Here is a 253,505-nt window from a genome sequence, read left to right on the forward strand (position 1 = left end):
AACAATCCATATGGTTCGTATTTCATATTCGAAAGTGAAAAAAGAGATACATTTCCTAAATGCCTGTGCTTGGGAAAAATGTCTTTTTGCCTTAGCCAACCTTTCTAGAGCATTGGTGTGAAATTCTGTACAACCTCAAAGAGAAATGGGTATATGGTTCCCTTTATTTTTTCCCCACAACACAACCACTTATAAACACACCCAATTCCATGCAGTCTAGAGGAGAAGCTGTTTTCCATTAAATATTGAACCTTTCCAGACACTGTTACAGGAAGGGAAATTGCTAAAGAATTTAAACTACCTCTGCTTATATTTTGCTTGACTCCATCCAAAGATGGAATTATGGTGGTGTTAAAATCACGGTAACTGAATAGTTGCTTAATCCCAAGAACTGTGTTCAATCTGTCACAACAACCTTGTGGGTAGGTAGGTCATTCCCTTTGTACAAATGAGGAAATTGAGGTACAGAGAACTTAAGTGACTTGCCCCAGAATGCTCAAACACTCCCTCACTAAGAGGTAAAAGCAGAATCAAATCCAGGTTTGTTTCTATCAAAACTATACCCTGAACCATCTGGTCTACTAGATGGGCTACCTCCTGGGCTAACTCCTGGTAAGAATTGTATTTTGGGCCTTGGTCAGAATAGCAGACATCTCTGGTGGTTGGTGGGAGAAGTGGAGAATGCTTCAGCAATATTAGTCATTTGTTAGAGGACAGGATTCAGAAATTATTCATTTTGAGCCTATTCAGATTCCTGGGCCCTACCCTAAAACTTCAGAATGAGGATCTTTGGGGATGAGATCCACGAACCTGCATTTAATGTAAGCTCCACAGGTTGTTCTTGTGACTACCGATGAGAACCACCGCACCTAATTTCTGGGTAGCATTTAATGTCTACTGCAGGGATCTCTAGGGCCCAGTCTATTAGGTAGGGTTCAGACAAAGGCACTTCTGCTCACCATTACTGAATATTTTAATTTTTGTTATGTTTTTCTCTTTAAGCTGCTAAACCGAATATTTGACTTCCAATATGTGTGTATGTATATCCTGTTGGAGGGAAAATTTATTTAAGGAGAATTGTAAAGCCAACATTGGCCTCTTCCCCCAAATATACTCTTCCTCTGTCTCTGCTTCTCTTAAATGATAACCGTTCTCTCTTGTGGGCAATCCAAGGCCAAGCTGATAAGAGCATCCTGTTTGGAATCAAACTGTCTAAGTTTGTATTAGTTTTTTATTGCTCCCATAACAGAATACCACACATTCAGCAGCTTAAACAACACAAATTTATTATCTTATAGTTCTATAGATCAGGAGTCCAATATGGGTCTCAATGGGCTAAAATTAAAGTGTCACCAGGGCTGTGTTCCTCTCTGGAGTTCCTAGGGGAAAATCCTTTCCATGGCTCATTCAGTTTCTTGAGGTGGTGGGCCTGACAGCCCCGTTTTCTTTTTTTTTAAATAAAGTTTTTTTGTGTTTTTTAAAAAAAATTTATTTATTTTGTTTTTGGCTGTGTTGGGTCTTTGTTGCTGTGTGCAGGCTTTTGTCTTGTTGCGGCGAGTGGGAGCTACTCTTCGTTGTGGTGCATGGGCTTCTCACTGCGGTGGCTTCTCTTGTTGCGGAGCACGGGCTCTAGGCGCGCGGGCTTCAGCAGTTGTGGCTCACGGGCTCTAGAGCGCATGCTCAGTAGTTGTGGCGCACAGGCTTAGTTACTCTGCAGCATGTGGGATCTTCCCTGACCAGGGCTCGAACCCGTGTCCCCTGCATTGGGAGGTGGATTCTTAACCACTGTGCCACCAGGGAAGCACCCCCATTTTCTACTGAATGTAAACTGAAGGCCATTCCCAGCTTCTAGAAGCCACCTGCATTCCTTGGCTGTGATCTCTTTCCTCCATCTTCAAAGCCAGCAACCGCCCCTTGCGCTCTCCTCCTCTTTCTATTTCATCTCTCCTACCCAGCAAGGGAAAGTTCTCTGCACTTAAGGACTCAGGTGATTAGATTGGGCCTATCTAGGTAATCCAAGATAATCAGCCCTTTCCCAAGGCCCGTTCATACCCGTAGTCACATCTGCTGAGTCCCTTTTGCCATGTAAGGTAACAAGTTCACAGGTTCTGGGGATTAGGGCATGGGCCTCTTCTGGGGGAGGGGGAATTATCCTGCCTGTCACAGACACATTGTCTGCCTTGGTTGACAAATAAGACAGCAGTGGTTATCACTGCCAGTGGAGCTTCAGGAGTTCATGCTGATGTGTATGAGAAAATGTGACTGAACTGGCTCGTTTTCTCAATTGAAATCATCTCAAGGCCAGATTCGTAAACAAGTAGTTTGGGAAAGGATGTTTCAGGACTTTAGTCCAGTCAAGCAGAGCTGCAGCATCACTTCTCTCTGTGTGTCACAAAGGAGGTAATGCACAGAGTGCCTGCTTCTCTGGTGATTTAGATTCAGAAAAAAATGATGATGTGAAATAGGCACTGTCATTCAGCCAGGATATTGGCTTTCAGTTAGTCATCATGCCACATGTTCTCATGCTTCCACAGGTTTGTTGAAACCCTTCCAATTGCCTGGTCTGCCCTTCTAACCTTCTGCCCATTTATCTGTAATAGTACATATTGATGACAAATTTTGATACCTACTCATTCTAGGAAACACTTTCCAAGGTGCTAAAAAGTATGGCATCTACTCATTTTTCCCAGTCGCTGAATTCAAATGATAAAAAGAATCCATGTTATCTCCCAGTCTTTCAGAGGCTCTTTTTGAGTTCTTCTCTGTTATGTCTTCCCCCATAAGTCTGTACAGCACTGAAAAATTCCCTGTTACATCTTGGGCGTAGTTGGTACTCAAAACTACTAATTGAAGTGATTCAAAGTGCAAAACTTAAATGATTGTGATTATGTTATCTATACACCCCAATTCTGCAAGATACATGTACTTAATGTTTCCTTACAACGTTGTTAAGAAAAAGAACATTGCTAGGAATGTCCTGTGTAAGTGGGGAAAACTGGTGTTGTTAGAGATGAAGTTTCCAATTCTCTTTTACTGAATATATCAATTCATATTCTCTCAGATTACCTAGCAGTATATTGGGGGCAAAGGGACTTTTTTGGGGTCTGTTTTTGAATATTCAATTGATATATACATGCAGAAATATATACATATGGTAAGTGCATAACTTGATGAATTTTCACAAAATGATACTCCCACGAAATCAGCATCTCTATCAAGAAACCAGAATTATTACCAGCACCCCAGAAACCTTCTTGCTTCCTTCCAGTGGTTACTACTCTCAAGGGTAATCACTAACCTGATGTTTTAGAAGTTTGAGAAATGGACTATTTTTAAGATACAGAAAAAATTCTTATAATTATTGTGAGAATACTTCTTTTGAACAAATTCCTAAACAAGGGTATGTGGGTTTACAGAGATTTGAAAAATCTTTCCTGCCCTGAAGGTGCATTTAAACACGGAACAGTAAATTCTTTTCTAAATATTCTTGCTTTATCAAATAGTTTGAATTACAAAAGCAACTTTGAGTCAGATTATTTCTCAATATTTATTGAGTATTTGTAAGGGTTCAAACAATCCTCTTGCCTCGAATACTCACAAGTTGTTAAAACTGCACCAGGTACTTGGCAGTAATGTGACACCACATCAGTTTCTACATAGTTTTTATTGAGAACAAATTAGTATATTTTCTCTCGAATTTTGGTTGAGGTTCATAGTAGGTACTCAAGAAGAAAACTATTGTCAGCAAAGGTGGCAGCCACCATACCACATATTTTTAACTGTCTACCACAACACTTCCTAGCTGAGTGGAAGTGAAATTGCTTGTAGCAAAATAAAGGGGAAAAATGTTAAGAGAAGCTGGATTCAGGGCTGTCTTTCCCTCATTCCCTATTCATTTTCTGTGTTCAAGGATGTTGAAACATAATTTCTAAATGTAAAACACTGGAAACCACTTTACCTACCAACGTGAGTGCTTAAATGAATCATAGTATAGTCATAACGTGGACCATTATGAAAAACAAAAGGCATGTTTCCAAAGAAAATGCTTAATGATATGAGAAATTTCTTAGTAGAGTTAACTAAAACTATATATTGAAAACTACCAACTTTGTAAAAAAAAAAAAAAGAAAAAGTGTATTCATGCACATGTGTGTAGAAGAAAGACTGGAAATTCATAACCTATTGGCCCGAGTTGTTTTTGAATAGTGTGCTTGAGTGCAACTTAGATTTTTTATTTTCCAAATATTTATATTTTCATTTTATATATTTATGTATTTTCATTATATATATTTATATATATAATATATATATATATATATATAACTTTTCAAAAATCAGAAAATAACCACACAGTATCCATTTTTTTAAAAAAAGGATGCATTGGGCAGATAATTGACTTTTCCTGGGCAGTGAAGTCTTTGGGGGAAATCAACAGTGGCAGATACATTGGTTAGTCAGGAGGTTAGCAGAACTCCACACCACAGCAGCACGGTCACAAACACCCATCAATGAATGGTCATCCTTGAAATAATGGAATTTTCAATGCAAGAAACATTAATGTTCACTTCATCCACTTTTCTATGTAAGAAGCCCCAAAACAACATCATCTGCCCAAAATGTACTTTGAGCCTGTATTTGGCAGGCCCAGTGAAGAGAACCTCTTCACTGTTCCAGAGGTAGCCTAGGTTGGCTCTGGACCACTTGGACAGAATATTTTTCCTTATGTTGATGTGGAATTTGTCGCTGGGTATTTCTGCTTAATGGACCTAATTCTACCATCCTGTGGCCATATAGAGCAAGAGAAAGCCTTCTTCAACACAGGTGCCTTTTAACCATTTAAATACATGTATGTGTACTTTTAACAATCATTGAGGTGTAAGTTAGGTATAATAGGCTGTACCCATTTAAAGTGGACACTGATGTGTTTTGACAGAGTATACACCCATAAAATCATCGCCACGATCAAGGTGCAGAACATTTTCATCACGCCTTAAAATCTCCTCGTGTTCCTTTGCAGTGCATCTCTCCTTCGGCCCCTATTCCAGGCAACCATTGATCTACCTTCTGTTACCATTGATTAGTTTGCATTTTCTAGAATTTCATATAAATGGAACTACGCAGTAGGTACTTTCTTTTTAAAACTGGCTTGTAACATGACAAACTCTTAACTTTTTCTTTCACTTTATGAAGCATTTTTGTAAAAGCCGTTCTTTACTTTTATGGAGCCATCTAAAAGGTGTTTCAGACTTCCTCTTCAGATAACTCACCATTCAGTGAAAATGTATTATAGAGTTAATAAGTGAAACTTCCCTCGCTTAAAAGGTAGAATTGGACTATAACCCTTGAGGGCACTTTCCAGCTTTAACACTGTTTAATTCTATGTAATGTTTCTAGTTACTAATCAAAGCTAATTTTGTGCATTGGATTGAAATTAGTCCAGGGACTATTTTTTTAAAAACTCAGTAGGGTGTAGGGTTTTTGTTGTTGTTTTTTAAAGTTTAACACAGCTTCCTAATCATTTTAGGAATCTCAATGTATACGTAATTGCTTAATGATTTTTCACATGGTGAAAAAGAAATTGCCATTTCAAAATTAAAGTGGCAAAGGAATATTTATAAAATTCCTATAAGACCTCATAGGGCAGGCAGTCCCATGTCCTAGGAAGAAGACCCGTTTGAGTGGAACTAAAGGGTAAATATCCTGTTTTATATATATTTATATATATGGTGAATATCCTGGTGTATTTTAAGCACTACAGTCATAATCAAACAGATAAGGTGATGACATCCACATTTTTGCCTTTTTTTTTTTTCTAGTTCCAAACCACACCCATTGCAGATTGGCCTTTCTACTTCAGACCAAGCTCTTTTTTTTTTTTTTTTTTTTTTTTTTTTTTGCGGTACGCGGGCCTCTCACCGCTGCGGCCTCTCCCATTGCGGAGCACAGGCTCCGGACGCGCAGGCCCAGCAGCCATGGCCCACGGGCCCAGCCGCTCCGCGGCATGTGGGATCCCCCCGGAGCGGGGCACGAACCCGTGTCCCCTGCACCGGCAGGCGGACCCTCAACCACTGCGCCACCATGGAAGCCCCAGACCAAGCTCTTTTGAGATTAAAATCTGTAGTAGTAGGCAGAACGCTAAGTGTGGAGTTAGTTGCTTGTTCTCTTTGGTCAGATGCTGACTTTGGCAGAAGATTATTTGAAAATAGACACAGTTTAAAAAAACTGAACTTTGAATCTTCTGAATTGTTCTCTTGGACCTCCAAATCTCAGGTGATAACAGCAACAGAAACAGGCATGCAGAATTTTCCCTTATGTTAATAGCAATAATACAGCCTCAGATTCTAGAGCTGCCTTTTTATATGATTGTTAAATTGAGATAAACCCCCTCATGTTTTTGGGTTTTTTGTTTGTTTGTTTGTTTTAGTGCATTCTTGCTTTGGGGGTCTAGGTAGCTTTGCATAATCAATGCAAATAGTGACCATGGTGTGAGGGTCACATAATTTCTTATTCTCTTAATTTTTCTGTCTTAAAAATTATTTATTTCTTCTTTTTTTTTGCGGTACGCGGGCCTTTCACTGTTGTGGCCTCTCCCGTTGTGGAGCACAGGCTCCGGACGTGCAGGCTCAGGGGCCATGGCTCACGGGCCCAGCCACTCCGTGGCATGTGGGATCTTCCCGGACCGGGGCACGAACCCGTGTCCCCTGTATCGTCAGGAGGACTCTCAACCGCCGCGCCACCAGGGAAGCCCAAAAATTATTTCTTAAACAATACTTATTAGGTAAGAAAGAACTCTTTTGGTTTATTCAGGGTTGGATAAAAGAAATTAAATTCATAATTTTTGTTTCAGCCTTAATTTTCCCTTTAGAAAGATATATACAATTTTAGGAAAACGCTAAAGTGACTGAATATACTTTTGGTGTCATCTATAATGTATATGTATTATTGCTTCGAAGATTCTTTCAATCTGATGAAACAGCACTTCCTGTCCATAGTTTAGTCATGGAGAAGCAAAACTCCTCTTTTTTCTAAAAAGATTCCACAGATACATAAAACAAATGTTAATAGAGGTTATTGTCCGTGCTAAGGCTATGGCACGATTATATCCAGCCATCTGGAGTCTGAAGAAAGCATCTTAATTGAAATACATCCTTTATCATTATTTTTGCTCATCTGTATTTTTAAGTCTTGGAGATAGCACTCCTACTTCAAAGCTTTTTTCACTGTTTCATTGAATTTGGGAAGAGGCTGAAGGCTTTCAGAAAGAGCTTCTTATAAACTGTTCAAATCAGCAGGTTCCCTTTCACAGTGAGCCTTTGTAATGGTTTCTGAAGTTGGCTGAAGAACCACGTGTCTTCACCCTACACAGTCCTGGCATCTGTAGCTGCCTTACTTTAGCTCTTTTCTCAGTAAAGCAGAAAATGAACAGTTCCCAGCCCATGTAAAGCTGAGAAGCTCTTGAATGATACATGTCGAGGAAACCTGGATACTGATACCGCTGGCAATTTGCATAGGTCTTACTGCCAAAGAATGTAAGACTCTTGAGTTTTCTTGAGAGAGGCCAGCTTTTAAAAAGTTAAGTATGTTTCCTTTGTGCAATGACCTGAGCTCTCAAACCTAAGTAGAAAGTTAAGACTTATCTGCTCAACTTTGTGAAGCAGTCAACCGTTTAAATTTATTCGTGGGCATAATAGAATAGAGTTACCTTGGCTCTTCTTAGAGAAACAAACACATCGTGACCAGTTAACTCTGGAAAGTGAGTGCCATGGACAAATTCCACATAATTCTTAAAATAACAAAAAACCCCACCAACCCTTTATGGCTTTCTTAGGAGCCAGACCCTTTATGGCTTTCTTAGGAGCCAGAATTCCCGTTCCTGTATTATGCCCGGAGTCCAACAAAGGCTGTGCTCTTCTGCCAGTCCTTTCATAATGAACCAGCCAAATGCTCAATTGTGTTCTTACAGAGGAGGGGGATAACATTCCTTTATGATCCCCAGTTTAGATCAGCTTACCACCCAAAGCATGATATTTGATTACCCTTATTATGTTACTTTGCTTAGCTACAAATGTTGCTAATGGCGTGGCCTTATCTAGCCGTTTAAAAGTCCACGTTCATGCTGACTTACGGTCAATGTTGTAAAAGGCCCTATTGCTAAGGACCCCCGTAATAAGAGCCTGTGGAAAGGGAGCAGCACTTGGGGTTAGGTACGCACTGCAGGCGCATACATCTTGAACTCCTGGATATGTTCTACTGAGTACCTGATGCCTGTTTTTTCTTCTAAGTGCTGATTTTAATCTCTAACGCTCCGTGTGCCTGGGCCTGAATTGCTTTGAGAATTATAAAAGTTTACTGGCCTTTTCTGAGTACATCCTTCTTTAGCGTTGAGGTTTTTAGGGTTCCTTCTTTCTCTTTCCTTCCAAAAGTTTCCGACCCAGTTCTCAGTCTCGCAGGATAGGAGAGAGGCTGTCATTAACGAGTAGTAGAAAATTATCCCTTTACCTACTCCAGCAGAGGTGGGAAGTTGAGCTCTTTCTCCTTGGAGTAGTGGCCTTTAGGCTTTTTGTATTTCTTTTTTCTTTAAATTTTTATTTTATTTTGGACTATAGTTGATTTACGATGTTACGTTAGTTTCAGGTGAACATAGGCTTTTTTCATTGTTCTACTCCCACCAGTAAAAAAGCTTTGTGTGTTTTGTATAACAACACTTTCAAGGTATATATTTTTAATTTATTATTCTATTCAAGTGCTACTTAATGTATATGTTATATACACTAGAGCCTATATAAAAATAAATTTGAAAGAATAAGGTGATTTTTAAAAAATGTATTGTTAATTAGAAGGATTTTATGATACCCTTAACTAATATCTCATGATACAAGAGGCAGTGTGGTTTATTGAAAGGAACGTGGGCCTGGAACTCAGGCACACTGAAAATAGTACCAGCTTTGACACTGAGCAGCGGATGACCTAGGCCATGTAGATTCACCTCTCTATTTCCTTGTATGTAAAATGGGAATAAAATAATATGAGGAAACAGATAATACTATTATAGTGTGTGTGTGTGTATGTATGTATATATAATCATTGTAATAATATTATTTTCAGTTCTGCTTAACTCACTGGATTGATGTGAGAATCGAATATCATAATATATGTGAAAGCGCTTTATAAGTTAGAAAAGCACTTAGGTGTTAAGACTTAGTGCTCTTGCATATGACACATGTTCCTTATATCGTGGTGGTCTTCCTTAGTCTTTGGTTTTAGGCCACTGAAGAATCAGTTTTGTACTTATTTATTCTTATTTATTCTCACAAAGTTTAGATCATTATTAGCTAAGAATAAAATCTCTAGGGAATTTGCCTGGGACACATACTAATTGAATAAACACACTTACAGGAAAAACCCATCACATTAAAACACACAAACAAAAAACATGGGATCAGCCAATTAAATTAAGATACTGAAATTAATTTAATTAAAATTTTCTAAGATTGCAAAAGTTGGGTAGGGTCAGACTAACTTTGTAAGCAGAAGGATTAAATTCCCTTGGGGCAGGTCCAGGGTACCTTCCTGGACCCAGCCTTATAAGGAGTAGTGGAAACATGGACCTTGACACCGCTGTTTGAATTATATGACTCTAGTGCTCACCAGCTGAGTGGTATTGAGCAAGTTACTTAACCTTAGAGAGCTTGAGTTTCTTTGTCAACAAAAATAGACGTAACCATTACTTTTGGGGGTTGTTTTAAGGATTAGAGATAATTTATATCAAGTGCTTGGCAGTAGATTCTCTTCATGTGTGCATAGTATCAACTGTAAAAAAAAGAAAAAAAATTGCCTTATTCCATGTTTGTGCATTCCTGTGTCCAGGCAGGTCTGTTGTTATAAACTCCATCATTTAGCCTTTCATTCCAGATGCTTTTTATTTAAGCTTAAGAACAAATCCTGCCACTCTTAAGCTTTTCCTCTGTATTCCCAAATTGAAATGTTAACTTAGGGGAGTTGCTACGTAATCTGATAGAAAAACAGCCTTTCTGCTATATTTTCTTAAGACCAAATGAAGAGGATGGTTAAGTAAAGTGCTCTATGGAAAGAAGGCCCAACCATACATATGGTTGTAGGATGTTCCCTAATATTATTCTGTTTAAAATTTCTTTCATAGTTTTAATTATAAAATAATGAAATGTGCAGAAGAATAGTGAGAATAATATACACTCATTTTCTCTACTCTGATTTAAGACATGTCACCAATTTGCCATTTATTTTAGGCATTAGCTCTTTATTTTCTGTAAGAAATAAAACATTAATGATATGATTGAAGGCCCTCTCCCATTTTAATCCCTTTCCTCGCCTGAAATTGCCATGTGTTAATTATTCTTTCCACCCATCTTACTATATTTTTCCATTAACACTGTCCATTAAAAGTACTATTTTAAATACTTAAAAAATTTTACAAATATCTACTATATACCTTTCTCATTTAACATATAGGCCCAAGATCTTTTCATATTAATACAGATATCTACTTCATTTTAACTGTTATGGAGTATTTCACTAAATGAATGTTCTATAATTATCTAGCCTTCTGATGATGGACATTCACGTTGTTTCCAATTATTTCTGATACTATAAACAGTGCTGTGCTTTTTTTTTTATTAATTAATTTTATTAATTATTCATGTTAATACCTTATCTGTATTTGCATTTATATATATATATATATATATTTTTTTTTTTTTTTTTTTTTTTTTTTGCGGTACATGGGCCTCTCACTGTTGTGGCCTCTCCCATTGCGGAGCAGAGGCTCCGGATGTGCAGGCTCAGCGGCCATGGCTCACGGGTCCAGCCGCTCCGTGTCCCCTGCATCGGCAGGCGGACTCTCAACCACTGCGCCACCAGGGAAGCCCCAGTGCTGTGCTTTTACCTGTACTTTGGTTTATTTGTACAAGAGTTCCTCTGGGATGAATTACTAGAAGTGAAATTCTGGGTCATAGAGTATGCATACCTTCACCTCTTTCCGATATACCACTTTGGAGAACAGTGTAGCAGCAATAGCTTCTGATCTCTTATATCCTCTCTAGCACGTGGTGTTTCCATCAGTTTCATTTTTGGCAACCGGATGGGTTTAGGATGTTAGGTCATTGTTTTCATTTGCCTTTCTCATTTTAAATAGCTATTAAAATAATGTTTCAGATCTATGGCATAACTCCATTAAAAAATCATACATGTATCTAGGTACATATATATAAATGAATACTTGTAAATTAAAATAGTCCAGAAGGATACCTCCCAAGTACTGCAGTTGCTTTAGATTTTTCTACTGAACATGAAATATTTTCTAATTTATAAACATAAACTGTACAGTTTAAACTTTTGCTTCTGGCCGAGATGGAGTACCAGAGACTGAATTTACCCTCCTGACTGAAACAACGAAAAAAAAAGAAAAAATCAAAAGACAAAATATATGAAAAAAAATTTTTTTAAATACTGGAAATCAGGCAGAAAAGGAGAGTGATCTTGGAGAGATGGGAAATAAAGAGGATGAGCCCTACAATTGCCACATTTACAGTCTCGAGAGAGTTTTCGGGCTGCAAGTCAAGGAGGGGATAAGTATTGAAGGTCTTCAGAGCTGAGAAGGTGGGGAGCAAAGGCAGCTGGAGTTCACAGTACAAACTACTGGAGAAAAAAGAACTACACAGAACGGACTCCACAGATCTGCAGAGCGTCCCCCTCAAGTAGTCACCAGGTTCTGACGAGTGGTGTGAGGAAAGTACGTGGAGGCCTGGGAAAGGACCACCTGAAAGGATTAATCAGAAAAATAGTAGGCACTCAAACCAAGCCAGGAATAGTACCTGTTCCCATCAGCCAGACTGAAAAACAAGTAGTAATTTACAGGGTATTGGGTAGAATACTCAGAAGCATCTTACCTCAATATCAATAGTGAGGAATAATTAGCCCTTAGAGCATGGTTTCTCCACCTCAGCACTACAGAAATTTTGGACTGAATAACTCTTTGTTACAAGGGAATCTCCTGTGCATTGTAGGGTATTTAGCAGCCTTTCTGGCCTCAATACTCTAGATGCCTGTAACACCTTTTCACTCATGAAATGTCTCTAGACATTGCCAGGTGTCCTTTGAGGAGAATAATCATCTCCTGGTGAGAACCACACAGCCCAAGACTAAACTCTGCTCTGTCCTGCCTAACAGAGCTTAAATATAAGACCCCAAAGGATCAAACTCTTTCCAAGGAATTTTACTGCATCTGAAAACAAAGATCAAGAGTAGTTATAGGGCTTTTTTTTTTTGCAGAAATAGAAAAAAAAATCAAAAATTCAAATGGGATCTCAATGGATACTAAGTAGCCAAAACAATCTTGAAAAAGAAGGACAACGTGGGAAGCCTCACGCTTCCTTATTTCCAGACTTACTACAAAACAACAATAAGCAAGATGGTATTATACTGGGATATAGACCAATGGAACAGAATAGAGAGCCCAGAAATTCACCCTTGTGTATATGGCCAAGTGATTTTTTTTTTTTGCTGTACACAGGCCTCTCACTGTCGTGGCCTCTCTCGTTGTGGAGCACAGGCTCCAGACGCGCAGGCTCAGCGGCCATGGCTCACGGGCCCAGCTGCTCCGCGGCATGTGGGATCTTCCCAGACTGGGGCACGAACCCGTGTCCCCTGCATCGGCAGGCGGACTCTCAACCACTGCGCCACCAGGGAAGCCCTGGAATTCTTTTATCAACGTTTTTGAGACTTTTAATTCTGTTGTTGTTAAGTTGTCCTAGAGAAAATTTGTTTCAGTTTGCACCCCACCAGTGCGATCTCTCAGTTTGCACCCCATACAGTGGGTCTTTATGTTTCCTGGAACCATTGCTCCAACTGATTCTTATACTTTTAAAAATATGGCTGCTAATTTTCTGGGCAAAACAATGAAATTTCATTGTTTCAGCTTAATTTTTATTTGGCTTAATGGAGATTTAAAAAAGATATTTTCAGTAGGTCAGTGATTTTTCAGTTAAAAAAAAATTCTTAAACAGTCATATGGAGCTTATGTTACTACTAACTTGTCCTCTTTTGTTACTTGCTATTCCCCTACTGTCTTCTAAGGAAGTTGGATCCTTAGGTGGAAGTTGTGTTAGGTTATGGGTGAAAGGATGCAAATTGTAGAAGCCGAGGAAAGAGTTGAATTGCTCAGTGTAAGAAAAGTGATTGGGATGGTTGAGGACAGGAGGCTGAAGCCCAGAGAGGGGACAGTTCAGGAGTCCCCTCTATCCCAGAAGGAGAGAAAGGAGGCTCTCCCAGAGAGGAGTTTTGGGGAACGATGAGGTACTTAAAGGAAAACTTGCAGAGTTTTGCCCAATGGTGTACAATGTAAATTTTCTTCTCTACCTCTCTGTAAAGTCTTAAGTAAAATATTTCTTATTAAATTCATTGTTAGATTGGCTTCACTTGAGGGGAATATGTTGAAGCTGATGGGCATAGGGTAAGAGCCAAAGACTGGATGGGGAGAGTCAGGGAGAGCAGAAATGAACCTCCTGAGGTAGCCCTAACAAGACACCAGGTTGCTGGACTAAGGCAGTGACAAGTAAAGACGGAGAGGAGGGGAATATTCCAGAATTTGGTGGTAGGATTTGGTGGTAAGTTATGGGTTTTAGTAATAGAGTAATAGAGTCAAGATGACTTTGAGGCTTACAGCTGGGGAGACTGCAGATATAGGAGATGTTCCAAGTGACTGGGACTGACCTTGGGAGGAAAGGTCACTGTTTCTGGCTTGTCACTGGGACAGCGCTTTTGAATGTATGATATAAACCTGGAAGAGGAAGCCTCTCTCTTGCTCACTGATGACAAAAGAGATCTTCTCATTGTTTTATTCTCATATATTCTCTGAGGTCCTGGTATAACTCAGAGAATGGAGAGGGATCTATATAACATTGGTGTTGGTCTTCTCAAGTGATACTGGGTAGGCCTTAAAGCTAATGTTGATTTAATTTAGGAAAAGAAGGAGTATAATCTGAGGGTTGTAGAAAATATTACACCATTACAACTTATTAATTTTATTCAAATTCTTATATCCTTATTTGCTTTTGACTAATTAAACTATCAGTACTTAACATCTTCTACAGTAGTAGTGCTCTTGTTAATTCCTTTATGTCTAAACTTGTACAACTCAAGGCATATAAACATTAATGCCTATGTATCTTAATTTTGACTGTATTTTTCTTTAGTGGTTTTTCCTTTGAGTTCTCTTTTGAGTTCCCTCTCATCCAGCATTGTCGATGACTTGTTCTGGAATTCTGAGCACATCATTTTACCCCTCAGTCTAGGTGCCAGCTCTCTTGTCTCTGGAGAGAGGAGTGTGGCCTGGATTTTAAAAATGTTATAAATCATTAAAATTGATTGTGTCTCGATTCCTTTATTGGGGTACCTATGTCTAAGAATGAGGTAATCAATGTGGATCTGCTTTGGACAGTATAAAATGGTTGGCAAATATATAGTGCTGCTATTAATTTCTGTAATGCCAAGATTCTGGTGAGAGAAAATTTCCAGAGCTGGTAGTGGGTACTGCTTTCTTCCATTCTCTGATAGCAGAGGTACCTCATAGTTCTTGGGCAAATATCTAGTTGTACTATGAGGGTGTCCATCTCTTGGGAGTAGGAAAAAAACTCTAACCTGTTATGTTTGGCTGGTAGAACCCTTCATTGGTAGCAGGCAGGCTGTTAAAAGAATGATAAAACTGTGGATTTGTTATCTAGTGGTACTTTTTAAGAAAACTGTGTTAATAATTTGATAGTTGTTAGTTCTTTGTTATATGGCATCCTTTGCAATTGTTTGAAAATATTTTTCAGTACTAATGATTTTTATCCATAATTTATAGAAACTTAGGATTTTAGGAAAGATTTCTATGGATCCTTGAAAACACCCACATATAATGATAATTTCTTCTTTTGCTTGTTTTGTTAATAAAGAAATGTCAGATTTGGATTCTGCAGGTTGTAATATAAAGTACCTCAGAGATTCAACTCCTGAAAATACTGGTTTAATTTTTCCGCATAAAACATGAAGGCTTTAAGTGTGTTCAAAGCATAACCAGTGTGTGCTTTGGAGGTTAAAGTTCAAACACTGACATGGAAACACCCTGGTAGGACTCCACTGCTCACTTGGACACAGGTTGGACCAGAATCTCTGTGTCTCTGTGAATCATTTACGTAGACATTCTTGGCTAGAATCGGGGAGAAATTTATATTACCTCCTATAAACTAGGAGGTAATGCCCGGTTTATTCCAGAGCACTTAGAAATGACTCATGGCTTCCTGTTCCCTGACAGCACTTTGGTGTTGGTATTGAGGCATTCATTCTGAATGAGATATTTGGTAATATAGGCAATAACAATCTAGGCAATTATCTCCCTGGTGTATACTTTCCTGTAACCAAATAATACGTAGAAAAAAGGAGCAAAAAGTGCTTTCCCAGAGACAAAAAAAATGTGATGTGAAATAATTCATATCACTTTCCCAAAGCTCATTCAAACTCTTCCGTCCATTGCCTGAGTTTCTATAAGACACATCACACTGTGTCCACACTACATCCTAACAGTTTATACTGACAAGAAGGGTTCTAGGGCAGCTTCTAACAGGAAGGGGCCACAGGGTATATAACTTGAGATATAGGGATGAAAGGGGATGGATGGACACCACCACTGAGAAGGCAATGTATAATTAAGGACTTGGACTTGGCGGACTCCCTGAGTTTGGATCCCAGCTCTGCCACTTATTGTGAAGCTTTTGGCCTCAATTGCTTTAACTGTAAAATGGGAATTGTATTATTACCAACCTGATAGTATTGCTACAAGGATTACATGAGACAATATGTGTACTGCTCAGAACAGTGCTTGGCCGGTACTGAGCGCTCAAGTCTTCCTTGCCTTGTTCAGACTGCCATTGTGTATGAGTGCTGTGTATTGTGGTTTTGGGGTGGGGAACTTGGGAGAGATTTTATGAGTCAGGTTTATATGACCTTCAGGTGTTTTGGGTTGGGTGAGATGAGTTCATTTGGAGAGACTATTAGGATGGAATGCTTGCATTTGTTTTGGAGTCAGATTTAAACTTTTATCTTTGCTTCATGCAAACACAGAGGCGTGCAGAAGGCAAATGAGATTCTCTACAGCTGTAGACCTTGTCTTCCTGGTATCGTCTGAGCACAGGGATGGGCATGTGTCCTGAGCTCTGCCAATAAGACTCCCCATCCTGGGAATGATACTGTCATCCACAGATGGTGGTGGTTGAAGCAACTGGAACTAGCGCCCAAAGTGGAACATTATAGTTTCCACTGTGGGTTTCCTTAGAGCTTCCTGGCACCCATCCTTCCAGAGCCTGCGTGTTTAGCCCTCTCTTGATTCTTTGAGCCAACCCCCAGTGCCCTTCCAGTGCGGGTCCTTTTTGGGCAAATTTTGCCAGAATCAGTTTTATTGCTAACAATCAAAATACCTTAATTGGCACAAATACCAATTAGATAGATTAAATGTTTCTATTGTCAGTAGGTAAGGGGACACAGATGAGGCCAAGAGTCCTAGAAGTCATAGAAACGTCCTCTTTAGAAAGTATGGCTTGGAGGATAATGTCATTTGTTTTCTGAGGTACAAAAGAAGTGAATTTTGGCTTACTTGAATGGAAAGAGGAAGTCTTCAGGCTGGCCAGCATTGGTCTGTTCCGAATACAAGGTGTGGCATGCAGCCATCTTTGGAGACGGTGGGGGTTATTTTTCATATGTCAGAGATGGAAATTACCAATAGGCAAAAGAGCTAACAGAAAAGTTAAAGGCTTTCAAAGGAGTGACACGTTTTGAATAGGATCACTCACCATCATTGTCACCAAGAAGTTAAAAGTGGATTTTTAAAATAAGTATTTATATTGTATTGCATCATTTTATCACCCTGAAAATGTTTAAGTTTCTTGAGGGCAATGGTGTATCTTACATTTCTTCTGTAATTAAAAATTACATGGTGATAAGATGCTGTAATACAACATAGATACTTAGTTAAGAACTCCATTTTGTCAGACCCAGTGCTCTGTGGGGAGACCTGTAAGACTTTTCTCCCTTAACTGGGATTTGCATCTCTCTCTCTATGCTTGCTCATTTTTCAAGGTCTCAAAGGGTGCCTCTTCTGTAAAGTCTTCCTTGAATCTTCTAGTCAGAAGATTCTTCTTTTCCTGCTTATTTCATTCCAGCTTGTACTGTGGTTCTGGAGGTGACATTCAGTTGTTTTTGAGGGCTGGCCCCCTGGTAGGGGCTGTGTGTGGGGCCATTCTGAAAAGGGAATCCTGAGGCAACTCCAGGCTCTGTGGGTTAGAACTGCTATTGGAGTGACGTCGGCAGTGGGTGAAGGAGTCCCATGTGTTTGCCATTGCTGTCATCTGTGGTTTACTGACTCCCTTCCTAGGTTGTAAATTCTCTGAGAGCCAGGTCCCAGTGTTAGTCACCATTTGATTGCCTCCAGATATTGGTACAATACCTGGTACCTCAGATCTTCACAATAAACTTGTGCTAAAATGGAATGAGGGCAATAAAGGAAGTCATGGTGGAGTTTGAGCTGTGCTTAGCGACAGTAAGTGTCAGGAAGGAAAGTGATGGGACCATCAGAAAGAGGCCTCTATGGAAAGAGAAGGCCCTTCTCAGGGTAGAGTGGGAAACAAGACTTATTCACAGAGAAAGAGTAGAGTCTAGAGGCGTAGGGTTAGCCAAAATCATTGAGGCTGTACTCTGATGAAGGGAATTGTTTGAAATATAGTTTAAAGAACAAAAAAGGACAAGAGAATATTTAGTTTTGGGAGACATCAATTTTTGGAATGTTTTCTTCCTCTAGAATTTAAAAATAGAGGGTAATTAGGCGGCTTGTATAATTTTAGACAGCAATATAGTGACATCTCAGGAAATGATTGTAAACTGGAGGTCCAAAACAACAATAAAAGCAGGAAATAGACTTGATAAAGAAGCTAATAGAGGGAAAACAACTAGAATAATAGAAGATACTCCATTAATTCAAAGGAAATCAAGAAAGGACAGAAAAAGAAAGATAAAACAGGTGGGAAAAATAGAAAACAAATTGTAAGGTGGTAACCTGATGTCCAAACACATCAGTAATTACATTAAGTTTACATTGAGTAAATATTCCTATTTAGAGATAAAAATTGTTTGAGTGGATATTTGATGATATTAAATTGACAGTATACTGCTTATATAACAGATACGCCTTATACGCAAGGATTCAGTAAAATTGAAAATAGAAAGCACTAATCAAAAGAAAGTTGTACTAACGTCCAAGTAGGTTTTAAGGCAAGAAGCAGTCCTAAAGATAAACATTTTATAATAAAAAAGGGTCAGTCTACCAGAGGTTATAACAATTCCACATTTATATGCACCTAATACATACACACGGAGCAAGGGCAAAATAATGACCAAACAAAAAGGAGAAAGACACAAATTTGCAAGCGCATTGGGAGATTTTTAATGATGAGAAAATTCTCAGTAATTGGTAGAACAAGGAGACCAAAAAATCGGGAAGGATTTAGAAGATTTAAACAGCAGGATTAAATCTTATCTGTGTACAGAAAAAAGATAGAAAGAAAGAAGGAAACGTGTCATTTCTAATGTTCCTACCCAAAGTTTATTTCAGGCCAATTTCCTTGTGAAGCCATACTACTGATAATGTATAAAAATGCTATTATAAGAATAGATGGAGAGTTTTAATTTTCAGCCTCATTCATTCCTAAATTCCTGTCTGCCGTGCATCTTTCTTGTTCCCTTTGTACATTGGAAGCACATTACTGTTCCACACAGCAAATTATAGTATGAGTCCTGCTGAGGTCTGGGTTAAGTATCCCTTTGGAAATTGAACTAACTTACAGGGACTTGATGCCTGGGGTTACCTGTTTTGGGTGGGCCATGGGATAAACCTGCAAACATCTTGTGTCTTTTTTTTTTTTTTTTTTTTTTTACTCTCAGGGACTGGGTAAATTACTTGTTTTTTTTCCCTCTACCTGCAGTGAATTAGTAATGTCCTGATTTTAATGATTTGTTGATTTTGAATGTTCATTATTACAGCTAGATTGCCCTGCCCTGCCTCATACGAGAAATACCTGTTATTTCTCATACTATATTACTACTCAGTTTGTCATCTTTAGCTAGAGATGACTTAAGAGAGAAGTGGGGAGAACCTTTGTAGATGAAGGGAAGGAAAAAAAGGTACAAAGAAGCCATAGACAAGGAAGCCTTTAGGCTATGAATATAATCTGTAACACTGTTGATTGCTATGGGAGCAACCATAAACTGACTGTTCGGTAGTTCACTGATACACTGAATTTCTGAGATTCGGTGTGGTGGTGGTAAAGAACAAATTATGAAAAAAAATGCTTCTTACTAGATGTAAATCTATTCAGAAAATATAATTATGGTTAATTTTCTTTCCCAATTCGGGATCTCCAAATACTCTCTATCCTTTGAGGAATTGACACCCCCCCTTTTTCCATTTTCTTTTTGTACATTATGTCTGTTATTGCTCTTTTGTTATCGGTTTGGACTCATTGTTGCAAGTAATAGAAACCCAGTTTACGTGGCTTTAAAAAATATTGTTTCAAGTAACTAAAGAAGCACAAAGGCGTTAGCACGGTGAGATTCAAGACTCAGCCCTGCCAGGTGTGGGGTTTTCTCTTCACTCCCTGTCACTGTTTTCTGCTGAGTGTTGGTTTGGGCTTCTTTCTCAGCCCTGGGTTCTTTCCTCGTGGAGGCAAGATGGCTGCAGCTACTCTAGCCTCTACATCCTCATGAATATGGGTCCAGGGGAGTGTGTGGGACTCTCATTACAGAAAGCTCCACAAAAGCCTTCTGTTTTCTTGGCTCCAACTGGGTGATAGGGCCATCCCTAAACCAAATCACTATGGCCAGAGGGTGTGATGTGCTGATTGGCTTGGACCTGGAGCTCCACTCAAATGGCATGGATAGGTTATACGGAATGAGTAGGACCCCAAATCTAAAATTGATGCTGTTACCAGAAGTATAGAAATAGTTGCTGGAGAAGAAAACAAATTATGTTGAGAAAATTATACTTGAAGTGTTGATGATATTGTAACATTATACGATAGGAACTTGGGTAACACTTGTGTGTTGAATTTTCTTAGCCAGAGAAGTTCAAAGTCGGGGTGGGGTTGGGGGAGAGTAGATGGGATGTAAATAATAAACGAGAAGAAAAAGATCCTGGGACGGTGGGCAGATCCAGTTACCTGAGCTAGGAATCTGATTGATGGGCTCTTGACCTGTTGGACCCTCTTCTTTCAGAGGAGCTGACACTTGGAAATGTCCCTCATTGAGATCATATGGTAAGTGGTGCATAACCGAGGTTGGGTTTTGACACATTAAGGGACTAAATATTTTCCTCTGGCCCTTGGAATGAGCTAGTTTTCTTGAGTGTTTCTAGAGAAACACAGCATTTCCTCCAAGACCCTTTGGGAGGCCAAGTGAAGTAACAAAATTAGGGAGGTACAGAACCAAAATTAATAGACTGGAGTTCTAGTTTGACACCCCTGGTGTTTATAATAATTCAAATTGTTTGCCAGATTTAAAAATCAGATTGCACATAAAAATATGGATTTCTGCTTCCATTTAAACATCAAGAGATCAGGCGACTTTGGCCTGATTCCTCTTGGCAACAGTCCATTGGAGCTCAGACATGGCTTCCTCTTTTAGAGCCCTGATTGGCATGGTGGAAACATCAGGAAAAGGGGAGTTGGCTATAGGGAGAGAAGGAGAGAGGAGAGAAGGCTAGGGAGTCGGATATAGGGACCTCCTCCCTCATCTAGGACTTTAGGGACCAGGAAGAATTTTCATGGCCTTCAGAGCAGAAGTGTTGCTGAGCTTGGGGACCATGGGGTATCATGGGTCAGTAGGTCCTGAGAAGAACTGACTCCCACTTCATAGATTGTAATTTCCTCAGTTTACAAGTTAGTTATATTCATTTAATGTTGAACTTAGAGCATGAGGCTTCAGGGGGGTACTGGGGACTAAGGCCTCCCCTTTGTTTCACACTTTCAAATGGTTCCAATCACGGTCTCCTATGGATATTCTTGACTTAAGCCTGGATCAATAAACTCTACTTTGTATCTTTTAGGTATACATTTAATGTAGTTTCCTATTTCTCAACTAAAAAAATATTATTAACCTTGGCTTCGCTAACAAAGGGGCAGAGGTTTCCCTGCCCGTTGGACAGGCTGCAGTGGAGGGGCTGTGTCTACACCATTGAGGCATGGTGGATCCATTAGTGTACCCGTCCGGGTGGAGCTAAGGGCACAGGGTGGGAGGTGAGCTTTGCACATTGTCCCTCTCTGCCTAGGCCATGCCTTTATCACTTCTGCACTTGTACCGACTTTAAGTATTTGGGTTTCAAAGCTGAGTTGGCACCTGTTTGGTGTTAGTCAGGGATAATGGGGAGAACTCTGGAGTAAGGGCCTTGTGAGAAGAGGCCAATTTTTTTTTTACACGCTGATTTAACCATTCAGTGAGCAACTCTAACTCTTCACACCTATTCATTCAACTGCACAAGTCAAATGACATTTGAACCTCTGGGCTTGAGTGACCAAATCCCATACACAAAGTAGTGAAGGTCAGAGTTGTCGTGCCAGCAGCTTCCGGTGTCTGTCCTTGGGAAACTTATTTTTTCCAAGTCCTTCTGTATAATCTACTTTTTTTTTTTTTTTGGTCTGAGTCCATTTTTGGACTCCAAATATTTGTTGACTCACCACATGCTTTTACATAGGTATTCTGGTTTGGGTCTTGCCTGCCTCTGGCTTGCACTTTGCTTTAATGAAGAAAGAGAGTTACATGAATTTTTCACATGCTAAATGCTTTTCAAAAAACTTCTGTTTCTGTTTTCTTCAAAAGTCTTTGGTCCCTGTCTCTTTCTCCCATTCTTATTTTCTCTTCAGTGCATATGTTTGCATGTGCATGTGTGTAGATACACGTGCATGTGCACACAGACACAAACCCACACACGCACACCCCTTTTAGCTTTCTCATATTGCCATTCCATATACTACAGTTGCCTTGGCTACAGTTAGAAATTTCCAACCCAGGATTATATATGATATACGTTGAATAACCCCTACAATAAGTGATATATAGTATACAAAGAGGTCCCTTTAAATCCAGATTAAAACAGCAAATGAATTAGGGGATGATTCTAATTTGTTTATGGAAGAGAAGTCATCATAAGATTACTTTATATCATTTATCAAAAAAAATCAGTTTTAGTTAAACTTCTCAGTCATTTATAGTTGAACCTGGTCAGCATTACATTGAATGTTGATTTAGAAGAAACATTCTTATTCATCTTTAAATCTCCATGCTTAGTCTAGTCAAATAGTACGTTATTTGTTGAGTACTTGAATGAATGAATTTAAACTCCCTTACTAGGGGCTTCGTATTGGGGCTTTGAAGTAAATGGATGTAGAAAGATCTGGGTGGAAACTCTAGCAGCCACTCAATGCTCAGAAGGCAACCCAAGTCAGAGCCCAAGTGTACAAATACACAGGACTATGATGAATTTAACTGCAGCTGGTCATGGAGGTGACCATCGCGGTGGCCCATGCAGTGAGGCAGTGGGGACAAGATGTAGGCGAGTTCTCTCTCTTCTTCTCTACTTTGCCGACGGATTTCTTTATTTCTCTATCTGGTGTTTGCAAGAGTAACACTTAAAAGGTTCCCCTAGGGAAGAATCGGGGCTATATTATTTATTCCTTTGTGAAAGGATTAGGAAAAAGTTGACAAAAATTATTTTGCAAGATTTAGGGCAAAGATTATTTTGAAAGATTTTCAACCCATGTGGGTTCAAAAACTACAGCGCCATCTTTGTGCCCCTAATACACAGCACAGTGAACAGGTGTTCATAAGTTGTTGTTGAATAAATAATGAGGTGAGTGAATGAAGAAGACTGATTATCGAGGTGTGGAAGCCCTCTCTCAGTCTTTTCACTCATCTGTTGGTTGCGCATTTCCCACCGACCATTGTTTTGTTTGGCCCTTTTTTGACCTAGTACTATGTATCTAGTACTTTGCTCTATGAAGGGAAATACCCCTGATAACGAATTTAACTAAACTTTCCCCGCGTACATAATACAGTAAGGCCATGGGGAGCATAAAAAGAAGAAAATATGTATCTTTTACCTGCAAAGAGCAAGCAATGAAGTTAGGAAGGTGAATAAGAATAAAATAGCAAAATGTGATGATTACAAGACAACACATAATCAAGAATACATTAGCGTATGTGAATAATACATAAGAGCCAAGGTAAAGACAGAGGCGATTGTGTCTAACTCAGGTGAGAGGGGTTAAGGAGATGTGGGCATTAGTGAGTGGACTGTTGGACTGAGCATAGGTGGCAGAGAGCATGTTAACTTGGTAGTGTGGGGAGTAATGAGATGGTTAAGACTTGGAAAAACTGAAGCGGACAAAAGCCGCAACATTAAGATAACAGTATGTTGTTGCTTTTTGTTTTGTTTGTTTTTGCAGGAGATTACCAGGCCTCGCTTTGAGAGGTCACAAATGAGTCCATTCGGAGCCAACATCCCAGGTGTTAAACCTGTCTTAACTCTTCATAATGGTGCCTAATTATGTTTCTAGGATTGTGCAGGCACTTAGGAAATTATTTTGCTTATTTGAGAATAACGTGAACTCTTTTTCACATTACCTTTTAAAAAATAGTTTGGGGCTTGGAAAATCCTGGCTGTTGGCGATCAGATTGATCACTTTTTAGGAAACCTAGCATGGCTGCCCCTTGTAGAATGAATGAGAAAGCTGAGCTCAGTTCTGTCAGAGCAGAAAGATGCTCAGGGAAAATGTGAATTACACTGTACCCATGAATAACTTGCTTTGTCCAAAGGGCACTCCAGGCTGGTGTGTGGAACAGGAGACTAATATTTAACAAAGTCAATGGTATCCCAATTCATACTTATATTAGAGAGTCAGTGGACATTCCAGTTAACTAAAGAAAATCTGATTTGAAGAAATTAACAGGTTGATATGGAATATGATGTTTGCTTTTTGCAAAATGAATGACACAGCTCTCTACTGTGAAATGTAATAGAAAAAGGAGATTGATGGAAATATTATAGATAGATAAAAATATTTTCCAGGTTTCCTTTAAATTACAAAGAAAACTCTTCAATTGATTTGTATTTCTTAGCTGTTTAGTTTTTCACATAGTGATTTATTCCAGTGACCCTGTGATCTTTCTATCTTCCTTCCCTCCTTCCTTCCTTCCTCCCTCCCTCCCTCCCTCCCTTTCTTTCTTTCTTTTTAAAAAAATTTTCACCTGTGATCTTTCAACTTGTAGTGGAGAGCTGAATATAGGATGTGAAAGGAAAAGAGGAGGGCTGTGGTGGGAGCTAAGTTTGTGGAGAAGGGAAGGAGGAGACAGGACTCCAGTAGAACTGCTACTCACCAGAGGTACTGAAATGCTCTGGAACCTCTGATCCTGGTCACTTCTCTAGAGAGACACCATCAAGGCTTTTGCCATAAAAAGTCAGGTAGGGAAAGGCATTAGGGACTTCCGGGTAAGATGGCGGAAGAGTAAGACGCGGAGATCACCTTCCTCCCCACGGATACACCAGAAATACAGCTACACGTGGAACAACTCCTACAGAACACCTACTGAACGCTGGCAGAAGACCCCAGACCTCCCCAAAGGCAAGAAACTCCCCACATACCTGGGTAGGGCAAAGCGGAGAGATACCCGCACAGAGGATCGGTGCCGAGCGGCACTCACCAGCCCGAGAGGCTTGTCTGCTCGCCCGCCGGGGTGGGCGGCACTGGAAGCTGAGGCTCGGGCTTCGGTCAGAGCGCAGGGAGAGGACTGGGGCTGGCGGCGAGAACTCAGCCTGAAGGGGGCTAATGCGCCACAGCTAGCCGGGAGGGAGTCCGGGAAAACTCTGGAGCTGCCGAAGAGGCAAGAGACTTTTTCTTTCCTCTTGGTTTCCTGGTGCGCGAGGAGAGGGGATTAAGAGCGCTGCTTAAAGGGGCTCCACAGACGGGCGCGAGTCGCGGCTGAAAGCGCGGAGCCCAGAGACGGGCGTGGGACACTGGGGCTGCTGCTGCCGCCGCCAAGAGGCCTGTGTGCGAGCGCAGGTCACTGTCCACACCGCCCTTCCGGGAGCCTGTGCAGCCCGCCACTGCCGGGGTCCCGGGATCCAGGGGCGGCTTCCCTGGGAGAACGCACGGCGCGCCTCGGGCTGGTGCAACGTCACGCCGGCCTCTGCAGCTTCAGGCTCTCCCCGCACTCCGTGCCCCTCCCTCCCGCCCGGCCTGAGTGAGCCAGAGTCCCTGAAGAGGCTGCTCCTTTAACCCTGTCCTGTCTGAGCGAAGAACAGACGCCCTCCGGCGACCTACACGCAGAGGCGGGGCCAAATCCAAAGCTGAGACCCAGGAGCTGTGAGAACAAAGAAGAGAAAGGGAAACCTCTCCCAGCAGCCTCAGAAGCAGCGGATTAAAGCTCCACAATCAACTTGATGTACCCTGCACCTGTGGAATACATGAATAGACAACAAATCATCCCAAATTGAGGAGCCAGGAGTCAGTGCTGTGCCTCTGAGGTGGGAGAGCCAACTTCAGGACACTGGTCCACAAGAGACCTCCCAGCTCCACATAATATCAAACGGCGAAAATCTTCCAGAGATCTCCATCTCAACACCAGCACCCAGCTTCACTCAACGACCAGCAAGCTACAGTGCTGGACACCCTATGCCAAACAACTAGCAAGACAAGAACACAACACCACCCATTAGCAGAGAGGCTGCCTAAAATCATAAAAAGTCCACAGACACCCCAAAACACACCACCAGACGTGGACCTGCCCACCAGAAAGACAAGATCCAGCCTCATCCACCAGAACACAGGCACTAGTCCCCTCCACCAGGAAGCCTACACAACCCACTAAACCAACCTTAGCCACTGGGGACAGACACCAAAAACAATGGGAACTACGAACCTGCAGCCTGCAAAAAGGAGACCCCAAACACAGTAACATAAGCAAAATGAGAAGACAGAAAAACACACAGCAGGAGAAGGAGCAAGATAAAAACGCACCAGACCTAACAAATGAAGAGGTAATAGGCAGTCTACCTGAAAACGAATTCAGAATAATGATGGTAAAGATGATCCAAGATTCTATTTCCCAGATCCAAAATCTTGGAAATAGAATAGACAAAATGCAAGAAACAGTTAACAAGGACCTAGAAGAACTAAAGATGAATCAAGCATCGATTAAAAACACAATAAATGAAATGAAAAATACTCTACACGGGATCAATAGCAGAATAACTGAGGCAGAAGAACGGATAAGTGAGGTGGAAGATAAAATAGTGGAAATAACTGCTGCAGAGCAAAATAAAGAAAAAAGAATGAAAAGAACAGAGGACAGTCTCAGAGACCTCTGGGACAACATTAAACGCACCAACATTCGAATTATAGGGGTTCCAGAAGAAGAAGAGAAAAAGAAAGGGACTGAGAAAATATTTGAAGAGATTATAGTTGAAAACTTCCCTAATATGGGAAAGGAAATAGTTAATCAAGTCCAGGAGGCACAGAGAGTCCCATACAGAATAAATCCAAGGAGAAATACGCCAAGACACATATTAATCAAACTGTCAAAAATTAAACACAAAGAAATCATATTAAAAGCAGCAAGGCAAAAACAACAAATAACACACAAGGGAATCCCCATCAGGATAACAGCTGATCTCTCAGCAGAAACTCTACAAGCCAGAAGGGAGTGGCAGGACATAATTAAAGTGATGAAGGAGAAAAACCTGCAACCAACATTACCCAGCAAGGATCTCATTCAGATTTGATGGAGAAATTAAAACGTTTACAGACAAGCAAAAGCTGAGAGAGTTCAGCACCACCAAACCAGCTTTACAACAAATGCTAAAGGAACTTCTCTAGGCAAGAAACACAACAGAAGGAAAAGACCTACAATAACGAACCCAAAACAATTAAGAAAATGGGAATAGGAGCATACATATCGATAATTACCTTAAATGTAAATGGACTAAATGCTCCCACCAAAAGACACAGAGTGGCTGAATGGATACAAAAACAAGACCCATATATATGCTGTCTACAAGAGACCCACTTCAGACCTAGAGACACATACAGACTGAAAGTAAGGGGTTGGAAAAAGATATTCCATGCAAATGGAAACCAAAAGAAAGCTGGAGTAGCAATTCTCATATCAGACAAAATAGACTTTAAAATAAAGACTACTAGAAGAGACAAAGAAGGACACTACATAATGATCAAGGGATCGATCCAAGAAGAAGATATAACAATTGTAAATATTTATGCACCCAACATAGGAGCACCTCAATACATAAGGCAAATACTAACAGCCATAAAAGGAGAAATCGACAGTAACACAATCATAGTAGGGGACTTTAACACCCCACTTTCACCAATGGACAGATCATCCAAAATGAAAATAAATAAGGAAACACAAGCTTTAAATGATACATTAAACAAGATGGACTTAATTGATATTTATAGGACATTCCATCCAAAAACAACAAAATACACATTTTTCTAAAAAAAAAAAAACAGGTAGGAAAGAAATATCACATTTCTTTACGTTCTTTTTTTTAAATTAGTTTATTTATTGGCTGTGTTGGGTCTTCATTGCTGCACGCGGGCTTTCTCTAGTTGCGGTGAGCGGAGGCTACTCTTCGTTGCGGTGTGTGGGCTTCTCATTGCAGTGCCTTCTCTTGTCATACAGCACGGGCTCTAGGTGCACGGGCTTCAGCAGTTGTGGCACGCGGGCTCAATAACTGTGGCTCACAGGCTCTAGAGGGCAGGCTCCGTAGTTGTGGTTCACGGGCTTACTTGCTCCGTGGCATGTGGGATTTTCCCGGACCAGGGCTTGAACCCATGTCCCCTGCATTGGCAGGCAGATTCTTAACCACTGCGCCACCAGGGAAGCCCAACAAATTTGATTTTGAATCTTTTATTTTGTCTACCTTCCTTGGGCAGGTTACCTAATCTTTGTAGGCCTCTAATTTACTTTTGAAGGGAGGATGCTTGTTCCATCAGAGGAACAGATAAATGGTGAGCTCATGTGTGTGAGGAAGGTGGCATAGTTCCAGCCCCACTGAAAGTCCTCTCGAAATATTTGCCATTATTGTTTTTAAGACTAGAGAAAGGGGAAGAAGGGAAGAAGGGAATTTTGGAGAATGGGCTGGGGGAAGGCTGCCTGCCCTCGGCCAGTGGTTCCCTGGAGAACTCAGAATCTCAGGTGACCCGGTCTAGGACCACAGTGGGAGGAGGGAAAGCAGAATAGCCGGGAAGCCAAAAGGTACCAGGAAAGACAGCTTTGATCCCTCGAAGTTGGGACCTTTGGGATTGGTAGAAAGGCATCAAAGTCTTGTTGGTCTCAGGGTTGTTTCTAATGCCTTTTTCTTTGAAACTGTCCTAAGAGCTTTAGATCCTGCCAATCATAAAGGGCTACTTAGACTAATTTTGGTAAAGCTTTTAAAGGTTCAAGGAAGTTAGAAATTTGAGAGAGGAGAAAAGATGCGATCCAATTTCATCTAAATTAAGAAGTTCATTTTTAGAATATACTTTCTTCACTTTCCAAATTTATGTTTGGTTGTGTCAGGTACACTTGAGGATTAGGAGAGGGGGAAAAAGGGGGATTTAGTTGGTGAAAGAAGGTTTTACTTAAAATTATATGGGCTAAAAAAAAACAGCAGAGGAGGAAAGCAGAGTTGAAATTATTGAGGATGTATAGGGCACATGTCAAAATCCATGGGAAGATGTATCTGTCTAGAGAATTCAGCATAATCTGCCCTGTTGGTGGGTCTCTGGTCAGTGATCCTGGCCACCTCTGGGCTGCATTTTTCAGGACTGACTTTGGAAAACTATGCTCTGAGCTGTATCAGGCATCCAGGTATGTGTGTTTCAGTGTTATGTGTTTGGGTACCTGTTAGTGATGTGTTCTTCATTTCTAACACTACAAAGTGAATTCTAGTAACTGTGTATTCTACAGTGTTTCAGGACCAACAAGTTATGTGGTAAATAAAAATGAGTTGATCTAGCTAGAATTTTTTTCCCCAAAACTTTACAAAGAATTTTACAGAAGCTGATTGCTTTTAAAATGCAAATTCTTATTTCACAGGTATGTAATATATGGTTCATATATTGTGTAAGTTATTGTGTGATTATTGTACAAAGACATATTGACATGTTTTTATGATTTGATGTCAGATTATATGGGGGAGGCTGCAGATCATACTGGCCTAGAAGCAGGAGTGAGACAGTCAGGTTCTGCCATAACTCAGGAGACAATGAGAGTTATTCACTTTGGGACCTTGAGAAAGTTACTCAATCCTATGAAGCATCCCTTTCTCAATTATAAAATGAGGACAGTACCTACCTCATGGAGTGGTGAGGAGTAAGTGAGAATGGACACAAAGCATTTAGGACAGTGCATTAATCATCTAAGTCTGAGAGTAGTAAGAAAAATAAATATGGGGATACTAGTTGTAGGGTCATTGAGCTTTTCTTCTAACATTTTAACATACTACTTTGAAAATTTAATTCTCGTCCATAAAGTTTTTATTTTTATTTATTTATTTATTTATTTTTTTGGCGATACGCGGGCTTCTCACTGTTGTGGCCTCTCCCGTTGCGGAGCACAGGCTCCGGACGCGCAGGCTCAGCGGCCATGGCTCACGGGCCCAGCCGCTCCGCGGCATATGGGATCTTCCTGGACCGGGGCACGAACCCGTGTCTCCTGCATCGGCAGGCGGACTCTCAACCACTGCGCCACCAGGGAGGCCCCCATAAAGTTTTTAAACGTCAGTTCTTTTTATTGTAGCAGAAACATTTTTCCGTGGAAAAATTTCATAGTAAGCAATTTATCTGGGGATCATGTAACAGTCTTTTACGTATCAAATATTTTCTCAGCCAACAGTGTATATTGCTCCCAATAAGTTTATTGTGCTATGTAAAAATGCTTGTTGGGACTTCCCTGGTGATCCAGTGGTTAGGACTCCATGCTCTCAATGCAGGGGGTGCAGGTTCAATCCCTGATGAGGGAACTAAGATCCTGCATGCAGCGCGGAGCAGCCAAAAAAAACATGCTTGTTAAGGCAGACTATATACTGTACTTAGTTTCTGAAGAATCCTAATATTATCATAATTTTGCAAAACCTTAGAAAAATATTGATATTGTATGTTTATGCAGAGTCTACACTTATAAAAGAGGCAATATATTTTCCATTAACCATTCTACTGCTAAATTGTCATGCCTTTGTGGAAGGCTATAAATTACTTTGCTATTTTAATCATAGTATTTTGCTTTGTAAGGAAATATAGGTGCTCTTACTTAAAATTGTAACATGTAGATATAGGTATGTATATATTAATCTTATTATCTGTCAGTGTACAATAGTGTATACTTTCAGACCACTAGTATTTATTTTATTTTTTTCCAGTGTTTTACCACAATTACTTCTATTGTTTTTCAGTTATTTTTGATTTGGGTAGGCTTATAGTCTAAAAAAATAAGTTAAAAATATACATAATGAAAAGTAAGCCCCTTTATCATTGTGCCTCCAATCCCCCATTTTCCCTCGAGAGGCAATCACTGTTACCTTTCTTTGTATCCTTCTGGAAATGCTTTTATAAATACACAACTGATACAGCTCCCCTTCCCCCAGCCATACTTATTCTTCTGCATCTTGCTTTCTTCTTTTAAGAATATATCTTAAAGACTGTTCTGTATTTTTCTCATTTAAATACTAAAGGAAGGGCTTCCCTGGTGGCGCAGTGGTTGAGAGTCTGCCTGCCGATGCAGGGGACACGGGTTCGTGCCCCGGTCCGCGAAGATCCCACATGCCGCGGAGCGGCTGGGCCCGTGAGCCGTGGCCGCTGAGCCTGCGCGTCCGGAGCCTGTGCTCCGCAACGGGAGAGGCCACAGCAGTGAGAGGCCCGCGTATCGCAAAAAACAAAACAAAACAAAAAACAAACAAAAAACAAAACTAAAGACTTGTATAATGCTATAAACTTCTTTATCCTTATGAAATAATATCATTTGGGTAAATTGCTTTTTCACTACGTTTATGTGCTGGCTTTGTCTGATTGTGGGAGAATAAAAATATTTTATGTAATTAACAAGTGACATACATTTGAATAGGCTTGAGCGAAGAATAGAACTCCAGGTATATTTATCATTTCAAATGCAAGGTCAACACAAGGACTGTTAATTTGCAGCCTTTCTGTGGAGTGCGAATGCTAAAATTGGAGCACTATTTTTAAAACTTGAGGCAAGGGATAGAAACCATTTTGAATATGGGAAAGGATATGCAGGATATCCAAAACCACAGAGAGTCAAAGCCAGCCATGACAGAATTAGCATTTTGCAGACTGGGGGTTATCCTTAAAAATCCTAAAAGGATTGTGTCATCTCTTTCAACACAAAATGAGTATGCCTGTAAATAGTATTAAATACAGTAAAACAGTGTAACAGTGAGAATTCAATAAAATTGTGGACATGTATTTAATGCTGACACGTAAGAAATTGCATCCAGGAAGTAAGAATTCCATTTACCGCCTTTTTCCTACTCACTTGAGCTCTTCAGTTTTTTAAAAACAGTGTAGAATTAAATAGTGGGCAGTGGTGTGTGTGTGTGTGTGTGTGTGTGTGTGTGTGTTTAAAACCAAAAGATTTAATTACAGATTTAGTTAGAACCAGGCCCCAGAACAACTGTAAGAGATAGAAATCTGTCATTTTGCAACTTACTGAATGGGAGAAAATATTTGCAAATGATATGACCGATAAGGGGTTAATATCCAACATATATAAACAGTTCATACAACTGACCATCAAAAAAAAAAAAGAACCAACCTAATTAAAAAATGAGCAGAAGAACTGAATAGACATTTTTCCAAAAAGGAATTGCAGATGGTCAACAGGCACATGAAAAGATGCTCAACATCACTAATCATCAGGGAAAGGCATATCAAAACCACACTGAGATATCACCTCACACCTGTCAGAATGGCTATCAGCAAAAAGACAACAAATAAACAAATGTTGGTGAGGATGTGGAGAAAAGGGAACCCTCATACACTGTTGGTGGGAATGTAAATTAGTGCAGCCACTGTGGAAAACAATATGGAGGTTTCTGAAAAAACTAAAAATAGAACTACCATAGGACCCAGAAATTCCACTCCTGGGTATATAACTGAAAAAGCCCCCACTAATTTGAAAAGATACATGCACCCTATTGTTCCTAGCAGCATTATTTACAGTAGCCAAGATATGAAAGCAACCTAAGTGTCCATCAACAGATGAATGGATAAAGAAGATACACACACACACACACACACACACAATAGAATACTACTCAGTCTTAAAAAAAGAATGGAATTTTGCTATTTGCAGCAACATGGATGGACTTGGAGGGCATTATGCTAAGTAAAATAAGTCAGACAGAGAAGGATAAATGCTGTATGAGATCACATATATGTCGAATCTAAAAAATACAGTAAACTAGTGAATACAACAAAAAAGCAGACTCCCAGATACAGAGAACAAACCAGTGGTTACCAGTGGGGAGAGGGAAGGGGGAGAGGGAAAGACAGGGGTAGGGGATTAAGAGGTACAAACTATTAGGTATAAAATAAGCTACAAGGATATATTGTACAACACGGGGAATATAGCCAATATTTTATAATAACCATAAATGGAGTATAACCTCTAAAAATTGTGAATCACTGTATTGTACACCTGTAACTTATATAATATTGTACAACAACTATGCTTCAATAAAAAAATCTGTCATTTTGAAAGAACAACAAAAGTCCTAAACAAGTTGGTATACAGATCATGAATGACAAATGCACTGTACTCTTAGAGGGCTTCACATAACTAAATATAATTTTTAAGTGATCGGTGAAAATTTTAATAAATATATTATTTCAAAAATTACGTGCTGGGACTTCCCTGGTGGCTCAGTGGTTAAGAATCCACCTGCCAATGCAGGGGACATGGGTTCAATTCCTGGTCTGGGACGATCCCACATGCCGCGGAGCAACTAAGCCCGCAAGCCACAACTACTGAGCCCGCATGCCACAACTACTGAAGCCCATGCGCCTAGAGCCCATGCTCTGCAACAAGAGAAGCCACCACAATGAGAAGCCTGTGCACCACAATGAAGAGTAGCCCCTGCTCGCCGCAACTAGAGAAAGCCCTCGAGCAGCAACGAAGACCCAATGCACCCAGAAATAATAATAAAAATAATAATAATAATAAAATTATGTGCTTACCCCCCAAATTAGGAATGTTGAGGGATGATGTTGAACCTCATATAAATATGTGTGTAAAAAAAGAGAGTTTCCTACTTAGCTGCAGTTCTTATTATCTTATAAAACGCTCATTTTCACTTACTTTCTGAAATACGTATAACTTTAATGTAATTAGGTGTGTTTAAGAGGAATACATGATTTGTATTCATCTATAACTTTACATTGCATAGTCAAACCATGAATCATTTTAAAAATGAGTTGTCCTGCTCTATATTAGAAGCGTTAAAAATGTAAGTAATTCTTGGGAATTCCCTGGTGGTCCAGTGGCTAGGACTCGGCACTTTCACTTTCTTGGCCCGAGTTCAATCCCTGGTCAGGGAGCTAAGATCCCTGCAAGCTGTGCGGCACAGCCAAGAGAAAAAAAAAAAAAGTAATTCCATCTTGAAATATTTATCTACAGCAGTAGACATGGATCTGTACAGAGCTTTATCTGTAATGATGTTCATTGTAGCATTTGTTTATAATGCAAAATTGGAAGCAATGCAAATACCTTGAAACAAGGGATTTACCAAATAAGTTATGACATAGTACTATGTGGCCATTAAATATTATGTTGATACATACAATGTATTAGTACAAAAATTTATAATATACTCAGATTTTCACCCTGCAGTAAAGGTACAGGTGCATTTGAAAAGCAAACCAGAAAGATGTAAATAACAAAACGTACTAGTTGATATTTCTGGATAGTAGGATTGTGGCTAATTTAAAATTTCTGATTTGGGCCTTTGCTACCAATTATTTTCTATAATGAATATCACATGCTTGCTTTTCTTACAACACAGTTTTACATCATTTTTGTTTGTTTGTTTGTTTGTTTTAGTTTGTCTCACCTGCTCAGAGTAAGAAGGGCCCTGCAGATCTGGGAAAGACCTAGCACAGGGAAAGGGAAAGGAGGTGGCAGTGGTTGAATGCTGTAAAGTTAAACATTAGAGCCACAAGCTCCATCCAAGATGATCCAGCTCTAACTTACTTTATTCTTTTTGTGGACATTATTCATGTCCTAAAATTTTACTTTCCAACCACACCCTTTATATTTTTAAATGCTATGCTTTCCTCAACTTGAAATGCTTCTTTTACTGAAACAGTGGGTCAAATGTAAATGAAAATTATACAAACCATTGAGAAATGCCTATGCCCTGGATAAGCACAGGGTGTGGAAAACCGGCGTTTCTTCCCTTTACTGAATCTCAGTTAGTGTCTTACCCACCTATGCTGGGAAAGAGTATTATCAGGGGATCTATTCCTAGTTGTTTCTTGTCAGCCAGACCTCTCATGTGATTTCTTCTAGATATTTTACTGCCTGTGTCCTCTGTTATTGCTTAGGTAAACGTTTCCAGAGGGCTAACGTTCTTTTTCTAACATTGCTTTTCCTAGATATAAAGACCTGAAGGTAGTCTTTCCTACTCAGAGATGGAGAACAGCACCACCACCATTTCTCGGGAGGAACTGGAAGAACTACAAGAAGCATTTAATAAAATAGGTATGCTTGCGAAAAACTAAATACGCAGTTACTATTCTTCTCGATACCAGCCTTCCAGGAATGGAACAATACCTTCTATTGCTTCCACCACCACCCCTTAACCCCCAGGTTTATTCCTTTTTTTTTTTTTTCCCATCTGGGCTTCACTGGATTCTTTCTTTCTTTCTGAAAGATAGACTAAGACTGGCTTGAATTTCTAGGAGAATCGGACTTTGAATTCTTTGATCATGTCTTTGCAGAGAATACGCCAGGTTAATGAATGACAGTGTAACTGAATATGCGTAACATGACCTTCTCATTACAGAGAAAATATAGAAACACTTCCTTGTCTGTAAACTGAACTCTGGCCTCCATGTGTTTGTCACGAGCAATAACATGTTTTGCCTTCATGCAGAATATTTTAAAATCTTGATATAGTTTTTATTTTATTTTTTTTAAATCTTTTAAAAAATTTATTTATTTAATTTTTTTCTTTCTGGCTGCATTGGGTCTTTGTTGCTACGTGCAGGCTTTCTCTAGTTGTGGCGAGCGGGGGCTACTCTTCGTGGCAGTGTGCAGGCTTCTCATTGCAGTGGCTTCTCTTGTTGCAGAGCACAGGCTCTAGGCATGCGGGCTTCAGTAGTTGTAGCATGCGGGCTCAGTAGTTGTGGCTCGCGGGCTCTAGAGCGCAGGCTCAGCAGTTGTGGCTCACGGGCTTAGCTGCTCTGCGGCATGTGGGGTCTTCCCAGACCGGGGCTCGAACCCGTGTCCCCTGCATTGTCAGGCAGATCCTTAACCACTGTGCCACCAGGGAAGCCCTTGATACAATTTTTAAAGGCCATATGTCTTATTTTCCTTCTCCCTCATGCATAATTTAAAAATCTTAGTGTTGCTTTTAAAGGCCACACCTCTTATATTTCTTCTTTCACTTTTAAAGCCATTCAGTGTTTTGTCTTTACGACATCATTTTGACAGCTTTGTCTTTTTCTTCCAAAAACTTCCCCCATCCTCTGTCGGATCACTGTTCTTCTGCATTTTGCTCTTAGGAAACCCATGAGAGTATGAATACCATCTTTTGCTCTAGTCTGTACATGCGTGCAAGTGAAAGGTGAACCTAGGGAAAGGTGAGTGTAGTGAATAGACATTGAGATGGTAACACCCTCAACCTTGCCCCTGCCTCAGTGGGCTCCTTTGCTGGTGCATTAGAGCACTCTGGAAAGCAGAGTCAGAGGGTAGACCAGGGAGGGTGGAATGATCACAGTTGGTCTTGTGCCGAGATTTCTCACAAACCTAGTGAATAATGACTAAAATTAATGTAGGTGAAACGCAGTGCAGACGTTTCAGAGATCAAGATAAAGAAAGAAGGATTGAAGTTTTAAAAAATAAAGCTCTCTCTGAAAAAAAAAATGAGTAAAGTTCTCAGGAAGTTCGTGACTTACAAACTATTGCTATGAAATAAAGTGAATTCTACAAATCTCTGGGCCTTTCCACTTCTCCCTGCACAGCTGTTTCCAGAGTAACTCAGACCTTCAGAATACAGTCCGCACGGTGGCCGCCTTAGGCTCGTTATTTTGCAGGCAGTAGAGCATTGCATGATTTCTAAAAAGTTATTGTTAAAAATACGTTTTATGGAGTATTGTATGTAGTGCACAGAGTCTTTCCAAGACAAAAATTGGGCAATTATTGAAATGTTCTGCTCATTTCGAGCATTGAAACAGAGGAAGTAATAAAAATGTATCTCCTGGTTTGGTATTTTTCATTATTTTATAGGTACAGTTTGGCAGCTTGAATAAAAGTGCTACCTCAGTCGTAGTAAAACGAATGAATTAGTTCTATTTTCTTTCACACACCAACTTTAATCTTTATAACTCATGGACATATAATCTTGCGATATTTATTTAATGATATTTTGAATAAATAATTCATTGGTGGAACAGTTCTGACAGCAAGATAATTTGCTCTGTGTGAGAGAAGTGCTAACACTAGCAGAATTTATACTTCCTTACTTTATGTATAAGATAAATTTTTACTCATGAACTCAGGAATCCTCTGCTAATTTGTACCAAACAACTTTTCTCAGAGGCAGAGGGACATGCCCATCCAACCTTGCTAGATGGGATATTTTGGGGTCTCTAGGGAGAAGTGAGAAGTTAAAATATTTGTCTTTTTTTTTCCAATTGTGGTAAAATATGCATAACATAAAATTGACCATTTTAACCATTTTCAAGTGTACAGTTCGTTGGCATTAAGTAGATTCACATTGTTATGCAACTTTCACCACCATCTATTTCTAGAACTTTTTCATCTACCCAAAATGAAACTATACTCATTAAAGACTATTAAAGACTAACTCCTCAACAATCCACCTCCCCCGCATGCCTGCCCCCTGGGGCTACCACCATTCTACTTTGGTCTCTGTGAATTTGGCTCTTCTAGGTAGCTCATATAAGTGGAATCATATAATATTTGTTTTTCTGTGACTGGCTTATTTCACTTAGCATAATGTCTTCAGGGTTCATCTGTGTTGTAACATGTGTCAGAATTTCCTTTTTAAGACGGAATAACATTCCACTGTATGTCTCTACTACATTTTGTTTATCCATTCATCTGTTGATGGGCTTCTGAGTTGTTTCTACCCTTTTGGCTATTGTGAGTAATGTTACTATGAACATGGGTGTACAAATATCTGTTCAAGTCTCTCTCCTCAGTTATTTTTGGTATATACTCAGAAGTGAAGTTGCTGGATAATTTAATTCTGTTTAACTTTTTTGAGGAACTACCAGTTTCCAACAGTGGCTGCACCGTTTTAACTCCTACCAGCAATGCTCAAGGGTTCCAATTTCTTCAAATCCATGCCAATGATTATTACTTTCTGTTTTTGTTTTTTTGTTTGTTTTTACAATAGCTATCCTCATGAGTATAAAATATCTCATTGTGGTTTTGATTTGCACTTCCCTGATGATTAGTGATGTTGAATATCTTTTCATGTGCTTACTGGCTATTTGTATGTCTTCTTTGGAGAAATGTCTATTCAAGTCTTTTGCCCATTTTTAAATCAGGTTGTTTGTTGTTTTGTTGTTGAGTTGTAGGAAAGTCTTGTCTCTTTTTAAACTGTGATTTTATGGCTATTTATCCTAAGGCTTGATATCCTCATCTTTAAAATTAGAACAATATTATTAACTACCTCAAAGTTGTTGTAAGGATTTCATTAGATAAGTCAAGTTCTTAACAAATCACTTGGCACAGAATATGTGCTCATTAAGTGGTATCTATTATTTCTTGTCATGTCACACCCAAACCACAGAGGTTGTAGGGATGGAGCTGAGATTTAAGCACACAGATCTGTCCATCTTCAGAGCCCTAACTCTTCATGATAGTTTAGCATGACGGTTAGCATGTAAGTAACGTTTTCTTGATCTTGTTTATTTTTAAATACTCCCCACCACACTGCTGTTAGGCAGTAAGTCTGCCTAGTCTATTTGTCTATTTCAGAATTATAGGAGACAATTCTGAACTGGTGATGTACTAAATAATGAGATTTTACTCTAAATTCAAAGAAAGCAATTATTGCAATTTCAAGCAATTTAGCTTCCTTTTGAGATTATAGCACTATTTTGGTTCTTGGTAGATTCTAGTTTAGAAATTTTTCATCATTCTGAACAGTATTAATTCTAAAACTTGTGTATGAGAGTTTAAAAGAAAAGTTGCTGTCTTGTAATTCATTCAGTTTTAGTGTTGATAGCTCTTATACTGAGAGGAAAAAGAAATATAGGAGACAAAGCAACTACTGCCAGATGAGTAAAGAGAGCCTATACAAGGTGGATCCAGGCAACTAACCAAACAATCCAAAGCCCTGTTGCCAACTCTGGCCAGAAGTGTTTTGTGTTGCCTTTGTTCTGTGTCAAGAATTGATATCCAGTCTCTAGGGAAAACCCAGGGAAGGGTATCTCAGTGATGATGTGAAAACACCTGGAAACCTATTTCCAAAAATCCAAATGTAGGTGTGAAATTATTTCCTGAACACTTAATCTCAAAATGACATCACACATCATTCAGCCTACATAATGGTATCATAAATACCTAATGAAGAAGCAGTGAATTATTGACAAGTGAAACAGAACTGTCACCAAATGAAATGTAGGCCAGAAGTGCCTTATGTGTATTTTACATGATGCACATATTTTATATGGAATGTGGGACCAGCATTTCCATTTCGTAAATTACATAAAGAAGTCAAAGTCTGGGTGGGTGTTCCCCTATGACCGATGCTGCTATATTTCTTCTAGATATCTGAGACCTCCCCATGCTTAATTCTTTGAAACTTAGTCATGTGCTAAACCTGAGTTTTTTGTCTGTCAGCACAATGTCCTTATACACTTAAAATACATATGGTAGCCCTAAATCTATGGGGGTAAAGTTCATTAAATATGATTTTTTTTTGGTAAAGTATATAGTATACCTTGTACAATTCAGGTGTAGGAGAAAAGATTACTACCACTTGTGAAACAAACCTGAAATGTTCTGCCTGCCTGTAAGTCTCCCAAACAGCCTTCTTCTTTTTTTTTTCTTTTAATATTTATTTATTTATTTATTTGGCTACATTGGGTCTAAGTTGCAGCACGCAGGCTCTTCATTGCGGCATGCGGGCTTCTCTCTAGCTGTGGTGCGTGGGCTCCAGGGTGCGTGGGCTCAGTGGTTGCAGCACACAGGCTTAGTTGTCCCGCGGCATGTGGGATCTTAGTTCCCCAAGCAGGGATCGAACCCGCGTCCGCTGCACTGGAAGGCGGATTCTTAACCACTGGACCACCAGGGAAGTCCCCAAACAGCCTTCTGAGTGCACATCTCCAACAAGGTGCAAGTGATATTTGATAGCTCATAATCTATCTTTTTAGATATTGACAACAGTGGGTATGTCAGTGACTATGAACTCCAGGACCTGTTTAAGGAAGCAAGCCTTCCTCTGCCTGGCTACAAGGTTCGCGAAATCGTGGAGAAAATTCTAGCAGTTGCCGACAACAACAAAGATGGCAAAATCAGCTTCGAAGAGTTTGTGTCAGTAAGTAATCTAAATCCTCTCCTGGCTACTGATTGTTTTGCTTCAAGCAGAATTTCAGTAATGTCATTGCTCTCTTTGGTTAAATCTGGCTTCAGAGACCAGATAATGCACTGCTTTAAAGTGATGATGATGATGATAACAATAACAACAGTAATTTCCACAGATAATTCATAAAACAAAGGAAAATATTATTCTCAAATTGTTGGAATTGAAGTCAGGTTAAGATAATAAACTTTCATGCCCTACTAAAACTACAGTTGAATTTAAATGCTTATTGACTATCTCTGTTTGCAGAATATTTTCGTATCTTAGTACTTGGTCTTGAGAAGTGGAATATTTTTTTGTAACTGAAATAGCTAAGGTATGGAAGATATACCTCCTAGAAACTGGTTGTTTCCTTGTGATTGGTTATATCTTCAGTTTTGGTAAAGCCACCAGGTGAATTTTGATGCCAGCTATGGTTTCATTATTAAACCACCTTGAGACTCAGGGAACTGAAGAAGATGCAAAATAATATATATGACTCCACCAGTAAAAGAAAAATAGAACTGAATATTGTGTATCAGGTATTTCAAACCTCTCAGGCTGAGAGAGATGACTGAGTTGCCATTGCCAGCTGGCCGTTGAGGAAGAGCTGTCACTACCTTCCATCAACACCACCATGACTGTATTTTTCATATGAAAATTAATGAACTAATTTATTCACTAATATAATTGAATAAATATTTATGAAATAGAAATTGTCTGCTTTTGCATTCTTTATTCATCTGGCAAATATTTGAGCTCCTTTCTTGCCAGGAACTCAGGCACTGTGAATAATGTGATGAACAAAAAGAGATGTAGCTCCAGCTTTCATGGAGTTTACAGGTGGAGGGGAAGACGGACTCACACAGATGGATAAAAGATAACTGTGATAAATGCTGTGACAGAGCAGGACAGGTCCCTTGAAAGTTTGTAGTAGGAGGAAGTGAACTTGGTGGGGAGGTTAGGGACCTCAGAGATTCAGGGAAATGGAAGACTGTCCCTGAAGCTGTGAAGACTGGGTTGCGATCTGAAGGAACAGATAAAAGGGGTGGGTGGGGGAAATGAGTACTGTGCAAGGCAGGCAGAAGTAACAGCATGTGTAGAGCCTCTGTGCCTTTAGGGGTGGTGAATGCTCTCAAGCACTTGAAAAAAACATCAGTGTGGCTGGAGCTGAGATGCTAAGTGTTAGGCATGCAGCTAGAGAAGTGAGTCAGGTCATCAGGGTCTTGTAGGGTTTTTGTTTTTATTCTAAGAACAGTAGGAAGCCAGTGGAATAGAGTATGAATTGACATGATCAGATTTGCATTTTTTAAAACTCAGTTTGTCTGCTGCATGGAGAACTGATTGAATTCAGTTTATCCAGGCTCTAGGGTAGCCAGTGACAGAGGGACTGACAGAGGGCGTTTCTCTCTACGCCTGTGTAATTTCCAACAAAAGCTGACTTCTTGCCTTTAACATGTATACGTTTGAGCTGTTCAGATGGGATAATATCTTTGTTAAGGCATTTTAAAATCTTCATCATGTAGTTAGTTATTCTTTAGTTTTTAGTACAAAAGACCATGGCAAGTCTAGGCGAACAATTTCAGTGTGTACACTTTGAGTTTAATTATAGGTTGGGGTGCAAACATTTGTCCATTTTGTGTTGTTATAAAATGACATGAGAGTTATCTGTCTACACAAGCAATAAGTGCAAGAACAACTGATTAGTATTTATTTTGATGTCATTCCGAATAAATAACTATCCTTTACGCTGCACGGATTTTAATGGTTATTTAATCAAGAGTCAATTTTACTTCTCTCCCATTCCAGCTAATGCAAGAGTTAAAAAGCAAAGACATCAGCAAAACATTCAGGAAAATAATTAACAAGAGAGAAGGGATTACTGCCATTGGAGGAACTTCATCCATTTCCAGTGAGGGCACACAGCATTCTTATTCAGGTAACCAACCACCTGCTCCAAATTTAACCTTTCAGTCATTGGTTCATTCAACAAGTCTTGTATTTCATCAAATCTAAGATGCCATTTATTGTAATTTGCACCATTGTTTTATGTATCCTTGAGGGAAAATGAGACTAAATTATCAAGTGCCATCAGATTTGAAATGTATCATAATTTCAGAGGTGTCAGAATGAAAAATCTTAGAATTTATGATAAGTAATAATAAATGAGTTTTTACTATGTGTCAGGAACAGTGGGTAACAGAGAGTAGAAACAGCAAAGTAGAAGTTATTTATATTTCAGCACTGAATGTGTTTAATCATGACCTTGGGATGGATTTTTCGTCCTGGCCGGTGAGATGAGTTTACTTTAGACCTATTTTAGGGATGGTGGAGAGGTTTATTGCAAGGACTTTCCATTTTGGGGAACTGAGATTCCTGATTCATCTTTTATCAAGCAACCAAATGACTGGTAGAGCACAGCACCTGATTTGCTTGATCTGATAGGATCACTGGATTGTTGCCCAGTGGGAAATCCAGAGTCGCATTAACTCCTAAGAGGAGATGGCTTGCCCCATGCTAAGCTTGCTTCTCAGGATCAAGATGCCTAAAAACCTTTGGCCAAGTTCCTTTTGTTCATGTTAACATAATTAGAACTATGCTTTTAAAATTTTTGATAAAAAACTCACTTTAACTTTTCCCCCTCTTTCTTCCTTTGAGATCTGAATTTGTTAATTATCCTCTTGGTTCTCTTCCTTTCTAAATGGATTTTCCTCTAACAATATACTCACACTTCTCCTACCCATTGTATATATTTTCCTAACTTTTTTCCCACCAGGGAAGTGTAGTGGGGAAGGCAGTGGTCTATAACTGCTACCTCCATTTTTTTTTTTTTTGCGGTACGTGGGCCTCTCACTGTTGTGGCCTCTCCTGTTGCGGAGCACAGGCTCCGGACGCGCAGGCTCAGCGGCCATGGCTCACGGGCCCAGCCGCTCCACGGCATGTGGGATCCTCCCAGACCGGGGCACGAACCCGTGTCCCCTGCATTGGCAGGCGGACTCTCAACCACTGCACCACCAGGGAAGCCCCTACCTCCATTTTTTGAAAGGTACTTACTCCTTAACTCTATTTCTGCCTGTCCATTCTAATGACATGGCTTCTCCATTAAAAAAAAAAAACAAAAAACCTTTTTATTAAGGTATCATATGCATTTAACAAAGTACTGTGATCTTACATGTACAGCTCAATGAGTTTTCACATGTATATACATCATGTAGCTGTATTCATGCAACTGCCAACCAGATCAAAACACATTTCTATCACCTGAGTGTCTCCCTCTTGCCTCTAACAGTAACTGTCCACTTTCTGATGTCTATCACCATAGATTTTTTTTAACTTGTTTATTGAGGTACAAGATGCACAGAGTAAAGTGCATACAGTGCCCTATTCTTAAGTATATGGGAGGATTTTTTTAACCTATGAATATACCCATGTAACCATTATTTAGAACCAGATACAGAACATTTAATGGCTTTTAAAAAAAGAACAGCTTGGGCTTCCCTGGTGGCACCGTGGTTGGGAGTTCGCCTGCCGATGCGGGGGACATGGGTTTGTGTCCTGGTCTGGGAGGATCCCACATGCCGCAGAGCGGCTGGGCCCGTGAGCCATGGCCACTGAGCCTGCGCGTCCGGAGCCTGTGCTCCGCAATGGGAGAGGCCACAGCAGTGAGAGGCCCGCGTACTGCAAAAAAAAAAAAAAAAAAGAACAGCTTTATTGAGATATAATTGAGATACCATAAATTCATCCTTTGAAAGTATAGTTCCGTAGTTTTTAATATATTCAGAGTTATACAGTCATTAGCACCCAGTAATTTTAGAACACTTTCATTACTCCATACAGAAACCCCATGCTCATTAGCAGCCACTCCCCATTTCCCCCTCCCCCCAGGCTCTGGCAACCATTAATCTACTTTTTATTTGTATAGATTTGCCTATTCTGGAAATTTCATGTAAATGAAATTATACAGTAGTGGCCTTTCACTTGACGGGCTTCTTCCCTGGCATAATATTTTCAAGGATCATTCATGTTGTGGCATGTATCGTACTTCGTTCTTTTTTATTGCTGAATAATTTCTGTTCTATGGCTAATATCACGTTTTGTTTATCCTTTCATCAGCTGATAGATATTTGGGTTGTTTCCACTTTTTGGTTATTATGAATAATTCTGTATGAACACTAGTGTACACATTTTTTGTGTGAACATATGCTTTGAATTCTCTTAGGTATATACCTAGGAGTGGTCTTTTGGTAACTCTGTGTTTAACATTTTAAAGAACTGCCAAACTGTTTTCCAAAGTGGCCACACATTTACATTCCCACGAGCAAGGTATGAAAGTTCCAATTCCTCCACATTCTCGTCGACACTTGTTATTGTCTATTTTGTTTACTACAGCCATCCAGTAGTGGGGAAGTGGTATCTCATTCCTGGTTCCTATACCTGGAACACACTTCCTTTCCCTGACCATCTATACCTATTAAATATCTATCTTTCAAATAGTACCTTCTCCATAAAGCCTTTTCTTGATCAACCTAATGAGAAATGATTCTTTCCTTAAATTCCCTGAAACATTACTTATATCACTCTTGTGGTATGTTCATTTCCCTTTAGTTGCATTTCTTCGTATATCTGTTTTATCTTATCACTACCCTAAAAATTCCTTGATGGGAGGTACAGTATCTTAGTGATCTTTAAATCCCTAGATTCTAAGTCCCTAAGCAGGTATGTATAGTGAGGTAAGAAGATAAGAAGGCAGATAATGATACCTACAGAAGTAAATGTTTGTGTCTTTATTGATTGTGTGTGTGTGTTGGATTGAATTTGGGGGTATCTGCCAAATATGCCCTTAGGAAAATTACCTAGTTCTAGGAATTGGGGCAATAAAGAGAAAGGCCAGCTACCCTGTGATGGAAACGGGAATTATTTTCCTTTAAGTTTTATATTGTTAAATCATTTTTATATTTACAGAATAATAATAAGGCAGTAGACCATTTTTCCTTTAAGTTCCTTCCTATTTTCCCCACCGCATAGCCCAACAATTTTTTCTGCCTAAAGATCACTGTTTTTATGCTGGAAGCCATGGATTGAGAAGTTGAGTATGAAGATGGCTGAGAGTAGGACTGGTATCTAGATGTGTCCGTTTTCTTTCTTTTTTTTTTTTTTTTTACTTTTTTATTATTTTTATTACTTTTAAAATAAATTTATTTATTTATTTTTGGCTGCGTTGGGTCTTCATTTCTTATAATAGAAATTCTACAGAAGTGGAGCTATTTTATTCATTCAAATAACTCTTGATTAAAACTAGTATTTCTGTTGTAAGTTCCAAATCACAACTCTATGCAAGTTTTTTTGGGGGGCAGGTGGAATTTATTGCTGTGGTTATTTGTTTCTTGTATTTTTCCCCCCTGGCATATATGTGTATGTGTGTGTAATCTGACCGCTGGTGTTTGGTTCCTGATCCGCTAGCTCTCAGAAGCAATATATATTTGGAAAGATTTTAGAATCAAACTGAATATTTATTGTGCTAACTTAAGCTATATGACTTACTCTTCCCTGATATATCAGATGAAAAAAGTGGAATGAATTCCCCTTTTTCTTTAAACCTACGCCCTCTTAAACCCTTTATTGTTTCAGTAGGGTTTTAAAAATTGGCATTTATTATTTTTGAACAGAAATTTAAAATTATATTTTTGCACTGCAATTAGTTTTATGAAATGAGGTATGCCAATTAAGATTTTCTGTTTTCAGAGGAAGAAAAAGTGGCTTTTGTTAACTGGATAAACAAAGCCCTGGAGAATGACCCTGACTGTAATCATCTTATACCTATGAATCCCAATGATGGCAGTCTTTTCAAATCACTTGCCGATGGCATCCTTCTCTGGTGAGTTGAGCATTGAGTTAAGGGAGCTATGTTCTTACTGTCCACTGAAGAACATTCAGTGAAAACTACAATTCAGTGAATCCATTGTCTTTTGAAATTAGTTAACAAGTAGCTACTTTAGTCTTGAAATTTTTATATTATATATATATTATATAGAAAATCAAGTACTATATATTTTCCATTTTCTTTCAAATGCAATCTCTTATTTGGTATCTTTTTCATCTGTTTCCTTAACGATGCCAGGGAACTTTTGAGTTACTCCTCTGATGCATTTAATAATGTTCACAGGGTTTCTTTCTTTTTTTTTTTGGCCGTGCCACGCAGCTTGCAGGATCTTAGTTCCCCGACCAGGGATTGAACCTGGTCCTGCTGGCAGTGAAAGCGTGGAGTCCTAACCACTGGGCTGCCAGGGAATTCCCCATTGTTTCTTTCTTCACTTCTCAGTGTGGGACTGTTGATCATTGACTGGGACAGGAACATGAGGAAATATAATAGAACTATATATCTCATTTTTGCTTAAATCAGATTAACATTTTAATTCAATCTTGTCATATCCATGGCTCTTCGCAATCTATTTCTGCTCACTAGATTGTAAACTCTCTAAGGGCATGTCTTTGTCCTTGTTGTGTGTACTAAAGTCCCAGCATACTTCTTTGAACAAAGCAGATATCTTTTATTTTTTAAGTTTATAAAAAAAAGAAGACTTTCAAAGAAGAAAATAGCCACAAATATTCTTAGCATCCATAAATAGCTATTATTGATATTCTGGCACACTTCCTCAGTCTTTTTTCTGTGTTTTTTAGTTAAAAATAAAAAACTATCCGTGAGTACAGGATATTAGTTTTTAGGACATTACTTATACAATATACCTTGAATTCTACCTACAAGTCTGATCTGTTCCTCTGACCTTCAGAGGAAATTCCTATTATGAATTGAATGGGTATTTTCTTACCTTTATTTTAAAATACAAAATGTATTCTAAAATACAGAGATAATGTTTATATTAGTTTCTTTTAAAATGTTTGAATTACAGAAATTTCAGACCAAGTCTCTGGCTCTTCATCTTTCTGCAGCAACAGTAATTTTAATGCTGTTGATACCACTTTATGAAATTTGCCTTCTTGAGGATTTTTTTGTTCAACATTTCAGGCTGATGAATGTTGATGATCATTAAAGGAAATAAAGGCAAGATTCACGTAAAGAAAATGCAAGAGTGTTTGAAAACATTTAGAAGGAAATGCTAAGATTACAATTGCAGTGAATGATGAATGTGTTTTAGGTTAGGGAATATTTCTTAGATTTTTAAAATTAAGTCCCTGACATGAATTATAGTATAATATTTCAAAGAAATGGATGGTTACTTTTCAAAATTTAACTTTATTGTCTACTTGCAAAAGTAAACTGAAAACATTTCTGGGAGTCTTAAACTAAATTATTCTCATTTTCTCTTTAGTAAAATGATCAACTTATCTGAACCAGATACAATTGATGAAAGAGCCATTAATAAGAAGAAGCTCACCCCTTTCACTATTTCTGTAAGTATTTGTCCTTTGCTAGTAATCATGTTACTGTAAGGATCATGGATCCCTTATTAATGGATCTTTAGGCCCAGGCAAATCCTTTGATTTAACATAATTTTGGTTTCCTATTAAAAACTAGGTTTTTACTAAGTAAAAATTCAGCTGCATTTTTTAATGAAGAAATTAAGATTCAAAGTACATTGGATGAAACTTAAAGTAGTATTCAGATTATATTACTCAACTATTGTAGTTACTGTGTTATTTTTATTAATGAATATTCTCTTGATGCCAGTGTTTTTGTTGGTTGATTGAGATAAGAATACTCCATAGTTTTACCACATGTTTTACCATTTCACAAAATTTTTGCTATTCTTTCTGTACTAGATTGTTCTGTAGTCACCACACTTTTTCCCTCAAAATCTCTAGATCAATCGGGGAATATCAGTATCTACTAAGTACATACTAGGTACCAATCACTGTTCTGAACACACCACATGAATTATCCCTTTGACTTCTCCCAGCAGCCTTAAAGTAAGGTGGATGCTATGATTTTACAGATGAGGAAACCGAGACACTGAGAGGTTGCACAGAGGTTGCCGATGCAGGATGTGGTCCCAGTAGTCTAGCTCCAGAGCCCATCCTTTTAATCACCAAGCTATACTGCCACTCTCACGTGGTGGTAGTAATAAGCAACTAAGTTAATGTGCTAGTCACAGCTGTAGCTATTAAAAGTGAGCTACTGCTAGGCTGTTTCCTTTATTTCTATTGGCAGGTATAATTCTTGATTTTGCTAAGGTTGTTAAGGCTCTTCTATAAGGAAGCTATGACCTTGGAGTAGTGGTACGTGGTTAGTCTCAGACTATCCAAGGGGTCCTCCCATTACCCGTTATTCTTGAGTAGTACAGAATTGGCTGTTGACTAACATGGCTTTCTTGACCCCCATTTTCCAATAATGTTACGTATTCCTAGCAGAAACTACCATTCTTGAAGAAGCCCCTTTCTGACTGCAATTGCCAGAAGTTTATTCTCCTTCATATCTTGTGTCAGGATGTTTCCTCTAATATCTATCATTGTTGAAAATATACATCTTATTTTTAGAATGCATGTGTCACACAATTTTTTATGGCCCTGAATCTGAAGTGCAACATTTCTTACTATTGTATAAATTAATTGTACCATTTTACTTTTAATACTTATATGCAGTGCATTGGAGAAAATGAAGAAAAATGTTCTGTAGCTATTTTTGCAATACTATAGGATGGGTCTGAGGGGTTAAGTCTTTTATACTTCTATTTTTAGAGATAGCATTCTTCCAATATGAGTAGGGGTAATAGTCGAGGTCTCTAAGATGCTTGAAAAAGTGTACTAATGTAGAATGAGAAAAGATAGCCCTCTGGGAAGGGGCAAAGTGTTACTGTGGTTATTAAATCTGTTTTGTTTATTCAGTAATTTTAGAGCTCTGGGAATAGATCTGCTAGACAGCTACCCGTTTCCCATGAAACTTTATCTCGAAGAAGCCTAATTCATTTGTAAAAGATTGTGATAATATAGTTTTTCACCTCATGATGATAGGTTGGTAAAGTATCATGATGTATGAAAGAAGAGAAGTATAAAAGGATGAAAATGACATACAATAACTATGAAAACAAAGGAAAGAGATCAAGTAGCTAAGAGCAGGACTCATTTATGATCTTGGATACTTTGTCATCTCTCTTTCTACCCAATGTGTTACTGAGCTGCATTCTTTTGATTGCCATTATTGAAAGAAAAATAATTATATGAGTAAAAGTCAAACAGATGGCAATGATTTAGGGACCTAAAAGTCAGGAAACTAACACAAGAGTAGGTATAGGAGATTGAATCTGTTCCTTATAAATGTAAAAAATCCATTGCAATTGATATACTCACATATATACAAGGTGTGTATGTATATACTTTACACTTACATATGTTTACAAATGTACACATATATGACCTTAATTTCTTTTTTTTTATAAATTTATTTATTTTTATTTATTTATCTTTGGCTGTGTTGGGTCTTCGTTTCTGTGCGAGGGATTTCTCTAGTTGCAGTGAGCGGGGGCCACTCTTCATCGCAGTGTGCGGGCCTCTCACTGTCGTGGCCTCTCTTGTTGCAGAGCACAGGCTCCAGACACGCAGGCTCAGCAGTTGTGGCCCACGGGCCCAGCTGCCCCGTGGCATGTGGGATCTTCCCAGACCAGGTCTCGAACCCGTGTCCCCCTCATTGGCAGGCAGATTCTCAACCACTGCGCCACCAGGGAAGCCCTGACCTTAATTTCAATTATACTTTAAGTAGGGAAAACATAAATCTCATTTGGACATTACAGATGCAGTGAAAGTGATGGTATGTAAAATAAGGATGAAATCTGAATAACAAAGAATGCCTTTGTCCTTACCCGATAAGTGTTTAGCACAGCCCTCTAAAAAAAAATCATTAACAAAAGTGGACTCATCTGGAATTGAAGCTTTATTGGAAATGAAAATTTGCAAAGTGGTATGAATTAAAAGAAAGAAAACTTGCAATCCCTATTTGAGACTGTTAGTAAAGAGTTGGATAGTTAATCAAAATAGAAGGGACATGAGAAACCATCTAACACAGCAGTGTAAATTTTTCTGCCTGGTAAAGTGGGCTCTATCTTAGACACAGACAATTCACTGATGCACAAAAAAGATGGGAGAGAATGGATGGCTTATCCAAGATAAACTGCCATGTTTGCTTGATTGTTTTGTTAATATCTCTGTAAGGTAAGATATCCTATTTTACAGATTAGGACACTGAAACACAAGGAGGAACAACACCTCTCTTATGTCTCCGTTGTTGAAGGTTCCCCATTGTTCTCGCCTATCCCCACCAAAACAGGTCTTCAGGAAGGAAGGTTGAGCGCTCAGGGCAGTTGTCCATGTTAGGACTTGGAGAGCAACCTCTGTATGGGGTTCTCCTGTTACTTCCTGTTCTTTAGAATCGGCTCTAGACAATAGTGGTCATCCCATTCCCTCATTTCCAGTAGGGCAATAATGTATTTACCAATTAGAAACTACCATTTATTTGAGGAAGCACATTTTAGCTCCTTATTTTCAATCCATTTTTAGCCAATTACTCATAAGTCATTTACTATACTTGTAAAGCCAACATTTTTGAATAAAATTAACATAAAAGCTGGTTCTCCATATATCACCAACATAACCTGTTAAGACAAAGCTGAGTTTTACTGCTTACAGCAGTAAGAGAAAACACCACCTGCAAACCTGTGGCAGTGTCTTCAAGCTGAGGTTAGAATTGATGATTTGGAATTGTGGTTTAAGGTGGGTCTTTCACTGTGCAAGAGGGGAAGAGAGGAGACTAATGACTGGGTAAGGATGATGATGCAACTGATGCAACAGTCAGAACTGGTGGAAATTGCAAGGGGAGGATTTCAAGGTGAGGGTGTCAAAGAATCTTTTAGAGTATTAACTGTCCACTGATGCTTTCCACTGAGGAGCTGATAGGTCTTGCAAGTAGTGGCTGCAATGAACAATCAAATATTTTGCCTTCTTCTCCTGGAAGAATAAAGTCATGCCAGTGAAGACAGAGGAATAAGTGCAAAGTCACATTAAGGTGTGGTTTCCTTGTCACTGTCCAGGCTGAGAAAAGCAGTGGAAGGTTTTGGTTCTCACTAGTTATTACAGTCAATTTGGTGAAATTACATAGTTCTTTTGACCACAGTCCCATGCTGTCAATGTAATGGGTCATTGCAAGATTAACACTATTACTGGAATAATTTTCAGTCCAATTCTTTCCCCAGCTAATGCATTCTGGGGAATCACAACCAGAGCAAGCATTCTTTATGCTCTTGGAAATGAAAAGAGAAAAATATTACTGGTCTAGCGTAAATTGGCAGAGGCTGTCTCTTGAAAGTTATATTGATTTGATTTAAGGTAATTAAACATCTGAAGGTATGAAAAATCTTCTGAATATCTAGAAAATACTTGAAATTTACTGAAAATATTTTCACATTTATCATGTTTATTTAGGTTGTAAATATATTGAAGGATTCTCTGGTTCTGCCTTCTTTTGGGAGAACTGCATTTAAATGAATATTGCTTAATACCACTAATAATTTAATTCCAAATGCTTACTTCAGTTACCCTTGACTAAACCCTAAGAGATACAGCCACTTACTTGGAGCTCAGCAAGATAAATTGCTTCAGCATACTGTAAGAGGAAGCCATTAAAATAATCACTCTGCTTTGTAAACCTTTGTGTAACTTCTGGCTAGTAAACATAAAAATTTAAACAAACTGTGGGAGCAGGGGCCCCACCCAAACGTGGACTGTAGAAATAAAAGAGGAAAAGACAATCTCTACCTTTTCCCCAAAGCAAATCAAACACAATTAACAACAAATCCCCTAGCTCTTAAAGTTACCTCCTCTTATCTTTGGTGACTTAAAAGTCTGACTGTATTGATTATTTATCACCATTAAATGGCCACAAAAATAAGGCCTAGTAGCAAACAGGCCACCGTGCCTTTCCAAAAGGTGAAGAGGTGATCAGAAAAATGTCATCGGTACATAGTATGCATTTGTTGTTTAGGGAAGAAATTTGAGGAGGGAATAAAAAAAAAAAGTTAAAACCAAGGTAACTGTAAATTTTTCTAATTCAGTGTCTTTTCCAATTTGCTGCCTTGTGTTGCCCCAAACTGTTTTTTTGTTGTTTGGTGGTTCTTTTTCTGTACATTTGTGTTTCTGATCACTGGTATAGCATTGATAGATGACAACTAAAGCAAAAATTAATTAATATTATTAAATAAATATTGCCCTCAATTAAGCTTTTAGATTAAAATTAATGGCATGTTTGGATAAAAACCTTTGAGTTACCCTTTTTTTAGGTTTATTTGAAAATAATTTCAAATGTAGAGAAAGTTGCAAAACTAAAAACTATACAAAAACACTCATACATCCTTTACCTGGGTTCACCTGTTGTTAGTGGTTTATTCCACTTTAATATTTGTGCTCTCTCCCTCGTGTGTGCGTGTGTACACAACATTTTTTCCTGGACCACTTGAGGATAAGTTACCTACCTTATCACTCTTTACCAGTGAATTCCTTAGCATATATTTACTCAGAACAAGGATTTTCTCTTATATTACTACAGTATAGTTATCAAGTTTATAAATTTGTATATTGAGAGGCACAAGATATCTGTATGTCTCTTATAGTTGTTGTTAGTTTTTATCATCAGGTTAAGATGTTACCCAGTTTCTCCACTGTATAATTACTGTTTCCTTTTCTCTTTCTCCCTTGCAACTAATAAGCAGTCCATGAGGAAACACTTGAAGGCTATGCAGATATCCTGCTCCATAACAGAATTTTCCCCTAGATTTTAGATTCCCTAGATTGATGATTCTTTCCTAACCTGGTCTTTACCATGATGGTTGCAAAATTACGGGTTTTTTTTCAACTCCAGCACTTCCTCCACATTTACCAGTCTTTTATTATTTGGCATTCTTCTGTAACCCAGAGACCTCTCTTCTCTCTCTCTGTCATTGATAGGACTCAGGAATTCCTACTTTTTCCAGTGGCTTAATTCATTACTGTGCTTGATTATTTTGGTGCTTAACTTGTCCCAGATTTGGCCATAGAGAGCACCTTCAAGATGGCTCTGAGCCATTTTTCCTTTTTTTTCCATTGTTGTAAAATACACATAACATAAAATTGACCACTTTAACCATTTTTAAGTGTACAGTTCTGTGGCATTAAATACATTCACATTGCTATGGATTCATCAATACCATTCTTCTCCAAAACTCTTCTCATCCTCCCAAACTGAAACTCTATACCCATTAAATAATAGTTCCCTGGGGCTTCCCTGGCAGCGCAGTGGTTAAGAATCCTCCTGCCAATGCAGGGGACACGGGTTCGAGCCCTGGCCCGGGAAGATCCCACATGCTGCAGAGCAACTAAGCCCGTGCGCCACAACTACTGAGCCTGCGCTCTGGAGCCTGTGGGCCACAACTACTGAAGCCCGCGAGCCACAACTACTGAGTCCATGTACCACAACTACTGAAGCCCATGCGCCTAGAGCCCGTGCTCCACAAGAGAGGCCACCGCAATGAGAAGCCCATGCACCGCAAAGAAGAGTAGCCCCCGCTCACCTCAACTAAAGAAAGCCCACGTGCAGTAATGAATACCCAATGCAGCCAAAAATAAATAAATAAATAAATAAATAAATTAAAAAAAAAACAGCTCCCCATTGTCCACTCCCCCACCCCCTGGCTATCACCATTCCACTTTCTGTCTCTATGAATTTGGCTACTCTGGGTACCTCATATAAATGGGATCATACAATAGTTCTTTTTTATGACCAGCTTATTTCACTTAGCATAATGTCTTCAGGATTCATCCATGTTGCAGCCTGTGCAGAATTCCCTTTCTTTCTAAAGCTGAATAATATGCTATTATATGCCTATACCATATTTTACTTATCTGTTTATCTGTGGCTGGACACTTGGATTGTTTCCACCTTTTGGCTTTTGTGAATAATGCTGCTACACACATGGGTATACAAATATCTCTTTGAGTCCTAGCTTGCTTTTTTTTTTTGAGTAAATATCCAGAAGTGGATTTGCTAAACTATATGGTACTTCTGTGTTTAATTTTTTGAAGAATAACCATACTGTTTTCCACAGAAACTGCACCATTTTACATTCCCACTAGCAATGCACAGGGTTCCAATTTATCTACATCCTCTCCAACACTTGTTATTTTATTTATTTATTTTTTTTAATAATAGACATCCTGATGGGTGTGAAGTGGTACCTCATTGTGGTTTGGTTGACGTTTCCCTAATGATTAGTCGTGTTGATCTGCTTTTCACGTGCTTACTGTCCATCTGATATCTTCTTTGGAGAAATGTCTGTTCATGTCGTCTGCCCATATTTTATCAGGTTGTTTTATTGTTGTTGAGTTGTAGGAGTTCTTTATCTCATCATAATTAGAGCTCATACTCTAATTGGGGGTGATATAAGAATAAACATATAACTACATAACATGGCGGAGAATGATACAGAGTAAAATAGAGAATAATGAGTGCCAGCAAAGGCTGTGGTGATGCTTGCTATTTTGTGTAGGACAATTGGAGAAAGCCATTAGGTGCATTTGAGCAGTATAAAGGAATTGTGGATATTTGAGGAAAGTGTGTTCCAGGCAGAGGGAATAGCAAGTTCAAAGGCCCTATAGAGCTGGAACAGAGTGAGTGAGAGGAGATAGTGTTAATGATGGGGAACATTTGTAGGGTTTTAAAGCTAGGGAATGCCATCGGGTCCATATTTTAATAAGGTTACCAACAGCAGGGTACTATGGAAGGTGGGTTTTAGAGAGTAAGTCTGAGCATGGGTGTTAGGAAGGAATTAAGAAACTTGAAGAAAGGCACTGACAGTTTCCAGAGGTATTTAGAAGGTGGAATTGACAGAAATTGGTCACAGGATGTTAGAGGCAAGAAGAACAAGGATTCTGCTCAGGTTTCTGACTTAGGAAGAAAGAAGCAAGAATGAAGGTTGGTCCTGTCAACCAAGACAGGAAATAAAGGAAAAGCCAGTTTTGACAGAGGATTAGAGGAAGACTAGGGAAGCATGGCCAGAAAATTGCTTCAGTTGTGGACATGTTGAGTTTGAGGTACTTGTGAAACATCCAGGTAGACACAACTAAATATGTATACAGGTGTAGAGCTTAGAGTGGGTGCTGGGACGAAGTGTGGCCTGGAGATACGGCTTTGAAAGTCATTGGCATATAAAGGTGATATAAGTACTACTTATGTTAAAAAAAATAGAAAGTTTCACCATCCATTGTGTCTTATTTACCTTCACAACTTGTTGATAAGAGTTTAGATAGTACTTTCTCATGTGTATTTTTCTTTGTGGCGATTCAGGAAAATTTAAACCTAGCCCTGAATTCTGCTTCAGCCATTGGTTGTACAGTGGTCAACATTGGTGCACAGGATCTCAAAGAAGGAAAACCTCACTTGGTCTTGGGACTTCTCTGGCAGATCATCAAAGTTGGTCTTTTTGCTGATATTGAGATTTCCAGGAATGAAGGTAAGGTCATCAAAAATATTTACTTTTCATTGATATATACTTACTATGGGAAGAATTTATATTTCATTGTTTTCCTGTCAGCCCTGATTGCATTGCTAAATGAAGGTGAGGATCTAGAAGAGTTGATGAAGCTTTCTCCAGAGGAATTACTGCTGCGTTGGGTGAACTACCATCTGACCAATGCAGGATGGCGTACCATCAGCAACTTCAGCCAGGACATTAAGGTTCATAATTTAATGTTCAAATTTGTGACATACAAAAAGGATGTAGAATGCATGTCAAGAACAAAAGGGGTTCAGGCTTAATCTGTATGTGTGTGTGTGTTATGGCTGTGATTTTTTAAACAAAGACAAAAAAGAACTTCAATCACAGACTTAAATTTGAATTGAAATTTAATTCACAAGCACACAGTGTAGAAAATGAAATTTTTGCATTTCTCTGTGTGAGGTGGATCCCCCACTTATAATCACAAAATCTTTTACTAAAAAAAAAACTGGTTTATTGGCTTTTAAAAAGAAAGACAACTGGTTGTGAGAGGAAAGAGATGCTAGCATTAGCAGATTAAAGTATCATTTCCCTTTTTGTATGCCACGGATAGACTAGATTATAATGAGAATGTCCGTCTCTTAATTTGGACTGAGAATTACATCTGTTACTAGACTAGAGGCCCTTGTGGGCTTGACCCATTTAATACTTACTTCCACTTTCTCAATAACCAGCTAAGAGGAAACCAAAGTATCAGAGGGCATAGGGAATCAGTAGACAAAAGGAGGTCTTCAGGTGTATCTCTGACCCAAAGTAGCTTGAAACACTTCCCTCCCCACTGGAAGAGACTTGTCAAGGAAACTTGACCCTAATCTTAACTGATGCTGATCCTTAGGAATGTAAACAAATGAAAGAGGTGAGGAAGGGCATTCCAGGTTTAGGAAACAGTGTTGCTAGAAGCTCTCAAGTGTGAAACAGCATAGTGCATTCAGGATCCTGTAAGTAATAAGTAAAGGTTACTAAGTTATTATTCCATTCTTTGAGATGAGGACAATTGCTTCAATTTGAGTACTTTCCCCCCTAAATCCAGTGATGATTTTATTCATTTGAAAAATTCTATTTTGTTTCTTTCCTTAAAGGATTCAAGAGCCTATTTTCATCTGCTTAATCAGATTGCACCTAAAGGTGACCGGGATGATGGACCTGCCATTGCCATTGACCTTTCAGGATTTAATGTGAGTATAGTTTTTAATTAAAATTTAAAAAAATTTTGATAAAATATGCATAGCATAAAAATTACCATTTTAACCATTTTACGTGTACAGCTCAGTGGCGTTACATTTGCAGTACGTGCAACCATCACCAGTATCCCTCTCCAAAATTTTTTCCTCATCACATAGTGAAGTCTGTATCCATTAAACAATAATTCCCTATTCCCTCTCTCCCAAGCTCCTGGTAACCACTATGCTACTTTGCATCTCTACGAATTTGATAAGCGAGTACAGTCATATTTAGAGTACAGTTCGCTTCAGGCAGCATTCCCTGGTGGCGTCCTCAGCCCTTCATTAAACCTTGGCTCTTTGCTTTTCAGAAGTTATTTTTCATGCCCTAGGCTCTAAATTTCCATGCTAAGCCATCTGGCTATCACGAGTGAGGAAGGGGAATTGCAGAATTCTGACCTTGAGTATGTGTGGAATCAACCCTACACTCACATTTCCCTGGTGCAACATCACTGAACACACCAGGGTGCTTTTGCGGCTGTGCACAAGGAAAGGGAGCAACAAGCTGTTATTAGATTTCTAAGCAATTGATTATCAGTTCTTCCAACTTATATTTGACAATACACAAAATAAAAAATGGCAATTCCTAGTATTTAAGGTGTAGGAAGAACTGATACAAATCCTGACCCATCTAACACATTTTATATGAAGCCCATTCTTTCAGCATAAGTTGTAAATACTAGGGATGGTTCTATTGAAACCTTAAAGTATGGTCAGATTATAGTTTGTATGAAAATCTATTAAGTACTTAGAGTGTAATATCCAGAATATTTAGTTTTAAAGGCAACTTGAGTCATCACTAATTAATTATATTTTACATTATTATAAAATCTTAAAAATCAGTATTGCAAAATTTACAAATTAGCTTGAGTACAAAAATTAGGAAGTTAAAAAAACTTACAGAAAGTTTCAAACCTATTCAAAAGTGAACAGACTTAATATACTGAACTACCATGTGTTCATCCCCCAAGTTCAACAACTATCAACTCATGGTCAGTCTTGTTTCTTCATTTATCACCTACCTATTTGCTTCCTCTTCCATATTATTTTGAAGCAAATCCTAGACATGGTATCATTTCATCAATATGTACTTCTAAAAGATAAAGACCCTTTAAAAATATAACCATAATACCTTACATAACTAAAAAATTAACAATAATCTGTAATATCAAAATAACTAGTCAATGTTGACATTTCCTGTTGCCTCATAAATGTCAGGTTTTCTTTTTATAATTTATCTGAATTAAGATCTAAGTAAGGTCCACGTATTGTGATTTGTTCACGTCTACCTGAGGAGCTTTTTATTGCTGTTTAATAGCATTGAACCTATTGCTTTCTCTGATTTCAATTACATTTTATTTACAACTCTGGTGCACAGAATTAGATAAGTCATAATCCTTGGTCATGATATACTCTCATCATGGGTCCAGGCATGTCCCTCTTTTTATTTATTTTTGTTTGGTAGTTGTTTGTTTGTATTGAAATTGTAACAAGCTCATACCAACCCTCAATCCAACAAGAAAGCTAAGACTTTGACGTCAGTTTACATTTAGCTGTGTAGTTCTTCCCTGTGCCATCTCTCTGCCTCCCCTTAATGTGATAATCACCATCTTGAATCTTATGTTCATCATTTTTTGCCTTTCTTTTGCTATAGTTTTCTTTCAACCAAATGTATTTCTTACAAAATTAAATTTATTTTGCTTAAAAAATTTTTTTTACTGGGGTATTGTTGATTTACAATGTTGTGTTAGTTTCAGGTGTACCGCAAAGTGAATCAGTTATACATATACATATATTCACTCTTTTTTTTTTTTTTTTTTTTTTTGCGGTACGCGGGCCTCTCACTGTTGTGGCCTCTCCCATTGTGGAGCACAGTCTCCGGATGCGCGGGCTCAGCGGCCATGGCTCCCGGGCCCAGCCGCTCCGTGGCATGTGGGATCTTCCTGGACCAGGGCACGAACCCGTGTCCCCTGCATCAGTAGGCGGACTCTCAACCACTGCGCCACCAGGGAAGCCCTATCCACTCTTTTTTAAGATTCTTTTCCCATATAGGCCATTAGAGAGTATTGAGTAGAGTTCCCTGTGCTACACAGTAAGTTCTTATTACTTATCTATTTTATATATAATAGTGTGTATATGTCAATCCCAATCTCCCAATTTATCCCTCCCCTACTTATCCCCTGCTAACCATAAGTTTGTTTTCTACAAAATTTATTTTACTTTTTAACTTCATATAAAGTTTATCATGTACTTAAATTTCTATACTTATTTTGAACATACTATATTAATGAGTCACTCGTATTGTTATATGTCATTGTGTGAATACAACACAGTTTCACAGTTTTCATCTGCTCTCCTCTTGGTAAGCATTTGGTTTGTTTCCAGGGTTTTACAGTTGTGAAAAGTGCTGTTCCTACTGATTTTAATATTTTTTATATGTATCCCAGCTTGTTTTTTTTTTTTTTTTTTTTTTTTTTTTGTGCGGTACGCGGGCCTCTCATTGTTGCGGCCTCTCCCTCCGCGGAGCACAGGCTCCGGACGCGCAGGCCCAGCGGCCATGGCCCACGGGCCCAGCGCTCCGCGGCATGTGGGATCCTCCCAGACCAGGGCACGAACCCGCATCCCCTTCATCGACAGGCGGACTCTCAACCACTGCGCCACCAGGGAAGCCCCCCCAGCTTGTTTTTCATTGAGAAAAGAGTCTACTGGAAATACCAGAGTAGAAAGGGTGAGATAGCTAAGCCTCTTAGCCAGAAAGCATTCTAGTATATGGCCTTAAGCAAGTTACCTATAATTCAGCCAGTAGAAGCTTACTGATACAATGTTTGAGAGTTTTGTTGAGTACTTCAGCAATGAGGGTGAAATATTCCTCTGATCCCAGCAAGAAAACTCAGAGACTTGTTCTTACCGATTTAAAAGAAATGGGAAAGTTAATTTGGAATTCCTGCACATTCTGACCCTATTTTGAACCATTATTTGATATATTTCCAGAAAAGTAGTTGCTTATAAATATGTATATGAATTTAAAATTATGCCAGTAAAAAGCTTAATCTTGAACATTTTTGTTTTATTTCATTGTTTAGGAGGAAAATGACTTGAAGCGTGCTGAATTCATGCTTCAGGAAGCAGATAAACTGGGCTGCAGACAGTTTGTTACTCCTGCAGATGTGGTTTCAGGCAATCCGAAACTTAATTTAGCTTTTGTAGCTAATCTGTTTAATACATACCCAAGCCTACACAAGCCTGATAATGACATCGATATGAATTTATTGGAAGGTATGCTCTTTCTGTCTTAATTGATTCACTGTGTGTATCTTTTTGTGGTATTTTCCTACTTCACTGTCAGAGGTAGGGGATTGTGGTGGGAGGTGAAGTTTACTGTGTGTAGGCGTGTGTATTCATTAAAAAGTTCAACTTGAAGTCGTTTTTCATTTTGGTTAAAAGAGAATGCTGAGGTAGATTTTACAGGTCTGTCGTTTCTCCATAAGAGTTTAGTGAAAACCATCATACATTTAAAACGTTCTCTTAAATGACCACATAACATAATTACACCACCAATATGGACAATGAATTATAGCTATTGGAAAAAATAATTATTTGTAGCTTTTTTCTCCTTTGAAAGCTACAGTTTGACTCCAGTATTGTTCTCTTTTTAATGTGTTTAGTGTACATGAAAAAATTTACAATATTCATTATTTGTCTTGTGTGTGGGCTATTGTTATCTGTCTCATAATTTATAATACTTTCCTGTTTTGCTTCATGAAATGCAGATTTGACCCCTCCTAATGTAGGTACTGTATTTAGTACTTTTCTATACTCTATAAATATATTCATTCTGAATGTTCTTTTTATTAGTACCATTTATTCTTTCTGTCTGGGTTGATATTTATTTTTTGCATTGTTCATGTTGTGGTTTTTTTTCTGTCTTAATATGCCTAAAGAATGAATGATGACAAGCAATAAACACAAATGAAACCTAATTAGAATAGCAGAGCAAGACTTGATTATGTAAATTCTCCACCTAATTTGCCTTCTATAATGATGGAATAGTGTAGTTGTTAACACATTAGAAATCAATTTTGACAACTGGATTTCATGATTTGATGTAAAGCCTTTATCCCTCTGCTGTGAATAAACAAACTTATCTTCTTTTTTTAAGTTAAAAGTTTATTCTTTTTTTTTAACATCTTTATTGGAGTATAATTGCTTTACAATGGTGTGTTAGTTTCTGCTTTATAACAAAGTGAATCAGTTATACATATACATATGTTCCCATATCTCCTCCCTCTTGCGTCTCCCTCCCTCCCACCCTCCCTATCCCACCCCTCTATGTGGTCACAAAGCACAGAGCTGATCTCCCTGCGCTATGCGGCTCTTTTATCTCAAGTAATCTTTGGCAGGATCTGTTTAGATTCTATAACATAGATCATTTTGTATTACTTAGCTACATTACATTTACTAAATGTCATTGAAGCTTACAATATATGAATCATCATAATGACAAAAACATTCTCAGGGTCTAGTTCTTTCTCCTTATCTGTTTCAGCCTCTCTCCTTTTCTTCTGCCATCCTCACACTCACTCACATGCATGCTAAAACCCACATTAGTACCAGAACTAAGAGTAAAAACAGTGGCAGCAGTGGTGGCAGTTGTCAGAGGTTAGGGCCACTCCTAAAATAGTCTTCATGGTCGCCCTGGTTTGGAGAAGCTGGTCCTCAGGTGGGGATTCTTCCTGGTGGGGAGAACTTGATACTGCAGTGTTCATTTTCTCACATCACCCGCCTTCTTCCCTTCTTCCCCAGTGAGCCAGAGTGAGAAATCAGCTTCATCGTTTTTTTCTCTTTGACTGCCACAACCAGAGTTCCAAGGTCCTGGTCACTTTATGATTACAGCTTTTTGATTAATGAAAGAAGTTTCAGATTTAACAAATATCTTCTTTGAGGAATATGATTAATTCACTCTTTCAGAAGTTGACTAAAATAAAGATTGTGTTCTCCACATAGATATGTAACTGAGAGGTAAGATAGGTTAAAAAATGTTGATTTTTCAGCAGAGAAATTTAGGGTGAGGGATTAGAACTTTTAAAAAATTAAAAAGGGAAACTGCTGTGTTTTTGTCGGTCTGGGAAATTTCAAAATTCCTCTGTGTCTTACAGTAGAAGGCATTGTTTAGAGTGGCATATTAAAAATGATCTGCTTTTTATAGTCACTGAATTCTTGCTAGATACCTTTTCCAACTTGCTCGCTCTCCTATTTGTCACGTTTGAATTCTTTTGCTAGTGTTCAGCATGCTTTTGGAATTTTTCAGTGTGAATAGGATTGCTAAATATTTCCATTAGTATTTACTTTATTTATGTAAAAAGATACTGTGGGAAATATTTATCAGTCATCTTTATTTAGAACATATGTATGTCCTGATACATCTGCCAAAAATGAATTTGACTTTGACTGTCATTGGAATTTTTTCCTCTGTACATTTGTTTTTGTAGAGCCTTATGAAATTTGAAACTTGACCTTATCACATCCCATATTCATATATTAGTATGTCCTCATTGGCAAAGAATTTTATCTGTATGGAATTAAAGAAAATTAAAAGCCCAGTTTAATATTAAATCTTTATATTAAATTGAGCCAAATATGTGGGCTACATATAGAGAGACAATCTCAGAATTCATTTGTGGTGATAGAAAATACAGAGACCATGGAATTAGACTTTGTCCAAATCACGGCACCACCATTTAATAACTGAGTGACCTTTGTAAGCCTTGGTTTTCTCATATATAAAACAGGACTAATAATACTTATTTTGAAGAATTCCAGAGCAAGTTAAAATGACCTTTCATGAATGAATGAGTTTAGCATACAGTATGTGCTCAATAATGTTCAGGTCGGGAAGAGGAAAACACTTAATACATCACTTAGCACATGTAGTGAGTGTTCAATATGTGTTCCTTTTCTTTCCTCTTAGTAGCCTACTTTTAATATATTTGTTATTTTCTCTGAAACTTTTATCAGTTGCAGTGTCAGTTTGGCCCTGAACGTGAAAAGAATGTTTTATAGTTCTTTCTCTCTTTTATGTCAGCAATTAAGATTTTACTTCTAAGATGGCTTCAGTTGTCTGAAATCCAGACATTTCCAGTCCGGAATACATATGTTTTTGTAATGCTTTACCATGGTTCTTGTGCAAATGCATAGTGCTTCTGGCTTTTAGCATTTATTTACCAAGACAATTTGAAATGGTATTAGATAAACAAATGCTCACTTATAAAATCTGTTTTACTTTCCAGGTATCAAAAATTAAAATAATGATATAATTAGTTTAGAACAATAGGAAGAAATAGGAAACACTGAAGTTTGTAATAGTTTCAGAACTCAGTCAAAATACAACTTTAATGTCTTTTATCATCAGGTTCAGCAGAAATTGCATATTACTTTAAGTAAAAATTAAATTATTGTAATACACTATCGATGTTTGTAATCTTAAAACATAATTTGGATTTTCCTAGATGGAAATAATGTAAAAATTCTCTAATTAGTAGAAAAAAAGTTTATATACATAGCAAAATAATAGAATGTAATAGAGAAACAACTAAAAGGTGAACCCAAGTCACATGCATCAAGCTGTTGATCATAGTATGGTTATATTTATGTCACTTCCAGGAAAGTTCAGATAGTTAATTTGAACCTATTTAATAACTCCTAAAACAAGGCAAGCGTGGGTTCTAGGAGTATTTAGTTTAACTTGGTTCTTTTTAAAAAAGTTCTCATATCAGTTATATATTATAAAATGGCAGTGGCAGATACAACAGACTGATCAGTTACCTTTTACAGACCAGAGGGAACAAAATTTAAGCAAGAAATTATATGCCTATGTAATTGAATAGAGCAAGAATTAAAGCAGATTCTGGGAAATCCTTTAGGTAATGGTATTGAAAACTACATGAAAATATAGGGGGCAGATTACCTGAACAGTCAGCACAAAAAAACAGAATCTTTTAGATTTTACAAGGTTTGGATTTCTGTTCTGGGTGTGCAGGTGTACACTGTGTGTGGCACTCAGTCTGAAGATGATTGCAGGGATGACTGCATAGGACTGGGCCCCTGGAGCTCAGGTGGTTAAATGTGCCAAATTGTCCTGGGGATCCCACATGAGCCAAAGTCCAGATGGTGACCTGGACTTGCCCATGGCTTAGAAGTGGTGAGAATTGTAAATGTTTCAAATTTTCAAGCGTCTGGTGATGAGGTGTAGACAAGGCCGTTCCATTGTCTCCTAACTTGGCTGAAAAACAAACAATAATATTTATAGATGGTCACTTAGGACAATCTGCAATCCAGGGGATGACCAGAAAGCAGACGTGGCAAAAAGAGCCCCCATCTCTCTCTGCCCACTTTGTGGCACACCAGAGCCACATTTCCCTTATGGATGGGGTAAGCACTGCTGTGAAGGGACTGCTCAGGGAGCGTAGGTAATCACAGGTTCAATAATAGTGCCTGCAGGAGTTTCTTCTTGAGGTGATCTTTGAGGTCTAGTGACTTACCATGATGAAATGTGTCTTTGTCTTCGCACTCTGAATGGGGGCTGTGTCCCTTATGTATTTTCAGTAGGGACAATCTAAAATAACTCAGGAAGCCTGTAAAATAGTTATAGCCCCTCGTTGCTTGTTTTTATATTACCTCTCCCCTTCATTGCTGTTTGGTGTGATTAAAATGCAGGTTTGTGTGCTCAGACACTTTTCCTGTGTAAAACCATAATCTGTATAAATTTAGAGATACTGCATTGGGGAAGGTACAGCTTTTCTATTTTTGTTTAATGTGCTAATGCTACCCTAAAAGGCTGCTTTATTAATTTTTAGCCAATCCCTTTTGCATGTAATCATTAACTACAGATAGGACCACATAAGTTTATCTGTTACTTTTCTGAACAGAGAAACCCGTGGCTCAGTAATTCACAGACATCAAGTAAGGGATTCTAGATGGAGACATTTAGAAAGCAAACGGAGGCTTTCTAGACAGGGAAAACAAGGACTTTGGCAGTAAGAGATTTTTTCCCCCTAAAAAGATTGTAGTATCGTAGGAACCATGGCAAAGTATGTATGGCCAGTTTGTACCTGTCAGAATGCTTTAAAATATAGTTCTTGATTTCTTTTGTCCTGAATTATCAGTGTGAACTTGTGTCTACTCTAGGAGAAAGCAAGGAAGAGAGGACATTTCGGAACTGGATGAATTCCTTGGGAGTCAACCCATACATTAATCATTTGTACAGGTAAATATTTTATGTGATTCAGCTTTATGGCCATGGTCCAACTTTTCTAGTTTCAAATTGTAGGTATGTTTACATGAGAACATTTTCTAAAAATCTCAAGAATTTTAGCCAACATTTAGAGTTTCAGAATGCTGGGGATTGGCAATACACTAGATTTTAAAAGAAAAGTATTATTTGAAAAGATACGATTATGATAATATTAGTTATAATTTGTGATGATATAAATAACCAATTTAGTAAAGATAATCAGTTCATCTTTTTTATAATTACTAATCAGGAAAATAATAAATTATTTCAACTTTAACAGATTAGAAGAACAGTAATATTTTATAAATTGCTCTTACCATTTTATCAGTATTTTTCATTATAATTCACATTCTTTCTATTTATTTTTGCCCAAAACTTCAACTGTCCCGTAATTTGTTCAGCATATTTTTTCTAATTTGTAGAAATAATTTGGTTTCCCTCAGTACTTGTTTATTTTGTTCTTTCTTGTTTAAAAATGATGACACGTTATTAACATTGGTTGGACTAAGAAAATATTTTATTGAATCATTTCCTTTGCTCTCTGGTAGTGCTAACAATGTGTCTTTCTAGGTGTAGATGAGAGGAAACCTTCCTTCTCTCTTTATAATAAGATCTACCAGCATGCCTTAAAAATGCAAAAGAACTCAACTTCAGCTACCTGTATATTTTTTAGTAAAAAGGTCTAATTAACTAAACCTATTAATAATTTACACACCAAGGAAACTCATTATTATTTAAAATATGAACTGAAGATTAATGCCACAAAAGACCACGTTCACTGGCTAACTGAGATTTATGGTGCAGTTATTTCTTGGTGTATATTCAAAATAGTCTTTAAAACTGGTATTGCCTGATTCTGGTGACTAGCGTTGATGTGACAGACTTAATTTAGTAAAGTCTTTAATAGAAGTGTGTAAATCCTAGCTAGATGACAAGAGATATACATACTTGGACTGAAACTTCTGTTATAGTAGCAGGGCAGTAAAGGACTCAAATGCTGAAGGTAAAGAGATCTTTAGATCTTTATGGACTCATTTGAAAGAATTGAGAGAAACTAATAATAGGACTACCATAATATCATTATTATTTAAGAATTGAGTATATACATATGTGTATATGAATTTTTGAAAACTCTGGAGGGATGAATACCAAACTGTATGCAACCTAGAGAGGAGGGTAGGGTAGTGAGGAGACTTTTATTTTCAAACTTAGTAACTTAAATATGTTTGTTTGTTTTTTTTACAATGAGCACGTATTTTCTTTTTAAATTAAGAAATAAATTTAAAACTAGGGCATTAGGCTTTGTTGAAACTTCATGGTAACTTCATAAATGTCAGGAACACTAGATTTCTCTGTGGTTGACAGTGGAGAAGAATTGACCAAATTTTTTTAGCTAAAGATTATTTTTAGTTATTTAGATCCTGAACTGCTAGCACAGGACTTCTGGGTGTATGTAATTTTTGGAGGCGGAAAGGGAATTCAGAAAATTCTCAAAAATAAAATAACCTTAAAAAGAACCATCAGGATATAGAAAAACAATAACCAGAGGTCTAGTTGGTGCCAGAAATGTATGTCCATGAATTTGTGTCTGGCTCATATTTCTAAACCCACCTCTAAGTGATTTTAGCTCCCCATCTACTTATACCAAACCCAGACCAAAGCAAAATAAAAATTTAGATTGATTTTACCTGAAAATTCTCTCCTCTCAACAGGTTATTAAATATATTTTAAGAACTACTAGTCCTAGAATTTTTCTATGACAAGTTGGTTCTGGAACACATCTTAAATTCTCTGGAAATCATTTTAACTCTCTGGGCATCAGTTTCCCTATTTGCAAGACATGAGTAATAAACCATACTACATAGAAATAAGAATGAATTCCTTTAGGGTAAAAAAGAAAAAATTCATGAAATAGATGAGATTTCAGAACCTATACAACTACTTCAGTGATTTATTTTTCATACAAAGTTCTCCATGTGCTGATAGATAACTTAGCTCTTGATTACCTCCATCAAAGGAGGACTTTCTCCCTCCTTCACTCAGCACAGGGCCCAGCCCCCTTCACAGCCATATGGTGTGTGCTCAGAGATGAAAAGTAACTTTAATATGAACCTTAGCAAAACATAAATCAATGAACAAGCTGTTGAGGGAGAAAAGTCAGGTAATTCATCACAGAGCTAGCAATTAAAAAAATCAATCACTGTTGCATTATGTCCTTAGCATACAGAATTGAAAACAGACTCAATTGACATACTCTGTGCACCTCGGAAGAATGTGTTTTTCTGAATACAAAGTAGTAGTATTTTTACTTCAATAACTCCTACTTGCTCATAAATTCCTTCCTCTTAATGCTCGCTATTTAACATGAACAGCTTCCTACTGAGTAACTATTGTGATTTTTATATAATTATTTTTTTTAAGTTTTAAAAACCATACTACATAAGTAATAGATGAACTCATTCTCACTGCACAAGCTTCAGGAAGTATGTACGTTAAGTAGAACCAAATAAAATTAGATAATCCCTTTTTACTCCTCCCATATTCCTTTTTTTCCTGACTAGAGGTAATTGCTATTAACAGTCCATATCACACAGAGGTATTTAAATGCTACTAATTTTGAAAATATTTTTAATAGATAATAAACTGTACGCAGTGTTCTGCCTCTTGCTTTTTTAAACGTAATATGTTGTGTAAAGCTTTTCATGTTAGTACATAGAGATCTACCGTATTGTGTCTTGTGGTGGCCCAGGAGTCCATGGTATGGATAATTTATTCAACAGCCCCTACTGCCAGGCCTTTAGATTGTTTGCAAATTAATAAATATTCTGGGAGTGAATATCCTTGTACATATATCTTTGTAAACATTTATGAAAAAAATTTGGACAGATTCCTAGATTAGAATTTTTGGGTTGAATGATCTGTTCTGCCTGCCTTATTTGAGTATTAAATGACCCTGTTGCATTTTTATAGATATAAGCCCATCTCCAGTGCGCTTAATAGAATCAGGTAGTACCAACATTTCCTTCTCCTTCATTTTCTTTTTCTCCTGTCTTAGTGACCTTGCAGATGCTTTAGTCATCTTTCAGCTCTACGAAATGATCCGCGTGCCAGTCGATTGGAGCCATGTCAACAAACCTCCGTATCCCGCTCTTGGAGGGAACATGAAGAAGGTGAATGAAATAATGACCATGGATATTTTATTATTGTTCAGATAGAAAACAGAGGATTTAGAGTTTTATAAAGCTTAGTAAAGTGTGGTCTGTCCCCACAGATTCAACCCAAAATGTGTTAAGCTTAATAGCCTTTTTACAAGTGAGCTTTAATGTTTGGAAAGATGAAGGCAGTCCCCCCCAGTCAGATACTTTATATAACTGTTTTTATCTTTAGCAAGTTGTAATACTTAATGTTCTTTGAGATGTATCATAAATGAACTCCTATTTTATAATCACCAGAACTTGCAGATCTTTACTGGTTATTCGTTAATATTTTTCAACAAGTATTTATTGATTAACTATGACCTGTACAGTGCAATGCCAGGATATAAAATAGTAAAAGGCATGGAGTTGGTCCTTAGGAAACCCTGAAGAAATTAGATATGTGTGCAAATAACTATATTACAGCACAGTGTATGCAAAAGTGAATATTATCAGTTTTAAGGAAGTAAAAGCCACAGGCTGCACTTATCAGAGGCTTCATGCAGGAGGTAGTTTTGAGTTATACTCTGAGAAATGGATAGAATTTTGGCAGAAGGAGACTGGAGAGGGGGCTGACGATTAGGAAGAATAGTTTGGCTATAGCAGAGGTTTCTGATAGGTAAGAAGTGAGTGTGAATGCCAAAAATTTGAATTGAAGCCAGATGTTGAGAGCCTTGAATGTCAGATTAAAGAGTTTGGGTTTTAAACTGCAAGCACTGGGAAGCCGTTAAACGTTTTTGAGCAGGACAATGACTTGATTACACTTGGTGGGAGAATAGTTGGCAGATGAATGGTAAAGGAAGTGCTTGTCTCCAATATTCTCCTTCCTCATATAGGGGATCTGTGGTGTCCTTGGTGTACCTTCTTGTTCTGTTGAATTGCCTGTTTAATATTCAACTTTTCCTTTCTACCTTCTATATCAGGTTCATTTGCTTTATAAAGTAAAAGTATGTAGGACTTTAAATTTTTTATACTTTCATTTAACTTTTTTTTAAGAAGTAGATGATTTATTTATTTTAAAATATCTTTATTGGAGTATAATTGATTTACAATGTTGTGTTAGTTTCTGCTGTACAACAAAGTGAATCAGCTATATGTATACATATATTCCCATATCCCCTCCTGCTTGAGCCTCTCTCCCACTCTCCCTATCCCACCCCTCTAGGTCATCACAAAGCACCGAGCTGATCTCCCTGTGCTATGCAGCTGCTTCCCACTAGCTATCTGTTTTACATTTGTTAGTGTATATATGCCCATGCTACTCTCTCACTTCATCCCAGCTTACCCTTCCCCCACTGTGTCCTCGAGTCCTTTCTCTCCATTTGCATCTTCATTCCTGCCCTGCCACTAAGTTCATCAGTACTGACTGGAGAGGGTGTGGAGAAAAGGGAACCCTTCTGCACTGTTGGTGGGAGTGTAAGTTGATACAGGCACTATGGAGAACAGTATGGAGGTTCCTTAAAAAACTACGAATAGAACTACCATATGACCCAGCAATCCCACTACTGGGCATATACCCTGAGAAAACCATAATTCAAAAGGAGTCATGTACCAAAATGTTCATTGCAGCCCTATTTACAATAGCCCAGAGATGGAAACAACCTAAGTGTCCATCATCGGATGAATGGATAAAGAAGATGTGGCACATATATACAATGGAATATTACTCAGCCATAAAAAGAAACGAAATTGAGCTATTTGTAATGAGGTGGATGGACCTAGAGTCTGTCATAGAGTGAAGTAAGTCAGAAAGAGAAAGACAAATACCATATGCTAACACATATGTATGGAATTTAAGGGAAAAAAATGTCATGAAGAACCTAGGGGTAAGACAGGAATAAAGACACAGACCTACTAGAGAACGGACTTGAGGATACGGGGAGGGGGAAGGGTAAGCTGTGACAAAGTGAGAGAGTGGCATGGACATATATACACTACCAAACGTAAAACAGATAGCTAGTGGGAAGCAGCCGTATAGCACAGGGAGATCAGCTTGGTGCTTTGTGACCACCTAGAGGGGTGGGATAGGGAGGGTGGGAGGGAGGGAGATGGAAGAAGGAAGAGATATGGGAACATATGTATATGTATAACTGATTCACTCTGTTATAAAGCAGAAACTAACACACCATTGTAAAGCAATTATACTCCAATAAAGATTTTTTTAAAAAATCCTGTTTTCTTGGAAGAATGACAAAAAAGAAAGGCATCATAATATTAAAAGTAATTAAATGGGTAGTATTATTACAAGAGATTTATATATATATTCATATTTTTCAGTATTTCTAGTGGTTGGACTGTCTACATTTTATATTTTATTTGATATGCCTATAATTCTCAGGGGAGTAGAATTCAGGAAATTTCATTAGCTAATTTCACATAGGTTTGGTTTTTTTTTAACGTCTTTATTGGAGTATAACTGCTTTACAATGGTGTGTTAGTTTCTGCTCTATAACAAAGTTAATCAGCTATACATATACCTATATCCCCATATCTCCTCCCTCTTGCGTCTCCCTCCCACCCTCCCTATCCCACCCCTCTAGGTGGTCACAAAGCACCGAGCTGATCTCCCTGTGCATGACTCTTTTTGAATTATGGTTTTCTCAGGGTATATGCCCAGTAGTGGGATTGCTGGATCATATGGTATTTCTATTTTTAGGTTTTTCTTTTTTTTGGGGGGGGTGCTGTGTTGGGTCTTCGTTTCTGTGAGAGGGCTTTCTCTAGTTGCGACAAGCAGGGACCCCTCATCACCGTGGTGCACGGGCCTCTCACTATTGCGGCCTCTCTTGTTGCGGAGCACAGGCTCCAGACGCGCAGGCTCAGTAGTTGTGGCTCACGGGCCTAGTTGCTCCGCGGCATGTGGGATCCTCCCAGACCAGGGCTCGAACCCTTGTCCCCTGCATTAGCAGGCAGATTCTCAACCACTGCGCCACCAGCGAAGCCCGCATTTTTAGTTTTTTAAGGAACCTCCATACTGTTCTCCATAGTGGCTGTATCAATTTACATGTAACAGGAAAACAAAACTGAACCACTCATTCATTATATCTGGAATTTTTTGTTAATTATAAGATGTCTCAGTCATATGTAGAATGCTTCCTTTCAGCAAATACTGGCTATTTATAGAATGAAACACAAGGCCTGAAATAATTTCAAGATATTTTAAAATTAAAGAAGCAGTACTTTCATGAAATGGTATCCAGGGAATTATTTTATGGACTTCGGGCATTCATCAGCGGATGTCACTTGCTTCATTTGTAAAGTTCATAAAGCTGCACCACTTGAATAGTCTTTCTTCATTATGTCTTTAGCATTTCTTTTCTCTTGGAACTTTGTATCCCATTATGTAATTTTTCTCATTTTCCAAATGATCTAAGCCTCACTTTTGAAGTGCTTGGTAATCATTTCTTCCATTAATTCTATGAGACTATATTCTGCAATTTTTTCGTGCTTTGTATTCATTCTTACCTTTCACAGGGTCTTAAACTTTTAGTCCGATAACTCTAGGAATTTCCAAGGCTCAGTTCTTGGCCGAATGCTCTTAACTTTCTGTATTTACATCCTCAGGGAGCAGATCCCTTTTTAGAGTGTTAAGGACTACCATAAATATGGTTACCTCTAGGAACCTAATTTCTTACTCTTTCTCTAGTTTGGTACCTCTCCAGATCTTAGAAGTATTTTGCCAAACTTGAAATCAAATGTTGCCGAAAAGTAGAACATATCTTTTCCCTTAACACTAGCATCCACTTCCAGTTTCTCTTTCATTGCTGGTCACATCATCTTAGCCCTCTAGACTATTAACCCTGAGCTCCTTTCTCACCATCATTCCCCTCAGGAACTTTGGTCACACTAACCATAAAACAGATGGCCCTTCATTGAAACACATTTTACATGAATGGTTATTACAGTTTGCTAGAAAATTGTCCTGTTAAGATGAGTGGCAGTGGAAAATATGCTGGTTTTTATCTCTCCTGTTCACACTATTACATAATCAGGGCTCTGCTATTTTCCATAAATTAGGAATTCATTTTTTTAAATTATGTGCATATTCCTATTTGGAAGACTAAATCTATAATATTAAATGACTAGTAGGAAAGAGAATTTTGGAATATTATCTCCATGCATGTAAAAAAATGAATACATATCAAAGATTTGATTTAACTTATTAGGGGAACCAGGCAGATATTACAGCAAGTTCAGAGTATCTTCTTGCATTTTTATTTGTAACAGGCTGACCTCTGGGAATTTGGATTCTCTTTTTGCAAGTACAGTATCCATTAATTTGTACAGATTCTGTTATTGTGGGGTCCTTTTCTCACCTTTCCTGGAAATATTTTCTTCTTCTTAGAAAGAAGTGTATCTTTGTATCTCAGGTTTAGTTGTTTTTTAATGAGGCCTTAACTAACTTGGGAAAGAAAATCAGGAGAAACCAGTTATACTGTTTTTCTTAACTAAATGTTTACTTTATTCTAAAAAAATATTTAATCACCTTTTATTACTGGTGATATTATGAGATCTTACAATTTCACTGGGGGAAAGGTAAATATATATATATGTGTGTATATATATGTACATACACACATTTATATATATATGTTCTGAGGTAAGCATAGTACTAGATGACGGGAGATGATAAATTTCTGTAGAGCCCAGGATAGACAAAAAATTTTAATTGTACTTATACCACTGGAAAGAAGTACTTAGGTAGATAATTTACTTGGTGTTCATTTTTCAGATTCTTACTGTAGACAGGGCACCGTGCTGAGTCCTGGGCTAGGGGTGGGGAGACTATGATACAGATTTGTACACTTTATAGTTTTTGCCCTTTAAAAGGAGCTTATGTATGGTTGGCAAAAGAAAGTTCATAAAATGCTAAATATAAGTAGAAGATGGTACATAAGCATTATAAAATAACCATGATTGGCAGTTCATCAAGGGATGCAGATGATACAGTTAAGCTTAATCCTTTGATAAGAAAATTGGCTAAAAGCTTAATTTTAAAGGATGAGTGAGATCTAGATATAGAATATTGGAGATGAAGTTAGATTCTTAATGAAACAATTTCTCTATTCCTTAATTTTAAATGTAGACAAAACAACATTGATTACCTCTATTGATGGAATGCAGAAAACTGGGTTTTTAGTCTCAGATTTACCACTAATCAGCTGTGTAATCTTGGACAGTCAAGACTTTGAGTAAGAGAGGATCTTTAAACTTTTCATCCAGTTGTTTCTCTATCTAGGTTAACCCCTCAGTGCTTTGATATGTTCAGCTATAAAATGGGAATAGTTATTTCCTTAATTTCACTGGTTATTAGGAAATGAAATTGTCATATAAATTTTCAGTGTCATCATACTTATTTTTCAGATGACTGAACTAGGCTGGCATATTTAAGAAATATATTAAAAAATTTGTTTTATACCAAAACTTTTACTCTTATTTACAGATCGAAAACTGTAACTATGCAGTGGAACTTGGGAAGAATAAGGCCAAATTCTCCTTGGTTGGCATTGCTGGGCAGGACTTAAATGAAGGGAATTCCACACTTACTCTGGCATTGGTGTGGCAGCTGATGAGAAGGTAAAGGCTGATTTGTTTGTGACATCACTGTCAGTCTCCTTCAACAAGTCACTGAACTAAAACTTTAGCTATTTTTGAAGAATAGCAAACACAGAAGAAACATACAATGTGAAATATATTAATTTTTAAATGATTTATTGTTGATAATAAGTTTTTTACAAATTATATTTTGTTTTAAAAGTGGGTCAGGGGCTTCCCTGGTGGCGCAGTGGTTGAGAGTCCGCCTGCCGATGCAGGGGACACGGGTTCGTGCCCTGGTCCGGGAAGATCCCACATGCCATGGAGCGGCTAGGCCTGTGAACCATGGCCGCTGAGCCTGCGCGTCCGGAGCCTGTGGTCCGCAATGGGAGAGGCCACAACAGTGAGAGGCCCGCGTAACGCCAAAAAAAAAAAAAAAAAAAGTGGGTCAGTCTCTAGAAACACAATTACTTTTATTAATGCCTCTGAAACACTGCTTTGTAAGGAGTTGTTTTAATTTTTAAAAGTACCATATAGTAGTTTTTGTTTCTGATTACTAAGCTCTGTACTAGAGCTTACCAGACTAAAATGAGAAATATTTATTAGAACTGAAATATTTCTTAAATATTCATCTAAATATTGATATAAATGATGTGAGAGCAAATTTTACCCCTTTCAGTCTTAAATATGCATCTCTTCTGTTACAGGTACACGTTGAATGTGTTATCGGATCTTGGAGAGGGTGAAAAAGTAAATGATGCGATTATCATTGAATGGGTCAATCAGACTCTTAGAAGTGCAAACAAAAATACTTTTATTTCCAGCTTCAAGGTAATCAAAAGCTATTTAAAAAATTGGGGGGGGGGGTAAGAAACTAAGTTTAAGAAGGAATTTTTATTGGGAATTACATTGGTTTAGGTTTAGAATTACATCAATGTTGTATCTCAGAAACACACAATTGATGAGCTTAGGCATACTAATTATTTGGCATGTGTAAATCAGAAATATTCAGTTTGAATTCATATATTTTTGACTGGTTATCCTATTGAGTATAAATGCAGGTTAATATTATCGGACTTCAGTAATCTAATCTTAAAAAAGAAATTGAGCCAAAAATCCAATTGTCAAATGAAAAAAGAAAGATAAAAAGACATTGCTTATATAGGACCTATAATGTTTTGTGCTCCCTAGCAGCAGTCTCAGAATTGTACTGACATCATTTCCAAGGCATAACAGAGCCAGCCAAACCGATTCAAGTGGGAATTGAGAAAACTGGTAGGAAAAAAAAATCTTGTCATCTGGCTTCATAATGACACTTAACACTCACTTCTGAGCATTTGTGGATGATTCATAAAGCACTCAAAATGTAGCCTGCACATACATACTGACTAATTCTCATGCATTTCCATTGTGTTTTGCTTTTGCATGCAAGCTGATATTAGCTACAAATAAGCATGTCTGCTTGTACACATTCGTTCAGTGAACCTTGTGTTTGTGATTTTATTATGATATGTGAAAAATTACCCATCAATTTGCATTTTTTTTTAGTGAAATAAGAGTGCAAATAGATGAAACCCTGAGCTCTCGCAAGAGTTATCTAACCATCTTTATTTTCTTCTTTACCTTTGCTATATATGTTTGACAACATGGTAGAGCAGAAGAAATGTCAGAAATTGATAAATTCAATTTTCTGTTCTTTACCAAAAACTGAGCCCCAAAGTGGACAGCTGGATGTTGGCAGAGATGTTGCCTGAGTCCTAGTTCAACTGTGTTTCTTTCTTTTCCATCTTGGAAGGAACTAATGACATTGAGTTTTTGTTGTTGCTTATTTTTAAAAAAACAAAGAATTTTTAGCCTATGATTTGTCTTTATATATTTTAGATATAAAACACAACTTAAAATGTAAAACGGGAAAGGGGGCATATAAAACTCTCTAATTGACAGTTACTCTTTAAAATTGTTATACTGAAATTATATACATTTGTACATTAATTTGTGAAAAATAACAAGCATGTATATCATTAAATACAATGAGAAAATATTTAGTAGCACATTAATAAATATTTATTGAGCTCTAACTATTAAGTAACATTGTTGGTAAAGAAAAAGATGTAAGAAATTATTTTGGCTCTCAGAGTGTTTGCCATTTACTTCAAAGACAAAATTTGTATAACCGAGAAGGTAACAGTCCTACAGGGTAAATGTTAAAATCCAAAGAAATAATACAACAAATATTATGGAAAAATCTAACTGATCATTTCCAACTGAATGGTTAGTGGAGTCAGTTGGACTTTATTTGAGCATCAGAGATGGAGGCAGGATTTGAATTGGTGGAGAACAAGAGGGTAATAATAAGCTAGAAGGGGGTCCACCTTGAATAAAGGCAAGTCTGAGAAGGTTAGGAGAAATAGTCTGGCTAGACAGGATTGTTCCTAAGGGATATAGTGCAAGATGTAGGCTGGGCCAAGACTGTGGAGGAATCTGGCCTTAAAAAGGATACTGGTAATTTTCTGCATACAGGTCTTTTGTCTCCTTAGGTAGGTTTATTCCTAGATACTTTATTCTTTTTATTGCAGTGGTAAATGGGAGTGTTTTCTTGATTTCACTTTCAGATTTTTCATCATTAGCATACAGGAATGCCAGAGATTTCTGTGCATTAATTTTGTATCCTGCTACTTTACCAAATTCATTGATTAGCTCTAGTAGTTTTCTGGTAGCATCTTTAGGATTCTCTATGTATAGTATCATGTCATCTGCAAACAGTGACAGCTTTACTTCTTCTTTTCTGATTTGGATTCCTTTTATTTCCTTTTCTTCTCTGATTACCGTGGCTAAAACTTCCAAAACTATGTTGAATAAGAGTGGTGAGAGTGGGCAGCCTTGTCTTGTTCCTGATCTTAGTGGAAATGGTTTCAGTTTTTCACCATTGAGGACGATGTTGGCTGTGGGTTTGTCATCTATGGCCTTTATTATGTTGAGGAAAGTTCCTTCTATGCCTACTTTCTGCAGGGTTATTATCATAAATGGGTGTTGAATTTTGTCGAAAGCTTTCTCTGCATCTATTGAGATGATCATACGATTTTTCTCCTTCAATTTGTTAATATGGTGTATGACGTTGATTGATTTGCGTATACTGAAGAATCCTTGCATTCCTAGAATAAACCCCACTTGATCATGGTGTATGATCCTTTTAATGTGCTGTTGGAGTCTGTTTGCTAGTATTTTGTTAAGGATTTTTGCACCTATGTTCATCAGTGATATTGGCCTGTAGTTTCTTTCTTTGTGACATCCTTGTCTGGTTTTGGTGTCAAGGTGATGGTGGCCTCCTAGAATGAGTTTGGGAGTGTTCCTCCCTCTGCTAGAACTAGAACAAAAAATTTCAAAATTTGTTTGGAAAAACAGAAGACCCCGAATAGCCAAAGCAATCTTGAGAACGAAAAACAGAGCTGGCGGAATCAGGCTCCCTGACTTCAGACTATACTACAAAGCTACAGTAATCAAGACAGTATGGTACTGGCACAAAAACAGAAAGATGGATCAATGGAATAGGATAGAAAGCCCAGAGATAAGCCCACACACATATGGTCACCTTATCTTTGATAAAGGAGGCAGGAATGTACAGTGGAGAAAGGACAGCCTCTTCAATAAGTGCTGCTGGGAAAACTGGACAGGTACATGTAAAAGTATGAGATTAGATCACTCCCTAACACCATACACAAAAATAAGCTCAAAATGGATTAAAGACCTAAATGTAAGGCCAGAAACTATCAAACTCTTAGACGAAAACATAGGCAGAACACTCTATGACATAAATCACAGCAAGATCCTTTTTGACCTACGTCCTAGAGAAATGGAAATAAAAACAAAAATAAACAAATGGGACCTAATGAAACTTCAAAGCTTTTGCACAGCAAAGGAAACCATAAACAAGATGAAAAGACAACCCTCAGAATGGGAGAAAATATTTGCAAATGAAGCAACTGACAAGGGATTAATCTCCAAAATTTATAAACAGCTCATGCAGCTCAATAGCAAAAAAACAAACAACCCAATCCAAAAATGGGCAGAAGACCTAAATAGACATTTCTCCAAAGAAGATATACAGACTGCCAACAAACACATGAAAGAATGCTCAACATCATTAATCATTAGAGAAATGCAAATCAAAACTACATTGAGATATCATCTCACACCAGTCAGAATGGCCATCATCAAAAAATCTAGAAACAGTAAATGCTGGAGAGGGTGTGGAGAAAAGGGAACACTCTTGCACTGCTGGTGGGAATGTGAATTGATACAGCCACTATGGAGAACAGTATGGAGGTTCCTTAAAAAACTACAAATAGAACTACCATATGACCCAGCAATCCCACTACTGGGCATATACCCTGAGAAAACCATAATTCAAAAAGAGACATGTACCAAAATGTTCATTGCAGCTTTATTTACAATAGCCCAGAGATGGAAACAACCTAAGTGTCCATCATCGGATGAATGGATAAAGAAGATGTGGCACATATATACAATGGAATATTACTCAGCCATAAAAAGAAACGAAATTGAGCTATTTGTAATGAGGTGGATGGACCTAGAGTCTGTCATAGAGTGAAGTAAGTCAGAAAGAGAAAGACAAATACCATATGCTAACACATATGTATGGAATTTAAGGGAAAAAAATGTCATGAAGAACCTAGGGGTAAGACAGGAATAAAGACACAGACCTACTTGAGAATGGACTTGAGGATATGGGGAGGGGGAAGGGTAAGCTGTGACAAAGCAAGAGAGAGGCATGGACATATATACACTACCAAACGTAAGGTAGATAGCTAGTGGGAAGCAGCCGCATAGCACAGGGAGATCAGCTTGGTGCTTTGTGACCGCCTGGAGGGGTGGGATAGGGAGGGTGGGAGGGAGGGAGAGGCAAGAGGGAAGGGATATGGGAACAGATGTATAACTGATTCACTTTGTTATAAAGCAGAAACTAATAAAAAAAAAGGATACTGGTAAGGGGAGTAACGTAAGCATAGGAATACTGTTCTAAAGGTAGGGGGCAGGGCCGGTTGGAGCGAGAGTGGTGTAAGTGCGAGGAAAGCGCTGAGGCAGAACTCAAGGTGTGAGGTGATAAGGGTCCTGGGGGGGCGGTGCAGATGAGCACTGGGAACTTTAAGAATGGATAATCATTTGCAAAAGAACAGGTAGGGTTTGGCTTCTTGACTGAGGGAAGCGCAGGAAAGAGGAGTTAAAACTGGATGTTTGGGGCCTGGGTAACTGGAAAACTGATAACAAAAATGGGGATGTCTGGGGTGCAGCTGCTTTCTAAAAAGGCAATGAATTCAGTTTTAAGCTTATTGAATTTGAGGTAATTTTCAGGAAATGAAGAGTTGGATGAAAAGAGATATTAAAACTAGGATTGCAAGCTTGGTGATCAGTTGAATAGAAGAGAGAGTTGAAAAATGGGAGTACACAACCCATTTAAGGGAGAGAGCTCACAGAGAAAAGCAGACTTGAGACTATGGTTTTACTAGAACTGAGGTGGTAGAAACATATTGCACAAGTGCCTGGCATGTATATATACTTGATAATAAAACCTTTAAACAGAATATAAGTAAGAAATATAGCAGTGCATGCTAAAAAATAGTTGGGCTGGGGAGGTTTTTTCCAACTCAGTGTGTTATATTTGGAAGCTATGATAAGTGGTACTAGTAAGAACCTATTAATCATAATCAAGGCAGTGTTGTACCCAGAAATTTTAGAAAAGACAAATTTACCCGTTTTAGTTGCAAAGTAATTTTTCCTCACCAAGAAGATGAGGAGGTGGTATATCAGCTAATAACAATAATCATAATTACCATTTATTGAGTCCTATGTGTCATTATGCTAAGCATTTTACACATTGTTGTTTCTTTTAATTCAACTCTATAAGCAAAAAAGGTGAGCATCAGAAAAGTTAAATAACTTGTCCACTGTCATCAACTATTAAGCAGAAAGCTGGATTTCATATCCAGATCTAACTGCAGGTTGAGAGCCAAGCTATGGAGTTGTATGGCCCCGGGTTTGACACAGGCTTAGCCACTTCTTAGCTATGTGACATACTGCTAATTCATTCCATAAATATTCAAAGCTTACTCCGTGTCAGGTACTTTGCTAGGTGCTGTGACTACAAAATGCCCTCAAAGAGCTCACTGTTTAGGAAAGGAGGCAAATAAGAAACCAGGAATCACAGTATGGGCTGTTAGCAGTGCTATAGAAATCAGCTAAGGAGAATAGGGAGCATGTGAGGCGGGCATGTTTTCCAGAAATCTTAGCAGTTTATACTAACAGCTGGGTTACATCTCTTGATGAATAAAACTGATTTTACCTCTGGCTCACATTTAGTTATCTATGTAACCATGGGCAAATTATTAATTTCTCTATGCCTGATTTTCCCCATATTTAAAATGGAGGTATTAATAGTATCTATCTTCTGGGTCTGTTGTCAAGCTAAATAAGTTAACACATGTAAATAGCTCAGTCATACCTGGCACATATTAAGGGGTCAATAAATGGAGCTTACTACACTACATTACTGGTACTGCCAATATATAAAGGGCATCGTGGAGAGGTTCCTGCTGTGATTTTTTTAGGGAGTTTTGGCAGCCACAACATTGTTTTTCCACTTTTATTTTCAAAAGTGACAGGAGGAACAATAGAATGGAATGTCATACTAGTAATGTATATCAAATTAAGAGAAGAGATGGTACAACACACTAACTTGAAAATCAAGGGCTTCCCTGGGGCTCAGTGGTTAAGAATCCACCTGCCAATGCAGGAGACATAGGTTCAAGCCCTGGCCCAGGAAGATCCCACATGCAGTGGAGCAGCTAAGCCCGTGCGCCACAACTACTGAGCCCACGTGCCACAACTACTGAAACCTGTGCGCCTAGAGCCCGTGCTTCGCAACGAGAAGCCACAGCGATAAGCCTGCCCACCACAATGAAGAGTAGCCCCCGCTCACCGCAGCTAGAGAAAAGCCCACGTGCATCAACGAAGAAGCAGTGCAGCCAAAAATAAATAAAATAAATAAATAAATAAATAAATTTAAAAAAAAAAGAAAATCAAGCCAAACTCTAGACTAGTTATCTTTAATATTCTAGAAATTCTTTTTGCTTAAGTAATTTCTATATGATTAAGGAAAGTGAAAGAAAAATTATGAAAATGTATTTATATACTAAACCAAGGGTTTTACAATAACCCCTGCCCTTTTTGCAGTAAAATGTCTTTCACTGATAATATGCAAATCAGGGGAGCTGGAAGATAGGCCTGTTTTTTTGGAAACAGGAAGATAAGGGATCCAATATCATCTTTAGAAACTTAAATTTTTCATTCAACTCAGTAAAAGTTTTTCTCAAGGTGAATCAAAGGAAATAGGTGGAAAAATCCTTGTTTCCTAAATCTAAGTTAAGAAATATTTAAAATGCCACAAAAGGGTATAAACTTTCAGCTATAAGATGAATAAGGTCTGAGAATCTAATATATAACATGGTGGCTATAGTTAACACTCTTTTGTATAACTGAGATTTGCTAAGAGTAGAACTTAAATGTTTTCACACACACACACACACATACCACACAAAATACATAAGTGAGGGTGATGGATGTATTAATTAATTAGATGGGAGGGATCTTATCAAATCATCAAGATGTACACGTTAAGTATCTTACAATTTTGTCAATTTTAACTCAATAAAGCTGAAAAAAAACAAAACAATTTTCCCCAAACTTAAAAAAACCCTCATAAATATGCGAACAATTAATCAAAATATAGCACAATTAAGCCACTTGTCTGATTGTGAATCACCATAGAAATATATGAAAAACACATAGAAATTTTTATTATAGAATGACATGCATGTTAAGCTTTAATTTTAGAAAGTATAACGGTGTACATTAGAGTCTTCTAGAAAGCTTATTAAAAATGTAGATTCCTAGCCCCATCCACGAATAATCTGACATTACTTTGAGTGCAAGGATTAATTTGTGCTTTTATTAAGCACCTCAGGTGATTTTCTTGTAGGCGGTCTACAGGCTACACATTGAGAATATACGTGTAAGAGTTTTTCAGAAATAGAAAAGATGCCCAAAAACCAGATCTGGATTACCAGCATCATATAGACTTAAGGACCCTAATTATTTTTATACCTCTATTTCTACTTCCCCCCCAAAAATCTGTTTCATAAAATGAACATTCCTGAAAATGAAGAATATAAATTTTTCTAAAATTAATAAATGTAGTAGATCATGGCCCCAAAAAAGAACTTTGTACTCTTCACATGGCTTCAAATTGTTTTATCAAACATTTATTCAGAACCACATTTGGGGGGCCTCCCTGGTGGCGCAGTGGTTAAGAATCCACCTGCCAATGCAGGGGACACGGACGGGTTCAAGCCCTGGTCTGGGAAGATCCCACGTGCCGCGGAGCAACTAAGCCCATGTGCCACAACTACTAAGCCTGCGCTCTAGAGCCCACAAGCCACAACTACTGAGCCCGTGTGCCTAGAGCCCGTGCTCTGCAACAAGAGAAGCCACTACAGTGAGAAGCCCGTGCACCACAACTAGAGAAAGCCCGCACGCAGCAAAGACCCAACGCAGCCAAAAATAAGTAAATTAAAAAAAAGAACCACTTTTGGCCAGGAACTGTACTAGATGTCTTCACTTATCTTAATATTCCCAAGAATCCTGTGACAGTTCCATTGTAGTGATTAGGAATGTGTGCTTTTGGCTTCAAGTAACAGAAAAAGTGATTTAAACCAAAAGTAAAGGCACAGAACAATAGCAAAGATCCAGAGGTAGGGTAGACATTAGGATTGGTTGAGCCAGTAATTGAAGAATGTCAATCAGGTTTTGTCCATCTCTGCTTTGCCGTCTAAAGTGATTTCCTCTAAAGTTGGTTTTCCTCTTGCTCATTGGATAGCTGCTGGTTGTGCCAGAGGTTTCATCCTCTCATTCACAGTCAGGAGGGGGTGTTGCTAGCTTTCCATAGCTCTTCCTGGATAGTAAGGGCCTCACGTTAAATTAAATTAAGTTAAATTAAATTAGTGATTTAAATTAGCGATTGCCAAATAAATCACTGTGGCAATCAGATGGGATTCCTCCCTTTGGCTTTTTTAGACTATTTTTTCCAACCTTTTTTCATTATTGTTCGCCTAATGAGTCTTTTAGACATTTTCTTCCTAAGTTCCCCTCCCCCATGAAATTTTAATGCCATAGATATTAGTATATCTGTTATTCACTGTATTGCTCTATACATAAAAAGAATAAGTTTATCACCTTACCCACAGAATAAATGGTCTACACTAATTCAGGGTCACTTTTGGAGCTGTGGATGGGGTTAATTTTCCTTGAAGCACATGTCCATATATGGATACAGAGCAAACATGTGGGTTCTGGTAGGATGGAGAAAGTAGTAAGGAGTGGATTCTGGGTAAGCAAGTGACATTTGCTACTATTCATCCTGAGAGACAAAACAAATAATTTGTTCAAGTGCTGGTAAGTTGTACAATCAATTCAGACCAGGATTTCTGACTTCAGTAGCAGTGTTCTATCCACTAGAATTTCGTTGTCCATTTTTAGTTGCCTTGGAGGTAACTTCAAAAGTGGAGAGAATCTTGGGCGTTTAGAGTCAGACAGTCATGGGTTCAAATACTGGTTCTGTACGTATTGGTTGTGTGAACAGCTCTTTTGAGCTTTCTGACCTTCATGTTCTTCATTTTAAAATGAGAGGTTATAATTTCTTTACCAGGCTGTTAGGATTAAACAAACTGAACATGTAAAGCAACAAGAATAATGCCTTTATAAATATTAGTTCCTTTCCACGATTATTTTAATTTTTCTTTCTGAAAAATATTAAGTGAAGGCGTAGGAGTCCATGGTCTAAGAAAAAGAATATTACTAGAATTTGCAAAACTATTCACTTAAAATTCATCTCCTATTCCCTTTCAAAAGTTGTTTATTTTTTTACAGAATGGATACTGTAGTTAGCATACTTTAGGAATTGTCACATCCACAAACCTTATTCCAGGTATGATGACAATTCTCTATACTGTAAGCTCTGTAAGGATGAAAGGAAAAGCATATTTTAAATGGTTTGTGATGTGTGTTGGTTGAATAGCTGAATGTTAAGTATAATGAAAATTTATAAATTGCTTTTAGTTATATGGTTATGATCTTGTGGTCTGACATTTACAAAAGATGTTTATGAATGTTCATCTTCTTTCTTTTCTAGGACAAATCTATTAGCACTAGTTTACCTGTCTTGGATTTAATAGATGCCATTGCACCAAATGCAGTTCGTCAAGAAATGATCACGAGAGAAGACCTTTCTGATGAGGACAAGCTGAACAATGCTAAGTAAGCCTTTATGGTTTATATTAGAACATAGTGGCTCTTTTGTTCTTAATCCTTGCAGGTGAGGCTATTGTGTCCTTAAAATTCACATTTTTAAGTACAGTTTATGTGAGGAAGATGATTTAAAGACTCACAAACTTAACTTTTTTGTAAAGTTAACCTTGTCAAAATGTTTCATTCTTTTGTTAACATATATTAAGTGAAAACAAATACCAAGATATTTTTCTTGTCTTTTCAAGATACGCCATTTCAGTTGCTCGAAAGATCGGTGCCCGGATATATGCCTTACCTGATGACCTCGTGGAAGTGAAACCCAAGATGGTTATGACAGTGTTTGCATGCTTAATGGGAAAAGGACTGAACAAAATAAAATAATGAAACATTTATTATGATTTTCTGCCACATTAAACACATTGAATGCCTCACAGTTTACAGAATTCTGAAATGTAGTGGGTATAAAACCAGAGATTATTTGTATGCTCAAAACAGTTGTATGAATCATTCGTGAATTTAATATCCTGTTCATACTAGCTAGGATTTGTTGACAATTAATTTACCAGTCGATACTGATAAGAGTGTGTTTATTTTCAAGATGATATTTTATGATTAAATTATTGTTTCCTGAAAGTCTCATTAAAACAAGACTAATTCATTCTTTTTCATGGTTCAGAAATGATCAATGCAAAACTTTTTCTGCAGGTCCTGCTGTGAAATGTGTTTTGATTTTGTGTGTGTGTTGATTTTGATCATAAATATATTCAAAGTCATAATCCAGTTTAATAGTTTTATTTTTTTTCCTCCCACTATGTGAAGTGGTCCAAAACTTTAACTTTTCTGTAAATTTCTATACTGTCTAAAATTTTTAAATGACAAGTATTGTTCATTAACATTAAACTTTTTTATATATAAGGACTAACTCATGAATAAACTTCAAAGTACATTCTCTTATATAAGTAGTAGGAGCTTTTTACTTAAAACTTAATTTTAACTGCATCGATACTTTACATGTACTGGTTTGGTAATACAGCTTTAACTATGACATGCAGCATATATATGTTGGTAAGACGTTATTAGAGAAATATGTGTGTACATATACATATTTTGCACCTGAATTACCCAGGTTTTCTTAAGTGGTATGTATACAGTCAACCCTCCATATCTGATGCATGCATATCCAATGGTTCCACATCCACAGATTCAACCAACTGGCGATCAAAGATATTTGAAAAAAAGAATTCCAGGAAGTTCCAAAAAGCAAAACTTAAATTTGCCAAGTGCCAGCAACTATTTCCATAGCATTTCCATTGTATTTACAACTATTTACATAGTATATTAGGTATAAGTAATCTAGAGATGATTTAAAGTACACACAAGGATGTGTGTAGGTTATATGCAAATACTAAGCTGTTTTATATAAAGGATTTGAGCATCTGCGGATTTTGGTATCCTTTGGGGGGTCCTGGAACCAGTCCTCTGGATACTGAAGGATGACTGTATTGGTCAGTTAACCAACATTAAGTAATAATTGTGCCCCCACTAGGTGCGTAACACTTTTCAGTTTGTAGCTATCTGGTACATGAAGATTTCTTTTAGAAATATTCATTTTGGATGTCCATATAGTTACTTTTCAACTGACTTCAAACACTGGCTACAGCTCTCAAGACATGTTAATACCATATTATTAGCTTCAAATTACACATGCTAATTTTTGATATTATAGCCCTAATTTAGAATATGCCCACTGAATATCTTTAGTAGAAAGTAACACAAAGCTAATATTCAACATATTTTCACATTTTTCCCAGTTTCCTTCAAATTGGCAATGTTTGGTTAATGCTTATGTTACTTGGCAGTAGCTTTGCTTCAGACCTATTTTTGTCTGAATTTTTTAGCAGTAGACCAATTTTGCTAACAATTGAGTTCAGAAGTTTACTTCCTTCATCTTCCACTGTTAGTGCCAGTGACCAGTACTGCTGTGCAACAAAAAATGCTGTCACTTTATCTCACTGGGAATGAGTAGTCTAACCCCCCCTTCTACCATGGATTAAAACATACGTGATGGTAAGGGTACGACTACTCATGTGTTTAGAATAGAATTTTTTTAATGAAATCATCAACAGGTGGAACTTTGAAATATATTCTACAAAAGAGATTTCCTTTCCTTTTATCATTTGATAATTGTTTTCTTATATGAAGATTAAAATATGTTCTTGCTCTTTTGTGAGATTATTTAAATCATTTCCTCTTGATTTTTTTCACCATTCACTAAGTTATCTGATTTACATGAAATTTGGCACTTTAGAGTGTTCTTTCTCTCACAAAATATATTTAATAAAAATTCTGTGTATGTACAAATGTGTCAGTATTTATTTCATTTAAAGAAAAATATATAACTTGGAAAATTAATCTATCATAAACTTATTTTCCAGAAAAGAAAAGAGAACAATTCCTATGCTAATGAGTAAAACAGCAACAAAAAACTTATTATTTTGGGAGGAGTGAAGATGGTTCTATGATTCTTTAACAGGAAGAATTTTAGGAGAGACCACGTACATGATTACTACAAATTTAGTTTGTGATGAAACAATTTGAGTTAATCAACATAAATTTGTGTATTATGATCCGGGTACGATACTAGACACTAGGGATTCAGCTGAGAAAAATATAGACAAAGTCTTCTGGCCTCATGAATCTTACTTCCTAGTGGAGAAAGACAGACAGTAAACAAATAGGATTTGTAGATGGTGATAAATGCACTAAGAGAAATAAAACAGGGAAATGTGATAGAGACTTAGGAACTGGGGTGAAGATGCTTTTAGTTTGGGTGGGTCAGGGAAGGTCTCTCTAAGGTGATAGTCAGGCTGAGATATGCATGGTAGGAGGAGCAGCCAGATGCTAACTGTTCAGTAGAAGGAACAAGTGCAAAGGCTGTGAGGCAGGAAGAGTCTTGCAGGCATTTTAGGAAAAGAAATAGGCAAATGTGGCCTAAGAGTAGTGAGGGAGAGGTAGAGAGTTTGGAGATGAAGACAGGGTCTATGACTTATAGGTCTAGATCTGAATCTGGAGTTGTGATGGCTCTTCAGTATATGAGGTTCGGTGAGTTGCTTTAAGTAACATCCTGCTTCTGAATCTTGCATGCTTCTGAATCTTGCACCTTCATCATAGCTCTGTCATCGGTTTCCATATCACAGATGAAAAATAAATCATATAGAGGATCTTAAAATACCCCAGTTTACACTGGATGAAAAAGGATCCGAGAAACGAGAGAATATTCTGCATCTGAGATGATTCAAAAAGACTTCTGAAGATACAGTTGCAACACTAGCTTTCTTTGAAGGAGGAAAAACCCTCTAATACTTTGGAATGCCTCCTAGGATTATCTCCTAAAGTAAATTGGAATTCTCCCGAATCTAAGAAATCAGTCCAGCCCCTGTGGGAGCCTTATGGAAAAGGAATCACCTAAACCCAGAAGCTTGAAAAAACTTCAGATTAAAGTGGTTTCTATAGTTCTGAGCCATCTGAATTTTTACCCTTAAACACTCTGGAACTTTTGGATGGGTCCGGGTTCGAGTTGTTCTGCTACTGAGAAAAAAATTTTACTGGACTACAAAGAGTGTGTAAGCACACTCACATAAACCCAAATATGTACCACTCCGTTCACTGGCCACAGATTTACAATGAGCAATTTTTTTTTTTTACAATGAGCAATTTTGACATTCCCCTAAATACACAAACTTAGAACTATATTAGACATTAGAGAATGGGGTAGATTTATGATCTACTAGAGATAAGAAAGAAAAAGCTAAAATGATTTAATAGGTAACTGTTTTGAAGTGAACACATAAAAATGTTTGGAAAGGTGGGCAATCTTGTCTACCTAAGGCCTTTTAGAGGAGATCGAAAGAGCACTGTGAATGATGAGAAAGATATATTTAGGAAATTTGGGAGTTAGAGTTGGCCGGGACAGCGATGGAACAAATCAACCTGAACAGAACAGGAAGTATTTCTCTCAAATACATGTACTCAAGTAAATTTATGTATTCCCTTAAAAACCTAAGCACTATGGGTGCAATTTAGATTTTTGCACAGTTGACTGTGGAAAGCAATAATTATTCGAGATACAATTTCCAGTCTCCTTCCCTCAGCTTTTAAAGGTGCAAGAATCTGCTTTAAATACAAGCTTAATTAAAAAAAAAATTCAAGGAAGTAGCACTTACTGCACTTCGGTTAGCTTTTGCTTAAATAACACTCATCTAAAATCTGAGTTATAAACGTGAAGATGAACAAGAAACCACTGTAAGGACTATGACGTAGAGTAGATCCTAATGACGTGCTTATCCAATGGTTATATGCGAATAAATGTATGATACTAGAAATGTTATGCCAATTTTATATCACAAAGGAGTTTTTTTTTTTTTAATACAGTTTTAGAAACAAAGGTAGCTAGCCCAACATAATTACACACAGACGAACACAGGTCTGGTGGCGTGGCGAGGGCCCTGTCCTTTCTGCTTTAGGCAGAGGACAAAGGAATATGCAATAATTCGACAATTCCACGGGGGGGTTTCGACAAAACGTTAAGTCATCAGAGGCTCAGTGAACCACCCCGCTGCATGTTTAACTTGTGTGCAGCCCGAGACGGCGGGGAAATTACCTCAAACCTGCAACCTGGTTGTGGAAAGGGTACACCCGGCTATTCGCCTTTTCCTCCGAGGCTGGAAGCCTTCCAGGGGGCGGTGCGCTCTCGGACCCCGCCTCCGCCCCAGGTCCCGCCCACCACAGAGCCCGCCCCGTGGTCGTCGCTCTCACCGAGCGGAAGGTGACGTGAGGCGAGCCGCGAACATCTCTGCGCGCAGCCCGGTCGGCGGTTTCCAGAGCCCTGGAGCCCTGCTGGTGCAGAATCGCTTCTTGGAGCTCTTCTCCCACCGATTTTCATCCTCCTCTCTGGCCGGGCCGCCCCCCGCGCGGCCCCTGCGGCTCCTGGCACGGCCCCGCGCTCGGCTGCCGCCCTGGCGCGGGCCACTCTGCCGTCCCCGGACGGGCGCGGACCTGCTCGGCCTGGGCGCCGGCGGCTGGGGAGGGGGCGCTGGCCCCGGGGCCGCGCATGCGCCGCCACCAATTTGGGGCTGTCGGTGGAGGGCGAGTGCTGGCTCCGTGGGGAGGCGACGCCCTTCGGGGCCAACGGGCCGCGCGCCGAGGCGGCCGTGGGAACGACTCATCCCTTTTCCAGCCGGGGGTCGGGGTCGGGGCTGGTGGGGGCCCCGCCCCCGTCTCCTGGCCTGCCCCTTTCATGGGCCGCGATGATGGCGGCCCTGTACCCGAGCACGGACCTTTCGGGCGTCTCCTCCTCCTCCCTGCCTTCCTCCCCATCCTCCTCTTCGTCGCCGAACGAGGTGATGGCGCTGAAGGATGTGCGGGAGGTGAAGGAGGAGAACACCCTGAATGAGAAGCTTTTCTTGCTGGCGTGCGACAAGGGTGAGAGCTAGGCCCCTTTCTCTGCTTCTGGATGCCCGTACCCTTCACACCCCTCATCCTTTCCCCAGCCTCAACTCGGGGCACTCCCTCTTCCTCGTGCGCCGAGCGTCTGTTCGCGCCGCGCCCGCTGCACCTCCCGGGCTGCCAGGCACCGCCTCTGCCTTGTGAGCGCGGAGCTGTCGGGCGGGAGCAGCTGCGGGTGGCGACCTCTGAGCGCCGCACCTGGGGCGGCGGCCCTGCCCCGTGGTCTTTCGTGCGGTCAGGTGTTCAGGTAGCGTCGTGGGGGCGGGACCCTAGGGTTTCAGCCTCACCTGCGCTACTGACCACTTGAATGACCTGGTCTCCCGCTTGGGGTTTAGTTCGTTCTTTCTGGGAGCCCAGAGGTTTTGTCTAGTTTTGGACCTTTCAGTCCGAAAAAAATCTCATGTCCTTGCTTAAGGTTCCTCCTGCTTATGGGCTCTCAGCTGGTGTTTTGTTTTCTTTTTTCTTTAAAACCTTACTTGTATTGTTTAACTCCAGCCACCCGGTGCCTTGGTGTTCAGTGACTGTCGAATGGCATTAGGTATGTCAATATCCTAGGTGGACATAAAAACAGCACTTTATGGAGAAATTCTGCCTAAGTTCCAGAGTTTCTCCAAATTTGTGGAACAACTTTGTTCATGCTTTTTATTAGAGAGGAAGGCTTATTGCTCCTCATCCTTCTTTGGGAAATAAAGGTAGTGCAAAATAATTACAGGGCAAAAAATGTTTTAATGCGTTTTCGTTTTTTAAAAAAATCTGGAAATCGATCACTTTTATGGCCATAACAAAGTCTCCTCACTTAAGCATGCTTTCTATTGATGAGTATAATAAAAAGAATGGGAAATTGATTGCCCTAAAACTGCTTTTATTTCTTACGTGTAAAAAAGTGCTGTAAATTTTCTCTTTCTAAATTTATTCAGCTTGCCTTCCAATGGCCATGCTTGCTTAGGAAAAATGTTTAGAATCATGCAAACTTCCAAAACATAAACCCAAAGGGCAACTTACACTGTGAAAAGATTAACTACAGAGGATTTTTTTGTTTGTCTGTATGTGTTTTTTTTTTTTAATAAATGACAGCCTCCTTAACCACTTTTACTGCTTTGAGATAGGATTTTATTTACACAACTTTTTGAAAACACATTGATGTATAAACAAAGTCCACCCCTGTCCATCATGAGTCCTTTTATGATCTTATGTAATAGTATTATATTATGAAAGCATTTGTGAAAGTCCACCATGGACAGGTTCATACAGTCTTGGAAATGTGAAGAAACATAGAATATATGTCTGTAACCTCATAAATATCATTGTGGATTATGTAAAATTCTTTAGTATTTCTAGAGTGGATAGTCTGAGTTCTCTTCCTTCAAAAATTCTCTGAGAGAGGAAGGGAACGGATTGTGTTGTACTAGAATTAGTAAGTGGCTGCTACATCTACCCCAGCTTACTGAGCTATGGTTATTTTAAAGCAAACAGAAATTATGTCAGGAAAGGCAATTTAATATTCCTGTCAAACTGAGGACAGAGGAGTGTCATAATGGAACATAGCTCGAATAAGTACTTGTATGGTGTGTATATTTAGGATTATTGCATGACGTATCTCAAAAGAGTTTGAATGTATGACAGTTCTGTAGCCTGTCCAGTAGTGCCGGTTGAAATAGCCTTGATGTTCTTTCTTCATCAGTTTCCCTTTTATAACATCATTAAGATCCTTGGAGAGATTTGGCTTTTGGGGGTAGGGTGGCAAGTAAGTATGCATGCTTTTTCTCCCCCGTATAAATTAAAACATTTTTTTAACAAGTGAGATTAAATAGGTGTTTTCTGTTTCAGGTATGTTGAAATGAATTCCTAGGTTAGATTTGGAAAAATGGCTTATTTCTTACATGTACTCATGGTATACATTTATGCTGAAAAAAATATATTTGAGTTACAGCAGTTTTTTTGTTTACTTGTTTATATTCACTAATATTGTTAAACCTTTTTTAGCGTTACCCAAACCAAATCTAAAAGTGAAAAGTTTCCTGAAGTAGCTATAGTTTCCACTATTACTTTGGAGCTTTCATCAAGCCAAATGGCAAACGTTGACTGAGACAGCTTTTGGGGTAGAGTGCATATGCTTTTCATAGATGATTTCATTTAATCCTCACAACCCCATGAGCCAGATGTTGTTATCCCCATTTTATGAATGAGGAAAATGAGGCTTAGCAAAATTTTAGAATTACTTTGCCCAAGGTTACATTAGTTAGTAGTAGAACTAGGATCTATTTTGAGCCTGTACTCTTAACCACTAAGTTTTGATCTAGTTTTAGTTGAATGAATGAAAATCACTTGTGTTAGAAAAGACACATCCATATTTGGATTTACTAATTGGAAATTAAACTTGCTCTCTGTGAATGTTTTATTAACTGTGGTTTCCCTGGATTATATTTATCCAATAAAGGCAAAAAGCTTTAATAGCACAAGAGCAGATCCACTCTAGAACATCTATGTTTCTCATCCTTTTTTCATTTATCAAGTTTACACTACATGTGTAAAATGTCCATAATGTATTCCACTTAAGGAGAATTCCTAAAGCAAAAATTGTGGAGATGGGGTTATGTGTTTGTTAGTGGATGGGTGACCCTTTGAAAGGTGTGTACAGATTAAGGAGTAAAGAAAAAAGGTAGGAAAGAAAATGATTTTATAGTTTGATTTTATAGTGTGTACAGCTAGCTTTTATGTGAATTATTAGTCCAATAGATCTAGGCAAGCGCAGATCCAGGTAGTGGCCACTTAATAGTGGCTATTGTTGATCTTGAAAGTGGGTCAGAATCATCTCAAAGGTAACATCGGTTCTTTTTCGTAAAATTTAGAAGAAAAAGTGAATTGAAGGCTCCTGTGCCAGTTATATAAAGCTAAGTCTGCCCCCCCACCCCACATAAAATTCTCAGAAAGTACACATATTCTTTTTAGATGTAGAATGCTGCAATTCAGGGGTAAAGTTTAATTGAAACAAGATCTGAAACGAGAGTGTTGTTTTATGGAATATTAAGCAGTGATTCTTACCACCCAAGTCTTTTTCCTTTCACACTGAGAATTAGTATGGTAATGAGCCACTTTTATTTGTGGGAGACAGGGGTCTAACCTCAGACCTGCTGGCTGGAGAAAGAATTAATACCTTTATTTAGGGAGCACCTAAGCTAAATATAGTTGTTAATTCACCTCTTTGAAAGTAACTGTTGAGTAGATGGTAGCTTTAGTATTAAACCCTTTAAGTTGCTGATGATCAGTAATCAGTTCTTGTGTAGAAAAGGAAAATGATGAAAGGATTCATTCTGGATTCAGTCCCTGCCAACTTTTCATGAAGAGCATTTTCAGGAAATTCGATTTGCAATAAATAAGTCAGGAGGCCCTTCTTGAAATTTCAGCATGGAGTCAGGGGAGGGATGGAGAGAGCTGAATTTCACCTTTATTCTCGGGCTCAGTCTAATAATCTAGATCTGTGTCACCTTTGTGGTATTGATTTGCTGCATTGTATGGAGGGTGCTTTGATGCCTGAATTCTGCTTAAACTTTGCATACCTTTGGCTTAGCATGCTTTTGAAATGGGTAACATTTCTGGGAGAAGTAATATTAAGCTGTTGTTTTAATAGCACTTAATATATTTAATGGGACTTCTAAAAACAGCTATTTGAAAAGAGATTTTGAAGTGTTTGGGGTTGGAGAGGATGGCAGTGGGAAGAAAAAGTGCAGAGTACTGGGTACTGCCAAGAAGTTTTATGTCGACAAGGGACACCTAATGTTAAGAGGTATGTGCTGTGAGGGAAGAAAACTTTGCAGAAAGGAGAGGTAAAGAGGGTACTATATACAAAATTCTACAGGCATTTCACAAATTGTCATTAGTATTTAAGCATTTAAGTATTTTGTACAGGAGAGTTTTTCAAATCACCAGTGGTTCCATAGTGTATGGTTCATCTTTATTTTAACAAAAAAGACTCTTAAATCACCAGAATCTTGGTGGATGGTTTTATTATAAGAGGCTAAGCATTGAGCAGCTAGCTGCTTCATAGTAGTATAATACTGGCATTTCTTCGTAGTGATTACAGAAGTGTGCTTCTTTATTTCATTTTTAACTTGCTGTTCTTTTCTGTAATTCATCATCTGACTATTTATCAGGTTAATTTTGTTAGGACGCTGGAGAAAGGTGCTTTATCAAGAAATAACTGACTACATCCCTAGCCTTTCGTAGCTTCTTCCGTAATGGAGATGCTCTCTTGTGCTCTTGTGAGGAGCAGTCAGGGAAATAAAGTACGTTTGTGCCTAATAGACCTGTCTGAAGGGCAGAAACAAATGCTCAATTTAACTTAAATGGCCTATTTATGATTTGGAAGATGGGATATTCTTAGTATACAGTCAGTCTTTTATCTGGGCAGTTAAAAAAATGTAACCCAAGCCAAACCCCTCTACCTAGTATATTATAAACTTCGGGGAAGGGTGTTAAAAGATTAAATTTTATTGTATGGGTATTGTTGCAACCTAAGAATAATTCCTCTTCTTCCATGCTTCCAGTGTGAGAAATATCTTCCTTATAACTGACCACCAAATTTAATGATACTAAGAAGTTTAGGATTAGTAGTTTAATATGTAATGAGTTCAAAAGCTATCACTAAGAGGTAAGTAGTGACTTTTAAGAGCCTAAACAAATTATCAGGACTAAAAGAATTCCAATACCATATCAGTATAGTTACGAGATTCAGTGGAATTCCTTTGCTTGCCAAAACTTTGTGACCTATAAAGCGGTGATCAGCACTGTTATTAATAGCTTCTGTTAGTTAAAAAAAAAACCCAAAAAAGTCCTATGTTTATTTTCTGGTCATATTTGTTGCTCCATCACTAATCCTTTTATATTTTTTGTAGCTTAATTTATATTGATCCATAGTGTACTTTTTCAGTTCTATAAATATGTATAATTTAAATGTATGTGAGATTACGTTTAAGCAACACAATAAATCCTTTGTGAAACAGTATTACTGCATATCTGATATTAACTAAAGTTTTATACAACTTGTAGCATCACTGTGAATTAGATCTCAAGTCATATACCAGACTCTAATTACAAAGTAAACATTGCTTCTAATAGATTCAAGGATATAGTAATAATTTTTAATTTATAAACTAATTTACTCTAAAAAAATCAGCATTACCTTCTATGATATAAGTATAATTTTTCCTGCAGCAGTCTGCTCTTTTGCCCGGTGATATTCTTTATCACTAATAGTCTTAATTAACAGACATAAATGGCTAAGAAATTATAGTAATAATTGTCTTTTTCCAAAAATATTCAGAGTACTGCGGACAGTTCAGCATACCATGTTTCTGAGTATCTAATTTTGAAGGTTTCATCCACAGCAATGTGATCACAAACATGTTGGGGTCTATGATAAATACTGGGTTTTGCACATTTGGTAAAACTACATTTTAAATTGTCTTCACTCTAAAAGTCTTGCATGTGTTTTTTTTTTTTTTCTTTTTAGTATTTGGTTCAAACTAATTTGAAGTTTGCTGTAAAGTTAACATTTTAATCAGTATTGTCACTATTTATATTTCCAGATCCAACTATTGAATTTGATCATGGCTTTGTATTTTTTTACTTCATCATTCTTTTTCCTCTTAATAATAAAATCTTCTGTTTTAAGTGTCTTTAGTAATAGTTCAATAAGAATGTTGCAGTTGCCATAGTCAGAAAGTTTGTTAGAAAAACTTGATTTGAAAAACGTTACAGATTTTTTGATAGATCAATTCTCCAGTACTTCACAACTAACTGAAAATTTGGTTACTATAAAATTAAACTGACCGACATTAATACTCCCATTTCAGTGATGTTGAAATTTACCATCATATGTCAGAAAATAAAATGAGATGCCAATGAAGAAAAGATGATTACCAGTTCTTCACTGATACTATAACATGTCTCCACTGTCTTTCTCAAGTTGGCCAGGGTGAATATATCACAGTTGGCCAGGGTGAATTTGTTGCTAAGGATCCATGGGATTACAACAGTATTTTTATATACTATTTCTTTTTTTTAAATTGTTGGTTAAGACTCACTACATTGATTTCATGACTGCTAATGGGTTTCAACCTGCAGTTTGGGAAACATTGGTGTAGAAAGATCATAGTGGGTAAGTGGGAGAGTGGCAACAAGGTAAATGCAGAATGATAGCAAGGGCCAGGTCCCATAAGGCTTAGTAAGCCACGAAAAGATTGTGGCATTTAAAGTGTGATTAAAAATGTTGAGGATTGGGCTTCCCTGGTGGCGCAGTGGTTGAGAGTCCACCTGCCCATGCAGGGGACACGGGTTCGTGCCCCAGTCCGGGAAGATCCCACATGCCGCGGAGTGGCTAGGCCCGTGAGCCATGACTGCTGAGCCTGCGCGTCCAGAGCCTGTGCTCCGCAACGGGAGAGGCCACAACAGTGAGAGGCCCACGTACAAAAGAAATCTTGAGGATTGAAAACCTGATATGATTTGAATTTTAAAATGATCACTGTGAATGCTTGGTGGAGAGTGGATTAAAGAGGTGGTGCTGGAGTAGAGGTGGGCAAACTACAGCCGACAGGCCAAATCCACCCACCACCTGTTTTTGGAAGGCCTGTGAGCTAAGAATGATTTTTATATTTTACATTTCAAATGGTTGGGAATAAATCAAAAGAATAATATTTCATAACACGTGAAAATTATATGAAATTCACACTTGAGTGTCCATAAATATTTATTGGAACACATTGGAGCTCATCGTGTATATTTGGTCTGTGGCCACTTTGGTGCTGCAAGAGCAGAGTTGAGTGTTTGCAACTGGGATGATATGGCCCCCAAAACCTAAATATTTACTATATGGCCCTTTATAGAAAACATTTGTTGACCCCTGTACTAGAGTGTAGGCAGCTGTATCAGTAAAGATGTTAATGCAGAGTCCAGGAGAGAGATGATGGTGTCTTGAACTGGGGGTTACAGTGTACATGGGTACAAGTGGATAAGTATGGGAGATACTCTGGAGAGGGAACTGAGAAGTTTTGCTGTTGAATTTGGATACTGGTGGAACTGATCGAAAAGGTTTCTTTTTCCTTCACTGAAAAAAAGACAACTATCTAGCCAAAAAAGGAAATGGATCATGTTGCCTTTCCTTCCATATGTTATATTCTAAAAGATGAAAGATGTATGTAACTATTAAAAGCAACTTCAGTGTAAAATGAAAAACATTTCTAAATTTGCCTGACCCAAGAAGGCATTTTTACTTGTAATCCTTGCTCTATAACTAGCTTCTTGCTATATATTTTATATTTACTCACCTCTTCTTACATATACACTCATCCTAAATATTAAGACTGTTCTGGGCTTTCTGAATACAGTACATTGTTTTAAATGGCTTGCAAATATAAACTTAGGTAGAATGCTTAGAAACCAGTCTAGGTTTCCTATAGGTTCTGTGACTATAGTTTATAATTGTTCATTTGCGTGAGTGTGTCAGCCATGACAGGGTGGAAATTTTTATTATTTCTAGGAATGAAAATTACTTATTTGGTTTTGATGTCTAAGGTTTTTTTTCCCCTTTATGGCCCCCTAACTGTAATGGGAATAGTGTTTGAAACCTTAAAGCTGTAGAATCTGACATTTGCAATACAATTACTTTTTAAACAGCAGTCTAAACTTTAAAAATGTGTAGCCGTTGTTTTGGACCATTTGCTGTATGTGAAATTTATAAAATTTTATAAGAATTATATTTATACAGCTCTCTATACTTTTCAGTCTCTAGCAATATGGCTGACTAAATAATCTGAAAACGCTTCTGTTTTAAATCACCTAGAAATGCTAGATAAAATATAATAAACATACATTTAAGTGAACAGCTGAGCTTTCAGGAAAGTAAGGAAAACAGATTCAAACATAAAGAAAAGACTGAAAAACAAAGGAGTGTGTGAGTTGACATTTGACTGCTCCGTGGATGGGAGCAAGAGTTATTAGTCTGGGCATTGTTGGGATTTGAATTTTAATGCCCTTGTGGAAACAGGTTACAAAGCCTTGAGTTTGTACGAAGTGGGGAAATTGGAACAACATCCAAACATGAAACCAGGATCCTTAAAGGACTACACTTTTAGCAAAGGGGTAGATAAGGAAAAGAACCCGTCCGTCAGCACAGGAAGACTACAAAGAACCTTCCAAATAAGACTTGCCTAAGAACTCGTAACTATGCTCCTGCCTCTGTTGGCTTAGGGTTTAAATTAATATTACCTACTTGATCTGGGAAAACCTAAACTGAGAAATTAGTATAAAAAGGATTCATAGGGTAGCAAAACCTCTGAGTTATCTGGAAGAAGCAAACACAAAACATCCTTGGTGGGACAAGCTTTCAAACGAGGCTGCCTAGTTTCCCACAGTTAACCTGCATGAAATTGAGTTTGCAATACCCAATTAAAAAATTCAGAAGACAGTCACCTATTGTCACAATAGACACAACAAATAGGATTAAATCCCTAAGACCTAGATAATTATCATATGGAGACCATAAAATAAGTATGTTTAAAATGACAAAAAGCTTAAAATAAGGAAATTAAAACATAAGAGAGTAAATCAAAGATTTGGAAAGGAATCCAATAAAACTTAGAGAAATAAAAAATGTAGTCATTAAAAATAAAATTAATGAATAATCAGCAGAAATAGTTGAAGGAGGAATAAGTGGAAGAGAAATCTGAAGAAGTGATCCAGAATGCAGGAAAGAGAGAGAGAAAGAAGAAAAATAACTCTTTAGGGCTTCCCTGGTGGCGCAGTGGTTGAGAATCTGCCTGCTAATGCAGGGGTCATGGGTTCGAGCCCTGGTCTGGGAAGATCCCACATGCTGCGGAGCAACTAGGCCCGTGAGCCACAACTACTGAGCCTGTGCTCTGCAACAAGAGAGGCCACTATAGTGAGAGGCCCGCGCACCACGATGAAGAGTGGCCCCCGCTTGCCACAACTAGAGAAAGCCCTCGTACAGAAATGAAGACCCAACACAGCCAAAAATTAAAAAATAAAAAAAGTAAAAAAAAAAAAGGTAAATAAATCTTTAGAGACAAAGAAGTTAGAATGGGACAGTCTAACATAATGTCTAAAGAAGTTCCAATAGGAGAAAAAATAATAAGGGATTGAAGCAGTATTTGAAGAGAGAATGGCTGAAAATATTGCATATGAATGAAGGGCATAGTCCTTAGCTTCAGAAAGCCTAATGAGTCTCAAGCAGGATAAATAAAATCTAATCCTCACCCAGACACATCATGAAACCAAAGAAAATAGAGCAAGGGTTTTTATGGGTAGCATTCTCCTACAACTAAGATATTGAAATCAGTTCACCTGAAATAAGATTTTAAAGTTATTTTCCAGTATTAGTGATAAGTTTTCCCTGATCTATCTGCATGTTCATATTGGTTCAACTTTGTGAAGTGTTTGATAAGTTTTTTGCCATGGAACATTAGTGTCTAAATATTAATTAGTAGTTCTATGAGGAAATAATCTCTTTTTGTGACTTGTTTTCTTCTTGAGGGAACTAAGGAAATACACCTTCAAGAAAACTACCATTCAACGTCTTCCAAAATGTGTGGGGACTTTAAAGTCACTGGTTAAAAATAATAGCATAATTTATTTGAAATTTTAACCAAAAAAATCTGTTACCTTTCTTTGTTATTCACTCATTTAGTCCAGTTTTAGAATTTTCTCTTTCTGTATCATGAAATCATTTTTTTTTCCTTCTGATTTCCACTCTGATTGTTCTTTTCCTGTTTCTTATTCATAGGCTTCCAAGTAACGGCTCTATTTGCAAGTCACTTAAAATCATTTATTCATTGTATGTTTAAAAAGTAAGATGAAATAAAACAAAACCCACTTTGCTTTCTTTCTCCATTTAATTAGCATTTCTCTTTTGATTTATTCCCCTTTTACCTGCTGCACCAGCTGGTTAGCAGACAAGTATAGTGGGCCCTCTGTGAAAATGATTACCTCCATAATTATTCTCATTTCCCCCCACGAGTTAGCTGTTTTGTTGTGGGGTAGAGTGGGGTAGAGTGAGGCAGAAGCCAATCTGCATAATCCTGACAGGTCAAATTTCGCTTTGGGGCTTCCCTGGTGGTGCAGTGGTTGAGAGTCCGCCTGCAGATGCAGGGGACACGGGTTCGTGCCCCGGTCTGCGAGGATCCCACATGCCGCGGAGCGGGTGGGCCCGTGAGCCATGGCTGCTGAGCCTGCGCGTCCGGAGCCTGTGCTCCGCAACAGGAGAGGCCACAGCAGTGAGAGGCCCGTGTACCGCAAAAAAAAAAAAAAAAAAAAAAAAAAAATCGCTTTGAAATATTCTGACATTGGCCTCTACCAGCATTAGTCATAGTCTTGCTTAAGAGTTTTGTGAGCTGAATATTCTGTCGTTATTTAATCTAAACAGCTTCATTAATGAGGGGTGTGTGTGTGCGTGTGTGTGTGTTGGGAGAGTGGGGACGGAATTTTGGACATCTTTCCCTTTTACTATACATACGCGCAAGCATATACACGTTCACACTGCTTTTCCAAAGTATTTTCCCCTGTAAAACCTCTTCATAACATCCTCCACTTATTACTAGATCTCGTTTTTAACCATTTAACAATTAAATGTGTGTATGTATTTGAGATATAAAACTTAAATCCTTTAAGCGTATATCTTATTTTGCTAGCACCCAGTCTATGTTTTTAGACATTCTTTATAACTTTAAATATCTTCTGAAAGTTCTTCTCCTTATAATCAATCAGTTATGAATTTTAAACAACTTTTATTTTAAACTGTACATTTAAATTTTTTCTACTTTTTATGTTTGCAACGGATGTACATATTCTTTTATCAGGGTATAAGTTTTCAGCAAGGAAATGCTCACATTTTCTTTGCACATTTCCATATACAAAAATGAGTTTACGTTTTTTAATCTTTTAAATCAACAGGCTAAGTTTTCTTTACAGTCATTCTTATTTAATATGTCATGGATATTAAATTATGTTTGTATATTGTTATTTAGGTGACTATTATATGGTTAAAAAGATTTTGGAGGAAAACAGTTCAGGTGACTTGAACATAAATTGCGTAGATGTGCTTGGGAGAAATGCTGTTACCATAACTATTGAAAACGAAAACTTGGATATACTGCAGCTTCTTTTGGACTACGGTTGTCAGGTACAAGGCTAGATAATTTTATCCAGTAGCTTCTAAGTACTGTTAGATATGCCATATTTTCTCCTTTCTTTCTAGTTTCCTTCCTCCCTTCCTTCCTTTTTTCCTTCTTTCCTTCCTTTCTCTCTCTATTTTTCTTCTCTCTTTCTTTCACCTTTTATTTTGTTTTGAGCTACTAAAAATTTAAAAACAAACAAAAAAAAACCCTTTTTAAAAAAGTGTAGTATTTTGACTTGATTTATCTTTTTCTTCCCAACTTTCACTCCTGCCCCTTATCTTATATGTTTTAAACCATCCGGCAGAGGTAAATTATCATGACTTATTAAAGATGACTTTGTTTTTATTACTTACATTATTATATTACTATTTACCTTATATATCTAAAAATAGTACAAGTGTTCTGGAAGTGTCAGGGGAACAGGTATTTCTGTGGCCCATATAATTTACAAGCACAAAAACAGAATACTCCTCACTTACAAAGCAATTTTCGATTTGATTTTCTCCAAAGTTTTATTAAATTGTCCTTTTTGTCTGAAATTTAGTGTTTGCTTATAGCTAAAGGTGAATGGATTTTTTTAAACTGGAAAACATTGACCTTTCTGCTTGTCTTCATATCAGTTCGTGTAAAAAAGCAGGCATGTGTATGTCTTGAAAGAATTCAGTTAAGAGATCTGAAGGAAATTTAATAATATTATTTTCCTTCCTTTTTGGTTTGCTCATGATGGGACTTAGCATATGAATTCTGGCTCTTTTTTTTCTTTCAAACAGTATGGTTCTTTGCTCTTTTGTAGCTTTAAACTAATGAGACTTTTTTGGGAGTGGTATCAGGAAGCACTCATAGAAGATTTTTTAAAAATAAGTAGGTTAGTCCTATGTATGTTTCTATTATATATATAAATATAATACATATATATGTATTAAAATATGTGGTACTGTCTCTGTGTATACATATTTAGAGTAGAAATAAATTGCTTTCCCAGAAATTTCATTTATCTAGAACACCCCTGACAACCAGGAAGTAAGTGAAAAATACCTCTGAGCAGCCAGGGTAGATGCGGTGAAGTTTCCCATTTATGAGCTTTATCATAGGGGTAATTCTGGAGTCCTCCTTCAAAATCTGTTTTTTCTTACTTTAGATTCCACTTTAACAAACTTACTTAGTTTTCTAATCCATAGAGAATTACAGGGGCAACAGAAAGGGCATGAGGCTGCAGTGGAAAAAAATTAGGCACAGTACCTCTGACTCTATTTAAAAGAGGTCAGTAGCATTAGATACCTGTTAATCTCTAAGGGAACTGTATGTTAGAGTGGTAATTGATGTTTATAGCAATGGCCCAGAGTCAGTAAGGGAAAGTTAAATTATACTCAGTACGTATTACTTTAGAAGAAAGAAGAAGAATATATATAGTACTTCTGAAAGCAGAAAACTTCCATCAAACTTGTTTAAATTTCAAAGTTAAACCCTTAAAGGCATAAGCTTCAGTTACCTATAAAATAATGTCACAAAGAAAGTCTCTGATGATTCTGTGTAAAAGAGGTATTAGGGTGTTGATATAAAAATCATTTTGTCTTTTTACATGTAAGATTCTATGTATATAAAATTTCTGCAATATACATGGTTCTTTCACATACCTGATCACAGCCTGTCTAGATGTTATATTTTTTATAGATCAGAAAACTGAGGCTCACAGACTGTTATGAATTGCCCAAAGTTCTAAAATAAGTAAGGGCAAAGCTAAGATTTGAAGCTAACCTTTTGACTGCAAATCCCATGCTCTTTCCAGTTCACTGTGTTCCGTCTTAAATTACCTGTGTCTTATCTGTCAGTCAACAGATGTCCAAGGCCTTTGGTTGGGTGTGATTGTGGAAATGAATATGTAAAACATGAGCTGCACTAAAGGATGTTAAAACCAGTTGGACAATGAAAGTGCATATGAATTTTAAATCAATCAAATGATACAAAAGTGTATTTCATAAGTGCTGGGTGGTAATAGTACTTGACCCTTGTATGTCGCTTTGAGGTTACAAAGTGCTTTCATGTATTTTATCTTGTGTTATACTAGTGGCTCTCAACCGGCAGTTTTGTCCCTAGGGGACATTTGGCAATGTCTGGGAACATTTTTGGTTTTGCAGCTTGGGGGTGGGTTAGTACTGGCGTCTGGCAGGTAGAAGGTAAGGGCGTTGCTAATCATCCTACAGTGAACAGGACAGCCCCCCACAATAACGAATTATCTGGCCTCAAATGTCAATAGTGCCACCATTGAGAAACCCTGTTTTATACTTAAACTTTTGTGGTTCACAATAAATGTTTTGGAGACATAGGAAAGAGAAGATCACTGTGGTTTAGAGCTAGCAAGAAAGGTTTCATGGAAGAATGGCAGTTGAGCTTAGCCTTGAAATATTAATAATTGCTAATATTTATATAGTTCTACTTGTGAAAGGAATCTTAAATATATTCACTTCCTTAATCCTTACAACAGTTCTGTGAGATAGGTGCTATTATTATCCCCATTTTATAGAGGAGGAAACCATGGTACAGAAGGTTTCAGTAACATGCCCAAAGTTACTCCGTAAATGCCAGATCTGGAATCTGAACCCAGGTTCTGGCTCCAGAGTCCATGCTTTTACCTGCTACCTAAAACTACTGTAAAACAATGTGTAGATAGGTGGGAACAGGAGGTGGAGAAGGACGTAAACAAAGGCATGTAAATGTATATTCTTGAGTCAGTGAATTAACTTAGCCTTTTTGAACAAAATATTTGGGTTGGATAGTAGTGGAAAATATCTGGAAAAATAACTAAGACAAAACTGATGAAAAGGGCTTGAATGCCAGTCTAAGGAATTTGGCTTTTATATGATAGATAGTGAGATCATTAAATGATTTTTGAGGAAGGATGTGATGTGTCCAGTGGTATTTTAGAAAAACTAATCTAGTGACTGTGTTCAGTACAGATTAAAAAATGGGAAGTGGGGAAGGCTATAAATAGCTTGGGTGAGCAGTTTTTATAATAATCCAGATGTGAAGAGGTTAAAGCCTGAACTGGAATAGTGTCTATAAGAATAGGGGGAAAAATGGCAGATGTGAGAGATGTTATGAAGGAAGAATTGATAGAACTTAGTGAGTATTTAAATTTGGAGGGGGCAATTGAGAAGGAGTCCAAGATGATTTGAAAACCTTAAACATGGGTTACTGGGAGAATGATGCAAGAAAAACAGGAAGTTAAGAAGAAAAGTCAAACTTGGGGCAGAGAACTGGGAATTCTGGTTTTAGCCTTGTTTATTTTGGGGCTATCAGGCAGTTTCCAGTGGAAAGCTGGCATCTCTAGGGAGAGGTTGGGCTGGAGAGATACAGCAGTCGTGGCCATGGAGATGACCCGACATCATGAGAGTGGATGAAATCATAGAGAAGAGCAAACAACTAGTGCTGATTCTTTCTCAGGGAGCATCTACATTAAAAAAGGGCATTAGAAGGAAAGGGTTTCATTAAAGGAGTTATAGGATACGCAACGTTGTGAAAACCAAAGAAACGGTTTTATTACCGTTGCTGAGAAATCAAGGAAAATGGTCGGAAAGGCCATTGGATTTTGAAACTGGCATCAGTAGAATTAGAGAAAATGACACGCATGAGTTTGAGAGTGAGAGTGAGAGAAAGAAAACTCTGGTGGTGAGAGAAAGAGAGGATCATGTCAATTAGCAAAGAGTGAGGAAGTATTTCATGTTTTGGGAGTTTTGGGGAGGTGAGGGCTGGGACTGGTGTTTCTGCGAAGGAAGGACCAAGGTCCTGTAGAAGACCAGAGCACTAAATAGAATACCTAGGTGGAAAATTTAGCTTTGGGAAGGAAGGAAATAAATGAGTATCTGAGCTTAGAGGAGAGAGTATGGGAATTGTTGAAAAGACAAATTCTGAGGTGAGAAGGGAGATAGTAACCTCATTAATACACAATAGGTGTGTACTGAATAGATTTTAATAAAGAATGGTCAAATATCTGTGAAAAATTAGGAAGCAAAACTAATGAGGACATTTGTATACCTAGAGATACTTAAAAAATAATTTAAAACATTTTTCCCTTCAGAGCTGCCTTTGATATATCAAGTAACAGCATTGTGCAGAATAAGTCCAGGACAACTCCTTACATGACTTTTTTACATAAATTTTTTTATACCTGAAGCTTATCCTTTTAAGCCTTGAAAGGTTTAACATGAATCTTTCTTTATTCTTTACTAAATAGTATATCTGAATATAATTTAACTTTACCATCGTAAGTGGGAATCATTGAGAGTTTAATCATTTTACTTTGCTTCATATAGTCTGAAACTATTGACAAGTTTTCCCTTACATTAAGTGGCTTCAGACTGCTTTGTATTGATAGTGATCTTGCTATGCTGATATTTTATCTTCTCAATGATCAACTTTTAGCCGTTTTTCATCCTTCCTCCCTTCTTTGCTGGTTTTAATCTAGCCTGAAGGGTACTTAGGAAAGCCAGGTGTCTGTCATTTATAGGCAACTCTGAGTCGATGTGGGTGAGGCAGTTGCTTCTAGGAAATAATGCCCATGAAGTTAGTTTGTGACAGCTCAGTATGGTTTGGGGAGAAATTTGCAGCTAGATCCATGGCTATGTTTCAGATGATTGGAGTTGCCTGGTGTTTTGACTTTGAGAGCAGTGGCATTACTATAGTTAGCTTTATAGGTTAAAATTAAAAACCATAAATGAACTGTTTAGTAGTAATGAACACATGGTTCTTTTTGCTTGTTTGCTTCACCTGACCAAGTACAGTAAAAACTGAAGAGAAACGTTTGTAAAGCAGAAGAATAATAGTGCTAGCTTTTAAAGAATAGGCTACAGCCCAGTGAACCCTAAAATGTTTAAGGGATAAAATAATGAATTAAATTTCCCATGAGGGTGGGGAGTTTTTCCTGTAGGAATACATAGGCAGTTCCTAATGGTTGAATGTGACCCCAACCCAATTATTTGGGGTGCTTAGTCCTATTTTTAGACATCCAGATAAAGTCTGCCATTTTTAGTCCTGTTTTTGACATCTAGAGAAAGTGGAGGAAAGCTTTCTTTTCAGCTACAAAGAATATTAAAGATCTGTTATAATTTCATTTTCATGGGACAGAATATTGATTTAAATAGTTGTTAAACATTATAATAGTTTAAAAATGTACAGGGTAGGGGCTTCCCTGGTGGCGCAGTGGTTGAGAGTCCGCCTGCCGATGCAGGGGACGCGGGTTCGTGCCCCGGTCCGGGAAGATCCCACATGCCGCGGAGCGGCTGGGCCCGTGAGCCATGGCCGCTGAGCCTGCGCATCCGGAGCCTGTGCTCCGCAATGGGAGAGGCCACAGCAGTGAGAGGCCCCCATACCGCAAAAAAAAAAAAAAAAAAAAAATGTACAGGGTACATTTTTAAATAATCAGGGTATTTTCTTAGATTAAATCATTACCTATCCCCACTTTTCGCTTCTGCCTTTATGGTTTTCCTTAAAAAACAAAACAAAGCAAAACAAAAAGAAACCCCAAACCTGATGTCTCACCTGCCAAGTATCACAATAGGACTGAAGAGTTTGTTATATTGAAAAGTTGAAAAATCTCCATTTCCTCAGCTTCTATTTATTTACTTTTTCCTCCTGTCAAAGTTGGAGCTTCAAAATGACCTATAGTTTGGGAGTAAAACTATAAAGTCACTTCTCCCGCTTGTCTCTAAGGACATTGGTATCCTAGTTCTTTGTGATTTTTACTTGATAAGATTGCTAATGTTGGGAATTTCCTGGTGGTCCAGCGGTTAGGACTCGGCGCCTTTACTGCTGTGGCCTGGGTTCGATCCCTGGTCAGCGAACTAAGATCCCGCAATCAGTGTGGCACCACCAAAAAAAAGAAAAAGATTGCTAATATTAATGCCATATTTGTACCATTTCAGCCAGCCATGTGTGCTTTAAAGATGAGAACAGAGGGGCTCCGCCTTCTGTTAACATATTTTTCATTGTCCCCTAGCCTCATGGTTGCATTGATTATCATTTTTATCAGACAGAAAACAATCCTTTACCTGTAGTAATTGTTCTTGGCAATTTCTTTTATAGATTTGGAGTGATGAAGATTCTTTTGGTCCAAAGTTCGAGAGTAAACATCTTGAAAAAAATAACATATCAACTAATACTGCATAGATCAGCACTGTTTCATTAATAAACCCCACTATCAAGCATTCATTATTTTACCAGCTCATTCAGTGAAACTAGGACAAAAATATGTGTGTTGTGGTACACTGAAGTACTGCCAAGGCTAGCAAATGTACTATTTGGACAGTCTAAATTTTTAAAAATTCAGTATTACTGTATATAATACAATTTAAATTAAAAAAAATAGTTTTCTTTATGAATTAGTAAAAATAAATAGTTTACCTTTTTATCCTCCATTTTCATTTTTAACCGTTTTTTTTTTTTAAAGTCCGCAGATGCACTTTTGGTGGCAATCGACTCTGAAGTAGTGGGAGCTGTTGATATACTACTTAATCATCGACCAAAACGATCATCAAGGCCAAGTATAGTAGTTAGTACTCTTAAATATTTATCAATTTGGATTTTTAAACCAAAATAGATCTCCTGCCCCACTGCCATTTTTTTCTCCCTCCCCTCCAATTTGCTTTGTTTTAAAGAAATAGATTTTTTTTTTTACTCTGTAAAATATTGCTTTAAAGTAAGTAGACATTTGCAAGAATAATGTTGCTCTCAGGAAACCTTCTTAAAATTCATGATATTTCTATAATTTTGCCAGTGTGATCCAGTATTTTTAGTTTGGAACATTCTTCAGGTTAAGTTGAAAGTACAGATTAGCTTCCAGGTGCATTTAAAAGTTAAATATAAACAGTGAAACCATAGAACTGGAAGAAAATGTAGGTGAATATTTGACTGGGAGGGAAGTACTTTGGAGAAAAATCACAGTGGCACAGCCTTTGGTTGTATAGAAGTTAAACTTCTAGAATTAAGACATCAGGCAAAATTTAGAAAGCAGTTGGATAACTTTCAAAAGATATTTCCAGCATATATCTCAAATTCATAATCTTAATATTAGATGAATTGATGAAAAACATCAAAATCAACAAAAGACATGGAAAAATCTCAAAAGAAAGTACAAAATATTAAATCTTACTAATAAATACGAGGTGCTAATTTTTGCTTATCAAACAGCAAAGTTTTTTTTAAAAACTAATAACCATTGATGGCAAAGGCATAGTACAGTTTCATACACCACTGGAAGAGGGTATTTTGAAAAGCAGTTTGGCAGGATATGTCATAAACAAGAAAGATGTTCATATTCTTGAACCTAGCGCTTCCTCCTCTAGGAATTTGTAAAGGAAATGGTCAGAAATGTGGACAGAAATGTTACTTGTAATCTTATTTGTAGCAATGAAAAAACCATGTGACACAATCTAAACATCCCAAAATAGAAGATTGGAAACATAAATAATTACATATATATATTAACATGATATTTTTAAAGGAATAATTAGGAACATGAAAAAATATAATACAGAAGAGAAAAAATGAGAATAGTAAACTGTACATATAATATGATCTGAGATTAAAAATATGCACAGAAAAGGAACTGTATGGAAATGTAGCAAAATGTTACCTAACAGCAGTCATCACATTGCCAAATTAAGGATATTTTTCCTTACTTTAAAATTTTTCTTTATTGCTTTTGTAACTAAGAAGATAGTCACTAATAATTAAATAAATTCTACAGTAAAAATGAGATATTTGTTGTGTATCAAAATTTTAAAGTTATAACATTCATTATTGGTGAGGATGTAGTAAAACAATCAGTAAAAATAATTTCTGGGAGTGTAAACTGGCTATACTCAGAAGAAAAATATTGTTTTAAGAAAGAATTATAAATTGGTTGCAAATTATCTGCCATTTTCTGAGAGCGATGAGAAGCTCCCCTAAATTGCATACTTTATCATATATTAACTGAAATATTTTTCTCTCATTTAAGCTATTACAAAGTTTGTGTAAGCATGACTTTCTCCAGAGGATAGTTCCGACTAGTTTAAGTGGTGGTAAGCAGCCAATAAGAGTAGAGAAAAAAGGGCCAATAATATAACTCCTATCCAAAAGATCAGAAATCCTATTAAATTTTCTGACACCTATCCTGCAGTTACTAGTATATTTTGGTATACCTATTCCACCTTCTAGCCTTTTAATCCATTTACACTCTTGGGGAGGGTGAGTGTAGTGTGCCAGGGTATTGGAGCAACTGACTGATATCATTTCATCACCATTGCCACTGCCAATCGAATACTGAGTTGTAAGGGTGGGCAGTCCTCACCTACTCAATGAAAGAACACTTTTTTTTTTTTTTTTTTTTTTTGCGGTACGCGGGCCTCTCACTGTTGTGGCCTCTCCTGTTGCCGAGCACAGGCTCCAGACGCGCAGGCTTAGCAGCCATGGCTCACGGGCCCAGCCACTCCGTGGCATGTGGGATCTTCCCGGACCGGGGCACGAACCCGTGTCCCCTGCATCGGCAGGCGGACTCTCAACCACTGCGCCACCAGGGAAGCCCCGAAAGAACACTTTTTACACTATCTCTAACAAAGAAAGTTATCCAGCCTTTGCCTGAATACTTCCAGTGACAAAATCACATTTTAACGGCCTCATTACAACTGTACAGGCAGTATCAAATATTTTTATATACTTTTTTTTTTTACCATCTCAGTGAATTCATTGTATATTCTTGGCTTATCAAAATTGTCTTTTGATAAATTTTCACTTTTAAATACAGGATTTTTTTGATAGTATGTAGATTATATTATGAGCATTGAAATTAGGAACTTTAATCATCTATCTCTAATAATGTTTTTCATATAGTTAATTATGTTTCATAGGAAAAATAAGGACCTTTTTTTTCTTAAGGGATTAAATATGATTTTCTCCTCTTTATAAGCTCTTTTTTTGTAATTAGGGGGAATGGAGTAAATTTTTAGATTTTTCTGTAATTTAAAAATAAATTCATTAATTTGAAGTCCCCAATAAATAGATGGGAAGTGTGTAAACAAGCTATTCATAAAAAAGGAAAAAAAAGATAAGAATGTCAGAAAATACTAAAATTTACCGGTAATCAAAGAAAAGTAAATTAATATTTCATGATTTTTTTTTCACTCATAAATTGGGAGTGATCATGCTCAGTGCTGGTGAGCAAACCTTAGTGGGTGGGTACATTCCTATATTATTGGTAATATAAACTATTAAAAGGACTTTGATAATATGTATAAAAAGCTTCAAAATTGTTCATGGCCTTCAGACCTATAATTCCACTTCAGGGGTTCTATGTTAATGAGATAATCCTGAATTTTGAAAAAGCTGTATTCATAAAGATGTTTGTGGTAGTATTATTTATATTAGCAAAATAAAATATCTTGAACATAGAGTCTATGAACTTCCTTAAATTGCATGCAAAATTCTGTACATGAATTTTTTTCCCAGAAGATTCTGGGTTATAGCTTTACGAGATCATTATAAGGGTCCTTGATTTTCAAAATATTAAGGACCATTGTTTTTAATCGTTGGTGCCAAGTCATTCATGCCAAAGTTGCCCTTAAAAAGCGGGTGTGGTGGAGAAAGGACTAAAAGGAAATACTGTAAAATGTTTTGGGTAGTAGGAACATGGGCATTTTTATTATTTCTGCTTTTGCGTATTTTTCAGATACTTTATAATGTGTGTACTACTTTTACAATGTTAATAAAAATTACAAAAATTAACGGTGAACTTGATGAGCTTATACTATGGAATCAAACAGCTCACAGGAGAACATCTGTGAAAAAGTGATAAGTATTAGAAAGAATATGTAATAGTCATAAAATAGTCAACCTTCTTTATTTAATCCTGCTCTTCATTTACTAATGTTTCTTTCCTCATGTCATGCAATCACCAGGCATATGAGCCCATGTAGTGAAAGGAGCTCAGCCTCCAGAATAACACTCAACTGGGGTCCATCTGCACTTTGCCACTCTGTTGTGTAGCTCGGGCACATTAACTTCTCTGAGCCTCAGTTTCTTCATGGGGATTATAATGTTCAATTTTGCAGGCTATTGTGGGGATTAAATGAGATGATAAATGTAAACTGCCTAATAGTTCCAGGAGCTATGATTGTTAGTGTTTTTGTGCATTTGTAACAGGAAGTAGTATAGGTGGTGTTTGAGAATATGTAGAGATGAGAATATGTAGAGAATTACACAAAATGAAGAGTGCCTCCTATTATTCCTTTCAAGTAACTTCATTGCTATCAATGTGGCAAAGTTTTGCCATAGAGGTGGAATTAAAATTTTTTTTCTCATGCATTTATATTTTGCCTGCTTTTAACATTTCTGTTTTTCCATTATATTGTTTTTCTAAAATTCTTGTTCTTTATCCTTGTCATGCATGTTTCCATAATCCTGTGAAAATGAAACACTTTCTCCTAAAGTATTTCTCTAGATATCCACACTTCTTCTTTGTTAGGAAAACAGAAGTCTGGCTGTATGAACATTTCCTACTGAAGATTTTGTCTGTCATGATTATATTGCATTTATTAACTAAAGTTAAGTTTTGAGGTTTCAAAAAAGATTTGATCCTAGGAAAATGTTTATCATGTTCCTCAAAATAATTTTTATATTCTTTGTGCCTTCAATTTTTTTCATTACATTTTTTAGATAAATGTTTTTTGAAGTCACAAATAAGAACTTTTGGACATTTATATAAATATTTTTCAGAAACTAATGGAGCGAATTCAGAATCCTGAGTATTCAACAACTATGGATGTTGCACCTGTCATTTTAGCTGCTCATCGTAACAACTATGAAATTCTTACAATGCTGTTAAAACAGGATGTATCTCTACCTAAGCCCCATGCGGTTGGCTGTGAATGTACATTGTGTTCTGCAAAAAACAAAAAGGACAGCCTCCGACATTCCAGGTCAGAAAATTAAGGTTTAAATTAAGATGTGTGATGCAGTAAGGTATATGTCAATGAAGTTTTTCTTGTTGTGGTTCTTTCTATGTCTACTTTAAGAAATATGGTACTGCAATGACTAATGAAAGCCAAACTTCTACCTCCTTTGCTTAATACAATGAGTTCTGCATTTTAAAGAAGTATGTACTAAATGATGAATAATTAGGAAAAAATTTCAAATTATGAATAAGGTTTATCTCATACTTCTGCTGGTCAGGGATGGGGTCACTATTTGCTTTTTAAAAGCAGAGTTTATTAATCTAAGAGAGTTTCCAAGCACTGGAAGGGGTGAAGATACCACTTCCTGTCTTATTTATAAGAAAATAAAAACTATTATCTATCTAACTAGATATTCAACCTGTTATGCCTCTTTTTCCCCTCTCACACAGTATTTGAGTCTTCTTCTCTTCCCATTCTCCCCAGTCAAAAATATTAAGAACAACTGAGGAGTGAATGAACAAGAAAGTACCCCTTCTTGGATGGGTTGAGCAAGATCACACATGTGCATGTTGTATAAGGTGTATGGTTCAGGGCTAGACTTGAGAATCTAATTTTCAGCATATGCCTTTATGTATATATTATCTATATAGTAGTCAAATATAGTTGAAATAGTATGAAGTATAGTATTTACTACAGAAAATGTGGTTTGGAAGTCCCAGGTCATCCGTTGACATTGTTTTCTAGTTAAGGATTGTTGTACAGTATACTTGAAATTAGCTTTAAACCTGCAAACCATCCACCCTCCCTCCTTCCTCACCTTTCAACAGATAGTCACAAATCCATAAATTGGAAAAGTCTCCTGGGAATCAATTTAATGTTTACTTGCAGAGATTGTACTGGAAATTTTTTCTATTTTTTTAAATTAATTAATTAATTTATTTTTGGCTGTGTTGGCTCTAGAGCACAGGCTCAGTAGTTGTGGTGCATGGGCTTAGTTGCTCTGCGGCATGTGGGATCTTCCCAGACCAGGGCTGGTACCCGTGTCCCCTGCATTGGCAGGCGGATTCTTAACCACTGTGCCACCAGGGAAGTCCCTCTATTTTCAAGTCTATTTTACAATGAGATCTGTGTTTCTCTTTGATAAGATCTGGTTAATAGCTATGTCAATTTCATTTAATTTTTTAGTGCTAAAATGACTTCTAAAGCTTCTAAAGAAATTCAGAGTAATACAACTCTTAAAATTCCATTTTTCATCTGTTAGGGTAGCAATGTACTAATGAAGATGTAGGGGAAAATGAGCTCTCCCTATTGTTAGTGCTTTGGAAACATCTACCAGAATTTAAAATGCACATGCTGTTTTATGCAGCAGTTCTGAATGTGCAAAGGGTATATGAACTAAAGAATAATCATTTTTACATTATTTATAGAAGTAAAAAATCAGAAGCAACTTAAAGTTCCATTAATGGAGATTGGATGGACTGCCATCAAATGGAAAACCATCCAGTTTTAGGAAATAACAAGATGACTCTATATGTAGTGACATAGAAATTGTTGTCCCTTCTAGAGAATGTCACACAGAGTGAAGTAAGTCAGAAAGAGAAAAGCAAATATCGTATAATAACACGTATATGTGGAATCTAGAAAAGTGGTACAGATGATCTTATTTGGAAAGCAGAAATAGAGACACAGATGTAGAGAACAAATGTATGGATACCCAGGGGGAAAGGAGTAGGGTGGGAGGAATTGGGGGACTGGGATTGACACATATCCATTACCGATACTATGTATAAAATAGACAACTGATGCGAACATACTCTACAGCACAGGGAACTCTACCTAATGCACCGTGGTAACCTAAATGGGAGGGAAGTCCAAAAGGGAAGGGATATCTGTATGTGTATGGCTGATTCATTTTGTTGTGCAGTGGAGGCTAACACAACATTGTAAAGCAACCATACTCCAGCAAAAATTAATTTAAAAAAAGACAAAAATTTTTTAAAGTGTCTTGGAAATTCAGATGCAATAAATTTCACCTAAGAATTTTAGGGTTGTAGGCTTGTCACAAAAGTAGCATGAAAGCTGATTCCTTATGAATAACCATAAATTGATAAAAATCAATAAACATACTCAGAAAAGAAAAAAAGGAAATAGTTGTCCCTGTACACAGTATGTCTGATTATGTTTGTGTGTGAATAGAAAATACCAGGAAAGATTCTCATAATTCTCTGAAATGTGACTCTCTTTGAGGAGTAGAGTTGGTGGAAGGAGGAGAATTGGGGAGCATTATGTTTCTACACTGCTTGCTTTTTTTTTAAACAAGCTTATATTAAATTTGTATTTAAAAGAAAAAAATATTTATATAATATCTACCAAATTTTAAATTAAGAATTATATATTTATAAATGAAAGAATTATAGCAAAATTTTTCTGACTTGGTTCCTATTTAGATATTGATTATAAACGTTAATTAGTTTATGGAAGGTAAAGGGAGTACTTTTCTATTAGTTAAAGGTTAGACACAAATCAATGATGTCATTCTTAAGATTTGAAAGGTCTTTCAAAAATAACTGGTTGAATGAGTCATGTGTTATATATATGTAGCATATTAAAGTAAACTTATCACGGGGGAAGGAAAATTTAATGATCATCCATATCATATTCAAAATGTATTAGTTATTAACATATTTAAAATAATACTGAGTTCAGGAATAGAAATTTTTTAATTAAATTGAATTGAAGGATACAAAGTTTTGAATCTATGAAAACAAATACTAAAACAATTTCTTTATAAGCAGTAGATATAAAAAATTGCAATATTTATATTTCAAAATATTTATTTTTAAGTCTTTGTCTTTTTATGCAGGTTACCTTATAATAAGTATTTTACAGTTGTTTTATTTTCTTTTAATTTTATAATACTTTAATTTTAAATTTATGAAAATTATAGGCTAAAGATACTGATCATATTTATCTAATGAATTTGTTTTACATTATGGAATCAAATTTTATCACAGGTTTCGTCTTGATATATATCGCTGCTTGGCCAGTCCAGCTTTAATAATGTTAACAGAGGAGGATCCTATTCTGCGAGCATTTGAACTTAGTGCTGATTTAAAAGAACTAAGCCTTGTGGAGGTGGAATTCAGGTGGGAATGAATGGAAATTGTAAATTTTTAAAAAAAATTTATTTATTTTTGGCTGTGTTGGGTCTTCATTGCTGTGTGTGGGCTCTCTCTAGTTGTGGCGAGCGGAGGCTACTCTTCGTTGCAATGCAGTGGCTTCTCTTGTTGCGGAGCATGGGCTCTAGGTGCGTGGGCTTCAGTAGTTGCAGCACGCGGGCTCAGTAGTTGTGGCTCGCGGGCTCTAGAGTGCAGGCTCGGTAGTTGTGGCACACGGGTTTAGTTGCTCCATGGCATGTGGGATCTTCCCGGACCAGGGTTCGAACCCATGTCCCCTGCATTGGAGGCGGATTATTAACCACTGCGCCACCAGGGAAGCCCTGGAAATTGTAAATAATCTCTTTGTTTTCCAGAATATTTTCAGCCTGAGCTTTTTCATAGGCCAAATTATCATTTATTTATCTACATTTGATCCAAAATGACCAAACCTTGCTGCCACATACTTGGGATTTTCCTTTTCCCTCAGTGGAATAGACCCCAGTACCACTTACGTCACTCCTTCCCCATCTTCCTTCTTCCACTCTTCCACCACCCTTAAATCCCTACTTTGTTCAACATTGCCGGAGGCATTCTAAGGCAGTGTGAAGAGTAGTGGGAATGGTAGCCTTAAGCAAGAACAGACTTATTTATAACTGCTCTCTGTCCTACTCCCCTCATTCCTAGATTCTGTAATCATCCTTGGAGCCCGATCCTTCATAACTTTCAGAAGCATATAGAATGCTTTTTGTATGTCAGGTACATTCCACTCACCCAGACTTTGTCCCTTTTCACTGTTTGGTGAGATTTTCTAGTAGGAGAAACATAACATGTAGACATAAAATTGATTAGACTGCAATTAGATTCCTAGACTAAGAAGTAGGTAATACTTTGTTTGTTAAAGAAATTCAACTACTGGGCTTCCCTGGTGGCACAGTGGTTAAGAATCCACCCACCAATGCAGGGGACACGGTTTCGATCCCTGGTCCGGGAAGATCCCACATGCTGTGGAGCAGCTAAGCCTGTGCACCACAACTACTGAAGCCCGCGCACCTAGAGCCCATGCTCCGCAACAAGAGAAGCCACCACAGTGAGAAGCCCGCGCAATGCAACGAAGAGTAGCCCCCACTCACCACAACTAGAGAAAGCCTGTATGCAGCAAAGCAGCCAAAGATAAATAAATTTATTTTTTTAAAAAAGAAATTCAACTACTTATTCTTAGGCAATTTTGGTTACATAGTAAGTGCAAAGAATGGATGAAAAAATGTTAGCTGGTGAGGAAAACTTTTTAATTCCTTGAGTTATAATTTTATACAGCCAGTTCATGGAAAATCCCATTGAAAAAAAATTAATCAATGGGAAATCTCCCTATTTTCCCTTCCTTTCCCTTTAAAAAAACTGAATGAAATATTATTTTCTGAAATCTAACCCCAATTAATTCATAATTATTTATTTCTAACTTTATTCTTAAGTTGTTCCACTCGGGCATAAGCTTAATGTAATTGATATTTTAAAAAGAATTATCTACTAAAACTTCTTAGTTTCTCAGAAGTGATTTAGGCTTGCCTTTAATAAGCAGGTAAGTCCTAACTTTCAAGGAATAGTGATTCTGAAAGAGAATTCTGTACTAGGTGTGTTTCAGTAGTTTTTTTTCTAACTTGAATTTTGTTTAAATGAGCACTTTAAAAACGAAACAATACTATTTTAATATCAGAAGTAGCATAAACATGTTGTAGACTATCCTTGAAAAAACTTCTAGTTAAAAATTATATAATAATATTTATTGGATAGCATCAAGATATTACTATCTATTGTTTAGATAAATAATATAAAAGGAAGCTTTGTACAAAACTATTATAGAATGAGGGCAAATGAGTTAAGTGAAGAGCTGGTTGACAAATATTATGAGAACTTCTAGGAATATCAGTATATGTAAGAAAACACTGTGCTTACCTAAGGTTATCAGTGTGAACACAGAGAACATAATTGTGTTACAATTTTCCCCAAAGCTATGGAGAATTTATGCACCAGTAGATTCCTTTGACTGTCAGCACAAAAGATGTTGTGTAGCGGTATCAGAATTAAAATGATACTGAGTAAAAAATGTTCTAGTGAAAACAGCTTACTTAGAAGATGGAAGTGACATTTCTAATAATAGACTGTTGCACTTTGCAGGAATGATTATGAGGAACTAGCCCGGCAATGTAAAATGTTTGCTAAAGATTTACTTGCACAAGCCCGGAATTCTCGCGAATTAGAAGTTATCCTAAACCATACATCTAGTGATGAGCCTCTTGATAAACGGGGACTACTAGAAGAAAGAATGAATTTAAGTCGTCTAAAACTTGCTATCAAATATAACCAAAAGGAGGTATGAGGTTTTCTGTGATATGTTTAAATTATTTCCTCCACAGTAGTCTGGTGGCTCAGAACAAAGGCTTTGGAGCAATACATCTAGGTTGAGATCCTAGTTCTGCTTCATAAAAACTGTGTGTCCTTGGGAAAGTTATTGAATCTGTCTGAGCTTTAGTTTTAAGAATTAATTAAAGTTTAAAGAATTAATTAAAAATTTAACTCTAATTAAATTAGAGTTTAGTACAATGAGTATTAGCATTAAGCAAGTACTCAATAAATGGTAGTTGCTATTATTTTTAACAATTAACATTAATAATAATAATATGGATGTTAATGTAATGTTTTTGCTAAATAGTAGCTATGCACGTAAGATCCTGTAGAGTAAATGCCTTCCTAATGAAGTTTCCATCTTGTGTTTTGTCTGTCATGGGTTTGTATTATTGATCGTTTATAAGTAGTCCTTTCTATAGTAATAGGGCCTTTCTGTTTAAAAATAAAATATCAGATATTATGTTCCTTATTCTTATTTGTTAATTCATTGTGAAACCCAAAGGTGGAGAGACGTATGGTATGATAACTAAGTTGAATCTGGCTCTCTGGCATCATCCCTTCCTATTAAGGGAAATACCTATTTCTACTCCCCATATACTCACATGCACATGATTCAGGAACTTGAAGAAGGAAGGTATGCATTTTTAACTTCATTTTTTGAGATAATTTATTAGACCTGGATATTTATATGTAGATAATGATGTTCAGTAGAGGGTGTTGGTAAATGGTACTTTTAAGGTATTTCTTCTAAGATGCATTATTCTTAGTATCAACATAGATATTGGAATAAAACTTGCTTATCAAATTTATATTAATATAAAAATGGGGTCCCAAACAGATTATGGTAGAAGGCAAGATATAGGACCTTTGGTGCTAGGGACAGAGTTTTTGATTATCTTGGTTGACAGTTTGAGCCTCCCAATAGCTTTGTGACTCAGGAGATTGATAAAGGAATTTTCAGATGTTTACTTTAAAATTACCTAGATTATAAAGCAGAAGCTAACACACCATTGTAAAGCAATTATACTCCAATAAAAGATGTTAAACAAATAATAAAATAAAATAACCTAAATATTGTATTTCTTATCTAGATCTCTGGCTTCAAATCCTATAATTTTTCTAGTACTCCAGAGTTCTTGCTTAAGGTAGACCTTTTATAGGAAAAAAAATTTAGTACAAGAATTTGGATCAGTGTAGCTGTAAGACTATAAATCAACAACATACCTATGTGGCTTTAAAAGGAAATAAATGCTAATATGTATATGTAGAAACAGAGAAAATAGGAATCCTGATGTAATCTTCCCCTGACATACATTTTGACTAGATCTTATGTTAATTTATTTACTTATGTGTTGCACAACCTAAAATAGACACGAAATACTAGAAAATGATAGAATAAAGATATAACAAAGATACAAAACCAACTTAAGTGCTTGGAAAAAGAACCTCAAAGAAAGGTGGAAAGAACCAAGATTATCCTGGTAAGGGAAGAAAAAACTAAGAGGCAGTTTCCTAATGATATATATATGTATATCCCTGAAGAACTCACAGAGGATAACCACATGTTCCATTCTAAAGAAGAGTAAAGAAAAGGAAAAAGAAGTAGTGGTAATATTTTTAGTTGGAAGGAAGATACTCTGTAATTTTAAGAATTAATGAAAATATAAATTAGTTTTTTAAACTAGATTTCTAAATATAATCAAAGGGGAAGATAATATTTTTCCAAATAGTTGGTAGACTTTGTTCAGGTCATACATTCTGAATAACAAACTACTGTGATACTTAGTGGCATAAAACAATATTTCATAGTCATTTTGTAGTAATTTCATGATCATTTTATTATGCTCTTGGGTTCTTTAGGTCAAGAATTAGGAAAGGACACAGCAAGGCTGATTTGTCTCTGCTTCTCCATGTCAAGGACTCAGCTGGAGATAGCTCAAATGATGGGGTCTACAATCATTCGAGAGGCTTCTTCACTCATATATCTGGTGCCTGAGCAGCAGCTGAGGATTCAAACAGGGAGCTCTGAGTGGGCTGGGTGCTCAGGTGGGTGGGTCCATAGAGGGTGGGTCTCCTAAGAACCCTAGGACCGGAACCTTGGAGGGGCATGGCCCTCGGTGGGCTGGCTGCAGGGGGATGGTCTGAGTAGCCTCTGAGGGCTGACCAGAGTGCCTACATGTATCCTGGTCTTCTTCATAGCATGGTGGCTTCAGGGTAGTAGGACTTTTTACCTGCCAGCTTTTGGCTCCAAGAGCAAGTGCTTCTCAAATAAGGTGGAAGCTGAATGGCCTTTTAAGACCTACCTTCAGAAGTCACATAGCATCACTTCTTCCAGAATCTACTGGTTAAAGCAATCATAAGCTTGTTGAATTGAAGGGTAGGTAATATTGGTAGCCCACCTATTGATGAGAAGAGTATCAAAGAATTTGTGTCTATGTTTTAAAACCACCACAGACTTAGAACATCTCCAACTGAAAATTTGTTCTTCCAATTACATATTTAACATTACTGTTAATTAAATAATCATTATATAGAGGAATGGCAAGGGCAGCAGTCACGCCTGAGATTGCTTTGATACTTGGGGGAAGGATGAAACCACTAAGTTTGGGATGCTACTAAACTGGGTAGTTGGTGGGAAGAAAAGCTATTTTCCTCCCTTATATTTCCTCTTGAGGGACAAATTACGATTCCCTAACAACACTGGAATCTAAGCAGAAGGATAAATAATGAAGACTTAACTGCCAAAAATAGGTATAGTATTGATATATTAGGAAATTTCTTGATAAGCACAATAAACAACAACAAAGCTCTCTACTTTTTTAAACTACAGTGTTGCATTCTATAGATTATATTCTATCTTGGGATAAATCATTTTAAAACAGGACATTAACCAAATATTATTTAATATCTGAATGATATTATCACTTGTGCTTTACTTTGGTGATTTCAAACCTGATTACATTATTGTGTCCAGAGTTATCAGAATCCTTAACTTATACTTCACAACGTGAGCATTATATTGGGAAAATATTGCTTCTGCATTTTGTAAACTAAAAAGCTTCATAAACTTTGGTAAATTCATTTCTATACTTGAACTAGAATTTTCCTCTTATCTGGGAATATTTTTCCTTTTCTTCTCACATAGAATTCCATTTTAAGAAGGTTTAAGAGTATCTTTAATACACTTTAAGAAATTCTCAGTGTTTTCGTGGAGCATAAAAATATCTGATGTTTAGACTTTAGTTGCTTTGCTGTCTTGACATGTTGGTTTCTTGTAACTGAAATCATCAGTTTTTCTAGGCTGAAGTCTCTGTGGATTGTGCTTGTTAATTTTGAAATTTCATAAACACTATTATGAGTCTTTATATAAGTTAAATGTTTTGAAATGGCTGAGTAGGCCAGTAATAATCACTAATATTTATATAGTGCATGCTATGACCAGGCACTATTCTAAGAGTTCTACATTTAATCCTCATAACAAGTGTATGACTAGATACTATTATTATCCCCATTTTATAGATGGGGAATTTGAGGCTTAGAGAGATTTAAAAACTTGCTCAAGGTCATTTAGTAAGTAAGTGGCAGAGCCTGGATTTGAATCTAGGTAATCTGGCTCCAGAGTCTATGCTCTTAACCACTGCACTCTTTTATTACACGTAAGAAAACAAAACAAAACAAAAGAACTGGACTGTATAGAATTGATTTCAAACTATTATTAAAACTTTGAATATCAATTAAATAATAGTACTATCAGATCATATTTACAAGTTATATTTTACTTTTTTTTTATATGTGTGTGCTTCGTTTTCAGTTTGTCTCCCAGTCCAACTGTCAGCAGTTCCTGAACACTGTTTGGTTTGGACAGATGTCAGGTTACCGACGTAAGCCTACCTGTAAGAAGATAATGACTGTTTTGACAGTTGGCATGTTTTGGCCAGTTTTGTCACTTTGTTATTTGATAGCTCCCAAATCTCAGTTTGGCAGAATTATTCACACACCTTTTATGAAATTTATTATTCATGGAGCATCATATTTTACATTCCTGCTATTACTAAACCTATACTCTCTTGTCTACAATGAGGATAAGAAAAACACAATGGGGCCAGCCCTTGAAAGAATAGACTATCTTCTTATACTGTGGATTATTGGTAAGTATCAAGTTAGTTTAAAAAGTTCTGTCTTTATTTAGCCCATTAATTCTCCCTTGCTTGGTGGCATTATAAGCTGCCTTCAACTTGTAATTTTACACTGTTTATACAGGAAGAATTTGAATGCTTCCATGATCATTGAAGACTTAACTAACATTTTTTTTTAAAGATAAATGTTCTTGAACTTGATGATAAGGAAGCAGATCTCTTAGTTAATATTACTTAATTACATGAAAGTTAAAAATTCTTTCTCAGTTGCTAAAATTGTTCATGATTGTTAAAACTGAAAAACAAATTTTGCTGATGAATTTTTTTTTGTTATAAGAATATGAACATTTTCTTAGGTATTTTGAAATGTAATAATACATTTTATACTCGGTTGCATTTTAAGAGTTAACTATTTTGTTTTATTATATCATTAGTTTTTCTTTTATGAACCTATGAACTTTTATAGTTACATATTACCTTATATAGATAAAACATTCCCTGGTGACTCACTCTATAAATCAGTTCTTTGTAATGACAGCCAGATCTCTTTAGAAATGACATTTAAAAATAAAAGACATTTTATTTTCTGAAAATTGTTTTTTTTATGAGTATTATGCTGCATAATAAATATTTTAATGATCTTCTGCAGTTTTTACTTCCCTTGCCCTTTTTGGGAGAGGTGGGAGGAGGAGGGAAGTTGAGGTATAATTACATTGTCTATTTATGGTCTTTTAATGACATCCCCTTTATTACTTCCCTCTGGATCTTCAACCTTGTTTTTAACCTCAGCATTTCCCACCTTTTTTTTTCTTTCCTATTTGCTATAGAGTAAAAGGAATATTGAAATTTATTCTTTTCTATGTTATGAAGCACTGATTGATTAATATGGCCTTGACTGTTTCAGTTATTAAATAATTTAAGAAGAGTTAATGTACAGTGCTCACTTTTAGTTCTCCAGATATAAAGTGTATTTTGGGATTTTTATTTTTATTTGGAAATTAGTTCATTTCAAGTAACTTGATCTTAAATCAGAGTTATGCATTAATGTTTAAAATTAGGTAGATACAGTAAAAATATTACACATTTGAACTTTAGGTTAAAGAGAATTAAATAATTTCTTCTTGTTAATATTTTCATGTTTCTGATATTTCCACTATCTTATCTAAAATTTAATATTTTAATTTAGGAAATAATTTATACTTTATCATATTTGACTCCAAATTGCATTGTTATAGATCTTTTCAATGTGAAATTTGTTTATATTTTTAATTGGGTAGGTTAGGCTGAAAGGAATCTCTTAGAAGCATTTTTCCCCTCTATTTAAACTACTTCTGAAAGATTGTTATATATACCTTAGTCATAAAAAAGGGAAAATTTATATCATTTATCTATAACCTATTGTTTAAATAGTAGTGAGAGAGAAAAAGTATTTTCTTGGTTTTGTAAAATAAACAAGTCTGTAGCCAAATCTGTATAAGAAGTAAAGTTTATATTTCTTAGCAGTGAGTAAAAACTCATTGAAGTCAGAGAGTCATACCACTCCTTGGATAGCATAAATATTGCTGCTGTCACTGAATTTCACAACAAATGGTAAAACTGTGGCTACTATTTTCTAATCACAATGGCCCTGAACACACACACACACACACATATACACAATATTATTAATTTTCTAAACATATTCTGTCTCAGTAGAAGAGTGCAGTATGAATTATGCCATTAAAATTCCTGGAAGTGTTTTTCTTTTCTCAGCTTTGAAACAGTTCGATATGAATAAACCTTGCCAAGGATGTTTTCTGAACCTGTTATGTCTTTAGATTACTCTGACTTCCTTAAATATATAGATCTGAACTTGCTGTAAGGAAACATGTAGGAATCATTTGCCTACTTGTTCAAAGTCACTCCTTGGTTCAATTTACTTTTTCATGCAATGAGCACAGGGACTTCTGACTCATGATGCCTGGCTTCTGTACATTTGTTTCCTGTTCTTTTCCTTAGCCCTCCAGGAAAAAAGTAGGGTTAAATTATAAAAAGCAAGGTAGAAAAAAAGAAAACAATGTGTTGATGAATCCACAGAATATTAATGGTATCCATTTACTTAATTTTTTACCATTGGAATATAGTAGAACAGCCCTTACAGAAATGTATATTTTGAAATGTTGTCTACCTACTTTGTCCAAGCACAGGCAGAAACAGATATGGCCCAACACTCATGGAGCTTATGGTCTAATTATTGTTTAAAAGAAAAACACCCAATAACTTGAAAATCACACAGATAAAATAAAAAATTACACATGAGTTAAGTGCTACTAAGTAAAAGGTCATGGAGCTAGGAGAGCAAGCATTTTATAAGGGTATTTTACCTACTCAGGGGGTTGGAAAGTCTATCTTGAAGAAGTGATAAATAAGCCAAGATTTAAAGGATAAATAGGAGTCCACTTGGAGAATCGGGAAAGAAAAGTATTGTAGGAGAATTGGGAGAGAAAAATATTCTAGGCTGATGTAAAAGGCCCTGTGGCAAGAGAGAGCATGGCGCAAAGAAGGGACTGCGTAAAGGCTGGAGGAAGGAGGACAAGGGAAGTGGGATTTGAGATGAAACTATAGAAGTGGATGTTATACTAGACCATGGACAGCCTTGTTGGCCATATTAAGTAATTTTGACTTTATACTAAGAGCAGTGGAAAACCACTGGCGTTTTTAAGTAGGTGGGTGACATGATCACATTTTCATGTTGAAAAGATCATTCTGGCTACAGCGTAGAGAACGGGTTGGGAGGAAGGGCTGTGGCAAGGGTAGGTGGAGGGAGACCAATAAGGAGCCTGTTGCAGTACTCTAGATGAAAGCTGACGGTGCCTTGGACTGACGACGGTTGCCATAGAAAGAGAAGGAAACAGATTCGAGAGATATTTACAAAGTAAAGCCAGTAGGACATGGAAATATATATATATATATATATATATATGTATATATATATGTGTGTGTGTGTGAAGTGAGGGAGGAGGAAATTATTAAGCAACCTAAGTATTCTAGAAGAGTACTAGGTTTGAGGATTTGTGAAAGAGTAGATCCTGAGTGTGGTTTTGGGTATGTTGAAGTTGAAAAGCCTTCGAGAAATTCAAAAGAGATGTCAGTCAGACACTTGGATATCATAGTCTAGAGCTCAAGAAGAAGTTTAAGCTTGAGTTAGCAATATGCAAATAATCTGCATATATGTTGTAGACGAAACTGGGGGCACACATGAGACACTTGAGTAAGTATAAGATGAGAAGAAGAGAGGACCTAGGAGCAAGCCTCGAGGAATTCCCAGAATGATGGGATTACGGTTTGCTAATCTTACTAATTCTAAAAAACAACACAAAAGGACCCCAAAATGTAGTCCATTGATTATGTAGTGATTGCATTGCTTATAATAGTTTAAAATTATTGTGTTCTTCCAATCCAGCTCAGAAATGTGAAATGCATCAAGTGTATTAGCTTCACTTTGGTGTGGGATATTGCACAGGAGCTAGGAAACTACCTGTCAGTGGTACTTAATATTCTTTCATAAGTCTGCCTTTCTTGATGAAAATCTTCCCCAATTCATGTTGTAATTTTTGTCAAGCGTTCCCTTTAGGTATAATATTACATTGTACAGAAATAAAACACTTATTTCTGTAAGCATCTTTCTTGGCTTAGTGTTCTACTGTTACAGTGTTTGGGTTAATAAAATGTAAACTATTTGGTTTAACAGTTTTGGTTAGTTTTTATCTATTCATTTTAAATAGAAGCTCATCCAAGTGGAATTTTTAAAAAGTGTTTTCCCTGTCAGACCTGCAAATATTTTAAAATGTTTTTCGACATAAAATATGGGTACTGTATAATTAAGATGTTACGAACAGAGTTTTTCGAGAATACTTCATGTGTTTCCCAGGGGACTTATTCTGTTCACTGGTAAGTCAGAGGATGATTCTGATTGGCTTAACTTGATCTTCATCCATATTTAGGTTGTAGCACTCTCTTCTTTTGTCACTTTACATTCTCCTTAAAAATACCTTCGTGGAGGAATGTGTCATAAAGCTATTCTTGATTGTAGTACTGTTCTCTGTTACTCCCAGGAATATATAACTATGGAGAAACTTCTGGCCAAAGAAGGGGAAGGGAGTTATTTGGTTCGGTTGGTTTTTATTTATGTATATTTATTCATTGAGCAAATTTTTGAGCACCCACTGTGTATCAGGCATTATATAGGACATTTAGGACATTGGTTGATAAAACAAAGATTCTTACCCTTGAAGAGTTTACCCGAAGTGGGAGGAAGATAGTCAGTTAATAATAGACATAGTAAGTAAACTGTATCCATTGTTTAAAAGTGATAAGTACTAAGGGAAAAGAAAGAAGAGTTGGGGGATTGAGAGTGAGGGGCACGGGGTTTGCAATTTTAAATAGGATGATCAGAGTAGGTGGTGAGCAAAGATGCAAAGTGAGGGAGTTAGCCAAATGGATGTCTGGGTGAGGAGCTTCCAGCCAGAGGGAGGAGCCCATGTAAAGGCCCTAAGGCAGGAGTCTTGTGTGTTCAGAGAACAGCAAGGAAGCAAGGAGGCCAGTAGTGGAGGGAAAGATTGATAGGAGAGGAGATCAGAGAGAAAAGGTAATGTAGGGCCTTGTAGACCATTGTAGGGAATTTGGTCTTGACTCTGAATAAAATGAGCTGTAAGGGAAGGTGCAATGCCCACTCTGCACAGTCAGCAGCGGTGGTCTTAGGTTCTCATTAACATTCACACTCGCCAGACATGATAGGCAAAAACCTGGCACCAGATTTACTTACCTTTGGAAGATAGAAGACAGGAAATAGAGCACGTCAGCATGACAGCTTCAAATATATCTTTATTGGCAGTTCTTACAAAAGACGGGGCTGCTTCCCAGCCCCATAGGGGCACACTCAGTTGTGTGGAATGAGGCCATATTCATGGGTGTGGGCTACCCCAGCCAAAGAAGCCTGAAATCTACCAGGATTTCTTATAAATCCAGCAGGATACCTTAGAAAGCCTCAGAATGTAGCTCCCACTACATGCACACTTTACATTAAGAGAGACATCACACAGAGAAGCTGAGGCCTGTGCTTCTCAACATGTTTTTATATAGTCCTGGTTGGGTATATTTTTAGGGTCTATTAGTCCACTCATAGTCCTCCAGTCCAGATGCAGTTTCCCAATCAGTGGTTGTTTTTATAACAATCTTGAACACAGCTGACCTTCCATATTTTTCTTAATGTAGTGTGTTTCCAAGGCAACGGTTAAATAGATGATAACATGAGACTTTGTTCCCATGGGAAAAGAGTTCTGTCCTGCAGTTAATTCTTTCTCCTCTGGGAGTTACTACAGTGTCTTGAGGGGAGAAGTAGCACTTGCATTTTAAAAGGATTACTCTGATTGCCATGTTGAGAATAGATTTTAGGGAGAACAGGGTAGAACCAGGGAGACTAGGCTATTTCAGTAATTCCGGCCAGAGAAGATAGTGGCTTGAAGTTGAAATAGTGGTGAGAAAGGTTAGATCCTAACTATACTTTGAAAGTAAAGCCAGCAGGATTTACTACTGCATTGAATGTGTGATTTAAAAGAATATCAGTCAAGGATGATTCAAGGACATTTAGAGTGAGCAGCTAGGATGGAGTTGCCATTAAGTGAGACGGGGAAGTCTTCAGGAGCAGTGAATTTAGGTGCAGAGATTAGGAGTTCAGTTTGGACATGTTAGGACATCCAGTTTGAGATGTAGAGTAGCCAAGTACCTATACAAGTTAAGTTTAGGAAAGAAGTTATTATTTATTATTATGTAAATACAGGTTGACTTCAGAGATAAAAATTTGAAAGTCTACCACATAGATGGTATTTAGAGCCATTAGACTAGACTGGATGAGGTCACTATAGGAGTGAGTGTAGACAGAGAAAAGAATCAGGAACTGAGCCTTTTGGGGGTTATGTATTTAACATCAATTTGCTTTCTTATGCTTGTTTCACATCATTTATTAAAATCCCTCTCTGGGAAAGATATTGTCATATGAAACTTAAGGTTATTTTCTTTCATATTTTAAGAACATTTTACTGAATGTTATTTTTTTCTTCTGAATGAGGCTACAACTGACACGTGTTATTTATTTAGTACTTTGAGTCTTAAGGTATTTTTTAGTTTATTATTGAATTAGAGGATTATCTGATTTTTTTTCTTCCTTTTTTAGGGATGATTTGGTCAGACATTAAAAGACTCTGGTATGAAGGGTTGGAAGACTTTTTAGAAGAATCACGTAATCAACTCAGTTTTGTCATGAATTCACTTTATTTGGCAACCTTTGCCCTCAAAGTGGTTGCTCACAACAAGGTGACTGCTAACTATGTCAACTGGAGGCACAAGTGAAGTTTATTTAGGAAAAACCCAGGATATTTAGCTACGTATCTCAGAGTTACTTTGGCCCAAATCTGTGTCTGATGTGTTTTCATTCTAAACCTATCCTTGTGCAAGGGAATAGTACACATTGTTTCCTTCCTTTCTAATAGCTTCAAGGATGTTAATTACCATTAAATGTTGGTTACCTATTTTATGCCAGGCACCATGGTTGATACTTGCTATACTTTATCTCATTTTATTCTCACAGGGATTCTGTGAGACAGATGTCTTTATCCCCATTTTGCAAATAAGGAAAAGGAAGCTCAGAGATAATAAGTAACTTGTCCAAGACCACACAGTAAGAAACCAAGACTGGATTTAAATCCAGGTCTGTCTAGGTATTTTCTTTCTACCAAATGCCAATTCCTTACATCTGAGCTAGGTTCACTTACCTCATTAACCTATATATTACCTCATTAACCTAAGTAACACAAAGTTACTTAAATTGATTAGTGTTAGATATCTTTATATCTATCAGGAAAAAGTTTATCTGAATGGAACTCATTATATAGTATTTTACACATTCCAAATCATGACTATTATCTTCCACAGCTTAAAAAGTTATGTAAATTTAGTTATTTTCTGATTCCTATATTTTTAAATTTAAAATTTGACAAAAATCTAACCTTATAGACATCTTATAATGTTACTTTTATAAAGATTTATTAAAAGCCCAGGAAAGGTAATGGAGATTATGTTAACTATCTTTGTTTACACCTGAGTTTAGAATTCTGAGGCGTCACATGATAAGAACTATTTATATAATATTTTTTGGTTTTTGACTAATTTATAGACTATAGAGAAAGCAAACTGGTTATCTTATATCACTTTATTAAAAACCTCTATTCCTGTAATTGATCAGTAGTACCAAACATGTTTATTAGGTATGGTCAATGACCAGAGTTGTGAAGTTATTAAGAAAATAAAAAGATCATATATAGATAGATGGTTTGATAGAGAGGTTGATGGTCATTGGTTTTTTTAGACTGGTCTCTTTAGTTCTAGAAGCAGGGTGTCCATATAGTTTCTTATTCAGACCAAGACACTTTACAAGTGAAAGGGGGCACAATTAATAATTATGCCGGGAAAACTGGTATGTAGTCTGGGACTGTCCCAGGCAATTGGAACATGTGGTCATTCTATGTCTAAGTATAATAATACACTCTTTTTTTTCTTGTTATTTAGAAGTGAGAAAGCGTCTTTGGGCCATTGTAGAATCCTGAGTCAAAGGGCTAGGTTAATTTAATGTGATAGCTAATTAATTGACAGCACACATTCTTAAAGTTTGTGTTGTGGAATTTAAGAAAAACTAGCAAAAATTTCATTCATAAAAAATTTAATGACAGTTTTTAAAACATTAGTTTTTTAAAACATAAGAATTTCTGAGAAAACCTCTTTATATAGCACAAGTGATATTGCCCCACATATGTAGAAATCTTTTATTTATTTAAAACAATGTTATTTCTATTAAAAGAAGAGAACTTTATAAAACATAAATGGAGTTCCCCCACAAGGAGACATAAAATAGTTTTCTTTCAACAGTCAGAATATTTGTTTTTATTTTCCTAACTTGAGAGAGCTGTTTTATCTTTGGCTTTTTTTTCCCTAACCTTAGTTTCATGATTTTGCTGATCGGAAGGACTGGGATGCATTCCATCCTACATTGGTGGCAGAAGGGCTTTTTGCATTTGCCAATGTTCTGAGTTATCTTCGTCTCTTTTTTATGTATACAACAAGCTCTATCTTGGGTCCATTACAGGTAAGTAATTAAAATTACTTGAAGAAAATTTGTAAAACAACTACACCTTTTACTTGTCCACTGGAACATTGTTTTGTCATGATACTAAAGCTAAACTTTGCTTTTGAAAATAGTTAACAGTTGAAAAGTCACAGCATGTTTATCTGCTTTGCTTCTGGCTGAATGATGATCCTTTGCTTTTAGACATTCCAAACTTTGTTAAGCTGTGGTCCATTGTCCCTCTCCCCCGAGTTCATAGAAGTAGATGTATTTAAAATAGTTATATTTCAGACAGTAAAGGGACATAAAATTTTGCTTTTTACCAAAATGAATTTCACATTTAAAGTTTTAAGTGATAAATATAAGGGAGATTTCGTACAAACAGAATTCATACTTCATGATGATTTTGAAAATATATGTTATATTTTAACAAAATACTCTTTTACTTTGCTTAATAAATATCAAATGTAGTAAGTTGGAAAATAGAGTATTTAGAGCTAAAAAATTTCATAGAGCTTATGTAGTCCAACTTTATGCTTTATAGCACTTTATAGTTAAAGAAATTGAGCTTTTATCTTTTCAAAGTAGTATGATTATTTTACATGAGAGTCCAGGACTAAATTCTAAGTCTCTTTACACTAAAGAAAGGACTCATAATTGGTTGCATGTACACCACAGATTTTAGTAGTTGATTGTTCTTGAAAGGTGGAGTCAGTTCTGCTTGGTGACCAGCTCTACATAATACTTTGTTATTTTGTAAGTCTGAAAACCTGAGCAATATTCATTTTTCCTTGTTAAGTCAAAATTTACTAACAATTTTGATTCTTTTTTGTATTTTTAAAGGAGATATTTTAAATAAAATGCATAATTACCTTCTCCAACAGAGATATGAAAACAAAATATGGAGGAAAAACCCCATTTGATTTGGCTTGTGCTGTCATCCTCCAAGAGTGTTTCCTGAAGTGTGACTCTCTCTTAGCCAAGTCCTGTGAGATGCTCGGACTGAAATAAGTTTGGGATACACTGCATTCCCTATAACCTCTTTTGGGAATTCACAGTGCACATGATCACATTAAAGCCTCTGAGAAAGAAGTAAAGAAACTTGTTTGATCTTGTTCAAACTATCATCACCTAAATTCAGTTAACATCATACCCATTTTTCATGAAATATGCTCAGGTCTCTTTTTTTCTCCAAAATATGGTTTGTGAAACACTGGTTTAGACTGTTATTTTGATTTAATTTTATCACTAATATCTTCTATAAATGTTTTAATCAAGAGTCCACAGTATTTCTACATGCACATTGTTTTCTTTGTTTTTTAGCTAAAAACTGATGGTATCACTAAGTTTCTATACTGAAAATTTCTTTACAGATTTTTACAAGTTAAAAAGGAAAAAGTATATTATTATTTCTTAGCAAATTATTTGTTTCTTTTTCTTAGAACTGTTGAGTCAGGTCTTCCTGACTTAATCTTTTCCCCAAAGAACTATAGACCTGTATACAAACACTGTGTAAGTGGGTATTTGTCTTTTCAGCTGTGGTGTGTTTTTCTCCTCCAGCAGGGTACTTTATATTGTTCTAATAGCCATAGAACTAGCAAATAATTTAAGTGAAGCTAACAAATAATTTAAGTGAAACTAACAAATATTTAGTGTGCTCCTATTTTTTAAAAAGTCTACAGGTTAATCATAATATATGTTTAAATATTATGATCTAGTCCAGCAAATGAGTTTTTAAAAAATTATCTTAAGGTATAATTTGCCATACAGTAAAATGTACCGATCTTAACTGTATAGTTTGATGCGTTTTGCAAATATATAAACTTGTCTCGAGTGTGACTGGTTCTTATGGTTGCCGGCTCCCTGCTCCAAGTCATTATATAAAGTTTGCATCCAGCAGGAAGAAGGGGAAAGGCAGAGAGCATGAGCCAGCTGTCTTTCTTTTTTTTAACAAGAGAACAATTATTTTTCCTCGAGGCCTACCAAATACTTTCACTTATAACTCATTGGCCAGAATTGGGTCACATGGCTGTTTGTATCTCTGAGGAGATGAGTACTTTTAATTGAGCATATTTCCCCCCAAGAAACCAAGGTCCGGTTAGTCAGAAAGAGGATGAAAAATAGATATTTAATAAGAATGTGTAGAGTCCTATCATCAGGCTTTTACTTAAAAAATTTCTCCAATAAAGTTATTTGTTTTCCAGTGTAATCTTATTGACATGACAGATTTGTATAACATGTTGGTGATAAAGAACTCTAGAATAATTTTGTGCAGAAGATTTATAATATATTTTCTTCCACTTTGTTAATCAGAAGCAAGGAACTCAATTAAAAGAGTGATCCAGTTATGAATATAAAGTGAAAAGAAATGCAAAAGGAAAATTGACAATAAGTTAACTACTTTAGCTAAAGTGCAGCTTTTTTTCTTTACATAACATGCTATGTCAGATAATATTTTTATGTGATTACTGCAGTTGTTTGTTAAATTTATCTCCATTTACTAACATTTTTTTCCTTCCAAATCTTTGTAGATTTAGAAGCTGACAGACTTTTATTTTAGCTGGTTATATAACCTGCAGTAGGAGTCCAGATCTCTCCCTTAGTTAGAATGACTATAATTTATCATCCAAATAGAGACACTTTGGAGAATGAAAAGGATATTATTCATTACTAAGTTGGGACAACAGCTGTGAACTGGGACTCTACCAGGCAAAGCAAGGTCATGGAATTATCCTGTAGTGGAATACATAAAATGATCCTGATTCAGCAGTGATTGAATCCTTTATTCTATTACTTGAAATTTGTGATTGTATTTGTTAAATTTCTGACATGTTGTAGGTAGACTTTGGAAGATGGCCTTCTACAATCGGGCCTTACTTTCTAGCTCACTATACTCATCTCCTTATCTCGTCATGAAATACTTCTCCATCTGGGCCAAGACCAGTCACTAATCTCACACAGGTCCTGTGCTTTCCCACTTCCTTGTCATTTTTTATGTTATTACCCTGTTTAGAATGTCCCAGACCCGGGGTCCCCAACCCCCAGGCCATGGACCGGTATCAGTCCGCGGCCTGTTATGAACCAGACTGCACAGCAGGAGGTGAGCAGCAGGCAAGCGAGTGAAGCTTCATCTGCCGCTCCCCATCGCTCCCCATCACTCACATTACCGCCTGCACCATCCGCCCCCCCGCCTGCCCCGCATGTGGAAAAATTATCTTCCACGAAAACAGGCCCTGGTGTCAAAAAGGTTGGGGACTGCTGTCCCAGACTACCCTCTGCTTGTTGAAACTTTACTTATTCATTCAATAAACATTTATTGAATGCCTGATAGGTACTGGACACTGGGAATACTAAAGTGAGTATGCTGCAGTCTCCTTTTAAAGAATGCATAGTTCACCGAGGTTGACAAGCCAATGACAACATTTGGAATGGTAGGTGCTGTAATAGAGCTCAGAGGAAGGGTACTCACTTCAGTCGAAGGCATCAGAGGAGATTTCCCAGAAGAGATGACACTGAAATTAAGCCTTAAAAGATGAGTTGAAAGGAGGTTGGCTGTAGGGCATTCCAGGGAGAGGGGACATGCACCAGCTTTAATGTCCCCACCACTAGAAAATCTATTCCTACACTTGTACTCCCATGAGAATGAATTTCTCCATATGATGGACTTAGTGTCTGTTTGTTGAATTGAGTTGAAAAACTTTTTAGATGGGGTTGAGTAAATACAAGCACTGATTGGTCTGAGAAAACAAAAGAATCTGATGGAGAAATAGGGCTACATCCTAGCTGTTGCTGTACCTGCTTGTTCCCAATAATAACAGCAACTAATATTTATTGAACATTTCATGTGGGCCAGGCACTCTGTTATATGTTTTCCATTAATTTAACCCTCATCACAACCCTTGTTATTTTTTATTTTCATTTTACAAATGGAGGGTTTAAGGCTTAGGGAGAGAAAGAGTTCACAGAGCTATTAAGTGGCAGAGTCAAGAGCTGAACCTGCATCCGTCTGACTCCAGAGGCCAGCCTGCTCTTTGAAGTTAGCTCTCCCTCTTTTTTGAATTCAGGATGCCAGCTAATCTACCTCAGCAGATGTAAGAGACATGGTTGGGCATAAATCAGTAATGTTACATACTTCAACAACCAAAAAAAAGAAAAGACACCATCTATAAATAATCGTGAATAATAGTAATATTAACAGTGAACATTTGAGTCCTTAACTGTGTGTCAGGTACTATTCTAAGATCTTTATTTACATTTATGACCTCATTCAGTCCTCACAACCATTCGAAGAGGCAGACTCTTTTATTTACATTTTACAGAGGAAGGAACTTAAGGTGTAGAGACATTAAGTAACTTGTACAAGATCACATGGCTGATGAGTAGTAGAACTGGGATTCCAACCCAGGTAGTTTGGCTCCAGAGCTAATGGTCTTAACCACTGTGCTGAATTGCTTCTCAGAGTTTTCTTGAGTAATATGAGTCCCTCATTAACTTTTACTGTACAATACTTCTGTTGGCAGGCTTTCATAATTTATAGATTTTTAGAATTTTTCTTCGCTTATCCATGTGTGTCAAATGACTTATGCAGCCTTTAATACTGGCAGTTGGGTGATTAGACACGAAGGAAAAGACAGGATCACACAGGCTGGTTCAGAATCTTGCTCCATAACTTACTGCTACCTCTTCTCTTTGAGTCTCAGTTTCTCTATCTGTTGTGAGGATTGAATGGGTCAGTGTATATCACATGCATAGCAGAGTGCCTGATGCATCATGGGCTTTACATAAATGTTTAGATCCATTCCTCCATTCCCTTAGAGTAGTGGAGGTAACTGTGACCGACCCGAAAAATAATACAAGAAAACTTGGAAAGTGAATGTAGTATGTGACACACGAGTGCATCCTTTATTCCTAGTGAATTGTTTGTTTTTATTGGATAATTATCAGACTTAGTTTAGTGGCCTGTATAACATAAATGGCATATTATTGTTGTTTGGAAAGTATTGTTCTTTGTGAGTAAAGAGTGATTTCAGGTGTTTTGCATTTTAGGGTATACCGGGGATGGATATTTTTTCTTGAAAGGAGTATGGAATGTCAGAGCTAGAGGGAAACTTAGAAGTCGTATAGTCTAGGGGTTCAAAAACTGGAGAGGCTGCAAGGATGGTGTGGGGAACACATTTAACCTACATTCTCCAGTCCTGCCCTCAGAGATGCTGATTAAATAGTTTGGGGTGAAGTCTGACAAATTTTTAATAGCATGTAGATGAGCAAGTCTGATGCAGCATGTGGCCATTTCTTTTATAGGTCAGGAAAGTAAGGCCCAGCTCACATAGTGTTAGAAAAAAGACGGTGCAAAATGTTAATTAACAATTACATCTTTTAAAATACATTTATTCGTGTAATAATTCAACAAGCCCTGCTGTGTAGGCAAAATGCATGAGAACTAAATATTTCTTAATTGTACCCAGCCCCAAATTTCTAATGGGAGAGCAAAGATAAAAACCACAAAGTGATGTTTTAGAAAAGCCCTTGCAAGGAGTCAGAAGCAAGAATTCAATTCCACCTTTGCCATCTATTAGTTCTTTCACCCTGAGCAATTCACTAAATCTTTCTGAGTTTCAGTTTGTCACTTGGAGAAATGGAGATAATGCTAGCCTTCTCCACCTTGCAGGATAAATAAAAATATGTGATACCTCTTGTTAAATGGTAAAGAGTTAAATAAAAGACATATAAAAATTAGTTATGTATTCAGTATTTTATTTATTTATTTTTGGCTGTGTTGGGTCTTCACTTCTGTGTGAGGGCTTTCTCTAAGCAAGCGGGGGCCACTCTTCTTCGCAGTGCGCGGGCCTCTCACTATCGCAGCCTCTCTTGTTGCAGACGGAGCACAGGCTCCAGACGCGCAGGCTCAGTAGTTGTGGCTCACGGGCCTAGTTGCTCCGCGGCATGTGAGATCTTCCCAGACCAGGGCTCGAACCCGTGTCCCCTGCATTGGCAGGCAGATTCTCAACCACTGCACCACCAGGGAAGCCCCTGTATTCAGCATTTTAATTAATATGCCAGGCTCTGGAGCTTACTGACATTGTGCCTGCCCTTAAAGACTGCTAGAAGAGACAAACATAAGTATAAAGTGAAGAATACTATTTTAGAGATTACATACAAAGGACTTGGGAGCATGACTGAGGGGGTGCTTGGAGAGAGGAAGTTCGAGTTGTCTGAGTTCTGTACAATTTTGGGTATTAACCCCTTATCAGGCACATCATTTACAAATATCTTCTCCAATTCGGTAGGCTGCCTTTTCTTTTGTTGATGGTTTCCTTTGCTGTGCAAGAGCTTTTAACTCTGAGTAGGTCCCATTTGTTTATTTTGCTTTTGCTTCCCATGCCTGAGGAGACATCAAAAAATGTATTGCTAAGACCAATATCAAAGAGCATACTGGCTTATATTTTCTTCTAGGAGTTTTATGGTTTCATGTTTTTGTATATGATGTGAGAAGTAGTCCGGTTTGATTCTTTTGACACATATAAAGGGTGTCTTGAGCATGAATGGCTTGATTAGATAGATGGATTATCTTTCCTACAGATAATTATGGGTTTTTCTGGAGAAAGATTTGGAAAAAGAATCACTGGAAGTTATCATTATTTCTTCCCTTTTGTCAGCCACTTTTATAATTGAACACTTAATATGCACCCTAAGGATAACACCTCTTTCCTCTATCAGGCATTTAGCATGTTTTTGCTATTCTACATAGCGCTCTGTGTATGAGGCTTTTTCCTCTGTTAAATTATTTCCTAAGGATACATCTTCAGTAGTATTAACATATCAAAAGATAGGATTCTTATAGGGCCTCAGTATTTCTATTTCTTTATAAAAGGATGTGTTAATTTTCAGTCACACAAACAGTGTAAAAGCGCACAAACAGTTCACCACGTTAATAGCTTTAGTGCTATCTTTGTTATACTATCTTAGTAGTTTTCTTTAATTTCCATTCTTCTGATTACTAGGAAAATATTTTTCTCTGTGTGTACTAGTGTTAACTACTGTGTAAATTTCAGTATTAATTTTTAAACTGCCATCTTTTTTTATTACTTACTGTTCATATTTCTCAATTAAAACTACTAAGTAGTTTAAAATAAGTAAACATGTAAGAAAGCGTGATTGTTATTTTTACAAAGAAATGAGCCTTATAATCTTTCCCAGACTAAAATTAATTTACTGCTTTTCATGTCTGCATTTCACATGAATGTTTCATTAGTGTGCTCTTCAAGCTAATGTTCACCTCAGTGATATCCATGTAGCTAATTCTGGTTCTTCCATGTTATACAAGAACTAATATCATGTTTTTAAAAAACAAGTCATGAAGTTTGTAGTGTTCTCATTAAATATTGCTCATCTTGCTATTGAAATTAAATTACTCTTATCTTTAAAACAGTAATATTAAATTAAGGCTTTTACTTTTGGACTAAATTTTTGAAATTAAAATTATAACACCATACATGGTCACTCTTGGAAAACTTTATTTACCTTTAAGCTTACAGTGTCTAAATTTTCTTCAAATCCAATCTTTTCTATACTTATCTAAAGCAGTTATTGTACTCTTACTGTCATACATTATTAGGTTCTCTACTAACACGATATAGCTTTATTCTAAGCTGAATAAATGATTTCTTTCCAAAGTGACCTAATAAAGCTATCATTGATTAAGAGAGAAATGTATTTCTTCTCTTTCTCACACATTTTGAGCTTTCTGATTCTAAAAGTTTTCTGTTTCTTCCATCAGAATTTTGCAAGGGGGCCAAGTGAGGGAAGCATAAGATTTTGAAAAGAGCCACATGCTAGTCAAGTGCATAAAAGTCAGGCATAGTGGACCTCCCCACTCCAAGTCGCCTGGAATACTAGCTTGTGCTGTGCCTAAAAATTTTACCACACCTCTTCAACTTAATTAGCTGGCTCACTATAGTGGGCTGGAGGGGCTTGGCCACTTGGCTGCTGCTACTATTTTGTATCGTCGGTGATTGGCATGTGTTATGTTGGCAGGCTCGAGGGAGTTTGGAATTGTATTTGAAGTTGGATTTCACTAATTATATAAATTTGGCCTGGTTACATTTGAGGAGGGATTATTTCTAAACACTAACTTTTGTATCTTAAAAGTAATAAATGCATATAGCAAAGAAGGTTCAAACCACACCCCTAGTCCTACCCCCCATAGATAAGCACTGTTAATGGTTTCTTGTGTAAACTTCCAGAAATTTCCTGTGCATATCAAACCTTATCTATATGAAAATATATATCTGACCTATCCTTTAAAAAATAGCTGTTTAATACTGTTGTGTACCCTGCTTTTTTGACTTAATGTTTTGTAGGCACCTTTCTATGCCAGCACATAGCACTTCATTCTTTTTAACAACAACATTTAGGACATTCTAATTTTTTTTCTACAGCGCTGCAGTGAAAATCCTTGTATGTAATGCATCTTTGTGTACTTCCTGTTGGCTAAATTCCTAGGGATAGAATTTCGGGATCAAAGTGTAATGTTAAATTATTCTCCAAATTTGTATGCCAATTTAAATAACAAGAATTTATGAAAAGTACCTATTCCCCAGAATTTGAAAGAGTATTAAAGGAGAATGAAATTAGGCTTGAATAAAGCTCCCAGATGCATTACACATGTCTAAATTATGGTAGATACTCACATAAGTATTAGACCCTCTCATTTGACTTAACACGTATAATTTTTTCTTATAATAGACCCCAAATGAAAGAAAATTGATCACCTTGGCAAAACAGATTAGGGCAGTCCTAGAGGGGGAAATGCTGTTCTTCAGGAAGTGGTTTAGAATTGGTTGCAAAAATCAAATGAAATACTTTATGCCCTAATGGTTTTATATTTGTAAACTTGGAGAAACTATAAATATAAGCATTTACTTCCTTTTAGGTTTTAGCAAAGAATTTTCCTTTCATCCCTTGCAAATTAGGCCTTTCCTTAAATCTCTGTGTCTCTTCCTCTACCTTCATAGCAAAATTATCCTCTGCAGACTTGGTCCAGATTCAAGGAATGTACCATCCAACACTCACAGTGCTGGCATGATCAGAATGGTTTTTTGTTTGGCAACTGGATTTTTGGTGTTTTAAAAGCGATGAAATATCTCAAACAGGTGGAAAAAAAGGAGTAGCCTTGTGGATCATATGTTTTCTTGTCTGGTCATTTATTTTTTCATATTTTGTTTTCCTAATGATTTTAATGAATGCCTATGTAATGTATTCCACAGATTTCAATGGGACAGATGTTACAAGATTTTGGAAAATTTCTTGGAATGTTTCTTCTTGTTTTGTTTTCTTTCACAATTGGACTGACACAACTGTATGATAAAGACTATACTCCAAAAGAACAGAAGGACTGTGTAGGCATCTTCTGTGAACAGCAAAGCAATGATACCTTCCATTCGTGAGTGTCTTTTAAATTTTTAGTAAATATATGTCTGTCTTTCTGTTGTGTTATGTGTGAATTCATACCTACAGAACTAGGACTTCAAATTTTCTTTAAGAAATGCATTTTGAATAAGAAATACTTATTTTTCATGAATCATTTGATAGTCATCTTTACACATGGAATCTTAAATAATTAGTAGCCTGAGTTATTACATTGTCTCCTTGACTACAATCTATCTTAACAGAGGAACTCTTGTATTTTGTGCACTCTTAGCATTTTGGGCAGGACAGTTCTTTGTGGGTCCTATATATGTATTGTGAGATGTTCCACGTCTCTGCCCTTCAAGTATTAATTGTCAGTGGCAATTCTCAGTCATTGTTACAACCAAAGCACTCTCAGATTTCAACACTTCTTAGGAGGTCATTAGGGTTGAGATTGTTAAAGCTTCAAGAACATTTTTTTCTCTAATTTATTGTATCGGAAGGAATTGAACAACCAGTTGTGAGGCAGACAAAATACCTCCCCACATTCTTAGATAAAATAATGGAGAAGAGGTGTAGAATTACACGTTTGTTTTATTCGTATTATGTACCAACTATTCTTTAGTTTATTTAAGGAATAAGATTAAATGAGTAATAAATATTCATCTAACACCTTCAGTATGCCAGACCCTGTTCTAAGTGCTAAGTAAATGAAGTATCAGTGAACAAAACTACCCTAATGGAGTTTATTATTCTAGTGAGGTGATACAGGCAATAAAAATAAAATATATAGTGTATTGCACAGTATTGATATAGTATATATCAGTATTACACAGGCCCTTGCCTATAGCCCAAATAAAGCTTGGGCCAGGGAGGATTTTTGTGTGAGAGGGTGTAGCTTTAGTTAGGTAGGAGGTTAAGGAAGGCCTCACAAAAGATGACATCCAAGTAAAGATATAAAGCTGGTGAAGGATCAAGCCATGAAAAGGTATCTGGAGGAGGAGCGTTGGCAGATAGGGGAATGGCAAATGCAAATGCCTTGAGATGGGAGTGTGGTTGGTATGTTCAAGGAAAAGCCAGGAGGTCAGCATGGATGGTATGTAGTGAATCAGAATGAGAGTTGTAGTAGATTAGGTCAGGAAGGTAATGGGGAATAAAGCGGATCAAGATGGTGGAGTAAGAGGACTTGGAGCTCACCTCCCCCCACAAACGTATCAAAAATACATCTACATGTGGAATAATTCTCACTGAAAGCTAGCTGGAAATAGGCGGAAGGACTCCTGTACAACCAAGGCTGTAAGAAAGGTACGTATGTAGTCAGGTAGGATGAGAAGAAAATGATTGGTCAGGACCTGTGCCCCGGGAAGGGATTCAAAGGAAAAGGGAGATTACACAGGTGGATACTCACCCTGGGGGGTTAGTGGGTCAAGCCATAGACTGGATGTTCCAGTCTGGTTTCTACGCATAGGAGACAAGCCCCCTTAACTGGTTGGGGACCGCCTGGGAGAGATAGAAAGGCTGGAGAGGCCTGGATGCCACTCATGAGGGGTGCAGGTGCTGGCTTTCCCCCTGCTAGGGCAGAGAGAAGTCTGCCCTAGTGGCTGTCAGGTTTCCTGTGACCACCTTGCTGCTCTCCCCAGCCCGAACTGAGAGAATACCCCAGCCCCGCTCATTCCACATCACAGCATGGCACTGGATCTAGGGTATCCAGGACGTGGGAAAAGACTCGTCCTTGTGACATAGAGGCAACAAGTCCTGGAGCGTAGCCCAGGTGGTGCGGCAGCTGCCATTGTTGGAGCTTACTCCAGCGGCACCCCAGAAGCAGCCCAGAGTTTTGACAGCAGCACAGCTGCTGGGTTTCCTGTGACCACCTTGCCATGTGCCCAAGCCCAGGCTGAGTGGATGCTCTGGCTCCACTCACTTCACACCATAATGCAGCACTAGATCTGGGGTGGCCAATACCAGGGAAAAGACACAACCATGGGCTGCGTCTGAGTGGAGCCACGGACACCTACACAGGTAGTGCATTAGACCTCTATAAGTGCATGAACCCGACTTGCTTCAGCACCCCCCCTCCTTTGGGGCAAAGACCCTGGTGTGGGGAGAAGGAAAACCACACTTGAAAAGGAACAGAGCCAGCTCTAGTATGACCCTCAGGGCTTTTACTCCAGCAACTTGGGAGCAGATCCCACAGGGCAGTGATGGCCAGTGAGCAAAGAGAACATCACACCTCACACTCTGCATGGGCTCTAGCTCTTCCATCTCTAGCCACACCCCCTACCAAGCTGATAGCTGCCAGCATACCCTGAGGAAACTCTGGTGTCCACATCAAATCCAGCCATCCCACCAAAGGCATTGGGTACACACCTAAGAACACCCCTTTAAGACCACAATAGGTAACTGTTTCACCTAAATTCATAGAGGCAAATAAAGTTAAGTAAAATGAAAAGGCAGAGGAACTACTCTCAATTGAAAAAGTAAGAGAAAAACCTTGAAAAAATAAATAATGAAACAGAAATAAACAATTTACCAAATAAAAAATTCACATCATTGGTAATAAAAATGCTAACTAAATTAGATTAGATCAAGAGAATTGATCTAAACAAAAATCATTTTAACAAGGAACTAGAAAATATAAAAAGGACCCAAACAAAAATAGGCAATTCAATATCTGAAATAAAAAACACTCTGAATAACAGCCTAAGTGACAACAGAAGAACCCATAAGTGATCTGGAAGATAGAATAATGGAAATCACCCAATCAGAACAGCAGAAAGAAAGACAAATGAAAATAAACAAAAAAACAAAAGGAGTCCACTAGATCTCTAGGAAAACATTAAACATACCAACATTCACATAATAGGGGTTCCAGAAGGAGAAGAGAGAGAGAAGGGGATCAAAAATGTATTTGAAGAAATTATGGCTGAAACTTTCCCAAATCTGAAGAAGGAAACAGATATCCAGGTACAGAAAGCACAGAGGGTCCAAAACAAGATGAAACCAAACAGACCCACATCAAGACATATCATAAACAACATGGCAAAAGTTAAAGAGAGAATTCTAAAGGCATCAAGAGAAAATCAGTCATATACAAGGGAATCCCCATAAGACTATCAGCTGATTTCTCTGCAGAAACTTTGTGGGCCAAAAGGGAGAGGCTTGATATACTCAAAGTGCTTAGAGGAAAAAACCTACAACCTAGGATACTCTACCCAGCAAGATTATCATGTAGAGTAGAAGGAGAAATAAAGAACTTCTCAGACAATCAAAAACTAAAAGAATTCATCAATAGTAAACCTAAAAAATGTTGAAGGGTCTTCTCTAAATGGAAAAGAAGCAAGAATCTATAGGAAAGGGAAAATCCCACTAGGAAAGGCAGTTACATAGTAAGGATTGAAGATCACTTTTAAAAGCCAGTACATAGATGAAAAGAAAAACACACACACAAAAGCAACTATAAATGCAGTAAACAGTTGAGAGATAAGCATGGAGATGTAAAATATGTCATTAGAAACACAATGCGGGTGAGGGGGTAAAAATATAGGTCTTTTAGAATGTGTTTGAACTCAAATGACTGTCAGTTTAAAACAAGTAGATATAATTATGGGACAGCATATATGAGCCCTATGGTAAACACAAATCAAAAACCTATGACAGATATGCAGAAACCAAAAAGAAAGGAACACAAGCATGCTACTAAAGGAAATCATCAAACCACAAGAGAAACAAAAAGAAAGGAACAGAAGAGAACTACAAAAACAACTGGAAAACAAGGAATAAAATGGTAATAACTGCATACCTATCAATAACTACATTACATGTCAATGGACTAAATGCTCCAATCAAAAGACATAGGGTGGCTGATTGCATGAAAACACAAGACCCTTCAATACGCTGCCTGCAAGAGACTCACTTCAGGGCTAAAGAAACACAGAAAAAGTGAGGGATAGAAAAAGATACTTCATGCAGATGAAAATGACAAAGAAGCAGGGATAGCAGTACTCATATCAGACAAAATAGACTTTAAAACAAAGTCTGTATCAAAAGACAAAGGCGAGCACTGTATAATGATAAACGGATCAACACAAAAGAGGATGTTAAACTCATTAACATATATGCACCCAATACAGGAGCACCTAAATATATAAAGCAAATACTAACAGACATAAAGGGAGAAAGTGATAGTAATACAATAATAGTAGGGGACTTTAACCTCTCAGTGACATCAATGGATAGATCATCCAAACAGAAAATCAGTAAGAAAACAGTGTTCCTAAATGACACCATAGACCAGTTGAACTTAATTGGTATTTACAGGACATTCCATCTCAGAACAGCAGAATACACATTGTTTTCACGTGTATATGGAATGTTCTCCAGGATGGATCACATACTAGGCCACAAAACAAGCCTTAATAAATTTAAGAGAATAGAAATTATATGAAGCATTTTTTTCTGACCACAGTGGTATGAAACTAGAAATCAACTATAGAAAGGAAAATGGGAAAAGAACAAACATGTGGAGACTAAATAACATGCTACTAAAAAACCAATGGGTCAATGATAAAATCAAAGAGGAAATCAGAAAATAGCTCGAGACAAATGAAAATGGAAACACAACTTTCCAATATTTGAGGGATGCAGCAAAAGCAGTTCTAAGAGGGAAGTTTATAGCAGTTCAGGCCTTCCTCAAGAAATAAGAAAAATTTCAAACAAATATCTTAACCTACCACCTAAAAGAATTAGAAAAAGAACAAACAAAGCCCCAAGTCAGCAGAAGGAAGGAAGGAAGGAAATAATAAAGATCAGAGTGGAAATAAATAAAATAGAGATAAACAGAAAAGATCAATGAAACCAAGAACTGGTTTTTTGAAAAGATTAACAAAATTGATAAACCTTTAGCCAGGCTTACCAAGAAGAAAAAGCCAGCCTTTACCCAAATAAACAAAATAAGAAATGAAAGTGGAGAAATAACAACCAATACCACAGAGATACAAAAAAATCATAAGAGAATACTATGAACAGTTATATGCCAAAAAATTGGACAATCAAAAAGAAATGGACAAATTTCTAGAAACATACGGCCTGCCAAGACTGAATCAAGAAGAAACAGTCAATTTGAACATACTGATCACTAGAAGTGAAGTTGGATTTGTAAAAAAAAACAAAAAACAAAAAAACCCCAGCAAACAGAAGTCCAGAATGGGATGGCTTCACAGGGGAATTCTACCAAACATATAAAGAATTAATACCTATCCTTCTCAAAGTATTCCAAAGAATTGAAGAGGATGGAAAACTCCCAAATTCATTCTATGAGGCCACCATTACCCTGATACCAAAACCAGACAAAGACAGTACAAAGCAAATTACAGGCTAATATTTTTGGTAAATATAGATGCAAAAATCCTCAATAAAATATTTGCAAACTGAATCTAAAAATGTGTAAAAAGGATCATACACTATGATCAAGTTGGATTTACTCCAGGGTCACAAAGATGGTTCAACCTATGCAAATCAATCAGTGTGATACACAACATTAAGAAAAGGTAGGATAAAAATCACATGGTCATCTCAATAGTTGCAGAAAAAGTGTTTGACAAAATTCAACATACATTCATGATAAAAATTCAGCGGGAATAGAGGGAACATATCTCAATGTAATAAAGGCCATTTATGACAAACCCATAGCCAACATCACACTCAATGATGAAAAGCTGAAAGCTTTCCCATTAAATTCAGGAACAAGACAAGCATGGCCACTCTCACCACTTCTATTTAACAAAGTATTGGAAGTCCTAGCCACAGTGATCAGACAAGAAAAAGAAATAAAATATATCCAAATTAGAAGAGAAGGTGTAAAACACTATTTGCAGATGACATGTTTTATATAGAAAAATCCTAACGTCTCCACCCCAAGAACTATTAGAACTAATAAATGAATTCAACAAGGTTGCAGGATACAAGGTTAACATACAGAAATCTGTGCATGTTAATTAGTTTCTATACACTAATAATGAAATATCAGAAAGAGAAAGTAAAAAACCAAAATCAATCCCATTTAAAATCACACCTAGCCATAAACTTAACCAAGGAAGTGAAAGACAGTACTCTGAAAATTATGAAACATTGATGTAGGAAATTGAAGATGATACAAAGAAATGGAAAGTTATCCCATGTTCTTGGATTGGAAGAATTAACATTGTTAAAATGGCCAAACTACCCAAAGCAATCTACAGATTTAATGCAGTCCCTATCAAAATACCCATAATGTCTTTCACAGAACTAGAACAAATAATCCTAATATTCATATGGAGACAGAAAAGACCCTGAATTGCCAAAGCAATCTTGAAAAAAATTAACAAAGCTGGAGGTGTAAGCCTCCCAGACTTCGGACTATACTACAAAGCTACAGAAATCAAAACAGCATGATACTGGCACAAAAACAGGTCAGTGGGACAGAATAGAGAGCCCAGAAATAAACCCATGCGCCTTTGGTCAATTAATCTGTGACAAACAAGGCAAGAATATACAGTGGAGAAAAGACACTCTTCAACAAGTGGTGCTAGGAACACTGGACAGCTACATGTAAAACAATGAGATTAGAATATTCCCTCAGACCATATACACAAATAGACTCAAAGTGGTTAAAAGACCTAAATGTAAGACACGACACAGTAAAACTCCTAGAAGAGAACGTAGGCAGAACACTCTTTGACATACATCGTAGCAATATTTTTTTGTATCAGTCTCCTAAGGCAAAAGAAATAAAAGCAAAAATAAACAAATAGACCTAACTAAACTTAAAAGCTTTTGCACAACAAAGGAAACCATTGACAAAATGAAAAGACAACCTACAAAATGGGAGAAAATATTTACAAGTCATGTGACTGACAGAGGGTTAATATCCAAAATATGTAAACAGCTGATACAACTCAAAATCGAAAAACAAACAACACAATCAGAAAATAGGCAGAAGACCTGAATAGACATATTTCCAAAGAAGGCATACAGATGACTAACAGGCACATGAAAAGGTGCCTAACATCACTAATTATTAGAGAAATGCAAATCAGAGCAAAAATGAGATATCGCCTCACACCAGTCAGAATGGCCATCATCAAAAAGTCTACAAATTACAAATGTCGGAGAAGATGTGGAGAAAAGAGAAACCTCATACACTGTTGGTGAGAATGTAAATTGGTGCAGCCACTGTGGAAGACAGTATGGAGGTTCCTTAAAAAACTAAAAATAGAACTACTGTATGATCCAGCAATTCCACTCCTTGTTATATATCCAGAAAAAAATGAAAGCACTAATTTGAAAAGATACGTGCACCCCAGTGTTCATAGCAGGACTATTTACAGTAGCCAACATATGGAAGCAACCCAAGGGCCCATCGACAGATGAATGAATTAAGAAGATGGGATATATATATTCCATCTTCTTAATCCATATAAATACACACACAATTTAATATTCAACCATAAAAAAGAATGAAATTCTGCCATTTGCAGCAATGTGCATGGACCTAGATAATATACTTAGTGAAATAAGTCAGACAGAGAAAGACAAATACTGTATAATGTTACTTCTGTGTGGAATCTAAAAAATAATACAGATGAATGTATATACAGAGCAGAAACAGACTCACAGATATAGAAAACAAACTTGTGGTTACCAAAGGGGAGAGGGAAGCAGGGATGGACAAATTATGGGTATGAGATTAACAGATAAAAACCACTATGTATAAAATAGATAAGCAACAAGGATATATTGTATAGCACAGGGAATTATAGCCATTATCCTGTAATAATTTATAATGGAGTATAATCTGCAAAAATACTGAATCACTATGCTGTATACCTGAAACTAACATAATATTGTAAATCAACTGTACTTCAATTGAAAGAAAGAAATAAAGGGAGGGAAAAAAAGAAAGCAAGGTAATGGGATCATGTAGGACCTTGTTGGCCCTTGTACGGACTTCGGGCTGTTGAGCTTGAGAGCCATTTGAAGTTTTTGAGCAAAGAAGTGGCAAAATCTAATTAAGTATTACAGGATCATAGGCTGCCGTGTTGAGAAAAGACAGAGAAGTAGTAAGAGATTAAACAGGAATAATTTATCTTCCTTTTGAGTTTGTTTCTTTGTTTAAAGTAAGGCATATCTGTGATGTTGGATCCAACCTCAGTTATTTTATAAAATATTACTCCTGGGCTATCTATGTATTCTTTATGTAATGTTGATATAAATGAATTCTTTATTTTCACTAATTAACTTAAAATTCCTTTTAAACAGAAACGTAATTGTCTTTACAGGTTCATCGGCACTTGCTTTGCTTTGTTCTGGTATATTTTCTCCTTAGCACATGTGGCAATCTTTGTCACAAGATTTAGCTACGGAGAAGAACTACAGTCCTTCGTCGGAGCTGTTATTGTTGGGACATACAATGTTGTGGTTGTGATTGTGCTTACCAAGCTGCTGGTGGCAATGCTTCATAAAAGTTTTCAGTTGATAGCAGTAAGTGTTCATTCTTTTAAAATTTTTATATTCTCTTCAGACCATACCAAATGTATGGTCTTATCTACTGATAAGGCAAAGGTTTAAAAGAATTAAGAATGTGTCATTTAAAAATTAAATATAGATGAAAAAAATGTAAGTAATGTATATTAACTGCAAGTCTTGAACCAAATTTTTACCTACAAGGTGTGGAAACATTTGAACAATCTTAAACAATCTCTTCATACCAGCCCTACCGTGTGTGTGTGCACGTGTGCATGCCTATTCATATCCTGTGTTCCTTTTTCACTTGCCTCTTATAGAATCATGAAGACAAAGAATGGAAGTTTGCTCGAGCAAAGTTGTGGCTTAGCTACTTTGATGACAAATGTACATTACCCCCACCTTTCAACATCATTCCTTCGCCAAAGACTATCTGCTATATGATTAGTAGCCTCAGTAAATGGATTTGCTCTCATACATCAAAAGGCAAGGTTAAACGGCAGAACAGCTTAAAGGTAAGAAGTTAGATGGTTGAACTGCAACATGATAACTTTAATAATTACTAATCTCAGATGTTCCTAAAGCATAAATATGCAGGTTCCTAAGGGCTAAGACTTGTGTTGTTTTGTACAGGGCATTCTCTGTACTAATTTGTTGTGGTTATAAAGCAATTAGCAAAACAGCTTAAAAAAAAGCAAGGGCTAAGTCTTGTTGTTGTTTTTTTCACTCCTGTATCCCTAATGCATAGCATAGTATCTAACATAAAGTAAGGATTCAATAAATACTGAAAATGAGAGAGAGAGCTGTGATTTTTTTCATGAATTCTCATCTCACAGTTTTAAAACAAGGAAAATATTCAGAATACCTAGGCTGTCAGCATAAGAGTGACTCTTAGAGTCAATGCATACTTTTCTGGTTCTTCTTGAAAGTTGTTCAATACATGAATAATTCAATACATGTTGCTATAAGCCAGGAATTGGCAAACTTTTTCTGTAAATGACTGGATAATAAATATTTTAGACTTAGTGGGCTGTGAAAAAATTGTAGATTTTATGTGGGTAGTAATATAACAAGAGAGAAAACAAATTTCCACAAAATTTTTATTGATGAAATTAAACATATGAGAATAATTGAGTAATACTTTTTTTATAATACAGCTCTATTAATGAATGGAATTCCATTTTGGGGGGGAATAACATTTTGTTTATTTGGAGTTCAAAGTTAGTAGTCCCCATCATCAAATTGATTACAAAACATTCATCTGTAAAAGCCATTCTTAGCTCATAGGCCATCAGAAACAGGAAGTGGGTCATATTTGGCCTGTGGGTCATAGTTTGCTAATCCCTACTATAAACTAAAGATCTTAAATCAAGGTAAGTGTACAGGTAAATGAATAAAACAAATATGCATGGCATGTTTCAAATGTGTTGAACATTATTTTGTAACATACAGTGGCAAAAATGTAGTCTAATAAAGCATTACAAGATATGTGTTTGTATATGTAAATTTTTTTAAAAATCCACATCATTTAAATATTTTTCTGCACATTGTTAGTATCATATTTGTTGTTTTGAAGGAATGGAGAAATTTGAAGCAAAAGAGAGATGAAAACTACCAAAAAGTGATGTGCTGTTTAGTGCATCGTTACTTGACTTCCATGAGACAAAAGATGCAAAGTACAGATCAGGCAACTGTGGAAAATCTAAATGAACTGCGCCAAGATCTGTCAAAATTCCGAAATGAAATAAGGGATTTACTTGGCTTTCGGACTTCTAAATATGCTATGTTTTATCCAAGAAATTAGCCATTTTCTAAATCACGTAGAGAATAATTTTCAATAATAAATCTGAAAGACTGCATTTGTATAACTTGCAATTAAATTAGTAAGATATATATTGAAATAAAGAATTATGTAAAAGCCATTCTTTAAAATATTTATAGCATAAATATATGTTATGTAAAATATGTATATACGATTAGTTTTTTTAAACCCTCTGTTCGTGGCTTTTTGCAGTAATGAAACAGATTAAGTAGTTAGATTTTGTTAGCATGCTGCTTAGTTTTCTTATTTAAATGGTGCTTAAATTTTTTTCTCTTTCTGCTTAAGAAGGGCAGCATTAGAATTGTAGTGACTATTGCCAGAAGGTTTTGTAAAAATGAAGATCAGCAAATGTGGACTGATCTCCTTCCATAGGGTACACTTGAGATATAGAAGTCTTGTTTTTTAAAGTCATTGTTTTAGGAGTTTACATATATAGTTCAGTATTTATTGTTTAGGAGTATAGGTTTACCTAAAACAGTAGTCTATTTTTTCTTTTTTCTTTCGTTATAATCTTAAGCAACAAAGATAAAGCCCTAATGAATGTTTGAATCTATTTGTGTCTATAAATTTAAATTCACCTCAATGTTTGTTACTATATTTACTTTTACATGGTTGTAATCACTTTATATTTTTAATTTTGCTTTTTTCACTTAATAGTATTTTATATATACATTTCCATGTATTGATAGAGTCCACGTATTTAAATTTTTACAGAATTATATAGTTTTTGAAAAATATAGTTAGTAGACTTTTCATTTTGTAGCTATAGAGTATTTGATTATGTTTATAAGTTTGCACAGCTACTTCTCTAAAATTAGGTATTTATTGGCTTTTAATTTTTTATTATCATAAAAGTGATATAATTTTTTTTCAAGCTGGAGTGAATGTTCCTAGTTATAAAGCTAACCCAAAATAAGGATTTAGAAGGTATTTCTTTGTCATGTATGGTCACAGCCTGTTTTGTTTGTGTAAACATTGCAAGACCATTTAATGCAATGATTTGTTTTACTTTTGGACTAAGGTTCTTGATCTTATATCCGAAAGTATTTTCCACAGGATTTAACATAGTTCTATAAATGGGACTTCATGCTTATTTGTGGCTCATTCTTGATGCTTAGGGTGAAAAGCATTGACTTTTTAAATTGGAGAATAAAGTATATATTTAAAATTTTTCCTGTGCTCATGTAAGGGATATAGTTAACATTTTTTCATAGGCTATTCCTTATTTATTCTTGCAGCATTTCCAGTTAAGAGGTTATTATGTATATAATTATCTTCTTAACTGAATGTCCGATGGTCTTAAGGCCACAGGGTGCAGGTAGCCTTTGGTCTATAAGTACCATGATCCAGGGATCGTTGTTGAAATATGTTAGTGTTGTGTTTCATCTTGCTTTTTACTTTTTATTTTTTAATTTCCAAATTGTAAGTGTTCCCTTTTTTGGGCAAATTCTTATAAAAATGTTTATTGTAAAGTTATATATTTTGTCTATGATGGGATTATGCACTTCCCAATTGGGATTTTACATCAGGGTTTTTAGTCATTCTAAAAAATATCTAATTATTAAATCAAAATATTTATAGAGTGCCTACTGTATGCATGAGTTACTTATGAGGTATATTTTGAGTGACAGCATATTGTAAGAACAAAGGTAAATAAAACTAGACATTAGATTATAAATTGACAGTTTGTTCATTGTATTATTGTATACTTTTATACTTTTTATTGAGATATAATTCACATATCATAAAATTCACTCTTTTAAAGTATACAGTTCACTGTTGTTGTTTTTTTTAATTATGGCAACAAAGGTCTAAAATGCAAAGCATCAACATCAGACCCCTTTGTACCTCTTCCTGCCTCTGGTGGCAATGATATTTGACTCTTTCAGCTATTTCTTCTTATATTTGTAAATACCATATTTTGAAATAATACGTCTGTACAAAGACCTGTATGTGAGTGTTTATAGCAACTTTATTCATGATCCCAAATTGAAAACAACCAGATGCCCGTGAACTGGTGAATGGGTAAGTAAATCGTACATCCATACAATGGAAATCTACTCAGTAATTAAAAGGAATCATATCAGCCAGAGTTCAGTCAGAGAAGCAGAACTACTAGGATATTGGCAGGCACATATGTTTGTGTGTACAGTGATTTGTTTACAGGGATTTGACATTACACAATTGTTGGAGTTAGTTAAGCAGTCTCTGAGGCTGTTGTTTTTGCATCTAATACTGGAGCTTGAAGTTCACCAGGTTAGCTGTTGGAGGAGGAAAATAGGTGTCAGGGGGAAGAAATGCAGATAAGCTGGAACCCATGAGGACGGTCTGAGACACTTCTCACTTGTCACTGTCTCCAACCTTAATGATGCGGGAATCCTGTGGGAGAAGTTACCCTTTGCCACGTTGCTAAACACACTTGGTCCAGAATTAGAGAAACTGAAGGACACACCAAGGAAAGGTGGAATGATCAGAGTCCTGGCTGCTGCCCTTCGGCAGCAGGTTGAGCCGGCAGATAAGCTTCAACATGTGTAAACTATGAAAGTGCCTGCAAGAAAACCCCAAATGGCTGCTGCTCCATTTCTGCCCTCCAAATTTCACACTGAAATGTGTCTTGTGCCCACCCTACCTAGAAGCATACACAGGAGAGAATTCTGGGAAACATAATTCAGCCTACCCAAGTTGACACAGGAACAAGCTAGTGAAATATATGCAGTAACACAGATGAATCTTAAAAGTACTATGCCAAGTGAGGACACTCATCACAAAAGGCTACACACTGTGTGATTCCATTAATATGACATCCTAGAAAAGACAAAACAATAGAAACCAAAATTAGATCATTGGTTACCAGGATATGGTGGGAAAAGAAGATTGATTGCACAACTCATCAAACTATACATTTAAAAGGGTGAATTTTAATGTATGGAAATTATGCTTCAGTAAACCTGACAAAACTACATAATACTACAACATACTAAAATAAAGAACTAAGAAGAACGCTGGAGTAGCAATTCTCATATCAGACCAAATAGAGTTTAAAATAAAGACTATTACAAGAGACAAAGAATGACACTTCATAATGATCAAGGGATCAATCCAAGAAGAAGATATAACAATTGTAAATATTTATGCACCCAACATAGGAGCACCTCAATACTTAAGGCAAATGCTAACAGCCATAAAAGGGGAAATTGACAGTAACGCAATCAGAGTACAGGACTTTAACACCCCACTTTCACCAATGGACAGACCATCCAAAATGAAAATAAGGAAACACAAGCTTTAAATGATACATTAAACAAGATGGACTTAATTGATATTTATAGGACATTCCATCCAAAAACAACAGAATACACATTCTTCTCAAGTGATCATGGGACATTCTCCAGGATAGATCATATCTTGGGTCACAAACCAAGCCTTGGTAAATTTAAGAAAATTGAAATCATATCAAGTATCTTTTCTGACCACAATGCTATGAGACTAGATTTCAATTACAGGAAAAAAAAACTAAGAAATACAAACACATGGAGGCTAAATAATACGCTACTAAATAACCAAGAGATCACTGAAGAAATCAAAAAATACCTAGAAACAAATGACAATGAAAACACAATGACCCCAAACCTATGGGATGCAGCAAAAGCAGTTCTAAGAAGTTTATAGCAATACAATCCTACCTCAAGAAACATCTCAAACAACCTAATCTTATACATAAAGCAATTAGAGAAAGAAGAACAAAAACTCCCCAAAGTTAGCAGAAGGAAAGAAATCATAAAGATCAGATCAGAAATAAATGAAAAAGAAATGAAGGAAACAATAGCTAAGATAAATAAAACTAAAAGCTGGTTCATTGAGAAGATAAACAAAACTGATAAACCACTAGCCAGACTCATCAAGAAAAGAAGGAAGAAGACCCAAATCAACAGAATTAGAAATGAAAAAGAAGTAACAACTGACACAGCAGAAATGCAAAGGAACATGAGAGATTACCACAAGCAACTCTATGCCAATAAAATGGACAACCTGGAAGAAATAGACAAATTCTTAGAAAAGCTCAAACTTCTGAGACTGAACCAGGAACAAACAGAAAATATAAACAGACCAATCACAAGCACTGAAATTGAAACTGTGATTAAAAAGCTTTGAACAGGGATTCCCTGGTGGCACAGTGGTTGAGAGTCCGCCTGCCGTTGCAGGGGACATGGGTTCGTGCCCCGGTCTGGGAGGATCCCACATGCCGTGGAGTGGCTAGGCCCATGAGCCATGGCCACTGAGCCTGTGCGCCTGGAGCCTGTGCTCCGCAATGGGAGAGGCCACAACAGTGAGACGCCCACGTACCGCAAAAAAAAAAAAAAAAAAAAGCTTCCAACAAACAAAAGCCCAGGACCAGATGGCTTCACAGACGAATTCTATCCAACATTTAGAGAAGAGTTAACACCCATCCTTCTCAAACTCTTCCAAAATATAGCAGAGGGAGGAACACTCCCAAACTCATTCTACGAGGCCACCATCACCCTGACCAAAATCAGACAAAGATGACACAAAAAAACTACAGACCAATATCACTGATGAACATAGATGCAAAAATCCTCAACAAAATACTAGCAAACAGAATCCAACAGCACATTAAAAGGATCATACACCATGATCAAGTGGCGTTTATCCCAGGAATGCAAGGATTCTTCAATATACGCAAATCAATCAATGTGATACACCATATTAACCAACTGAAGGATAAAAACCATACAATAATCTCAGTAGATGCAGAAAAAGCTTTTGACAAAATTCAACACCCATTTATGATAAAAACTCTCCAGAAAGTAGGCATAGAGGGAACTCATCTCAACATAATAAAGGCCATAGATGACAAACCCACAGCCAACATCATTCTCAATGGTGAAAAACTGAAACCATTTCCTCTAAAATCAAGAACAAGACAAGGTTGCCCACTCTCACCACTCTTATTCAACATAGTTTTGGAACTTTTAGCCACAGCAATCAGAAAGAAAAAAGAAATAAAAGGAATCCAAATCAGAGAAGAAGAAGTAAAGCTGTCACTGTTTGCAAAAGACATGATACTATACATAGAGGCTCCTAAAGATGATACCAGAGAACTACTAGAGCTAATCAATGAATTAGGTAAAGCAGCAGGATATAAAATTAATGCACAGAAATCTCTTGCATTCCTATACACTGACAAAAAATCTGAAAGAGAAATTAAGGAAGCACTCCCATTTACCATTACAACAAAAAGAATAAAATACCTAGGAATAAACTTACCTTAGGAGACAAAAGACCTGCATGCAGAAAACTATAAGACATTGATGAAAGAAATTAATGATGGTACAAACAGATAGGAAGATAATACTATGTTTTTGGATTGGAAGAATCAACACTGTGAAAATGACCATACTACCCAAAGCAATCTACAGATTCAATGCAATCCCTATGAAACTACCAATGGCATTTTTCACAGAACTAGAACAAAAATTTTCACAATTTGTATGGAAACACAAAAGACACAATAGCCAAAGCGATGTTGAGAAAGAAAAACAGAGCTGGAGAAATCAGGCTCTGTGACTTCAGACTATACTACAAAGCTACAGTAATCAAGACAGTATGGTACTCACACAAAAACAGAAATATAGATCAATGGAACAGGATAGAAAGCCCAGAGATAAGCCCACGCACATGTGGTCACCTTATCTTTGATAAAGGAGGCAAGAATATACAATGGAGAAAAGACAGTCTCTTCAATAAGTGGTGCTGGGAAAACTGGACTGCTACATGAAAAAGAATGAAATTAGAACACTTCCTGACACCATACACAAAAATAAACTCAAAATGGATTAATGACCTAAATGTAAGGCCAGACACTATAAAACTCGTAGAGGAAAACATAGGAAGAACAGTCTTTGACATGAATCACAGCAAGATCTGTTTTGATTCACCTCCTATATTAATGGAACTAAAAACAAAAATAAACAAATGGGACCTAATGAAACTTAAAAGCTTTTGCACAGCAAAGGAAACCATAAACAAGATGAAAAGGCAACCCTCAGAATGGGAGGAAATATTTGCAAATGAATCAACGGACAAAGGATTAATCTCCAAAATTTACAAGCAGCTCATGAAGCTCAATATAAAAAAAAAAACCAATATAAAAATGGGCAGAAGACCTAGATAGACATTTCTCGAAAGAAGATATACAGATTGCCAACAAACACATGAAAGAATGCTCAACATCACTAATCATTAGAGAAATGCAAAACAAAATTACAATGAGCTATCACCTCACACCAGTCAGAATGGCCATCATCAAAAAATCTAGAAACAATAAATGCTGGAGAGGGTGTGGAGAAAAGGGAACCCTCTTGTCTTGTTGGTGGGAACTGATACAGCCACTATGGAGAACAGTATGGAGCTTCCTTAAAAAATTGAAAATTGAACTACTATATGACCCAGCAATCCCACAATGTTCATTGCAGCTCTATTTACAGTAGCCAGGACATGGAAGCAACCTAAGTGTCCATTGACAGATGAATGGGTAAAGAAGATGTGGCACATATATACAATGGAATATTACTCAGCCATAAAAAAATGAAATTGAGTTATTTGTAGTGGGTGGACCTAGAGCCTGTCATACAGAGTGAAGTAAGTCAGAAAGAGAAAAACAAATACCATATGCTAACACATATATATGGGATTGAAAGAAAAAAAATGGTTCTGATGAACCTAGGGGCAGGACAGGAATAAAGATGGAGACATAGAGAATGGACTTGAGGATGCAGGGAGAGGGAAGGGTAAGCTGGGAGAAGTGAGAGAGTAGCACTGACATATATACACTACCAAATGTAAAATAGATAGCTACTGAGAAGCAGCTGCATCACATGGGGAGATCAGCTTGGTGTTTTGTGACCACCTAGAGGGGTGGGATAGGGAGGGTGGGAGGGAGACACAAGAGGGAGGGGATATGGGGATATATGTATATGTATAGCTTATTCACTTTGTTATACAGTAGAAAGTAACACACCAATGTAAAGCAATTATACTGCAATAAAGATGTTAAAAAAAAGTGGTATATATATACCACGTGTGTGTATATATATATATGTATATATATATGTATATATACACATATATACAAATATATTGGAATATTACTCAGCCATAAAAAAATGAAATTCTGCCATTTGCAGCATCATGGATGGACCTAGAGAATGTTATTCTTAATGAAATAAGTCAGAGAAAGATAAACACTATATGATATCACTTATATGTGGAATCTAGAAAAAAAAACATATCTATATACAAAACTCGTAGACATAGAAAACAAACTTATGCTTACCAAAGGGGAGATGGATGAGGGAGGGATAAATTAGGAGTATGGGATTAACAGATAAAGACTACTATGCATAAAATAAGCAACAAGGATTTACTGTATAGCACAGGAATTATATTCAATATCTCATAATAATCTATAATGGAATATAATAAAAAGAATACTGAATCGCTATGTTGTACACCTGAGGCTAACACAATATTGTAAATCAACAATACCTCAATGAAAAGAAAGAAAGAAAGAAAGAAGGAAAGAAAGAAAAAGAAAAGAATGAACTAAGAAAATAACAGTGGAATTTTATGATTTATTACCACTCCAGAAGAAAACAGTGCTTGAATATGCAAATCGATAGCCCATTAGTAACATAACACAGTCACGTGAAGTATGGTAGTAAATGCCAGGGTGAAGAATTTTGTATTTTTCAAAATTTATGTTAGCAATTCTAGATTCTTTGCTATTTCATATAAATTTTGGTATCTGCCCGTCAATTTCTACCAAAAAAACCTTGTGGTTACTTTTTATTTATTTATTTTTAACAAATTTAATCAGTTATACATATACATATGTTCCCATATCCCCTCCCTTTTGCGTCTCCCTCCCACCCTCCCTATCCCACCCCTCCAGGCGGTCGCAAACCACCGAGCTGATCTCCCTGTGCTATGCGGCTGCTTCCCACTAGCTATACCTTACGTTTGGTAGTGTATATATGTCCATGCCTCTCTTTCGCTTTGTCACAGCTTACCCTTCCCCCTCCCCATATCCTCAAGTCCATTCTCTAGTAGATCTGTGTATTTATTCCTGTCTTACCCCTATGTTCTTCATGACATTTTTTTTCTTAAATTCCATATATATGTGTCAGCATACAGTATTTGTCTTTCTCTTTCTGACTTACTTCACTCTGTATGACAGACTCTAGGTCCATCCACCTCATTACAAATAGCTCAATTTCGTTTCTTTTTATGGCTGAGTAATATTCCATTGTATATATGTGCCACATCTTCTTTATCCATTCATCCGATGATGGACACTTAGGTTGTTTCCATCTCTGGGCTATTGTAAATAGGGCTGCAATGAACATTTTGGTACATGACTCTTTTTGAATTATAGTTTTCTCAGGGTATATGCCCAGTAGTGGGATTGCTGGGTCATATGGTAGTTCTAGTTGTAGTTTTTTAAGGAACCTCCATACCGTTCTCCATAGTGGCTGTATCAATTCACATTCCCACCAGCAGTGCAAGAGTGTTCCCTTTTTTCCACACCCTCTCCAGCATTTATTGTTTCTAGATTTTTTGATGATGGCCATTCTGACTGGTGTGAGATGATATCTCATTGTAGTTTTGATTTGCATTTCTCTAATGAGTAAAGATGTTGAGCATCATTTCATGTGTTTGTTGGCAGTCTGTATATCTTCTGTGGAGAAATGTCTATTTAGGTCTTCTGCCCATTTTTGGATTGGGTTGTTTGTTTTTTTGTTATTGAGCTGCATGAGCTGCTTATAAATTTTGGAGATTAATCCTTTGTCAGTTGCTTCATTTGCAAATATTTTCTACCATTCCGAGGGTTGTCTTTTGGTCTTGTTTATGGTTTCCTTTGCTGTGCAAAAGCTTTGAAGTTTCATTAGGTCCCATGTGTTTATTTTTGTCTTTATTTCCATTACTCTAGGAGGTGGGTCAAAAAGGATCTTGCTGTGATTCATGTCATAGAGTGTTCTACCTATGTTTTCCTCTAAGAGTTTGATAGTGTCTGGCCTTACATTTAGGTCTTTAATCCATTTTGAGCTTATTTTTGTGTATGGTGTTAGGGAGTGATCTAATCTCATACTTTTACATGTCCCTGTCCAGTTTTCCCAGCACCACTTATTGAAGAGACTGTCCTTTCTCTAGTGTACATTCCTGCCTCCTTTATCAAAGATAAGGTGACCATATGTGTGTGGGCTTATCTCTGGGCTTTCTATCCTGTTCCATTGATCTATCTTTCTGTTTTTGTGCCAGTACCATACTGTCTTGATTACTGTAGCTTTGTAGTATAGTCTGAAGTCAGGGAGCCTGATTCCTCCAGCTCCATTTTTCGTTCTCAAGATTGCTTTGGCTATTCAGGGTCTTTTGTGTTTCCATACAAATTGTGAAATTTTTTGTTCTAGTTCTGTGAAAAATGCCAGTGGTAGTTTGATAGGGATTGCATTGAATCTGTAGATTGCTTTGGGTAGTAGAGTCATTTTCACAATGTTGATTCTTCCAGTCCAAGAACATGGTACATCTCTCCATCTATTTGTATCATCTTTAATTTCTTTCATCAGTGTCTTATAATTTTCTGCATACAGGTCTTTTGTCTCCTTAGGTAGGTTTATTCCTAGATATTTTATTCTTTTTGTTGCAATGGTAAATGGGAGTGTTTCCTTGATTTCACTTTCAGATTTTTCATCATTAGTATATAGGAATGCCAGAGATTTCTGTGCATTAATTTTGTATCCTGCTACTTTACCAAATTCATTGATTAGCTCTAGTAGTTTCCTGGTAGCATCTTTAGTATTCTCTATGTATAATATCATGTCATCTGCAAACAGTGACAGCTTTACTTCTTCTTTTCCGATTTGGATTCCCTTTATTTCCTTTTCTTCTCTGATTGCTGTGGCTAAAACTTCCAAAACTATGTTGAATAAGAGTGGTGAGAGTGGGCAACCTTGTCTTGTTCCTGATCTTAGTGGAAATGGTTTCAGTTTTTCACCATTGAGGACGATGCTGGCTGTGGGTTTGTCATATATGGCCTTTATTATATTGAGGAAAGTTCCCTCTATGCCTACTTTCTGCAGGGTTTTTATCATAAATGGGTGTTGAATTTTGTTGAAAGCTTTCTCTGCATCTGTTGAGATGATCATATGGTTTTTCTCCTTCAATTTGTTAATATGGTGTATCACGTTGATTGATTTCCGTATATTGGAGTATCCTTGCATTCCTGGAATAAACCCCACTTGATCATGGTGTATGATCCTTTTAATGTGCTGTTGGATTCTGTTTGCTAGTATTTTGTTGAGGATTTTTGCATCTATGTTCATCAGTGATATTGGCCTGTAGTTTTCTTTCTTTGTGACATCCTTGTCTGGTTTTGGTATCAAGGTGATGGTGGCCTCGTAGAATGAGTTTGGGAGTGTTCCTCCCTCTGCTATATTTTGGAAGAGTTTGAGAAGGATAGGTGTTAGCTCTTCTCTAAATGCTTGATAGAATTTGCCTGTGAAGCCATCTGGTCCTGGGCTTTTGTTTGTTGGAAGATTTTTTTATCACAGTTTCAATTTCAGTGCTTGTGATTGGTCTGTTCATATTTTCTATTTCTTCCTGATTCAGTCTTGGCATGTTGTGCATTTCTAAGAATTTGTCCATTTCTTCCAGGTTGTCCATTTTATTGGCATAGAGTTGCTTGTAGTAATCTCTCATGATCTTTTGTATTTCTGCAGTGTCAGTTGTTACTTCTCCTTTTTCATTTCTAATTCTATTGATTTGAGTCTTCTCCCTTTTTTTCTTGATGAGTCTGGCTAATGGTTTATCAATTTTGTTTATCTTCCCAAAGAACCAGCTTTTAGTTTTATTGATCTTTGCTATCGTTTCCTTCATTTCTTTTTCAATTATTTCCGATCTGATTTTTATGATTTCTTTCCGTCTGCTAACTTTCGGATGTTTTGTTCTTCTTTCTCTAATTGCTTTAGGTGCAAGGTTAGATGTTTCCTGTTTCTTAAGGTAGGATTGTATTGCTATAAACTTCCCTCTTAGAACTGCTTTTGCTGCATCCCATAGGTTTTGGGTTGTCGTGTCTCCATTGTCATTTGTTTCTAGGTATTTTTTAATTTCCTCTTTGATTTCTTCAGTGATCACTTCGTTATTAAGTAGTGTATGGTTTAGCCTCCATGTGTTTGTATTTTTTACAGCTCTTTTCCTGTAATTGATATCTAGTCTCATAGCATTGTGGTCAGAAAAGATACTTGATAGAATTTCAATTTTCTTATATTTACCAAGGCTTGATTTGTGACCCAAGATATGATCTATCCTGGAGAATGTTCCATGAGCACTTGAGAAAAATGTGTATTCTGTTGTTTTTGGATGGAATGTCCTATAAATATCAATTAAGTCCATCTTGTTTAATGTATCATTTAAAGCTTGTGTTTCCTTGTTTATTTTCATTTTGGATGATCTGTCCATTGGTGAAAGTGGGGTGTTAAAGTCCCCTACTATGATTGTGTTACTGTCGATTTCTCCTTTTATGGCTGGTAGTATTTGCCTTATGTATTGAGGTGCTCCTATGTTGGGTGCATAAATATTTACAATTGTTATATCTTCTTCTTGGATTGATCTCTTGATCATTATGTAGTGTCCTTCTTTGTCTCTTCTAATAGTCTTTATTTTAAAGTCTATTTTGTCTGATATGAGAATTGCTACTCCAGCTTTCTTTTGGTTTCCATTTGCATGGAATATCTTTTTCCATCCCCTTACTTTCAGTCTGTTTGTGTCTCTAGGTCTGAAGTGGGTCTCTTGTAGACAGCATATATATGGGTCTTGTTTTTGTATCCATTCAGCCAATCTGTGTCTTTTGGTGGGAGCATTTAGTCCATTTACATTTAAGGTAATTATCGATATGTATGCTCCTATTCCCATTTTCTTAATTGTTTTGGGTTCGTTATTGTAGGTCTTTTCCTTCTGTTGTGTTTCTTGCCTAGAGAAGTTCCTTTAGCATTTGTTGTAAAGCTGGTTTGGTGGTGCTGAACTCTCTCAGCTTTTGCTTGTCTGTAAACGTTTTAATTTCTCCTTCAAATCTGAATGAGATCCTTGCTGGGTAGAGTAATCTTGGTTGCAGGTTTTCTCCTTCATCACTTTAATTATGTCCTGCCACTCCCTTCTGGCTTGTAGAGTTTCTGCTGAGAGATCAGCTGTTATCCTGATGGGGATTCCCTTGTGTGTTATTTGTTGTTTTTCCCTTGCTGCTTTTAATATGATTTCTTTGTGTTTAATTTTTGACAGTTTGATTAATATGTGTCTTGGCGTATTTCTCCTTGGATTTATTCTGTATGGGACTCTCTGTGCCTCCTGGACTTGATTAACTATTTCCTTTCCCATATTAGGGAAGTTTTCAACTATAATCTCTTCAAATATTTTCTCAGTCCCTTTCTTTTTCTCTTCTTCTTCTGGAACCCCTATAATTCGAATGTTGGTGCGTTTAATGTTGTCCCAGAGGTCTCTGAGACTGTCCTCTGTTGTTTTCATTCTTTTTTCTTTATTTTGCTCTGCATCAGTTATTTCCACTATTTTATCTTCCACCTCACTTATCCGTTCTTCTGCCTCAGTTATTCTGCTATTGATCCCATCTAGAGTATTTTTCATTTCATTTATTGTGTTTTTAATCGATGCTTGATTCATCTTTAGTTCTTCTAGGTCCTTGTTAACTGTTTCTTGCATTTTGTCTATTCTATTTCCAAGATTTTGGATCTTGGAAATAGAATCTTGGATCATCTTTACTATCATTATTCTGAATTCTTTTTCAGATAGAGTCCCTAGTACCTCTTCATTTGTTAGGTCTGGTGGGTTTTTATCTTGCTCCTTCTCCTGCTGCGTGTTTTTCTGTCTTCTCATTTTGCTTATGTTACTGTGTTTGGGGTCTCCTTTTTGCAGGCTGCAGGTTCGTAGTTCCCGTTGTTTTTGGTGTCTCTCCCTAGTGGCTAAGGTTGGTTTAGTGGGTTGTGTAGGCTTCCTGGTGGAGGGGACTAGTGCCTGTGTTCTGGTGGATGAGGCTGGATCTTGTCTTTCTGGTGCGCAGGTCCACGTCTGGTGGTGTGTTCTGGGGTGTCTGCGGACTTTTTATGATTTTAGGCCACCTCTCTGCTAATGGTGGTGTTGTGTTCCTGTCTTGCTAGTTGTTTGGCATAGGGTGTCCAGCACTGTAGCTTGCTGGTCGTTGAGTGAAGCTGGGTGCTGGTATTGAGATGGAGATCTCTGGAAGATTTTCGCCATTTGATATTATGTGGAGCTGGGAGGTCTCTTGTGGACCAGTGTCCTGAAGTTGGCTCTCCCACCTCAGAGGCACAGCACTGACTCCTGGCTCCTCAATTTGGGATGATTTGTTGTCTATTCATGTATTCAACAGATGCAGGGTACATCAAGTTGATTGTGGAGCTTTAATCCGCTGCTTCTGAGGCTGCTGGGAGAGATTTCCCTTTCTCTTCTTTGTTCCCACAGCTCCCAGGTCTCAGCTTTGGATTTGGCCCCGCCTCTGCGTGTAGGTCGCCGGAGGGCGTCTGTTCTTCGCTCAGACAGGACAGGGTTAAAGGAGCAGCCTCTTCAGGGACTCTGGCTCACTCAGGCCGGGCGGGAGGGAGGGGCACGGAGTGCGGGGCGAGCCTGCAGCGGCAGAGGTCGGCGTGACGTTGCACCAGCCCGAGGCGCGCCGTGCGTTCTCCCAGGGAAGACGCCCCTGGATCCCGGGACCCCGGCAGTGGCGGGCTGCACCAGCTCCCGGAAGGGCGGTGTGGACAGTGACCTGCGCTCGCACACAGGCTTCTTGGCGGCGGCAGCAGCAGCCCCAGCGTCCCACGCCCGTCACTGGGCTCCGCGCTTTCAGTCGCGACTCGCGCCCGTCTGTGGAGCCCCTTTAAGCAGCGCTCTTAATCCCCTCTCCTCGCGCACCAGGAAACCAAGAGGGAAGAAAAAGTCTCTCGCCTCTTCGGCAGCTCCAGAGTTTTCCCGGACTCCCTCCCGGCTAGCTGTGGCGCATTAGCCCCCTTCAGGCTGAGTTCTCGCCGCCAGCCCCAGTCCTCTCCCTGCGCTCTGACCGAAGCCCGAGCCTCAGCTTCCAGCGCCGCCCGCCCGGGCGGGCGAGCAGACAAGCCTTTCGGGCTGGTGAGTGCCGCTCGGCACCGATCCTCTGTGCGGGAATCTCTCCGCTTTGCCCTTCCCAGGTACGTGGGGGGTTTCTTGCCTTTTGGGAGGTCTGAGGTCTTCTGCCAGCGTTCAGTAGGTGTTCTGTAGGAGTTGTTCCACGTGTAGCTGTATTTCTGGTGTATCCGTGGGGAGGAAGGTGATCTCCGCGTCTTACTCTTCCGCCATCTTCCCCAGAAGTCTTTCAATTTTACCCTTGTGGTTATTTTGATTGGAATTGCACTGATATCAAAATTTTTCTTTTCCTCAGAAAATACATTTATAAAATAACAAATAGGCCGAGGTTATAGGCTGTAGGGAGTCTAATTATTCAAAATTACACTAAGAAAATATTAATAGTACCAGGGGCAATGACTGCTGTGGATTTCTCATTTGTAAGTAAATTTGTTAGCTTTCTGGCATCACTGCCCTGTGGGTAAATATGTTGCGTTTCTTGAAGAGATATTTAGAAGAATTGCCAGTGACAGTGTTTCTCTTCATTTGGTCGTTTCACACTGCTTTTTTCTTTTCCTACTCCCCCTGCCTCCAGTTTGAAATACATGCTTCAAATATGGAACTCAAAAGTAGGAAAAATTTTATGTGTTAGTTACATGGTTTAAAATAACCATCTTTAAGAGACATGGTTTCTGATGTCAATTAAATTACAGTAGTACAAGAGGTAAAGCAGCATGGTTGGGTAGGAGGTAAATGTATGTTTCAAAAAAGAACTGTTTCAGCCAGATGATGACAGGTTTCTTCATCCTGCTACCAGCAATCTAGACGTTTCTCTCTGTGTCTCACCATTAATAAGACTATTTGATCAATCCTTTCAGTTTTAGATATAATTATTCTAAGATAGTAAAACTATCAGGTGCCATTTGAAAAGGGTTTTGAGGAAGAAAATGTACTAGCCACCTCATTAACTCATTCAGAAATTAAATTAATTTGGGAGATGATTCAACTCCATATTTTAAAACTCATTTCCCCCATTTTATATTTCAGTAGAAATAGCAAGCACATTGCTTGTTTTAACACAGAGGGTTTTTTCTTCTTTTTTTTAAGGTACAAAACTAAACTAAGCATAGGAAGGGGCAGTTCTTTTATCCTCTGTATCCTCGGCTTAAGTATGTTGTTGATATTAAATGACACAAATTTGTTAAATGAAAATTTAGCCATTATCTATTTGTGTAAATATCCTGGAAATGATATCCAGTCAGATACCCTTCTAACTATTGCAATCTCTAAGTCTTATTCCATCAAATTGGATTGGAAGAAAACTTAGATCACCTACTTCAACCTTCTTATTTTATAGGAAAGAAAACTGACATTTTAAGTAATTTGTCCAGGTTGTACAATGACTGACTTGAGATTTGAGCTCAATTTATTATTTGTGTTGGGAAAGATAGATCCAAACACTTTGGTTTTTTTGGATGAATTTCTCACTGTAGTTTCATCTTGGTCAGAGAACAGAACTTAAGATGTCCAGTCCCTATTTTCTAAATGACTAGTTTATTAAAGACTTTAAGTTTATGACCAAGGTCAGAAGCAGAGACCAGTGAGATGAGCAAGAAACAGAGGGAAAGGATGCACAGTGGGGTAGTAAACATAAATAAAAAATCAAGAGTCAGTCTTAGAAAATAAACAAGCCAGGCCATGGAGGGACCAAGGGTTTAGAATGGAGAAAGTGGTTAATTTTATTTCTTTGCTACTTTATATCTTGATCCGTTTGGTTATTCAAGAATCTGGAAACAGTTGAAGACCTATACAGGATCTCAGAAAGAATCCAATTCAACTTTATAATTTTATAGATAAGGAAACTAAGGTTCCCCAATGCTGCACTGTGAAGGAGAATCCAAGTCTTTCTCCTCCTCATCCAGGAGGCTCTTCATTGTATTATGTTACTATTAATATAAATTTCTTGTTCGTGAGATAAATTAATCAGCTTTATAAAGTCGTACGTTAAGGTTGTAATTTTTCTTTATAGGTTTCTATACTTAAAAACTCACTGTTTAAAGCAGAAACTAACACACCATTGTAAAGCAATTATACTCCAATACAGATGTTAAAAAAAAACCTCACTGTTTAAATCTAACTTAATGTTGGCATCAGAATGCCACAGGGACATCCTTCAAGCAAAAGATACTGTTTCAAATTTATATCTAATTAAATTTTAGCCTTTTTAAACCTAATTGTTGACTTAGGGAAGAAGCAAATTACAAAAACAAAGTCAGAATTTTACATAATAACTTTAAAACCCCTCAGAAAAACTTCTATGTATGTCCCAGAGCTGCCGCATCTGAATCCCTAATTCTGTACATCCATGTACACCCCCATAGTTTCTATGTTAAAAAGAGGCTGTTAGACTGCCAACAAACACATGAAAGAATGCTCAACATCATTAATCATTAGAGAAATGCAAATCAAAACTACAATGAGATATCATCTCACACCAGTCAGAATGGCCATCATCAAGAAATCTAGAAACAATAAATGCTGGAGAGGGTGTGGAGAAAAGGGAACACTCTTGCACTGCTGGTGGGAATGTGAATTGGTACAGCCACTATGGAGAACAGTATGGAGGTTCCTTAAAAAACTAAAAACAGAACTACCATATGACCCAGCAATCCCACTACTAGGCATATACCCTGAGAAAACCATAATTCAAAAAGAGACATGTACCAAAATGTTCATTGCAGCTCTATTCACAATAGCCCGGAGCTGGAAACAACCTAAGTGTCCATCATCGGATGAATGGATAAAGAAGATGTGGCACATATATACAATGGAATATTACTCAGCCATAAAAAGGAACGAAACTGAGCTATTTGTAATGAGGTGGATAGACCTAGAGTCTGTCATACAGAGTGAAGTAACTCAGAAAGAGAAAGACAAATACCGTATGCTAACACATATATATGGAATTAAAAAAAAAAAAAATGTCATGAAGAACCTAGGGGTAAAACGGGAATAAAGACACAGACCTACTTGAGAATGGACTTGAGGATATGGGGAGGGTGAAGGGTAAGCTGTGACAAAGGGAAAGAGAGGCATGGACATATATACACTACCAAACGTAAGGTAGATAGATAGTGGGAAGCAGCCGCAGAGCACAGGGAGATCAGCTCGGTGCTTTGTGACCACCTGGAGGGGTGGGATGGGGAGGGTGGGAGGGAGGGAGACGCAATAGGGAAGGGATGTGGGAACAGATGTGTATGTATGACTGATTCACTTTGTTATAAAGCAGAAACTAATAAATAAAAAAAAAAAAAAAAAAAGAGGCTGTTAGCGTGTGAATAATGACCCTCATGTACTTAACTCAAGATGCTTAATTATAAATGATAAAATAATATTTATATCTTGTTTTGGGCTAGGGCTAAGAGACAAACTTGTGAAACTATTAATTCTAATCACCTGCAGGTTGCTTCAGGTTTTCTATTTGGATAATCATATCATCTTTGCATAATCTTGTTTCTTCCTTTCCAATATCATTTTTTCTTTTTCTTGACTTACTACACTGACCAGACCCTCCAGTACAATTTGTAATAGAAATGTGATTTCAAGCATTCCTGTCTTATCACTGATCTTAAAGGAAATGCTTTCAATACTTTACCATTAAATATAAGATTTGCTGCAAGTTTTCTTCTCAACTTAAGGAAGTTCCCTTCTATTCATAGTTTGCTCAGCGTTTATTTTTGTCATGAGTAAATGTTAAATTATATCAAGTGCTTCTGCATTACTAAGATCAAATTATTTTTCTTCTTTAATCTACTGTGAATAGGGCTTAACAGAACCTTTCCCCATTAAAAGATGATCTTTGCTTAACTGTAGCTTAGTTTACCTAGTAATCTGATAATACAGTATGTCAACTATGTTGCTAGACAAACTTGTTTCTGGTAAAAATAATCCCTGATTGGTAAATTGCTTTGGATTGGGAAGAATCCAATCCAGTATAAGCGAACTATAAATACCCGATAGGGGAGCCAGAGCTCTGGGCTCTTCTGAGTGTGTAACTCATAAACAGGTGTGTCATCTATAAGGCGTCTGGGAGCTGGGCTTATGGAGTTGTTACAAGAGATAACTGACTTCTGTGGAGACGCGACCTTTAAACTGGGGTATCTACATCCATCTGGCGTGAGTCTTGTCTCCTGGCATCTGAGAGTTTATCTAGGGAGTCAAAGAAAACAGCTCATGGATAGCTGGTATGAACTGCTGCCAGATGGCTGCAAAGACTCCCAGAGAAGAAAGTGTGACATTGTGCCATTAAGCTCTGGTCCCTGTGCTATACAGTATCTTTCTGAGGATATTGGTACCAAGGGAGGCCTGTGATACTGTTAAGTCTGGATGTTTAGCTGCCCCTAAGACTCCCTAGTTGGCATTGCAGTTCTATTAATGCAGTGAATTGTGATCATTGATTTTCTAATGTTAAATTAATCAAGTATTTCTGGGATAAACCCGACTTGATTGTCACCTATTTGGTTGGTTTGCTGGATTTTTTTGGATAATATTTTGTTTAGGGTTTCTGCACCTATGTTCAGAAGTAAAATCAGACTAGTGGTTTTAGATCCTATTGTCTGCTGAAGTTTTGATGTTAAGATTATATTCATCTCATAAAAAGAATTGCTGAGTGTTACTTCTTTGTTTATACTCTGGAATAGTATATGTTAGATTGGCAGTGTTTGTCCCTTAGATGTTGGTAGACCTTCTAAGTAAAACTGTCTGGACCTGGGGTTTTATCTGAAGAAAAATTTAAAATTAGGATTGAATTTCTTTAATGGTTATAAGACTATTTAGATATTCTATTTCTATTTGAGTCCAAGTGATAAGTCCTCACCCCCTGGCCATGAATTTGTCCACTTCGTCTAAGTTTCCAAATCTTCTGACATAAATGGCTCATAATATCCTCTTAACTGCTTTTTGAGAGTGCTTTAACATCTGTTGTAAGGTCCCTTTTCATGCCTAAATCATTTTCTTGTCCTTTTTTACATTTTTTCTTGCTTAATCTTGTCAGTTTTGTCAATTATATGAGTCATTTGAGAGAACCAATTTTTTATTTTGTTAATTGTCTCTATTTATGATCCTATTTTATTCAATTTCTGCTTGTATGCTTATTTCCTCCAATTTTTAGAAGTGTATTCTGTTGTTCTTTTACTAACCTCCATAATTTGTATCAGTCACAGAATATTTTTCACCCTTTCTTTTAGAATATAAACATTTGAGGTTATAAACTGCATTCCACACATTTTAAAATTCAGTGTTTCTATTATTGTTCAGTTTTTAATATTTTCTATTTTCCATGACAGTTTCCTTTTGATCACGAGTTACTTAAAAGTACATTTCTCAATTTCCAACATCAGGGTTTTTCTTCTTATTTTTTTAATTACTGTGTACTTTGTGCTATTAATTTCTAATTATCCATTGTTGCTGGAGAAGGATGTCTGTGCGACACTAGTTCTTTAAAAGGGATTTGTTTCATGGTGCAGTAAGTGGTCAAGTTTTGAAGTTGTTCCATACTGAGATTAAAAATGAGTTTTTGGGGAATTCCCTGGCGGTCCAGTGGTTAGGACTCTGTGCGCTCACTGACAAGGGCCCAGGTTTGATCCCTGGTCAGGAAACTAAGATCCCACAAGCCACGTGGCATGGCCAAAAAAAAAAAAAAAAAAAAAAAAATGAGCTTTTGGTTCTGTTTTATGTCCATCAGGTAAATCTAGTTAACTGTGTGCTTCAAATCTATATCTTTTCAGCTCGGTGCTTTGTGACCACATAGAATGGTGGGATAGGGAGGGTGGGAGGGAGAGAGATGCAAGAGGGAAGAGATATGGGGATATATGTATACGTATAGATGATTCACTTTGTTATAAAGCAGAAACTAACACACCATCGTAAAGCAATTATACTCCAATAAAGATGTTATTTAAAAAATTATATTTTTTTGTTTCTTTTAAATCTGCCAATTACTGTGAGAAGTGTGTTAAAATCTCCCACTATGATGGTGAACTTGTCAATTTCCATTTCTACTATTCCAGACTTAGTTATATATTTTGAAGCCTATATTATATTGAAGGATAAAATATATATTTTAGTTACATATCTTTGCATGTTATTAGCTGCATGCAAATTTTAGAATTGTTATATCTCCTTGTAACCCTCTTCATCTTGAGAAATACCTTAAAGTCTATTTTTTTCCCTAATATGAATAAAGCCACTTCAGTCTTGTTTTGGTTAATATTTGCCTGGTATATTTATGTTTTTCTATCCTTTTCTTTTCAACTTCTTTGTGTCCTTATGCTTTAGGTGTCTCTTTCAAATAGCATATTGTTGTATTTTGTTTTTCTAATCCAGTCTGATAATCTTTGGCTTTTAACTTTTTAGTCTAGTTATATAAATTGGACTTATTGATACATTTTCATTTCTACTAGCATATGTTATTCTATTTTCCCTTATTCACTTTCTTTAGTTTCTTACCTTTTTTTCCTCTGCTATTTTAAAATAAAATTTCAAACTCGGTATTCTTTTACGGTTACCTTAGATATTTTAATGTAAATCCGTAAGTCATCAAATTAATCAATATTTTTATCCTTCTCTTTTTCAATATAAAGGGCTTAGAACACTTAGGTCAAGTCTTTTTTGTAAAGTTTGTTTTCCACATGAACTTACTATTTTTGCAAATTTGTTTGCATGCATATAAATAAGTCCATGCATTTAAGCAAAAGAATTTTCTGGTTAATATTAGTTAGCTCATATTGGAGCTTCCTGATTAGTAGCTGTTTTATTATAGGGCTTTTCTTTAAAGAAGATTTTGTCATTAGTTTATTTCATTTAGTAGTCCGGAAGGTCTAATGGGAGCCTGGCAGCACTTTCCTACGGAAAGGAAAAAAAGAAGGTAACTTTCTTCCAACTAAGTTTAACCTTCAATCAAGTAAGTAATATGACAGAATTTAAGATTTGGGAACTTTGTAAGATTCTTATGTTTTTGTTATAGGAATGGAATTGAATTCAAAGGATGAAAATTAAGCTAGCAGGACCCCATGAAACACATCAGAGAGTCTGGTTTATCATTTTGAAATTTGTTTTGTGATGGTTAAGTACGGTCACCCATTCGTTGGTTACATGTATTTGATTCCCCAAGTACAAATACCTAAAAAAGACCCCAAAACTTTATCAACTGTTCTTTAAAAAGAAACAAAAAATTTAAAAGAAATGATTCCTAAAAGAGAAAATAATATGGGACTCCAGAAGTCATCCGGTCTAACTCCTTCAATTTGTAACTAAGGAAACTGAAGTTCAGTTAAAATAAATGATGTAATAAACAAGAAAAGAAATTAAGGGATGGTTGTTGGACCAGAAAGAGCCATGCCACTATTTAGTTTATGTCTGTTTTGAATAATTGAATTAAAAGACAAACCATTGCCATCTGTTATTAACCACTAAATCCCATCAACAGTTGTAAGTCTTGTGTCAGAGATGCCAGTGGTATGAATAGTTTGGATAACTTTTTACTTTACTGTGACTCCAGCCCCCACTCAGAAACCCATGGAAGTCTTTTCACTGGTTGTGCAGGAGGCTGATGGCTGCAAGCCTGCTGCCTGTAGTGCACCAATAAGAAGGTTCTACTAAAAGAGGAGACATGCTAAAATCTTTAGTAGTCACCCCAAAGTCTCACAACATGCATTCTTGAAAGGTACCGATTTTTTGAGAGAAGTTTAGAATCCATCAGGATTCCACAGTTACATCCTGGCTGGGTACAGCGGCCCTGTGCCCTCAGCCAGTTGAGAGGGCTTTTTTCTAAAAGGTGGCACTGGCCAGGGAAGCCACCCACAGCCTCCTCTAGTTCATTCACTTCCTCGAGCTGGTGAGTGCCCTGGTACTGACGGGCATCCTGGTGGGAGAGTTTAGGAATGATTCCTGACCCTGCCAACCAGCCCCCATTCATTGCTTTCTTGTGCTCCCTCAGCTGCCCAAACAGGATTCTACCTTTAGAACTTCTATTTTCTGTTCTTTGAGTGTCTGGTCACTTCTAGAGCTGGGAGTTATTGTTTTCACCCAAAAGAATATCTTCCCTTATTTCTAAAACTTTGCTTCAACTGTGAGAGACCTTGTGACCCAAGCCTGTGTTTATCCCTACTATTCTTTCTACCTTCCTTGGGTAGGGATGGTTGTTCCCTCTTCTGCAGCTCCTGGCCCACAACCTCCTGAGGGCTGGTTGCCACAATCATTGCAGGTACTGCTGCCTTTTAAGCAGCTCTGTGCTAACGATGGGAACCCTTTCACAGTTCTTCCATTACTGAGTGAGAAGAGGTCTTTCAAAGGCAATGGCAGAATGCATCCCAGCTGATACAATCTCGTCCAGTTAACTAGGGATTAACAAGATAGGGTTGTCAGGCTCACTTCTAATTTCAAGTCCTATGAAACAACTAATTATGATTTAGGCTAGGAAAACAAAAACTGAACTCTGCAAGAGAAGAGGGTTTTCCTGTGGAGCAGAGAAGGCCTTTTCTAGTGGCAGTGAGGGCACTGGGGTTAGAATTAGGACTTCTGAGCTAGATCGCCCGTTCTGTCTCTTGGGAGATGTGTGCTCTGCACAAGTCACTAAATATACCTGAGCTTCCATTTCTATCACAAAATGAAGGACCTGAATGAGATTCCTGAGGGACACCATTCTAGCTCGAACATTCTCTGGTTCTGCAGAGAAGAATTATAGTCTATTTACATTACTGAGTCCATCTAGTCCCTGCGGTTCTTGGAATGTTCTTTTAGCAAAGTATAAACTGATACAAGGACAACCTTATGTGTAAATAGCAGGGAACATTCTTTTTACAGTGTCCCACTTTCTATAAAAGCAAGTCTAATGGTTGTTATATAATCATTTAAAAATATTTTATTAAGCATTGATTTTTAAAATGCAAGAGAAGAATATCACAACTCAGAGCAAATGCTTGAAGGTAAAACAAATATCACTATAAATATTGCACGTATAAAATCTCTTTTTTACATCTTCACACAACTCATTTCTAAAATATCCTTTTACAGAGATGTATAAATAAACTGCTTCCAAACTGTCAACGCTTGATACATTTAGTTTCTTATCGCCTCACTAAGTGTGCACGTTTCCAGTCGGCTCTCTGCTCTTCTTCTTTGCAGGCAACAGAACTTCCATCAGTGACACCGGAGCTCTCCTACCTACATCATGTGAAGAGTAAATCTCTCTGAATGCTCAATATTTCAGGTTATAAATTTTCTTTTCCTACTGAGAAAAAAATAGATCCTTCAAAGGCAGTGACAGAACGCAGCTTAAATGGACACAGTTCACTGTTAACATTGCTTGTTCTTCAAGGCGTCCAGGAGCTTCTGATTCTTGGTCTTGAACATCATGATAAAGCTGTTGGGCATGATTTTGCCTCTCCCATCTTCACCCACTTGGCCCATAATAATGTAGTTTAGACCTAAAAGAGAATATAAGATTAATTTTTTTCTCTATGTATGTTGGTTTGAAACAACTTCGACTATAACTCACCTCTAGGTAAATGCTCTGTAAATGGTATAATTAGACATTTATCCTGTCTAGGATAAAATCTGGTTTAAGATTCTCATTGGGAAAAAATCTAAATGTAACTGAATAGCATGTTCCAGCTCTGCTAACACTAGGAAAGTGGATGGAATGATTTGATCCGGTCATGTCCAGCTCTGCAGAAGGTCTGATGTATTTACTGAGTGTCTGCTATGAACAATACACTGTTTCTGTGAAAGGCTCTCCTTCCTCAAGGGGCCTCCAGTGCTCCCCGACACGCCATCTTCAGATGGCCTCTCCTGGTGTCACAAGGCTTCTGGATCTCCCCAGGCATTTGGCAACTAATGATCCATTGTCTTCTGTTGTTGTTGTCTTGAACTTTTTATTAACATCGCCAACAATTTATACTATGTAAGTTTTTTGAGGGCATGGTTGGATCATATACTTCTTTCCATTCTTATACTCCCTTGCAAAAAGGTAAGTACTAAAAAGTACTTTATTCTGTTAAACTATTTTTTATATATCAGTGTTTCTGGCTAAGGTAGGCCTAGACTGGGGCCCAAGCTGAGCTATGTAGGGTTCAGCTCTGAAGATTTATACTGCTTCAGAAAAATGTCATAAAGGAAGTGTGTCTTACCACCCCCTTTATTCTCCCTCTCTCCGTGTGTCATAAGAGAAATATGTGTTTCCTTTTTCTCTTGCATAGGCCTTCCTCTGTGGGCCAACACTGGCATCATAGTGGTCTTGAGCCTGTGAAGGCTTGGTAGGATAAGCAGGTAGATGCCACCGAAAGGCTGGACTGCTAGCATCATTATGAGATTTGACCGTGTCTAGATGTGCATTATTTGCTGTTCTGGACAGTTCTGGAAAGAAGTGTTACCTTTTACAGGGTCTTTGCTATTCCCTCTAGAGAGTCAGTGTAAGGCTGCTTGCCTTCTGACTTTTCTCAGCAATCTGAATTCATAGTAAAGCTTTCTTGAAGTGGATATGCTATATTTCTGTGTGTGTGGCAGAGGTTTGGTTTGTTTCACTTGTAAGAGAGGTGTGTAACAAGACTGAGGAAAGGAATGAGCTGATATTGGATAGAGAAATCATGGTATAGCACACAGTGGAATGCCAGGCATTATTGCCATGCCGAAAAAGAGATCTATACGTGCTGTTGATGGAAAGCTGTCCACATATACATCACGTGGGGGAAAAGTTTCAGTAGAACGTGTAGTATGATCCCTCTGTCTACGTGTGTATGTGCAGGCTTTATATGGATAGAACTTTGTGGAAGGAACTGTTCATTGTGCCTCCGGTGAAAGAGAAAGGGCTTCACTTTTTATTTTATATCCTTCTCTACTTATTTAAACTTTTTAAAAACCATAGAGCAGGGGCTTCCCTGGTGGCAGTGGTTGGGAGTCCGCCTGCCGATGCACGGGACATGGGTTCGTGCCCCGGTCCGGGGGGATCCCACATGCCGCTGGGACCGTGAGCCATGGCCACTGAGCCTGCGCATCCGGAGCCTGTGCTCCGCAGCGGGAGAGGCCACAACAGTGAGAGGCCCGCGTACCACAAAAAAAAACAACAAAAAAAAACCCCATAGAGCATACATTACTTTTATAAGTTAAAGAACCTGTTTTTAAAAAAAAATCATGTACCTTTGGCTCTGGAGTAGCTTTTCTTTTTCCAAAATTTCTTAATAAACTCATCCCCGTCTATGGATTTAATAATCCTATATCTACAAATGAATCCCAAATCTTTCATTCTAGCCCATAGATACCTCTCTCTTCTGAACTCCAGCTCTGAATTTCCTGTTCCTTAATGGATATCTTCCTCTACACACAGTAGTGGCACCTTAAGTGCAGTAATTCAAAATCTCTTTCTCCTGATGTGCTCCTTCTCTGTCTGTTCCCTACTGATCCAACTTCAGACGTTTCTTGGACTCATTGATCATTTCCATTACCTCGTCTCCTTCCACAAGTTACCGGAACTGGGATTGGAGCCCAATTCTGGCTGACTCCAAAGGCCCTCCTTCGAAACCACAAGTGGGCAATACAGTAGCCCTGACTTTACTTCCCTAGACCAGCCATGGCATGGAAAGATCCATGATTTTCTCAGAGAGGCTCTCCCGTCCCCTTCTCTGCCCCTGAGCTCCCCTGGAAGAAAGACTGAAGTTTTCCTCTGACTCACCTCTTCTGAGGAGTGGGCACTGCTTGCAGACCACGACAACCTTGGCACTCATGTTCTTGCCGGCTTGCTGAATTGCCAGATTTCCCTCTTTATAGATGTTGATGATTGAGACCGTGGCGTGCAAACTCCCACCTCGAGGGATGGTGGTGATAACAGTGCCGGCCAAGACTGCAAAAGAAAACGTTTTTGAAATAATGGGACAGTGAAGGCAAATGTAAGCAGAACTGAACGTAATTGTACATTTCTCTAAGTTGCAGATGGGAAACATTTTAATGTTAGAAAGAAGGTCCTCATAGAGCCATTGAATTTGATTCTGTACATTTGTCACCAAAATTCAGGTTGAAAAAAAGGAGTCGTGAAGCTGTAATGTTACTGCAGCTGTTAGGCGTTGATACTGAGTAGGAAAACCAAAATATCTGCCGAATTGCAGTCAGTTGCTGAGACGAGGACTCGTTCCAATGTTTTATCCGACATATGGATCAATTACCAAATAAGGGATGGGCTCATGCGCCTCTACCTGTGAATACTCAACAGGACCTTGTACCTTTAGAGGTACTACCATACTAAGAGGCTGCATGATGGGGGTTTGAGCCACGAAGATCTGAGTCCTTGTGTCTGTGTGGGTGAGCGCCTACCTTTCTGTGTCTCCCCCTGGTTCCTCTCTTTAGCTGGCCTCTCTCCTTGAACTTTTTTTTTTATAAAACACATATTTATTAAATGAAGAATCGGTCTTACAAATATCCACTCCCTTAAACTTTCTCCCAGGCTTCTACAGCAAATGACCAATTACAGGTGCTGGAGGAAACTAAAGAGAATTAGAAGCAGCAGGTTGGGATGGAGGTGGGGGGAAGGAAGAGGGAAGATGCGGGTCAGAAGATAAAAGCCCCTTTCGGGCTTCCCTGGTGGCGCAGTGGTTGAGAGTCCGCCTGCCGATGCAGGGGACACGGGTTCATGCCCCGGTCCAGGAAGATCCCGCGTGCCGCGGAGCGGCTGGGTCCGTGAGCCATGGCCGCTGAGCCTGCGCGTCCGGAGCCTGTGCTCCACAACGGGAGAGGCCACAGCGGTGAGAGGCCCGCGTACCGCAAAAAAAAAAAAAAAAAAAAAAAAAAGTATCATAAAAGCAGTGAAGGTAATCAGGGTTAGCAAAAACCAGAATTGTTTTTGTTCCTTAGACCAACGCCCCCCTTCATCCCTTATCTGTCTTCTCTCAGTGGATATCAGGCACTCTCTCCTTGAACTCTGATTCATCCATAGATCCCCATCTCCCTCTAATGATCAGTAAATATCTGTCTTTTTCTGGGTCTTTCATATTCTCTTTTTTATCCATCCTGTTTAACGCATTTAACAAGTCAAAGTATAGAACTGAGGTATAACTTAAGACATTTTCTTGCTTACAAAAAAAAAAAAACTCTAGCAAAATTCAGTTGCTTTTCATTATGTCACTCTCTCTTTTTACTATGTGACACTCAGAGAAGAGTCTCACTTCTGACTCACAGAAAGAAAGATGCTGTGTTCCTCAAAGGCGTGCTTTTGGCATTCTGGGGGTGGCGGGGGCAGGGGACATTCCATGTGAGGCAGGACTTGCATTGAATGACTTTCTGATGAATCCTGTCTCTACCCAGAAAACCAGTAGCACCCGGCAGTTATTGTGACAATCAAAACCTACCCCTAGGGCTTCCCTGGTGGCGCAGTGGTTGACAGTCCGCCTGTCGATGCAGGGGACACGGGTTCGTGCCCCGGTCTGGGAGGATCCCACATGCTGCGGAGCGGCTGGGCCCGTGAGCCATGGCTGCTGAGCCTGCGCGTCCGGGGCCTGTGCTCCGCAATGGGAGAGGCCACAGCAGTGAGAGGCCTGCGTACTGCGAAAAAAAAAAGAAAACCTACCCCTAAAGGAGTGTTACCAATGCTGGTTGGGAACCAATGGGCCACTGGTGATAGTATTGGGTCATTTTGCCATGGAAGTGAGTCACAGTGGAATAGATTGAGTTTTGGACTTGGCTGATATGACCCGTTCAGGATAAAGTGAGAACTCACTGCTTACGTGGTGCGCAAAGCTCATAACATCAGAATTCTTCTCATGCCTTACTTTGACTCTTGGTCATGAGTGTTTACTGCAAAACGTCAGTCAGTAGCCGAGTGAAATCAGGTGGCTCTGAAGGACAGGAAGGGAGATTTCCTTAAGCACCTCCTACAGAAGACCACACTGGGTGTGGGAGCCATGACACCTCGTGCTACTGGTTTTCATTTTCATGCCATTATTTGAATTTCGGCATGCAAACTCCAGTTAGATTTAGGGCCCTAGATTCTTTAGTGCCTTCATACCTTCTCTACAACATAGTCCGTCTGGGCTGCAGTTACCACTTGAAGGCATAAGAAAAAGCAAGCAAAGCCTCATCTGGGAGGCCCTTTGTTCTGGGTAACCTATTTAAAGGCCATACCAACTTTCTTTTCCGGCTAAGACTTCTCTTCGATGTTCTTTTTAAACATAACCAACATAATTAAACTTGGCATCTTTTGCTCTTTAGTGGTTTTCACAGAAGTGCAATTTTTTTTAATTGGAAAAAACTCTTAGAAATTCTAAGTCATTAAGTAATATCTCCTCAGGTTCCTGCTTATAAGAGTTTCCAAATGGATTTCAGATTTCCAAGTTTTAATTTAGTACTTTGGAAGGACACTACAGAGGAAATACTTGAATTTCTTCTGAGAGAGGCCAGCTTGGACATGTTTCTAATTAACTTCAGTTGAACTACAGATGTGTGAAAAAGTACTCAGTACATGAAAACTATGTGAGAAAAAAGGGACACAGGTTTTTTCTGGAATACGGAGCCAGCCAGAATACACAGAGCGGTAGTATCACATACCAGGAGTCAAATTATTAAGTTTATGTGGAAAATGTATATTTTCTGTACATGAATTTTTCTCAGGTGTGAAATCTAACACTTCAAACGGCACAAGTCAACATACCCTAGTGTGTAAGAAAATATTTTCTTGGGTAAATGAAGAGTGTAACTGACCCTTTACCATCACATTCACGGCAATTCCTTTGAGATTAAGCATGCGGTTTCAGGTTTCTGATTAAAGAGGAAAGGCTGGGTTTTATTTCTTACCAAAGTTACTCAAGCAATAATTGCTCTCCAGCGTCCCCGTCCGTCTACACTTCTGCTGACACAGGGCCACGGTGGGTTTTAAACCTTCATTCAGAGAAGAAAGACATAAGATTCAGGAAAATGAATTCAAGTATAATTGGTGTTTAGATCTGAATCTACCAATTTAAAATTCCCATATATTTCCCTGAGCCACCAATCTGTCATTGCAGTGAAATAATTAAAAAGCATGCAAAGGCAACACTTCATGCTACCAACCCCTGCTCTAATTTCTTCAGGGTAACTCAATACCCTCTGCTGAGTTTTAAGCCTGAGATCAAAGATAACCCAAATTTAGCCCTATTCTCTTCTTCCTTTATATATAACTAATGCTGTAACCAAAAATAGATACAGTCTCATGTGCCCTGCTTAGAAAAACCCAGTACAACAAATATGAACACAGGAGATGGAGGTTAACTCCTCATTTTCCAAAAGGAATCCTGTGGGTTTCCCCCTGAGGGTGGAGGGCACTTTCTTGGTGCATCTGAAATACACAGTCGCCCAAATGTGAGCAGTACAGGTTTCTGGGAACACTGCTCATGTGGTAAGGTGTGTTATAGCTGTAATTAGATGCAACCAATCACTAAACATTTATTTTGAGCCTGTAAGGATTATTAGTAAGGCATTATTCATTGCCTAGAAGGATCTTAAGAACCTAGAAGTAGACAAATTTGAAAGTACAACTAAACAGATAACCACAGTGGTTCTCAGTCAGGGGTGATTTTGCCCACTAGGTGACATTTGGTAATGCCTGGAAATATTTTTGGTGATCACAGCTAGGGGATGCCACTGGCATCTAGTGGGTATATAACCAGGGAGGCTGCTAGACGTCCTACAGTGAACAGGACAGCCCCCAACAGCGAAGAATTTTCTGGCCAAAAATGTAAATAGTGCCAAGGTTGAGAAACTGTAATATGATGAAACGAAATGAAATGAAATGAAAATAATCCTCATTATCATCATTAAAAATGTTTCCAAAATATTTCCTAATGATTCACTTCTATGTGGCAACATGCTAGGAAGAATTAAACAAAGCTGTCACAGAACAGTACTTGGTAGGTAAGAATTTACAACTGTAATATTGCCCTGCTAATATGTTCTAACTTTTCTGTGAATTTACTCTTAATTTGTACCCCTACTTAACTCCAAAAAGGATCCAAAGTGGATTATAGTATTAAAATATATACAGTTTAATGGTAAAATACACACAATTTAATGGTAAAATACACACAATAGCATATATATGGAGAAAGAGCTCAGAAAGCAGTTAGAGGGACTGTTGTTCCAGGAGTTGGGGACCTGAATTTACCTAATTTGCTGAGTCAAAAGGCAGTGGCGTTAGTGGCGTTAGTGGTTCTCCCTGTCTGATGAAATTTCGAGCATCTTTTCACGTGGGCCACTGGAAACCAGCTCCTTCTCGGCCTCGGAATGCTAGTCTGGAGGTTGGATGGGTGTCCCCCACGGCCCCTTCTCTCCCTTCGGGACATCCCTGCTCTCTTGCCTTTCAGCCATCAGCTGTCCCACCCTCACCCTCGCCATGCTCCCGTCCTCTCTGCTGCCCTGCACTCCCCAGCAGGGCACCTGGTTCTCAGCCCTCCTCTCCATGTGCTCCCATGGCCGTGCCGGTGGGTCCTCCCTCCTTGGGGACGATCCCTCTCGGTGCCGCCACCCTCAGTCCCAGGCTTCCATGTCCTCCTGCTGAAGTCTCATCACCAATCTCCCAAACGTAGACACCCTGTCAGCCAGTGTAGCCTCCTCTCCTTCAAGCTTATTTAGCTACTCTCAGACTCTCATGAGTACTTGCTTTCTGTCTTCAGAGGTTCAACTCATGGACCCCTCGCATTCTTCCCACTCCGCCCTCCTGGCCCGTCTCTACTTCCTTAGCTACTCCACTGACTTTCCACGGTCTGTTATCTCACTTTCTGGACAATATGTTAAACTCCCTTTCCCCTCTGCCCTCCAACCCTTAGGAAGCCTGAAGGAGCCTCTGCTTCTCCTTCTGTGCCTGCACGTAGACAGCTGAGAACACAAATGGACCCTCGTCCAAGTGACAAGCTGTCTCCAATTTCCACAGCTGTTTTTCGGATTCTCCCAACCCCCCGGGGCTCCCACCTCCCTTCTTTCTCATTCTCAGCAGGTGACCTTGCCTATTTTCTGGGGAAAACAGAGATGATAGAAGAAAATGTCCTCGAAGCCCCACCAGACCTCTGAGCTGTCTTTATCTGACCCCCTCTCTTCTTTCCTCCCCGAGAGAGGAGGCTGCCCATGTCTGGTCTAAGGTCTGGCCTTCTGTGCGTCCTCCGGAGGTCAGACCCGCTCCTCTTTGTGGAAATTTCCTCTTCAGTTTATTCCTTCACTCTGCCCTTCTGTTCTCCTGCTGTGCCGGCTACTTCCCATTGGCTTTACCACGTTCACACCCTCCCTTAGGCTCGAACCTGTGGACTGAGTTGCTGGACTTAGTGTCAGTTTCCTCGCCTTGCTCCACACGCCCCTCACCCCCATCTGGCTTCTGCCTGCACAGCTCCACTCATAACCCTTGCCAGCGTGTCCAGTAACCTCCACGTCATGAAATCAGACGGTAACATTTTGGTCCTGCCGTTGTTTGAAGTCTCATCAACACTTGGCTCTTCTGACTACCCCCTTCTCAGAACACAGTCTTCCCTGGCCCCCGAGACACCTGGGTTCCCCCCACATCCACCGCCTCCCCTTGGCTGCTCTTTTCATTCTTCTCTGCCAGCAGATCCTCCTCTTTAAAGACCTGGAGTTTCTAGAGATTGAATTCCAGCCCTTCTTCTCCTTTCCCTGTAACCTCTCCCTAGGAAATAGCATTCTGCACCATGGTGTCAACCATGTATATGTTGAAGATTCAAATTTAACTCTCTTGCTTAAATCTCTGTTCTGGCCTGGAGGCCCGTAGATGTAACTGTCTACGTAACAGCTCCATTTGCTTGTCTCACAGACACCTCTAACCCCACAAGGGCACAGCTTAACTTATGAATCTACCCCTCAACCTATGACTCTCCTTCTATGAATGGTAACATTGTTCCTCTGAGTTGTGCAAGCCAGGGACCCGGGAGGCATGCTTCTGGATCGCTCTAGTCCAATTAACCGCCGAGCCCTGTCACTATCTCCCAAGGTCTCTGGCCTGCATAACTGTTAGTGTCTCTTGACCATCTCTGTATTTCTGTCTGGTGCAGTTCCCCTGGACAACCCCAAGAACATGCTGACCCTCCTGACCCCTACAGTCCATTCACCTCACTGGGGCCTCACAGAGTGATCTTCGTAAAGTGTGAATCTAATCCTGAACTTTGCTTAAATCCACCAACAGCTTCCCCTGCACTTAGGATAAAACCCCAACTACTTAGAGCTTCAGTAGTGAGGTGGTAGGGCCTAAAGATGAACCTAGCAAGAGAGGCTAGGTACAAAGTGCGAAGGGGTTTGGCCCCTGTGCCGTCTAATATGGTAGCCACTGGCCACGGAGGTTTTTAAATTTTAATTAAATTAAAAATTCAGATCTTTAGTAGCACTCGTCACATTTCAAGTGTTCAGCAGTGGCCACTGTATTGGATGGCACAGGTGGAGACAATGAATTTACGTGGGAGAAGGACACAGTCTGCTCTGTGTGTGTGTGTGTGTGTGTGTGTGTGTGTGTGTGTGTATGTATGGGGCATTCAGTGGGGAATTAAGACAGAGGAAGGGGACCCTAATAGTGTGGCTACAGTTGCTGTGGACCATGCTTGGGAAAACAGGTGGAGAAGCAGAATTGAGACAGAAAATAATGTGATAGAAATGAGTTACATTTGATATGTTTTAATTTAAACGTCTAGCAGTTGCAAAACTCGAGAAAATTACAAATTCATGTTTGCAATTTCAGAGAAAGTTTAGGACTGGAGATAAAAGCTGGGGAACCACAAGATAAAAGCTGGGGAACCACATGAGTGCAGACAGATAATTCACTGGAAAGAATAGGACACCAGGGTCCACTGAGATGGGCTGAAGAAATATTGCTGTAACGTGCGGCAGTACACCTTCGGGCCACAAGGTGGCACACTGTGGAGTGCTCAGAAAAATCAGCCCTTCCAGAAGTGCCTGTACTCAGGACAGCCCTGCTCAGGGTAACTGCAGAAAATGGTGGGCAGTAAAGCTGGGTTTATCTCAGCCTATTTCATATCTTAACCTTAGATCCTTCCTTCCCACTTTTTTTCTCCTCCCTGTATTTAGATTTTGAAATCTCAGGCCTGAAATCCTGGTGGGTGGAGCTGACAGGGTACAGAGACAAGATACAGGGACCCACACTTGCCCCTCCATTTCTTAGATAATACCAGAGTTTCCCGACTGGCTTCTATAATACCTCAAATATTTCTGTTTGATTTACTCCAATTTGAAAAAATAATACATTTTGTATGACACATTTTGGAGCATACCCCCTCCCAAAAAAGTCCAAATACTGGCAGATGTGAAAACAGGCAGGTATCAGAGCCCTGAAACTTTAACCTAAAACACTACAGTTCTGTGTAATAAAAAATAAACATAATTTTATAAGTGCCAAGAAATAAAAAGTAGGCTTGCAATGATCTGTGCCAAAACAGGGTTCCTAGCGTTTTTAAGTGACCATAATTTTCTTAGGTAACATTTTAAAATTATTAGCTTAGAAGAATTCTTACACCTTACACTTTTCTTTAATTCATGGTATCATATTATTCTCTTCCATAAGTTTTAATCTTATTTAACTTATTTTAGTTTCAAGTATTTTCCTCTTAATTTTTTTTTCTACTTCAGAAGAATTTTTCTTATACTCCTCAAGTTTGTGTACAAACTTCAAATGAGAAAAACTTACTTGTAGTCACAGGAAAGGTGGTGGTAACAGGTGGTGCTGTAGTTGCTGGCAATTTCTTTGGCCTGAATTTGTAGTGAGCGATAAATCCATCTGCAGTTAAACTTAAGTCTGATAAAAACTGAATGAGAAGTTCATTTCTCTCAGATAAAATTGGCCTAAAAGAAAAAAAGATGTAAATACATATATATTAAAAAATTTAGGTGACACCTCTCTGAAATGTAGAATTTTCTAACTTTCCATCAATTTCTGATGATAGGTTATTCTTTGTTTAAACTGAAAAGCTGAAATACTTAAAAAGATGATGGTCTTAATCTGCTCAGTATTAATGCAAATAGCTAACATTTACTGAACGTTTGCTCAGTTAGGCACGTGCTTTATGAAAACTGTTGAATTCTGTCTTCACAACAACCCTATTATTATCCCCTTTTCATGGAATAGGCAAGTGAAGATTGGAGAGTTCAAGTGATTTGCCCAAGGCCCTCGGTTAGTACGTGGGAGAGTCAGCATTTGAAAGGACCAGGTGCCTTTAGAGACGCTGGTAGACGTTGGGACCAATGTAAACACTGAAGCTGCAGCTGGTTCCTCACAAGCACCGCAGGGTTTGGCCTGACTTGGCAACCACACAGCTTCTTTGAACTAAGACTCTGGGTTCCAGCTGGCCTGGGGAGCTAGGGATGCTGGCCCTGGGGAATCAGATGGAGAACTTCGGTGAACAAATTCCCACACCCTGTGAAGACACCACCAAAGGGATCACCTCAGTGGGCTGGTCACCTAGGGATAAGAAAGCCAGGCAGGGTTTAATGGGACTTTCATTTCATCGTTAATGAGAGTTCTTATGCGTGCCTGAAATGGAAACCTTTCTGTTTATAATCTGGGTAGCAAAATGCTGTGAAGGAGAAAGAGAAAGTGATTACTTTGTTTTGGTGGTCATGAAAGACATCATTAAGAATTCTAATTTTAAAGCAATTTTAGGGGCATGCTGGTACTAAAGGTTTAGTGGCGATAATAACTGAGGCTCAGAAGCTCTGTTAAATCTTAGGGGATAACTATATTATACAAGACGGTAGTTTCATTTAATCTTGCTATTGTTATTTAAACAATGGTTTAAAAATGCTGTTTGGCTAATTTTATTTTAAAACTATTTAATTCAGAAGTGGAAAATTTATTTAATTGAGTTAATTGGTGGTTTGACTAAACTCCTTTTTTTGAGGCGTCTTCTCAGCTGAATCACTTCTTAGCCCTCACGGACAGTAAGTAATGAGGCAACCTATAAGCTATTTTGAGTGGAGTGGGTGGAGGGGAAGGTAGATCTGGACTTGACCCAACCAGTTAGAAAAACTGCAGGATCTTTTCTGTCCTGAAGGTTATTGCCTTCTTAGCCAAGGGATGAGACAAACCTAAGAGCAAGCGCTGTGACCCACATTTAGAGTTCCAGTCACAAAAGCGACCAAGGTCATTTAAATAATGCTTCTGAGAATCAAGCCTGGAACAGAAGTATTTTATCTTGCTTTTGAAAACACATTCCATTGAATAAATACAGCGTGCAGGAAACACAGTTCTCAAGTACAAGTACAAATAAGACACGTTAATCTTGTTTAGATGATAAAATTACAAAAAGCACTTCTTATAAGCAGCAAAGAAAACCTTAAGATCCAACCAGGTCAGCCTTCTAGGCATGATGTTATAATCCTAGTGATCATTCACTGCCTTTTCTATGAACTAATCTTGGAAGCACGATATTGGAAGCTGAATTTTCTCAAGGAAGAGTCTTTTAGTAACAAAGATATGCTGCTACTGAGTTATGCTGCTACTGAGCTTTAGTATGAATGCGACAGAGTCACAGTGCCATAAATGTACTGAGGGCAGAGTGCTGCATCTGCAAATTAATGTTACAAATCGCTAGGAAGGCAAGGGGGCATCTCACTTGGACCCACTCCCCACTGGCAAATCCCAGGAATGGACTGAGGATGCTGACCGGCGTCTTATAGAGCCGGCTTATGTGAGCTGTCTCTGCCTTGTCATCCACAGCCTCTCTCTTCTTTAATCACTACAGCCAACCAGCCACCAAGTCCTGCCAATTTTGCCTCCTAAGTATTCCTTGATCCACCTCCTCTTCATCTCTACCACCCTTCCCTACCACCTCAGCTTTCCCGGGACCACTGCTACAGCCTCCTTGCCAGCTCCCTGCTCCTCTTGTCTAAGGGCGGGCGTTCTAGAAGCCCCGGTCCTGTCACTTCCCCTAACTGCACTTCGAGAGTCCCCATGTCTGCAGGACGTGGAACCCAACTCCACTCTCCGCCTCCTTGCTCTCTGGGCACCCACTCAAGGTTCAGGCTCCAGAATAGCATATATCTTCCCTGTGGATCTTCAATAACAGAGTCCCCTCTGCTTGGAATGAGTCTGTCCTAAGTTCTGCCTCTAACTCTCACTCTTGCTTCAAGACTCAGCTTCAAGAGGCATAATCTCTTTTCCCAAACCTCCCCTGACCTCCCACCACTTGTCCCGACTGGACCAAACGACTCCTTGTCAGAAATCCACCAGGACATTCCGTTGCCAATCTACCTATCTGCCTTGTTTTGGTCCTTCCCACTGCTTACCTCTGTATCTTTTATTTTATCTTTGTGTTCCAGGTCCTTAGCAACATGTCTGCCACACGGCTGGGGTACATATAGTAAATGTTTCTGAACTGAATCCAATGGTATCGATACTGATTTGAACCAGGCACAGGGATGCTGAAGTGATGTTCCCATTGCCCCCACCCACCCTGAGTTTTGTGCTTCTCCTTTCCTTTTGTCTGCAGATTTACTCAAACATATGCATCGTGAAACCAGATATTCTATAGGTTTGCATTTTTTAAAACTTGATATAAATGAAAGAGTATAGTGTGTCTTTTTCTGTTATTTTTTTCACCCTCAACATTATAACTGTGAGATTCATCCACTGTGCTCAGGGCTGTATAGTGTGAACTATAACAGAATCGAACTATTCTCTTGTTGATAAACATTGTGCTGTTCACTCTCCCCCCAGTACAAATAATATTAATGAGAACATTCTTGTATATGTCTTGTGATGCACAGGGACAAAACTGTCCATGAAGAGAGTAGGGTATATGCTGTATACCAGGTCAGAGGATACAGGCTCATTTTCAAACTAAAAAAAAATTGTTTATTTTTGGCTGTGTTGGGTCTTTGTTGCTGCGTGCAGGCTTTCTCTAGTTGTGTCCAGTGGGGGCTACTCTTTGTTGCGGTGTGCGGGCTTCTCACTCCGACGGCTTCTCTTGTTGCGGAGCACGGGCTCTAGGCGTGCGGGCTTCAGTAGTTGTGGCACGTGGGCTCAGTAGTTGTGGTTTGTGGGGTCTAGAGTACAGGCTCAGTAGTTGTGGTGCATGGGCTTAGTTGCTCTGCGGCATGTGGGATCTTCCCAGACCAGGGCTCTAACCCGTGTCCCCTGCATTGGCAGGCAGATTCTTAACCACTGCGCCACTAGGGAAGTCCTTATCTTCAATTTTATTAGATATTGCTAAACTGATTTCCAAAGTGATTGTACCAATTTACATTCTTGTCAAAGATTTATTCACTGTGCAGATTTCTTCTTTGGGGAATGCCTTTTCATGTCTTTTGTCCATTTTTTCTGAGTTGTTATCTTTTCCTTAATAATTTTTAAGGATTTCTTGATATGCTTTGGAATGTAGACCTAGGTCTTTGTCAAATATATCAAATATTTTACAAATATCTGTTTCTGTTTTGTGCCTTCTCTTTTCCCTCTCTTTAAGGTGTATTTTGATGAGCAGAAATTCTCATTTCAGTTCCCAATCCATCTGTAATTGATGTTTGTGTGCTATTAGATATGAATACAATTCATTTTTCCCATAGAAGCAAAAGTTGTCCCTGCCTCATTCTTCAATAGGGTCATCCTTTAACTGCTGATCTGTGCGTCTCTGGGATATGTCTAATCTGCAGAGACATGTGGATATGTTTCTGGCCTCTCTTTGATGTTTCCATTAGTCAATTTTTCTACCTCTCTGTTAAAACCACACTCTGTCTTAATTACAACAGCTTTCTGACCTGGCTCCGCCATGGTTGGTCAAATCCTCCTGCCAGTTCCTTCTCCTTCAAAACTGTCTTAGTTTTGTCCCCTCCCCTAGCAATGCCATGTACATTTTACAGCTGGACTGTCAGTTTTAATGGAAAGCCAATCTTTAAAATTTTTAAATAATACTGATTTTTCCTATTCATGAGAATAGTACATAGCTCCATTTATTTAGGTCTTATTAAAATATCTTTTAGTAATGTTTTATAATTTTCTCTATTAAGGCCTTGTACATGATTTGTTAGATTAATTCTTGAGTTTTTTTTTGTTATCGCTATTAAGATACCTTTTTAAAAATACAAACTTTTTTATTCAAACTATTTAAGATAGCCTTATATAAGTTAATGTTTTCAACTAATAAAAACATAAGTTTACAAGTCACACTTTAATTTGGTAATATATAAAATTAAATTAATAGATTTTTCTAAATTCAAACCAACCTTGAACTCCTGGTCATAAAGTATTTTTTGATTGTTAGATTTGGCTTGCTAATAGTTTTTCTTTTAGGATTTATTTTTCATCACATTCATAAGTGAGATTGATCTTCAGTATTCTTTTCTTTGTCCTTATCTTGTTTTTGTGTCACTTTATACTAACCTTGTAAAATTTGTTGTGGAACAATCCCTATTTCTCTCTGGAAGAATCTGTGCAGTGTTGGAATTATCTGTTCCTCAAATGTTGGTTAGAACTCATGGAGGAAAACAACTGGGGCCTGTTTTTTTCCTCCCTTGATAGGAAGACTTTTCAACTACAGATCAAATTTCTTTAATCATTATTCTGGCTTTTTCTTTTTCCTGCGTCCATTTCGCTTAAAAAAAAAAAAAGAAAAAAAAGAAAAGTATTCTCTCCAACGGTTGGATGCAGTGTTCTCTATCCATTAGACCAAGCCTGTTGCCTTCAAATCGTCTACATCCTAATTTCCCATATTGAAGGAGATGTGTTAAAAATCTCCTACTGTAACAGTGGACTTTGTAGATTTGTCTTTTAATTTTTATTATTTTTCTGAATTAGATATTTTGATGTGCATACAAGTTTATAATTATTATACTTTCATGATAAACTGCACCTTTTATCATTATATAGGAACTATTTCAGAACTGCTTTCTGCCTAAAATTCTTTTCCCTGATATCAATAAAGCTATGCCAGTTTTCTTTCAGTTAGCATTTGCTTACAATAGATTTTTCTATCTTTTCATTCTTGGATACTCTGTGTTCTTATTTTTTGGAGACATGTCTTATAAACAGCATATAACTGGATTTTACTTTGTTATCCAGCCTAACACTCTTTGTCTTTTCATGAATGATTTGATCCATTTGCATTTATATTGATTACAGGTACATCTAGATATAGTTCTATGGTCTCCTTTGGTGCTTTTTAAAAAATATATATATATTTATTTATTTATTTATTTATTTATTTTTGGCTGTAGTAATGTCATTGCCACTTTTCCTAGTACTGTATGTGACGATGTGAAATATCTTGCACCAAAACAGTCATGTGTTGCACCAAAATACAGCACAGAGGAGTTAAGTAACTTGCCCAATGTCATGCATCTAATAAGCGGCAGAGCTCTTAGCTCCATAAATATTTGCTGATAAATATACAGTACCTTTCAGGCTCACTCAGCAAGAATTTGAGCAACAATGCAAGGCGGCATAAAGCCCCCAAAGTCCAGGACAGGTAAAATCACCTGGATCTGTCATAAGCTTCCAGGTTTCCTCGTCTGGATTCCCAATAATCAGCTCCCTGGTTTTTGCTCCGAATTTTCCTCATTCCACTCTGATGCTTCAGCTCCCCCCTTGCAGGGCAGTGAGGTATCCAGGTCAGGTCTCTGGCTCAGCATCTGCCCCAGGGGCATCACCAACTCTACTTCGGTTTATCTGTTTGGCTGCCGAGCCCTCTCTACACTCTTGCTAATGTTGCCTCGCTCTCTGGGTTGGCTACTCTTTGTGTTGATGATGTACGGGACTCCACTGCCATGGAACCCAAGAATTTGAGAACAAAACAACACCACAAAATCTTCCAGAAAATACAATATAATTGGGCAATTTAATAAGAAACAAGTTTAGAGCTCCTAAAATATTAATGAAATAAAACAGGTGCTACTCACGCAGGGGGGCTGTCGCCACAATACTTCCCAATTCTTTCAGCGTCATTGATCTCCCCACCGTTAAACACGGCCACATAATCATACCGGCAGTAGTTATCACGCTCAACATCAAACTTCTCAAACTTTAATTCTATAAGCTTTAGTGAAAGCACAACATTAGAAGTGTCAGAGGAGCAGTGCGGAACAACCTCAAACAGAATTCTTCCTCTCCCCAGATTTGTAGGGTACCACGATTTTCCTTCTTAAAAAAATGTATTCACCGTGTTTGAATTTTTTCTTAGTGTTTACATACTTATTAGTTATCAAAATTGTGGCATTCTTTTGCTTTCATTTTTAATCATTCCAAAAGACCATCTCAAGCCCAGATCAATCCTAATTAGGATCTTAAACGTGGGAACTCTGTTCACTTACAGCTAAGAAAGTATAAAAACACTATATAACCCCAGAAACCTATGTTAAGACTTAAATTGGGCTTGTGTTGGAGTGGGAAGCGGGGCTATACACCAACTTCATTCTTCTCTAGAGGAAAACTAATAGAAATAAAAATATTATCTACAATGTCCCCTATAGTAGTGTGTGTTGGGGTGCGTGAGATGGGTGGACACAACAGTTCCCCTTTCAAGAAAAGGAGACTCACATTCCCGCCACATGTAAAGAAGTCAAATTCTTTAGGACCAGAGGTTCAGGGAAGTGGGAACTGACTATGATGTCTTCTGGAAGTATGTTTGAAAACTGTGCCTGCCAAACACAGTCTACTTGGTGATCTGGTTGATTTTTGAAGAGGTTGCATAGAAGCATGGATACACAAAGTCAGTGTTAGATTTCTGAAGTACTTCTTAATTTTTTTTTGCACTGGTACCAGTAGTAGTGTCCTAAATTATTTGAATCAATAAGAATTTGTGTGTGTGTGTGTGTGTGTGTGTGTGTGTGTGTGTGTTACGCGGGCCTCTCACAGCTGTGGCCTCTCCCGTTGCAGAGCACAGGCTCCAGACGCGCAGGCTCAGTGGCCATGGGTCATGCATGGGCCCAGCCACTCCACGGCATGTGGGATCTTCCCAGACCGGGGCACGAACCCATGTCCCCTGCATCGGCAGGCGGACTCTCAACCACTGCGCCACCAGGGAAGCCCTCGAATCAATAAGAATTTTTGATGTAAGAGCAATCATTCCCCTCATAAGCAGATTTTTCAAGACTCCCTCCAACGTGTGAATCAGAGGAAGTCTCACTGGGTTCATAAATACCCATGGCACCCAGAGAGCTGGTCCCCACTCTTGCTGGATGGCAGGTGGGCAGGCAACCCTCCTTGCTGCTTATGGAATATAATAGGCATTAACTCCTGTTAGGACAGGCACACTGTTACTAGTTGTTAGCTAGCAAAGACTTAGACACAGTAATATGGGTGAAGGTGATAACAGCAATGGCACCACAGAGAGACACAGAGGTAAAGTGTGGCTTTGAACATCATTGCCACTTATCTACATATTTATCCACTTTTAAAAAGTCAGCACCAGTGATGGGTGAATAATTGCTTATTCATACTTAACACTGCTTTAAGTTATATTAAAATATTTCCTCTTTGGGTCCTGTAACTCCTTACCGGTTAGTAATAAAATGTGTTCTAGGTTATTAAAAAATTGGCTGAACTTTTTCTACTTAGAAATTAGTCACAGAACTTTTGAAGAGAAAATAAAAATAAGTAAATAGATAGGAGGGTAAAGGGAAAGCTATGATTTTTAAAAAAGTAAGTCTTTAATAGAAGAAAATGCCCATAGATTTACATAGAAATTACTTAGGACTTAACTTTCTCATATTATTTTTCTCATTTGGACAGTTTCCAGTGATTTCAGACACTACAACCATGATTAAAAACTCAGCTGGCTGAAGCCAAAAGTCATATAAATAAGATAAAACCCAAATTTAAGTTTAAATAATCCAAGAGAAAAACAATGGAAAAAAGATGCTAAATTGTAATCTGTGAGTATAATTAAATTCAATTTATTTAATCTAACATATTTACAAATGACACAGAGAGAAAAATGATCAATACAATCTCAAGAATTACATGATGGCTTAAATGTTTGAGAAATTTAATTTTTAAATTTATTTTAAACTATAAAATATTTAATAGATCTATAGAATCTTTTATTATCAAATAAATGAACATATTTTCATCTTAAAAATAAAACTGAATTTGGGGATTATGATCAAAGTGTGTGAAGTGTGTGTGTGTGTGTATGTGTGTACTCAAATCACTATCTTGCAGGGTATATTTACCTGAATAATTTTCCACTAAAGAAATGAATATATGTCAAATAATATTTGTGTAAGCAATACAAAAGATCAATTTAGAAAAGTTTTTTTAACAGTATTATAATGCTCACCATACAGTGTTTTGATTTAAGTCTATAATATTTGTAATAATAACAAATTTTTTAAAGTTATTTTCAGAATTCCACAACGTAAGCTTGGTCTATTCTCATGCTAAGTTCTACCCTGCGATTAATATCTGAAAGTGGTCCCCAAAAAGGCTAAAAATTCATACAACCACATACTAATAAACAACGGAAAACTTCTCTGTTGATTGTTTTAGAGCAAGAATAAAGTTATTTGTGGGGAAACTACACAAATTTTATTTTAAACAACAACCAAAAAAAAAAAAAACACACACACACCACCAGTTTTCTCATCAGACACCTTGTTCTTAGAAAAGATAATGTGGTACGCTTGCACTGGCTTTGTTAAAGTGAAGCATTCAGGCTGTTTCTGATTTGGTGACTAAGAGGGCCATTATCAGGACATAATGCTCTGTGAGCAAAGGGTAACCCGAAGTGTACATGTACTTGGGGATTTGTTATGCTCCCATGGTTATTCACTGCTGCTTATAACCCCATGCTTACAACATCTTCCACAGGGTTAAACAATCTCATGTGGAATTGGCAGACCATTTGTATTTCAAAACCTGTTTTGAAAATTACAATTCTATAATAGGAAATTAAATCCATGACTTTGTAAGTCAAATGGCACAAAGGCAGTTTTAACCTGGGCCTTTGCATGAAGAAATACTGTGTCCAGGGGGTCTTCCTCACCCTGTATCTTTAACAGTTCACACTAATTCACACATGCACACTTTCTTCATGTTTTCAGGGAATCTTACCTGATTCTTTGGGGCTACAATGTGCCACACACAAGAGACTCCTGCAGGGTAATCACGGTCTGGCCAGTTGGGGGTTTTAAAAGAGCCGGAAGGTCTTTCAAGGAGTCCTCCACAATACTGATCCCCTGAAGTTATTAAAAATGAAAAAAGAAAATCCAAGTTTATGGCAATGCAACCATGGGGAAATTAGGAATTTGGAATATTGATACTATAATAAAGACAGTTGCAGATGCTTTTAAATTTTCTCTTAAAAAAATGGTTAGTCTCCTCTAAACCCACCCCCCTCCCTCACACACACACACACACACACACACACACACACACACACACACACAGACACAGAATGATCTCTAGGTTACCTGACATATCATATCAGCACAAGAGAGAGAAGGAGTGAAATCAGGGCCATAGCTTCCTTCCTTTTTCCCATTTTTTTGGATGAGACAAAACATTTGGGCATGCACTCATTCAGAAATCATGCAGGCTCATTAGAACTCTCAAGGCAGGGGTATTATTTACTAATAATATTTTTGTCCATGCCCATGGACAAAATCTGAATTAGCTGTTATAGACAACTCTCATTCCTTGAAAACTTTTTATACTATACATCTTTCACAATTTTTAAGAATAATTTTGTTTGTAAAAACAATACATGTTTATAAATTTTCAGCAATACAGAAAAGCATTAAAGAAGGTGGGAGTGATTTCTAGATTGGGCCTGTGATGGGCAAGTTCCCTCTTGGTCTGAGAAAGTGACTGCTCCAGGAAAGTCTCCTGGACTAACAGGTATAGGTGTCACAGGGGGGCCGCTCCATCCTGAGCAGCTAACCATGGCCCTGGACTTGCCGCCAGGCATGAGCAGTTCTGCTCTGAATGAACTCAGAACAGAACCAGGAAGGCTCTCTCCCAAGGGCCTCAGGAAGGGGTGCCACCGGGTGTTGCCAGGACCTGCTGGAGGTGCCCTCACACCAGACAGCACAGGCCCTGTGTGTTATGACAGGGACTGTGCTTCGTCAGCCAGTGTCCCTCTGCTGCCCTCTGTCCCCAAACCCATGGTTCCTCCCTTACCTGCACACTGAGATGGCCTTGTGTGGGGATGAGACCATCTCCCTACCTTTTCCTCTATTCCTCCCACCCCAGACCCATAACCTCATGTAGAGCTCAGACTCAGCAGTGCTGGAGGTTCTCCCTTTATGCACAAGTCTCATTATTTCACTAGGAGCTTCCAGAAGTTTCACCAAAGCCAAACTCAGCAGCATTTCTGATTGTTAGGATATTAAGACGGATGTTTAGTTTCACACTTGGTCTTCAAGAGAAAATTCTGCAGTGCTAGATTCCTGCTCTGTGCCGATATTAGCCTCACTTCTCTGGGACTGAACTGGGTTCCCCAAATACGCCTAGACTCCTAGTAAAGCTGTTTCTTCATTGGTGGGGGGAAAAAAATTAAAATTAAATTTGGGGTAAGATGACCTCAAATCCCACTAACCACAATGAACATGTGACAAACATCATTTCAGACCAATCTCTATGCATATGTACTGGGTTGGCCAAAAAGTTCGTTTGGGTTTTTCCTGTAACAACTTACGGAAAAACCCAAATGAACTTTTTGGTCAACCCAATACAAAAAGGTTGACAGAAATAATTTTAGAAAGATATTTTAATACAAGTTTTACATTTAATTTTACTGGGACTTAACTAACAAAGAAACACTGAAAGGAATTAATATACTTTATTTATTTTTTTTCTGCCTAATTGCTTTTCTTTAAGTACATTTCTAATCATTTAACTCTCCTGATCATAAACCCTACTGCCAGCCTAAACAAAAGGAATTAATATACTTTAATAAAAATATTTCTGTGACACAGAAGCTAATCATTCTTAAAAGAAGTCTCTAAATTTAAGACAATGTGTTATAAAAATTGAGCCTGGAGTAATTTCTGTAACTTTTTAAAAATATATATTTATTTATTTTTTTTGGCTGCGTTGGGTCTTCGTTGGTGCACAGGGGCTTTCTCTAGCTGTGGCGAACAGGGGCTACTCTTGTTGCGGAGCACTGGCTCTAGGCATGAGGGCTTCAGTAGTTGTGGCACGTGGGCTCAGTAGTTGTGGTGCACAGGCTCTAGAGCTCAGGCTCAGTAGTTGTGGTGCACGGGCTTAGTTGATCCGCGGCATGTGGGATCTTCCCGGACCAGAGCTCGAACCCGTGTCCCCTGCATTGGCAGGCGGATTCTTAACCACTGCGCCACCAGGGAAGTCCGTCTGTAACTTTTAATTCATGGAAAATTTCAAGCATATACAAAGTAAACAGAACAATATAATGAATCTCTATGTATGCATCATCCAATTTCAACCATTATCATCATTTTACTGTTCTATCAATATCACTACCCAATACTCACCACCTGCATTATTATTATTATTATTATCATTTTACAGGTTTGGGGGAGGTAAATTCAATACTCTGAAATGCACAAGTCTTAGCTGTAAAAATTTGAAAAATGGATCTGCCCGTGTGAGCCACACTCCTATGATGATAATAGAATCATTTCCCACAAAATTCCTGTATCCCTTGTCAGTCAGTCTTCTGGCTTTTCGTGCCATTTTTCTAAAACTTTTCACCTTGGATTAGTTTTATTCTATAGCTTCATATACATGGAATTATACGGTGTGTCCTCTTCTGTGTCTGACTTCTCCTGCTTAGTACAATTTCTGAGATACATTCATGTTGCTGTGTGTATTAGTAGTTTGTTCCCTGACATTGCTAAGTAGTATTCTGGGGTGTGGAAACCAGAGTTTGTTCACCTATTCTCCTGCTGGTATTCATTTGGCTTGCTTCCAGTCTGGGCTTCTGCAAATATCGCTGCTATGAACATTATTGTATAAATCTCTTTGGGGACATGTATTTTCATTTCTCTTGTGTAAATATCCAGGAATGCAATTGCTGGGCCAAGAGTAGATGTAGATGTTTAACTTCATAAGAAACTACCAAGATTTTTTCCCCAAGCGGTTGTAGCATTTTTTACCTCTCAAGGGATGAGCACTTTGGTTGCATCACATCCTTGCCACCATTTAGTGCGGTCAGTTTTTTTAGCCAACCCGGTTGGTATGTAATGGTATCTCATTGTGGTTTTAATTTGCATTTCGGTTAACTAATGACACTGAACAGTTTTTCATGTACTTATGAGTCATTCATATATCTTCTTCTGGAAAGTATCTGTTCAAATATTTGCCCATTTTTATATTTATGGGGATCTTTATCTTTGTACTGTTGAGTTCTTTATATATTTTGAATACAAATCCTTTATGAGGTAGTTTTGCAAATATTTTCTCCTATTCTGTAGGTTGCCTATCCATCTTTGTAACATTGCCTTTTATACGCATTAGTTTTGATTTTAATGAAGTTTGCATGGTACATATTTTTCCATCCTTTTATATTGAACCTATTTTGTCTTTGTATTTCTAGTGCTTTCTTTTAGACAATTATGGTTGGGCTCTGCTTTTTAACCCATTCTAATAATTACTGTCTTCTAATTAGAGTATTTAATCCTCTACCTTTAATGTATTTATTGACATGTTTGGATTGAGTGTGCCAATTACTATTTTGTTCTATTTGTCACACCTTTCTCTTGTTCCATCTGTTCTTCCTTTCCTGCCTTCTTTGGGCTGTTCAATAATTCTGGTATTCTATTTTAATCTTTTGGCTTTTAGCTAAAATGTGTGCATTTTTAATGGGTTCTCCAAGGACTGCAGTTTTAATGGGTTCTCCAAGGACAGCTTATTTAGAGTTAACAGTGTATTTCTTCACGTACTGTATGTTTCCATTTGCTCCTCCATCCTTTGTTCAATTGTTGTCATATATATTATGTCATACATTACGCTTGCCACAATAGAGTGGTAAAGCTTTTTGTTTGTTTTGTTTTGAACAGACACATGTAAAGAAATTAGAGAAGAAAATAAAACATAGCCTTCTATATTTACCATTTCCAGTGGCCTTCAATGCTTCCATTACCTTTGGGTTACCCTGTGGGGCCACATCCCTTCAACTTGAGGAACTTCCTTAAATACTTCTTGTGATGCAGGTGTTTATCTGAAAATGTCTTTATTTCATTTTCATTTTTTTTTTTACCATTACTATGATTCCATTTTTTAAAACATCTTATTGGAGTATAATTACAATGGTGTGTTAGTTTCTGCTTTATAACAAAGTGAATCAGCTATATGTATACATATATCCCCATATCTCCTCCCTCTTGCGTCTCCCTCCCTCCGACCCTCCCTATCCCACCCCTCTAGGAAGTCACAAAGCACCGAGCTGATCTCCCTGTGCTATGCGGCTGCTTCCCACTAGCTATCTATTTTACGTTTGGTACTGTATATATGTCAATGCTACTCTCTCACTTCATCCCAGCTTACCCTTCCTCCTCCCCGTGTCCTCAGGTTCACTCTTTACGTCTGCGTCTGTCTGTCTTTATTCCTGTCCTGCCCCTAGGTTCTTCAGAACCTTTTTTTTTTTTTTTTTAGATTCCATATATATGTGTTAGCATACGGTATTTGTTTTTCTCTTTCTGACTTTCATTTTTGAAGACTAGCTGTAGAATTCTGGGTTGATACTTTTATTCCAGCACTTTAAAAATGCTGTTCCACTGCCTTCTGGCCTCCATTGTTTCTGATTAAAAGAAAGCCATCCTTCATACCATTGTTCTTCTGTATGTAATTTGGGTTTTATCTAATTGATTTTAAGATTTCCTCTTTATCTTTCGATTTCTGTCATTTAATTATGATGTGCCTAGGTGTGGCTTCATTTTTATTTATCTTATTTGGGATTTGTTGATCTTCTTGGCTCTATAAATTGATGTTCTTCACTAAATTTGGATGGCCTCCAGCCATCATTTCTTGAGATATTTTTTCTGCATTATTATCACTCTCTTTTTCTTTTGGGACACAAATTACACGTGTTAGACCACTTGACATTGTCTCACTGGTCTCCGAGGCTCTCCTTCTTTCATCTTGTTCCTCCTGGTTCTTCAGCTTGGATCATTTCTATTCAAAGCCACTGCCTTTTTCTTCTATCACCTCCAATCTGCTTGTAAGCCCATCAGGTAAATTAAAAAATTACATGTTCTGTATCTTTCAGCTCTAGTATTACCATTTTCTTTTTTTATATAGTTTCTTTTCTGAGATTCTCAATCTGTTTGTTTTTTACACATATATTTCCCTTTAAATCCTTAAACATTTATAATAGCTGCTTTAAAGTGCTTGTCTGCTAACTGTAACTTCTGGGTTATTTGGGGGTCAGTTTTTATTGACTGCTTTTTTTCTTGAATATGGACACACTTTCCTGGTTTCATCACATGATTGGATACTGGACATTATGAATGATACATTATAAAGTCTCTAGATTCTGTTGTGTTCCTATAAAAAGTGACTTTTGTTCTAGCAGGCATTCAACTTGGCTAGACCCAAGTTCAAAGTCTGTTGCCCTGGCAGTGGGCAGCAGTTGTAATCTCTCTTTTTTTCAACCTCCAGATGATGCTTTTGTGCCAGGCCAACTGAGTTCTCCCTCATATATGCAGAGTTTAGCCATTAGCCAAAGATTTAGCTGGATTATACCTCAATTTTTTGTGCCTCAATTCTTCTTTGGGATTTCCTCCCAAAGGTTCTGGCTGCTCTCTCAAACCAGCGATGTTGCACTATAGCCCAAAGCAAGAAAAGATTAGGAGTGCCTGCAGGCGCAAGGCTGTAAGTTTAACAGATCTTGACCACTGTGGTTGTCTTCCAAGGGTAGAGGTTTCTACCCTTGGGAGCGCACATGTACTGACACGGAACGATCCCAACTTGTAGTATGAAGTGTAAAGAAAAAGTTGTGAAACAATATGAATGTATGATACTACTTATATATTTTAAAAACTATTGCAAAAATACATACATATAAGTAAGTGCACATGGACGGTATGGGAACTACCCGCCATGGCTATATCTAAGAGGGGACTACAATGGGGTGAAATGTTTCTATAGCTGTATGTGTATATCTGTATGCAGGCTTCACATTTTTACTCCATGAATTTCTACATTTGAATTTTTATAAGAATATATATGGGCTTTAAAAAAGACTGATTTTTTTATGGTTTATCTCAGAACATTGAATATAGTTCTCTGTGCTGTATAGTAGGACCTTGTTGTTTATCCATTCTATATGTAATAGTTTGCATCTGCTAATCCCAAACTCCCAGTCCATCCCTCCCCCACCCTCCCTCTCCCTTGGGAAGACTGATGTTTATTTTTAAGATTTTTTTTTGATGTGGACCATTTTTAAAGTCTTTATTAAATTTGTTACTACACTGCATCTGTTTTATGTTTTGGTTTTTTGGCCGCAATGCATGTGGGATCTTAGCTCCCCGACCAGGGATTGAACCTGCACCGCCTGCATTGGAAGGCAAAGTCTTAACCACTAGACCACCAGGGAAGTCCCAAGACTGATTTTTTAATGGTCTCTTGATGGTTTGGTGGTATTTATTAGCTCTCTGTTTGAGAAGCATTGCTCTTAAACTTTAGATTAAATGCGTAAATCCATATAAAGTGCCTAGAACAGTGCCTGACACACAGGAGGCATTCAACAGCCATGAGCCCTCATTATTGCTGTTATGTGGAAACGGTACCTCTTTCATTTGGTTCAGCGGCAGAGAACATGGCCATGAAGCCATTCCCAGCTGTGTTGGCATCGGAAATCATCTGCACCATCATCTTGTTGCCACTGGACACAAGAGCTCCGGGCCGGAACGTGCCGCAGAAGCGCCCAATGCGCTGGCCATTGGAGTGGCCGTTGTACACGTCCACAAAATCATAGCGACACAGGTTGTCACTCTCCAGGTCTATGAATCGGAAATTAAGAACTACTACTTTTCCCTCGGGGACCTGCCAAGAAAAGGGCCAAGTGGAAAACCGTGTCATGAAAACAACTGAAATCTTCACATCTAGCCAATTACTAAAATAAGCAGATAAAACTTTAATACCCAAAATGATGCTTTTTCTTCCCTCAACTCTGAACTAGGCCAGAAAAGATTTTCTACCATAATGCATTCCTAGTAAAAGATAAGCATTTGTTCTCTTTTGACAAATTCCACAATTCTCTAGGGTACAGGAGCTTATTCCTAGGGAGTCTGTTTCAACAAAGCTGCAAAATACTGCATCAGTCTTATTAATTGATAAGTCATTGCTGACAAAGAATACCAGTCCTGATTGGACCTTAGCACACATTTGCATATTTTAAAGCACCATGGCACTCAGAGATAGTGCTTGGCAAAGCAACATTTGAAATGTCATTTTTCACAAATAATACAATAGGACGATCTCAATATACAGAATGTTTCTATGAAGTTCAAGCTGAAGGGGAGATTTGGCAATTGTGCAGTTAATTTACAGATAATCCACTTTGGGTCCTGAAGGATCCAGATCAACTATCTACAATGATTATATTAATTGAGTAATTGTTGAATCATCTCTTTTCAAAGTCGCTGAGTTTTTTATTTGTTTTCCAGGTGAAAACTTTGTATAACAGGCAGCCTTGAAACACAATACACTGATGAAAAAGATGTGTTTTCACTTTCTCATAAGACTTTGTTCACCATAATCTCCTCCTCCCTCCTTGTTCCCTGAATAGGTAGAGAAAATGGCTACAGGGCTTCCCTGGTGGCGCAGTGGTTGAGAGTCCGCCTGCTGATGTAGGGGACACGGGTTCGTGCCCCGGTCCGGGAAGATCCCACATGCTGCAGAGCGGCTGGGCCTGTGAGCCATGGCTGCTGAGCCTGCGCGTCCAGAGCCTGTGCTCTGCAGAGTGAGAGGCCACAACAGTGAGAGGCCCGCGTATAGCAAAAAAAAAAAAGAGAGAAAATGACTACAAAAGCATTTGGCAGGATTCTTACAAAAGCCCCATTCCTTTCCCAGTTCACACTATTTTAATTTCTTCATCCAAGCTGTTCAAAGTCTTGATCAGCTTTGTTTCATACTCAATAGAATAAGAATTTCATTCTGTAAAAGCTTACAGATGACAAAGGCCAGTGATTAAAGAAAAAAAAACACAAGCAACACTGATTGCTTCATCTTAGTTAACTATCTCAGACTCAAAGATCAACAGATGCTTTCATATAAATACGGTTTCCCCTTGCTGGTGGTAAATGCCATGAATTTTTTTTCCTATAATAATAGGAAGTGTTTCAGTGTTATTTGCCTTTTTTGTCAAACACATACACACCCAGTGTAGAAGCTGTAACAGAGTAGTCACAAGAAGAGGGATATTTTGGCTTTGACATGGTTGCATTCTACTTGCTGGAAGCTTATCTTAAGTGTGAATATCAGAAGCTCTAAAGCAACAGTCTAAGAAGCTGATAGCAAAAAATGCAATTAAATTTTTAAGCATTCTCACGGAGATAGCTGTTGTAGAATGTCTTGTTTTTTTGTTCTGCTTTGCTGCATACAATCTCTATTTATCCCATGATCAGAAAATGATCAAAATGTGATGCCACGGGCTTCCCTGGTGGCGCAGTGGTTGAGAGTCCGCCTGCCAATGCAGGAGACGCGGGTTTGTGCCCCAGTCTGGGAGGATCCCACATGCCGCAGAGCGGCTGGGCCCATGAGCCATGGCTGCTGAGTCTGCGTGTCCGGGGCCTGTGCTCTGCAGCGGGAGAGGCCACAACAGTGAGAGGCCCGCGTACCGCAAAAAAAAAAAAAAAAAAAAAAAGTGAGTCCTTTCTACTGTATGACCCAGCAATTCCACTCCTGGGTATATATCCGAAAAAACTAAACACTAATTCAAAGATACATGCACTCCAATGCTCTTAACAGCATTATCTACAATTGCCAAGATATGGAAGCAACCTAAGTGTCCATCAACAGATGAATGGATAAAGAAGATGTGGTATATATAAATACAATGGAATACTACTCAGCCATAAAAAAGAATGAAATGTTGCCATTTGCAACAACATGGATGGACTTGGAGGGTATTAGGCTAAGTGAAGTAAGTCAGACAGAGAAAGACAAATACAATATGATATCACTTATATGTGGAATCTAAAAAGTACAACAAAGTAGTGAACAAAATGAAACAGGCTCACAGATATAGAGAGTAAGCCACAGTGGGGAGAAGGCAGGGAGGAAGGGCAAGATAGGGGTAGGGGAGTAAGAGGTACAAACTATTATGTGCAAAATAAACAAGCCACAAGGATGGAGTGTACAACACAGAGAATGTAGCTAATAATTTATAATAACTATAAATGGAGTGTAACCTTTAAAAATGGTGAATCACTATGTTGTACTCCTGTAACTTATATAATCTTGGACATCAACTATACTTCATTAAAAAGGGGAAAAAAAGTGAGTCCTCTCTGCATGGTTGCATTCTTTCTCTCCCCAGCCACGTTCAGCTCCCTGGGTGGAGGTGCAGAGCGGCTGGAGCTGGATTGAAGCAGTGCTGGGTGGGGAGGTTGGGAGGTGGAGGGGTGTTTGCCAAGTGAGGACTATGGTGGGGGAGAGGACGTAGGCAGGAGAGTGACCATAATGGTGGACCGTGGAATCCAAGTTGGGTTATAAGCATAGAAATCAGGACTCAGTAGGGTGAGCGCAGTTAACAACCTAGATCATGGTAGAAGCAAGGACAATGACAATGGAAGTGCGTGGCTGAGGAGCGATGGAGGAGAGGAAGCTAAAGACCCAAGGGGATCATCCACATAGATATTGAAATTACTGTGAATGATGACAAGGAAGGTGCTGAAGACAGTGACCATGAGCCAGGGGCTAAAATTTACAAGAAAGGAGGGAGACTGTCCTGGAGTCTTTGGATGACTGCAACAAGGAGGGACATGGGGCATCATAGTCTTGTTTTATTTCATTCATCACAGTTCCCTGACACTGAGAAAACTGGGTGACTGTGGTCGGGCTGCTGAAATGGAATCCAAGCCTTGGATACTCATTCCCAATGGGATAAATCTTTCCTTCTCCAACATTTTTTATTTGGTCTCGATGCAATGAAAAGTTGAAATTTCTCTGAGAATGAGACACAAATAGATCAGCAGCAGAAAATGGGTTACATCGTATAACTTTCAACACAAAACCCAACAACCCTGACAAAAACTCTTTGGAAGGAGGGTTTCAGGGGAGATCTGTACCCATTGTGGGTCTATTGGAACCACAGACGAATGCCATCTCACACTGAAGGCCAAAGAGAAATTCTACTGCAAGTGAGATGCACACTGCGTCAAACCCTTTCGCTGTAACACAACAGCTGTTCTTCATATTGATATAAGGAACCAAGATTGTCTGATGCTCTGTGAGGTGAACTTTGCTAAGAGTTCCTAGATTATCATTCTAAAGGACTTTGGAAAGCATATTCTCTGAAGATGACCCTCCACTTGAAGAATCTACGGTCTGTACCCTTGATTTTTCTTTGTTAGGGATATAAAAAAATATAGAAAGAAACAGAGAGTAATATAACACACACCTGGGTACCAACCAGCCAGAATTGATCATTGTTAACATCCTGTCAATACATGTTTTAAAGTCTCCTTTAAAAAGTTAATACGTAATTTCAGATCAAATGAGTTTTCCTTTGTCCTCATTCATAGCCTCATTCTCCCTCCTTTCTCAGAAGCAACCACTGTCACAAATTTAGTGAGTTTTCTCCTGTGCCATGCAAAATACTTTTATATACATGTATATGTATCCATGCAAAATACATAGTTAGGTTTTTGTGTCCGTTTTCCCTGAAAGATGGGGCTCTAGACAGTAAGGATCCCCCCCCTGCCTTGTTCACTGTTGCATCCCCATCTTCTGGACAGCACGTGGCCCCAAGTAGAGGTGCATCCTAAAGATTTATTAAATGAATGAATCATCAAGAGCTAAATGGACACCGGCTTCTTTGCACAAATCCTGGACGAGGCACCTTCTGGGTGTCTCTGCCTCTTGGGTTTTAATCTCATATCCCACCAAGCAGCAAAACTCCAGAAGGCTCCTCTCCTTTCTAGGTCATTCTTTACCAAAAATAGAAGGTACATACCTTTGGGGAAACTTTATATCTCAAATCTCCCGTAAATGCTAACAATGCAGAGACTCAAGTAAGGTACTTTTTTGGGTAGCAAATTAGACAAGGCTACCAAATTGTTGAGATTCTATTGACCAAGGGGTTCATTATCTGCCTGTAGAAGAATAATTCTGGGCTTGTGATTTCCCTATCAGTAGCCGAGTCCTTTGTGGGCCAAAGCTCAGCACTGCAACAGTGACCTCAGCTCACCCCACTGCCCCTGGGCTGTCCTTATGGTCACAGGCAAGTATGCCAAGTCGCTGGATGCCAATGCCAGGGCTGCTGCCAGAGAATGAATGGGGAATTGCATTCTGAGCTGGTCATTTGCATTTTCAGGATACTATGAGCAAATGCAACAAAGAGGAGCCCGTGCACCGCAACTAAAAAGTAGCCCCTAAAAAGTAGCCCCCGCTTGCCGCAGCTGGAGAAAGCCTGCATGCAGCAGTGAAGACCCACCATAGCCAAAAATAAATAAATAAATAAATAAATAAATAAAATGTAAAAATAAATAAATAACTGAGTGGATGACAGAGGACTTAAAATTGTGTTATTGGCTACCAATGTGTATATTTGACTTGAAATTATTCAAGTAAATCTATTTCTATCAGTTGCAAAAAAAAAAAAATTGCAAATAGAAGCCAGCTTCTTTTGTGCGGAGGAATAGATTTCGGTAGAAGTGGGAACGCTCCTTTGTGTCTCTATCTTTTCTTCCCCCAACGCATCATTTACTAATTTGAGCAAAAAGATCTGTTTCTGCAGCCTGTCTGATTTTTTTTAAAAGCCCTCGTTTTAATCTTCTTAGATTTTCTTCTTCCACAAACAGACCTTTCAGAAAGCGTGTTCTAAAATGCAGGCCACATTTTATTTACAGGAAGTTCAAGAGGCACGGCAGCTCTGTGTCAACTCACTTACATCTCCAAATGTAATCCAGAGAAATGTATGTACAAATTACGCACAACTATTTGGCTAGGCTTCAAGAGGGGGATAAATCAGAAGCTTCAAGGTCTTATTCATGTGTCTCTTCTATTTATTTATTTTATTTTTTTTGGCAGTGCCATGTTGCTTGGATCTTAGTTCCCTGGCTAGGGATTGAACCTGTGGCCCCTGCAATGGAAGTGAGGCATCCTAACCACTGGACCACCAGGGAATTCCCATCGTCTGTGTCTATTTAAATACTCCTCTTTTTAAAGATGGAATCTTATAAACATTTGGAAAATAAGACATACATTTTGATTCATGGAAATAACGTGATGTTTTGAAAAAAAAATTTTTTTCTTTTGGTTAGGGTTTTTACCAAAGAAAAACCCCTTTACACCCTTACGTCTGGAAGGAGGGTGGAAACCCCCAACTACCTCAAGCCCAGCCCATGAGAACCAGTGGAGATGAGGTTACACTCCTCTGCTGAAAACTGTCCAAAGCTTTCCCAGCATAGCAGGAATAAAATCCTCACTGTACTATAATCACACACTTAAGTAGTGTATAAAAGGTGCCGGTATTTTTCTAAGCCCTTGACATATATTATCCCACTTAATTACAGCAACCCTATGAAGTTGATATTAGCCCAGTTTTACAATGTACAGGTAAGGAAACTGAAGCAATGGAGGTTTAAGGTCCTGTATGATATGGCCCCTGACTACCTCTCCAACCTCATCTTTCCTTGTCATGCAACAATCTGGCTGTTCAAGGAACCCTCCAAGCTGGTTCTCCACCTCAGGGCCTTTGCACAGTCTGGCCCCTCTGCTGGGCACACTCTCCTCCCTGATATTCCCAAGTCTGCCTCTACCTACCTCATTATTTAACTCTCAGCTCAAGTGTCACCTTTGCAGAGGGGTCTCTCCCGAGCCCTTCAGTTGCTTTAGATCATGTTGTCCATATAACCATGTTATTTCTTTACAGATTATTTATCATCTCTCTCTTCACCAGAATGTACCACCCAGAGATCAGAGGTTGCCCACAGCTAGTTCAATACTTAGCTATTACAGGAGTTCAAAACGTAGGTATTGAACAAATGACTGGAATCCTTATAATCTTAATTTTTAAAAAAAACAGTGCAGACCACAACTCCTATTACTAGCACATAAGTTTAGATAACAATGTAAACTAACTAACAGGTATGAGGCAAGCAGTAGTGGCACCCCTCTGAAAAGGAAGAAACAGCTCAGAGTGGTTCTGATGACTTACAGCCACCCAGCAAGTCAGCGGCAGAGCCCAGGTGTCCTGACTTCTACCCGACTGTTTCCCATGGCCTGACCGTGGCAGAAGCTGAGGAGATGCTCACTGATCTCGGTTCCTTTCCCCAGGCACACAGGAAGTTGACATGCTCCAGCCTGCACTGCAGTTAGGTTGGGGCCAGGTGCCTGGGTCCTGGTCAGTGGGATGCAGGTGAAGTGAGGTATCCAAGTCCAGGCCGAGCCATAAAAGTCCCCTGCACAATCTTTTCGGAGTTCTCTTTTTGCTCTAAGGAGGGGACTCAACGGACGAAACAGGAAGGTTCTAGGAGACGGCAGAGCCACAGAGGAGCTAATGCTCAAAGGCGAGCTGCCCTGGACAGCCATCCAACTGCACTGGACTGCGACGTGAGCAAGAAATTACCCTTCGTTCAGACTCACAAACATAGAGAACAGACCTGTGGTTGCCAATGGGGAGGTGGGGTGGGGGAATGATGGATTGAGAGTTTGGGGTTAGCAGATGTAAACTATTATATACAGGATGGATAGGCAACAAGGTCCTCCTGTATAGCACAGGGAACTATATTCAATATCCTGTAATAAACCATAATGGAAAAGAATATGAAAGAGAACGTATATATATGTATAACTGAATCACTTTGCTGTACAGCAGAAATTAACACAACATTGTAAATCAACTATACCTGAATAAAATAAAGGAATAAAAAAAAAAAGAAATAACCGTTTGGGGCTTCCCTGGTGACGCAGTGGTTAAGAATCCACCAGCAAATGCAGGGGACACGGGTTTGAGCCCTGGTCCGGGAAGATCCCACATGCCGCAGAGCAACTAAGCCTGTGTGCCGTAACTACTGAGCCTGGGCTCTAGAGCTCAAGAACTACAACTACTGAGCCCACGTGTCACAACTACTGAAGCCCACGCACCTAGAGCCCGTGCTCCGCTACAAGAGAAGCCAACGCAATGAGAAGCCCGCGCACCGCAATGAAGAGTAGCCCCCGCTCGCCGCCAACTAGAGAAAGCCCATGTGCAGCAACGAAGACACAGTGCAGCCAAAAATAAATAAATGAAATGAATAAATTTATAAAAGAACCATTTGTTGTGTCAGGCCATTGAGATTTGGGGGGTTGTTTGGTACAGCTTTACACTTTGGGTTAATTATCCTGATTGACACATGGATAGTGACACGTGCCAGTTGTCCTGACCCAGCAGCTTGGTGACAGGCAACTGTGGAGATATCTTTGTTGGTTTTTGGTGCTTATAAGTTCCATATGAATCAGCATTGTAATATGGCCACCAAGAAGCGGACACGGTCTCAGGCTGTGTGAATAGGAAGGGAGGTGACAGACGATTTGAAGCAGTGAGAAAAGAGTGAATTCAGAGGCATCACCAAGGTACGTGCTGTAAATTCAATGGCTCCTGCAAAGTCTAACTGGCTCTTCTGGCACCACCGTCGTGACCCCTGACGCGTTTATCTGTGGCTGGGCAGCGAAGGTGAGAAGACAGCAGCCATGGGTACTGCTCGAGATGGGAAAAGAAATGGGTCTTCTGATGGAAGACCTGGCTGTGAAATGAACAAGAAGCTGGTCATGCATCCTAAGACTGAGGGTGAAGATGGAAAAACCAGAGAGGAGAAGGTGGCTCCCGCAGGGCCACTCAAGTCTGCCACGGGCAAATGCAGATGGGAAAAACGTGAAGGCACAACAAAGCAGTACCCAGGGCAACAGGAACTCTGAGGAAAGTCCAGCCAGGATGGGGAGACAGGCAATTGGGTAAAAAGCTACTCGTTTAGGTTTTGCCTGGAGGAGGAGAAAAAGTCAGGTTTAAATGTAGAGTATTCTGTATAGTTGATTCACTTTGTTACAAAGCAGAAACGAACACACCATTGTAAAGCAATTATACTCCAATAAATATGTTTAAATATATATATATAAATAACATAGAAATTTTTAAAAATGTAGAGTATTCCTTTTTTTTAAACTCTGAATGAAGTAATTTTATTTATTTTTACTTTTTATTGAAGTATAACTGATTTACAATGTTGTGTTAGTTTCAGGTGTACAGCAAAGTGATTCAGTTATATATATATATATATATATATATATATATACCTATTCTTTTTCAGATTCTTTTCCATTATAAGTTATTACAAAATATTGACTATAGTTCCCTGTGCTGTACAGTAGGTCCTTGTTGTTTACCTATTTTATATACAGTCATGTGTGTATGTTAATCCCAAACTCCTAATTTATCCGTCTCCCCCATCCCCTTTGGTAACCATTAGTTTGTTTTCTGTGTCTGTGGATCTATTTCTGTTTTGTTTATAAGTTCATTTGTATCTTTTTTTTTTAAGATTCTACATATAAGTGATATCATATGGTATTTGCCTTTCTCTGTCTGACTTACTTCACTTAGGATAATCTCTAGGCCCATCCATGTTGCTGTAAATGGCTATATATCATCCTTTTTTATGGCTGAGTATTATCCCATTGTATATATGTACCACATCTTCTTTATCCATTCCTCTGTGGACAGACATTTAGGTTGCTTCCATGTCCTGGCTATTGTCAATAGTACTGCAATGAACATTGGGGTGCATGCATCTTTTCAAATATGGTTTTCTCCGGATATATGCCTAGGAATGGGATTGCAGGATCCTATGGTAGCTCTATTTTTAGTTTTTTAAGGAACCTCCATACTGCTCACATCTTTTCACACATGTGCCTCTTCTGCTTTTCCTGTGGCTCATGGTATCACTAGGACCCTACCATAGATGTAAGTGATGACAAATCTTCTGGGCAAGTTATGCATTCGTCATCACTTTTTCTGAGAACTGGAAATTCACTACTTAATTTTTCACTACACATGAGCTGTCTTTTTAGCTATTTGTTCTTGAAAGGGTTTACTGCAAAATAAAAAAGCATTACCCAACAATAAAATAAAAAAGCACTACCATACAATAAAATATTGATTTATAAAAATAAAGAGCTGTAGATTTATACCAAGCCATAAATAATGAAACCACTCTAGCAAGAGCACTCAGACTGTTTTACAGCAGGACAGCTCAGCCTCCTTTCCCCAGCATATATTTCACGTATGATGAACCTATACTTCCCATGTTGTCCATTGAACCAGCCAACTGGTAGCCTGGTGGCTTTGTGTGTCTCACTGGTCACAGCACCAACCACAGCACTGGTGCCACCTGGCTTCTGGGACCAGAAGCATCAAACACGCATCCCTCTACCACCCAAGACTGGAAGGAGTGGCTGAACCTAGTGGCTAAAGCCCAAGCTATTTCACGTGATTAGTGGGTGTCTTGAATGCTGTCCTTGAAAGGTCTTAGCTGTGTTGGGAAAAAAGAGACAAGTTTGCACCGGTTGTCTTTCACATTTAACCACGTGCTGAAGAGAGAACGCTGCCTACTGTATAAGTGTACCATGCCCTTCTAGACAAGACCATGGCAGAAGATGGAAGTGCAAAGGGAAGCTCTACCAAACCCATCTTGCGTTATTTTAAAGCAACTCTCAGGAGTAATATTTCTTTTAAAACAATAAAAAATCCATGACAAATGGTCAATCACATGAGATGCCCTGAAAGGCAGGTACACATCGGAACTGTCCAGGACAAATGCGGCCACCTGGCTCTCCTGGCCGCAGGGCATCTGGGTCCCTCCTCTAAAATTTGAAGCTGTCCCAGTAAAAACCATAGGTTGACTAAATGAAGTGCTGCTGAATGGATAAAAGGATGAAAGAATGGCTTCCTGTAACCTGCAGAATGAAGTCCAAACTCCTTACAGTATTGCTGTGTGAGGCCCACCCCTCTGACATTCTGGTCTCATCTTTACCCAGCCCTTTGTATCTTGGGCTCGAATCTCCCCATCCTCGAAAACAGCCAGCCCCTCTCCGTTCCCACCTCTATGAGATCACACGCATAACCCCTGCCTGGACTCTTCTTTCCCCATCTCAGTCTATCGACTGCCACCACGATTTCAACGACTGGGCCAAATGCACCTTCTCTAGGAACCCACCAGCCTCCCACTGCTTGACCAATGTCCACACTCAGGGGGATGTTATCTTCCCTCTTTCCATTCCCATAGCCCACAGGGGCCCACAGGGTCTGGGGTGTGTGCTCTGTCTCCAGGTGGACTGTGAACCTTTCAGGGGCAGGACTGCTCCACTCTGATTCATCTGAGTCTGAACCCACAGGCAGCTGGAGTCTAGGCACCAAAAAAAATGCAGGGAAGGTGAGGATGGAGATGGGGAAGGGTTTTCTATCTTCATTTTAGTCTCAGATCTGCGAACAGTTTGGGGACTTTCTATGCCATTTATCATGCCATATGCCATCTATGCCATAAATAATAGCAGCCAGCACAGTGACACATATCCAGGTGGAGAAAACATAAACTCTGAGGGTCCCTGTGACAACCTGGCAGTGCCTCCCTGGATCAAGTTAGGGCTCCATTAAGACATGTGAGAGAAGAAGACTGTAAAAACAACACCCATCCCAAGCAGTCTGGTTTGCTATAATCTCTCAATCTGCATATGATGGATTATAGCTTTTTTAACGAAAGGATAGTCATTGCTTTTTCTTAGCTGTGTTTCATGATAAAAGCCTGCAGATAGGTCATAGAATTAAATCTAGCCAATTTCTTCACACCTTCAAAAAATAGAACAAAGTACTTAAGTCATTTTAGGAAATATTTTCAATTCTTCAGAATCTGTCAGCATGAGTTAATCTAGAATGGGATAAACGTGATTGGTGGAGATTCATGGAGAAAAAGCATCCCTACCCTAAGCCACTGGTCTGTGTCATCTGACAGCTAGGCTTAAGGGTAACAGACATAGAAGCCAGGGTTGTTTTTTGCTAGCCAGGGGCCTTTGGGTCATACAGAACCCGTGTTTTCTCCTTAATGACATGTGGGTGTAATTTTTTTGAAAGCTTTTATAGGATAACGCTGATTTCTATGTGATGACCTAAGAAAAAAATCTGAAATGATATTTTCAAGAAAATCCTTTTGTAATCTGTGATATCATCTGAAAAATCTGTAATGGCCCAGGAACACAAAATTATTTTACTGGGAATGAAAGAGAAAGCCTTTCCCTTCTGGGATAAGAGAAGTCACAGGAAGGTAATAAGCACATTTCAAGCAGAACAGATGCAAATGTGAGCATCCAATGTTCTCTTGAAGGAGTAAGAAACAGGGTTCATGTGGCCGCATTAGGTTGTTACAAGAAAGAACTCAAATTGTTTTTAAACCTCATTCTTTTATCCAAAAAAATCATGTCCATAGTTTATAACTTAAAATAGCACTACAAGGCTTTAACGGAAAATAACAGCCCTGCCCCTCTTCCCATCCCTGATTCCTCAGGGATAACCAATTTAACTTTTTCGACTGTTTTATCTGGCATTTACCTCCTTGCTTCTTAATAAAATGCTTGTGCTTCTATTTCTTGATTTAGCCTTTTAAATCTTTATCTCTTTACTTCCTACTATTTCCCCTCTTCCCCCATGAAAGTTCTGGTTAAATCAATATTTAGGGTTTCCAGTACTACGACCACATAAATATTATTCACTGTTGAACTAAGTTGTTACATTTCTTGCACATTTTTTTGTTTTTCTTAGGGCTAATTTATTGCCTTGTTCTTTAAGCTTCGTCTTCCACGTGCTTGTCACTAAAACCCCTCTCAGTAATCGTCAGCCACGGGTGTTTTATCAGTTTCATTTTCCTCTTTGAAATATTGATTCTGGAGCCTTCCACCCTCCTGCCCTCTATCTCTCTGGTCTGGTCTGGTTACTCTCAAGTCCTGCTGCACAGCTGTTAGGCTGGGGTTTTGCTTAGCCATTAACTCAGAAAATTCCCATGGGGCTCCTATGTCTTCTTTCTTGCTTGCTTTATTCCTTCATTTTTCTGGAGTTCATCCTCTTGTAGTTTTCTTACAAAGGCTATACAGAGATAAAGAGTTTCAGATCTTCCATTTCTAAAAACATGTTGGGAATTCCCTGGCGGTCCAGTGGTTATGGCTCAGTGCTCTCACTGCCGAGGGCCTGGGTTCGATCCCTGGTCAAGGAACTAAAATTCCACAAGCCGTATGGTGTGGCCAAAAAAAAAAAAAAAAAAAAACCCAAAACAAACAAAGAAACAAACAAAAAATAATGCCTTAATTCTGTGCTCACATTTGTCTGACAGTTTGGCAGGGTATAGAATTATAGCTTAAAAATAATTTTCATTAGAATTTTAAAGGCATTGTTCCACTGACTTCTAGCTTCCAATAAACTAATGTTCCTTCCCCTTTCTACGTGATTTCCACCCCCTCCAGAAGCTTGCAGGATTTTCTCAACTAAGTTTAACAAAGATGTGCCTTGGTGTTTATCTTTTTCATTCATTGTGCTGAGTATTATTTCTTTGATAATTCCCTCCCCTTCGTATTCTCTGTTCTTTTTTTCTAGAACTCTCCCTAGTCAGATGGGGCTTCCTGGATCCTCTAATTTTCTTACCTTTTCTCTCTAATATTTTGCTTTCTGAGTGTCTTCTTCAAGTTTATCTTCCAGCCCTTCTATCCATTTAAAAATTAATTGGAATTAATTTTTCATTTCTACCAAATTATGAATTTCCGAGAGTGTTTAACTTATTTTTTTTTTTTTTTTAAGCATCCTGCTTTTATTTTACATGAACAACATCCTTTTTGATCTCTCTGAGGAGAACCATATTCATTTTGAAATTTTCTTCTGCCCTCTGCATTGTCTCTGTTTCCTTGGAGTTTTTTGGTTTCTGTCTGTTTGGGCTCCACTCTTTCAGGTAAGAGCCTTTCCTCAAATGTCTAGGAGCCCTCGACTGAGGCGAGGCAGATGGGAAGCTCTGTGGCAGGGCTAGTCACCACAGCGTGACTGGGGACAGACTGGCTTTTTCCCGGGGTCTCCCAAAAGTCAGTGTCTTGAGGTCCTTCCCTTGGGGCTGTTCATTTTTGCTGAGATCCTTCAATGTCTTGTCCAAGGGGTAAAGACTTTGCTGCAGCTTTCATGAGAGAAGCAGAAGGAAAGGGGATTGGGAGGACCTCCCCAACAGCCTGGCCCCTTCTGCTGGACCTGCAGTTCCCAAGTCCAGAACCTCTCTGGTTCCCAGAGAAGAAGCCCTGCCATGATGGAGGGCAACAGGGAAGGGAGGCAGCCTCCCTGCTGCTGGGAGTGGGGGAGGGAACCTGAGAGGTTCACTGCTCTTAAAAGGCTTTCGAACGTAACTCCAGTTTATAACCTCCCCTGCTCCGCTGCCTTCCAGGAAACCCGGTGCCTCCAATTCCGTGGCCGGGATTCCGTGGCACAGATCAGCTTGCTCCTCGGTGGCAGCGCCCCCTCCCCTCTGAAAGACATGATTTCATTCTCTCTCCTTTGCTAATTCAGTTACCACGGACCATCTGCTTTCTTATCCTCCAAAATTTTGCTGGTATCTCTCATGTACTGTTAGTACCATTCCAGTTCCCTTTGTCTTTGTGGGTTTAAATTTTTGAATTTCCTTCCAGTAATTTTGGTGGGACCTTGAGAGGGGGCAGATATAAACACGTGTGTTTAATCTACCATGCTTCACCAGAGGTCACTAAGGTGATCTTTATTAAGAAGTAATAAGAATGATATGACACTATAGTCTTAGGTTACTTGTAAGAGTATGTTAGGTATAACACTATAAAATTAGGTACAAGAGTACGTTTAAAAAAGAAAAGCCAGATTCTATTAAGCACTTATCAAATACCAATAATTATGCTAGATGCTACGGAGTAGTGGTCCCCAATCTTTTTGGCACCAGGGACCGGTTTCATGGAAGACAATTATTCCACGAACGGGGTACGGGGGGATGGTTCAGGCGGTAACGCAAGCGATGGGGAGCGGCAGGTGAAGCTTCACTCGCTCGCCCGCAGCTCATCTCCTGCTGTGCGGCCCGGGTCCTAACAGGCTGCGGACAGGTACCTGTCCATGGCCCGGGGTTTGGGGACCCCTGCTATGGAGGACTCAAAAGAACTAAAAGACAGCTACGTTACCATTTTTAATGGCTTTATTCTAATGTATGCCTGTACCATAATTTACAGAAACAATTACATATTTTTCTGCTTTTAGTATGTTTCTAATTTTTCATTACTACAAATAATGCTATTATAATCACAATAATATAAGGCTTCTTGTGTGTAAGGGAATATTTCTGTAGGATGAATCCCTAGAAATGGGTTTGCTAAGTCAAGGAGTATGGGCATTTTAGATGATTACAGAATAGACCCAGGAAAAGCTGAATTAATTCACAGTCCCACGTTTCACACCCTCAACTACACAGATGCTGTCAAGACATGTCAATCTGGTAGGCAAAACAATGACATTTTGTTGTTGTTTTAATTTCACAGTGAGCATCTGCAGCGGAAAGCTGGGTTCACTTAAGGTGGTGGGGACGAGAGGGAGGATGGCAGGGAGGAGAAGCTTCACTAAAGATGACCTCGAGGCTTCAATTCCCGCAGGCACCATCCATATTAGAAGGACCGTGAGAAGGAGAGAAAGGTTTTGTGTTGTTTTGTTTTAGAGGAAAGCAGGGTGGAGGGACAGGGGGTGTAATAAGTTTGCTTTTGGCAAGTTTAAGATATTAGAGGTGTATGTTTCAGTATCAAAAGGCAGCTGGAACGATGGCTGGAGGGAGGGGAACGAGTTTAAAAGGTGTAGTTCCAGACATAGAGAACAAGTGTATGGATACTGGGGCTTCCCTGGTGGCGCGGTGGTTGAGAGTCTGCCTGCTAATGCAGGGGACACGGGTTCGGGCCCTGGTCTGGGAGGATCCCACATGCTGCGGGGCGACTGGGCCCGTGAGCCACAACTGCTGAGCCTGCGCGTCTGGAGCCTGTGCTCTGCAACGAGAGGCCATGATAGTGAGAGGCCCGCGCACCGCGATGAGGAGTGGCCCCCGCTTGCCACAACAAGAGAAAGCCCTCGCACAGAAACGAAGACCCAACACAGCAAAAATAAAAAATATAAAAATAAATAAATAAGAAGACCCCAAGATCACTATGACAAAAAAAATGTATGGATACCAAGGGGGAATGGGGGTGGGATGAATTGGGGGACTGAGATGGACATGGACACACTACGGATACTATGTATAAACTAGAGCACCAATGAGAAACCACTGTAGAGCACAGGGAACTCCACTCAGTGCTCCGTGGTGACCCAGATGGGAAGGAAGTCCAAAAAAGAGGGGAGATATGTATACGTACAGCTGATTCACTTTGCTGTACAGCAGAAACCGACATAGCAGTGTAAAGCAACTATATTCCAATTAAAAAAAAAAAAAGGTGTAGTTCTGTCAGGAAAGAGGACGTGGAAAACTTTTACAAGAGAAAACACAATCTGAGGCCAGAGATGACTCTTACTGTAGCCAGATGTCTCCCAAATGCGGAGCCATAAGGAGAGGGTAAGAGAGAAAGAGGGTGTGTGTGGGGCTCAGAGATGCCAGAAGCCACAACCCAAAGGGCACATCCTGGGGACGGTGGTGAGCAGTGTAAACAAAGGCGGCACCTCCACTATTCCCACAACTGTCTTCCCAAGACCAACAACCTAGCTAACGCTGCTTATAAATTCTCCTCCCCTCAGATCCCCACCCCCCAAGGAAACTTTTCAAAAAACGTAAATGAAATTAAAAACAAAAGAAAAATGGGTAAACTAACGTGCTATTTAAGAAAAACCTCAGGATTCCCAAAGAAGAGTTTAGTCAGCAGGAGAAAAGACACTGAACCCTTCTGCTCACATGGTGTGACATTTAAATTAAATGTTCTGTGACAACACATTTAAAAAATCATAAAAAGAAGACACTCGTGGATGGGAAGAACAACATTGGAGAGAAGCTCAGAACAAACTCACTAGTTCAGACTGCTTGTAACTGGCACACATGGCTTGAAAAATCACGGCAGGGCAGGGGTCATTACATTCCAACGTGGCCTGGCATGGCCATGGAGCCATGGCCTGGCTCTCCTCCACCTCCATGCTGTCCCCTGTCTGTTCTCCTTTCTTCAACTGCAAACCTTGGGCTTATTCATAAAATGAGAAGACCCAAGTTTCACCAAGCACCCTTTCCTCAAAGCCCCTGGCTGCCCTAGAGTGTGGGCTGATGTTGAGGGGAGGTGTTATCTTGTGGGTTTTCAATTCAAGAAAATGATTCCTTTTTTTGGCCGCGTGGCATGCTGGATCTTAGTTCCCTGACCAGGGATCAAACCCGCGCCCCCTGCAGTGGAAGCGTGGAGTCCTAACCACTGGACCGTCAGGGAAGTCCAAGAAAGTAATTCTTAAAACCAAAGTCCTATAATGCCAGACACGGCAGTTCTGCTTGTATCATTCCCCACTTGGCCACAAGTGTCAGGTAGGGTCTTGGTGTTTCCTTGATATCTCAGACCCCATTCAGGAAAAAATGTTCCAATCCTAAAACACTTAAAAAAATTTCATTGAGGTAAAACTTACAAACCATACAACTCATTCATTTTAAGTGTACATTTCAATGATTTTTAGTAACTTTTTACAGTTGGGCAGCCGTCATCACAATACAATTTTTTATATATAAGTCTTTTTTTACTTTTTAATTTAATTTGATTTTTAATTTAAAAAAATTTTTTGGCCATGCCACGTGGCTTGCAGGATCTCAGTTCCCAGACCAGGGATTGAACCCGGGCCACGGCAGTGAAAGCGCCAAATCCTAACCACTGGACCACCAGGAAACTCCCTCACAATCCAATTTTTGAACACTTCCATCACTACGCAAGCCCATTCAGTCATTCCTCATTCTCATGCCCAGCCTTAGACAACCACTATTCTCTATAGATTTGCTTTTTTCCAGATATTTCATATCAATAGAATTATATAACTTGTGGTCTTTTGCATCTGGCTTCTCTCACATAGCATAGCGTCTTTGAAGTTCATCCATGTTGTAGCATAAATTAGTACTTCATTCCTTTTTATGGGTAAGTAATATTCCATTCTATGACATAACACATATTATTTATCCACTCATTGGTTGATGGATATTTGAGATGTACTTACTTTTTGGCTATTGTTAACAATGCTTTTATGAACATATTTGTGCAAAATTTTATGTGGATGTATGTTTTCATTTTTCTTGCACCTGAGAGTGCAATTGCTGGATCATATAGTAAATGTCTAACTTTAAAAGAATCTGTTTTCTAAAGTGGCTGCACTATTTTACATTCTTACTGTCAGTGTACAAAAGTTAAAATTTCTCCACATCTTCAACAACACTTGTTATTATTCTGTTTTTTGATGATAGTCATCCTAGTGGAGGTCAAGTGGTATCTCATTGCGGTTTGGGGCTGCATTTCCCTAATGACTAATGATGCTGAACATCTCTTCATGTGCTTATTGGCTATTCATATATCTTCTTTGGTGAACTGTCCATTCAAATCTTTTGTCCATTGTTTTTTTTTTTTTTTTGTCAACCCTAATTTCAAATTACAAATAGAAAGAAAAGCACCAAAACTTAACTTGTAATAAGGATGAGCATCTGAGTCACACCGCAAAATCTGGTTTTGCACATTGATTTCATGCCAAGAGGGAGGGGCAAGGCACCCCTAACAAGTTTGTTTGATGAAGTTACTCTCCACAAAAGAACTGTGAGTTAACAACAGTATCCTTCAAAGAATGCATTGGTTAAGAACACTGGTTTCTCACCTTAATTTCTCAAACTGCAACAATTTCTACAAAAGATGTTGGAAAAACTGGAAATCCACACAGAAAAATATGAAGCTTGACTCCCACCTCACACTATACACAAATTAATTTGAGATGGATCATAGACATAAGTGCAAAAGCTAAACCTACAAACTTCTAGAAGAAAATATAGAAGAGTTACAACCCTGGGTAGCAAGAAAGCACTAACTACAAGAGTAAAAACTGATAAATGGACTTCAAAAAATTTTAAATTTCTGGGCATCCAAACAAACTCATAAAATGAGTAGATAAACCACAGGTGGTAAGAAACTATTTGCAATATGTATATCTAACAAATAACTTATATTCAGAATAAATAGAGAACTCCTATAACTTAATGATAAAATACAAATAATCCAATAAGAAACATGGGCACAAGACTTGAACAGGCATTTCATAAAGAAAGACCAATATGCACATGAAAAGCTTTCAACCTCATTAGTCATCAGGGAAATGCAAACTAAAATCACAATGAGACATTACTATACATCCTCTAGAATAACTAAGATTAGAAAGATTGATGATCATCTAAGGTTTATCTATGGTGCACACCTCAATGGTGTATTGGTGCTGCTCCAGACCTCATCACGTTTTCACTCCAAAAGACCCTGGACTAGAGATTCAATGTGGGTTCCAATGCTGTGTGGCTGACAGAGTCTTGGTGCTCCAGCCGGGTGTCAGGCCTGAGCCTCTGAGGTGGGAGAGCTGAGTTCAGGAAACTGGTCCACCAGAGACGTCCTGGCCTCATGTAATATCAAACGGTGAAAGTCCTGTCAGAGATCTCCATCTCAATGCTAAGACCCAGTTCCACTCAACGACCAGCAAGCTACAGTTCTGGACACCCCATGCCAAACAACTAGCAAGACAAGAACACAACCCCACCCATCAGCAGAGAGGCTGCCTAAAATCATAATAAGTTCACAGACAACCCAAAACACACCACCAGATGCAGTCCTGCCACCAGAAAGACAAGATCCAGCCTCATCCATCAGAACACAGGCATGAGTTCCCTCCACCAGGAAGCCTACACAACCTGCAGAACCAACCTTACCCACTGGGGGCAGACACCAAAAACAACAGGAACTACGAACCTGCAGCCTGCAAAAAGGAGACCCCAAACACAGTAAGTTAAGCAAAATGAGAAGACAGAGAAATACACAGCAGATGAAGGAGCAAGGTAAAAACCCACCAGACCTAACAAATGAAGAGGAAATAGGCAGTCTACCTGAAAAAGAATTCAGAGTAATGATAGTGAAGATGATCCAAAATCTTGGAAATAGAACGGAGAAAATGCAAGAAACGTGTAACAAGAATGAAGAAGAACTAAAGAGCAAACAAACAATGATGAACAACACAATAAATGAAATTAAAAATTCTCTAGAAGGAATCAATAGCACAAGAAGTGAGGCAGAAGAACAGATAAGTGACCTGGAAGATAAAATAGAGGAAATAACTACCGCAGAGCATAATAAAGACAAAAGAATGAAAAGAATTGAGGACAGTCTTAGAGACCTCGGGGACAACATTAAAAGCACCAACATTCGAATTATAGGTGTCCCAGAAGAAGAAGAGAAAAAGAAAGGGACTGTGAAAATATTTGAAGAGATTATAGTTGAAAACTTCCCTAATATGGGAAAGGAAACAGTCAATCAAGTTCAGGAAGCTCAGAGAGTCCCATACAGGATAAATCCAAGGAGAAACATGCCAGGACACATATTAATCAAACTATCAATAATTAAATACAAAGAAAAAATATTAAAAGAAGCAAGGGAAAAGCAACAAATAACATACAAGGGAATCCCCATAAGGTTAACAGCTGATCTTTCAGCAGAAACTCTGCAAGCCAGAAGGCAGTGGCAGGACATATTTAAAGTGATGAAAGAGAAAAAACCTACAACCAAGATTACTCTACCCAGCAAGGATCTCATTCAGATTTGATGGTGAAATTAAAACCTTTACAGACAAACAAAGGCTAAGAGAATTCAGCACCACCAAACCAGCTTTACAACAAATGCTAAAGGAACTTCTCTAGGCAGGAAACACAAGAGAAGGAAAAGACCTACAATGACAAACCTAAAACAATTAAGAAAGTGGTAAAAGGAACACATATCAATAACTACCTTAAATGTAAATGGATTAAATGTGCTTACCAAAAGAGACAGACTGACTGAATGGATACAAAAACAAGACCCATAAATAGGCTGTCTACAAGAGACCCACTTCAGACCTAGGGACACATACAGACTGAAAGTGAGGGGATGGAAAAAGATATTCCATGCAAATGGAAATCAAAAGAAAGCTGAAGTAGCAATTCTCGTATCAGACAAAATAGACTTTAAAACAAAGACTATTACAAGAGACAAAGAAGGACACTACATAATGATCAAAGGATCAATCCAAGAAGAAGATATAACAATTGTAAATATTTATGCACCCAACATAGGAGCACCTCAATACTTAAGGCAAATGCTAAGAGCCATAAAAGGAGAAATCGACAGTAACAAAATCATAGTAGGGGACTTTAACGCCTCACTTTCACCAATGCACAGATCATCCAAAATGAAAATAAATAAGAAAACAGACGCTTTAAATCACACATTAAACAAGATGGCCTTAATTGATATTTATAGGACATTCCATCCAAAAACAACAGAATACACTTTCTTCTCCAGTGCTCATGGAACATTCTGCAGGATAGATCATATCTTGGGTCACAAATCAAGCATTGGTAAATTTAAGAAAATTGAAGTCATATCAAGTATCTTTTCTGACCACAATGCTATGAGACTAGATATCAATTACAGGAGAAAATCTGTAAAAATTACAAACACATGGAGGCTAAACAATACCCTACTAAATAACCAAGAGATCACCAAAGAAATCAAAGAGGAAATCAAAAAATACCTAGAAACAAATGACAATGAAAACAGGACGACACAAAACCTATGGGATGCAGCAAAAGCAGTTCTAAGAGGGAAGTTTATAGCAATACAATCCTACCTCAAGAAATATCTCAGACAAACAACCTAACCTTACACCTAAAGCAATCAGAGAAAGAAGAAGAAAAAAACCCCAAGGTTAGCAGAAGGAAAGAAATCATAAAGATCAGATCAGAAATAAATGGAAAAGAAATGAAGGAAACGATAGCTAAGATCAATAAAACTAAAAGCTGGTTCTTAGAGAAGATAAACAAAATTGATAAACCACTAGCCAGACTCATCAAGAAAAAAAGAGAGAAGACTCAAATCAATAGAATTAGAAATGAAAAAGGAGAAGTAACAACTGACACTGTAGAAATACAAAGGATCATGAGAGATTACTACAAACAACTATTTGCCAGTAAAATTGACAACCTGGAAGAAATGGACAAATTCTTAGAAAAGCACAACCTCCCGAGACTGAACCAGGAAGAAATAGAAAATATAAACAGACCAATCTCAAGCACTGAAATTGAAACTGTGATTAAAAATCTTCCAACAAACAAAAGCCCAGGACCAGATGGCTTCACAGGCGAATCCTATGAAACATTTAGAGAAGAGCTAACACCTATCCTTCTCAAACTCTTCCAAAATATAGCAGAGGGAGGAACACTCCCAAACTCATTCTACGAGGCCACCATCACCCTGATACCAAAGCTAGACAAAGATACTACAAAAAAGAAAATTACACACCAATATCACTGATGAATATAGATGCAAAAATCCTCAACAAAATACTAGCAAACAGAATCCAACAACACATTAAAAGGCTCATACACCATGATCAAGTGGGATTCATCCCAGGGATGCAAGGATTCTTCAATATATGCAAATCAATCAATGTGATACACCACATTAACAAATTGAAGAATAAAAACCATATGATCATCTCAATACATGCAGAAAAGCTTTTGACAAAATTCAACACCGATTTATGATAAAAACTCTCCCGAAAGTGGGCATAGAGGGAACCTACCTCAACATAATAAAGGCCATATGCGACAAACCCACCACAAACATCATCCTCAATACTGAAAAACTGAAAGCATTTCCTCTAAGATGAGGAACAAGACAAGGATGTCCACGCTCACCACTATTATTCAAAATAGTTTTGGAAGTCCTAGCCATGGCAATCAGAGAAGAAAAATAAATAAAAGGAATACAAATTGGAAAAGAAGAAGTAAAACTGTCACTGTTTGCAGATGACATGATACTATATAGAGAGAATCCTAAACATGCCACCAGAAAACTACTAGAGCTAATCAATGAATTTGGTAAGTTTGCAGGATACAAAATTAATGCACAGAAATCTCTTGCATTCCTATACACTAATGATGAAAAATCTGAAAGAGAAATTAAGGGAACTCCCATTTACCACTGCAACAAAAAGAATAAAATACCTGGGAATAAACTTACCTAAGGTGATAAAAGACCTGTATGCAGAAAACTATAAGACACTGATGAAAGAAATCAAAGAGGATACAAACAGATGCAGAGATATACCATGTTCTTGGACTGGAAGAATCAACATTGTGAAAATGACTATACTATCCAAAGCAATCTACAGATTCAATGCAATCCCTATCAAACTACCAACGGCATATTTCACAGAACTGGAACAAAAAATTTCACAATTTGTATGGAAACACAAAAGACCCGAATAGCCAAAGCAATATTGAGAAAGAAAAACAGAGCTGGAGAAATCAGCCTCCCTAACTTCAGACTATACTTCAAAGCTACAGTAATCAAGACAGTATGATACTGGCACAAAAACAGAAATATAGATCAATGGAACAAGATAGAAAGCCCATAGATAAACCCACACACATATGGTCACCTTATTTTTGATAAAGGAGGCAAGAATATACAATGGAGAAAAGACAGTCTCTTCAATAAGTGGTGCTGGGGAAACTGGACAGGTACATGTAAAAGAATGAAATTAGAACACTCCCTAACACCACACACAAAAATAAACTCAAAATGGATTAAAGACCTAAATGTAAGGCCAGACACTATAAAACTCTTAGAGGAAAACACAGGCAGAACACTCTGTTACATAAATCACAGCAAGATCCTTTTTGACCCACCTCCCAGAGAAATGGAAATGGAAACAAAAATAAACAAATGGGATCTAATGAAACTTAAAAGGTTTTTCACAGCAAAGAAAACTAGAAACAAGTCAAAAAGACAACCCTCAGAATGGTAGAAAATATTTGCAAATGAAGCAACTGACAGAGGATTAATCTCCAAAATATATAGGCAGCTCATGTAGCTCAATATCAAAAAACAAAGAACCCAATCCAAAAATGGGCAGAAGATGTAAATAGACATTTCTCCAAAGAAGAGATACAGATTGCCGACAAACACATGAAAGGATGCTCAACATCACTAATCATTAGAATAATGCAAATCTCTTTCATTCAGCCTTCTATCACGTACGTTTTTATAAGGATGTGTTGGCTTTAAAAGAATATAACGTTTTTACCAAAGTGAAGTAGCTAACAGAACACACTCTTGGTGGTGGTGGTGGGATGAACTGGGAGATTGGGATTGACATATATACACTAATATGTATAAAATGGATAACTAATAAGAACCTGCTGTATAAAAAAATTTTTTAATAAAATAAAATTCAAAAAAAAAGAGAAAAGACACACTCTTAATTCATATTAACTATTTATCTATTTCTCTACTTAACTATTTACAAATTCCAACCCCGAATGGTTTTACACATAAAACTAACAGCTTACAAAGTCAACATTAATATTGCAGCACTGTACTTTTGCATATATGAGAAGTATAATGCATATTTATAGTGACACTGTGCTGTGGAACAGAAGGCACAGAAGAAGAACTTCACACAATGATGCATCTAAGAATGTTCACCCATATTGGAAAGTAAATATTCAGAAATTGACATTAAATCCACAGGGTGTGTTGTTCTGTTCATGTCACTGATGTTATGCTGACTGACTGGTGGTCACCCAGTACAACCATAGGGTGACTGATAATGCACAAATGCAGGAGGAGGTGCAAACAGCACACATATGGCACACAACTAGAAGCAAGGAGGAGGCAGGAAGGGAACATCTCTTTTAACGGTAGCATTCTGCAGATTACAAACATTTTCAGAATAAGTCATTTTCAGAATGTCTCCTTCCCTAGAGATCTTTGACAATAAATTGATACTCTTCTGCAGAGATCTATAGCTTCTGTGCTGTTCTGCCTAAAAGGAGGTGTAGTCATTGATCTATTCATTCATTTACTCATTCATTTGCACATTCATTCATTTATACATTCATTCTTTCATCAGCTACTACTGCCTGTGTCAAGCACTATGTTAGCTACTAGGAGAACAGAAAACTAAAATAAGGGTCTTGTCCTCAAGAGCTTTTCAGTTTAATAGAGGAGACAGATTAGTAAACAGATGATCAGTGATCAGTGTTACAATAAAGATACTCCTCGGATGCTATGGGAACACAGAGGAAGTAGATTCCAGTCTGCACTGGGGGATAGACAGTCGGGAATGCTTTCTGGTAATTCCTTTCTGACTTAATAATTCTATGATTTATTTCTCTACTAAGAAATATAGTTTCATTATTTTCAGATATATAAATAGCTAAGATTTATAGAGAGTAATAAAACAATATATGCATTGCTCAGATTTATAGGGATAAATATATATAAGACTTATGGAGAATAATAAAGCAAGTTCATTAAAATTATAAATCACAATTATAATATAATAATTAAAACAAGTATATTGGGTAATTCCTAGGGTAGATGCATGGCTCCTGATAATTGCCTTGCCCTAAAAAAAATTTTTTTTCTACCACATATATGTATCCCCCACACAATAAATGCCTAGTTGTAATCCCTAAAGAACAATGGGGCAAGTTCCTATTAGCTTGATGACTGTGCCAGAATCCCCCCTAAAATCTCAGTTGCTTTGGAGTATCTCCAAGGGATGCCTACACAGGTCCACAAAGCTGTCTGGCTCCCTAGTGATAGCGTTCACATGTCTTTCCTCTCTTACTGCTGGAAAGCAGTTTGGTGGCTCCTCATAAAGCAGAGAATTACCACATGATCTGATCCAGCAATTCCACTCCTAGGTGTATGCCCAAAGGGACTGAAAGCAGGGACTCAAACAGACACTTGAACGCCAGTGTTCACAGCAGCGTTATTCAAAATTGCCAAAAAGTGGAAATAACCCAAGTGTCCATTCCCAGATGAATGGATAAATAGAATGTTCCTGGTGATGGATGTGCCCACCAAGTCCCCTGAATGGGCTGATGAAGAGGAAGCATCTATCTGTTTCAAGGGTGTTATTTTCTGATGCTCCTAAGATTCTGCACCCTCCCAAGTTGCAGAGACTTGTGAGCCAGGATGAGGACAACACCTTCCTCCCAACTCTGCATCACTCCGTGTCACCTGGGACCCAAGACAACATTACGCACAAAAACTGACCCTTCAGCTCCTCCCCTGTGCACATCCCGAAGCACCTTTCAAAAGTAAAAGCCAAACAAACCAAATATAAAGAAGCAAAGAAGCAAACCAAATCCACTACCCTCTCCACAGGAGTTCACCTTAATTCATGAGCAAGGCCTTTCCACTCGTAATCATCCAGAAGACACTTTGTACTCATAATGGACAAGAAACATCAGAAGTTGCTTAATGCCACATACCTAGTCATCTGCATTCAGAGCAGTGATGACAATTTCTTCAGGAACCATCAGTGGGGAGATACTTTACATCATCCAGGTTTCAGTTCAAATGTCACATCGTCAGCCTCAGTCTCTATTACATCACCTTGTTTTATTGTCTTCATGGTACTTATTCCTACCCTACTATTTGTGATCTATTTTACTGTCTCTCTTCCCCCCTAGAGAGTAAACACCATCAGTAACAGAACCTTCACTATTATATCTCCAGAATATAAAACAAGGCCTGATGCATATTAAGCATTCAATAAATATTTCATGGATGAATAATACTTTTTCTTCGAGTACTTACCATGTGCTAAGCACAGTTTTTAATACTGTACATGCAATAACTAATTTAATGCCCAAAATGATCCTATGAGGTAGAGAGTATTATTAGCCATATTTTATAGATGAGGAAACTCATCTCAAGGTCATACAGCTAGTATGTAACTCAAGGTCAAGGTCATACTAGACCTTGAGTTACATACTAATGAATTTAGAACGGTCAACAGTAAGTAACTGTTTTGGTAATCTACTGCTGCATAACAAACAACCCCAAAATTTGGTGGCTTAAAACAACAATGTACTCTTATTTCTTATGGTTTTGTGACTTCACTAGTCTCAGCTGGGTGATTCTTGCTTGAATTATCTCAACCAGTTACTATCAGTTCTCAGCTAGGGCTTAAGTTGTCTGAAGGCTTAACTGGGGCTGGTCCTCCAAGATGACTTTCTCATATGTCTGGCACCCCAGCTGGGAATACTGGAACAGCTGGAGGCTGTCTGAGCATCTTTCTCTCTCTCTCCATGAAGCCTCGCTACAAGGCTAGCTTGGGCTACCTCATAGCATGGCAGTCCTTTTATGGCAGCTAGATTCCCCCAGAGTTCATGTTTTAAGAGACTAAGGCAAAAGCTTTAAGATTTCTTATGCCCCAACCCCAGAAGTCATGTAGTATCACTTCTGTCTCATTCTATTTTTTCATAGGGCCAGCCAAGATTCAATGTTTGGGGGTACTAGAAAAAGGTGTGAATACCAGGAGGTGAGGTTATTTAGGGGTCATCTTTGGGGATTCACCACCATAATAGGAGAGCTGGTATTTGAACCCAGGCAGTCTGGCTCCCAAAACTGCACTCTTAACTATCAATAATATATCATGGGGTACCTCTATTAGGAATAAATGAATAAATTCATTACTTAATTTGTATAACTAGTGGGGACTATTCTGATGATTTGAGCCTCCAAAAGAGAATTAAAATCCGCCTCTCTAAAGACAGAAAATTATTTGCAATTCTTGACTGACAATCCTTTCTCTGCCTCTAAACACCCTAGTTTTAAAAGTTAAGGGGCATTCTCAGTTGGTGCTGGGTGAGAGGTGGTTAGGTTGAGGAGAATCAGGGAAGGTTTGGAAGCACTTCTGTGGACAAAGTCTTATGAAAGACCATATTTTAAGTGAAGAAAGGACACAGTGATTAGGAATGGGTATTTCCAATACCCATGGGAGCTAGCCATGCCCCAAAGGGATTACCATCCAGCTTGAAATGTGTTGGCTTGCAGACAAGTTCTACACAAACACCACCCTTTTATGGCTTGTTACAGTCCTGGAAGAGAGGTTGAAAAAAAAAAACCATTTATTGACTACTTTTTTGCATCAAGCATCGTGCCAAGGGCCACTCATCTACCACCTCCTTCAATCCTCACGCTACCTTTACGACGCAGGTCTGGCCATGATAACCAACTTTGGAAAGTTCTGGAAACTGCATCACATTCCTAGTAAATAGCTGAAAAATATTTCAGTATGACTCGCCAATGCCCTTTCTACTAGTCACTGAGTGATGCCATACTTACAACCCTCCACTGTGAACCTTGTTACCCTGTGCTACTGTGATTCGTTTCCGGGACATCTCCCAGACTAGTGAAAGTCTCCTTGCCACCCCAAGCCCTGTTCTGGGACATGGTTTTCCAAACATTACAGTCTCCCTGCCCAACCCAGCATCTGATCTCTGGAAGGTACTTCAAAAATAGTTGTAATGAATTATGATTTCTTCCCAGAAGGTCAATCATAGCCCAGGGCTTTTAGAAAGTCTATATCAGACCTCTATCAGACCCTTACAGAGACAGGCTGGGACCGGGGACCCTCTGCTGCAGCGCTTGCACCTGGAAAAATGTCTCCTCAAGCAAAAAAAATATAAAGAAACTATAAGGGGCTAAAAATAACTGCATGCATGCCCAGGTGGGGCAAATTATGGACAACAAGATACAAAGAGATCAAAAACCCAACTGCCACTTCTGAAGAGCCTCCCCCCAAAAAAGACCCAACTGCTACTTCTGAAGAGCCCGGAGCAAAAACAGGGGTAATGTGCATGTCACCTGCACTCAACTCCACCAAAAGGGTGGGCAAGCCACCTAAGCCACACCTCCAGCCCGACCCCTGGACACACCCTTATCCTCACCCCATATAAGGAACCAGCTTGCTGTCCTTCCCCAGAAATGAGCAAGGGAAACTGTTACTTGTTTTCACTCCCCCCGCTGCTGCAGCAGGGGCCCCAATAAAGCACGGCCTGAATTTCTTGTCTGGCCTCTTATCAATTTCTATCGATTAAGGAAGGTCAAGAACCCTAGTCCGTAACACTATCAATTCACTTCTAGGAGCAGTATGCAGAAATCAACTCTCCACTGGCTTCCCTGGGCTTCTTATCAGCTTGGTCCACAGAACAGCCCATCTGTGACTAAAAGGTCTCTCCCTCCCTCTGCACTTTGGGAAACACTATTTTATTATATGTCATGTCCAGGAGTGTCTTGGGGCCGAGGTGGTGAAAGAGAGGTGATATTTAGTGGCAGGGCTTGTGCAGCTTTAATTGCAACTCCCCACGTCTCTGTGGTTGTTCCATTTATTTTTAGATATTTATATTGGTTTTACAGAGACTTGCCACCTTGACTCTTATAATATATCTGAAGAAAACACTTCTATTCTCCCAAGTCCCTAGAGTAAGAAATTCAAGAGTACCCCCAAAGCGCCATTGCCAATAAAGCTGCTAAATTATAATGCGCAGGGGTGATTACGTTTTTCATAGGATCAAGGAATAATGATCCATACAGATAAAACTTAACTGTGCAGCAGCTAACCACGGGAACACTTTCCAAACTCTAAAAGCAGGACAATGTGAAAAAAAAAAAAAAAAACAGAGAGAAAGCCTTAGAATTAGGAGCCCTGTAAATGCTTCTCTGGTCTCCAGCATAGAGCAACCAAGCAATGAAACCACTCTCTTTTTCTTTTTTTTTCTGTCAATACCTGATAGATTGCAAGGAATCTGCAAATTTTATGGAACAATTCAAATTTGCCTGTAATTTCATATCATAAATTGAACTCTGGGATAGGAGTGTGAAACTAATTCCATCAGTCTTTTTAATAATACAACCTTTAAAACCATTTCTGGGTGTTTTACCTCTGTTAAATGCTTTCTCATTATACAGCTCTTTAATAGAGGGGTTTTAAATGTGTTATCTTTGTGCTCTATTACTATAGTGATGTTTCAGGAAAAATGACTTTTTGTCATTAATATATTATTAAAGAGAACCTCTTTCAGAAAAAAAGAAATACCCAAAGAGGACTTCATTTTCATGGTCTCTCATTTTCTTCTCTACTCATTAAGCCCTTTCTAAGGCATCTGCCTTCAACCAGCCCTAAAAATACAAGCGGTACAAATAAGCACATTAATAAAACATCATATTTTCAATCAATAAAAACATATTTGATTTCCATGTGAGACAGCAAAGAAAACCAAAACAAAACAGGCAACAGAAGCCCTTAAAAGCAAGCAGGAAACTAAACAAATTAAAAAAAATTGGGCTGAGGCCCCAGTGGGAAAATGTCACCTACTTGCTTATTTATTTAGGATTTATATTCCCCCTGCTTCTCAGAAGGACTGAAGGCAGCATGGAAAATGCTTTAATGCTTCCAGTATTTTATCAATTGAAACCTAACTGGGACAGTTTAAGTGTCATAAGAATCACAAAGTTTCTGAATTATTCTCTCCTAATTAAAATCAGAAAACATGTAGCTATAGTGCTCTTTTCGCATTCATATAGTGCTCAAGTTTGGGTATGCAGACATTCTCTGTTAATTGCACTCATCTTTACTAAGGAATTAGATACGAATAATAAGTCAAGCACTGGGTTAAATTACTATTCAGGCAGCTGAAGTAACGAAGCCTAGTCCAACAAATGTATAGGTACATTAAAACAAACCCCATAGTTGACTGGAATTTAAATCTCTATATAATTCTAAATCCTACATGTATTTTAAAGCCAGGAAATATGTGTTTAAGGCCAAAATTCCATTCCGCTATCTGTCCTGCTGTGGTTATGCCAGGCAAATAACAGTTATAGTAATTTTAGAACCCCTTGCCATACCCTTAGGTATGATTAAGCGACTTAAATGTTGAGTTCCTGTCTAAATTCACTATTTGTTTTCTCAAATTATATACCTAGCACCAATCTAAATAGAACATCAGTATATGTTTCAATTTTCATGCAATTCCATGCCCCACCACTGCTGACTTGCTTTTCATGAAGCCATATGAAGGTTAGTAGGAAGTTGTAAATCCCAATCACATTTTCAATCTATCATTTCTCTAAAGTAAATGTGAATGCCATTTAAACTTAATCAGGCTTTTGGAGGATGGATTCAGTATGATGACTTTAACACACATAAGTAACAAAATCACCCCATGGTAAGGAATGCCTTTACACAATTATTTATTAGGTGTATTTGGAAATATCAAGGCATGTGTTGTAAAACAGCTCTGTGCTGTCAAACAAAGGACATATAACAATTTCTCAAGTCTTAGAGCAGCAGAGATGTAAAGTGGGTCATAACATCTTTTACTCTTTGCATGAGGTAATAATTGTTTTCATTTAAATAATCTAAGAACTGCAATAATTTTTAAAATGTCAATAAGCCTTATTCCACATTATCGATACTTAAAACTACTTACAGTGAGTAGCATAATTATTTACACAACATAATTGCTACTGATTTTCTTATCTAACTACTCCCTACCAGATTATAAACTCCGTAAGCATAGAAACTACGCCTTGACTTTTTACCCCTGGGGCCCAGCCCAATGCTCAGTACATAGCGGACGCTCAATAAGCATTGAGCTATTTGTTAAATAAGTGCATAATAGTGCATTTGTGTCACCGAGTCAGAAAATGTGCTAGTCTTTTCAAACCATTTGCAGGGATATTAGGCAAGATACAAGTTCTTTAGACCTCACTTTTGCCATTTGTGAAATGGACATACTAACATGTATCCACTGACATCACAGAATTGGATGCAGATGAAGTACCATATGTTATTATTTTAGATCTGCGACCTGTATAATAACCAGTATATATATATTTTTTTTCTTTTTTTTTTTTTGCCGTACACGGGCCTCTGACTGTTGTGGCCTCTCCCGTTGCGGAGCACAGGCTCCGGACGCGCAGGCTCAGCGGCCATGGCTCACGGGCCCAGCCGCTCCGCGGCATGTGGGATCTTCCCAGACCGGGGCACGAACCCGCGTCCCCTGCATCGGCAGGTGGACTCTCAACCACTGCGCCACCAGGGAAGCCCTAACCGGTATATTTAATTCCAGTTGCGTGGAAAAAAAAAAGGTAGTTATCAAAATGACAGTACATGTATTACCTGGGGAATCTGAAGATCTTCTACATATGACAATTTATGCCTTTTTCCTCTGCATGAATTAGCTAAATAAGGAAAAATTTGCCATATACTTTTGGCTTAAATAGGACTGACTCTATTCATTGCTATAATTCTCCTTCCATTTCTGGCATAAGTCTGTGACTTTCTGATCGGCCCACATTATTTACTTCAGAGTTAAAGGAAACACCAAATTTTAAACTGCTCAAATGTTTTTTGGTTTTTTCCCAAGCCAGATTTCTGCTCAGAATAATAACTGAAACCTTCAATAATCTGCTCTCTAATTTCAGTACCTTCAAACTTTTTTGGGAAATAAAAAAGAGATATAAATCATAAACAAATACCTTGTAATTTTGATAAAGTTTTATAACAATAAGACCACATACATGAATAATCTCATTTTTAAAAACTGTTTTGTAAATTATGCCCACCTTTAAATCTAAGAACAAAATCATTTTCACTGACATCTGCATACCAACTGCTGTTTTTGTTAGATAACAACAGCAATTCAGATGCAATATTTAGTGTTAACTTCATAACAATTCCTACATACCTATTCGAGGAGAGTTCCCAGAATGTTCTAGGCTTCAAGTTTCCTCTAATTTGCATAGTTGCTATAAACCAAGTTTCAGCTGGTTCCACTTAGCTTGCCATACCATATGCAGCCCAAGTCAAACTCTGAATAGAGTTGCTTTCACAAGGTATTATTTTGCTACTAAAGCCTCTTTTCTTTTTTTTTTAAATTGTGTCAAATTATCAATATGAATCTCTAATTCTACTGGGATTATAAAATGAACAAGTTATCGATGAAAAGATCAAGGAACCGAAGGATTGGGTGACTTGCCAAGTTTGCACTGAATTTATAAGGAAACCGTTAATAGAATGGTGATCTTTGTGCTGGTGGACCCAAGAAGGAAAGGTGCCTGTTGGGTTTTATTTCCTTCCCTTCCCACCCAGAGCCTGGGGAATGTGTCATCCCAGGCAGCCTCCCATGCTCACATCTCCCAGGGATTCATCTGCGTGTCTCCAGCACCTACAGCCGTGCTTGGTGGGCTCTTGGTAAAATGTGCCTTGCCAGTGTAGCAGTGAGCCACATCCCACCGGCTGTGCTCTATTTGACACTGGTCCACTCTCCCTGACTTGTTTTAGGGATCTCAGAGGCCTCTTACTGTCTTCTGCACAGTCTTGCCCCTTTGGGCACATGTACCCAGCAGGGGGACCACTGTGATAGAGCGGTCCAGGTGGTGGTATGTCAATACTTGGAGTTTCATTTCTTGTTGCCGGGCTTGGTACAGGCACAGTTACTAGTTCTCATCCTTCAGTCACTTTGGGTGACTTTTGCCTCAACCCAGTCATGTTGTCCTTCCAAGCCTGCTTAGAAGACCAGCCACCATTTTCCAAAAATTATACTTCCCTTAGCTGTCAAATCATACTTAAGTCCTACCCACCCCCCATGTATGCAGACTTGGTATTTTATGCAGATGCCCCTTAGGTTACAGTCCTGAACCTCAACTCTTATGAGAAACTAAGAAACCCTCAACTCCATCATTAGTAACAAAATATTTAACAATTTCTTAACCTTCAAATTCTCTGATTTGAACTCTAGCCATACGTCTTTTAGAACACACTCAGCAAAATTAATTAGTAAAACCTAAGACTAGTTGAGGTCACCAAGAGTTGGTGGCCAGAAAGATATAGTTGAGTCAGGAGGCTTGAGTTCCAGTCACAGCTTCAGCACTACACAGAACAAGCATCAGCTTCCTCGTTTGCAAAGCAGAAGTACAACTAAGCAGCACGGAGCACGTGCGTCCTCAACATATCTTCACATGAGTAAAATTAACCTCGAAATTTTTTTAGAACAGCACTGTCCAAAGGAACTTTTTGTGATGATGGAAATATTCATATTATATACTGTCCAATATGGTGGCTGCCACCTACATGTGGCCATTGAGCATCTGAAATATGGCCAGGGTGACTGAGGAACTGGATTTTTAATTTTTAACTTAATTTTAATTAGTTTAAATTTAAATAGCCAATGTTGATAGTATATTTAGACAGTGCAGCTGTCCAAGAAATAGCAAGGAAAATTTTAAAGTCCTATAATTTAAGGGCAAATCTAAATTTCCATTCTGCAAGCTGTACTTCCATCTCAGAAAGTCCAATACAAATGGCTAGAAAGTTTGCTTGTGACCACTAGCCTTCACCTTTCTCAAAGTATACAGATGTTAACATTAGGCTTTTCCCACCTCCACACCCCCACTGATAAGATAGAGTTTGATGAAGAGGATTTGGTGGCGAAAGCCACTTTTCTGGGACACATCTCCAGTCTGGAAGAATGGACTGCAAAGCAGATGAGTGGTGAGAAGCAGGATCTTTCTAGCTACGGGAACTTGAGTTTGGGGGCTACTCTGAGACTCTTCCGTCCCTATGATGTTGAATAGCCAGTGGGAATTCTATTCTTGGTTTACTGACTGCAGGAGCTGGAAAATGGACTGGATCCACTGGTTTCCAGAAAGCCTTAAATGGACTGCCTTGGATGAGGCCACACCAGAGCACAGCCCTGTCTGGATCAGATGCCAAGCAAGGGTCCAGAGCCTGGTGCGTTGGGCCTCTTGGCTGGTGCCACTCCACCCTAGCTGCATTCAGAACTGCTAAGACAACTGTTTTAGGCAGAAGAGTCCACATTTCTTCATCTCCTTGGTTATCCCTCTTGTCCACTCTACCATCTTCTCTCTCCTGGAGGCCACACAGCTTCCTAATTGGTCTCCTTGTTTCCACTCTCAACGCCCTAAAATTCGTCTTCCACACAGCAGCCAGAATGATCTTTTAAAATCAGAACATCTCAGTCCTTTGCTTAAGATTCTCCAGTGGCTTCCTACTCAAAATAAAATTCAAGCTCTTCACCATGGCCTACAGGGCCCTGCCCACCCTTTTTACTTCTCCTATCATCCCCCTTACTCATGCTGTTCCAGCCACAGTGACCTCCTGGCTGTTCTTCAGACAAATCAAGCTTGTCTGTACCTCAGGGCCTTTGCACCCGCCGGTCCCTCTGCCTAAAATGCTCTTCCCCAGACTTTCACATGGCTGGATCCTTACCACTCAGGCCTCAGCTCAAATGTCACCTCCTCAGAGTGGCCATGCCCAACCACCTCATCCATAACTACTTCTATCCCACCACTATGTTATGTTTGTTGGATTTTTCCTACATATTTCTTGAGGTATATTTAACATATTAGAAAACTCACCCATTTTAACAGCATAATTAAATAATTTTTAGTAACTATACCAAGTTGTACAACCATCACCATAGGTCATTTCCACCTTTGAGATCCCTCATGACCATTAACTGTTCATCTCCATACCTATCCCCTGCTCCAGGCAACCACTAATCTACTTTCTGTCTCTACAGATTTGCCCTTTTGGAATTGGAATACAGTTATTATCTAATATTCCACTGCTCTGTTTTATTTTATTTAAAAATTTTTTTATTGTGGTAAAATATACATAACATAAAATGTACCATTTTCACCATTTTGAAGTGCATGGGTCCGTGGCGTTAAGTCGTGCAACAATCACCATCATCCATCTCCAGAACTTTCTCATCTTTCCCAACTGAAACTCTGTATCCATTAAATACTGACTCTCATTCCTCTCCCCCCACCCAGCCTGTGGAAACTACCATTCTACTTCCTATCTCTATGATTTTGATTACTGTAGGTGCCTCATGTAAGCCGAATCACACAATATTTGTTCTTTGGTGACTGGCTTATTTCACTTAGCATAATGTCTTCAAGGTCCACTCATGTTGTGGCGTGTGTCAGAATTTCCTTACTTTTTAAAGCTGAGTAATGTTCCTTTGTATACCATAGTGTGTTTGTCCATTCATCTATAGATAGATACTTGAGTTGCTTCCACCTTTTGGCTATTGTGAATAATGCTGCCATGAATATGGACGTATAAATATCTGTTCAAATCCCAGCTTTAACTTCTTTTGGGTATATACGCCAAAGTGGAATTTCTGGGTAATATGGTAATTCTAAGTTTAATTCCTTGAGAAAGTATCCTATTGTTTTCCACAGCAGCTGCACCATTTTACATTCCTACCAGCAATGCACAAGGGTTCCAGTGTCTTCCCATCTTTGCCAACACTTATTATTTTCTGTTTTTTTTTAATAATAGCCATCCTGATGGATATGAAGTAGTATCTATTTTATTTTTATAATTCAGTTATCACTATGTAATATTTTCTTGTTTACTTGTTTGTTTAAACATTAACTGCCTGTCTCTCCAAACTAGGATGCTAGCTGCATGAGGGCAAGGAGCTTGGCTGCCTTGTTCACCAAAACTCCAGTAGTACCCAAGACCTAACACACATTTGCTGAATGAATGACAGACCTTAGGGCTACCGGCTTCTACAAGCTTTAGTGCTACCACAGTCCTCCTTCTTTTATCAACCCAAGGATATACAGAAGCTAGGGAGCTCCCTTCTTCTGCTCTGACACACCAGAGGACCATGAAGAAGAACTGGGAATATTTTCCCCAACGATTCAGTGCTTTTCCTTGTGAAATACAAAGAAATGAAGATATTTTGAAACTGAGATCTTGAGAGCATCCAAGGCCTTTGGGAACATTCTGCTGAGGCTGTAATTATAACCAGAAGAATGTGCTGGGCTCCTCTGGAAGTTCTTGGTGCTACTCATATGCAAACATAAAAGAGGCAGCCCCTTGAAACAGAATCAAATGGCTAAGAGTGAAAACTATAAAGCTTTTCACTAGAAAAGCAAATTGTGCAGTCCTTTCTTGTGCATTACCTATGCTTTCTAAAAATATATATTTTTCAAAAAAGGCTGGCATTTGCTACTCAACTTTTGAGCATTAGTTCAGGCAGCCTGGGCAAACCACAAATAAATATGTCACAGAGACTGCTTGTTGTTTGCTTGTTTTCCCTTCTTTCCAAAGTTGATAGAAGACTTTTATTCAAAAGAAGACTCTTGAGTTTTAGCGGAGCACATGGATTCCTGACATGAAGACTTCATTTCAGGGCTTCCCTGCAGCTAGAAGAGGCCATGTAACTAATAACTAGCCAGTGCAATGTAAACAGCAAGGTGCAGGTAAGTCTGCAGAATGTCCTTAAAGGGAGGATCTGTGCCCTTCCTCTCTTCCTTTTTGTTGGCTAAGCCATGAACCTGATGGCTGGAACTTGAGCACACATCTAAGTGGATACTGAGTGCCTAATGATTTGAGGCTGCCACACCAATCTTGGATTGCCTACCTCCAGATTCCTTTACACGGGAGAGAACCAAGCTTCTGGTTGAGCGATTGTTACTTTGGATCTCTGTTACTGGGAGTCAACCTAGTCCTAACGCACACGGAATCTCTCCAGTAAGATTACAGGAGAACCCAAGCACAGAAATAAGTGCTTCCTAGATACACATAACAAAGTCTATTGTTCCATCAAAGTCTGAACTGCTTTAAGGCTGATGCCAAGCCCAGCTTAGCCAATATACTAAGGGGGTGGCAGTGATCTGCCATATTGCCTACCAGTCAGAAGAAAGGATGAGTCAATACCAGCAACAACGGTAACGGTGGTAGCTAACGTTTAGTGAGCACTTCTTATATCGCAGACACTCAGCTAAAGAGCTTTATACATACCATCTCATGTTATCTTCACAACAGTCCTGAGGTTTAAAGATAAATCCATCACACGGCTTATGAGTGATGGAATGAGAGCCAGCATGCCTCACCTTTACATTGTATCCATAAGGAGCATCCATTATACTTCCTCTTTCCCACACATAAAAATAAGGTAGTCAGGGGCTTCCCTGGTGGCGCAGTGATTGAGAGTCCACCTGCCGATACAGGGAACATGGGTTCGTGCCCCGGTACGGGAAGATCCCACATGCCGCGGAGCGGCTGGGCCCGTGAGCCATGGCCGCTGAGCCTGAGCGTCCGGAGCCTGTGCTCCGCAACGGGAGAGGCCACAACAGTGAGAGGCCCGCGTACCGCAAAAAAAATAAATAAATAAAATAAAATAAAATAAAACAAAATAAGGTAGTCAGGCCTCTGCGAGGGCACACCCCTCCTTTACCAAGGACAACTTTCACTGGACACCCTTCCCCACCTCCAACACTAACAATGCCCCGAAGACCCAAAACACAGGGCTAACCATGGAGTCTACTTGCTAGGCCCATGGTGTCTCTCAGTCACTAATTTCCTTGGGTCATTTTTAACTTACAGCCATTTAATCATAACTGAAACACAACTATAACATAAAAACCAAGTTATATGTTTGTTTCGGAGCCTTATTTCACATTTATGCTACTATCAATATTGCAGAGCTATCTTTCATGACCATTCTCTCCTGGCCCCCTGTGTTGCAATAACATAATGAAATCTGTACCATTTCATTAGATCGCCGATATTTTACAGGAGAGCATCAATGCATATAGGAGCTGACTTTTATTTAAGGAAGGAGACCCCCTCATATCTGCCTGTCAAATGACCTTCTTGGTGGGAAGGCCTCACTACAAAATAGGCTTTACTTCATAGAAAGTTGGACTTACCCAATGCTTGATCAAGTCAGTTTATATCATTGTTCTAGACCTCAGCTTCCTCATCTATAAAATGGGGATAATAATACTTCCTCACAGTGATTTCAAAGATTCAGTGAGATTATGCTTGTTACCTACTTGGCACAGTGCCTGGCACCCAGTGAGTCCTCAATAAGAGGTACCTACTTTTTTTTTTTTTTGCGGTATGTGGGCCTCTCACTGTTGCAGCCTCTCCTGTTGAGGAGCACAGGCTCCGGACGTGCAGGCTCAGCGGCCATGGCTCATGGGCCCAGCCACTCCGCGGCACGTGGGATCCTCCCGGACCGGGGCACGAACCCGTGTCCCCTGCATCAGCAGGCAGACCCCCAGCCACTGCACCACCAGGGAAGCCCAGAGGTACCTACTTTTAAAAATCATTCATTCATGGGTGGTACAATCTGACTGAATGAAGCAGTGAACTAATGTGTTCAATTACCAAACAACTTCCCAAAATTGAAAAAAAATGAAGAAGATAATAGTCACTACTATGCTCACTTGGAAAGATGACTCACTCTAGCTGACTAAATCCGGACTTATTTTTTTAAGGCCGGCTGTCTCTAAATCTGATTTCTTATCTTGACTCAGCATAATCTATGCCATTACTAACCAACCTGGGCATTTTGTTAGTTTTTGTTTTTAGGCTTTTTCTCCCCTAAGTTATTGTTATTCTCTATTCTTAGATTGCCTTTAGTGGTGGTTTTAAGTCAGAGACATGAAGTGGGATTGTTTTTTTCTTTTTCTTTCCCCCTTTTTTCCCCCTAATGGTTATAAAGTAGTCAGAGGTGAGTACTACCTTTGATCTTCTATCCGCCACTGGGAGACATTTATGAAAGGCACAGGAAACAAATAGCTTCTAGAAGTCTTTATGATGGGCCTTTGCCTGAAGATAGCCTTAATTTTGAATCCATGAAACTCAGCTGAGTCAGACTGGGTTTTCAGACACACATCTGCTTTAAGAATTTATCTCTCCAAGCATTATCTCGAGCACTTTCTAACTGTTAATGCAGGGCACCACTAGTTCTATTAAAAATCTCCCAAATAGTAGAGGTAAATCCAACATTTCACTCTTACAGACATTTGCCCCCAACCCAAATTCTGACAGCAGAGGAAAAAAGCAGCAGCTCTTCCACTGTTTCCAGTATTCACTTTTGGAGAATACCCTTTTAAAAAATGCTTACTGTGATTTTCCAGGTACATTTGCTATTTGGAGGGTACACTCCAGGAAAACCTTCGCTGCCAATAAAGCCAGACTCTCCAGTAAGAATGCCGCCACATGTGAAAACAGGTCTGGGGAAATAAAAGAGGAAAAGAAATTTGAAACACTGTCTAACAATTTAATGTCAATTTCAGAAAGGTGCAGTCTATTAATATGGATAAAGTGAATACTGACAATTAGCTGCCTGCATCATATACGGGATTTGAAATACTTGTTAGCTCTTAGAATAAATTCTAGCCTGCTAAAACATTCAGTCCAGCTGCCATCTGTCTCCACCATAATAAGATCTATCCATCCATCCATCCATCCATCCATATGCAATCAAGTCCTCCACGTTAAGTGGTAAGATCTTACAGGAAAATGGTAAATGGAAAATTTAACTGCGGGGAGTGAGAGAGAGAGAGAGAGAGGGTGAGAGAGAGGGAGAGAGAGAGAGAGAAAAAGAGAGAGGGAGAGAGGATGAGAGCTAGGCTCCGTGAAGTGCATGGTTTTAAAGCCAGACAAGTAATTGGTTAATATGAAAAAGTTTTAATTTCCTGGATTTGGAGAGATGCCTAATTCTCTCTTTGTTTGAAAATCGTTGGCCATTGGCAGAACCTCCCATTGAAAAGGAGAAGGCAAAGTTGGCCATAGGGCGGGTCTCCCGGCCCAGGTCCTGGAGCCATCTGGCAGCTCAGAGGTTGAAGAGTTAAACCTGCCAAGAGCCGCTCCCCGGGCGCCGGGCAGCTCGCGTTTTCCCCCAGGTTTCTGTCTCTGGGCAAAGCCTCTCCGGGGAAAAAAACAGGAGTAAAGCAAAGTCCACACATTTAGGTCCCAGTGCTTCCCAGCGCCCGCCTGAACCTTCGGGGAGAGGAGAGGTGGTGGGTGGCCAGCTGCGGGGCCGTGGGGCGGGCGGAGCTGGGGGGCGCCGGAAGGAGCCCCGAGGACGGGCGCCATCCCGGGGTCCTGGTGGCGCGTGGGTCCCCCGGCGCCCCGAAGCGGAGTGGGTAAAGCCAAGCCGTGGGCGAGGGAAAGAGAGGGAGGAAGGGAGGGAGCGCGGGCGGGGGTCGCGTTACCTCTCCGGGGGCTGCGGCCGCGAGGGCTGGAAGGCGGCGGCCAGCAGCAGGCAGAGCGGGGCCCAGGCGCCCGCGCCCCTCATGGCCGGTGGAGACGCTCGGGGCTCGCCCCACGCCGGCGCGCACCCCGGAGCACCGCACGCTCCGCACCGGCCCGGACTCCCGCCCCGGCGCGCCCCGCACCCCGGCGAGCCCTCTCCCGCTCTCTCGCACGCGCCGCCGCGGGGCAGCCCAGGTAGCCGGGCGTGCTCGGCAGGCGGAGCCGGGGCGCTTTTCTAGAGGCGATTACGGTGCAGTCTGCTTCGCCGCTTAATTTCCCCTGAGGAGTTGCTCTGGCAGCCACAGGCCACTGCTGAATATCCCGTTTGTTCTCCGGCGGCGAGAGGGGGCGGCTCCCAGGCCGGAGCCGCCTCCTCTCTCGGGGCGGGCGGGGGGGCGGGCGGCTCCTCGCTGGCACCCCGGGACCCGCACCCCGCTCACATCCCTCGGGCAGGGGCTGTGGAGAGAAGGATGAAAGGGAATCCCCTGCCGCGTGGTACCCAAATGGGACCTGGCGCCTTGATCTACAGATGATGGGGTGGGAGGGGGGTTGGAAGGGGGTAGCCTTGGTTTGGTTTGCTTTGGGGAATGTTTTTCTCTAGTTGCTTTCAGATAAAAAATATTCGCGCTTGCTGGTTGCTGGAAAAGAGGGTTCCTCCTTCCGACATCTAGATCCAAAGAAAGAAAAGAGAAAGTAGAAGAGAGATTCTACTATATTTTAACTCCTACTCTAATTCTCTTACTTTACACACACAGAATCTCAGTAGATTCTTTTTGCTTTTACTGGTGTGTGAGAATAGGGAGATAGGTTCTGTCCGGGAGGCGGGGGGCGGTTTAGAAGTGAGTTTTCAGCCGTGTGATTAGTGAGTGACTTGTCATTACCGTGACAAATAACGGAGACAAACTCCGGATCTTCAGCTCTCACCACCCCATGTTACGTCCTGAGAATAGCGCTTCTTTGCTGGCGCCTCTCTCTTCTTCAAAGATCTTTTACAACGATGCCTTTTTCTGTAATATTGATTAGTTGAGATGTACAGAGAATTTTGTTTTTCTAAGAACAATTGCAGTCTTATGGAATCAAGGCTTTCCTATATTACTTTTAATTAATTTTAATTAAAAATAATTTAAAATATTTATTTTGCTAAGTGCTTCCCAATAACCAGGGATTAATAAAAGAAAAACAAGAATGGAATGGAGCCATTGGGTTTTTCAATGACTACGTCACCACAAGGGGACATAGCTGAATTCAAATGCCTCATTGGTGTTATTCCTCCTAAAGTATTTTCACCATTCTAAGCAAAAAAATTAAGCCTTAAAGTAATCCTTATCAAGACTTCATTGCTTTCTTTTTTTAAATTAATTAATTTATTCATTTATTTTTGGCTGCATTGGGTCTTCATTGCTAGGCTCATGCAGACTTTCTCTAGTTGCGGCCAGCGGGAGCTACTCTTCGTTGGGATGCGCGGGCTTCTCATTGCGGTGCCTTCTCGTTGCGGAGCACGGGTTCTAAGCACGTGGGCTTCAGTAGTTGTGGCACACAGGCTTAGTTGCTCCACGGCATGGGGTATCTCCTGGACCAGGGCTCGAACCCGTGTCCCCTGCATTGGCCGGCAGATTCTTAACCACTGTGCCATCAGAGAAGTCTCAAGGCTTCACTTCTAATAATGAGCCTACAGTGTTAAGAACATAAGTACTGCAGGCAAGGAAATAAGCAACAACTGGCCGCAGAGAATAATCTCACTTTTTAGAGGAGAGGTATCCAGGAGTCAATAGTAGGAAACAGAATTTCCCTGTGGGGTTTAGATTTTCTTACTATTTTTGAAAATGCGAAGGAAAAAAACACCAAGAATTACAACTTGTTAAAAATTTTCTGAAGGCACCACACCCTGTATGACTTAAAAAAAAAAAAAAAGGATTACAGAATTTGGCAAACTACATTATATGCTGAAGCCTACACCCTCAACCCAATAAAATTGTTTTAAAAGAGCAAATAGGAAAATAAATGATTGTTTATTTTGCACACATTTCAAGAACATGCTGTCCAACAGCATACGTATTTTAGATGATATTTTATTAAAAAGTCATAGTTTTAAATTATGAAGTGAAAATATTGCTTAATTCACTTGCTGGTAATGATTTGAAGTGATCATAGCCAGCAAATACTTCATTCTTCAAAACTAAGCTAAGTTTTCAAAATTTAAAATTAAAAAACAAAGTGTGAAACATGACTAAATGGATAGAAAACTATTTGGACATAAATATGCAACAACTCTTTTCTTAATTTACAGACTGATGACTGCGTTTATATCCTCACTAAAAAGTTAGGGTTCCAACACTGATAGTTCTGTTGTTGTTGAGACATGTAGAAAGACACTGACGTTACCATGTGATTTTAAAAATTTACTAAGACATTATTATTTGCTCTTAGAAATGCATATTTAATTTGGAACTACAGTTCTTATATTTTTTAACATCTTTATTGGCGTATAATTGCTTTACAATGGTGTGTTAGTTTCTGCTTTATAACAAAGTGAATCAGTTATACGTATACATATGTTCCCATATCTCCTCCCTCTTGCGTCTCCCTCACTCCCACCCTCCCTATCCCACCCCTCTAGGTGGTCACAAAGCACCCAGCTGATCTCCCTGTGCTATGCGGCTGCTTCCCACTAGCTATCTATTTTACGTTTGGTATTGTATATATACCATGCCACTCTTTCACTTCTTCACAGCTTACCCTTCCCCCTCCCCATATCCTCAAGTCCATGCTCTAGTAGGTCTGTGTCTTTATTTCCATCCTACCCCTAGGCTCTTCATGACATTTTTTCCCCTTAGATTCCATATATATGTGTTAGCATACGGTATTTGTTTTTCTCTTTCTGACTTACTTCGCTCTGTATGACAGACTCTAGGTCCATCCACCTCACTACAAATAACTCAATTTCGTTTCCTTTTACGGCTGAGTAATATTCCATTGTATATATGTGCCACATCTTCTTTATCCATTCATCTGTTGATGGACACTTAGGTTGCTTCCATGTCCTGGCTATTGTAAATAGAGCTGCAATGAACATTTTGGTACAGTTCTGACCAAAATTATAAAGCTTAAATGTCCTGAGAAGCTTAATGTGTCAAAATTGAGACACATCCAAGTGGACTCTGAAAGCGTGTGTAAGGTCCATTTCTGTGAGACCAATTTCTGGACTTCAGAGATGCAGCATTGGTATAATGGTAGGGAGCCACAAAACTCCAGGCACTAGGAAAGGAGAGAGGTGGAGAGAACCAAACCTCTGCGGGTGCAGAGTGGTAGGTGAAGTGATCCTTGTTGTCCAAAGTATATATTACCCAGTCTCTGCAGTTAACCAAGTTGCACAGAGACTCAAAATCATGGGAATATGAGAATACTCACCAATGAACTGACCACTTATAAAATTAGAACCCGCTCAGAGTACATTGTTGCATAATATTAGCACCTAGCTGGGCCCAGTTTGTCAACATCTTTGTTGATTAGTCACTGGTCAATTCATCAACCTTGCAAACATCTGAAAATGCAACATAAATACAATGCACATTTAATCCATGGTGCAGTACTGATCTTGTAAAAGATCCAGAATCTCATAAGATGGATGCAAGTGATAGTGAAAGAAGTGGAGGAATGATAGACTTCTTTGACAAATGAACACCTGGACGAATTACTCCAGTGAACAACTGAAGGAAAAAAACTAAAGCTCACTGACCAAAAAAGAATGATTTTTAATGCCAAAAATATTAAAGAGATGCCCATGAGAACAATTGATTCCCTATGCTACTTTTTCAAACGTAACATTCTACTTTATGATGTTGTGAAAATCAAAGGTGAAGGGGAAGAATGTTTATATTTTGCTCGACTGTAATTTCATAGGGAAAATTGTGTGAAAAAATCCAGATTTGATTCATTCTTTATTATGAGAATTGGCACAAAGATGCAAATATAGATGAAATTTTGTTAAATACAAACTAAATTTAACTTTAAAAATTTCAGCTTCATTTTTGAAGGTAAAACCCTAAACACTTTTTTAATATCTGCTATGAAACGTTGGAACCTGTTTTAAGTAAGTGGCCTTTTCCAGTACAGTAAATCTCAGGTATGGATTCATTCAAAATCTCAGATAATTTTTCCAACTATCTTGAAAAGCACCTGAGCAACAATCCAGGGGACTGCCTCAGACTGAGGGGGAGAGGCCGGGAGAGGACATAATGGCGGGCTGGGCTCTACCCCTGGATCCCTCCCATTGTTCTTTTTTTTTTTTTTTTTTTTGCGGTACGCGGGCCTCTCACTGTTGTGGCCTTTCCCGTTGCGGAGCACAGGCTCCAGACGCGCAGGCTCAGCAGCCATGGCTCACGGGCCCAGCTGCTCCACAGCATGTGGGATCTTCCCGGACGGGGGCACGAACCCGTGTCCCCTGCATCGGCAGGCGGACTCTCAACCACTGCGCCACCAGGGAAGCCCCCTCCTATTGTTCTTTTAGAGGCATGAGCCATATCTGGAACTCAGGTGTGGTCTGTGCTTCCTTGAACATGACACTGGTCCAGCTGCACCACATGGGTCTCTAGATTTATAAGTGCTCCAAATGTACAAAAGGAATCAAAAGTATCTGGAAAGCAAATAGTGTGGAAATTCTTTTATGCAGCCCAACTTAGTGACAATACTGTTTGTGACATTTCCATAACATCTGTCGTTCTGCAAAACTATCAAACTGGAATATCCCCATGTTCTTTTACCTAGGAAAATATAATAGTGTAGAGTTATGATATTAATACTTTACTGGTGAAGTGCCTTTTCTGAATTCAGCTTTTCAGATACTATCAACTTTTAGGAACTCTGTAATCTTTGAATTCTTGTGCACAGGTCTATCAGTAGGTCCTCTTGTGAACAAGGATTTTTAGAATTAAAAGTTCGAAAAAAAAAAGTTCAATATTTTTTTATAACTTTATTTATTTATTTTTATAAATTTATTTATTTTATTTATTTATTCTTGGCTACGTTGGGTCTTCGTTGCTGTGTGCAGGCTTTCTCTATTTGCGGTGAGTGGGGGCTACTGTTCGTTGCAGTGCATGGGCTCCTCATTGCGGTGGCTTCTCTTGCTGTGGAGCATGGGCTCTAGGCATGCGGGCTTCAGTAGTTGTGGCATGTGGGCTCAGTAGTTGTGGCTCGCTGGCTCTAGAGCGCAGGCTCAGTAGTTGTGGCGCACGGGCTTAGGTGCCCTGTGGCATGTGGGATCTTCCTGGACCAGGGCTCAAACCCATGTCCCCTGCATTGGCAGGCGGATTCTTAACCACTGTGCCACCAGGGAAGCCCTAGTTCCATATTTTTTGATGTTTGGAAGCATACTATTCCTCCTAAGAACAGAACATTGGAGGGGAATTGTACTGGTTAGGCTTCTTAGCTACAAGCAATTGAGTCCACTCTGGCTGATTCAAGCAGTATAAGGGATATATTTTAAAACACAAGGTAGTTCACATTACCATTAAGAGAACTGGAGAAACTTATTCCAAGGCTATTTTTCCCAGAATAGTGGCCAAAACCTTGATTCAGAAATGTCCCCGTGAGAAATCTGTTGCCACTGCTGCCACCAAGGCTAAGTACTAAACGCAGGTACTTCAACTTGCCGACACTGTGACACCTGCGAGCACAGCAGATGCATTTCTGCCCCGAGAAATTCAATCTCCCAATACTCGTACCCCAAAGGCCAGACAGCTCTGCTGCCACCTACAGAATGAAAGCTCATCACTGACCCTCTTTGCTCAGATGGATCTCTTGAATCAGTCTCATGCAAGTGCATATGGTAATGTCTGTGTCACATGCCGGCATCTCAGCTGCAAGAGAGGCTAGGAACACAACTCTTTGTGGGGCATAAGGTCTGCATGCTGTAGAAATTTCCCCAAATATTAAAAAGCTACTCAAAAAATAATGGCAGGGGCTTCCCTGGTGGCGCAGTGGTTGAGAGTCCACCTGCCGATGCAGGGGACACGGGTTCGTGCCCCGGTCCGGGAAGATCCCACATGCTGTGGAGCTGCTGGGCCCTTGAGCCATGGCCGCTGGGCCTGTGCATCCGGAGCCTGTGCTCCACAACGGGAGAGGCCACAACGGTGAGAGGCCTGCGTACCGCAAAAAAAAAAAAAAAAAAAAAAAAAAAAGGCAGGCACAAGTATGATTAATGTCCATGACAGGGATATACAAAGTTCAATTAACCTTTCTCTGTTGAGGATAACAGCTCCAAGGTAGTCTTTATGTATAAGGGTTCCAAGGCAATGTAATGTGTGTTGAATGAAACCAACTCCACTCATCTGCCAACGTTGGACAAAGAAGTCAGCAGCCCTTTGCTGGTTTGGAATGAAACTTTGTCCAATGGAAGCTCTCCGCGATAAATCCTCCTCCTCCTCCTCATCATGATCCCTAACTTTTACTGAGCACTTATTATACACCAGGAACAGTGATATAAATGCTTTACAATAATATTTCATTTAACTCTGCTAAAAACCCTATAAGGTAAGAGTGATAATCATTATTTTACAGATGAAGATTCTGAGATTTCTAGAGGTTAACCGCTAATCCCAAACCTGCCATACGTAAATGAAATGCTGGGATTTGAACCCCGGTTGACTGGAAAACCCAAGCTCTTCATCAATACTGCACGCCAATCCAGCAGAGCCTCATTTGGGACCCATGAGTTCAGTGTAGATGGAGATGGTGCCTGGAGTGGATGGATATATGCTGTGTATGCACCAAGGATCACCGATTCCATTCACTGCTCCTCCGGGCCCCCGCCTCACCTGCCCTGTGGGGCATGTGACCTAGGACTGTCCAATCAGAGAGCTCTCCCAGGACTTTTCTACCGTTGGTATTGAGGAAAAGGTTTTGCTACCTTGTTTCTTCCTCTGGAAGCAGCATGTAAGCAAACATTACGGGAAAGGAAGAGCGAGCCTGAGATGAATGATTCAGAACAACTGGACACCCGACTTCCACATGAAGATGGCCCTCCAAGAATTTTAAAAAGATTTCTGTTGAGAACACAGGATTCTACCACATAATATGGAGACTCGGCCATGAGAAAAGATGTAAGTACCAGTGTTAAAAAAAAAACGAACTTGATCCTAAAAAATCCTCAGTGTGTGGGCCATTGATGATAATGAGGGCCATGAAGTGAAGAGTATAATTAACACCACCAAATCAAATCAAAACGCCTTGGAATTATTTTATTATGTTGACTTTGGGGGATAAGTCTTTGTCTATAAGATAGATTAGTATTAACTGTAGGTAAGAAATATCTTTTTTGTTTGTTAGGTATACTTCCCATAATTAAATAACCTCAATAAATTGATCCAGATATGGATGCTTTTTGCAATTAACTCATCTGGTTCTCTCACCAGGACTCAATATTACTCATAATCATGAGTCATGCCAAGATGGTAGTTGTCTTCAAGGAAGATAGGGTTACTTGGAGGAAAGTGCTGGGACCCCAAAGGTGAGAGGAATGCCACCATGACTGCCCACTAACAAGGAACCAGGAGTCTGGAACAAGAAATGCCAGAGCACCAGAGGGTATTAGCCCAGATCCCTTTGCCCCAGACTACCCTGCGGTTCCTGTGCCCTCTTCACTGATTCTCAAAGCTCAAGGCAAGCATTTGGTGTCAGCACCCAACCCTAACCAACACCAAGGAATGAAAACTGAAGCTCTCTCTTAAGCTGCATGGGTTTCCATCTTTGGTCACCATCTCTTGTTCTTTCTATTTTTTAAGGAAAAATTTCCCTGAGTAGAAAGGAAATACATGCTCATTATATAAACTCTGGAAAATATTTAAAAAGAGAAAGAAGAAAATCACCATTAACTTTGCCACCCAAAGATGACACTAGTGTCCCTTTAGTTTCCCATCCTTTCTGATGTGCCTCTTCTACTATGAAATTATATCTAGGGATTTAAAGAGTTTGTTTTCATTCCAAGTCCTTCTTCGATTTTGGGAAAGTTACCAATAAAGCAAATCAATGATAATGATCTCATAGTGTCAACATTACTGCAGTGACAGACTGAACATGATTTCCTGAGAGGAATGGTAGTGGATCTTTTTCTATTTTCTCCATTCACAAGTCACTTCCTGCTTACTCATTGGTCTTCTAAACTACTGTTTGGAGAAACCAATTCTAAACACAGAACCAACAAATCTACCTCAATTCAATTGCCTTTTATTTGTCCCTCAAGGAAAAGATTCACATTCATTGCTCATTAAACATCTGGAGTAAAAGAATTTGTATTTCCAATTTGAGTCTGGTTTGTTATGAGTTTCAAGATTGCTAAAGGTTATTGCTTTTGAGAAGGTAAGATAACTATCTAAAAGGCATTATCCAAATTAATATTATATGTGAGCAAAGACATTAAAACTATGAGACGATCATTACGAGATTCTTCAGAGTTCTGTGAATTTTGCAGTTGGTTTTCTTTTAAGTGTTTCTGTAGAAAATTTGCAATTTAAGAATTAACTAAAATTAAATGAAATTAAAATTTAAGAATTTCTCTAAAAATTTTATAAAGAATTTATAAATATAAAAAATTATATGTAAAGGATTTATATATACTGTAATATATGAATATATGTTTATACATAAATATACATAAAATTATGGCTATGAACACAGTCCTAAATCCATGATATTAATAAAACTGTTTCAAGTATGTGTCCTGAGTCCTTTGCCCTCAGAGTTCTAAAAACACTTTATAGTCTTGTAAATACTTTTGAATAATCCAAACAAAAACTTCATTTTTCCTAAGAAACAAGTCAAATTCTGAATACACATTTTTCCACTAAGATAATTGCAAAAGAAGATATATGTGGGAAAACATCACTTTCGGTAAATTTAAATAAAGCCAAAATGCTTGAACATCAACATGTATTTATTGTGGACATTAAACGGTTATTAATTTTAAAAATTAGCCTGAGACTTGTTTGATGGAATTTAATAGGATTACAGCTCTTGATAGAGTCCAGAGCCTTTTCTCAGGGACACTGCAATTTCCACATCTTAACTGAGGGATGTTTGCCAGACGCTAATGACAGGAGTACTCTGGCCTGCTGTGTAGAACTAATTGCACAAATGGGAAGCTGTAGCAACAGAAGTGCTGTGACTGTGCCTGCAGCTGGCGATTGTCTGTTTTCGCAATTGGTAATGTTTCCATTGGCAGTATCTAGAGGAGATTTTGTTTGTTTGTTTCATTTTCCTTTGACCCTTGTGGTATATTCTTGGTATATATTGAGAATTCTGAGCAAGGTAATAGGTATATGAATATATGTATAATATATCCATTATTTCCTACACATTATTATTCATGCATATATAGATATGGATGCAGGTTGGAATGTGTGTATGCATCTGTGTGTGTGTGTGTGTATCTTCTCCAGACAGTGCTGAGGAAGTAATAACACATTTTTACTCTTTGACGTTCCCTTTTCTAAATTCAAAACTGACCATCCTCTCCTGTCTACATGTTTTTCCTTCTAATGCTACAGTTTTTTTTTTTAACATTCACTAAAGCTTAGTTAGATTTTTAATCTCAGCTAATCCAAAATCTTCCCTTCCTCTCTCCCTCTCTTCCTTTCATAAGTTTTTGAGAGGCTGCTTTATGCTTTATGCCAACTGCTGCACTAGGCCCTGCAGATACAGTGTTGAATAGAACAGACCCAGTTTGTATCCTCACCGTTGAGAATGTCCTTCAAGTTTATTTCTGTAAGTAATTAATCTCATTCATTTTGTATTGTGTTGGTTCGGGTCCTCCGAGCGACAGTCACTAGTACAGACTTAGATGTCCACAGATATATTGGGGGAAACACCTGTGGAGGATAAAGGGATGAGGAGGCATGAGTAGGTAGGGAGCCTCAGACAGCAATGCAGGTCTGGCACCTGTGAAAGGAGTTAGGGAAAGAAGTGGGATTGGGTTGGAAGCACTTTAGGTGACAGTGCAGCCCTGAGTAAAAGCTGGGCCAGGGCAACAAGGACCCCTAGCAAGGAGCCTGTTAGAGGAGACCTGTGTTGGCTCTAGTACTTCCACCATTGGCTGGGAACAGCCTGGGTGGCCTTGGCATGTATCCTGTAGTAGATCCCTAAAGTACAGCAGCTGGAGGCTGACAGCTAATGACAGTCCTTACACCAGGTTCTCTCCTGAAGGGACATCTATATGGTGTACTCCATGGCTACCATATGGGTGAATTTTAGGGTTTTATATGCAGAGGCAACTTTATTTTCAAGTTCTTGGAAGAGGTGAGAGTGGGAGCAGAAGAAACATTTCACTGCTGCCTCCATGTAAGGATTGTAATATCGAGAATTTAACTTTGTAGCAACAAGGTCTTACTGTATAGCACAGGGACCTATATTCAATAGCCTGTGATAAACCATAATGGGAAAAAATATGAAAAAGAATGTATATATGAATAACTGAGTCACTTTGCTGTACAGCAGAAAATAACACAACATTGTAAATCAACTATACTTCAATAAAATTTTTTTAAAAAAGAAGAAGAAATAATATGAATTAAAAGTTCAGATTATGAATTGGCAATGATGGTACAAAATTAAAAAGGTGAAATGTAATAAAAATAGTTTTGTGTGAAAAAAAGAAAGAATTTAACTTTGTGACACCCAAACAAGTACATACCTGTGTCCTTCCCAGTTTTAGCAGAGAGGTCATTATATGGTCCAACTCCATTGAAAATACATAGAGGGCTATTTTGTAATGACGCATTTCTTCGGATGCCTAAGGCTCCAAATCCTGTATTTCACTCTTGTCCCACAACAGACACCTACCAGCAGTAAGGTGTAGCATTAGATACACAGAAAGCATCCTGTAACACCTATCTCTTCTAGATTGCTTGTGTCACCTACAAATCTAGGACATCTTGGATTGCCTTTCCTCTTGTTTTAAAGCAAAATAAAGCCAAACCCACACCATCCCATACCATCACCACCACCAAAACACTTGTAGCTGAGGAAAAGAAAGACCAAACAAGAAAAATCGATTAAAAAAGAAAAGCTACAAAATGACACGATTATCTCCAGAATAATTATACCCAACTGCACTTCAGTTGAACCCTCCTTCACCTTGCCCTCTCATCAGATAGCTCTAGTGGGTCTGAAAACTTAGGCAGCTCAAAAGATTTTAACCAACAACATACAAGGCCAACAACTCTCTGCCTTCAAAAAGATTACCACCAAGGAAAAATTGAAATACCAAAATCAGCAGTCATCTGAACTCTTCAGGGCAAAAACAAACAGCCGAATAGTAAGTGTCCAGATGGGTAGTATTTCAGATGAATATCTGGTGGTTGGACTTTTTTTTTTTTTTTAATCTCTGCAAAAAGCACTAGAGAAACAGGAGAAACTTGTTTCTTGGCTTCCAAAAAAGGAAATATGAGAACATTAGACACAATGAGAAGGTGATTGGGAGATCGTCTCTCATTATTGCTGCTCCTCGACATTTCTGTGGTTGGATCTCCACTTATCCAAAATACTAGCTCCTTACATTAGCTAATTTTGAAATATAACTATGATGTCTTTAATGTGATTCTAAGAAACAGTAAATTAAAACACGGTATAATTTAGCTATGTATCTAGATCTGTGCTGTTGAGTAAGACAGCCACTAGCCACATATGGCTATTTATTTTTATTTTATTTTATTTTATTATTTTTTTTGGCATTACACAGGTTTCTCACTGTTGTGGCCTCTCCTGTTGCGGAGCACAGGCTCCGGACGCGCATGCTCAGCGGCCATGGCTCGCGGCCCTAGCCGCTCTGCGGCATGTGGGATCTTCCCGGACCGGGGCACGAATCCGTGTCCCCTGCATCGGCAGGCGGACTCTCAACCACTGCGCCACCAGGGAAGCCCCTTCCCCACTCTTAGTCCAAGTTGTCCTGATGAGGACGGCTCCACCCTGACTCTCTGGGGAAAGCAGTGACTCAGGCCGCAGTAAATCAGAGCTTCACACTCCCCTGGCCGCAGCGATCACTTCAGGGATGGGCATATGACTGATTCCTCCCCAGAGCCCATGGGTTGCCATGAAACATTTTTGGAGAAGGAGACATTTCTGAGAAGCGTGGGATGTGTGGTATTTTTGCTTTGAAGCTTAAACCTGAGAGGATGTAGGGTCGGATCTGCTGTCACCATCTTGATACTTCTAGAGCCATCTCAGAGCAAATCAGATGAGAGACAGACAGAGAGCAAGTCCTGGAGACAGTGGTTGGGCCCGGAATCCGGCCATGCCAGATGAGTCCATCCTTGGCCTTTTTGTTTGCTCACTCAGTTCCCTAGTAAATTCCCTCCTTCTTTAAACCAGTTGGGCTCAGGTTTTCTGTCTCATGCAACTGGAGTGGCAAAGTCCTGCTGCTTCCCCTGCCAGGAATACCTCCACCCACCCCCATCGACTGGCAACTATCTCCTTCTCTTTCAAGACTCAATTTATGCACCAATCATCTCTGAGCCTTTTCTGGCTCTCCTGCCTCAGGGGGAGCTGACCCTTCCTTTATTTTCCTCCACTGTACTCTGTACACATTTGTATCATCACACCTAAATTGCCTTAGAACACTTATTCTTATCATTGTGGCTCTCTCTCGATGAGGCTGTAAAGCTGTTGAGGGCAGGAACTGTCTATTTGTGGGCTTTATATCCTCAGAGTCTAGCCCAGTGTTGGACACATAGTAGGTACATAACTAGCATTTGTTACGTGAATGAATGAATGAGTGAATAGCGTAAGAGTCTGCACCCAAGTTTTCCTATAAGTGATATTCACATCTCAGCAGGTGGACAGAGACAGGCCATGGAGAATTTGGGATACACAATGGAAGGAACCAATCTGTCCATCAGTCAGCCATTCAGTCAGTTTGTCCATCTATCTGAATCTCCTTAGGCATCACTCACAACTGGGATTCCCAGGCTGGGGCAGTGACTCACGCTTGGGAATAGGAAATTCAGGGCTGTTTAAATGTCACCTATGCCCAGCACTGATTTTTGTGACAATCCTTGCCCAACTCTTCTCTCCCTCTCTCAGGTGGGCATCTTGGTGAGCAGCTCTGGAGAGCCAAGGGCACAAAAGCTGAGGGCATGAGGTGGAAGGTGATGGAAGAGTTTTTAAGCATTTAATAAGTTATTGCTCCATTGAATTCATTTTGTCCCCATTAATATGAGAAGCCACTTGGATTTGCAAATATGACCAATGGCAAAATAAAAAAATGACATTAGTGAATGTAAACAGAAAATGTTTGACGCATCATTTGAAGCACCAAAAGTATCCTCAAGACAATACCATTGGTAAGTAGGTCTGATCACCTCTCATATTGTGGTGTAATGATCTTGTTGACTTTTCCTGTTTCCCAAATCAGAAGGTCACCAACCCCAAGCTCTGTAATCTACTAGCTAGAAAACCTTGGGCCAATCATTCAGCATATCAAGGGTATAATTTTATCACCTTTTCAGTGGGACAATAAAGCCATCACCCCTACCTACATCTCATAGTTGAAATGAGGATTAAATGAAGGGAGAAACGGAAACTGAAGTGAGATTGGACGCCTTTTAAGTTCCCTATCCTATACTGCACATATTACAGACTGCATCTGTCTTGATTTTCTTGGTTGCAAGTGACAGAGAAAAACAAGCCAAACAGCCTTAAGTGAAA

At 38.5% G+C, this 253,505-nt stretch overlaps 3 protein-coding genes across 16 annotated transcripts; 2 read left to right on the forward strand and 1 right to left on the reverse strand.

The window, feature by feature from the left end:
- Positions 1-34,788: 34,788 nt before the first annotated feature.
- On the forward strand, positions 34,789-84,586 carry PLS1 (plastin 1). Its single transcript, XM_079704490.1, has 15 exons — positions 34,789-34,887; positions 39,759-39,922; positions 41,756-41,885; positions 45,689-45,821; positions 47,275-47,356; positions 55,266-55,431; positions 55,513-55,655; positions 56,556-56,651; positions 59,780-59,972; positions 64,881-64,959; positions 68,042-68,156; positions 73,621-73,754; positions 74,420-74,543; positions 83,974-84,098; positions 84,335-84,586. The coding sequence occupies exons 1-15, from the start codon at positions 34,818-34,820 to the stop codon at positions 84,468-84,470; spliced, it is 1,890 nt and encodes a 629-aa protein (XP_079560616.1). The 5' UTR covers positions 34,789-34,817; the 3' UTR covers positions 84,471-84,586.
- Positions 84,587-89,395: 4,809 nt separating this feature from the next.
- Positions 89,396-149,268, forward strand: TRPC1 (transient receptor potential cation channel subfamily C member 1; the record flags this gene model as incomplete). 14 transcript variants are annotated; one of them, XM_079705554.1, is made up of 13 exons in its annotated part: positions 89,396-89,570; positions 100,631-100,785; positions 107,223-107,324; positions 111,527-111,729; positions 114,720-114,851; positions 117,036-117,231; positions 121,078-121,414; positions 127,614-127,753; positions 129,435-129,578; positions 138,824-138,999; positions 147,281-147,482; positions 147,785-147,979; positions 149,041-149,268. In XM_079705554.1, the coding sequence occupies 13 exons, from the start codon at positions 89,396-89,398 to the stop codon at positions 149,266-149,268; spliced, it is 2,385 nt and encodes a 794-aa protein (XP_079561680.1). The 14 variants fall into 14 exon arrangements, with proteins under 14 accessions (XP_079561680.1, XP_079561686.1, XP_079561688.1 ...); XM_079705560.1 differs by lacking the exon at positions 107,223-107,324; XM_079705563.1 differs by lacking the exon at positions 100,631-100,785 and having other exon boundaries at positions 89,538-89,570.
- Positions 149,269-172,386: 23,118 nt separating this feature from the next.
- PCOLCE2 (procollagen C-endopeptidase enhancer 2) lies at positions 172,387-239,856 on the reverse strand (the record flags this gene model as incomplete). The annotated part of the gene is made up of 9 exons (XM_079705083.1): positions 172,387-172,967; positions 175,208-175,375; positions 178,315-178,398; positions 183,188-183,342; positions 189,388-189,524; positions 192,542-192,666; positions 199,198-199,453; positions 238,681-238,789; positions 239,774-239,856. 9 exons carry the CDS (start codon positions 239,854-239,856, stop codon positions 172,837-172,839), a joined length of 1,248 nt encoding a protein of 415 aa, XP_079561209.1. The 3' UTR covers positions 172,387-172,836.
- Between the last annotated feature and the right edge of the window lie 13,649 nt (positions 239,857-253,505).

This window comes from Hyperoodon ampullatus (genome assembly GCF_949752795.1).
Source record: "Hyperoodon ampullatus genome assembly, chromosome: 5".
NCBI classification, from domain to species: Eukaryota; Metazoa; Chordata; class Mammalia; order Artiodactyla; family Ziphiidae; genus Hyperoodon; species Hyperoodon ampullatus.

Bases quoted from the DNA above. Each gene is read 5' to 3' on its own strand.
- PLS1 (XM_079704490.1), top strand. From the start codon at position 34,818: ATGGAGAACAGCACCACCACCATTTCTCGGGAGGAACTGGAAGAACTA. The intron at 55,432-55,512 runs GTAAGGTCATCA...TTTTCCTGTCAG, and splicing joins TGAGATTTCCAGGAATGAAG to CCCTGATTGCATTGCTAAAT. The intron at 84,099-84,334 runs GTAAGCCTTTAT...TGTCTTTTCAAG, and splicing joins GACAAGCTGAACAATGCTAA to ATACGCCATTTCAGTTGCTC.